Source organism: Pogoniulus pusillus, chromosome 15, assembly GCF_015220805.1.
Source record: "Pogoniulus pusillus isolate bPogPus1 chromosome 15, bPogPus1.pri, whole genome shotgun sequence".
Classification (NCBI taxonomy): domain Eukaryota; kingdom Metazoa; phylum Chordata; class Aves; order Piciformes; family Lybiidae; genus Pogoniulus; species Pogoniulus pusillus.
In genome coordinates, this window is record NC_087278.1 from 12752352 (window position 1) to 12996144 (window position 243793).

General features: G+C 40.9%; 6 protein-coding genes and 1 long non-coding RNA gene across 11 annotated transcripts; 3 read left to right on the forward strand and 4 right to left on the reverse strand.

Moving 5' to 3' along the window:
• Window positions 1-5996: 5996 nt before the first annotated feature.
• Window positions 5997-15729, reverse strand: LOC135181568 (uncharacterized). Of its 2 annotated transcripts, none has more exons than XR_010304925.1 (3): window positions 15375-15729; window positions 10325-10455; window positions 5997-6879 (listed from the first exon to the last, which is right to left on the reverse strand). It is a non-coding gene; the product is annotated as an uncharacterized LOC135181568 (long non-coding RNA). The 2 variants fall into 2 exon arrangements; XR_010304924.1 differs by having other exon boundaries at window positions 5997-7211.
• Window positions 15730-33287: 17558 nt separating this feature from the next.
• On the reverse strand, window positions 33288-50318 carry C15H12orf75 (chromosome 15 C12orf75 homolog). Its single transcript, XM_064155421.1, has 6 exons — window positions 50081-50318; window positions 43630-43654; window positions 37481-37516; window positions 36245-36334; window positions 35432-35472; window positions 33288-34033 (listed from the first exon to the last, which is right to left on the reverse strand). The coding sequence occupies exons 1-6, from the start codon at window positions 50121-50123 to the stop codon at window positions 34023-34025; spliced, it is 246 nt and encodes an 81-aa protein (XP_064011491.1). The 5' UTR covers window positions 50124-50318; the 3' UTR covers window positions 33288-34022.
• A 16209-nt stretch (window positions 50319-66527) lies between these two features.
• APPL2 (adaptor protein, phosphotyrosine interacting with PH domain and leucine zipper 2) lies at window positions 66528-102959 on the forward strand. 2 transcript variants are annotated; one of them, XM_064155418.1, is made up of 21 exons: window positions 66528-66860; window positions 71658-71756; window positions 80927-80986; window positions 81474-81545; window positions 83583-83670; window positions 85363-85404; window positions 85522-85580; window positions 86515-86661; window positions 88859-88941; window positions 90598-90756; window positions 91883-92071; window positions 92359-92401; window positions 92479-92535; window positions 92653-92741; window positions 94250-94402; window positions 94525-94577; window positions 96300-96474; window positions 97087-97123; window positions 97235-97375; window positions 98043-98090; window positions 98952-102959. In XM_064155418.1, exons 1-21 carry the CDS (start codon window positions 66807-66809, stop codon window positions 99078-99080), a joined length of 1977 nt encoding a protein of 658 aa, XP_064011488.1. In that variant the 5' UTR covers window positions 66528-66806; the 3' UTR covers window positions 99081-102959. The 2 variants fall into 2 exon arrangements, with proteins under 2 accessions (XP_064011488.1, XP_064011489.1); XM_064155419.1 differs by lacking the exon at window positions 66528-66860 and adding an exon at window positions 69763-69815.
• Window positions 100519-142088, reverse strand: WASHC4 (WASH complex subunit 4). 2 transcript variants are annotated; one of them, XM_064155414.1, is made up of 34 exons: window positions 141866-142088; window positions 137935-138074; window positions 136737-136790; window positions 136547-136612; window positions 136332-136377; window positions 133920-133987; window positions 131078-131160; window positions 130032-130074; window positions 129393-129496; window positions 128666-128786; window positions 127085-127208; window positions 126860-126987; window positions 126024-126184; window positions 125056-125182; window positions 123740-123865; window positions 122384-122491; window positions 121145-121291; window positions 120970-121049; window positions 119997-120102; window positions 119049-119165; window positions 117960-118128; window positions 117685-117839; window positions 115822-115896; window positions 114915-115019; window positions 112896-113030; window positions 111935-112043; window positions 111221-111287; window positions 110444-110530; window positions 109774-109921; window positions 108416-108512; window positions 106716-106912; window positions 105603-105702; window positions 103510-103581; window positions 100519-102790 (listed from the first exon to the last, which is right to left on the reverse strand). In XM_064155414.1, exons 1-33 carry the CDS (start codon window positions 141924-141926, stop codon window positions 103514-103516), a joined length of 3522 nt encoding a protein of 1173 aa, XP_064011484.1. In that variant the 5' UTR covers window positions 141927-142088; the 3' UTR covers window positions 100519-102790; window positions 103510-103513. The 2 variants fall into 2 exon arrangements, with proteins under 2 accessions (XP_064011484.1, XP_064011483.1); XM_064155413.1 differs by having other exon boundaries at window positions 103506-103581.
• On the forward strand, window positions 141874-180507 carry ALDH1L2 (aldehyde dehydrogenase 1 family member L2). 2 transcript variants are annotated; one of them, XM_064155416.1, is made up of 23 exons: window positions 141874-142762; window positions 154865-155006; window positions 157178-157412; window positions 159300-159465; window positions 160296-160397; window positions 162052-162141; window positions 163647-163781; window positions 164169-164294; window positions 165578-165669; window positions 166528-166675; window positions 167393-167512; window positions 168644-168771; window positions 169934-170084; window positions 170482-170552; window positions 170661-170766; window positions 171100-171187; window positions 171887-171980; window positions 172653-172749; window positions 174161-174259; window positions 174972-175137; window positions 176643-176748; window positions 178113-178312; window positions 179340-180507. In XM_064155416.1, exons 1-23 carry the CDS (start codon window positions 142715-142717, stop codon window positions 179393-179395), a joined length of 2766 nt encoding a protein of 921 aa, XP_064011486.1. In that variant the 5' UTR covers window positions 141874-142714; the 3' UTR covers window positions 179396-180507. The 2 variants fall into 2 exon arrangements, with proteins under 2 accessions (XP_064011486.1, XP_064011485.1); XM_064155415.1 differs by lacking the exon at window positions 141874-142762 and adding an exon at window positions 149591-149827.
• A 1525-nt stretch (window positions 180508-182032) lies between these two features.
• Window positions 182033-187373, reverse strand: NOPCHAP1 (NOP protein chaperone 1). The gene is made up of 4 exons (XM_064155420.1): window positions 187269-187373; window positions 185865-185951; window positions 184010-184146; window positions 182033-182678 (listed from the first exon to the last, which is right to left on the reverse strand). Exons 1-4 carry the CDS (start codon window positions 187336-187338, stop codon window positions 182496-182498), a joined length of 477 nt encoding a protein of 158 aa, XP_064011490.1. The 5' UTR covers window positions 187339-187373; the 3' UTR covers window positions 182033-182495.
• A 13083-nt stretch (window positions 187374-200456) lies between these two features.
• On the forward strand, window positions 200457-243250 carry SLC41A2 (solute carrier family 41 member 2). The gene is made up of 10 exons (XM_064155422.1): window positions 200457-201189; window positions 203494-203601; window positions 207313-207384; window positions 208243-208387; window positions 210277-210423; window positions 217426-217573; window positions 218083-218162; window positions 231031-231162; window positions 232920-233068; window positions 241058-243250. The coding sequence occupies exons 1-10, from the start codon at window positions 200635-200637 to the stop codon at window positions 241241-241243; spliced, it is 1722 nt and encodes a 573-aa protein (XP_064011492.1). The 5' UTR covers window positions 200457-200634; the 3' UTR covers window positions 241244-243250.
• Window positions 243251-243793: the final 543 nt, after the last annotated feature.

Consider the following 243793-nt stretch of genomic DNA (forward strand, 5'->3'; position numbering starts at 1 on the left):
GCATGGCTAAATATGTTTCTCTACTATTTCATTCCAATCAAATCTCATAGGATTGCTACTTCTACCACCCAAGCTATCCATGAGCATTACTGGCTGATGTTCCTTTTTCCAGATTCGCTAAAATTCTCATTCTGATTAAGGTTTTTTTTCCATTTTTGTCCTGAAGAGGATTCTATTAATACCTCCTCTCCTTTTTTTTTTTTTTTTTTTTTTTTTTTTGGCAGTCTATTCTGAAATGCTAAATCCTTATTTCCTCAGCAGGGGTATAATATCTCCTCTTATTAAAAATACTGAAACACAAGCTTACCCAGAGGTGTGTTTTATTTGACATGAAGAGATTCAGTAAAAATGCTTCCCTGGGACAGCTAAGGTTTCAGCCATCCTGCAAGGATTTGGCAAATGTTTCACATGTTCTGCTGGACTCTCTGTTTCAGATTTTATTAACCCCTTTCAAAAATGGAAGTTTCCACTCTTTTCAAATGTAGATAGCTGGAAATTTCCAAGTCTTATGTCTGGGTCTATGGCACTAGCAAAGATAAAGACTAAGTCTCTTTTGATTAACTGATGGGAAATGGAGCAAACAAGGATGATTTAAAGCTCTGTTTCTAAAACTGGCTACAGCAGCATTTTACAAACAGACAGTAAGTTTGGTTTCCTAAGAGAAGTGACCACCTAAGTGTTCACATCATCAGCCAGTAGTGCTGTGGAGTTTTGCTGTGAAAGGATGGGAGAGAACTGGAACCCCACCTGTAAAAGGTCAATAGAATAAGAAAGAAGCAGCCAAGGGACAAATGTGGTATGACAACAAAGACCCTAACTCTTGAGTGCTCATCAAGAACAAGGTCATGTGCATGGAGGGAAAGAGGAGTAAGCAGATCTCCCACTTGTGTGTGCAAACGGTGTGAACTCTGCACTGTGGCATGGCTATCCAAAAGAAAAGAAGTCCATCACAAAATCAAAGTTCTCCACTGAGAGTCCTTGGCCATCCTTTGATCTCTTGTCACCTCTCAGTGAAGCCCATGTGAGTCTTTCCATTGACTTAGATGGAAACTGGGATGATACTCTAGGTCTAATCTCTTCATCTCACTTTTTGTTTACATCCTTTTAGATTGCTTTGACAGATGTCACATGAAGTTCAACAAGGGCAAGTGTAGTGAGGAGGAATAAACCCATGTGCCAGTAGAGGTTAGGAGTTGACCTGGTGGAAAGCAGCTCTGCAGAGAAGGACTTGGGAGTGCTGGTGGACAGCAAGTTCACCATGAGCCAGCACTGTGCTCTCATGGCCAAGAAGGCCAAAGCTATTCCAAGGTGCATTAGGAAGAGTGTGGCCAGCAGGTCGAGGGAGGTTCTCCTCCCCCACTACTAAACCCTGTTGAGGCCACAGCTGGAATATTGTGTCCATTTCTGGGCTCCCCAGTTCAAGAGGGATAGGGATCTACTCGAGAAAGTCACAAGGATGATTAGGAGACTGGAGTGTATCTCTTACAAAGAAAGGCTGAGAGACCTGGAGCTCTTTAATCTAGAAAAGAGAAGACTGAGAGGGGATCTTACAAAAGCACATAAATACCTAAGGGGTGGTCACAAGGAAGGGGCTGGGCTCTTCTCAGTGGTGGCCAGTGACAAGAAGTAACAGGTACAAACCAGAACACAGGAGGTTACAGTTGAATTTAAGAAGAAACTTCTTGGCTTTGAGGGTGACAGAGCAGTGGAACAGGCTGCCCAGAAAGGTTGTGGAGTTTCTTTCTCTGGAGACTTTCAGATCCTGCCTGGATGCAGTCTTGTGCAACCTGATCTAGGTGGGCATTAGCAGGGGGTTGGACTAGCTGATCTCTAGAGGTCCCTTCCAATTCCTATCATTCTATAATTCCATGTCTGCAGTCTCTCAGATGTAGTTCACCAGGTATTTAACTTTGTACAGAGCAACTTCCCAAGCCATGTTTATTTTTAAACCTTTCTTTGGTATTCCAGGGGAAAAAAAACCTTCTCAATCTCCATGTCTGGTTGATTTTCATTCATCCATCTCTTCCTGGCAGGCACCTGGATGATAGGCTGTGTTTGGATTACTTTGTAAAACTCATAGTTAATGAAGTGAGTATCTGATCATCAGATAGATTTTTCCAACTCGGCCTGAAAGCCTACAACTACTACTCCAAATTCTTATCTGTATGAAAACACTCGAGTCTAATCTAGTAACACAACAGTTTTGGTTGAAGTACAACATGACTGGCTAGGCTAAGCTACTTTTTGTACAAAACAATCACTGTTCTGGCAGGCAGAAAAGACATCAGAATGCGTGTTTCAGTGCTTGCCTAAAGGCAAAAACACCCTGACTCCTGATCAGTGACTTGGAACTCTGACAATTGACCCCAACTTGTGATCCGTGACCATGGTATGTGAAATTTGGCCCAACAGCTGACCCCAAATTTCCAGCAATGACCTTTGATGCCAACCCGCGACACCTGACCACAGGCCATGAACCTGACTCCTGAGGCCCAAACCCTGCTTTGACACCTGGCAAGTGACCTTAGCCTATGACCTTTGACCTCAACCTGTGGCTTTTAATGTCTTATCAATTACCTGTAATTTGACCCAAACTGTGACCTTGGAGGTTTGACTTATGGCATTTGACCCTAACCCCAACCCCAACCATAAATGCTATGGGTACCAAGAAACATCACCAACTAATTATCTGCAAAGAGACTGAGAAGCAAAGGAGCTGTCCGAAATCAAAGAGCAAATTGGTTGAAACCATTTTCCTCTCTCAAATCCATACTCTGCCCCAGGGACCACACACATCAAAGCTTGGATTTTCAGTGTGAGAGCACATTAGTTTTCTATTTAACACCCAAATGGGAAAGTAAGAAAGTCAGATTAAAACATACACCATCTTTCTAAAGAGTCTTTTTGAGTTCCTAGTTGAGTTATTAGTACTTGTGCAGGGTTACAAACACATAATGCAAAAGTGTCTTCAGAAGACAGAGTATTTCCACATGTATGTGGATAAGAGAACAAGTTGTGGTTGACTCTAGCTGACAAAGTTGCACTAATAATGACTAAAACTTTTCCTTTTAGCAGCAATTCACCCTCCCCACTGTGAAGATAGAAGGTGCTCCAAGCCTCGGTTCCCTCATTTGCACTCTTGCCAGGCATAACATACTGCAGAGAAGACAGCAGTTGTGTTATACCAAAGAAAGCAAACTCCCACTAGGCTAAAAGAACAAGACAAAAAAATCCCACTGCAGCTTATGCTTGTTTAGCCATAAGAGGAATGGTGGATTTTTGGCGTCAGCTTCACAAGACCACAGGACCCAGCACGTAACTGCCTGCTGCTGGGAAAGTTTTGCATAGTTTTTAGTTTACTAGTAAAAGACCTGCCACAGCAGACCCAAGTCCTAGTCTTACCTTATCTGCCTGTGGATGAGTGGTGTGGCACTGCATGGGGAAAGCAGAGACAGATGAGGAGTATGGCCCAAAGCTGTGCCTTGCTGTAGCACCTGGTTGCAGATAGGTGGGCAGTTCCCTGCGCCCAGTTGCTCACTGCAGCCTTCGAGATCCAGCTGTGTAGGAGTACACCATCCCAGAGCCCACAAAGTGGACTACCACTAGAACAAAGATGTGCTTGCTGAACTGCTGACAGAGTGCTACACCCACCAAAGCAATTTTCTTTTCATTGGATAGATATCTCTTTCCCAATAGACTCCATCCACCAAACCCTACCCCAATGAAGTCAACAAGAGCTTTGTCAAGAAACTACAAGATACAAGGTTCAGTCTTACAAGGACTCTTCCCAAATCAGTTTGGGAAGTTTCCACATCAGGCCTTGAAGAAGAAGATGACAGGGAGGGAGGTTAGTGCCAATGCACAACATTTATTTCCAGGCAGTGGTTACAATAATATCAGTTAAAACATCTCTGCCCATTCCACCATTAGAAAGTTGGTTCTGCTGCAAGGTGCTATGCAAGCAGGCCACACGCCAACAGGACACTTAAAGATATGCTCAGCTTTAAGGATACAGATAAATCCTCTTGTTGAATGTTATGCTTTCCTGAACTAGAGCCAAAGTGCTCCATCCTTTGCCAGCTCTAAAAGTTAACTTCAAAAAACTCTCTCCTGGTAATGCTAAATAAAGCCCTTCATACACATATGCAAATAGCTCCAGCAGCTATATATATATTATCTCGTCTTTCTACATAGACACGGATGAGTCAATTCAGGATATTCTGTTTCAAGGTCCTTCTATTTAATGCCTACAGTTTACAACTTTGATCCAAGCACTTTGGTGCTCAAAAATAGGAATTCAAACTGAACAGCATCGAGGATTCATTATCCCTAGTAATAGTATTAACCCTATAGCTACAGTACATTGACTTTAACATTTAGCCCCATTTTGTTCTCTGGCTGGCATTTTATGTTTAGGGGTTTAGCCTTCCACCAATTCTCTCATCCAACTGGAAGAGATGCCAAAATGACTTAGAAAGCACTGTCCAAGTTCCATATAGTAAAGCAAACCACAGGAATGGTCTATTAGCATTAAAATTACAGAACCACTCAAACGCATTAGGGATAAACATGCCAGCAGCATGAGTCGAGTGAGCACACCACTGCAACATCACTTTTTAATGGCCAGAGTTCACACATTATATATAAGCCTTTGATTATGTACACCACACAGCATGCCACACTACGTTATTTTTTCAGTGCTGTTCCCTTTCCTCTGTTCACTTCTATTTTATCCCTAAGGATGCACAGCACATTCCAACAAGACAAAGCTATTCAAACTTCTATCCCCAGGCTAAAAGAAGAACCAAGAGCTCTCTGTCTACTTCAATCTACCAAAACAGGAGAGTATTTCATTAATCCTCCAAGTTGGGCACCACTCTGATTTCAACAATTAACCAGACATTTCTCTTATTTTATAGTATTCCAGTCTCTAACTAAATCAACTTTTCTAAACACATTTAATTCTTTCAGATCCAAGCCAAAATTCCATCTTTTTATAGATTTGAAAGAGGGTCCAAAAGCCATTGACAGCATTCCAGTTGCAGATACTCCCCAGTGCCTTTTAAAAATTGTATTGCCAGGTTCATGTATTCTTGACTGCCATTCAAGGGTCGCAGCCAATACCACTACCACTCAGAAGTTTGAGTCCCCAACAGCTGATGAATACACTTGATACCTCTGTGTCCTCAAACTCCTCAACCTGTTGATGTGCACAGAGGTTTAAAAGAGGCATGAGGAACGTCTCTCAAGGGTGTTTCTGTCCACAGAATCAAGATCTTTCTGCCCTAATAAACAGCTTTTTTTCTGTATCTCAGGTGTCTAATCCCACCAGGGGAGCTGGGTGAAGAAACTGTGGAAAATTTGATGCACCAGCATGAATCATATGAGGCCCCAGATTCCATGATGAAAGTGATCTTACAGTTTCATAAAACCCTGGGTTTGGGGCAATTACAGAGCAATTATCTGGAAAGCTGCTTGTATATGTCAGAGAGGTACAGAGTGAGATCTACTGACATCAGCAACAACCCTTCCATCTGTTACAGCGCACTTTGTACTCACACCTGTGATGAAGGGGAAAGCCGTGGGGAGGGATGTTTTGGAGAAGGACCTTTTTTGCCTGTCAGAAGAGGTATTCCTAGATTTTAGTACATTTCCTTCTGTTGCTCAGAGTAGGCCGTTTCTATGCTTCTAGCAGTCTGAAAAGAACGTCCCCTTGTTACATCAGATTCAGCATGGCTTAACAGTATATATCACATTTCCACATAAGGAGCAGCTGCAGCTTCAGAAGGGAAGTTATCAATGCACGATATCTGGCGACACAATTTGCAATGTTTTGCCTATTTGATCCATTTGAAGATTTGAGGAGGGGAAGCATCACCACACAAAGGTCAGACTCATCCAGAAGAGGGAGTGACACTGATAACTGAAGCCTCTATCAGGCTTCTATGGATAAATATGCAAAACAGCTAGCCTGACATTGAAGTCCTTTCCATTCACACTGCATTAGTGTAAGAGTCACCAAGTCCACAGGATTTTCTCTGCACTTTATTTGTCATGAGGAGACTGATGTGAGTCAGACAACCCAGACTTTCTCCTTCCTCTACTGGAAAACATTTATGAACAGACAGCTCTGACTTCTGAGAGACCTCTCTGACTTCTGAGAGAGACAGCTATTCAGTACACATCATATAGGCTATGGATATAAGGAACATTTCTGTCAACATAAAGATGTCTTGCGACTCATTGGGATGAGCAAATGCTGTCCTCCATAACCCTGCAGTTCCAGTGCACATAGCTCACCACATAGTTTCTCAGAGAAACCAAATACCCTCTGCTATTTTCAGTGACACCATAAGCACATGGTGCTGTTTGCCATCTAATTCACTTTCCAGAAAGACTTCCACAGAAGTGTTAGAGCGAAAGGAAAACCTCTCTACAGTTCTTTATTCTACATCCTCGTGGAACACATTTACCTGTATTAAACCCAGACCAAATCTTACTGATGAGTATTTCCAATGATGGTGACTTCACCACCTTACTCAGCAGACTGTCTCTGTGTCCAGTGTTGGGTCTCATTCTTTTTTTTAGTTATGCAGTCAGGAAAACCATATGTGCACAATGACACATGTACAAGTCACTTTTTTTCCTGCTCCAGCCAAAGTACTGCTTTCACCACATTTTACTGAAATATAATAATAAACCCAAGTTCCTGCAGGACAGCATTTCCAAAAAGCTGCCAGCTAGTTAGCTTTACTTCTAAATGTTGAAGATGTATCTCAAAAGACTGCAAATAACAAACATCTCTCCTTTGTTAATGATGTCTTGGAATAGGCAGCAAGAAGTTCAGACGGGTCCAAAAGACTTCCAGATTGCCTAGTCCTAGAAGATGAATCCAATAGAGAAGAAAAACACTGCTTTAGAAGCACAAGTAAGGTCTTAGTGTCCACAGCAGAAAAATAGCAGGAAGCTAGGTGTGTAGAAGCATCAGTAAGAATTGAGACACATCTTTTAGGACATCTATGATTCAAGAAGTGAATCTACAGTAACGTTTTTGAAGTGAAGTCCTTCAAAAGACTTCAAAAGCCCCATGGAGACCAGCCTTCAATGCTGGATGGCCAAGCTGCTCCATCTCTATCATTTTCCTAAGACAGTGAAGCTCTGATTTTATGCAGGGAAGCATGCAGGAGCTGAATGTGTAGGTACCAAGCTACCTGAAAAGAGAGGAAAGCAGTGTGTGCATCACCCAACTCTCAATGTTCATCTCTGTGCTTGTCAAACTGGTTACCACTTGCCCTTTCAGTAAGATACATTGCTCTATGAGACTGGTCCAGCACATAAAACATTCAGAAGCTTCAGCTCTCCCTCTCTAGGGATCACTTGGCTTCTAACATTTTAAGACCTCAAAGGCATTAGCCTGCTCACTTCATGCTTAAAGAGAGGCAATGTGGGTTTTTTTTTCCTCTTAACACCACATGGTCAGCTGAAGGCTTGTAAAGTTAGCATTAAATTGAGCCAATCTATTTTGTATAACTTTCCTTTATATGTGTTTATCTTAAAAAAAAAAAATCTATGCTTTGTTTCTGCCTTCTTATCAATAGAGAAAAACTCCCAACTCTCTCTGCTTCAAGTCTACTGGTTTTAATTATGAAAGCTTTTATTATTCTTACTGTTCTTCTCTGCATTCTCTCTCAGTTTGTCAGCATTGCTTTCATAACATTTGTGGTTGCAGTGGACCAGCATCACAATAACTCCTGCTTACAGTTTCTTTCTGAAAATACTAGTCCAGATACCTGAACAAGTTGAATATACTGACACATATCTGCTTGCCCAATGCCCAGCTTCAGGAAAGTCAAAGTCATTATGGACACGTTGCCCCAGCTATGTGAACCAACAGAAGGTCAGTTCCATGTATGTCAGCCTTTTGGGCAGCCTTCCAGACTGACAGCTTGAGAGAATCCATTGCAAAACAAGCAACAAAGGGAAGACATAGATGTCAGTTAAAGGCTGTGAAATAAAACCCATGCAGCAACTAATGGGTCAGTCAGAGAATTTGTGAACTACTTTATCTCTCAACCACTGCCAGCAAGGGAACCTACACAGATTTCATAAGAACACTTTATGTCCTGGGAGCCTGAAGAGACAGTAGGAAACACACAGCCAAATGAAAACAACAACTTTGGAAAGGATGTCATGAATTAAAACATGGGATAAATAAAATAGTCTTGCAGTTGTATGTCAGGCACAGCTAAGAAGCTTCTGCTTGAAAACCCTTACACTCTTGCCTAGAAAATGTGAAGATAATTTAAAAGAAAAGGTATCACTCTATTGCAGCTATAGTGTTTCAAATACTCAGACAAGGAAAGGTTCAAAAGGTGGCTGAGTAGCTGAGTCACATATTGAGGATGTATAAAAATGTAAGTCTACTTTATTTGGGTCCCAACCTAGGTAGCAACCATATTCCCAAAACTGTGATCACTGAGCAACACAGAAGAAAAACAGAGCCTCGTCAGTACTCTTCTCCTTCCTCATGGTTCTCACAGCAGCTACTCTTTCATACATACCAAGGTCATCAGCATCTAAACAACAGTCCAGGTAAAGGGAAGAGGTACCTTTTAACAAAGACAATTTCCCCTAAAGCCACACTGGTGTCAGTATTTCATCCTTCTATCACCCAGATCTCTCTTTCTTCTGCTTCTTTTATAACTGCTTCCCTGTGTTCAATTTCCTGCAGATGCCTGCAGGAGCGAGGGCAGGAACTGTAACTCTGACTTTCCCTTATTACATTTCATAACGTTCTAACCTGCAAAGGTTAAATGTGGAGAGCTCTGCCTACTAGGAGAGTACGGTGGCAATTGCACCCTTCTGTACGAGGAGAAGAAGGAATGTTTCCTATATGCTGCTCTGGCTCAGTAGCACAGCAGCCCCCAAAACAATTGGTCCACAGACAGAGAAGCAATGTCAGGCTTAGCATAGCTTTGTTGTCTCCTGCAAAGTAGCAGCTCATTTCACTAGGACTGACTCTGGTTCTGCAGACTCTAAAATGCCACAGTAGCTTAGTTTACAGAAGTTGTGGTGAAGACTAGAGCAACTTGGAAATAGCCACTACATGCAATAAGCGTGATTCCACCTCTGCAAACACAGGAGAATTATTTTCCCCACTTCTGAAAACCAAATCTGATAAACCTCCCAAATAAGAGCACAATGATTCAGAAAAAGGCTGGGCCGGTTAATGATACCTTAATTTATTACCAGCAAAATTCCATCACTCACTGGCATGCTAATGAATCCATTTCCCAAATGGTAATACTACATGCTCTTTCATGACCATGAGTTTCTCCCACTCAGCATACTGCAGATTTTAAAAGACCTCTTCATAAGAATGCAACACATACTTGATGGCTGGAGGACATTGGGAACACTTTCTTTACTGAAAGAATAGCATACTAGACAGCAGCCAAGCAGCTTCAGAAAGCCAAGGTTTTATTTAAAGTTGTCATTGCAATTCAGGGTGGTCCCCCATTGCCAAATTTTTGGCATTTTCTCTCAGATTCAGTGTGCTCACAATGTTCTACAGCTCACCAGCAACACAGGAATGGCTATGCAAAGTCACGCTGCTGCTTTGGCATCCTGTTTCTGAAGGAGACAAGGACCAGCTGCTTTCAGGAAATGGCACATAGCTTCTAATGACTTTGCTTTATTTTCAGTACATTTAGCCCAAGTTTCAAACTAATTTAGAAGCAGACTTGTGACCCCTGAGAAGAGCATGCCAAAGCAGAGTCACTGAAGTCACTACAGCTGAGTCAGAAGGCTGCCTGTTTCCATCTGCAGCAGCTCCAGACCCCTCAGAACCATAGGCAATGTCCAACTCCATCACCTCAAAGATGGGGCTGGGCAGCTTGTTCCATGGCATCAAGGGACACTGTAAGGGGCAAGGGAATAGTGGGATGGAAAGTCAGAGGAACTGGAAGGAGTGGGGGCAAGATCTGCAGCTGTGAAGGGTTACTTGTCTCTTTGCCAAGCAGCTCTACTGTCACTTCCCGCTCTTCCTTAGCATCACACTTGGCTCTCCAGGAGACCATAGGGTGACTTGTGCTCTTGGCAGCTACCTTGTCTATGCATCAAGCTGAGTTGGGTTCTGCCACAAGCCAAAAGCCTCTCTCAGTGCCGAAATTTGGCACTCACTCCTGAATTTTATTGCAAAGTCCACATACACATGTAAAACTAGACATCTGCTTCACCAAAGTCAAGCTGAGCCTGCAGTAGCTTGGATAATTTTAGATAAAGGTTTTTAAAAGAATGTTTGCTCTATTTTTTTTTTACTCACCATCTCACATTTTATTTTGTCCTTCAAGCAGTTATGATTAGCCTGTAGAATATTGGCACGGCTTGTTTACCCAGGGTGGCTTCCAGTTTCACACTGACCAAGAGCAATGTTGCTGAGAGCTTGAGCCAAGCCTAATGAAATTACAAAAATAAGAAGAAAGAAAAGATGCATCAGTTCTAATGGGCTTTGCAAAAGGTCTCAGCTCTTTCAAGAGTGAAAGTTCTCCATCCTTACAGTCATAACAGTGGCAGGAGGGCAGCACATCAGTCAAATGGCAAGAAAATGTAGAGACATAGCCTGGGGTATGACCGGAGGATCTCAGCAGGAATTCCCAATACCAGCAGTTAAAACTGAGCTACAGCTCTAGTGTACTGCCTGTCAGTAGAGAAGTTATCACTGTCATGACACTGAAACTATTATCTGAATGAGATTTTAAAGACTGGAGTAGCTTACACAGTACAGGTCCAGTCACTGGGCACAAAGCCTTTTTATTTCCCTCAAGACTGTTTTAGAAAAAACACATTTAATTCCTGTATTTCTTTGCTGGAAAAAAACCCAAACCTTTAAGTCTAAGAGTCTTTGGTGATCACATCACAGATTAGCAGAGGGAAAAGACTTTCTTAATCCTTCTTCCTCATTGTCCCTCTAAAGCTGTAGTAGAAGTCCCTCCTTCATCGACTATCTCCATGGAAGGCAGTCAATGGGATATCCCAGACACAAGAACTCTAAGCAGGTTTTGCATCTTATTAGAAAGGTAAAAAAAAACTCAGAAGAGTCTGAGCATTCCCTGCACTGGTCTGCTGCCCATAGAAACCAATCAACTTGTGTGCACACCTAATGCAGGTCCCGTTCGCTTCTCCCTGTACCTCAGTATCTCGGGAATCATCCCAGCTGTCACAATGGGACTGCACATGTGTGAGACAAGGCTTACACTGCCCACATTTTAACAAAGGGGAAATCTCCATTTTTCTGCCAGTTTTGGCCTTTAACATGAGTTACCACATTTCACTCACTTTTCTGCTGGGGAACATTGTCTAATGCTATCTGTCCTGCACAGGTGCATGTAATCAAAGCTAAGCATACTACAGTGTACCACTGGGCAGCACAGCTAATGTCTGTCTCAGCCCAGCAGGAAAACCAAATCCATAGCATCTTCCTCTAGCAGAGCTGGCTGTGTTGAACTTCTGGGTTTCTTTGATGCACTGCAAATGCACTCTAAGTCAAGCCCTGTACAGCTGACGACTGATGGTGTGATGTGATTAAGTAATGGCAAATCTTTAAAGTGCTCTGGGATGCACAGCACTCAGTATGCATAAATCACCCTGAAAAGCACCTGGAGCAAAGCCTGTGACTGGCAGCACATGATTCTGAAATGTACCTGAAGTGCTCAGGAAGGATTCAGAGTGGCACAACTCTCCCTACACCGAAACAAGCACATCAAAGCTCTGTATGCTTGCCCACCCACTCCCCTCAATAGCTTTAGAATACACCTAGACAAATTATACACTTTGCACTTAGTCTGTGCTGATGCAGAGAGAACAGTTTTCTGGAATTCTTTTTTTCATTACTATGAAAGTATCATCTCAAATAATGCATTCATTTTTTTTTCTGGTTTGGAGTGTGGAATTCTCCTGCTGCCATATATTTTTTTTTCTTTTTCACTACCACAAAATATATCCAGCAAACCAGACTGAATTAATCAGATGCTGGAGGTGACAAGAAGTGTCAAAAGGAGGAACACTCCAGGGGCTACCAAGAAGAGCTGAGTGGGTCAAAGAGCCAGGACTGTCATGTTTTCTTGCTTCAGGATGCCATTTCAAACCTAACCCAAATTAAGAACGAGCCTTAAAGAACTGTCTGTGAGAAATGAACTGGCAATGTGTGGTACTTAATAGTGGGGAGGTGACTACAGCACCCAGTACATGACAGTTCACTTTGATGTGTAATGCCTCTATCCTCCAGCAGATAAAAATGGGTCTGCCCCTGAAACACCACACTCATGAGCACATCTGGTTTTTTCCCCAATTCTCTGCTACCATGCTGCTGACCTGATTAATGAACCCACTGGTCCTGATGTACCAGGGCATTTCCTAAGGAAGTGCCACTACAAGGTAAGACAGAACAACCACAGTACTACCTCTCTTCTAAAACACAACAGCCTGACCAATCACTGGGTTGTACTAAGGACCACAGAACCCAAAAATGAATGTGTCACTTTGGAATAGGGACAATTCCTAAATAGCACTCAGGTCCACACACAAGAAGAGGACAACAACATTATTTTTGTCCCTTCCCTACCCCTCTGGCAGAAAGGTCACATTTCAGAAGCAGGTATAATTAGTGCAGAGATTTCAAAGGTGAAAAAACAAGCAAACAAACAAACACAACACACAAAACAACAGAGAAATGAAAGCAGAGAAGCCCAAACAAGCCAGCAGAGAGACATAGCATGCAGACGTTAGTGGAGGACAGGCTAGCCAGAAACAGCACTCTGCCAGGTTGCCATGCAGGGCTGCCACAGAAGTGGGGATGGGGCATCAAGAGTGGGTCTGTACAGTCTGGTCCTTCACTGAGGCATGCAGCCCCAAAGAGCTAATCATGGGATGTAGGGCTGTTAAGAGGGTCCAATCATGACACTGCAAGGGGCAAGCTAGTACCAGATGGGGCCAGAACCAGGGCTGCAATATGGCACCAAGGTGGTCTAGCCAAGAGACAAGGCCATCAAGAAGCCAGTGCAGAAGCAATCTTAGAGCCCTGGGCTAGCTTGAAACTGGCTGCCAAGTCCATGGTGTGGGTGGAAGGGACCAGGTAAAGCCAGTCCAGATTGTTAAGTGCCCACTAGTGCCCTCCGGGTCCCTCTTGGGTCTTTTTTTGTTGTTGCTTCTGACTGTAGTAACTAGACTCCAGTGCATGTTTCACCAGCAGGCCATGCCTCAGACAAGCAGATATACATCCTTTCAGGCTGACCACCCTCTGATTGTAGTGAGGCTGCTTCAAAGGAACTGATCTTGCCCTAGGAGACAGATCTTTCTTTGTTCTCCACAGCAAAAAATCAATTCTGCCTGACATTTCAGCCCCCGGAGGAGAGGGAAACATGGGTTGTAAAGGAAATATTGACTGTGCACTGAACATACTTCACTGGCTTCTTGGGAAATGTAACTTTGCTGGTTCACAGCATGTGGGATCAGCAGCCAGATTAAATAAGGTCCAGTTCAGACTCCACTTTGACTATATACTACATGACCTGAGATATTTTGGGGACATGGTTTAGTAGGCATGGTGGACTTGATAACCTTGATCCCATATTTACTTCTGGCCAGCCTTTCAAGTGGAGCTTCCTGTTCTTGCATTCCTTCATCAGGAACCTTAACTGGAGACAGCATATGATGCCAGCATCAGAGGCTCAGGCCTCAGCTGGGCTCAATTACATTTGCATCTCTGATGGTCAGGCTCATTGGACACTGAAATTAGTACAGCCCACTGCTTGCCAGCCTAAAAATTTGAAGTCTTCTTATAGAAAGCATGTAATATAGTGAACTCTAATTTTCTCATGCTGTGGGTGATCAGATAAGTAAAGAAGCTCTAATCTTCATGAGTAACTTTGCTTTTACACTTGAATCTTCCTGAGAGCTTTTCGTTCTAGCTATGTTGTTTCTTCTTCCACTGAGTAATCTTAATAGAATATTCTTTGTAATGTTGTCATGCCCAGACTGTATTGAGAAAGTCGACGGTGCACATGGTCATTTCTCCCCCCCCTTCCCCCGCAGCAGCCCCATTGTCTCTTGGTCATGGAGTCAGTCATCAGCAAGTTTGCAGATGACACCAAGCTGGGGGCAGATGTGACTGGGTTGGAGGGCAGAAGGGCTCTGCAGCGGGACCTTGACCACCTGGACAGATGGGCAGAGTCCAATGGGATGGCATTCAATAGCTCCAAGTGCAGGGTGCTGCACTTTGGCCACAGCAACCCCATGCAGAGATACAGGCTGGGGTCAGAGTGGCTGGAGAGCAGCCAGACAGAGAGGGATCTGGGGGTGCTGATTGATACCCACCTGAACATGAGCCAGCAGTGTGCCCAGGTGGCCAAGAGAGCCAGTGGCATCCTGGCCTGCATCAGGAATGGTGTGGTCAGCAGGAGCAGGGAGGTCATTCTGCCCCTGTACTCCGCACTGCTTAGACCACACCTTGAGTACTGTGTTCAGTTCTGGGCCCCCCAGTTTAGGAGGGACATTGAGATGCTTGAGCGTGTCCAGAGAAGGGCGATGAGGCTGGGGAGAGGCCTTGAGCACAGCCCTACGAGGAGAGGCTGAGGGAGCTGGGATTGGTTAGCCTGGAGAAGAGGAGGCTCAGGGGTGACCTTATTGCTGTCTACAACTACCTGAGGGGTGGTTGTGGCCAGGAGGAGGTTGCTCTCTTCTCTCAGGTGGCCAGCACCAGAACGAGAGGACACAGCCTCAGGCTGCGCCAGGGGAGATTTAGGCTGGAGGTGAGGAGAAAGTTCTTCACTGAGAGAGTCATTGGACACTGGAATGGGCTGCCCGGGGAGGTGGTGGAGTCGCCGTCCCTGGAGCTGTTCAAGGCAGGGTTGGACGTGGCACTTGGTGCCATGGTCTGGCCTTGAGCTCTGTGGTAAAGGGTTGGACTTGATGATCTGTGAGGTCTCTTCCAACCCTGGTGATGATACCGTGAAATCAGCACGGCGGAGCCGCAGGAGCCACAGGCAGCAGCCAGGCAGGCAGAGGCAGCACTCATCGCTGGGGCAATGCTGCCCTCTGGTGGGCAAGCGGCGCATGAGCAGGCTGCCGCCTTCTGCTTGGGTCACAACAGCATACCCAGGCTGGGATAATTAGTCGCTTTTTCATGTTCACCAAATAAAGTAAAGTTTGTGTTGAAGCGGCAATGGGATAAATATCACTCATACAAGCATACATACATGTACAATCAACAACTGCATGCTCAACAGGAGAGATCAAAAGCAGTTTTTGCCACATTAGAAATATTCACCCTTATACTTCCAGCGTGTTGCTGGTTTGCTTCCCTTACATATACTCACAGAGAGGGAACATTATTCACATTTTCTTTCTTGTCTGGAGGGCTTGCTTTACTTGTTCTAGGAGTCTTCATCTCCTCTTGGCTCCCATCAGTAGGATCAGATCTCTAACTTCCTCCCACCTGGAATCCTGCTCCATCTGGACAGCCTTTGGTTCATGTCCTCCAACAGCTCCCACCACCTATTTGGCTTTCAATATTTTAGCACCGTGTCCTGAGGCAAGGCATCTGGACCTGTCTCACTCTGCTAGTCATTAGCCCTGAGCACCTACAGTGGATTCCAAGGGGGTCAACCTCACAGGTGCCTACCATTACTTGTTCCTGATTATGCAGTTACAGCTGAGTCTGATCACTGAATAAGGCACTTCCCTTTCAAGCACTTCAGCTCTTTCAAGATTTCTATACACCCCCGAAAAAGTCTTCACTTTCCCCCTACTTGTGAGTATCAGGAGATATCCCTGGACATCTGAGAATTTTGCATTTCCTAGCCATTCTCTAGATGAGATACTGCACAGGCAGCGTCCAGGAGAAGCAAAGTTTTCCTTGTCTCCACATAAAAAATCTCATGTCTTTTGTTCCTACCATCACCTCTGCTTTCACTATGCAGGACATATACTTGCAGCCAGTCCTTGTGCAGTGAGGGGGTTTGCAGCATAAGGCTATATCTGATTCCCTTTCCCTGACTAGAAAGCCACTCTGCCACTGTTGTCTCAGTCAAGCTGTCAGCTCTCAAATCCTCTGCTCCATACACTTGAAATATATCCCCTGTAGAAAATGAGTCTTATTAATTTCAATATTCTGAACTCTCACCACCCCCAACCACTGAATTTTAATATTAATATTTGTTCTTACACTGTTGTGGAAGACATTCTAGGAATAACACCAGACAGTAACTTGTTAATAACCAACAAACATTGAAAAAACAAACAGAGAGAGGAATTTCCCCGAGGCCAAATGCCGCTTGGGGTCAATATGCTGCTTGCCCAGTGAAGGACTGAAGCTCCTTCTGCAATAGCAGGAGGCAATAGAAATTACAGAGGCATTAAAGCATTTGCTCACAAATTCTTATTAATTATCAATCACCCTCTGGGGTTACATCACAGCCTATATAAGTGTCCAATCTTCAGGGAACTCTGCCCCTGGACTTTGAGGCTATGGGATCCTCCCGGCTTCAGGGGGAAAGGACAGTCTCTGACCTTGTTCTCCTGGCTTCTTCTGGAAGATCTGTATATATGTCCAGGGACTCTTAGGCAGGACCTCAGGTGCAGAAGGCAGGATGCCGTGCAGGCTCAGCATGGTGTCACACTGGCCACGCAGGCCGATCGCGTGCAGGCAACCCAGGGTCTGCTCCTGGCAACTCACAGCAGTGGAGCTCACCAGGCAACAAGAAGGCAGCAGGCGTGCAATAGGGTGCACGGCTGCACGGGAGACTGAGCTCCACAGAGGCAGGCAATACAGGATCTAGTCCTGGTAGCTCACCACAGTGGCGTGCAGGTGTGCACAGCTGGCTGGGAGCCATGGGAGACTCTGTCTCCATAGAGAAAAGTAGATAGCACAGGCAAATAGCAGCAAAGCAAGCAGGCATGCAGGCAGGTAGGCAAGCACAAGCAAAAGAAGAGCAAAAAGCAAGTTGTTCACCTGTGTGCCTCTATTTATCAAATGTGGGCCGAGATTAATGGCCCCTTGGCCACCACAATGACCAATCAGCTTGGCAGTTAGCCAAAACATACCATAATAGGCAAAATCCACAAGCCTGGACCTTCCAAATATGGGAATCACATGGGCCTTGCACCCAGTGGGCCATAAACTGGGCACATGGGCTTATACAAACACGATACACAGTCAGGGGCCCTGGGCAGGCCAGACTTTATGGCACCAGGCCTATTGTGCCCCTTTTGTCTGTGTTTACCTCTGGTTTGGGCAGAAAAACATGTCCAGGCAAGACAAGGCATGTACAAGCCTATTTGGGGCCTATGGGCCCTCCATGACAGAATGGCATTGACAGGGCTGGTCATCATGAGTGAAAAGGCCTCAGCTGGTGTTCAGCAAGTCATGGTCCTCTGCCCATAGGTCCTGTAATAATGTGTGGGAATGTGCTGGAAACTCTTCTGTCTTTGTAATCTCTGTGAAAGGGCTTCCTCTACCCAAGGGGTCAGCTGTATGCAGGGCAGGAGTTAGGGCCCTGGAGAGAGGACTTCTGGTGCTGGGAAAGTGCAGACCAACTACCTTGTCTGTCGAGCTGGCCTCTCTTCTCGGCTGCGTGGGAGAGGGAGAGACACCGGACTTACACCAGTGTGATGCATAATGGTCAATCCATTTACTGAAGCTAAGTGTGATACCTATAGAGTGGAGTTTGGCAGAGGGGTGTGTACTTTTGATAGGCTTACACAGGCAGAAATGGGCTGGCCACATGCACAGAGGCAGGCCTGACCAACTACCCCCCTTAATCCCCTTTGCAGCAGCTTAGCCACAACATTGCCTGTTCCCAGGGCTGACCAGCCTGCCCTCCTCAAAGCTCAGCTACAGACAGCAGCTTCTCTGCCAGCCTCCTAAGGCCACCCCTCTGCAGCTGTGCCTCCTTATCATAATGACCTAAGTCTGTTCAGTTAGCCTACTCTCCTTATTTTCTCAGACTATTTAGTTCTGTCAATTCTGCTCACAGGATTCAAGATGAAGTCTCACCAGGGCAGAGTAGAGGGGGAGAAGAATCTCCCTTGATCTGCTGGACACACTCTTCCTAATACACCCCAAGATCCCACTGGCCTTCTTGGCCACAAGGGCACTTTGCTGTGCCATGGTTAACTTGCTATCCACCAGGACCTCCAGGTCCCTCTCCACAGGACTGCTTTCCAGCAGATCATGTCCCAGCCTGTGCTGGTGCAGTTTGTTATTCCTCCCCAGATGCAGGACTCTGCACTTGTCCTTGTTGAACTTCATCTGGTTCCTCTGTGCCCAGCTCTCCAGTCTGTCCAGGTTTCGCTGGATGGCCACACAGCCTTCAGCTGTATTAGCCAAGCCTCCCAGCTTGGTGTCATCAGCAAACTTGCTGAGCAGACACTCTGTGCCCTCATCAGTGTCACTGATGAAGATGTTGAACAGGACTGGCCCCAGCACTGATCCCTGAGCGACACCACTGGTCACAGCTCTCCAGCTGGACCTGGCACCATTGATCACCACCCTCTGAACTCTATCTTGCAACCAGTTCCTAACCCACCTCACTGTCCACTCTTCCATCCCACATTTCCTCAGCCTGCTCAATAAAATGTTACAGGAGATGGTGTCAAAGGCCTTGCTAAGGTCAAGGCAGACTACATCCACTGGTTTCCCTGAATCTACCCTTTCAGTTATGGCATCGTAGAATGCTATCAGGTTAGTCAAGCATGACTTCCCCTTGGTAAATCCATGCTGACTACTCCTGATAACCTTCTTCTCTTCCAAGTGCCTTGAGATGCCCTCCAACAGGAGTCACTCCATCGTTTTTCCAGGGATGGAGGTGAGGCTGACTGGTTTATAGTTCCCTGAAACCTCTTTCTTGCCCTTTTTGAAGACTGGAGTGACATTGGCTCTCCTCCAATCCTCAGGCACCTCTCCTGTCTGCCACAATTTGGTGAAGATGATGGAGAGTGGCAGAGTGATAATATCAGCCAGTTCTCTCAGCACCCTTGGGTGCATCTCATCAGGGCCCATGGAATTGTGAATGTTTAATTTGTGTAACTAATCCTAACCCAGTCTGCACTGACCAGTGGGGAGTGTTCCCTCCTCCAGGCTTCCTCTCCTTCATCCAGGGTCTGGAGTCCATAGGGGAGTTCAGACTCAGGTGTAAAGACTGAAGCAAAGAAGGCATTCAGCAACTCTGCCTTCTCTGCACCCTCAGTTATCAAGGCTGCCTCCTTGTTCAGCAGTGCCCCCACACCTTCCCTCTTCCTCCTTTTTCTACTGATGGATTTGAAGAAGCCCTGCTTGTTCTATTTCCTTTGCCAGCTTCAGTTCCAAGAGGGCTCTGGCCTTCCTTGTTGCTTTCCTACAGGCCCTGACTACTTCTCTATAGTTCTCCTAAGTGACCAATCCCTTCTTCCATGAATTGTAAGATTCCTTCTGCCCTGAGATTTCCTTCAGGAGCTCCTTATTCAACCATGCAGGTCTCCTAGCACGTCTACCTGATTTTTTACTCAGGGGAACACACCTAGCTTGGCCTTGGAGGAAGTGGTCTTTAGAAATGAGCCAACTTTCTTGGGCTCCTTTCCCCTCCAGAGCCTTAGCCCATGGGATTTCTGCAAGCATGTCCCTGAAGAGCATAAAGTTAGCTCTGCAGAAGTCCAGGGTTGCAATTCTCTCTGATTCTACCCTTTAGAATACTAAACTCCACCATGTCATGATCACTGTCTCCAAGGCTGTTCCCAACCTTAATGTCCTCTTTATTAGTTAATAGAAGGTCCAGCAGTGCACCTCTCCTTGTTGGTTCCTCCACTGCCTGCATTAAGAAGTTATCATTGATACACTGCAGGAGCCTTTTGGACTGTCTGTGCTTGGCTGTGTGATCTTCCCAGCAAATATCAGGGTGATTGAAGTCTCCCATGAGTACCAAGGAGTTAGCTCTAGAGGCTACCTCCAGCTGTCTGTAGAAGGCCACATCAACATCTTCCTCTTGGTCTGATGGTCTATAGTAGATGCCTACAACAATTTCATATCCTTTTCCACATCCCCTAATTCTTACCCACAAGCTTTCAACCTTGCTGGTCTGTCCTTCCTGAACAGTACATGGCCATCCATGACAAGATTCCAGTCATGGGAGCTGTCCCATGGCAATTATATCATAGTATACCATCAGTGATATAATTATATCATAGTCATTCAGCCTAACACAGATCTCCAGCTCCTCCTGCTTATTCCCCATGCTCCATGCATTGGTGTATAAGCATTTCAGGGAAGGAGTTAGTCCATTAGCTTCCATTCTTGCTGTCTCACCATTCCCAGCCCCTAGCAGTAAGCTCTGCATGTGCTGATTCCTCATTGCTTAATCTCTGTGGTCCATCTCTGCAAGATTTAAAGAGTTCTTGTGTGTCCCCAGTGTGCTGCAGGGTAACAGGCTGAAGGTTCCTGTTAGCCTCCCTCCCTGATATGCCATATCTTGCCTCCTCTCCAGCACACAACTCATTGTTACCTACCTCCCCAGGCCACCAGTGGAGCTGACACATGACAAACAATCAGAGATTATGTTTCTCATGCTTACAAAACCCCCCAAATCTCACTCCCAAGCTATTACTAGATAATAGTAACAGGTTCTGAGGCATTTAGAGAGAAAGACAGAACAAAAAGCTGGCTTGCTAACATGAGTAATGTTTTCCAGCATTTGTAATGAAGTTAAGCTACTGGTAGTTTCTCCATCCAGAAAAGAGTAATTTCCACTGAAGAAGTGCAAGGAGCAGTGTTTCTGCAAACAGTCATCTATCAACATCACTAACATGATCTTGCTTTTCTGCTTCCCTCCAAACCCTGCTCCTCCACTGTCACACACATTGGAAATACAAAATCCTTCCTCTTCAGTGTGTAGAACATGTTAGGGTGGGGGTTCTCAAGCAGAAAAACTTCAGTGCACAGCAGGAAGGAGAGAGAGGGCAGAGAGGAAGGTCCAATCACTTGCTAGACTGTCTGCTGGAGATGTGTGAGCCCTTCACCACAATCACCCAGACTCAGCAGTGGTCTCAAGAGTCTCAGACACATACTCACCACTACAAACTCCTCTCATCTTTCTCTGGAGGAGCACTGAGCCATCATTTGACCAAAAGCCCTTTGCCTGAGCATTCAAGTCTAAAAACTGTTTTTGAAGCGATTCAGCCAAGACTAACAAGGCTGTGGCATAAGGAAGGCTGGAGTTTCTGATTCCCAGCTCTTTGTGTCTAATTTTAACTCTAAAATAAAAACCAAACCCAAGCAGGCAAACAGAGAACCTGCTGAGAAATAATAACTGTGTCCTTTGGCTTACTTTGACAGGTAGCTAGCGTTGAGTAACAGTTAACAACCACAACAAAAACAAAATTAAAAGACAGAGAGAATAAACGAGTGCTTAACTGCTTTTGCAGGCTTGTCATCTGGGTGGTGAGGAAAACTCCCCAGGAATGACTGCCCAACCAAAGCCAGGTGCTGGGCTTTCTTTTCAGGTGTCTCTTAGCCCTTGACATACTTACACTGCTACTTGTGAAGCAGCAAAGGTAACAGACTGCCTTTTTGAGTTTATTTTAACCTGTTCAGAGGCATGATGAAAACTTCTGAGTTGCCAGTAAACTGCAGTAAAAGCAAACTGAAATCATTTGAAATTCATCAAGGTGGCAGCTTGCCATTCCCCCCCCCCTGCATTTTAGACAGAAAGCAGCAATCCGTCGATAATGTTACCCTCTGCAAAACATGACTGCCTTTGGGTAAAGAAGCAGAAGCTTTCAGTAGTTCAAAAGTAAGAGAAAGAGAGAAAAATTACATTTTAAGTGTTGACCTTGCACAGGCAGTAAAGGAAAGCATAATCCTGGGCAAGTAACTGGCCAAAAGCTATGATAAAATGAATAATAAATAGCTGCAACATTTCCAAGGAACACATACTTATTTTTTTCATACATTCCCAATCAGCCACTTTAGCATGTGTCCTGGGAGGGGGGGAAATGTAATATTGATCACACTGTCAGCAGTGTGCCCAGGTGGCCAAGAGAGCCAGTGGCATCCTGGCCTGCATCAGGAATGGTGTGGTCAGCAGGAGCAGGGAGGTCATTCTGCCCCTGTACTCTGCACTGCTTAGACCACACCTTGAGTACTGTGTTCAGTTCTGGGCCCCCCAGTTTAGGAGGGACATTGAGATGCTTGAGCGTGTCCAGAGAAGGGCGATGAGGCTGGGGAGAGGCCTTGAGCACAGCCCTATGAGGAGAGGCTGAGGGAGCTGGGATTGGTTAGCCTGGAGAAGAGGAGGCTCAGGGGAGAAATTATTGCTGTCTACAACTACCTGAAGGGTGGTTGTGGCCAGGAGGAGGTTGCTCTCTTCTCTCAGGTGGCCAGCACCAGAACGAGAGGACACAGCCTCAGGCTGTGCCAGGGGAAATTTAGGCTGGAGGTGAGGAGAAAGTTCTTCACTGAGAGAGTCATTGGACACTGGAATGGGCTGCCCGGGGAGGTGGTGGAGTCGCCGTCCCTGGAGCTGTTCAAGGCAAGGTTGGATGTGGCACTTGGTGCCATGGTCTAGCCTTGAGCTCTGTGGTAAAGGGTTGGACTTGATGATCTGTGAGGTCTCTTCCAACCCTGATGATACTGTGATACTGCAAAAAACGTGTCACAGCAAAAATCTACCAAGAAGCTTAATTCTGGCACTCTTTAATTGTTGAATGTTTGACCAGTTTAGGTTTGTGAGCACGAAAGAGTGACTCTCTTGGTCTTATTTATAGTTTAGTAGTGCTCAAAGTGCATTGGAGGTCATAAAAACATTACAAGATGCAAACATTTATTTTAAGCTATCTTTCTTTTAAGATGGCTTAAGCTTGAGCACACAGAAATGGCTGGTTGCCTTTTTTTCATTGCAGAATAACTGCAGCTTCTGTGGAGAGGCTAGAACAGAGCTATGGTGATTCTCCTTGAAACTGGACAACAGCATGAATTTCATTACAGAAAAACCTTAGGGACGTATTTTTATGGCCTAGAGGAAAATATGAAGTAGCCCAGAGACAATGTTTTTGTAGACTTCATTATCTTTTAGACTTGACCTAAAAGCCCCAAAAGAAGCAAAGTCATTCAAAATAATTTGTCCATAAACAATAACTTGTCACAGGCAGTGGCAAAGTGACAGGTAGTAATGTGTGCACTGTCAGTGCTAAATACTCTGTTAAAAAATAAGCACAAGCTTTGAAGTGATGGATTAATTAATCTGGGCAATTCCCTGGAAAACAGGATAACTGTCACTTCTTTTCAGAATTTGAAGTAAGTGTTTTGAGAAGTAGAAAATTGTTGAATGATGAAGTTATGGATATTATGAAATTAAAATGTAAGATGTTTGTGGCTTCTAAGGAGCAATTGATTGAATGCTAGAGAAAGGAGAGCAGCAAAGGTATGGCATAGAATCATAGAATCAACCAGGTTGGAAGAGACCTCCGAGATCATCCAGTCCAACCTAGCACCCAGCCCTAGCCAGTCAACTACACCATGGCACTAAGTGCCTCATCCAGGCTTTTCTTCAACACCCCCAGGGATGACGACTCCACCACCTCCCTGGGCAGCCCATTTCAATGCCAATCACTCTCTCTGACAACAACTTCCTCCTAACATCCAGCCTGTACTTCCCCCGGCACAACTTGAGACTGTGTCCCCTTGTTCTGTTGCTGGTTGTCTGGGAGAAGAGACCAACTCCCACCTGGCTACAGTCTCCCTTCAGGTAGTTGTAGACAGCAGTGAGGTCTGCCCTGAGCCTCCTCTTCTCCAGGCTAAACAACCCCAGCTCCCTCAGCCTCTCCTCATAGGGTTTGTGTTCCAGGCCCCTCACCAGCTTTGTTGCCCTTCTCTGGACACGTTCCAGCACCTCAACATCTCTCTTGAATTGAGGAGCCCAGAACTGAACACAGTACTCAAGGTGTGGCCTGACCAGTGTTGAGTACAGGAGAAGAATAACCTCTCTCATCCTACTGGCCACACTGTTCCTGATACAGGCCAGGATGCCATTGGCTCTCCTGGCCACCTGGGCACACTGCTGGCTCATCTTCAGCTACTATCTACCAGTACACCCAGGTCCCTTTCTTCCTGGCTGCTCTCCAGCCACTCTGTCCCCTGCCTGTCGTGCTGCTTGGGGTTGTTGTGGCCAAAGTGCAGAGCCCTGCACTTGGCCTTGTTATATCTCCTCCCCTTGGCCTCTGCCCACCCATCAAGCCTGGAAAGGTCCCTCTGCAGGGCTCTCCTACCTTCCACCATATCCACACCTGCTCCTAGCTTGGTGTTATCTGCAAACTTACTGATGATCAACTCAATCCCCTTGTCCAGGTCATCAATAAAGATATTGAACAGGACTGGGCCCAGCACTGATCCTTAGGGCACACCAACAGTGACTGGCTGCCAGCTGGATCTGGCACCATTCACCACCACTCTCTGAGCTCTGCCATCCAGCCAGTTCTTGACCCATATCAGAGTGAATCTGTCCAAGCCATGAGCTGCCAGCTTTGCCAGGAGCTTGTTGTGGCAGATGGTGTCAAAGGCTTTGCTGAAGTCAAGGCTCTTTACAAAGGATGCCTTATGCATTTGTAGTTGTTGGGGGTTTGGGGGGGGTGTTTGTTTTTTTAAAAGCCTTTAGGATTCTCTCTCTTCAGAACATCTTTTAAGTTCTGCCAGAGGGTTCAGGCCTCCAGGAAGCATCACTGCCATCTAGGTCTGCAGGACTCTATCCCTTGAAGGACATTTGAAGAAAATGACTGCTGGCAGTAATGGGAAATTTGCTGTCCCTGATCAAAGCTGCTTCTGGAGGCTGGGCACAGTTTGTGACCTACTTTGGACAAGGATTTATTTCGACATCCCAGGCTGCAGCCTGCCCCTCTGAGGCTGCTGAGAGGGCTTAAGACAGCTGCCAACAGGATAACAATTCCTTTGATTGTCACCAGCACAACCCTGACCACCAGACCTCTTCAGGAGGCACATAAAAGGAAACTCAGTGCAGTCACTTGGGTTTTGCTGCTAAGAGAATGAGGGAAGCAGAAAAACAAATCCAGCACTATGTAAGACTTCAGGCAGCCTCTCCAGCACAGCACTGCTCTGTGCATCGCTCTGCTGTCACTGAGTGGGTATGGCATGGCACTACTGGCCTGGGGAGGACTACTCATAATACATGCTTGGCCACTCAGCAGGTATGAAGCCACCATACCTCAGAGCACCAAAAATACAGTGGGATCAGCAGAGGAAGTATGTGATGACTGTGTCCTTCTGCACCACCATTCAACAAGGTGGTTCTTCAAATCATTGGTAGACACCGTGAAGGTGAACTGCAGAGCCATCTGGCACAGTCGGCTGACAGCAAAGTAGAGGTTTTCACGTTATGATGAGCTACACTCTGTGCCCATCAGTCAGATGCCATGACCTAGAAAACTCATGGAGAAACTGGCTGCTCATAGGCTGGATGGGTGGATGCTTTGCTGGGTGAAAAAGGGGCTAGATGCCCAGACCAGTAGAGATGTGGTGAATGGAGATAAGTTCAGCTGGCAACTGGTCACAAGCAGCGCTCCCCAGGGCTCAGTTTTGGGGGCAGGTCTCTTTAGTATCTTTAGCAGTGATCTGCAAAGGGAGATTGAGAGCACCTTCTTTTATTTTGTAAATGACACTGACCTGGGAAGGAGTATTGAGCTGCTTGATGGTAGGAAGGCTCTACAGAGGGATCTGAACAGGCTGGGTGGATGGGGCAAGGCCAATTGTATGAGATTCAACAAGGCTAAGTGCTAGATCCTGCACTTGGGTCCCAACAACCCCATGCAACACTACAGGCACAGTGGCTGGAAAGTTGCCCAGGAGAGAAAGACCTGGGAGTGTTGATAGACAGCCAGCTGAGTAAGAGCCAGCAGTGTGTTCAGGTGACCAAGAAGGCTGACAGCATTCTGGTCTGTATCAGGAATGGTGTGACAAGTAAGATCAGGGAAGTGATTGTCCCGCTGTACTCGGCACTGGTGAAGTCACACCTTGAGTATCATGTTCAGTTTTGGGGCCCATACTACAAGAAAGATATTTTGGTCCTGGATAAAGTCCAGAAACTGGTGAAGGGCCTGGAGAACAGGTGTTACAAGGAGTGGCTGAGGCAGTTGGGATTGTTTATGCTGAAGAAAAGAGGCTGAGGGGAGACCTTTTCATTCTTTGCAACTACCTGAAAGGAGGTTGTAGAGAGGTGTGAGTCTTTTCTCCCAGATATCAAGTGATAGGACAAGAAGAAATGGCCTCGAATCAATCGGGACAGGTTTAGATTGGATATTAGAAGGACAATATTCACTGAAAGGATTCTCAAACAGTGGAATAGGCTCCCCAGGGAGGTGGCTGAATCATCATCACTGGAGGTGTTTAAAAAATGCACTGGTGTGGTGCTAAGGGACATGGTTTAGTACCAGACCTGGCAGAGTTAAGTAACAGTTGTAGTCAATGGTCTTAAAGGTCTTTTCCAGCAGAAACTCCTCTGTGATTCTAAGAAAGGCATGCATGTACAATTATTCAAGACTGCAACTAGTCTGTGGTGATCCCACTGACAGCAGAAGGCCTAATGCTGCAATTTGTAATGCTGTCTAATACAGATATCTATGACAATCACAGCTCTGATTCCTTATTATCTGGCTTCTTCTGTCACCATTTCAAGCTGCTCCAAAGAGGCTGTACAACATTGCAGTCACCTCTCCAAATAATTTCCATATAATGTTTAATCTTGGTTGCCTATCACTGCTCCAACTGGGATGTGATGGAGACACTTGTACATCATAGTCCATTGATCATAGAATCAACCAGGTTGGAAGAGACCTCCAAGATCATCCAGTCCAACCTAGCACCCAGCCCTAACCAATCAACTAGACCATGGCACTAAGTGCCTCATCCAGGCTTTTCTTGAAGACCCCCAGGGACGGTGCCTCCACCACCTCCCTGGGCAGCCCATTCCAAAGAGCAGTAAATGCTCCTCCTAGAGAACAGTCAGGTAATGTTATTACTGTGTCAACTGAAGTGGAAAAAAAAACAGCTGAGTAGAAAGCATTCAGGATAAAATCTTCAGTGGAACTTACCTGGAATGCTCACCTAAACAAAGAAGCGAGCCTAGCCCTGTGGGTAAAACCCAGTCTATGCAGAATTTCATGCCAGAGAGTGTATTTGAGATAAAAATGGGAAATAGTGTAAGAAGTTTTGAAAATTGTAACAGACTACACATTGTCATAACTAATGTTTTTGCCAGGAATTACTTCAGCCAACAAGAAAAAAAGGAAGGAATAATACAATATTTTTTTAATATCAACAAACAAACAAACTGGAAGGGGGAAACATAAAATATAGTCTAATCTTGGCCAAATTGTTAAAGATTTGGACTAATTTCAAGTGTACATACATGTAAGTGTCTATGACAGAGATAGTCAATAGAATGTATCTTTTTTCCTGTACCTCTGAATGAAAGTTGTCTTTGACCGTGTGCAGGCAAGGAGAGGTTGACTGCTTACCTTGCTGGTCCAGGTGAGAATCTGGATTCCTCTTGAAGTTTGAAGAGGGAAACAGAATGCTGCTTTTTATAGTGCTGCTTTTGGCAAATCATTACCAGAAATAAATGATTTTTTAAAAATTCAAATGCTGATTTCCAGGCTTCTTTACACAGGAAATCTTGGGGCTCCCAAGAAACAACTGCTACACAAGAAAGGATATCTTGAACAAAGATCTTCTAACATTGCTGCACTAAGTTCTCCAACCATTATTCATTCTATTAAAGAGAATTTGGAATTTATAGAAACTCCATCTCCTCTGGCTGGCACAGTTTCCTTATTACAAATTAATTCCCTGCCAAAAATGGTTTGTTTTTAACTGATGATCTAAAGCAGTTCATTTGATAGAGCAGTAAAATAATTTAATCATTTATTTATCAAAGTAACCCACAATTTGGAAGAGGAAAAATAAGTTGGCAACTGGTTTCTTGCAAGCCTTCAAAGATGAAGTACATTGTCCTAATAACCAGGTAGTTGGGGTTCACTCAAGCTGATACTGTTTATATATTAAGATCTAATTAAAGCTTTTAAAGAAAATCCATTGGCTGATTTCCCAAAAGCATACAAAGCTTCAATGGACAAGCCAGGTAGTGGGAAGCCTTCCAAGTCCTTTCCTTACAGTGATATCACTTAAGGAATGCAAACCTAGCTGTGGGAAAATACTCACAACTCAAAGTTATGGTCAGTGTCCAGCAATCTAGAATGCTAAATGTGGCATTAAATATAAGCTGAAAGGTATGAGTTACCTCCTTGATTGTATTTACTTACGCCTGTGGTGTTATGTTTGCATTCTGTCAAATAAGAGTTCAGAAGTGATGCAATGTGGACTTTCTCCAAAGTCTGAATACCTCCTTAACTGCAACAAATAGTCTTAATTTTCCTGCAGTCTGCTGTCCCCCACAAAACAGCTATTGAAAATGGCCTGCCTCCAATTAACATGTCACTCCGAGTCAGAGCCTCACAGGAAGGATCCAGTGAGCTCAGCTTTTGTGAAGCTGAAGCCATCCTGCAGACAACACCAAAATTTGGCCAACATAAAAAGTGGGCAATGAAGGCTAAGAGTGGAATTTAGTACTTCACATTACTGCCATGTTCTGTAATAGGAGAATCAAAGCCCATAAACAAAACCCTGTAAGTAGACTGGTAATTTCCAGAGTATGGGTAAGTGTGAGGTTATCCAAATTAACCACTTGTACAGCCACCCATTAGTTATGAGAAATGTAAAATAGATCACATAAGCCAAAGCTTTGATTCTAACTGTGCTTCTCTGCCCTCTTGCTCCCTTCTCACATGTTCTATAATCTTTCCTTGTACTTTGCCTGTTCATGATTTTTTACATCTTGTGTCTTTTCTCAAAATGCAAACTTTCAAAGTAATGAGAAGTTTCAGTCTGCATAGAAAGACATAAACGGAGGGAATACCAACACGATTTTTTAAGGAGAAGACAGGATATCAGGGCATTAAGCAAGTAAAAGCAAGTTGTTTCCCCAAAAGCTTGCAGTTTCAGATATCTGAGGGTTGCACTGAACTGATAAGCCAAAAGCTCCAGTTCTTTTCAGTCTTAAAACAATCTGGCAGTAGTCTACTTATCACTCTGTTTTCGAGAGATTAGAATGATGGAGAAATAGAGCAGATAATTAATTAAACTATTTCCTTTTTTATGTCATTTTCAGTTGCTAACCCCCTCCTGCCTCTGTCTTTACTGCATAAAATAACCCTCATTTTACTATGTATTTTCTCCCTTTTGGCACACAAAGTCCTTTTCACCCAGGACCAATTCCATGTTCTCTTTCTAAACCTTTTCTCAGAACAGTTGAGCTAATGAGACTTTCACTGCATCTCACAGAATGATCTGTTTCACAAGCATAGTCCTGTCTTAAGCTACAGGTATTATAATGACAACCAGGTAGGTGTCCACTACACAGACATTTCCACAACATGGGTGACAGACATTCTAAGCATTTACAAGAAGATTTCTGCTGTCTCCCATGTTTGAAAGCCATGATAGAAATTGCTTGTGTTATGACAAATCTAAGTTCTGTGGATGGTTGTTGTTAAAACAAGGACTGAATCATTTATCCCAGCCTCAAAAGACTCCCTGCAATACTGGTACACCACTGCTCTATGAAAAGTTTACAGAGCTGTTATTTTCCTGGTCTTTTTCTAAATATATTGCAAACCTAAGTATCTCTAAAACCTACCCTCCTCTAGCATGTTCTTCACAAAGCTAATTCACCTGAAATGTTCAAATTGCTGTCAACAGGAAGCAATGACAATGTACTGCAAATCTCCAAGGAGCTATAACCAGGTAAGAGCTTCTTTTAGTGCGTACACACAAGTGAGGAACTGTAGTAGTCTGCAGTAATTGCCACTTCTGATCACCATGGGAACGAAACAGGGGTTTACTTTGCAGAAAACAGATCAGCAGTGACTCATGGACTGCTCAGGAAGCATGATTATTGAGAGCCACTAGACTTGTGTGGGTGACAGGGAACAACACACTAGTGATGCCATTTCAACCATAGCCCAACAGAGCAGAGACTTCTCTGCTAGACACACAGGACAAAATCAAGTAAAAGTAGCACTGTGCCTTGGTCTTCACTGAAGATACTTTTGTCCTGCTGACTTTCTGCATCTTTAGTCTTGTATGGACCTTTTGCTATGAGAGGGTTTCACTTCTAGTGAAATAAGTGCTAATTGGGCTTACAGTGGGCTCTACCAGGTCCTCTGCAAACCTCTTAGTGACAGATTTACCCCTTGAGTAACACAGGTTTCTATAACACATTCTCTGAACTACACTGTGAAGTGGAAAGCACACACAAGGTGGGCAATAGTTCTCTCTGGACTGCCCAGACACCAAGAAGTCAGGTAAGCTCTACAGTCTGCATTAAGAAGAAAGCAAAATAAATGCATGGTCTCATCAGTGTAATTCAAAGGAGCAGCTGTCTTCAAGGTGAAATATTTTGTACAATGAGGCCAAAATTTGCAATCCAACGAGTTATTTGGATTCTTTTTCAGCTAATCACAAACTGTTGTTTCAAATCCATGCTTTGATACTCCAATGATTTTCAAAATTCAATTGTGTTAATTCAAGCTTAGTATTTCTGGGCTGTCAAAGAACCTTGTATTAGAGGGTCTGAGATTATAAAGCCTGAATCCACTGTCTTTGCTAAACAATTTTCACTGGCTCCTCTGCTCTGGATGGAAAAAGAGTGACAATTTCAAAGGAAATGGTATTACACCCCCAACATCTAAATGTTTCTGCTTTACAAATAGTAATTCAAGATGTTTTGACATCTTTGACATATATTCCTTAATAACAAATCTGCCATTCAATGTGTTCTGTTCTAAATTCTCACATTGAACTATCATTTGAGTGCCTAAATATCCTTCAAGGATGCCATCAAATGCACAGCTGGCAGCTGACATAAAGGTTTCTTTTGTGTTCCTCTTCCTAACAGAAATATCCACAGATTCTAAGTTTTGAAAGAGCAGAAATACTAATTTCTCCATGAAATGTAATATGTTTTTGTTAGCAAAGGCTTAAGAAATGCTGCTTACCACAGAGGAATTTTGATGAGCAGAAAATCAGTGTCCTAAATGGAATTTGACCAAGGCAGAATACAATGTCCTGTCACAATTTCTAGATCTGTGGATCCTTGGGAAAAGAAAAGACAAGAGTCTGCAAATCTAAGACAAGGGCATGGTCCTAGCTCTTCAGTTGGATATGTACAAGCCTACATGGCATAAATTAATATATTGCAGAGGCTCCAGTCAATGACATCTGTCAGTTGATCAGTAAGCTTTAGGTACAGAAAGATGCACAAGAACAAAAATATTAAGAAACCACCATGCTCTCCCACACATTCAGAGGATGAATCATTAAGAGACTGGTTCTGCAAAGTGCTCCACACTTCTCTGCAGCTCTGCACAAGAAAAATTAAGCAATGACACAAACCAAGAAAAATCAACCTTTGCAACTGTACTAACACCAACTGCTAGGAGCTATTTGTTAAAGATCACCTCTTTCCTTCCTCAACCCACACATTGGGGTTCAGATGTCAGCAGCAGAACAAGTGACATTCAGATTTAGCCTTGGCCACCTCTCTGATGATTCCTCCCAGCAACTGAGGGGTGGAAGTGGGCTAATAACTGGAGAAATTACTGGCATCTGTTGTTGCCTTTTTGAGCATTAGCTGACCTATGATCTATCCAAGGATGACTAGTGTTTCTTCTGCTTTGGGAAAGGCAGTCAGGTCAGGCATGGGCCCAATTGCTTTGTACTAAATGAATTAGTGCTATGCAAATCATTGTGGAAACTCTGCTGTGGTAAGCAGGTGGGAAGCAAACCTGCATGCTTATTACTCAGTGGTAACTGAGTTCTCATCAGCTTAGCTTGCAAGAACAGGACTGCAGATGAAGTCTGCAGGCATTCATTCATATTGAGATATTTTAGCACCACCTTGTTCTCTCCAATCTTATTTCATCTCATTTTGAGGTTGCAGGGGTCAAGAATAAGATGCATAATTGTCTTCAGGAGCTAGAAGCCTGAAACCATTGAAAACCCAAGCAGCAGATTCCTAGAGAACAGCAGTAAATAATGTCACAAATATTTCAAAGAGGAAAATAAAGGAATATTTTAAAATACTTGTTTTCACAGGCTTCACAGCAAACAAATTAACAACTATTGTAAAGCCAGAGCTGTAAGTGGTTGTTCACCAGTCTTCATAGATATCAGTGAAATGGATAGCAGTTTCATGGTTCACAGCTTCACTTCTTCACGTTTGAATTTTCTGGTTCACTTTCCTCTTTTAATTTTAAAAGAAGTCACTAATCTATTATGATACATGAACATGGTGTGGGGCTTTTTTGTTGGTTGGTTTCTGATGTGTATGGTATATTTTGTCTATATATGCCTATTAAAAAATTTTTGACTAAAGAGTTATGCAAAAGGCTTGAATAATTTGTGTTCAGCCATATGGAATCTGGTTTAAGTTCTGTAGGAAACCTAGAGTTGTTATAAACTTTATGAATTTGAAAACCTCTCATTCATTATTTAATACAACAATAATATCTCTCAGTCAGTGTATTACAATTTTGCTGGGGTTTGGACATAATTAAGAAGGCTGAGGTGAAGTGAAGAAGAAAAGGGTAATGCTGAGGTCATTCTGATAAGGAGCACAGTTGCAGGGAAGCGGCCTTCGGAAGGCTAGCAGAGAAGCTGTGAAAGTTAGCTGTAGCTGAGCTGCGCGAGGGCGCCTTGAAGGGGGGCAGGCTGATCAGCCCTGGGAACAGCTGAATGTTTCTGTTACAGAACCTATCAAAAGTACACACATCTGTATCGAATCCACTACATAAGTACCACTCTTAGCTTCAATAAACAAATTGACCTTCTATGCATCATATTGGTATAAGCTTGTGTCTTTCTGGTCCCCTGCACAGACTTTGAGGAACCCGGCACAATTTGCCATGCTGGAGATGCCTGGAGAGAGATAGAAAACTCTAATAGTGATCAAAAATTCACTGTAGTTGAGGAAGATGAAGCTCTGTTATCTGTGAAAATAATATCACTTCACATTTGCACTGGAGATTGGACTAGACGGCCTTTGGAGGTCCCTTCCACTCAAGCCATCCTATGATTCTATGATTCCGTGTGATGAAATGTCATTATAATATGACACCAAATGGAAGACATAACATAGTTTGGTTCATCAGTATTTTTCTCCATGTAATGCTTTATAAAAGAGACAAAGTTGAAGAAATTAAAACCAGACATGTAAATATTACGATGAAGTACACTGTTCTTAAATAAATTTCCTTGACAATATCTTCTTAAAAGGTGAAAATTAAACATGAATATTTGTCTCACTGTAGAAAAGTGACAGTAGTAATTACAAAGAACCTAATAGCCTTATGCTTATTTTAACCTAGTCTTAAGTTTTCACAGCAAAAATATTAAAATTTGCAGTATTACCAAAAAGATGTAGACTTGTCAAATATATTACTCTGAAGTAAATTAACAATTAACTTACAGGAACCTACCATAGGTACTGTTAAGTGGACAGTAGTAATGGTTTTCTATAGAAAATCTATCAAAAAATTGTTGGAGAAAATATATGAAGCGTAGTTGATAGCTGATGAAATCTGCAATATGGCCACAGGGAAATAATTTGCAGACCATCAAAGTTAGCTCTTGTGCAGAAACATCCACCGTGAGTTCATTAATTTCCTTTCCACTGGAGAACAGCAGGAGGTTTCCGTAACACAACCATCATAGGAAACATATTCAACGCTGTATTTCGAGCTTTACCCGTAGTTGGAACTTGGAACAGTTTAGGTATTTTGGTGCTCTAATCTCTCTTGCTCTCCGGAAGGCTATGTAAATATAAAACTCTTCAGCACAAAGACAACTCTCTCTAAAGCACTGGCAACTGGTCTTAGTAGACAACTGTTCAAAAAAAAAAAAAAGAAAGGTACAGATTTATGCAGACTGGTAAAGCAATACTGGTAAAGCAGTACAGTAACTCCACAAAAACTAGAGAACTAGGTCATCACTAGAAGCTGAGAGATCTGCAGTTCACAGCCTGCAGAAACACATGCACAGAAAGTCATGGAACTCAGATGACCCTTTGCAGATTTAAAGAGGCTTATGTGTGCAGGTGTTTTTTTCAGCCTGAGGCAGCGGCTAAATCCTGATCTTGCACCTAGGAAGGCAAACTTTACTTTCAACTATTGTGAATAGCAAAAAATGTCAAGTGATTGATTCCACCCAACATTGGGCATTTAAATAAAGCACTTAGACAAGGATCCAATTAATGCAGCCTCTGTTCCTCAACCATGGGTGGAAAGCTGCAACATAACAAAGCAGCTTCAGTCTTGTAGACATCAAGGGTGATAGTGTTGCTAGCTTAGACACCTCAGCCAGGCTACTGAAACTAGGTGTGTTGGCCAGCTGAAGGTCTTCCTGCACATGAACACTCCTAGCAAGTCCATGGAGCTTTAACTATTCACAGGTTTTCAGCCTATGTGTGTCCTGCTTTACTAGGCCCACGTTCAGTACCAGGACCAGACAGAACTGTTTCTGCTGCTCCAGTTATTTTAGGAAAGGGCTTTGCTTCCTATGGAAATTGTTAGCAGCTTTATAATTTCCCCCATTTCACAGGCTAGACATCAAAACAGTTCTGTTTTGAAACTTGTCAATGTTTATTTAGTTCAAATTCTGGATGAAAACTTAGCTTGGTTTATTTTTCTTCACACATGAACTTGTAAATTACTTTTTTTGAGTTTTAAGTTAGAAATAAAGCCTATAAAATTTCACTGTCCTGTTCTGGCCAGCAGAGAATTAAGTCCTCATGGATTCTTCCCTAGCAAGAGGAAAGCTCCAGGATGTTACTCAATGAGAGCCTCACTTTGGTTTTCAAGGCTCTCCTCAAAATTAAGAAGATGTTTTCAAATTGCTAACTACTTATTCCTGGGAATTGCTTTGTCTTTACAGATGCTGATCTACACACTGCTGATAGTACATAGTACTCACAGAGAGAGTACATAGTACTGCTGCAGTATTAGATGTGGTGTGATTGAAGGTGAAAACAAGTACATTTGTTTTTTTTTCATTTCCAAAGGGAGTTTCCTTGCCTCTCAATTCTCACGAAGAAGATGACTTTCTAGTTTATGCCTGCACCACTGAGAACTGGCCCATGGGCCAGCCTTCAGGAGAGTCACATTGCAGATGAAGAAGAGACTAGGTCATTCCCAGCCCACCCAAGAGCAGCACAAGGGGCAGTGCCACCTTCTTTCTGTTCAACAAATAACATGCCAAGCACATGTTAATGAAAACATACTGTACCTCCACCTGTTTGCATCTCAATATGTTTACTTCCTTCTAATCTAATTAGAAAACAAAAGATAAAAGACAGTTAAAACATTGCAACACATTTAGAACATGGTTTTATGAATCATGCAGTAACAGTGCTGCTGTTTCAAAGTCAACTCCTATTTAGGTTGAGAGTGTTCTTCTTCATGACTTTTTTGTTTTGCAGCAAATTCTAGAAGCACCAGTCAGTGACTAAACTCTACTGTACATATGTGACAGCAGCATTTTGTTGTATTGTATCTAAACAGCATTACATGATTTCATAATTATATGTTTATGACAGGTCTATTAAGTACCAATAAACCTAAAGCCTTTTTTCCCACTGTTCAAAAATATCACATGAAAAAGAAACAGTTTCCACTGAGTTTCATATAAGAACAGAAATAAACCTGAAAGCAAGCACTTACTAACTGTTATTACTGGAATAATTCAAGTAAACACCTTCAAAACTAGAATTAGCACCGAGCCTCTGTAAGTGCATCTATCACAGCCTCTTAGTCCTAACAGGCTTTTGTTTTCTTTGAATTTGCAGAGCACTCAGGGTGTTGAGAAGCTGCTCAGAAGACAATGTACCACATTGTCAGTGTCTGCTCTTGGATCCTTCGGCTAAAGTGTGTTAAAAATTAAATAAATGGGAACAATCACTTTAAAGATTATAAATAGCCCCTCTGCCTTAAGAGGCTTCAAGACTATACAGTCTGTCTGAACTAATAATTGATTTTTAAAGGAAATACATCCTACTAGACAAAATTAAACTGAGAAAAAAGGAGAAATGCAATACACAACCTTCCACTACCTTTCGGTGCAGCTTTTGTCTGACTGGAAACCACAGCAGCCGCATCTGATGGCAGGCCAACATACACACCACCATAGTTCCTGATTTGAAGAAACAATTAGAGAGACATCAAAGCTTAATTGCAATGCTTCTCCATGTAGTATTGACATCATACAGCAGCATCACAAACACTATGGATGGTCAGAGCAGAGGGCACTTCTGCATGAGCATCCACAGAGGAGCCTTCCTTTCCCATGACTACAGGAAAACTGTATGTTAAGTACTGTTTGCTTCCCAATACAGCACCAGGCAAAATCCCCTTGAGCCTAGTTCTTACTCTTAAGTGGAATCCAAGCCTGTGAAAGTAGCTATTTAGCATTAAAACTTCCTAATATTCTTCATTAAATCCTCTCTTGTAAAAATAAACCCCACCTGCCCAGCTTCTTTGAGACACTAAATATGTCCAGCTGAGGGCAGAGCCAAATTGACAGTAATGTTTGACACTGGGACCACTGAAGCACCTCACTTCAAACAACACACACCTTTTAAACTGACCTTTGACCACTCCTCATAATAAATAAGACCTTCACAGACCTACTTTGGACCACACTTGGAGAAAACTTAGCAGGAAGGAGCATGAGGATGTCAGGTACTTTCACAGCCCAATACTCTCCACTTTATGCCCTTGCAGTGTACTTTCTGACTCTGAGGCTGGTATGAAAAGCAGAGACTGATGCAGGAAGGTGAAAAACTGGGTGCTTAAGAGCCTCTGGTGTCCCTGGAGCTACTTGCAAGACTCCCATTATGCTGCTCTGCCCTGTTAGGTGCCAAACCAATCACATCTTGTCCCAGGGCTCTGACTTGATTTCTCATTTGTCTGATGACAGAGTCATACTTTATTTGATTTCTAGCCCAATGGAGATCTCCCACAAGTGCTAACACCATCTTCTGTGGTGGGGGTGGTGTGAAGGCACAGCTCACTGGCCCTTGTTGGGCTCAAAACCTACTGCTGTGAGACAATGTGCTCTTCTTGCCACAAAGTTCCTCCACCTCCTCAACTGACTAACTGAGAGGGAACTCACCAATACTGGGCTCCATATGAGGTTTCCTACTCTTTAATTTTTTTTCTTTGTCTCTGCTTTGGTGGTATGGGTGGGAATTAAAAGAAGAAAAGGAAACATGTTCATCCAGCAGCAGAACTAACTGCAGCCTGCTGTAAAGAAAGCCAGCCCCAGTAAAGCACCTACCTCCTTTTGTCATCATCTGATACGGATTCTTCTGCTCTGTAACATCAAAAGATACCAAGCACATTAGCAGGTTGTTTCTTTCAGATACTACCACCTGGGTAGATTGAGGAGCAAGGGAGGAGGGGTTTATTATTGACCCTAGTTGACAATTCAATAAATTACTCATACAGGCAGAAAAAGAGTGGCAATTTTCCAATCTAATGCACAGAAGAAAGAAAACAATTGGGAATAGATGCAGCTTACTTTTCATGACCCCTGACAGGGACACCTGAAAGTAGTTCTGAGAGCTGAAACAGGTAAATTAACACTTTTCTTGAGTGAGTCCCCACACTGCTCCACACTTAACAGAAGCTTTGCACACAGCAGGAACAAGTCTGGGCTGCTATTTCACCAGAAAAGAACTGGAAGAGACTGGGCATCCATGCTTTCCTTTCCACAGCCTTTCCACAGCAGTGTTGTGATTCCTGAAGTCAGAGCTGTTTACAAAGCAAATAACTGTTTACTAATCCTTTACAAATGGGCAGTTACTTTTCTTTTACCTTTAGGGTAAAATCACAGGTTGGTCTAGATCCATAGGGAGTCACTGAGGTTTGACTCCTTGCACAGAAATACCACCCAGAGTAGCTGACCCAGAGCAGAAGGTAATCAGCACCAATGACAGAAAACATGGTATGGAGAAGATAAAAATTGTATTCTTAACTCTCTGAGGGTATGATGCCTGTGCTGCAGTCTCAGTCTGTGCCCTAGCATCAGTCTTCACACAAATCACTCACCCATCTTTGATTAAATATTTGGACTTTGAGCTCTGCTTGCATGGCTGGATATGGATTGGGACAGCAACTGCATTTAAGCTAGGGCTGCAATCTACCAACCTGGTGATAAAAATAGACACAGGATAACCTGGGTGCTGTTAAATACACAGATATCCTTCACTCATTCCTTACAGCCGAAGGCAACTGTAACAGATGCCCAAGAAGGAGTCCTGCACTGCAGCTGCTCAGGGGACCATGACAGACGGCCAGAGTGGTATCTGGGGAAGGCTGCAAAGGGGGCACCATGACCCAAGGAGGACTCTGATGCAAAAATGCTCATGCACAGGCTGTTCACTCACCTGAATGTTCTAACTGAAGGAACAATTCCCTGGAATGAGGGCAATGCAAAGATACTCTCCATCAAGAGCTGATCCATACATTTCTGATCTGCTCCCCAGCCAGTAAAACTGAGAGATGGCCTTTATCCAGCGTTAGGGCTAAATCCATATTGTGGCTTTGAAAGGCACTGCTAAACTACAATCTTGAACAATAATATATTATCTATATTATGTAATTTATTTATTCTGAAAAGTAGGTGTGTCTACTGTTTAATCACCAAGGCTGTATGCCATTACTGATCCAGGATGTCAACGGGATTCTGGCCTGAAGTGCAGAGATCTTCTGGCAAGTCTTAAACACAAGAAAATGCCCCTGCCCTTTAAGCTTCAGTCAGCACTTTCCTGGGAGGGTAGCAAATGCCTTAAAAATACTGTTTCAAGTTGGAAATTATTCTACATTTACCTTCTTTCTACCAATTACCCTTTCTGCATCACCATAGTGAATAAAGGTTTGGGGTAAATATAAGCATGTTGCAATATTGCTAAATTATGCTCACACAGAGCACAGCATTGAGCAGGGCAAACTTCCTCATCTGCTGTATTTGCTTCAATCTTACCACCCAAGAGACTGAGCATCAAGCACCTCACTCTTTTGCCCTCCTGACACTTCTCCCTAGAGGAGCGAGTGCCATTTCAAAAGGCATTCCCCATCTCCTCTAACTCCACGTAGCTTAAGCCACCTTGCAGTCTTCACGCACACAGACAGAAAAGTGCAGAGACAACTTTCCTTGAGGACTGTGAAGCTGATCTGTTCTTATGTGGGCCAGTTCCAGCTGAAGAAAGTGAAAAGCCTGTCTATGTCCGTGTGTAGAAACAAGGGCTGTATTTTTAGCCCAAAAAATGACAACATTTTAAGAACGGGACTTTGGGTGCCAAAAGATCACAAACAATCATTTCTGTTGAAGCAACTGAATGTGTCACAAGATTGATTTTTCTCATAGAGCTGGAAGCATTTTTTATAATCCAGATTAACCATTATTCAGAGACAAGAATCCTTTAAAAGCAATGGCAACTTCACACACAGCTCAAAGCCCCTAAAATGAAGTTGCAAGAGTAAGAATCAATAATGTCCAACAGGAAATTAACGTTGGTGGTTTTTAAAAAGACTGTAGGAGGCAAAAAGGTTATATTCTGCTGTTCTAGAAATGTTTCCTAATGGGGCACCAACGGACCACTGTCATCATTCTCTCACCAAAACATATTATTCAGGTCTATGATTAAGCACATTAGGTTTTTATAAAACATTTTGCTTGCTTTTTTTTTTCCTCTTAGCAGCTACAAATCAAAGTCTAATTTTGCAATACTTTTTCTCTTAAATGTGCAACACAAAATACAGTCCACAGCTCTTGGGCTGGTTGCTGACTGGGTACAATCTGTTGCAGTTCTGTTAGGAAAGAGGAGGTGAGCAGAAACAGGAGGAACATGGAAGTGTGAGAGGGAAAGGAAAGAAACATTCCAGTGATGGCACGTACAAAAGAAGCCATTTCGCATCCGTTTCTGGGAACTGCTTTCTAAGCAGCATGGAAAGGAATGCTGATCCAGTTTATGTATTATGGACATTTCTCATCTCTTGCCTTCACATGCTGTACCTTAAGGCCTTATTTGAAAGGTGCCCACTGATATTGTAAGTTCAAACATCCAGATGCCACCTGGACTTTGTGGAAGATGCTGCCTCTGTGCTCAGACTGTGTGAACATAGGCAGCCTCTGGGAGCAGAACTACAACATTCAACTTTGTGGAAATGAGAATAGAAGGAAGCTTCTTTGGCTTCAGCAGTGTTCCCCTTGCCACATCTCCCAGATATTAGAGAGAGCATGACCAAACAGAAGACCAGTACATCCTTTCTATCTCCCCTTCTACCTCCAGTGCATCTCTAGCTTCTTCTTATATCAGGGATGAATGAAGAACCCAGCACAAAAAATATCTTTAAATATTACTATTAGAGCCCTCCAGGAAGAGCAAGCTAGGATAACTTCTGCACCAGAAACAGACCACAAAGGGAGCTTGTCAGTCTAATATACTTTGTGCTGACTTGCTGCCATGCCCTTGCATCTTCCATTAGATGTTGTTGACACCTACTAGAGAGGCACCAAGAGCATGTATTTCAGCAGGTAGCGCAGGTGAAGCCCTGTGCCAGATCTAGCAGCAGATCCACATAACCACATTCTATTTTCTAGCAAGAACAACTGCTTCTTTTGGTAAGGATTGTTCTGTCCCATGAGATTTCTGTCATCCTTCTAAATCTCAAAAATACTTGTGTTTTAACTGTCAGTTTTTACATCCATCAGCCCTATGTCCATTTGACAGTACAAGAAGCTGCCTTTCTCACGTAGTATTTTAAATATCAAATGGCAGACATTCACATTCATTCATTCCATCCACATTTTTCTTACTGCAGCCTTTATGATTCTGTTCATGCCAAGCACTGCATACACTTTCTAGCTGTTCTTAGTAGTCCCACCAGAAATTAATCACTAAACTTTGCACAAGTGACAGACTACTTCTCCTCAGTTTCATGGCATTTCTTGGGAGCTAGGGCCTGGCATTTCTATTTAATGGATTTCTTCCCAATATTTTGAAACAAGCTTGAACTACTGTGTCCTTCTCTTCCCACTGTTACTAATCTTCTTCTGAATTTAGCCACATTCTGAATATCACAGGCTTTGCATTATTATCTTCTAGCATAGACTTTACCCCTCATGTATATAAGCTTTTCCAGTTAGCAGTGATGTACTGCCCATTATTAGTGTGGCAAAAGCACTGGCTTAGCTTCATCTGCAAATTCACCACTGACTATAGGGCTGGTGTACACAGGGAGAGATCAAGCTGCCAGAGCATACATACTTCTTGCTGTCATTTTGCCCTTATTCTCACAGCACTCTGTGTAGGAAGATCATATCATCATCCCTATCTCACTGATGGAGAAAATCGAGGTCCAGAGGGGATAGCAGATTCCTCAAAGTCACCTGAGGAGGTTCAGAGTAGGATCCAGCCCTCAGTCCCTTCATCCATCTGCTTACTCCAGGAAATGATGGTGCCTTGGCAATGAGTTAGCAGTGAAGAAACAAGAAATCTCTCAAGTTAGAATAACAAGAACCTTCAAAAAGTATTCTGTAAGGACAGGCACACCTAAATGCTTTCTGAACCAGAATCAATATGACTGAAACATGACAAGATAAAAAAAAAGTGGCCTTTTTAAGGAGAATTTTTTAATATTTATCTAATAAAAGTGAAAAAGTATCAAATAAAAGCTTGTATGGATCTATAATGTTAGTTAACACAATTTTTCTTTGTTTGTTTCCATGAAAATAAAAAAAGTTTTCCTGGCATTTTAGTTTCTTTGTAAAAATCTGCCATTAAATACCAGGATGATTGATTTAGGACTTCTCAAGTCATAACTGCCATTCCTCATTAACAGATCTTAGTTTCTAATGTGTAATGAGAAGGCTCAACCATGCTATTACTCACATAGGTTGTTTGGCTGGCTCCACTATACTTATCTGAATGAGTAATAGTTCCAGGACTGACCCTTTCACTTTGTTGAAGTCTGCACTAGTAATTATGGTTTTTTTCTAAGTTACCCTGCTACTGTTTTGGAAGATGACAGATGATCTAAAACTAGTAAGTAGGATGTTCCCACTTTAACTACTAAATCCTGGCCCTAAAAACTCTTACACACAAATGCAGTTCAACATGCACACATAACCTATAAGCACAGAAGAAAAAGCCTACTAAATTAGTAACTTAACAGTGCTTGTCATTTTGCAATTTAAAACTGCCAAAACTCAAAGACAGAAATGCAGGTCTAAGTAATTCACTTAAGTTATCTAAATTGAACATCACCACCAACAAAGACCCTTATATATATTAAAAACAGTGGGTGTGTGTATACAGAAGTGCTGACAGCACGGCTGTTGCGGGCTGTACCAAGAGATTCTTTGTAAGCTTGCCTTCTCTAGTTTATTGTCTGACACTGCAAACCCAGAAAGCAGTCTATATGGGTAACACAGATCTCAAGAGTATCTGTGACAACAGCATTCATCTGCCAAGTGAGACCTGTCATTAGTCCTCAGCCATCCTCTGTAATAGCGCAAACAAGCCTATTGTTAAGCTTTTCTCTCCACTTATCTTACTTGACAACTCTCATTTCTATACCAGGATTCCTCTGTCTAATTAAAGTAGTTATTCTAAATGAAGCAAATAAAACTGAAGAATGTTCCTGCTGCATAACATGAAAATCCTTCCCAGGTCACTCAGTCTCAAACTCTAGTAGCAAACACCAATTATATGAGACAGAAGGCACCAAGACTTCAGGAGCACTTTTTAAATGTTTCCTTTGATAAGAAAATAAATTTATGGCTGAACAAAGCTGTGTCTGAACACATTTGCACCAGCAAATAAAAAATCAGCTGAGAAATGCCCATCTTTTCTGAAAACCAGAAGTTGGCAAGAGGCAACAGGACAGAGGTTAAGACCTTCCACATTTAGAGACAAACAGGATGGGTAGGGCTGCCCTCTGCTACTCAGTGTCAAAGATAAGGGAGATACAGAGAACATTTAGACAAGGTGGGTACTTTGAAAAGAGTATCTGGAGGGGTTACCAAATCTCCTGCAGAGAGGAGAAACTTGCCTCAGTGGCTCTTCAAACCTCTCTCAAGGCTCACTGAAAACGAATGTGGCTGCTTCATACAACATGGTCTTTGGTACCTTACAAGGGAAGAGTAGCCTGAAGCAACAAGACCGCCTCTGGGAGATAACCCCCACAACAGAATCAGAGAAAAGACATTTCTGTTACAGAAACAACAAGGGAAGGGATCTGTAGAAAAGTAAACAAGACATGAAGTTGTTTTATGGAGACGGAAGCTGTCACTAAAGACAATAAACATCTGGTGGTGTTAATTATATGTTAGAGCCAGATGAATCACGTATGACTAAATCTAGCATAAGTCTAGTAACACTGAAGTAAAGGGATACATATTTGAAAGAACAAAGTACTTACACATCTTTAGTAGTCCCTGTGGCACCTAGAATGGAGGGGGGGAAAAGAAGAGAAAAAAAAGAACTGCATGTTTACAAGATACAGCAAGCATTTTTCTACCATTCTGCCCTAAGCAACACAGAAGTAGCAAGAGAAATTTTCTGTTGTCAGAGAACAGGTTTCCCATGATTGTCTAGTTTACCCTGAATGGTTATCTATACTAGCCTTTGAGTACATCACACTTAAATCTGGGCCAGATTCACAGTTGTTAAGATTTATTCCACTTGTGAACTAGTGCCCAGTTGCTCTCCCTAAGGATGAGAGCAATAGAAGATAAAATTCTATGTGCTTCACTTTGGTCAGTCCTGTGGCACTTTTGTCTGGTACCAAGTTGCTTCAACTAACCAAGCAGTTACTCCTGTATGACTGTATATTTTGCCATTTGATTCAGTTGCAGGCTTGGCACTACATGTGTAAAATGCTGCCAGACAAACAAAGTTTTATAAAACAGCTAGACAGAAGTAATATAGGTACTGGGACACAATCCATCCAAAGTCCCAGACATCTGAAGAGTTGAACCATTCCTTAATTCATCTTGCTATTTAACAAAATACCAAAGCAAAACAAAAAAAGCAAAATTACAAAGGCTACTACCTGGCTGCCTCATTGCTGTGATGGATATCTGGTTTTGGGTGACTCAGATGCTTCTTGCTGGGAGAGGATCAGTCACTCAAGTACAAACTCTTTCCTGTTCCTCCCAAGCTATTAATGCCATGTTGCTACTGCTGATATATCATTGAGTAACCAGCAAATTATCTCTTCTATTAATTATACAAGCTGGAGTAGACATTAGAAAACCCTTCCCTTCTCTTTTTGTTCTTTCTCTCAGGACGTAGCTGGAAGAGATTATCTGAGCTCACTCTGAAGGAATAAATTTCCAATTCAAAAGATGTATGTATGTGGAGGTAGGTTGGTGTTTTTCTGCCATGGCACATCATTTCTCAAAAAACACTATCTTTGCTGCTGAAAAATGTCCATCAATAACAAATGCTTTTCATTTCATTCTGGTGTTTAAGAAAATGCTTTCTGCGTCTTTATTTTAAACACAGAGGAAGAAACAGTCCAGCAAGGCCTTCCAGGACTGTCTACCTGAATGGATGGCTTGGATGGCAGGAGACATCTCCTTTTTCAGCTAACTCAAACATAGTATCATTCTAATTGCTATGACTTGACTATCCTCCTTTTTCCCAGCGCCAGCATAGGCTGGACTTGTATAAGGCTGTACACATCTTTTTTGTTTGTACTGCTTCCAGAGTCAGCAGAATCTCAGTGTAGCTATATGTATCAGCAGAAATTCTTAATTAAGCTAGTGGGAGTACCTCTGTGCACAGTAAGTTCATATCCTCACTTCAAAATTTTATTCCACCAGGCAACTTTTTGAGACTTGCTGGCTTTATAAGCATGTCTACATAGTAATACAGATAAACTCTACAAATTACTTGAGCCCAAGTAGATGGCTGGCATTGCAGTGCTGCATGCAAGCTCAATCTGCTACCAAGGCTAGTTCAGAATCAGCTCAGCTAAGCATCTTCAGGGCAAAACCCTACACATCTAGACAGATTCTAGGCATCAGCAACATCTCAGACAAAGTATGTTTTGGAAAGCCTTGCTCCATTGCTGTAGTCAGCAGGACTTTTTTCCTTGAACCTTTTCCTGTTCTGTACCTGTTCTGCACCAGAACCACAACTTTCTTATTTACTCCGCCTAAGCTCACTGCAGGCAAACTCAGTTTCCCCAGAAAGCCTCATGGTCCTTTTTGAGGCCTTTGCTGAGCCTCTGCTGAGTTCAGGCTGATGCCAAAGTGCTTTGGATCCTCACATGAAAAACTAATGCCTTCCTTGCAGGAAGTTTACCAAAAGAATAAAGCATTAAATACCCAACCTGAAACCTTGGCTGAGTGAGTAAAACCTTAGCTGAGTGGTAAAACTACAATGCCATTACATTTCCCAGTGGTGGTACTCAGCTTTGCTTCAATGCCATACCCATCTTCAGTGCATTACAGCGCACACACACACTCACAAAGTTTGTTTTCTATTGTTTGTATAAGCACCCTCACTCCTGTTACTTCACTGACATGTTTCTCTAACTCTTCCATTTAGTGAGCAACATATTCTTTTATTGCTACTCAAGTTCCTCCTGCCAGAAGTTCAGTCAAAGACTCCTGTTTGCTACTAATACATGCATAGTGCACAGCAGCAAGATTTAATGCTCTTGTCACCATGATGTTTTAGATATATGACTTGAGAAAAGCTTCACATATCTGAAAGCTTGTCCATTTGTTCCCACTATATCAGCTTGGCTTATAAAACAGAGGCAGCACTTGATCCTTGTCTCAATCACCTCATGTTGGTTGGTTTTCCAAAACATGTCTGACCTCAGCAACATACAGAGGTAGCCAGATAGCTGCATCCACCAAAATACAGGCAATACTCAATTGTCCTGAATAATCTCTCTGCTCACAACATCTACAGAGCAGGACCATGGGTGCATTTTGGCATTTTAGAGCTGCAAGCGTAAAGTGCAGCCTGCAGAACAAAAGAAGCAGGTTCAGCCATAGAAGGCTCTGGGCCCAAAAGATTACAGAAGGAAAACATCCCATCTAAAGTAGGAACATGTGAATAGTGCAAACAAAGAAAGCCAAGAATGTATCCAAAAGCATCTCCTATTTGTTGAGAGGGGTTTGCACTTTCAAAACACCAGCAGCTTGCTACTGTCAGATCTGCAGGATTTCAAGTAAATGCAGGATGAAGACAAAAGATATTTGAAGGACATTGATAGTCACAGACATTTCTCTGTGCTGAGAAATCAATTATGAGCAAATGTGGAAGGCAAAACCATAAAACATTGTGAGGCAACCACTTACACCAATAAAACTGTGGCTACAAAAATGCCAGTACCTGACTTTCGAGCAGATTACAAGAATTTCCCCATTAATTTTTAATGAACAATATTCTACAATATGTTCTTGCAAATGCTTTAAAATGAGACAAAAAGCAACTGAAAACCTCAAAATCACACACACATGTGTGCAACAGTCAAGATGGTGAGTTTTCTATTGCAGGCTCCTTTCTGATTTGGTCTGAGAGACAGCAATACGTATTGAAGTCCTAACACCAATGAATTTATCCTATTTATACCCCAGTGTAACCAAGGATAAGGATATCAATTTACTTCAAACTGTTTACTTCTATCAGTTGTCAGTCCTGTACTTAGATTTGAACTGGTCAAACATTAATATTGAAAATTAGTTGGATTTTAAATAGAATGACAGAATGATTTCCTGGGCATTCTATCAAACCTGAAGGTAATAAACCTGTTTAAACTTGGTGTGAAAGTTCTCCTTCATCATAATTCAGCTATATTTGAAGCTCTTCACAGACTAAGAGCTTCTCTGTATGTTTAAATAAAGGCAAGACTGTCAGCCCCCACTGAGTGCCAGAACTTAAGGTACTGCCATTGATGCCACAATTGATACAGAAAGGAGAAGGAAGTTTTAAATTAGTAGTGAAGCAACACTAGAATGAAGGGAAATGCCTTCACTCAGAAAAAAAAATACTTAATTTTTGAGGGCATATTTTTAAAAGACCAAAAAAGAAGAGCTATTTTGGAGCTTTTAAAGCATCAGGAAATAACATGTAAAAAGGGTATGTAAAGTGAAGTAAAAAAACATCACCAAACTATTAATTTATTTAAATATTTCTATGGGTAAAGGAAATGTTAAAAGGTAAGTATAATCTATAGTTAACACATAAAATACTAAAGTGATTTAAGAAGGATATGTGTACACCAGTTCACTTGGATAACAGAAGCTGCCATTTCTCAATTGAGGAGCCTTTTCCCAGTGTCTGATGTTCTGCAAGGAAAATTTAAACTCAGTGAGTAATATTGGTGTTCTGGAGTACTGCACCAGAGACAGAAATGTTATTCTAGATCACGTCTATTAGTTTAGATCTTTCAGACCATAGGGCTAATAGCTCCTCTGATGTCATTCTAGCTGTGCAATGGAAGATAATATCATTAAGTTGAACTATCATTACACATATGTCTGCTTAGGAAAATTTGAGATAGGCTACAATAGAAATTTTAGCAGAGTAAGAAAATGGGGATGAGTGTAACACATCTAATATATTCTACAAAGTATGCTACAATATTATCCTTAGTCATATAATATGACAGAACACGTTACAGGTTAATTATGTATTATGTACCTCTAGCTTTGACATTACTGACTGCAGAATAGTCATAACTTTAGCATTAAAGACATAGTCATGCTGCACAAGCCACAAAATTAATTTGTGTTTACACAATATTAATGTCTTCTGGGAATATAGAGTTACACTTTCCTTAAGAGCTCTAGAATTCCAGTTTACAATGGCATGTCTTCTTCTTCCTCTAAAAATTAATTTTGTCTTTATTAGACACACTTTGTAAGGAATACTATATTGGAAAAGAAAATATCACACATCTGACTTCTTTCCTTTATTGCCAGTTGTTGGTTATTGCAACACCGTAGACTGAATAAAGTTATGCCTGACTGACAGTAGCGAGAATGAGAAGAGAAAATGACTTTTTGGAGCTGTATTTCCTTTGGAAAGGTCTATCAGGGCAACAGTAATAATTCCATTACATTAATTTTGTGCTTATAATAACATTGGTTTTATACCTCTGCCAAGCCATTGTGGACTACATCTAAAGATTATGCAAAGGGCTGTCACAAAATGTGTTATGTCACATGTATTATGAGCAACAGTACAGGTAAGGTAAACTACCAAAGGGACTATACCTTCCATAACAATAATTTATGAGTCTACAAGGCAAACTCCATTGAAAATAGCTACCTTTAATGCAACAGTGAACATGATTATTTAAACAAACTTCCAGTTCAACATAATTCACTAAATACTATTGCTGCCAGAGTTTGTTTGTTTGACCTTTATCCATTTGTAGCCTGGTACAAGTTCCACAGAGTGGCCGAATCAACATCAATTGAGAAGCTACCACATTTGGACTAATAACTCCAAATTTTCCTCTAGATTTCTCTGATATTTGCTCTGATTCTCTTACCCAGTAAACATATAGGGCATTCAAACAAGCATTACCCTAGCAATAGGAAACCATGCTGGTCATGCACTGAAACAACTTCCAGGCACAGCAATGAAGGATTCAGCTCTCCCATTGAAGAGAATATACATGTGCAAACAGGACAGATGTAAAAAGAGTGTTTGAAGTTCAAGCAAATTCATACACTGAAATCTCTGTGTATGAGAGAGGCCTCTGAGAGATACATGATACCTAAAACCTAATTTACAATAATTTAACAGAAATCAAGCAAGAAAAAAATGGTAGAAAAGCTTCCCCTTCTCTGTGTGCAGAGTGCAGGGTTCAGAGGGTAAACCAGCAACACTCACAACGTGCAGACATGCACACAGACATGTACAACTTGGAGAAGGCATCACCATTCACACTCAGTGATACGCCCAGTTCTTCAAATCAGAACTAGCATCACTGTAGCGCTGGATACAGTAAATTGAAACAGTAAGGGATGGAGACCCAGTAATTCTAACAAGTTCAGCCACTGTTTTGCTATACATTTTCAAAGGGTCATGAAGCTAACAAGCAAATCTGAGAGACTTAATAGATGTACTGAAACAGGTGGTAATGTTTGCTGGCTGCAGAAGGGATGAAAAATGATAGAGAAATGTTTGTATTTATAGTGATATGGTGAACGTCCAATTACTAATTTCCACACACACACACACATATATATATATATAAAAACTTTTTTTAGGGGGGAGCTGGATGAGCAGAAGAGCACAACAGCACCATTTCCCCAGATCTTATCTCTTTCTAAAATAACAATGAACAAATAAGGGAAGCAGCTGGATGCACCAGCCAGTGGTACACATTAACATGCAAGAAACCTCAATCTTGGAATATCCTCCAACTTCTGCGGCAAGCAGAAGAGAAGAAGTGGCACAATTTCATTTCAGAAGTGGCATTCGTGGCCTTATAGGGAAGCAGAGAGGATAAAGCTTACATCCCCGCCGGGATCCTTACGTGCTGTTCCCGGCCTGGGCTCGCCGTCCCTAGGACAGCTACTGTTGGACCCCTACCACAGCTCGGGAACCAGAAAGCCTTCGGTGCCTCCCATTCGGCCACATCACCTTCTCTCCCCTGGACAGGCGGATGAGCCTCGGGAAAGGACGATGCTCTCGCAAGGGCATCTTCAAACCGAAGGGAAGCATCCCCGCCGGGGGCGTGCCCACTGCCGGCCCCGACCCGCAGACCCCCGACAGGGCTGCCCGCGGGGATGCTCACACCACCGCTCACTCAGCCCAGCACAGCCCAGCCCGGCCCGACCCAGCCCGGCCCCGTGCAGCCACCACCGCCGCCGCCGTCACCCTCACCCTACCTCGCCCGCCCGCGCCGCCGGCTGTGGAGTTGCCGCAGCCCATGGGCGCTGCCCTGGCCGTCACTGCGCCCGGCCGTGCGGAGCGGAGCGGAGCAGAGTGGAGCGGCGCGGAGCGGCGACGGGCAGCAGCCGGCGGCAGGCGGAGCCGGGTGGGAGATAAAAGCCGCGGGGACCTCTCTTCCTCCTCCTCCTCCTCCTCCTCTCCCCACCCATCGCCCGGGAAACCGCCGGCCCCGAGCGCCGCCGCCCGGCCTCAGCCCCGGCCCCTCAGTGCACCTCCCGTCCAGCCCCGAGGATAGCCAGGCCCCCACCTCCCCGGGCTCAACCCGAGCCCCTCGGGCTAGTACTAATAAACCGGAGACAAGGTCCAGCACAGGCGAAAGCTGGCGGGACCGATCCTGACAGGCAGGCAGCATGCTGGGGCGCCCCTGGGCAGCGAAGATGTCCTTTGCCTGATGCATTTCACGGCAGCTCTGGGACACCCCTCATACACCGCCGGGGAATCCGAGTTAGCACAGGTCTAGGCTGCGAACACGACATCTGCTATCAGCAGCATTCAGTTCGTTATTTGGAGTTAAATTTTATTGGTTGCTTTCAGTATTTCTCTTCTTACAGAAATATTATGGTGAAACTGAAGATGCACTGTGCTGGTAACAGCTACAGATTTGCTTTTCCCAAATAATACCAACATCACAAGGTGCAAGATGAATTTGCACAATCTGCAAACAATCTCTTTACTCAGCATTTGTACCATTCTCTAAAAAGAATTTTACTTTTTTTTCCTGCTACCCCCAACTTCTATCTGAACCCAAACAACACAGAGAAGTAAAATTCTCCAAAATCTGCATGGCTTACTATTGCCTACTCCCTTCGAATGACATGGGAGCTGAAACTGAATGGATACAGCCAGATGCAAGCACAAAATGCTCTAGATAGATAGATATTACTGTTACAACCAATCTACTTAAGGACTCATAAAGATGTTTTAGGGGTGTCATATGAATGCCAGTACCAGCATCATATAAGCATATGATCAATAACTGCCTTTACTACTAACAGACCAGGTATAAAAAACTGTTGCTTGTTCTTTCAGCATATAAAAAGAAGAGGAGAGATGAAATGAGATGAGATGAGATGAGATGAGATGAGATGAGATGAGATGAGATGAGATGAGATGAGATGAGATGAGACGAGACGAGACGAGACGAGACATCATGGTTCTCCTGCAGAGTTTCCAAAACAAAACCAAAACCACATATTAAAAAACATAAGCTCCATAAGCAGCAGAGTCAATGACGTCCAAAATCCTGTGGATTTTCACCCTGAGGAGGCACATTTGCTTGGGCTTGCTGATGCCCAACCAGCAGCAAGTACACCTTGAAGCAGGATGGCCACTTGCAGGTTCCTCTTCCTCCAACTGGCCACCTATTTTCATGACATCTGTAGAACCTCAGTATTTTCAGGGTCTTTGCCTCTACCTTCCTGAAATTTTGTTTGAATGTGAGCAATCAAGACTCAAAATTAAACAAGGCAGGGTTAATGGGCACATATGAATGGCCACAAAACTCCTTCACCACCGTCCATGCACACAGGCAGTGAGATTGCATGCATTTTGCTTCAGAAAAAAACATTTTCACAGAGGTTCACATTCACCTCTTGTTGATGCCAATTTGTCTGAAAATCATCTAAGGAAACAATACATCTTCAGGCTAAGCTTTGAAGTACCAAGCACTAGCCCAAAGTGATTTTTTAATGGCAGAGTCAAGAAAGAAGAAAGGGTGACAGGAAAGCAGGTCTGAAAAACATACTGCTTAAGATCCCATACAGTTTTCTAATACAAAACAAACAAGAAGTGTCAGAAACCCACACTGGCCATAGACCCACCACACTGTGGAATAATCTATGAACATGATTTTAATATATAATTTACTGGGGAGGAAAATGTTGGAGTGAGCACAGAAACTAAGCTGTCCCTTCCTGTACTAGAAAAGGCAGCTGGAAGGCAACAGTACCCTGAAGGTGTCTTCACACCAAGCCATTGCCCCAGCCACAAGCAGAAGACAAAGATCTTGTTCAGAAAGCTTCAGTAGTATTAAGGATGGCAGAAGGATCTGTCACTTCCTTCTCTGTGCTCTCACTCTTTTTACAGATTTGGTGTATGGTACACAAACTAAGGACTGCATTGAGTTCAACAATGAAGAAACCTCGGCACACCCATCCAAAGACAGCACTTTGTTCCAGGGGACTTAGGACAAAGGGAATGTGATATATTCCACTATATAGTCTGGGATTGTAATGAGTCAGACCTACCAAACCTTTTAAAAGAATGGCCCAAAGCAAACATTCTCTTTGCCAGCTGCATTGTAAGTGCCTCCTATTTCAAATGAGAAGACACACTTTAGTTTCAACTTTGCCTTCTTCTACACAAACAGACCATTTCACTTTACTACTGAAAATAACTGGTAGCAAAAATACAGTCACATAATCAAGTTAATTAAATGAACACTTTATATTATAGGAAGATATTTAAAACACCAAGTAAAAGCTATGATGATTCCACAACTATAAAAGGTGTCCATTGTGTGGCTGTGGGAAATGCTTCAGAATTTTATATATGGAGAAGTTCTCTACATTGATAAGAAGATTTTCATAAAACCCACTGCATTCTTAACAGAAAGGGTTAAGAAATTTAATTTTGGGGAAAGAAGCCAAATGACAATTGTAACAAAACCCAGAGGACACCAAGAAGGAAGGAAGGAAGGAAGGAAGGAAGGAAGGAAGGAAGGAAGGAAGGAAGGAAGGAAGGAAGGAAGGAAGGAAGGAAGGAAGGAAGGAAGGAAGGAAGGAAGGAAGGAAGGAAGGAAGGAAGGACAAAAAAAATCCCATCCAAGACAAGCCTCCACGTTTCTACAGTATTTTTTAGTAAAGCTTATAGTGTGATAGCACTTGACCATCACAACAGTCTGACCCCAACTCTGCAACGTACCACTCAGATGAATAATGAATTCCTGAATTCCCATCTTTTCTGGTAGCCAGAAAGACAAGAAATAGATGATGAATGAGAGAACAGAGAAGCCAAAGTAGGAAGCAGCTGAATAGGATTATTATTTTTAAAAAAGATGTGCTGACAAGAACATAAAAAAGCTGTATCAGGTCAAAGCTAAGATCCACCTTGCTCAGGACCCTGCCTGGCAGCAACTGAAAGAACACAGGAAACCCATACAGTATGTGTCCTCCCACCCAGACTCTCACATCATCCAGCTTCTGCAGACAATAGCCTGCCTGAGACAAACATGGTGGCTATGTATTTATCAACCTTTCATATGATCCTTTTCTAGGAACTTGTGCTGCCCACTCTTGAACTCATGTAAGACCCTGGTACCCAAAGCATCCTGTGTCCCACTTCTCAGCCACATGTGATTTGAAGAATCTCTTTTTGTTTGCTTTGAGCTGGTTCCTACCCACTTCGGCTGCTGAAAGTTTGTCCCTTGTTTCAGGATAAACATCGAAGAATCAAGCTGCTACTTTATGCCATTCATGATTTTTGTTCTTCATAACAGAATAAACACTAAAAAAATCAAATAATCAATATGCCATATCCCCTACTCTAATCTTCAGAGAGCAGCAGTGATGCAACTTGTCATTTTCTGGCAGCTGTATCAATAGGCAGTTAAAATACTTTGAAAGAGATTTTCTGTGAAAGGACTTAAAATCCCCATAGCACACACTAAATTCTGCCAGTCATACCAGGTTTACACAAGAAGCAGTGCAGGGATCCTGCATGGAGGGAGCAGACAAACTGCTTTGCCCATCATAGATTTATTGCAATCCATGCAGTGTGTGTCCCTTTGGCACTTCTTGGTAGTGATGAGAAAATGTGCTTAAAGAGCTTTCCTTACTATTCCTCTCCCTTTTTTCTAGCTGCCTGTGAGCCCCATACTTGCTGTGAGAGCTTCACAGCACCAACCCTGCACTTCTCTGAGCCCTGAGCTGTTCTTGTTTCACCCTGAGCCTATGTCATAGTGAGCAACCCTCTACCAGCTAACCTTAAATCATCCATGTGACATTTATCATTGCAGCATAGTTCACAACACAATCTAACTGCATGATCTCAAGAGGAAAAACAATTTCTCTTTCTCCTTGCAGTGGCAGCAGAAAATTTGATTTCAGTGTTTCTTTTAAATCAAAATTATAACTCCTTTTATTAACAAACAAACCAATAAACCCCCCAACAATAAAAACCCTAACACACACCACCCCTCCAAAAGAAAAAAACCAAACAGAAAAATCCACTCCCCCCAAAAAAACCCAAAACCCTAGCAAATCATGTTGGTTAATACATAAAGTCATCCATAGATGACTTTAAACTCCATAATTTGAAACCTCTCAAGGAAAAAAAGAGTATTTTTCAAGACCAAGAATTTTTCTCTTCCAAAGCCAAGAAGATTTTTATTCACCTGTCTGTTCCTGCTCTCATGGAAGTCACAAAAAAAAAAATCTCTCATTATAGGGTCAAATGAGACATAGATTGAGACAAAATCAATGACATCCATGGAACTGCAGCACTCTCTACGTCACCTGGCAAGAAATGAACAGAGAACCGATTGTCAGCCAAGCAGAAATGCAAGCATAAGTAAAGGGCCAACAGTTATCAAAGAAATGCAAATATTCTGTCAGTAGATGTGCCAGCTTTACCAAAAAATCCCACTCAATCTCTGACAGCATAAACAGCAATTAACTTTGTGGTAACTGTTTCTGAGTGCGATTATCATGCACAGTTATGAAATACCCTTTGGTTTTAAAAGCTAACAGTCCTGGGCATAAGATTATTAGCTGATTCAAAAGGTAAAAATGGAATTCAGAAGTAAAGTTTTCAAAGATAAATTTATGGGGAAGAAATAAGTTGTAATTCAACACAAGTATGTTCACATCAGTACCACATGTGTTCCTAAAAATGTCCAGATTTTAGCACACAGACCTGCACAGAGCTTTAGAACAATTTGCTCCTGAGCTATTACACACTCCCTGCAAGATTTTTCACAATCACAAGAATGATTCAGTTCTGGGCTGTGTAACCAAGCATTCTCTGAGCTCATGGGATCTCTGTCAGTGAGGATCACTATATCAACACCAAAGCTGACTTAGAAGGTGTATTTCATCAGTCTCCTTAAACAGTTGCATTCATATCAGTGTCAGTGAAATACAGTTCCAATATCTGCAACACATCCAGACCTTAGAGCTTGAATTAAGCTTTCAAGAAATTGTTACATTTGAGACATCAGAGTTCTCCCTGGGAAAGACAGAGGAAAACAAGAAAAAATCCCTGGAGATTTTTACCTGAATGTAAATCCTGACTTTCCACATATTACTACTTCAGAACCAGTTAGGTAACTACCTTGCTTTTCCTCATTCCAGATACAAACAAGGGATCCCAGTGACTTTTTATTAGTAACATTCTAAATTTGTAGGAACATTTTCCTTATTTTTTTCCCCTTCCATTTGAAAAGGATGCTTGACCTAGCATTGGTTTGTTTGTTGCTACAATCCAAGGTAATCGCAAGTAATCCAAGAAAATCACAAATGGACAAACACACTGTGTATTCAGAAACACTTTAGAATTCCTTCTGTACCTAGAAGGTTGATAAATATACTCTATCACAGGTCTTATGAAAACATAGTAGATACATAACAGTGCTGAGAGCACCCCACCTCATTTTACTATCACTGATAACAGGCCTCTGAAGCTCTATTCCAAGGGAAAAAAAAAATCTTACTCTCTTCTTTCAATATGCTATGCAGACAGAGTAATTCCTTTCCCCTCTCTCTCACTTTAATACACTAATTTACAAGACGCAGCTAAGTCAGCTTTCACAAACAAAGAAGGGCTCACAAAAACGAAAAGTTAATAAAAAAAGAAATCAGTAAAATGCTAGAGAATGGACCTTTACACTGAGATGTCATGGAGAAGCCAGTGCAGCAGTGCATCCTTCTGAGACAAAGCATGTGCTTCTCTTCAGACATATGATTAATCCCACTTCTGTGTACTTAGCACACACTCACACTCACACTATGTGATAAGCCTAAACTAGTACTGGGGTACTAAGTAAAGCAATCTGATCTACATCTCTAAGAGAAGACTCTTCTTGCCTCTGAACTGTATACAAGAAACGCAGGCAATTGTCCTCTGCACAATACATCTGTCTTAATGGAGCATCTTACTTGTATTTCAAGAGAGGCCCTTCTCACACAAGGCTGTTATTTGCCCAGTATTATGGGAAGATGCATCTCTGCCCTATTTCCTTTCATTCTCATGTAATTTTTCAGATGTAAAATCTTCTCTTTTTGTTGACATTGATTTCCATTACAGTTTCCAACACATAGTAATTGGTTTTGCCTTCTATAACAATGAAGCCAAAGAGCACAGTTGCTACCTCATTTTTATATGCAGTGTGCCTGCAGATTGTAGAAACTGAAGATATATTCAGATGATGAAACATGCCTCTATCAAATCTGCATATTTATCCACCTCTGCCTAATTAACACCTTCTGTTTTGAAAACTTATGCAGGCTAAAATTTGCCAGTATTTTTACAGTGGCTGTATGTTATTCACATTCATAAATTGTATGTTCTATTTTATTGAAGGAGAAAAAAAAAAGGAATTCTGCTTCAGCAAATGTCAGCCAGATTAAAAAATTAAATAATATTAAAAAACAAACCAGCACCTCTTTATTTAAATATATGCTTAATACAAGAGGATGCTAATAATTTTGATTAAATGAAATTTCTGTCACATTAGCCATATGGTAAACAAAAGCTGTACATACAATTAGCAACACAGGCACAGTGTGTGTTAGCTTATTCAAAAGACACCCACATAGGCCAATTATATTATTTTGCATTGACTGACAAAGAGCAAAATTATGTTTTTAACATTGACTTTTAATCAGACTGTGATTTTTGACAGATAAAATACTAGTAATTTAAGTGCTCAGAGAAGGCTTTTGTATACATAATTTAAAATATTTGTAGGAGCAGAGTATTTGTAAGCCATCAGTATATTTAGTTACATGGTGTTCTCATAGGAGACATCCTTTTAGTGCCTACATGAAAGTGACAATCTCCTCTCACTAATATTAAGAAACACAAAGCAGTTAATTCACCTTTCTTTTGGCATGGAGTCAGATTCTGGATCAACAACTAGAGGCAAAGGAGAGAGAGAAATAGAGGGAGCTTGGGAAATCTCCAAATTAAGCACCTTTATCTAGTTTCACTAATTCCAAGTTTCACAACATAATGGAGGCAATGCATCAAAACTCAAACCTCAACATGTCCCTCAAATTACTGCCAAAACACTGTTACTTTGTTTACTAGTACTTGCATCTGTAAATGCATTCAAAATCCATGACTTGAGGCTCTTGAAATGCATGAGATTGTGTAAACATTATGAACTTAGCTTAAAAGAACTGCTGTGGAGATTTACTTATTTGATTTGGAGGCAGTCTTCTTTCAGTGGTGCTAAGATACAGGACAAGAGGTAATAGACACAAACACGAGCATACAAAGTTCCATCTAACCATGAAGAGGAACTTCTTTACGTTGAGGATGGTGGTGCACTGGAACAGGTTGCCCAGAGAGGTGGTGAAGTCTCTGTCCCTGGAGTCATTCAAAGCCTGCCTGGGCACTGTCCTGTGCAATCTGATCTTGGTGAACCTGAGCTGGTGGAGGGATTTGGACTAGATGATTTCCAGAGGTCCCTTCTCTATCATTCTCTGATTCGATAATTTATGATTAGTGAGGATTTAGGATTTGAAGATGTGCATTTGCTCTTCCCTTGGCAATGATGAGGACTAATCCTTTCTCTGCAAAAACCAAAATCTCTCCTCTCGTAACCAGAAGCACCTGCTGCTCTGGGAAGCATTGGTAGACAGCTGGCAGCCCTGGTAACTCCTCACAGCAAACCTGCCCTAAAAGACTGCAACACAGTGAAACCACGTGGGCCAGCAGCACTGATTCAAATGTGCCACTGTGTAAAAGTGATCTGGACTCAAACCTAACAATGATCAGAGTGCTTCTGTGAAATGAAGTTGCTCTTTCTCGATTTGAGTTCTCAAAGTATCGAACACTGCTCCACTTGGCAATGCTCCGATGCAGCAGTGCAACAAAACCTCTGAAGTACTGCGTGCACAGGCAGCTCTGCTCAGGCAAGGGCTGAAAAACTCTGGAGACTTCTCTGTCAGAGATTTTTTTCAAAGCAATTACATTAGTTTAAATGGCAACAAGAACATTTGCCACTGCACTATCACTTGTTCTTCAAGGCACAGATAGGCATTGCTGTTCTGTTTGGAGCTTTTTACTTTTTGCAATTTCATACAGATTTGATTTGAGAGGGTGAAAAATTAATTAGGAACTATTGGTCCTCTCTACAAAAAACTCGTGGATATTATTACGTCCTATTGACTCTGTCTGCTGTACATGTCCACATGCTTTGTGGTTTTCACAAAGACAGATGCTTGCTGACCTAGGATCTTGTCAGCACTTCTGTTCACAGGGTATTTAAATATAATGACTGTATGTGACCCCTGAACTACATGTTCTGGTTTTAAAAAGTGGGAGAAAAACAAGGATAAGCAATATGTTACCATAAATGAATTTGAAGGAAACAGAAAACTATTTACAGATCCAGCCAACATTTATATGCCTGATTAATCTCCAGGACTTTGACAGGATAAACTCAAGTTTCTGTGTTTTCAGGACCGGAGCCAGGTAGTCAAGTAGTCAAGTGCACAGGTAACATACAGCATCATTATAGGAGTTACACAACACTCGCCCACATGACAAATTACACAGTGGAAAGCAAAAGGGAGGGGCAGCTTCCCATCTGCAAGGCAAACTCTGCAGTTGATGTGAGGTGTTCAAATAGTCACATAAGTCTGGGACAGACTTAGTTTTCTTCCTAGTATCTGGTATACTGCTGTGTTTTGGATTTAGTATGAAAAGAATGTTGATAGCATGCTGATGTTTTAGTTGTTGCTAAGTAATGCTTATCCTAAGTCAACGGTTTTTCAGTTTCCCATGCCCTGTCAGTGTGCAGGTGCAAAAGAAACTGTAAGGGAGCATGTTCAGGACAGCTGATCTAAACCAGCCAAGGGAATATTCTATACCATAGGATGTCATGCTCAGTGTATAAAGTGGGAGGAGTTGGCCAGGAGGCACCAACTGCAGCTCAGGAACTTGCCTGGTCATCAGTCAGTGGGTGGTATTGCCTATCACTTGTTTTGTGTATTTAAAAATGTATTAGTAGCAATTTCCCTTTCTTTCCCCACCCCCTGTCCTATTAAACTATCTTTATTTCAAGAGTTTTACTTCTCTTTTTTTCAATTCTCTGCCCCACCCCACTGAGCTAGAATGAATGAGCATCTGTGTGTGGTGTTTTATTGCTGGCCAGGCTTAAACCATTGGAATAGCTTATAGTTAGCAATCTGTCTCTGGCCTGGTGGGATAATTCATCCTGCTTGTACCTTACTCATGGTGGCCTTGATCCTGGAAAAACTGCATGAGTGGACTGAGTGAGGTTTGCCAACTGAAAGAATTATTTTGCTAAGGGTGGAAGTCTGCCCTTACTGCCAGCCTTCCTAGGGGCTGTGCTCTTACCCCTATTGTTAAGATCGGTGCATCCCTGACAAGTCACTCTAAGAGCAACAATGCTATGAAAGGTATTCACAGTATGTGGCTCGCAACCTCTACTATATCATCATCTGAACCTCTGCTCCTCCTGTACTCCTGACGCCCTCCTCTAGCAATCCACCAACATGCCAAGGTGACAATCCTGCCACCAGCAGCAATGCTGGATGGAGCATCTCAGTACACAAGCCATGTAATTCTGACTCTTTGCCAAAGGAACATTAATGTGACATGAAAGGATTTCTAGTACTTGGCTTTCTTCAGACAGCAGAAAAATCTCCAAGTGGCTGTCACAGAAAGAAAAATTGGAAGCATCTGATCTCATCAAGCTAAATGCATCTGAGCTTGGCAGAGAAATACAAAGCTTGGTGAGATGGCCACTGTTGAGCTAGATCTGGGGTGTCCAAACCTTCTGCTTGGACAGCAATGCAGCAGCATATTTTCCTGGTATGCCAGCACTTGCTTGCATACGTGTGTTGATGATGTGGCCTTGGCAGCCTGCCCAGCAGAGTCACTCCCCTTTAGGAAACAGATTGTGGTATCAGTGCTCATTTGGGCACTGCCTACAGTTTCCTTACTGCTTTCTGTACCATACTCTGTGTTTTCTGCTGTTTCACTGAGAAGACAAAAAATCACTGTGTTGCTGCACTACATCCAGCTCCATCTTTGCCTTGGCAGCACAGGCAAGCTTTGCTCTAGGGAAAAGCAACCAGAACTGTTTGGGGCCTTTGTAGTCTGCAGTTGCCTTATGCACTACGAGCACCCTGTGCTACACTAAGTACACAGGACAAAATGAGCCCACAGAGCAGGAAGGCCAAAAGGAATATAACAATGCTAGTAAAATTTGTGGACTTCTACTATGCCTTAGGATACATTCTGCTGTATGTGTTATGACTTTATAATTTACTTTTTTAGCCAAAGCAGCCACAGAAAGATGCCAAGTAAAGATGAACCCAAGGGAGTGATAAGAGTTAAGACATGAACTGTCCAATTCTGCTGTTCAGAAGGAAACACAAGAGTGCAAGGCCTGGTTGGTTCAGGTGACCTCATGATAAAAAAATCAGGATAAAAGGCAGCTTTAGACTCAGTGACAACATTAAGCACATTTGCTTCTAATATCTGTATTAATGTTGCATTTTACACACTACAAAATAAAGGCTCTGAATCAGTGTTCCCTCTGACACTAAACAGACAGTCCTAGCAGAAGACCCATCTGAATTTGTAACACGGTATTCTAACCTCTGGTAACCTTCACACCTAACAGGTTCCATAAAACAATTAAATGGCAAGCACTAGATGGTTCTTATTTTAATCTGCAGAACTATGCCACATGTAAATTCCTTTGACAAAGCACTTGTATTCTTTCAGTCCCTTGTACTTCACAGTAAGATTTTTCACTATACATCAGATACCCTTAAGCTCCTTTGGACCATCAACTGATGCAGAAGTGCCTGCTAGGATAGGGAGCAACATACATTACAAAAAGAAAACACAGCTGAAAAAAAGAAAGCAGCCTTTATCTTAGCATTTGTCCAAGCACTGCAAAAACTATGGTCAAAAGCCAAGATTAGCTTAAGATATTTCGATACTTCTCCCTACCAATGAACCACCCATTCTCTGCTTGCTCCTGCTCCTTGCAAAACAAATGCACACTGTTAAAGCAGATCCCCTTCATCAGGCACGCTTCTAAACAGAGCCGTGCCAACACCACTGGAAGCCATATACCGCAGGGCAGAGGCAGGCATGGGGGAAGTGGTGGCAACACCTCCAGTCAGCACTGTCATCAGAGACTCTGGCTTTTGAAATCATATTCTTTTTCTAAATCTGGATGCAGGCTGCTGCTGCACTTGCTTACATGAGGGCACATAATTGTCCTTAAATTACATGAAATTAAAGATGGCAGTTACACCCTTCACCTTCAAAGAGATTTTAATTAGATTCAGCCCACTAGCCAGTACATCTGTACATATCCATTTTGGCATATCACTAATGTATTTAATGGAAATAAACAAAGCCATGTGTTTTACATTAAAACAAAGAGTATGAGATCTTGGTTACATAGCAATTAATAATTTCAATGGAATTTTATTTCAGCCTGGTATTGTCTTGTGGGTCATACACAAAAACACAAGATAATCCTTCTCTATGTGCCCAAGAGTTATCCTGTACATCTGATGCCTTTCTATAAATTGAACCAGCAATCTATTCAGATACTATTAAGAAATTGTTTGGGGTGCTTCTGGTAGTGAAAGTAGTGAGGTTTTTTTTTTCAGAACTTCCACTTGTGAAGAATAAATCTGAAGCAATATATTGCTACGATCACTTAATATAGCCTCAGTATTTATGCTGGACAGTTGAAAGACACGAGGTAAAATATTAAATCTCTAAAAGTCATTCAAGGATTTGTCACTGAGCACAAAGAAGAATATTAGACAGTGGGTTAAATGCATAAACAAACTCTGCTGACTTAGCAAACATGTGACTAGCACATTGCTGCTCAGAAATTTCCTGTGAAGTATAAGGTATGGAGCCAAAAGAGAAGTGTAATGCAATATGTGCTTTAAAGTTATAATGGAACAGATGAGAAAGAAAACACAATGCAACATGACTTAGTCTGTAACTAGTATAACCAGAAAAAATAATTATAGTCAGCTCTCCATTAATACTGGGTGGATTATCAAATTTGGAAATAAATTATGCTAAGGATGCACAACAGCTGCCTTGTTTCCAAACAGGCCAATTAAAGCTGGCAGAACTTATTAATTCACACACAGCACCAACCAGGTTTGGCACTGCTGCTTCCAGCCCTGAGTTGGCACAGGGCAGTGAGGTGGAAAAGCACTTGAGCAAACCCGGAAGCATGGCACTGAGACCCATCAGTCCCACAGAAGGCACAGTCCCCAGCTGCCGTGTCATGCTGTGGTCCCTTCTGTCACATGAGCAAAGGCAGTCTGGTGAGGACTATACATAACTGCCTGGTTACCAAGAGATATTCCTGGCCAGCCTCAAACAAGAACAAGACTGTTACACATTAAACACCAAATTTAAGTTTGAAACTGGACTAATTTACATGAAACTACAATAGTACTGGAAGATTTTACAACACTTTGCCATGAAGAATCATACAGCAGACAAATCTCAAGCATACAGATCAATTGAGATTTCTTCTTTCTGTCTTTAAAATTGTTCATTCTCCCATGATTTTTGGGCTACATTCAGACTTCTGCTGGAAGGAAGCACCATCTTTTCTTAGCACAATTAGTTCACATAATGAGTTACTTTATTCTCAATGCTGTCATTTACTGATTTTATTTGATACCATTATTTCTTATTAGTTTTATGAGCATTGATTTAATTTTGGCCATTCTAGTTTTTACCCTAAGGTCTCACATTCTAAGAGGCATTCACGTCAACATAATCAAGTCATCCATAGGCTACAGAACAGGCACGTAAAAACTGATTTGACTGCTTACTGGAAATGTATTGTGTCTGCTATTTCCCTATTCTGTGTCCCTGTTTCCCTATTATCTTTCTAATGTACAATGTTCCCATTATATTTGACTGTGAATAACAGCTGTGAAAGTGGTTCTCACTAGCAAGAATTAATTTTGGTTGTAATTGAGTATTGCATTCGATAGATACCCAGATTTAGAAGACAGGAGTTGAAGTGTTATTAATTCTCTGCTAGTTCTGCTCAGTGCAGTGAGCAGCTCCTGGACCACAGAAGATAAATGCCATGCCACTGCTCTGCCAGAGAGGGATAAAATACTGTGCAATGCAAAACTACCAAGACAGCTCTGAAGAAGCTAGGCTGGGTTCCAGATGAGCATAGGTGACTGCAGAGTGCCCCAGATCGGTGCTATCTGGACCTGGAATGGCCAGGCTGTTTCCAGTGCATTACTTCGGCCTAATAGTCCCACCCTGCAACACTGGCCATGCATGAAAACCTGTGAAACCCAGAGATGTCTTCCTGTTTGAAGAGCTTAGACACCTGCTACCTAAAGGTCTGGTTACACACAAAGATACCTAATCTTTTTTAATAATATCACTAACATGTTGTATAAAACTGTTGAAAGGTTTGGAAGTAGTACTATGTGTGACTTTATTTTAGAAACTTATTTTGAGTTATCGAGACTGAGAAGTAAGTCTTTGGACCTAATACAATCAGATGACGGGAAAATTAATTGCAACTACCAGTAATACAAGGACAAGGCAACTTCAATTATTAGTAAGCAAAGTTGCATATATTTTTATTAATTCAAAAATTAACATGTATTGTTTTGAGAAGGTTTGATAAAAATGCTTTGATCGATATAAATAAGCAATGTATGAAGTATATAGCATGTCAGGAAAGGTGAAGAAAGAATGACACAGTAAAAGCAGTCACCTTCAGGTAGTTACTTAAGTGCTTTTTGTTTTATTTAAATAAAACCGGACAGACCTGTTCTGGAAATAGCTACCCTCAAATTTACAATGGCAACAGGCTTCCACACTTGAACCTTAGACTAAACAAAGGCGTCAAGGAGACAACATAAGACCTTAAGGGTTATAGCTCTTGGGAGGGAAGATAATGTGAAAGAAAAACATGAACCAGCCAAAGTTTTTTGGGTGGAGGAACTAGTTCAACCCAGTGGGGAGAAGCTGCTGATAGAAACTATTTCTAGACTACAGAAAGAAAGAAAAAGGCAGAATTGTAACAGAAGTATTTGGGAAATACTCAAAAATGCCTTTAAGCTGCTTTGACAGGAAATCTGATAAAGCATGGTCTTCTCTTTCTCAACGAATTTCAAATACTGTTTTCCAAATCTCTGAAGAAAGAAAAATAGTGCTTAAACTCAAAATGATAAAACTGGCTCAGAAGCAGTCACGGATTAAGTCTAATGTCTAACTAGTACCTTACATCATATTCTGTAGGCAAAAAATTATTGCTCTGACCTCTACCATTCTAAAATTCTCTGAGACAACATTATTGTGATAAAGCTGTATCTACTGTTGGGTTTTTTTCTTATGTAAAGATACATTTTCATACTTGCTGTTTTCAGCATTAGCTAGAGATTTTTGTTATCGCTTAGTATCTTTATTCAGGCAGGAAAAGTGGATGGAATGTGAGGACTTTTTTTTTAATTCAAGGGCTTGGGAGTCCAGCTTCAGGACCAGTGGAGCAGTCATAACAAGGCAGGGCTGGCACATTGGGTTAAAGGTCCTATCACAAGTTTCAGAAGCAATACCAATCAATGTCAGATCCACAGAAATAGCTAACATTACACGGTTCAATGATCGTTTCTCACACATAACTAAACAATCCCGGCTGATCTGCAAAACTCTTTTGAGACCACCTGCTTGTGCAGAGTTTTTTAATCAGCAAAGAAAATCTGTATTTCTAGATAAAATGTTCACTATTGTTTATGAATGACAGAAGTGCAAGAACCTACTCAAATTTAGATGCAAAGAGAAGGCACTTACCACAACAGCAAAGCAGGCCAATGTTAATGTTTGGAGTTCTTTTACAAGCTATGTTTGAAAAAAAAATATTTTTCTTCTTTTAAAGGAGGGCAGCAACATGGGTGATCTGGAGACTGTGAAATCTCAAATTAGAAGTTTACAGCCAGTATTTTTGTTTGCATATTTTTGTTAACTGGCAGGATTCTTCCCAAACTCTCCAGAGATTTTTTGTTTCTTTCTTTCCTTGTTTGGAGGTTTTTGTTGTTGTTTTTCCCTTTTTTTCCTCAAGTGTGATTCTAGTTTTGAGAATCTTCATTTTCATCTTGAACCACATTGGAACTGTTGCCCTACAGCTGGCAAGCACTCAGCAAGTGATCAGTAAGCCTGGACTTTTAGAGAAACTCAGGCATCCTACACCAGTGGCCACCCTTTGAAACATAAATAGTTGCAGATGTAGGAAGACTGCTTATTTTAAAAGTATTTGTTCACAGAATCCCAAAAATCAGAGTGCTAGGGGTTGGAAGTGACCTTGGAAGATCATCTAGTCTGATCCCCATGAGAGAGCAGCATCACCTACAATAGGTCCGACAGGAACTCATCCAGGTGGGTTTTGAATGTCTCCAGAGGCGGAGACTCCACAACGTCTCTGGGCAGCCTGTTCCAGTGTTTTGTCACTCTCACAGTGAAGTTTCTCCTTACATTCACGTGGAGCCTCCTATGCTCCAGCTTGCCACCGGTTGCCCTGAGAACCTGGCTCGTTTCCCCCTTCACACCTTCATAAACATTAATGACACCATCCCTCAGTCTCCTCCAAGCTGAAACGACCCAGCCCCCTCAGCCCTTCCTCCTAACAGAGACTCTCCACTCCCTGAATTATCTTTGTGGCCCTGCGACGGACTCTTTCAAGCAGTTCCCTGAAGTCCTTCTTGAACTGGATGTAACATTATAGATGCAGCCTCAGCAAGGCAGAGCAGATGGTATGGAGAATCTCTTTATATACTAGCCACATCCCTTCTAATACACCCCGGGATGTTATTTGCCTTCTTGGTCACAACTGGCGGTCCTCAAGCCTCACAAGGCTAGGCTAGAAGATGGGATCATCCCCTCGTTTCTATTATATCCTTGCACCCGCACAAGCTGGGAGATTTCCTTCAGCTGATGGGGTATCCTAGAGTCCTTCCTACCACCCTAGTCTCCAGGGCACGGAGCCGAGAGAATGGCTGTCTTTACAGCCCCTGCTGCCCGCAGCTGGGGAGGTGAAGTGAAGCCTTCCTCTGGCGCCTGCCGTGCCGACCAGGCCCGAGGAGCCAATGGCGGCAGGAAGCCAGCCCCCGCCTGCCGCGCTCCCGCCTGCCGCCAGCCCTCCCCGTGACTCGCTTCCTCCGGCCGACGGGAACTGGGAGGAGTGAGCGGCCCCGGGCTACCGCCCTCACCTCACCAGCGGAGGCAACCAGCTAGCTCGTTAGCTGCCGTCGTGCTCCGCTGCCCGCGGAGAGCCACGGCCGCCCCCGCGGGGAGGGACGCCGCCGAGCCCCGCCGCCGGGGCGTGCCAGCGGGCGTCCGCCGCCGCGCACCCGGTTCCCAGCTCCCGGCCGCGTCAAGATGCCCGCCGTCGATAAACTCCTCCTGGAAGAGGCTTTGCAGGACAGCCCGCAGGTAGCGGCCCCCGGCCAGGGACGCAGCTGGGGCAAGGGGCGTATAGCGCGGCCGACCGAGCGGCTGTGAGGCAGCACTTAAGGTGGTGGTGCTAGCGGGTAGAGCGGGTAGTCCGCTGAGTCTTGCCGGGACTCTGAAAGGTTGACACCTCGGTAGGGCCGGGCAGCAGCCGTCCTGCGGCGGTGAAAGGGGTGTCGGGGCAGGCGGAGCTTGGCGAGCTCCCGGCGCGGGGAGAAGTGAGCGAGGGGGACTTCACCTGTTAGAGCCGTCGGAGAGTGGGGATGCTGAGAAGCGGGTAGACGCTATCTCGTGTGGCATCCGAGGAAGGCTTTGCTTTCCTATGGGGCATCTGTCAGGGACAAACAGTCTTTGTCTGCTCCCGGGGCCCTCAAGGGAAGAGTGCTGCACCCCAGCGTGAAGGGGCAGAGTGTGAGGAGGCCGTGGCATGGCACCCTTTTCTCTCATCTCCTTCTGAGGAAAGCCTCCTTTGGCTTTTTCCTCACTCTACCTGGTCTTGGCTTGAACTTACTGACAGTAAGGGTTGCCACGGTGAGGTGTATTGGAGGAGATAGGTAGGTAGGGCGCCATACCCTGGTTTCCTTTGAAATCCCTGAGGGAGAGGAAGACTTCTGTGCGGTGAGTCACCTGGCCCCAGTGACAAAAGTGGGCTGCAGGAATGTCACCGCCAGCGTACCTGCTCCTCCCTGCTCATGCTGAGGCATCCCAAAGGTCCAGATACAAAGGCTTCCCATGAGGATAGGTGAGGTAGAGCCCACTGAAGGTGACCTCCTTCTGAAGGAGCCCAAGAAATAAGGCCAGGTGGTTGCCACTCATTCCTTCCCAACTGTGGAAACCTCATAGCAAAGAACACAGCATGTTGTTATGGTGTCAGAGAGGAGAGAGGTGTGAAGCGTGCGGAGCTGGAAAAGGAGAATGGAAAGAGGGAAGTTTCGGTGGAAGAGAGAAAGAAGGGGCAATAGTGGCAATTTGGCAGAAAGGTGTCAGGCATACAATAGTAATTGGTAAAGCTGGGAAAGAAGACAGGGCAGAGTGTATCAGTGTGAATCCTGCTCCAGAGTAGCACTGTGTTGTAATCCTGCCTCATCTGCTGATGGGTCAGGAAGAGGAATGAGTATTAAGCCATGAAGCAGATTGCTTAAAGGTGTTAGAGAGCCTGTCATGAGACATTTTGAGGGGAAGATTGGGCATGCACCTGTCAGGACTTAATGAATCTTAGGGCTCATGTTGATCACCTCTTCTTATCCTGTGTTCTGGTGATTCCATGAAATTCCATTCTACTAAGAACTATTTTCACCATTTGTTTGAAGGTTTTCAGAACTTGCCTGGAAAAAGTGTTGAGTAAGCTGATGTTATGTCAGAATTAACACTGCTTTGCGCAGGGGTTTGGACAAGGTGACCTGCACTATTCCTTGTCACCCTGAACTGCTCAGTGGTCATCAGTTTACCAAAGTATGCTGCACTTATTATAAGCAGTTATTAATGTTTTTAGTATTAACAACCTCACTGCATTCTGTTGAAGACTCGGGATAAGTGAACTCATTTACCTCTTCAGTCAACTCTTCTTTCAATGATCAAAAAAAAAACCCACTAAGTGAAAGCTGCTGAACAATGCACTGAGTTGAATTTAGAGGTCTTTGTCTTCTAACCTGAAATGGAGACATGTTAGCATCTCTGTAATTACTGGAAATGCCAGGCTGTGCATAAAGCCCAAGTATTTGCAGGATGTTTTGGCTTGGTTTGGTCATTACTTTTTGTTCAAGTCCTACACCTTTGAGAGGGAAAGGTATTGTTTAATTTTTGTTATGGACCAGTGTTGCTAAAACCTGGGAATTTTCAGGTGAGGAAATGAGTGGGTTTTTTCAGTCTTTTATATTTTTCTTTCTCTTTTATTCTTGGAGGAGTTCAGATTCACAAGAGAGTCCCTCTGTGAGCTGAGCACTACAAAGCAAAAAGGCACTCTCTCTCCCACAGAATTTACAGTGTAGCAGCTTTTGGGCTTATTTACTTCTGCATAAAGTGACCTGATTTCCTCTGCTCCCCGCAGTTACAGGAATTCAAAAAGGTTGCTAAAATGAGGATGTAACCTAACTTTGTGTAAACTGTGTGACATGCAAATTACATGCCAAACGGAAGAGAATTAGGCCAAAATTATTTCTTCATCAGTTTTTCAAAACTTGGTTCTCTCTCCCCTAGAATATAGAACTTTTGTCTTGATATGTCTCCAAGTACTGGCTGAAGAGGCCATAAGCAATATCTTAACTGAGAGCAGTGTACTTAAGTAGTCGTCCTAAAACCAAGGAAAAAATTATGTCAAAGCAGATTTTTTTTCCAGAAGTCAAGATAGTGATGCTATCCATGAGGTCACCTAAATGTTAGCTTAATCTGTGTGTTACTGTTTTATTAGCATTAGCTGGGATCCCAAAGTTTATCAAAACAGCAATGACAATAGCATACACAAGCTGGCATTTTGTTGCAATGATTTAAAATGGTGCTCTTAAATATAAAATTTTCCAAGAATAACTTCCAAGCTGCTTGAGTCATTTATTGTTTTTATTATTTTTGAACAGTGTGCTGATAACTGAGGCCAAGACTTTCAGAAATTATTTCCCTGAGCTGTTCTACTTCAACCCATATTTAGACAAGTGAAAAACTGAACCTGCAAAAATTCAGTAAGATTTAGGAATATAGCAGACTCCTGCATTTGGAAACCTATTCCAGCATGCAAAAACATGTGATAGCATACTCCAGATGATTGCTTTATAACTGTATTTAGTCTTGGCTTGAAATTTGTTGTGATAAACAGCATGTCAATTTTAGCTTTCTTGCATTACTAAGATTCATTTTTTAAACTCTCTTCATATCCTGTGCAGTTCATGTGCTCTTGTAACACAAACCAAGGAAGATGAGCACTGCATAGATAGGAGAGAGTTTGATGTAAGTTTTGCTTGGTTTACTGTATTGTTGAAGATAAAACATTCAAAACCAGATAGTTCTGAAAAGCAGTATGTTTTCAATTATTGAAGTAATAGCCTAGTGTAGAAAACTCAAAATCGTGCCACTGTCCCTGTAGGGAAGTTCTGCAGAAAGGTCCTTTACAAGTTTGGGTTCTTGGTATCAATTTAATTGACTTGGACTTCTCTCCTCTCGTTGTTGCTTTTTTGTGTTTTGTTCTTGAGCTTTTGTTGGCTTCTGTTTGGCTTTTTGTTTGTTTGTTTTTAGAGACATCTTTGTTTGAAAACAGTTTTGTATCTTGAAACTTTGTATTACGTGTCTCCTTACATGATAGGTTGGACTGGGTGATCTTGGAGGTCTCTTCCAACCAGGTTGATTCTATGATTCTATATTAAGATCTCAAACTAATTTCCCATTGACTGTCTCTAAGGTAGAAGTATTGTAGCAGCTTGGCACTTCAGTGGACTGAAATATCAAAAGCTTTAGAGTTGCTTGAAGTATGAAAGTAGTCCCATGCAAGGTCTTGAACAGAACCCTGGGACTGGCTATCAAATTATTGCTTTAACTGCTAGGCAACACTAATTTGCTCTCTCATTTGAGATGAGAGTATAGTTAATCCAGAGTTCTTGAAGGATGCAGATCTTGAGCTTTTCAGGAGAAACTTGAAGTCTGGGCAGGGCGTTTTGCAGAGAAGAATAAATGCCTGGGGGAAGTACTTTTGCTTTCTGTCAAAATACTGTAGTAACTTAAACTGTCTTAAATCTTTGAAATTTCCAAGATTTGAATGTGTATTCTCCAGGTACATTAGAGATTCCTGTAGCAGGAGGCTAGATAAAGCACTTGTTCTGTTACACGAGTGATATGCTTGTGAATGTATTGGAGTTTGTATGCTCCTCACATAAGCAGATGAAACTAATATCATATAAGTTGGCTGTGCAGATGGAAAGACATTGCCAGTTAACATCAAACAGATTGGATTTACCAAAGATCAGACTAAGAATAGATCACAAATTTGCTAAGGGGACAGCCTTCCCTCTTTCATTATTGTCTTGATCCAGAAAATTCTGGAGCTCAGCATTATTTTCTTTGTTTCCTATCTCAGGAGCTGTGTCAGCAACATAAATCTTTGTTCCTGATGATTCCACCAAAACAAACTAAGGGAATTTGTGTTTTTAAGATAACACAAGCTGTTGTGATCTTTTTTTGCCCTGTTTGCTGACAAGGATGAGCTAGCAGAATGGAGAAAGTACAGGGTATCGCTGAGTGGGTGTATACTATGTGCCTGTTGTTGTGCATGAACACTCAGTTGTTTGCTCCAATTACGTCAACTAGCTTTGGCTGTGGCCCTTTAAACGTTGCTCAAGACAGTTGAGAGTGAATAATACTCTGTAAATTATCTCATGGAAAGAGGTGCTTTGAATGCAGTCTGACATTAGAGAAGTAAAGTGAGCAAGCAGTGGTGTTTGACCCAGAGTCCTTACGTGGTTTGGATTACTGTAGTCAGCAGGCAGATATTCAGGATTTCTTACATTCCTGGTTATGTTGGAAGGAATGGTTGTTCATAAGAGCAAGAGACTAGGAGTCAGGATTTAGCCAGAGCATTTTATCAGTTCCCTTCTTTGTGCCTCAGTTTACCTATACATAACAGAAAGACTAATTTCTATGTGTTTTGAGATTCTAAATAAACAGAACCATGCAAAATTAAGGGCTTACTATTTCTAATGAATTTGTATCTTTTACTGCTACCCATTTGCAGTCATTTATGATTCTTTGCAATATTTTCCCTTGGGACTAAAACCATTTGCTTTTTTTGTTTTGTTGAAGACTCGGTCTCTGCTCAGTGTGTTTGAAGAAGATGCAGGAACCCTTACAGATTACACAAACCAGTTGCTTCAGGCAATGCAGCGAGTCTATGGTGCTCAGGTAATTTTTCATAAGTTTTTTTTTTGTTCAATGTGGAGTAGAAGATATATTGCTATTATGATGATGTTATTTACATGAAAGTTGCCAGATACCTGCATCTCTTGTGGTTTGGAGGAGTTGTGGATGTTTTCCATCTGGTACCTCAATTCTCTTGTGCCTTGATGTTCAGAAGTTATGTGCATGGAAAAAAATCTCACCTACTTTGTTTTCATACAATTAATGAAAGAAAACCAATATGCCCTTACCTTGCTTGCATAAACAGATAGGCCTTCACACTGAGTTTAGGCATCTAACCTTAAATGCTGTCAGCCATAATTTGGAAGGAACTGTTTATGTCTATTGATTACAGAGAAAACATACAGTTCGAGTCATACAAAGGTTGAGTGCCTAAAGCAGTCAGTGTCAAAAATAAGGGAGAAGGAGAAACCCAAACACTTTCTAAAGTGCTTTTATGACCTAGTTGCCTAGATCCCTTTGAAAGTAAAACTTCTAAGGTAAATCATATCCAGGAAAAAAACGTAAATCGTAGTGATTTTCAGGATTTCCATCTGCATAAAACTAGATACTTCAAAATACCATGTTTAAGTTTTTAAATACATAGACATTATTTAACAGAACCTTTGCAAAATATGTGAATTTAACACTGTAATTCCATAGAAACAGCTTTTCTGTTCTTAAACCAGTAAATCAGGGGAGACAGAGATAAGTAGAACAGGGATGCTTTGAATGATCAAACAGTGGTTTCTACACATACAAATGGAGAAGAAGAGGCTCTGAGGTCACCTTATTGTGGCCTTCCAGTATCTGAAGGGGATCTACAAAAAACTGGGGAGGGACTTTTTAGGCAATCAGGCAGTGACAGGACTAGGGAGAATGGAGCAAAGCTGGAGGTGGGTAGGTTCGGACTGGACGTGAGGAGGAAGTTCTTCAGCATGAGTGGTGAGAGCCTGGAATGGGTTGCTTAGGGAGGTGGTTGAGGCCCCATCCCTGGAGGTGTTTATTGCCAGGCTGGATGAGGCTCTGGCCAGCCTGATATAGGGTGGGGTGTCCCTGCCCATGGCAGAGAGGTTGGAACTGGATGATCCTTGTGGTCCCTTCCAACCCTGACTGATTCTATGAATCTAAATGCTGCTGATTCAGTCTTGAGCTAGTGGGTCACATAGGTGATACAGATGTTGAAAGTGCCAACTGAATTTAGTGAAAGACTGAGTCCCTGGTTCTTATATTATCATGAATCAGTTCAGCTGTAAAACTACTCTGTGTGTCCATGTGATGGAGTTTCTCTTTTGCACAATTGACTTGAAGAACCATCTACCCAGGATCTAGCCACCTACACCTGGAAGATCCTGCTTTGAAGAACTTCACAGTCTTTATGTCCTGGATCCTGTGCAAATGCAGATCAATCAGAGGCTTACAGCACACCTTTAGGTACTTAGAAAACAATATAGCTCATAACCAGGGGCTGGAGAGGCAACATGAAATCAGCACTGGAAGTCAGTGATGGCCATTTTGGCAGAGTTGCCAAGCTTCAAGAGTACCAAGAGTGTGGGCATGCTGGATGGTAGAAAACTGAGACCAAAAGGCAGGTAGGATTGAAATGGGTGAAAGAAGGAAATAGAGGTTAAATGTGGTTTGATTATGAAGTGTCTAGCATGTGGAATACCTGTCCATTACTCCTGCTGATGGCTTTTTAGAATCACATTTTAGGAACCAGTTACTCTGACTTATTCAGGAAAAAATGCTTTGTTTGCTTTTATTTGCCTCTTCCTTTCCATCTCAGTTTTTAGCCTTCTCTATTTCTGTTGCCCTACAGTTAGGACATTTCCTCTTTCTTCTTACTGTCTCAGTGCATTTACCCATCTGTATTTTGCAGTCATACTGGTTTACTTCACTTTTCCAGCACTTCTTGGCCACTTTCTTCTTGCGTGCTTCCTGCTTTAATTTGATCTAAATATTCATTCACTTGTGAATATTGGATGCGTACCTTGAAATGCCTCATCTGATTTTGATGCCGTTTTGAGATGGGAGGTACATAGCAGTAAGGCTTTGTAAGAATGTGGAGGATGGTACCCTGTTTCTGAGTTATTTCAAAGGAAGACACACCTTCTGACTGAATACATCCTCAGTTTGAGAGGCATACGCGTTATTACAAAATTCTATGATTGCAGTTGCTGTAGAAAGAGAAGTGCAATGCAGAATTGCCCACTAAACTTAGATGGACAGTTAAGAAAAATCTGTGTGATGTTTAATTGCTGCCCAACCACAACTTAAGAGAAAATCAACTTTTGCTGTTGTGTTTTCAGGAGACACATTGTCTGGGCCTCAGTAGTGGCATATTAGGAAGTGTTGCCAACCCTTTTCATTTTGAAAGGAAATGAGATTTAGGAGAGAAAATAAAGTTGAGAATGCGGGTTCTGAATTTTCCTTTTTATCTTCTTGACTTAAATTTCTGTCTTTGCAAAGTCATTGTCATTCCCTGCTCTGATTTCCTTATCTGTAAATAGAATTGCAGTTACTGACCTACTTTGAAGCAATGACTATAAAAATAGCTGGAATCACAATCACTGCAGTCAGACAAAACAGCAGTGGATTGTGCTGGTCAACTATTACAGTTTAAAATAAAGTCATATTATTTTCTTGATAGCTACATTCTTAATTTTAAAATTTCTCATCTGTTTCAACCTTATTTTCAGTATTTTCTGGAGTATTTTACTAAAATTTGGTGTTCCTTGCTGTGAAAACTCAAATTTCCCTGTAATTCAAACCACTGTAGTTTGTGATCAAATAGCAGTAGTTGATGTTTCTGAATGGATGCAGTGCAAGGTCTCAGGGGAGTAGCAATGAGTACCAACTGCATGCTGTTAATTATCCATGTGAATATATGCATAAATTGTCTCTAAACACTGCTTTGTGTGCAGAGCAGCAGACTTCCGTAAATTGACAGCTCGGGCTGTTCTAAACACTTTGATTGGTGCATCCCTACTTAGGAAAGTAGGGATCTTTTTGGAAACATTGGGTTTTTTTCCTCACATTTCTTAAGTCACAATTTCTTCTAGGTGCTGAGGACCTAATTTTTCAGGCTTGCATGTGTTCAGGCAGGACTTCATGTTGCAGGCATTAACTTTTTTAATGACAGTAGGGCAGTTTTTGGGATGAGTGCCTTCACTGGGGTAGGCTTCAGTGACTAATGTAGATGGACCTTGAAAATTACTTGAAACTGCTTTTGTCCCAAGAGTGGAAGGACCATCCTGTTGCAGGATGGAGACATTGCTTGTGTCACAGTGGATACTCTGCCCAGGCACCTGGAGCCAGTCTGATATGGAAGTGCAGACAACACTAGGCTGCAACTGAGTGACATGTTGGTAGCAGACTGTATTTAGGTGCAAGGCCCTCAATGTGTGATAAGTCTTTGGGTGTTGTGCAGGATCAGGGCAGTGCTCTTGTCTCTTAGGACACTCACACCAGATTTGGTGGGGTAGTAGTTTTATTTCACATACAGAGTTGTTTAATGAAAAAGTGACTGTGACAGTACAAAACAGATGCAGTGTATGATGCTGTGATTGAGGAGAAATCACAGGAGTTAAGTGATGAGCCACAAGGTGTGAGGTTTGGTTGATCCAGCAAGCCCATATGTGTAAATATAATGAAGTATTTTTATATTTATTCATCAAATAAACCACATCCATGTGAGTACGTACTGCACTTCCTACTTAGTTCTTCCATTTGTGCTGTGGTACTCTGAAATAGTTACCACATTAGTGGTCTTACAGAGAAAATCCTCCTTGTAGTGCTTCCTCCTTGCAAGCAAGCCTTGATGATGCCATCTGATATTACTGCTGTCTTCAGTGAATATTTTATTCATCATTCTGGATATTGTATTATCTGAGCAATAAGTAATGAAGCAGTCAGGGACTACTAGAAAACTCTATTGACTTATGTTGCATGCTGAGTGAGGCTCTTGCAATATGCAGTGTATAAGCAGAATTTGTCCAGTTTACATTTCTGACTTTACTATCATATCCAGTGACACCTTTTCTAAATAATAAAGTTTAAGTTACTATTTCATAAACTTTGAGTTCCACATAAAGAAGCTTCAATAGAGTGCCAGATAGGACAAACCCTTGCAATAAATGAAGCATTCAGCACTGACTGCTTTGAAATACAATGAATATCAAACAATAATATATATACAGTAAGGTTGCCTCATGCACCTCTGCAGTTCCTGAGGCATATTCACCATATGTTGCTAACAGAGGTAAGAAGAGCATTTCCACATGAGAATTAATGTATTTTCAAAGCCATGGGAGATTACTTGCTATGGAGTTGGGGTTGTCACTGTGCCTGGAAGCAAGCTAATATTGCACTAAGCAAGCTCTGGAGGTTGGAGTACTAGCAGGAGGCATGCATGTATGGATGCTGTGCTGATAGTAATTGTTTTTGAAACTGGAGGTACTTTCCCTACTGAACTAGCTGTCCTGCTCTAACTGCTTTTGCAGTTTTACAGCAGAGTTTTGACTAACATCTTCTACTTCTTGAAGCTATTAAATGATCCTTTGCTGTGCTGTTCGTGTTTGTGAGGACCAAATGCCATGCTGTGAATCAGCACCAGGGCAAGCCAGCCGTATGTTAGCTCGATCTTCTAAAGTGCTAGACAGCCTGAGCACTCTGGTGGAGCTTAGTTTCTCTCACCCTTGGATTCATGTTTCCAAGCTATTTAATATGCAAACCTAAGCCTGTAGGACTGTAACATCTACTAGATTGCTGGGAGCTTTATTTGTAGGAAGAGGGCATTACATGAGTAAGGCTGTTGTGTTGAAACACATTCTTCTTGTGCTGTGCCTGCTTGTGAAGGTAAATGTGTTCTCTAGCACTGAGAAGATAAGAAGGCTGCAATTTCCTCATGGAGCTCCTCCTTCAACCACTACCAGTTTGGTTTTTTTACCCATTTATGAGGCATTAAGCTTGCCAGGATGGAAGCCAAATTTTATTACGTGTTGTTCTGCGTGTACAGAGTGCACAAATAATTATCTTTACCAGTATCCTGGTTGTTTACATGAGGAAGCCTTTGGCAGTTTTGTGTGCTGGTTACTTGCAGAGTTTTTAAAATGCCAGCTTTAGCTGGAGTAGGAAAGTAGCTTTGCAGAAAGCTTCATTATATTGGGATTGGAACTGGACGTGCTAGAATAGCTCTCTGTCTTTAGAAGTTAATTTATAGCTAAACTTAATCCTTTACATGCCCTCAAATCTGGAGTCTGTTAGATGACTGTTTGTAGAAACTATTTCTGACTTCAGTGTATTAGTCCTCAGAGTTTATTTTGGAAAAATACAAAAGGAGACCCTGAAAAGGGATGGACTGCATCACTGATGAGTGATTAACAACTTGGGGATTTTATTATGAGTGGGTTATTGAAAAATACTCTCTTCTGATGATAAGAACAACTTGGTGAATAAAGATGGTGATGAAGAAGATGACATCAACCCAGAAAAATAAATACCTTTGCTCTGGCACTGGATTAGAAAATAACAGTTGGACATTTTCTTGATGATTTATATGAAGACAGGAAAAGGTACTGAAGTAACTGGAGAATTAAACAGTGTTTTTTAATCTGTTCTCATTTCTGGTAGATTAGTGCTAGATTCAAGACATCACTTCCATTACCTTATCTACATGTACTGGTGTTAGCAGACATTATAAAAATGGCTAGTGAGGCAGCCATGGTTACAAAAGAAAAAATCACATCTGTAGTCATAACTGAATTGCTTGATACCTGACTGCATACATTCAAAGTATACCTTTTTACATTAATGTTGCAATTATGGTTTTGCTGCAAAGTAAAACCGTCTAATGAAAAGGAATGTATTTGCAAGGCACAGTATTGGTCAGTTTTACCCTCACTTAGAATACTTGGATTTCCATCCAGGATTTTACTTGATTTTTTTTTTGCCTGATATATCATTTTGTCAATAGCTCTCCCACTCCAGAAATGTTTGATGAATTCTGAAATGTTAAAGTACTATGGAAGAGATGTGAGCAGGCAGTCAGGATTGTATAGCAGCTTTTCTTTTGCTGTTGTATACTAAATTTCAGTTGCTTCAGGATAAAAGAAGTGAATGTTGTTGTAGTCCATGGGAAAATATCTTTGAAATAGATTAAAACATGTTAAAGTAATTTGCCTGGATTTAGTGGATCTGTCAACTGAAGCAATGCAAATAACTTTTAAGTCTTGAGACTTATTAGTATTGGGGAAGGGGGTGGAGAAGGCTGATTAGAAGTGGGAGAGAGGATTAAACCAAACTTTCCCAGATTAGTGTGCTTCGCAATGCAGTATTACCACTAGGTCACCAGAGCAGCTTGCTTCCTGTTCCTTATGCAATGTGGCTGTGTTTCAATTTGCTAACTTAATTTGATTTGCTTACATCTGTTGGGAAGTGTATGTATTTGGTGGTGGCTTGGCTTTTTTCTTTACCAGTGATACAATGAATGAGTTTGTACCTCTAACAGAAACAAGGTCTGGCAGAGGATGTGAGCGAGGATGCAGGACCCAGGATTAATTCTGCATGGACTGGAATTGAGTAACAAGTTTGTTTGTGGTGTTTGGGTGCAAAGAACTGAGCCTGTAAATGAAAAATGTGACCTGCTAGCTTCAGTGGGTTATCAGTGATGTGTGGAACCATTCTCCTGAAATCATGATGTAAATTTTATGTCAGGCATATCCATCAGTTTGTTCTGAATCTAGAGTAGCATGTCATTATTTATTGCTTAGGGTCTATATGTGACTCTAGTCATCTGATCATTTACTTGATATAAAGTTAACATCTCTTTGAGACACTCAGAGTTTTTGTATTTTTCTGCTAGCCTGTCTCATGCTGGAGACTGCTGCTGAGGAGTGGTGATCACTGGAAGATCACTCTTTGTATTGCCCATCCTCAAACTGTCCCATGCAGATGAGTAATGGTTCTCCTTGTTATGCTTTGCACATTGGATGAGGAAATTGAGGATCCTTTAGTCTTTAAAAACCAAACTGGTATAAGCTTTGAGTGGCTAACACAAAGCAGTAGGATATCTTTGGTGTCAGCCCATTATTCTGACCTTCTTTTGGTATTAGCAAGTTCAAGCCAGAAGCATTTATATTCCAAATTCAAAACAGACCACACAGTTGCAGACTGTGCAAGAATAAGTGAACCGAAACAAAAAGGGTAAAAAAGAGGCTTGGTTCTCACACTCTGTTTATTTCAAAAGATTTCCCTTGCCCTGACCCAACTGTACAACTGACAGATGGCATCACAGTTACTATGAGAGTACTCGACCTTCTTGCAGTTCATATGCAGCTCTTCAAAGTTGTGTTTATGAAAAAATCCTAGATCTTAGAATATCTTCTTCTTTTTATAACCTTAAATTAATCTTTGGACTCCACTGACATGCACACACACAAAGAAACAAATAAGCCCCCTTAATATCATCAGTCCACAATAAAGAGTCTTGTCCTTGCTGTTATCAAATTGTTGCTCGCTACCTCCCACTTTGAAGGTGGCAAAATCTCTCAGGTTCTTGCAGCTTAGTATCCTTAACAAGGCTTGTTAATTTATTATAAGGCACAACATCCTTTTCCATCCACTGGCTTGGGAAATACTTAAATGTCAAGTTTTCATGCAGAGTTTTTTCTTATTAAAACACACAGAGCCTGCATAGCCAACCTGCAAACCTTGCATGAATCCTCAGCATGATTATTGTATGAAGGTGTAATACTACTAACTGGTCTGAGATGAGAAACAAAACTAACACATCACTGTGAGGTCAGAACAGTCGTGGGTGTGCACAATCTAAGTTTGGAGCCACATTAACTTAGTTCTGAGTGGTTTGTACCTTGGAAGGCCTCTGCTCTCCCATCTCCAGCCACTTGTAAATATTATCACCATAGTGGTTTACACTGGTCAGAATTAGCTTTCCCATCTCTTTGTCATGTGTTCATGATGATGTTACCTAGGCTATGGCTTTGTCTTTTTGCTCTTTATGAGCACTTGTGCATACTTAAGACTCTGGCTAAGGATTTGGGCCATACTGTCTGTATTAACACTTCTTCCTGGCACGCCAAGGTGGTGCAGAAGCCCCGGGCTGTAATGCAGTATGTCAGAGATGGCATCAGGCCAAAGTAAGTGGTGGTTTAGAATCTCTGGCCTAGATAACTGTGTCATGCTCTGCAGGCTCAGGATGACAAGGGAGAACAAGAGCGCTCACAAACTCTGTCCTAGTTTTAATGGTTTTCTATACTGGCTGCAGCATAATGGGTGCCATTAAAGCAGTTCAGAGATTGCTCTGAGTTTGACAAACTCTTCCTGGCCTTATGTATACAGTGAGAGGAAAAGATTATATGAAGGTTTAAAATGAAATTAAATGAAAAGTGATTCACTTTCTGCATTACTGAAGAAGAGAAGGATCTGACAAGGGTTGAGACAGATCCCAGTTCCCCCTTTCCTCTTATATTCCAGTTTTAAGTCACTGTTAACAGGTTGAGAACAGAGGAGTTGCTATACTATCATTGGGAATACATTGAGTAAAGACTGACATATCCAAATGCTTGTCTCTGTTTTTTCCAGCTGTCAAGCAAAATGATATGACCTCTCTATGAGATCTGCTTTTTGTAAGCATGTCTCAAGGATGTATGTATTTCACTGGCCACTTTAGCCATGAGGATACAGAACTATGTGCTCTTTTGTACTCTTCTATAAGGTTAAGGCGCTGTAATTAAATCAGTATGTTCCTTGAGTGTGAGTACATTCCATAAATGCATTTCTTTTAAAGGTTCTCTTTATTGCTGTAGATTTGGGGAAAGATGAATAACCAGTATGAAACATCCCTATACTGGTATGACAGCTTACGTATTTGATGTTATGGTTGTAGATTGTTTTGTTTGTTTGTTTTTTGTGGTGGGGAACTCAAATCCAAGATTGACCCCTGGATCCTACCTCTATTCAAAGTCATTTAAACAAACTCTGTTGATTAAATTTGAAGTGTACTTCTTCGTGCAGGTATTTTGGGCCCGATTTTTTACATAACTGCCTGCTTGTGAGAGTAATTGCTGTTTCTGTCAAGAAGTAGATAAGAAAGTAGTAGTAACAGAGGAGTTAAAGACCTTTCATTATTTTTATTAACACATCACTTTTGTTCACAGAACGAAATGTGTCTTGCCACACAGCAGCTTTCAAAGCAGCTCCTTGCCTATGAAAAACAGGTATGCTGAATATATGCCTTTGATTTCTGTTCAGCCTCCACACTTGGGAAGGTGTCCGTGTAAATAGCATGTTTTTCAGAAGTGCTTAGGGCACTGACTCTGCTTGGTTTCATGTGAAGGTTGTTGTAAAATTCCCCAGCATGTTCACGGGAGTTAGGTCACTTCTCTGAATCCTCTGAGAAATGAAAAAACAACCAAACAACAAAAAATGTGCAGGATGTGATTTAATAGACTTGTGAAAATGGAAACCAGTTTGTTGCTGTTGTATGACTTTGACTTTATAAGTCTCAATTACATGTTGTCCAAAATCCATTAATTGAAAACAAGGAGCAGAGTAAAAGGGTTGTAATGAGTTAATGAGTTGCTGTTTTTCTGTTCAGTTTTATAATTTATTGTATTTTGTAGCAGTAATTGTTACCTATGTAATGAAACAGATGTTGTATTTGATACTCACCTTTATTGTCCAAATGTGTGTTTCTATTTTCAGCATTTTGCCTTAGGTAAAGGAGATGAAGAAGTGATATCAACCCTCCATTACTTTTCAAAAGTCGTGGATGAGGTATTTTGCCAATACTCAATTTTTACGATATAGAACATTGGTGATTTTTCTATTGGTCTTTGTCCTTTTGATTCTGAGCCTTTCCACTGAGGGATGGATTGTGCCTGGGTTTTACAGAATCATTTAATCAGGGAGAAAAGAAGCATAATATCACCCCTGTGCAATGACTAGAGTTGTTCGTGTAGCTTTGTCCTGCATACTGTGCCCAAAGCAAAGGGGCTGAATTAGAAAGGAAACTGAAATAAGATGTTTCATTTAAGAAGGGGCCGTTTAACTCCAGCTTAAAAAAGCACATTTGCATTTTTAAGCTTGAAACACAGCAGTTGAAGCCAAAGCAGTCAGGGATGGATGTAGGACAGTTGTGAATAGAATGGTGAAATGCTGGAATAGGTTGCCCACAGATGTGGATGAGGCCCCATCCCTGGAGACATTCAAGGTCAAACTTGATGTAGCCCTGAGCAACCTGGTCTAGCTGGAGATGTCCCTGCTCACTGCAGGGGTTTGGTCAAGATGACCTTTGAGAGTCCCTTCCATCCAATGCATTCCATGACTCCATGTAGTTGCTTTGAGTTTGTGCAGAATCCAGATGTGTGTGGGGAATGATGCAGAAAAGACCACTGAATGCAGGTTAGGTACTACAGCTGTGTGCAATGAACACTTCTACTCTTTGTAGATTGTGCTGAGTACTTAGAGTATTTCTAAATGCTTTTACTAGACCTGCCCAAATAACATTTCTATATAATTGTAGTATCTTGATATTTAATGTTTAAGTATCATTTGTCACATCACTCTTTTTGTTGTGAGCAAGGCCATGCCCTCAGAGAGTGTTGATCTTACTAGTTTACTTCTAGCTTTTGTTAAGAAGGCAAAAGGCTGTATTGAAGTCTGTTTTGGGGAGAGGAGAGTTGTGGGGCAAAAAACAAGTTAAAAAATTTAGGCCATGGATAAGTCTAACAATATAGTGAGAGGAATCTAAAGCTTAACCTTTCCCTTGGGCTTCTCCCATGTCTGCTGTCAGGGGTACTTGGGTTCTTTAAAGGGCATTTATTGTCACAAGTCTTGTACTTGTCTCTCTAAACTACGGATAAATCAAAACAAGAATTTTTCTCCTTCTCAGGTGCAAGAGAACTATTCCATTTGGGTGCAGGAAACTGAGAGCCTCTGTGTTCACTTCTGTTGGTCATATTTTCCCTCCAAAGAACATGATCCATTCCGTGATTGCCTTTTCTGCATATTAACTACCTCTTGTACCCATTTCTCAGTTGCCTGTTCCACAGGCATTGAATTATCTTTGTTTAGTTTGATATTGTATAGTAGGAAATGCTGACTTCATCCTTAAGGTGTAACCCCACTAAGAGGACTCCAGGACACTGAGCAAGTGGGCAGAGTGTCATGTGAGCATGTGGCATGCTACTAGGTTGTAGTCAGGCACTTGAGCTGTGTGATTCGTAGTTGCCTTGCCTGAACCTGTCTAATACTCTTAGCATACCACTGCTGACATGAGAGCTTTGTCTTCACCCTGAAACAGTGTCATATGAGTGCTTTAAAATGTTTCTAGATGTGATCAATTGTAGAGAACCACAGAAAGACAGGAACAGGGAAATGCTCTGAAGATAAAACACTGGAATGGGACTTTTCATTTTGTTGGCCCCTGTTGTGATCATGTCCTGGGTAACTCTCAGGAATGGAAAGATTCTAGTTGTGGTAGTGGGACTGTACCCCTGTGGTGTAGACACTAATACAAACTTTTAGTAAAGGTTAATTACAGATTAAATGTTATTGGGTTAAGCATTAATGGCCAAGTGAGCTACCCTAATACAGATACATAGGAAGTGAAAAATACTTAGATCCTTGGAAAACAGTGGGCAGGAATTACACATTTAGGGGAAAATCCCTATCTGTCTCAGATATCTTGAGAATTGTATTTTAAGCACTGCAGTACATTGAAGTGCATCATATATTTTTTTTAAATATACAGTGCAGAAATGGCAGGTGTGCTTCTTCAACAGCAGCTTCTCTTTTTTCCCTCTGTTTCAGCTCAATATTCTTCATTCTGAACTGGCGAAACAGCTCGCGGACACAATGGTACTACCAATAATACAGTTTCGGGAAAAAGATCTCACAGGTACATTCTAAGTTTTCATTTTCCTTATGTGCTCTTTCTTGCTTATTTCAGAAGAAATTGCAACATAATTGTCATGTAATGATTTGTTCTTTGATTCACAGACAAATGTTTTGACTTATTTTCCTTCTGCTACAGGATTTCATTGACAGGTCCATGCTTTTACTGAGACTTAGATTGGGTGCATTTACCACGTGATGCTTTATGCACCATATGGTGCAAGTTTGAAAATGCACAGCTCTGTTCTTTGTTGGGTCACTGTGCTTTTACCCTAGTGTGATTTTGTTGAAGTGATGTTAGACAGGCCTAAAGAAGGAAAATGTGGCTTTCAAACAGTATTTATCCCACTTCAAAAGTTTGGGTTTGTTTGAAAAGCACAAGCAAGAATGCTTTTTTAGCTTCAGAGTAAATTGCGTTCCCTCCCTTTAACAAATCAGTCCACTTTAGATCCTTACCATCCAAGAGTAGTTCCAAGGAACATGATTGCACAAACTTGGAAATTCATTACTTGGAGAGCTGAGCAATATTACAAACATTTGTTGTAATTTCAAGGGAAAGAAGTTTGTACTCAAGGTCAAAGACACTGTAACCTCCCTATGCAGCAGAAACACAAGTTTTTATTACAGTGCTGTTTTATTCTTCTTTTTATTCTTCTATTTTTCTTCTTTTTCCTTCTTTTTTTTTTTCTCTTCTTTATCTTGCTCCTCTTCTTCCTTTGTCTTGCTCCTTTTATTTTTCTTTCCATGTTCTCTGATTCTGTCTGTAGAACAGCATTTTTAGTAGAGACCTAGCCATACTGAAGTTTTATTGTAGGATTAAGCAAAGAAGATTAACTGTATTCTTGGTTTTAGTTTTAATCTTGTTATGTGTATCTATTGAATACTGTCCTGGGAAGAAATTTTGTCTTTCTGCATTAGTCACAAGGAAGACTTTATGATGAGAAAAACATGGCATGAAGCTGATTAATGTATAGATGGTTACAAATAATCAGAGGCTATGGTGACCTCATGCTATTTCCTCTACTCTTCTCACAGTTTCATAATATCTGTTCTTGGGAGTGTGATTTCTCTTAACTTTTTGAGAAGGGTTTTGCCATCTGCAGCTTATATTGATGCTTACAGAAGTTTGTGCCCAGCACTTGTGCAAAAGTTCGGTCGCCTGTTTACTTTTCACTTCCTTCTACCTGCATCTGAAACTCATGGTCGTTGTTATGTAAATATCGTAGGCAGCAATCTCAGATGTGTTACGTAAGGGTTTCCTTTCACAGAGAAACTGAGCGAAAAATGTTCCACATTTAAGATTCATGTACAGGAAAGGGTATTGATGTGAATATATCTCTGGGACTCGGGTTTCTTGGTGTCGCATAAGCATTGTCAGGAAGCTGTTCAGAACTGCTGATCTTTATGCTCGTAGTGGGCCTCTTGTGACAACAAGCATACTGAAATGATACTTCTTTGGTCAATTATGGTGGCAGTTCAGGAATCTTTTTCAGAGTGATAACTCAGTCACATAAATTCACTTAACTTTTAGCCTGCTGTTCATTTCTCTAAAAGCTGTCTGGTATGGGTGCAACTTGCACATCTCTGCTCTGAAAGGATGGCAGTGACTTAGGTGTTAAATGTGTCTTAAATGGTCTCAGTTAAACCAAAATGTTTACAGTTTTTTTACTTTGAATATTTGATTTCTCTTTTCCAGAAGTAAGCACACTGAAGGATCTTTTTGGCCTTGCTAGCAATGGTATGTTTGTCTGTTTTGCTTGCTTCTAATGGTGTGCACCTGTTATACCACAGAAGACATTCTTAATCTACACATACACATCACATTTCTAAACAAAATAATATTCCTTGTCTGCAGAACATGACGTGTCCATGGCAAAGTATAGCAGGTTACCGAAAAGGAAAGAAAATGAAAAGGTAACAAACATGAAAGGGAAATGGAAAGTTTTTGTCAGCTGTTTTGTCTGCATCATTGTTCACTTAGGACCTTTGGAGAGAGTTCATCAGTTAAATTCACAAGAGCTCAAGTGTATTTGTAGTTCCGTTTCCATGCAGACACAAAGCTTTGCAATTAATTCAGCAAAGTTATACTTGTTTTCTCAAAGTTAAGCAAGTGATCAAGTGTTGTGCTGAACTGGAGCTATTGAGATCCAGGGGACTCCTTCAGACAGAGGCAAGCCAAATGTCTGTAAATAGACTTGTGTAGGCCTACTGTTGTACCACTGGTGCGGATGATGCTATACCACTGGGCACAATTCACTGGGAACTGGCATGAAGCCTTGTGTCTGCTGTTTATAAAACATCACATTTTTTCACATCTACCTTCCTGCTCCCTGTCTGCGTGGATTGTCATTTCACTTACAGTACACATAATTCTGGTGGAATTCTTTTACATTTCTTTTTCCTTGCCCACTTGTTCCAAAATACATCCCTGTATGCCAAGAGCTGTGTGATTTGCCCTATCCTAAGAGCACCTTAATTCTACAGAATTGTCTTTTAAAGGAGATGCATTACAGAACAGAATGTGATTAGAGCATATAGTGAATTATTCATCCCTGAATTCTGCATTTTCAGGCTTCTATTGTAATCTTAGCTGTAAGTAAATTTCTTGCACAGTGCTCAAACCCAGAAATCTAGTTGCAGTAATTAGATTTATAGTGACAGAGGCTCCCCAGATACTTAAACATCATTGACAGAGAAGGGCTTGAAGCACTTGTTTTGGATTTTGGATTTGCTTTCTTAGTTTGTTACCCGGCATTTTAATGTGGAGTTCTATAATGAGAGTTGTTGAAAGATAGCTTGAATATGCACAGTAACACTTTGTCAACTTCTTTATCAATTTTTTGTTCAGCTTAAGGCAGAAGTGGCAAAAGAAGTGGCAAATGCAAGAAGAAAGCAGCACCTTTCATCTCTGCAATATTATTGTGCCCTGAATGCTCTGCAGTACAGGAAGAGAGTGGCAATGATGGAACCTATGCTCGGATATACACGAGGACAGGTATGGACACTTAAACACGTCCTTTGGAAATGTAAAACATTATTATTTTGAGGACTGATAAATGGTAGTGAGGGAAGCATAATCTTTCATTTAGCTTGCTTAGATTATCATGACTGGTTTTGCTTGTGGCAGATAGTGGAATGTTTAGGTGTTCAGGAAGGACACCAATTAAAAAAAAAATTCCAAGACTCTTGCATGCAAAATCAGCCTGAGGTTAACTTTTTATGGCTAAGCTATCGGTGCAGCAGTATTTACTTGCACTGTTTATTCTGTCTGCACAAACTCTCCTATGTAGCAGTTCTCTTCTTAGCACATCATGTTCAGCATACTGATGAGGAGTGTACACGATAGGGAACAGAGCATGCACTAGAGAACTGGAGGACAGAATAGTAGAGTGGATTGAGCATAAGGTTGGCAAATCCTCTTTCTAATCTTTTTTCTCCTAGCAATTTTACAGAGCATCTCTCAAGTCTGTAAAATGGAGTGGTAATGCTGATAATCTGACTCTTCAGGATGTCAGGAGGATCAAGAAACTTGTATTTTTACAGTACTTGATTCTTATTGCCATCTATTTTAAGGGTTTGTTGTACTTTGATGTTGGTGAAAGAAAGGATTGGAAAAAATAAGATATAGGCTGTTAAACCAGAAAAAGTCGTTGCAGTATTCTCTTTGAGATTGTAGTGTGGATCACCATCTCCGTTGTCCTGTGTATTTTGCAGATCACATGTCCCATATAAAATAGGTAAGAAGTGAGAATTCAGTCACTTTTCCCACCATGAGGAGTTCACACTGCTTCTCTGCCTTAAGCCTGAGAGAACTGCATCGGTTTCATTTACTGGAAGCCAAACAGAACTCTCTTTCCCTCTGTTTTATCTGGAAAAACTGCCATGCCTCAGTGCTTTATACAGGAAAGTCTTAGGTTGTCTTGAAAATTACTTGAGAAGCCAGAAGTCAGTTGATATGGATGCTTAAATATTGTGAGCCATCCCCCAGTCCAAGTATGTACTTTCTTTATTAATCACTCAAAAAGCACTTTTCATGTTTCACATTTCCAACAAATGAACAGGCCATAAGGATTTTTTGGAAACAGCAGTGGCTGATGCAGAGTTCATTTGACTGAAAACTGACAGCAGCATCTAAGATGGGCATTTTAGTCTATCATCAGTGGAACTTAGACCTCTCCTGAAGTAGGCTTCTGAAATAGAATAGGTGAATTGTACCTTAAGAGAGCATGTTCTCCCTCCTTTGTCTATCAAGGAAGTCTGTGGTCAATAAAATGTTTGCAGAAATCTGAGTTAGAGGTAAGAGGAGTCCCACGTCCCGAGGTCAGGGAAAACGAGTGGAATCACATGTTAAGTTAGATGGAAAGGCTAATAAGTTGCTTAACAGCCACAGGTTTGCTTTTGGATCTCTTTGCAGAGTAGTTCACTGATTTGATTGGTGTTTTTTAAAAAGCTAATTGATTGCACACACAAATGCAAGCCATGTCCACACTTCACACATTCTCAGCAGGTCCAGATGATGGTTCTCTGTCCCACAGCAGATAATCTGAGGCCAAGTCTATGCTGAGTGCTTTGCTGTTGTTACATGTCTGCTGAGCCATACTAGCTAAGTGAATTCATCTTATGTCACAAAACATGAACTTTGGTCTTAGCAGCTCTTTTTAGCTCCTTCAGTAAAACAAAATCCAAGGAAAATCTGTAATGGATACAACCGATTGCCCTGGAAGCTTCTGCTAGCTCAGCTACATTTCCTTGCTTTCCTGACTGATCATTCTGTAGCAGTTTAAACATTTCCGGGTTGTAGTTGGTAGTCCAGGTTGGACTGCTAAATTTAATGGACAGCTTGTGTTCCTTTTGATACAATGACATTGCATGCAGTGACTTGTAACACTGCTAGACGAAATTCTGCACAGCCCTAGTATGGGAGATGCTACCTGTTCCCTTATTTCAGTCATTTAGTAAGTTCCTTAGAAGCATACCTGTCAGCAGCAAATAGTTTGTGTATGTGTAAAAAAGTGCATGAAATTGTGGAAAGCTGCAGAAATGAGGAATGCAGAGAAAGTCAACACAGCTGTTTGTGTATTTGATTATCAGCCTGAAGCATCATGGGATTGCTGTTAGCACAATCTATTCTTTGTCTGCCAGAGCCAAGATAACTTCCATTGTCTGATTGTTTTTTTTTTTTTATTTTTCAGATCAATTTTTTTAAGAAAGGAGCAGAGATGTTTTCCAAAAGAATGGACAACTTTTTATCGTCAGTTTCAGGCATGGTTCAAAGGTAATACAATAGTTTCTAATTTTTTTTTCTGTGGTTACATTGAATTCTCAGCAGTCAAACCTTCAGCACATAATACAGTCCCTTGTTTCTTTCTTAAGAGATTTCTTCCGTCCTTACATTGCATTGTTGGGCTTACATTGTGAAAGCAGCAGGTGAACAGGAGGTTTGTTTGCACATCTAAAGGCTGCCAGTGCACTGCAGAGTATTTTACAGTATAGTCAGGAGCTGTGTACTGTAGTGTTCACATGCTTTCTTACTTCCTATGTCTTCATGGAAACAAAAGCTTGAAATTTGGCCATAAAATGGATTAAATGCATTCTGAGTTAGAGGTTTTTATATTTAGTGGGTCTTCTGTGACAATACTCATCAGCCTCTCAAATAAGGATTTAGGGCCTATTCTGTCTGCTAATGTAGCTACCCAAGGCAAACAAACACCTACCACTGGAGTTACATTGCATCCAGTCCAGGCTGTATCAGTAGAGTTCAACCTGATTTCAGCTATGTCTGTATTTCAATGAACTGCCTCACTTCTGTACTTCTGATTTTGTTGCACGTTTTTCTTAAGCCCTCCCCCTCCCATCCTCTACTTGCAGTGATGATTGACATTTTATGTCCATGCAAATGTAAACTTTACAATTGGTTTAAAATCATATTAGAGAAAAAAAGAATAATTTATTTTAAATCACCTGAAACACCAGGCTGAGTCCTTCACTCTATTGCTACATACCATTCAAAATGGACTGCAGCCAAATCATTATTTATTCTGACTCTGGTGGCATTTTAAATAATGCATACATGTTAATTTGAGAAGAGCATCATAAGTGATTGCCTTGTGTAGTAGCTGCTTTCACTTTATACTGATACATCTTTTCAGACTTGGTTCTTGGTTTTCAACTTCCTGTTGAAAATCTGTGACAAGTTAATAGGTGGTCTCATGGCAGGAATTCCTGCATGTTACACAGCTGCCAGAGTTAGACAAAGGTCTGTGAAAGCCAAGAGATGCTATAGTAAAACCTACTGTGAACTGTGCTGCTGCTACATTAGAGTGATACCTAGAATAACAGGCATTGCTTTTTGAAGCTGTCTCTCTCAAGAAAATAAACTACACTCTCAACACTTAAAACATTTTTATGTGCTCATTTCAGTCTTAGAAAATAGTCTCATAATTCTGATCATTATCTTTTTATACTGTTTGGGGAATGAGGTTTGTGTTTAGTACAGATTGCAAAAGAGACAGCATAGCTACTGTATGAGATGTACTGAGAGTAACATCTTCAAGTTGGGCTTTTCAAATAAAGAGTAAGGGGAAATACTGGCTGTGCTTTTGGTGCCAGCCCGCCAAAGATAGCTGTATTCTCCTTAAAGAGTTGTCAGTGCCTTCAGAGCACATGCTTCTTGTCTCTTTAGGCTTAGGTGACTTCTGGGAGTAGGTCCCTGTTGTATGCCTCTATCTTCCCTTTTTTCTAACTGAACTGATTTATCTAGCCCTTAGAGAAAGCTTGGGGCATGTAGTCTTACATTATATTTCCTATAATTGCAGTACTCTCCAACGTAACTTCAACTTTGTTTGGTTTGGCTTACAGGTGTTAGCCATAGCCCACTATAAACTGAGTAATGATGTCTCTGAGTTTCTTGTTCTGTTGGGCTTTTTTCCAGCATTCAGGGAGAGCTGGACGCTGAAGCTGAAAAAATGAGGATATCCCAACAGGACTTAACTGCAGTTAATGAATCTGTTTACACTCCAGATTCTGATGTAACTTCACCTACTATCAATAGAAATCTCATCCAGAAGGCTGGCTACCTTAATCTTAGAAAGTAAGAAGTCTTGCTACCAATGGGTTTGTTTAGTTGCTGACTATTTGATACATTATTTGTTACTTTTTTATTTTAAGCCATAAAGATTCATCAGGTAATAATGTTTGAGGCTCCTAAATCACGGTGGTAGATGTACTCATCAGATCCTATGAATTTCTGTCATCTTTGGAAAAGTGTCTTAGAAGCTTAAACTGAGTTAGAGGCATTTGAGGCTGTTTTTGTGAAAAGAGGTTTGCTTCTGCTTAAATTCCCCTACAGGGATGATTCCCTGCACTCAAGCGGCTAAAAAGAAAGTGCTGAGGCTGAGTTCAGATCACTCCCAGTTCTTAGGGCTAACGGGGACACGGTGTTCACAAAAATAAACAGCTGTATTTGATAGTTAATGCATGTTTTCCTAAATGACCTAGGTCCTTTACATTAATAAAAGCTTTATGGACAATGCAAGTGCATAACTTTGTATGCCACAGTACACAACTTCCTCTGCAGATTCTCCAAATAGAGTTTTCCATCAACTTCTGCAGGAGCTATGTGTATTGGTAGCTTCCAGTATGTGAGTGGTGGAATACCAAGTTATTTCCATTTGTCTAGCACATTTGGGTTTTGAGTTTTGGTGGGGTTTGTTTGTGTTTTTTTGTCTGGTGAGTGGACACTTACTAATTTCTTGTAGCATTCTAAGAGCTATAATAGGACTCCATAGCTTGGGGGAAGGTAGACTCTCAGCTACTACCTGCAGAAGTCGTTTTTTTTTTTAGTGGTGACTCTGTGCTGAAATTGTGTATGCTTCTTTTCAGCTTGAAAATGGATAGTTGTTTTTTAATCCATTTCAACAGTATTTCATGTCAGTTCATACAAATAATTCTTATATTTCCTTAACTGGGAGATGCAGCATGGAATGTTTTTTAACTTGAGATGGGTGGATTTAGTTTAATTCTTCATCTTTCCTTAAGGATTAGTCTCTGTTAGGAATAGGTGCTGCTTTTACTTTTTAACAGAGACTTGTAAAAAAATATCCAGAGCTGAATGTAAAGTTCAGCTTAACATCAGGACACATTTGCTGTTTCATATGACATGTTTTGACGCATTTCTAAATAGTAATGAGTCTTTTATCACTGCATCTTCTCTTTAGTAAAACTGGTCTGGTGACTACAACTTGGGAAAGACTGTATTTCTTCACTCAAGGTGGCAACTTGATGTGTCAACCAAGGGGAGCGGTAGCTGGAGGATTGATTCAGGACCTGGACAACTGCTCTGTTATGGCTGTAGACTGTGAAGACAGAAGATACTGCTTTCAGATCACTACTCCTACAGGCAAAACGTATGAGACAGGTTTTATTTGAGAACAGCCAGTCACACCTACTCTTTCAGATACTGTTTCATGAAAAACATGCTTGCTATAACAGTTAAGCCTTTATGGGTTTCCAGAAGGGTGTTTCTAAATTAAAAGCCTGATCCTTCCCATCCTCCCCACAACTGCCTGAACAGCACATGCAGCATCCTTCAGCTGCAACTTATTAATAGATGGTTAATAGATAGAAAGCTGACCCGGAGTCAAGCAGTCCTGGTGTCCACTGTTTGCACTGATACACTTTGTTTGTATTTTAGGGGTATAACCCTTCAAGCAGAAAGCAAGAAAGAATATGAGGAGGTAAAAATATTTTCTTTATGTTGTTATTCTTGTTTACAAGCGAGCTTGAAGACTTCAATTTAATTTTTCCCTTCCAGTGGATATGTGCCATCAACAACATCTCCAGACAGATTTATCTCACTGACAATCCAGAGGTGAGAGCTTGTTTCCACTTTTCAGTCTGTTCCTTCCAGCTTAACTTTCTCATTGTTCTTTACATGGCAACGTCAAGTACCTGTGTAGAAGAGCTTCCCTCTCTCTTATTTTCTTAGGCAGCTGCAATCAAGTTAAATCAGACAGCCCTACAAGCAGTAACTCCAATTACCAGCCTTGGGAAAAAACAAGAAGTTCACCAACCCAGGTAACATTCTGACTTGCACAGACTGGAGACACTGTGCTCAGTCACACTGTTTTTAAAAGGCGACAGTCACTGAGGAGAAAGCCCTGTCCAGGCATTGGCTTTACAAGCTGATATGCTCCAGCTCTACTTCGGATCTACTTCTGATCTTTTATACTAAAAGCTGTAAGAAATGCCAGTTGTTGAGGGTAGTGCTTATTGCTCCACATCACACCTTTGAAGGTCCTTGTGGTTGCCATTAGGATTTTGCTGTTTCTTCAGAAACACACACAGTAATTTATTGTAGGGAGTGATCTGTAATGTCAGTAATCCTGTAGAGTCCTCAGCACAAGCTGAAGGAACTGTATTCTTGTATGTTACCTCAAGTATTTCCTGTCAGTCTGCCACAGGAATATTCTTACTGTCCTCTTGGGCTCATTCAGGTCAATCAGTAAAGCTCCTCTCCTTCAAAAATTGTTAGCAAGGCCCTAGGATGTACTTACATGCAAAATATGTATTTATGTGTCATTTCTTTGTGTCCATGTGATCCTGGCACCTTACTCAGTGGGAATTCTTCAGACTTCAGCATCGGAATTGGCTTTCAAGCCCAGTGCTGGACTGAAATCCTCCTTCCAGAAGCAGTGCCATAAATAAAATAGGGCAAGTTTGTGTCACACTGACTTCTGTGTAGACTTCTCTGCAAATTTTGCCAGAAAATTGTAAATTCTTACTCAGATACCTACTTCTAGAAATTCATACCTTCCCCAGATCTTCTGTCTCTCAGGCTAGTGCATTTACTATGATTTGTGATTCTCTCTAATTATGATTGCTTACAGGTTACAAAGATTCCCTGTAGCCAATGGGAGTGCCAGTCAATTTCCTTCTGGTTTTATTCACAGTACAACTACTTCACTTTGCTTAACAGATTTATAGATAAAGTATTGCCATCTATTCAGCTAGGCAAAGGAAGTAGCTACGAATTGGCAGTTAACTTCCCAAGTGACTTTTACATCTGTATGCGACCAGAAAACTTTCTAGAACTTGAAGAATGCAGTGCGTTCCTGTCCCATGGTAAGCTGGGCACTTAGCCCACAACCAGAGGCAGTGACAGAAACCTGGCATTTCCTGCTCTCTGAGAAAAGGTGCAGGAAGAGATCTGACCCAGTGTGTAACACTCCTCGACTGTCGCACTGTAACAAATCAAGGCCAAGTAAGGTCTTAAAAAGATCTCCGGATTGCCGTTGATTCCTGTAGGGCACCAGTGCCAGTTGGAACTGGCAGTGCAGTGGTAGATATGGTCACTAGAGGGCAGGGAGGCAGTGACCTAGTGTTAGAAGTCAGCCGTCAGTCAGAGGTGCTCTGCAGTCAGGTCTCATATAGCAACATTTACTTTTCTGCATCTAAAATTATTTAGGGAAAAATAAATGAGATTTTATTAGTGTCCTCGGTAACAGGTAAATGGGGAAATATTTTCCTGTGTGCACACCAAACAATGTCATTACTTTTTCTTTTCCCCTCCATTTTCACTTCAGCCAGAATGTAAAGAATATGGAAAATAATAAAATAAATCCCAGGGAATCAGCCAGCGTTCAAGACTCCGCACAGCTCATTGCTCCCGGAACACCGATTCAATTTGACATCGTACTGCCTGCCACAGAATTCCTGGACCAGAACAGAGGTGGCAGGTATGGCCAGAGACACAGTCATCAGTCCCTTTAACAGAGCGATTTCAGGAAGCTGTGCATTGCAGCATGTGTGTGTGTGGTGACCAGAATCTGTAGGTAGCAATTTTATTCTTATTTTGTAGGCGTGCAAACCCATTTGGGGAAACCGAAGACAGCAGCAAGGATGAGGAGGAAGGTCAGTGCTTCGTTTTCCAGATAAAATCAGTCATGATGTTAGGCCTAATTCAGCTGTCATCTGTCCAGCATCTCTCAGTTAAAGCACCTGACAGCATGGAGCAGCAGATCCATAGTACAGTTAAAGGCAGTTACCTTTCAGAAGCCAGTCTTTTAAGCAGCACTCTATGTGAAAACAAACTTTTTCCTTGACAGTCCAAGCTGTATTACACATTAGGTTTATTTCCAATGTTCAAAGGCAAAAAGATTTGGTTTGCTTCTTAGTTACCTTTTTTTTTTTGTAATTGAAGTAGCTGTTGACTTCTTTAGAAATGTTTTGAGGGGACTGTATGATAATTCTGCTCAAGTTTGAGGCTGTTTCAGTAGTGCTATGTACACTGAAATCCACAATTTAAATCTCTCAAGGGGCCCAGAAGGGAAAGTTTTATTGCTGCCCCTTTTACCTTGTCCCAGCAATTGCAAGTGGTTCTGACCTTCCTCTGCAAGCATGCACAGGGCTCAGGTCCTAGCTGTTCTCCTCTTCCTCTGTGCCACTTACAGTTGCTGTCTGAAACCCATAGCTCCTGTCAGAAAACTACCTGGAGAACCAAAGCAGAATCTACTGATAGCAAGGCCTTTATGTGCTTAAGAGGCCTACAGGAAAGGTGGGGACAAGACTTGTGAGAGGACAAGGGGTAAGGATTTTGAACTAGAAGAGGGGGAAGCTAGACTAGCTACAAGGAAGAAAGTGTTTAGGGTGAGGGTAGTGAAACACTGGAACAGATTGCACAGAGAGGTAGTAGAAGTCCTGTCCCTGGAAACATTCAAGGCCACAGTGGAGAGGACTCTGAGCAACCTCATCTAGTTAGAGGTGTTCCTGCTTACTGCAGGAGTGTTGGACTAGATTGCTTTTAAAGGTCCCCTCCCAACTAAAGCACTCTGTGATTCTGTGATTGGAACACTCAGTTGTGTATGCTGTCCTGTTATGGGGTAGGATGGTTGCAAGCTGAGTTGGCAGCAGAGTAGATGTGACAAGCAGGCACCTCTGCACTGTCAGGGCCAGCATCGTGCTCCACTGCAGCATACAGAAGAGAGTAGCGCTGAAGTGACCACCCTGTATCTCACTGCACAGGTGGACCTGTGGAGCTCAGCTCAAGATGATGCTTTGGTATTTGTGGTGCTTTGTGCAATGTAGGCGCAGCTGTCATGGCCTTTGAACAGTCACACGGAACAGGAGTCACCCTGTCTTACCTTGCTCACCACCAGTAAAGGGAGCCTGATCAAACGATGGCTTTGTCACCTAATGGCTACTTAGCTGTAAATAGGAGTCTTATGGTGACAGCGAGCAAGGAAGGATTTCATTAAAACCTCATAGCTGCATGGAAGGTCAGGAGGACATAAAAGAAAGCATTTAAAGGTAAGAGCTAATTTGATAGGAGCCAAGGCTTGTGCATAAGCAGAAATTTATCACAGTTTGTGTACTTGATAACACAGTAGGCAAAGGAATTTTACTAGCTAATCAAATAAAGCAGGAAAGACCAGGTACACTTTTAAAGCCTTCAAGTCACCATGGTACTTCAGGGGTCTTTTACTACTGTTTTTTTTTCCTATTCACTACCAGTTCAAACTCTTGTTAAAGCCAGGTCAGAGCACTGCCAGGCTCATAAAATCATTTAATTGATAAATTCAGTTGCTGGCAAACTGAATTAGCAGAGTGAAGGAAGTCCCAACTTTTCTCTTCCAGATTCCCTCTTGCAGCAGATGTTCATCGTTCGGTTTTTAGGGTCTATGGCTGTTCAGACTGATCACACAAGTGAGGTGATTTATGAAGCTATGAGACAGGTGTTAGCTGCTCGTGCCATTCACAACATATTTCGTATGACAGAATCTCATCTCATGGTCACCAGCAAGAACTTGAGGTACTGTAAAACCTATTACTTGTCAGCATTTAGTTCTCATCATACAATTTAGGATTAGTAAAGTACTTCTGGTTTGGTCTTTGCGAGAAGTGTGCCCTTTGGCGGAGCAAGATCCTGAGGTTCACTTTACTTTGTAAAAATGTCTCTTTTCCTAATCTATAATCATCTTCCTAAGTTGTACAAACATCCTACCAGAATTTAGGTGATGCAGTCGTGAATATAAGGCCTCAAAAGGATACAAGAAAAGATGGAAAAGAAGCTTTGCAAGATTTTCTTTCCTTACATGTGGTAGCAGTGAGAGAGCCATCACCGTCCAGCTGTCAGCACTGTCACTCCAGTCTGTCGTTAGCAGACCTCCCATTTAGCACGTTAGCCCATACACTCAGGATGCTCAGCAGATCTGTAAGTCAGAACAATACTATGACCTGTATGTGTCAAGCCTCTGAGAGTCAAGGTCTAGAGTTTAACTTTGCCATTGATCAACTTAAAATTGCAGATTCTGTCCATGTTTCCTTGTCTGTAAAATTGTTGTGATCACTTTTCCCTCACAAAACACCTTGAGATTCCTGAGAGTCACTTCAAAATAATTTCCTTTTTGTTCTTCCTACATAGGTTAATAGATCCTCAAACCCAAGTCACAAGAACAAGTGTAAGTAACTTCTGGTTTGAATTTGGTTTTCTACTGCAGTCATGTGAACTTGAGCTCTTGACCAACTAACCAAATTTTGGTTAAAAAAAATTCTTTACTATGCTTTTTCAGTTTGAACTTGCCACTGTGACACAGTTTGCTGCTCATCAGGATAACAGGCGACTCATTGGCTTTGTGGTCCATCTCAGTGAAGCCCCAGGAGAAGATTCCATGAGTGCCTATGTATTTGAGAGCAACACAGAAGGGGAAAAGGTTTGCACAATATTTAATAACAGACTTTATAAAACACTGTAGGCATCTCAGCTCACACATCTGAGAAGCACTGCAGCAGAAGCAAGAGCAGCTCAATTTCTTGCCAAGAAAACATGCTTTACCTTGTAAGCCTTTGCTGACTTTTGTGTTTAGAAAGGACCATTCATAGATAATGCAGCAGCAGGTGCAGCACGGAGGAAAGGCTGTGACTGCTAACACCAGCGTTAAGAAATGCATGGGCTGGGCACCAGCACTAACAGCAGTGAGCATCATGTGCTTGAGGCAGACACAGCTGTGAAGCTTTCAAAGACAAGACAGCCACACAGCACCACTGCCTGTTTGCTGCATCTAGTAATAGACTATTAGGAATGCACTTGAGAATTTTTGTAGGAAAGCACCAGTAACACTCTTTGCACACACTGGAAAAGTAAATTTTAGTGAATAAAACTGAGTTGAGTACAAAGCTTTACCAGCCAAAGTAAGCTTTGAACCAGACCTTGAGATAGTTTTATATAGTTAGCATAGTGCATTTTTATATTCTATTTCTGCTTTTAGACTTGTATTTAAGACCAAGTTTGCAATGATTCTGCTGTGTCTTAGTCTCAGTTGAGGAACAACAGAATAAAAACAGAACCAAGTTTAATTGAACTTCTCTTTCTTTTTCTAGATTTGCTATGCCATTAGCCTGGGAAAAGAAATCCTTGAGGCAAGGAAGGTAAGTTTGTTCCTTTCCCCATGTTTATTCTGCTTTGGATGGCACTGCCCAAGTACCTCTGGTGTGCAGAAAAAAGTAAAAACATCCCACTTCATGACAAAGTTCTTGCAGATATCCCCTGGGTAGTTCATGCAAAAACAAACTCAGTTTGACTTTGCAGAAGCCTGATTTGAGATAAAATTTGCTACCCTAAACCAAAGTCAGAACTAGACAAATCCAGTTGCTCACTTGTAAAATGGAGCTGTGAGCAAAGTTTTCAAAACTCCCCAGACAGACTGTGGGATGAAGCCCAGGTCACACACGTTGCTCCTTCTGTTTTAGAAACTTGTTCTTTCCTCTCTCAGGGATCACAGGATGTTAGGGGTTGGAAGGAATCCAAGATCATAGACTCCAAACCCCCTGCCAGAGCAGGACAATACTATCTAACACAGATCACTATCTAAGCAAAGAGTGGTCTCCCACTTCCACTGAATGGCAAAGTTACCTAGCTTCTCAGAGGTATAGTTTGTATAGGTAAAAATCTGACACTAATACTTTATCAGCTGCTATATATTTTTGCTACTAAGATTTTGGAGCAAGCTTTTAGTCACAGGCATCATTTAGAGTTGTTTTCCTCCTTGTCTTCCAGCAATTCTATCAATGCCAGATCAGCACAGTACAAATAAAGACTCAAAATGAATGACACTTTTTTGTCTTATATACTTAAGGGGCAGTTTTGCTGACCCAAAAGGGATTGCTCCAAAGCGTTAGACTTAAGGGTGCCTTTAAAAACTAAAATAATTGCAAAACCTTAACCAGAAGCATTGGGAAGGCTGTTGTGCTTCTTGCTGCAGTCTGCTGAACTCTTGTGCTTGCCTTCAGGACCCAGAAGCATTGGCCCAGCTAATGAAGTCTGTGCCATTCACAAGCGATGGAAAGTTCGTGCTGCTGAATGATCAGTCGGAAGAGGATGGAACTGTACGTGAAGAGGGGGAGGAGTCAGAAGCATAAAACCTGAGGCTGTGCAGGAGCAAGAGGGCATCGTTTTGCAGCGAATCTCTGGTTTTCTGTCACCTGCACACACAGGAGGCCAGATCCTCAGCCTGCCAGAGCACACGGGCTCACCTTGCAGTGGCGTTTCCTCCATTTACAATGGAACAACAGTGGGACATGGCCTCCAAGGCTTTCTGCATTTGTGAATGTTAGGATATTGGAGTGTCTGGGACAATGACAATCTTTGGGAATGTTTCAGGGTTAGTCCCTTGCTAAGAGGTAGCTTGGACAGCACAGCTGTCAGCCACAAAGGGTTAATGTCATTTCTTCAGATTTACATGGTGAGCAGCCTACAGTTCCACTGAAATTAGTGCAAGCTGTAAGCTCCTTTGACAAAGATCAGGCCTCGGATTTCCTACCGTAGTCAGTTTTCATACTTTGCATGATTATGTGCATCTGAATGAAGGTTAAAAAATGCACTATTTACTTTATTTTCAGATGAAGTTATTTTTTAGTCTAGATTAAGTATAACAAGATTTCTCTCTTTGTGCTAGCCTATTTACAGAACAATTTCTTAAACACTACCTTTTTCCTATTAATATAATCTATTTTTATATTTCATCTAGAGTAAGATTAGAAAACAAAGCCAAGTGCCTACTCTTAACCTTTCTGGGGACCACACTCACAGGTTCTGTAATTAAATAATGGACATAATGTACCTCCTTGATTTATTCTACATACCACTGATGTGCAAACGTCAGAAGTGGTCACATGTGGCATGTCTTGTGTGCAGTTTTCTGGGGGTAGATTTCTTACAGGTTAAGGTGCAAGAGTGATAGATGTAGAACAGAGAAGCACTTCTATAATAAGGACTCTTTGTATTTTTAACTTCACAGTGACATACAACAGCTGAGTCTACCAGTAATCATTGGTTTTAAGAAGCTGAGCAATAAAATGCTAGATTTTAAGTCTACAATTATTGACAAGTCTCATAGTACCTTCCTGAAACTGGACACTGCATAGATTTGGCTAATCAGTGTAGATTTTTTTTTTCCTTGTCCAATTTAACCTGAAAACATGAAAAGTGTACTCTGCAAGAACAAAAATAAATGGCAGTTAGGTAGGGGGCAGGGGGTAAAGTGGTATAATTGTGGCATTAGTTTGTATTTATCAAGATAAGGTGACTGGAACAAAAGGTTTAAATAATTTCACTTTTCTCAATCACTTACTAGGAATCTTGATTTTCCATAAGCAGAATCTGCTACAGCAGCTGAAAGATCCCAGTTTGCAAGGGTTTGAAGTGGCATAAGTTCAGGTTAGCTCGCTGGTGAATGTTTAAGAGCCATGGAAGAAAAGTGTTAGTAACTGACTCAAGAACTTCACACAAATAAAAGCTGAAGTTGTCTCATTAAAAAATTGATATCTGCTGAACTGATGTTATTGAATACACTAAGAATGAGGTTCTCAAAATTGCATTTATTAACACAGTTTTATGTACACAATGTTCTCTACTCACAAACCAGAGACTGAGGTAACAAAATACCCTTTTGTACAGTGAGTTAAGGAAACATAAGCATTACATTTGGTCCTTTGTACCTGAGAAGCTGAAGACAGCTGTTGTTGATGGACACCAGATGAAAACTCAAATTTAATTCTGATTACAAACCACAGTAGGACCTTCAGCACCAGCAGTTTACTTCCCAGTGAAACAGAGACCATTCTGGTGGTGTCACTAGTCAAGGCAAATGCCTCTGAGTTGGGCATCAGCTGTGTTCTGCTCCCTCTAACAGGGGGTTGCAAGGAGGTAGGGCAGGGGAAGAAACTGGCCTGGAGCCTGTTCTGCCCCTGTTTTGAAGGAAAAAACCCTAGAGGGCTCATGTCCCTGCCCCAAAGTCATCATCCTTGCTTTCGTTTTTACTAGCTCTACGATTTTGAGTCAGCACATTTGGTTTAGTTTGGGATTTTGTTTTAGTTCCATTGTCTCCAAACAACTAATTAGGGTCCATTTTGTTCCTATAATCAGAAGAGGAAGGCAAAGGCAATGAAAACAGTAGTAGCACCACAGCAAGCGTTCTGCACCCCTTCCAGATCCTTCAGGGGCTGGAGGGGAGGGGTGGAAAAGGGATTTGATGCAACTTGCACTGACAAGGGATATGTGACACCACATCCAGGACCCACTCTGCACCTCTGATGAGAAAAGCTTCCTGTGGGTATAGACTGCTACACGGCAAAAAGAAGAAGGAAATACACACTACAATCCTGTATTAGCAAGAGTAGCTCTATTATCACGGTATAGACTTGGGTCTTGTATATATTTCTATATAGCATACATTCAGAGCTCCCACATTAAATAGGGCTCTACAAAAATAGTTTTAATGTCTTTCCTGTGGAATTTCCATTACCAGAACCCTATGAATTTGTTGCCCACCACATAATCAAGAAAATACATAGTTCAGTTTATGTTCAGCTGCAAAGCATTGCCCGTCTCAGACAGTGTCCTTCCAAAAAAACCCAGAAACACCAAAGCAGGAAGATATAAGTGCAGATTTTCTTAGGGCACAGGTAACGTCCTTACTGCACACAGCTATTCTAAGCACCTCTATCCCAGGGGAAGCAAACACCATCTGTACATGCTGGGGAAGAAAGAAAGAAAGTTCTTGGCTTGGGGTGGCCAAGCGCTGAAGTTAATTCAGATGAGATAAGAGTATGGAAATAGGTGCACTGCAATTACACCAGCACAGAAATGAGCAGCATAACAAGAAGGCTGATCCCAGCAGCACTACCGAAAGGGTTCAGTGTGGGCACAAGTTGGTCCAAAAAAAAAAGTGTACACAAATTACAAAAAGAAAAAGAAAAGGCAAAAATATAAATCAAGTAATGCAGCATTCTTTAGGGCACTCTCTGCAATTATAATGAATTAAAAGCTTTAGTGAGCCCAGCTGATCTAAACAGTCCATGAAGTTTCTGTGCCATGTTTTCAGAACCAACAAAAGGACTTTCATATCAGGCTGGTCTTTCCAGTTGCAATAAAAGATGTTCCAGCTTTATGAATGCTGAAGTGACTGGCAGGAAAGGGCAAATCCAGAGTACATCAGGAACTGTCTTAAGCAGCAACCCAAGGGTGGGCAGAACACTCTGAACCATTACAATGTTGCCCTTTTGCAATTAGAAGAGATGAAAGAGGCCAGCAAGTATGGTCTAAAAATACAGTTAAGAGTGCCAGGAAGCCCCCCCACAAAGTAATTCTCAGCTGGACTGGAGTAGTTTATTCTCATTAGTAAGACTTAGAAGTGTTTTATGTTCTAGAAGGTTAAAACACGACTATATCTTTTAATGATAATGGTGTTAACTTTTAAGTCTAGATACTTAGGTTAGGGATCTGAGTAACTCTTGCACAATCTAGAACCTCTACTTGCAGGCATTAACAGATGTTACATTTTTACAGAGTTCTCACAGTGTTCAGCAGCTTCTGAAGCCTGCAGTGCAATTATTGTTAATAACCAGGCATATAAGACTATGAACAACACATATGGTACAACAGACTTACAAAGGCTAGGAAACACAGAACTGAGGCTGAAACTTGCCATTAGGCACAACATATCTGTGAACTGTAAGATCACTTGATAGTTACAGACACCCATCACACAGTGTCTGGTCATAAAAGGAAGAGCTGATTGTGGTTCTGTCTTGGCTCTGGATTTCCTTACTTCTGTGGAGGCAAATCAGACCTTCGGTATGAAATGAGAAGTAATTTATTATGTTAACTTCCCTTGGTTTCCCACTATCTGATATGGGGAGAGGGGAGACACAGCATGGGGAAATAAATGCCTGATAGTATTTGCTCTGTGGGAACTTAGGATCCTATCTCTAGTGATAATAAAGATTTATGAAATAAAACATTAATCAGGATTTCCATTGCATGTAATAGCTTTAGCATGCACTCCCAACACACACTCTTAGACTCACAGTGTAACCTGTGACTGCATTAAATACAAAAGGGACTGCATTAGTTTTTGGACCACAGGATACACAAGATATCTTGATTCAGTTGGGGTTTTTTTCTGGTTGAAGAGATGCACTAGTTCAAATCTTGGACCAATGGCCTATGAGGCTTTTATTTAATGCTATGTTAGAGATGCAAGAATGCATCTAAAAATTAGTAATTTTTTTATCCACGCATCAGTAATTTAACTACCTCCAAGGTCAGCATTTTATATAATTATTTTCAGGCCAAAGAAAATGCTGCAAATAATGTGAACTCCTGAAAAATAGGAGTTTCTGCAAAAATTACAGACACACAGACCTAGCCTCACTGGATGCTAGTACATTACATTTTCTCTTGAGTTTAACAGAGCAATTCAGTCAAATCTAGAGCTTTTACCCCTACAGAGCATTACTGGTAACAAGAAGAACGTGAGTTGAGTAAGTAATCATCATTCATACCAACCACATCATTTCACAACAGGATCAGCAGGTGCAGAGTTGGAAAGGTCTCCATTGCTTGCTTTAACAGATTCTTCTACAACAAAAGTAAACCATGGATAATGTTTATAATTTTATCCAAGACCATATAAGCAAAGTCTGAGCACATACATTAAGCTGATATTATACTACACTTAATATAACATACTCTGGTCAGGATATGCAAACTGACCTTGCAGCACCAAGGGTCCTGGCCCTGTGAAGAAATGAGTACTTGGGGTGAAAGGTTTCTTCTCTCAGTAGAACTTGTCTAAAGATTACATACACACGGTCACACGTTTTGCACTGTCTGAGTCCAAATATAATGGTGTAAGGCATAGACATCACCACCTTCAAAACTTTTCACCCATGTCAAACTCCTCTAAACACAAAGCACACTTTTCAGGGAACCAAACACCTCTCATAACGGAACATCTAAGCTACAATACAATTAACTGACATTCCACAGAATGCTGTGCTAATGATGCTAGCTTGTAGCTGCTACTTTTTGTCTTTTGAGGTAAGCCATTGTTTGAGCAACTTCACTGAACATCATCAAATGTAAAATTTATCTTAAAAACAGTTGTGAAGTATCGTGCAGAATTAATCTGTATTAATTTTGATACCCAGGAGATGATTGTTAATAACTATGAAAACTGTTTATTAACATTAAAACTTGCCAGAAACTTATTCACAGGTTGGAAATGTATACAGGCAGGGCACAGGCAAAACTAGAGCACTTAGTTCTTAAAGTGGCAAATGCAAATATTATACTGGAAGAGGCTTTTAAGTATTTACTCACAAAATTACTATTACCCAACTCGCAGGCAGGATGTCTTGAGGTGTGCACGGTCTCAGCACAGTGTCACGCTGGGGGCTATGCAAGGTGATCGCGTGCATGTACTTAGAGCCTGTTCTTGGTAAGCTCTCCAGGCAAATTCAGGATACAAAAATGAGGTGGCAGCAGCCTCGTGCTACCTGCTTATCCCTTTGATCAATATCCAGCCTGAGACTAGTGGGGCACTGGACATCAATTAGCCAATTGAAATGGCACTTTGCCAGGCCTCACCATATTAGGCTAAGCCAGGGCTTGCGCCCTCCCCTCCCAAGGTTGCTTCCCCAGCACAGGAGGAGTGGGGGCAGGGGAATACGATGTTTGCCCCATCAAGCCCATCACCTCAACAATTCACAAAGAAAGAAGTATTTAACTTGTGCAGAAGAAAATTCATCCTTGACTGCAGTGACTCTAATCTCAGTTTGACAGCACTACTACTGGAAAATCATTTACCTATTCCATTTTTAATACACTGCTCTCTGACTTTTTAAGCAATTGATTGGCACTGCTGCATCTTACTCCTTGGGACCATTCTCATTGCTTTGAAAAGACCTTTCCCATATCTAGAAGAATCTTCCAAAATTCTTGACAGTCAATACATAAGAAAGAATACAAACCACAGAATATCCATGGCACCTAGTCAGGAGACCACACCACACATTAAGATCTTACCCTTTGAACACAACACAATAGAAGACCAAAGCATACCAGAAATATCTGCTTGTCACTTACTTTACATCATCTGTCTACCTACACTGAAAAACAGCTGGTAAACAACAAATGAAGAAAAAAAACAACCACCAAATCAACAATTTATTTCATACCAGTTGGATTTGTGATAAAGGGCTGTCACTGTCAAAACTGGTAATTGAGAAGGTAAGTATGACACTGAAGTTACTGGATTTATTATTATTGCAAAGATGCAATTCTCCCTGATCCAGATGTGGTTTGAGTTTTTTGGGTTGTTTTTTTTTCTTTTTGTGGTGTTGGCTTTGTTTGTTTGTTTTGGGTTGGGGGATTTTGTTTGTTTGGTCAATTGGGTTTTGTTTGTTTCCCTCTGGAAGCCCATCCTGAAATTCACACATTCTAGAGAAGGCCTCTGCTGGGAGTGGTTCTTGACTCCTAACCTATGACCCCATGAAATCTCTGGAATAGTGAATCAACCTGTTAGCAAGAAAGCAGCTATGGGAAGGAAGAAGCAGGACACACTCTCATGACCCAAAATATTACATGTATTCACTCACCTTCTTTTTCTTTCTTTTCCTGGCTTTCTTCTGCTGCAGTTTTATCTGCTCTGAAAAAAATTCTCGCACTACTTAGTGAGAAATACAGGAGTTCAAATTCCTAAGGGAAAAGATATAGAAGAAGAGTATTAGTGTCTCACAAGAATGAATTTGTAGCTAGATACAAAGTGAATTTTTCAGAAGCAACTACAGTTAAGTATCTAAATCACTCAAATGTTTTTGCATATCATCCTTCATTCATACCTTGTCTGCATGCATTCTGCTCAGCAAACGCTGGCCAAAATTGTTAAAGGCTGATTTAAGCAAAGCAGCACCAGTGCAACAAATCTGTCACTAATCCACTCGGGCTGCAAAAGAGGTTTGAAGCAGCAGTGAGAATTTGGAACAGCCTGCCCATGGAAAAAATCATTCTAGCCAGTAATTTAAAAGGCTACAAGCTTGAGCAGTTTCTGAACAAGGTTCAAGTGATGTGGCTTTTTTAAACAGCAGAGGACCAAACATTGCACACTCATGGGAGCCGTGAGGACATACAGGGCTTTATCCATTTCAAAAACAGACCTACTTCCAGAATACAGTTATGGATTGTCTGTAAACAGGCAGCTTCAGATCTGTCCCAAAGCCTCCTCATATCAAAAGGCAGGCACTCAACAAGAGAGTGCACATTTGCACCACTGATGAACGCTGAACTGCTGTGCTTCAAGATTCAAATGTATCTTTTCCCTCTATTTGACAGCTGGTGCACCATTCAACTTAGCAACTCAGAATTAACACCCAAGCAACCTTGAGGGCTCAAAGTGTTGGGCAAAGATCTTTGTTATGAAAAATTCAACTAAAAAGCTACTATCTCAAATTACAGTTTTAGTTGCACTGGATTTCAAACCCCATGGGACAAAAGCTTCCAATCAACCAGGTCAAGTTCCTGCCTCACTCAGATATTACAAGCACAACATCTTCTTTGGATCACACACCTCAAGTCTTTACACTCTTTTTACATTGATGTCATCAGACAATGCTCTTTTTTGCTCTTCATAAGATCCCTCAGAAACAAATACCTGGACTGTGATAAGTGTAGAATTCAGTAAAGAACAGGTAAATATAGACCCATGCTATTACCTGTAAACAAACTTCCAGTCGCTTGTGGGTAAGGTTCATAGTTTGTAGTAGTTTTTCATCTTGATTACTGGACTGAACATTCTGTTGCTTAGCTACTGCTCTTATTTCCTTCACATACTTCTCTCTAACAGACTGGAACCAGTGAAGAGAATCAAACTCCTGGTATTGATCCAAAAGCTTCAGAATGTAAGCCACACCTATAAGCATGAGCAAATCATGTACCAATGTCAACATGCAAGTCACAAAACATTTTGTGAATGTCTTTCATGGATCAACCTAAGTTGGTAACTCTTACACAAGTGAAATTTAAATTGCAATTAATTTACAATTAAGTCTAACAGAAAAAAATAAAGAATCACAGAATCAGCCAGGTTGGAAGAGACCTCCAAGATCATCCAGTCCAACCTAGCACCCAGCCATAGCCAGTCAACTAGACCATGTGTCTCGGTTCTAATTTCAATTCCCAGAGACTCAAATATATTTGATAGAACTAGTAACAATTTACAGAGTGCCCTTCCCTCCTTCTTACCCAAAAGAAAGGTATTAGATGTAGAGAGAGGAAAGGTAAGCACACCTAAACAATCTCACTCCGATTTGGAAGTTAAAAGAAGAAAAGTTTAACAATAAATTAAAAAGGTATCTGAGGTAGGGAAGTTACAAAGGCATAGGGAAGGGAAAACAGGACACAAAATGTGTAAGACAATCCCAATGACATGAAAATCTGGTTGTATTGTCTCATGGGTGATGGCCACATGGTAAAACAAAGAGAACCAGGAACAGTATGGTGATGCTGGTAAGCAGGGAGTGAACAGAGAGAGAGAACAGGAAGTCCCCCTGCTTTTATGGATCTTTAGACAGGATGGGGGAGAGGGCTAACCATCACCTGTTAGTGTTCACACCCAGCCCTGGGGAGGGGTCAAGACCACCTAGGGTCAGGTTCAAGGTCACTCCCCCCTGAGGGGTTAACTCTGTACATCATGGCACTAAGTGCCTCATCCAGTCTTTTCTTGAACATCTCCAGGGATGGCGACTCCACCACCTCCCTGGACAGCCCATTCCAATGGGAAATCACTCTCTCTGTGAAAAACTTCCTCCTAACATCCAGCCTATACCTCCCCTGGCACAACTGAAGACTGTGTCCTCTTTTTCTGTTGCTGACTGCCTGGGAGATGAGATCAACCCCCATCTGGCTACAGCCTCCCTTCAGGTAGTTGGAGGCAGTAACGACATCCCCCCTGAGCTTCCTCTTCTCCAGGCTAAACAACCCCAGCTCCCTCAGCCTCTCCTCATAGGGCTTGTGTTCCAGGCCTCTCACCAGCTTCATCACCCTTCTCTGGACTTTAGCTTTAAAAAATCTCACAACTTACGCAAAGACTTGCGTATTTTCTCATTTGACAAGATTTGTGAGCTGTGGAATAAATTGGAGAGCACCAACATACAATAAAACTGTCTGCACCCACCATCAGCTATGCTATGGCTTAGGAAATTCTGAACATAAGAGTAGTCCTCAAATCCACTGTGCTAAAGCCAAGACAAATTACTGAAGTTTAAATCATACATATCACTGTGTGTGTGTGCTATAAACAAAACTTTCTCGCTATCTTTAATTATATCTGTAATTATATACATAAAGAAAACCTTTCTTGTAAATATCCACTAAGTTGGCTTACCCAAAGGTTAGTCGGTGTGCTGACACTTACCCATGGCAAACCCATCATCAGTGAAAGCTGCTCCGCTTTTGTTCTTCTTGTTCAATTTCTCCTTGCAACTGATTGAATGCTCTACAAAATTGAGGGTCTGAAAGATGGAGAAGCTGTCTTAGAATCAGCAGGAGAGACTCAGAATTTTTTTAAATATCCACATACATTCTGTTAACTATGAATATAATTCCATGCCCAAAACTGCTGTGTTCCCACCATTTGGCACTTTGGTCTGAAAACTTGTGCTCCTTAAAGATCTGTTTTTGGAAGCAAGTAAGTTAAACTTTCAAAACATTTGCACATGCATAAGTGAAAAAACAAAGCTACATCTTCCTCCTCTTATTACTTTGCATTCCCTTAGTGATCATTAGAGGTACACGAGTAAAGAAGTACAGGACAATTAAAGGTAGCTCAGGTTCCTAGCACAAGTGTTTTAAAGCTACAGTATGTTGTCACATTCCATTTAGAAAATAGTAAAAATATTTCAGTTTTACATCTAAGGTGATACTCAACAAAAGATCCAGTTAGTAACATCAAGGAATGGGTATGTGTCTGCATGCACTAACTACTGCTGAGATACGGAAATGTGTATACAAAACTACAGCTTCTCAAGACCTACAACAGTTTCAAATTTAACTTCAATCAAATGCATTTAACTACACTAGACAGTTTAAGCCTGAAACTCCACAAATGTGAAGGTAAAGGCAAAAAAGTATTTGTCAGGAGCCTTTACTGTGCCTCAATTCTATGACCACACTGTAATTCAGAGTCATGTTAGTGGCTCATCAACATTCCAAAAGTAAGTTTCTGAAATGGGATGTTACATGGAAATCTCTTTACATTATGGTGACCTTCAAACTGAACTGCTTCCAAATGCTCAGAATGCTGCACAAGTGTGAATCACCTCAATTCAGCTGCACTCTTTCTAAACAAAGCTTATTGGCAAAAACAAATCCACTTCCAACAGAGAGGGCCTCAGTTTTACTACATTAGAACACAATGTTAAAAGACCCTAAAGACAACTACTATGATGAAGAAAGAGTACACACAAGAGAGCGAAAGAACATGGTTTTAAATTCCCTTCACCCTTGCTCTTCTAATTCTTCCTTTTTTATCTTGGCTTTTCCAAATCTGATTCAACTATGAGCTACCTTTTGGGTGCCAGTAGATGACTCAACGTAAATAAACATGACTTTAGACAACTGCCAACAAAGCTAAACTTAAAACAATCCCACTCATAGTCAGAGGAGACAGGAGAATATGCTAGGCAACAGCCTAAACCAAGGTATTTAAATACATAACTGATCTGATAAATTTTTTCAAACCCAAGCTCTGGTACATAGAGTGCAAACACCAACCAGCGGGGGAACGATGATGTAGAAGTTCCGCAAGTGCATATTCTTTGGACTGCGGAATTCAGGAGCAAACACATCCACCAACATTTTGAAGTACTCCGTTCCTTCTGCAAAGTTACGTGTGAGGTCACTAAGAACAGAGTCCAACTGCCTGTAAAGGATAAGCAACATGTTACCTGGTTTCTGCTAGAAGTTTCTTTGCTTACTAACCCCTTGGACTAACAACCCTCTCTTCACTCTTTGGCTACACACACAACCCAGTATTCTTATCAGCATGTCTGAGATAATGCTCTGCCTCTACAGCCACCTTAAATTATGCTTCTTGATTTCATTTAAAATAAAAACAAACAACCAAACAAACATAAAAATGGTCTATGAATACCTAAGGCCCTAAACATTCTAAAAGTAGATGTCAGACACATGGTGAGGAAAGCTTGTTAATATTTAAGCCACAAAGATTTTAGCAAGAAAGCAAGTTCTAACAGTACAAACAGCTCTTTGCAGTATCAAAACAACTGCTTTTGCTGTCTCTGAAGAGCAAATATTTTTGCATAAAGTCAGCTGAACTTTTAACACAGACATACACACACACTCCTAACAGCTAGTTTTATAACTTTAAAATGTCAGTTCTCCCACCCCTGCCCTAGACCTCAGTAGAATGGTGTTAGAGTACCTTGCTGCTTTTTGTGTTTCTTCTGAGAGTCCTTCCTCTTTAACCAGCTCTTCGAAGTTAACAATGTCTTCCAGATCAGGCACAAACCTGAAAACTTACTGTTTGTTAGGATAATGCTCAACTACCTGCGGTCACCAAAACATCTCCTAGAACTTATCTGCTTAATCAACTAAGTCTTCTGGGCTCAAACTACTCCCTTCAAGTTATATATCTGCCAGATCATTCTCATTCAGGCACTATTACATTTTCTTCTAAAAACAAACAAAATTATTGGTACTTCTGGCTACCCTCTCCTCTCTGTAGCACTTGCTGCCCTTGATAACTGTAAGTTTACTACTATTTGTAAGAAACCCAACCATTTCTTTGCATACAAAACTCACTATTCTCTCATGACCTTATAGGAACATAGACAACACTCCATACAGAAAGAAGTCTCAATAAAATGTTTTTACAAGTTGCTTAAGGCTTGCACTACGTTTTAATGCCCCCTCAGAGTGATTAACATCAGGAATTATTTGCTTTGGGACTACTAACTTACATGTATATTGTATTAACTCTCTTGCAGCATTTTTCCACAGAATGTTTCATTTTAATGATTGGTGACAATGATTGTACAGTTTGGGATTCCAACACTGGTTTTGAAATTACCTCTTAAATAAGGGCATAAAAATGAATCTTTTTGAGATGTATGGAGGACAGGTAAGAACCCAGGGAATATCAGCATGAATAGGAAGCAAAAGAATGAAAAGGAGCAAATACAAACATTGGTGGAAGTACCTAATTGCACTACTACAGCAGTGAAGTCCACCAGATCTTATCATTCGTACATAACCCATTGCGTTGCCTTTAAAAACAAGAGGGGGAAAAAAAGAAAGTTATAATTACTTAATATACACACACACAAACTTCATATCTCCTGTAAGCTCTGACATCTAAATCAAAGTTGCCATATATTCCTGGCAAATAAATTGTTCTGAAAGTCAAGTTAAAAAAAAATTACACTGAATCCCGGCACTAAAAGTCTCTGTAGAGAAAACACAAACGCATCACCTGGCAAGGTGGTGATAGTGCTGAGAGCCAAACAGCACAAACTCTTTCCACTGGGCACACTAAAACACGTTCAAATCAGTCCTGCAGACCTACAGTATCAGTGGCTGAAAATACCACGCATCACTCAAAGATACTTCAGATGGATGTATGGCCATTGTCTGAAACACAGGCTATTTTTTTACTGGGTAATACATTCAATCTGGTTAAAAGCCAGTTCCATAGCATAAATAAATTTCAACAGTACAGGCATCTATGCAGGCTGCAGCTTTACTTCAAATTAAGACAGGCAAGGGTCATTTCTGTATAATGGGATACAGCTACTTTCCATCTGGCTAAACTTAAACTTAGTCTTTTAGCCTCAGCTAAACATTCCGTTACTTGACAATGAGGATTTCTTCCTTATCATAACACTTAGAACATTGTTATGGAAGCATGTCATACCAATCTGACTTATGAGTTGTCTGAACTGGTCAAGATAGCTCTGGCCATCCGGGGTAATTCCAAGTTTTCTGATGCCACGGTTGAATTTATCTGCTCTTTCAAAGGGATACTAGAAAAACATTTCAGAATAATTTGTAAGAATAATTACCCATCCATAATTATTTCTTTCCTCATGATAATACCACGTGCAGTGTACTCCTACCTCACATCTACAGCTTGTTTTTTTATGTATTATACACCTGCCTAGCTACATTAATTCACAACAGTGATTTGGCCAAGTCATTTCTGCAAGCTAAGAAGTGAAACATGTTACTGTGAATAAGATGGTATTGCTAAAAGAAACACAGTTGACATCCAAAGTGTGTGTCACAAAGAAGCTGGAAGTCTATTGCAGTGAATACATTGTCTCTCATCCACACACACTCTAGTCCCCAAACCTTGACATACATACTGGAATAAGAGCTACACATTCACATCACTTTGGATGCAATTTGAACAAGCTTATGATTAAAAAATTACAATGCTTAGGCATGATTTGGACCAAAAGTTTAGACTCTCCAAGAGATTATGACTCCATCACATCATTGTTTTCAGGTCACTGAGAAAATTATTTTATCCAACCTTGTATTTAGAGAGCAGTCAAAATAAATTCATAGATTCACAGAATGGTTTAGGTTGGAAGGGACCTTAAAGATCATCTACTTCCAACACCCTCCACCATGGGCTGGGTCACTTCCCACTAGACCAGGTTGCTCAGGTCTCATCCGACCCAACCTTGAATGAAACAAAGAATCCTTAAAACAAACATTTTTAACAATGCATTTTGCTAGGACAGCAGCTGCAACTTTGTCTGGAGATGCACATTTAAGTAACAGGAATGTTATAGGTTGGTGCACTTTCAGTCACAGGAAAGTAGCACTTTTTTGCCAAGTTACTCTCAGTCCTTCAAAAATTACTATACCTTGTGATCATTCTGATCCTTGACTTCCCTGAAGAATCTGATGTCTTTGATAAGCCTAGATTTAATATGTTCATCATACATGAACTGGCTGAAAATATAAAATTTTTTCCTCAAAAATTGGTAAGTGAAGTTCACCTAGAAGAAACAAAAACCAAAGACAGTTTGCAAAGTAACAAGCATGTCTAGCAAGCTGTTTCCAGTATGCATGAAGCTGTACTTAAAAGACACCTCCTACTCTGTTTCCTTCCATTTGCCATTCTCAGCTTATCTTTTTTACTTTGCTGGTTTAACAGAGTAGACAAAACCTTTCTCCTGGAAGATCTGCTCTCTTTCAGGAAGGGCAGAGGGACTAATGGACAAGTAAACTATTTCAGTTTGATGACCTGCCCATTAGCGTATGTCTGGATATCCCATAGCTGACTTTCTGAAGTAATACAAATATTTCAAGTCAAAAAAAGAGAAAATGAGCACAACTTCTTCAGTCAAGCCGTTGAATTTGCAGAACCTCCTCACATCTTTTCACTTCCTCAAAGCTTTCTGAAACACTTCTCTGCCAGGCAGAAACACACGTCCACCACTTTTGATGTCTGCATAACTAACTCCATTCACAATTTGAAGTGAATAAATGTACATGATCAGGAAATAATAGAAGAGCTTTTTTTTGTTTGAGTAACTGCAGAACCCCATCACAGAAGAACAGTGCAAGTTATTTCCAAGAGGGCATGAAATTATGAACACCTCATTTTTCTAATAATTTCCATTTTTAAAGTAATCACTCAAGAGTAGGGTTCAAGTGTCAGGAATTGTTTGGGGTGTGTGTGTTTTGTTTTTCTTTTTAATAAAGGCAAAAGAATGAGAAAAAGAAAACAGCAAAGAGGTAGAAAGAAGTTAAGTAGCATATTGGAAAGCATCAACCTGGAAATACTTTTGGGACTGTGACCAAACTTGAGGACCACAATGGCAAATTCCTGCTGAAGCAGGCATGCCATTGGAAGTGCCCTTATCTTCCTTGCAAAGATGGAAATGCCTTCAGCTGATTAAAATGACCACCTACACTACACCATTAAAAGCACTGCAGTAAGAAGATGAAGTCTTCCAATAAATGATCAGAAGTCTGTCACTTTTATTTTGCAAAGCTTAGGAATTACAAGAGGAACTTCAAAAATTAACACTGAATTTCTTCAAGATCTGTTTCAACTGCAGCAGATTCTGAGCATCAGTAAGAAGAATCTTGGAGCATGCTAATTTATGCAGGCAGTTTAGAAATAAGAGTATTTTACTATGCTGGTCTGGTAAGCACTATTTATCATCACTACAACTCAGAGTACCACCAGAACTTCTCTAACTTCTGCAGTGTGTTTTCGGATGTTATGCTAGTTTGAAGCTAGCTAGAATGTTTTGGGGAGAAGAACTAGATCACAGGCAATGGTGATGCCTAACTCACTCATAGGCTTGCTGAGAGGTGTAAGAACAAGAATACAAACATAGATAAGAGAGTCGTTCCCACTTCTTCTTGGGCCATTGCCTGAGCTGCATTTCTCTCTCTAGCCTCTCTGCCATTTCTCTGATCAATCCACTTTGCTTCCTAACCCCCCTGGCCAAACCTCTATTCTTCCTTGGGAGTGGGGTAAGGTTGAGAGGGGTGGGAGCCCCTCCTGGGGACTCAGGTTTCTTGGAGTGGAGTTGTGTTTCTGTATTACCTTTCACCTTGTATATAACTGTATATACTGAATTTCCAGAGCTGGCTGAGTCTAGTCTGGGCAATTTCCAAAGTTGGGGGGGGGAGACAGGTAACGCCCAAATCATCACAGATATCTTCCTGAATTTTTATGTAACACTTGGAAGTGGCATAACTCTCAGAAACTGTGACATTGATTTGTGTTTAATTTATTAATACACATTATTAATGCATTACTAAAACTACACAACCAAGCAAACCATTAGGAGATGCAAGAGTTTGGAGTTTTTTGTGCACTGCCAAAAAGACATAAATCCAACAGCAGTGCAAAAGGTACTCACTGTTGTGTTCATGATTCCTGTTCCATGAGTCCGAATAGAATTAGCAATATGTCGGATATTGATGGTGTTCAAGTGCTTGTTATTACTTGTTCTTTCGATGAAGATCTTGGAGGCAGGAGGGCAAAAAATGAAGTTTTTAGCCAAAACTGATTCTCTGATAAACTATTAGTTTAGGTAGCTCATACCTTATTTCTGAGAGAAGCTAATAACGTGATTAGGAAAAGAACCAAGAAAATATAGCACATGGACAGTAAACTTGATCTGTTAGGTTCTCCTACTGCAAAGTGGTGACTCAACAATTTCAAGGCAGATGCTGCACCCAAGCTTCCATATATTGAGACTACATTCTACATTAATTGGCCAAACTCTTTTGGCACCAGTTTGTACTTTTGGCCCCACTATATACTATGGAAGTCGGTTCCACTGCTGAATTACATGCTGTGAGAACAAGCAACTACTTTTAAGGAAGCCACTCATTTCATCAGTCCCTCATTCTCACACTGTAAGAAACCACAAAAAGGTGTTCCCTGTACACATTCTTCATGTTATTCATTATTTCACCTTGCTGTTAATCCACTTTCAGATAGTCTTTTACCCATACTCTTTTTCTCAAGTTGAAAAATCACATGCTTAGTACACTCTTACATTACAGCTAATTATCCTTGCTGCCTTCTCCTAGCTTCAGTGGAGTACTTAACATCAAGTGATCCTGGTGGCACACCATACTCAAAGTAGGCTTAGATAACATTCTCTGAGACCTATTTACAACATCCTCTAAGCAATAGCTACTTTGCAGCTTGTTAATAGGTATGTACAGTTTGGGAGTTTCATGCTTGTATATCATTCTGTACTTCTCAACCCCTTCAAACCAGAGCCACATACAGGAAAAGTACAGAATATACCTTACCTGATTATTCAGATTGTAGAGGTAGCGTGACACAAAAACATGAATATTTCTCATGATTTCTAAAACATCCAGACCCTGAAACAATATTGAGAATTATTATGATTAAAATTCTCAAGAGCTAGTGGCATGCTTAAGTAGTAAGGGTGTAGAAATACTATTTCTGTAGGTACTTCAAAGCATTTTAGAAAGCAATGGTTTTTCCTCACAAAATGAAGATTCTCTCAAGACTTTTTGTTCAGTGTCTGGAAGACAATACTTAAAGGAGGGAAAAAAGTTCACTTCACATTTTAACATATAGACTTCTGCCTATTTTTTTCCCAGCTTCCCCTGAAAGAAAGGAGTCCTCCAGTCCTCCAATCCTCCACAAGCTCAAATTAAAAAATAATGAAAAAAAAAGAGATTTGTCTGTTCTTATACTCTAAGGCTATTCTAAGTCTTGTCTTGGAGACTTCTACAGACATACAGATTTCTAAAAGGTACAAAAACTTCTACAGAGACATAAGCAATTAGGTACATTTCATGTTGCTTGGCTCAACCTGTCTAGAAGACAGTTTTGTATATGCAAAAGGCTTTACAACTGTTTTGCTTAAAGGAGTCCACTCACTATCACTGTGATAATTATTAGATTATTTCCAGCTGTGCCAACAATTTTACCAAGATTTTTCTAAAGCTGGAGGTATGGAGTGTGGGGTGCCTTTGTTTTGAAGCAAAGCTCATGCCTGAACAAATATTATTAAACAAGTATTGTGAAATCATTTAATCCTTTATAACAATGTGATGGCCAAATGGAATCATTAAGTCATTAAGAGTGGAAGAGACATCTAAAATCTTCAAGATCAACTTTCTACCTAACACTTCATGGGATAGTGACTCTGTCGCCATCCTGGGCAGCCTTTTCCAATGCCTCACCACTCCCTCTGGAAAGAAATTCTTCCTAACAGCCAATCTAAACTTGCCCTGGCACAGCTAGCAGCCATTATCCCTTGACTTGGGAGAAGAAGCCAACATTAGCCTCCCTACAACCTCTTTCAGGCAGCTGTAGAGAGCAATAAAGTCATTTCTTATTCCTCTGCCAAAAGAAAGGCAAAGCCAGAAATAGAAACTAATCTGCATGACTTTTAAACCAGGAAAGAGCTACAGCTCTCAGTTCTATGCCCACTTTCAATGTAGGAAGACATAGCCATAATGGACATTAGAAAAAAAAGGCAGTGTTTCTAAAAGCTTTCACCAACGTGCTAACCTCAGTGAGGGGATGAAGCTAACTTCCAGTAACAGCCAAGATACTGAAACTCTCAAGTTTTCAGGAATCTCTAAGTTGTATTTTTTTTTGCATCAATCCTGCAACATTGAATACCTTCACAATTAACCTGACAAGCTACAACTTTATTGTGTATGTAACCATGTTAAGCAGTTCCTAGGAGGCTCTGATGCACTCTCCTACTATGCTAAGCCCTCTGTCTCCAGCCTGTGAAACAGTTTCTCTTGATAATCACCAAATAGAAGCCACTGAGAAGCAAGCAGTCACCCAGGGAAAAAAGCCACCACTCAAAGGTCATTCCAGATTTGTGACAGATGTATTCCAGCTGTAATGCTCGCCAAATTGCCAATGCAGGAATTTGCATACCCAATTTTATCTCACAAAATGAATGATACAAGTCCAACACGAAATTAACCGATAGTGGTGTTATCTGCAAAGGCAGACTAAGCTCCTATCTTAAAAGTCAACCATAAATTAAAGGTCACTTTTTCCAAAGAGTTCCCTAGCCTTGAGTACTGTCTTTTCAAGGACTCAATCCTTTGAACAGCTAGCTAGTATGACTGTGTAATGCAAGAAACAATATCCATATCCTATGAGCAGTGTACCTGTTCCAGAGTCTGGCTGGGAAGATGTGCTTCGGTCATACTCAAACCATAACGCTGAGTTGCTAGGTTTCTCATTTCACTGTAGGTGGCCCAGTCATGAAGAGCTACAGTTGTTAAGTTGTAAAAAGTCTTGTCCAAGTAGTGAGTTACATAAGCTGAAAACACAAAACAATGAATACTACCTATTTGGCTAGGGAAGTGCACAAGTGAAAAGATACTAAGCCAAGGTGTATGAGGTGAAAGTAATGGAATCAAGCAAACGTAGAACTCCTCACCTTTTATGTCAATGAATCGATTGAAAAAACGGATTGGGTTCAGGAAGAAGAAGTGAGCTAGGTCCTTAAGACCAACTCTGAAGGGGTTCCTGTCATCCAGCTTTAAGTGTGTATGAACTGATAAGCGTAGGTCCTTTTCTATCTCTTTACATAATTTGTCCAGCAAGTGCTATTCAGAGAATGCAGAAAAAAAGAGTCACATTCAGTGTCCGCTTACAATGCTCCATTAGCAGAACTCATCACTCTCTCAAGATACATAAGAGACTGATTAAATGAGTGAAGACAGCTTAGCTCTGGCCAGGCCATGCAAGCTGACATGAAGTGATATTTGAGAATCAGAAGGATATTTCTTGTGTTTGTGTTCTAGTACACAATAGCAAGAAAAAGCTACAGGGCTCAGAGTAGGTAAAGGTTTAGCCACCCAGTGCTATACTAAAACTTTCACATAAGTTTAAATTGTCTTTAAGTTTAAAGTATTCTCATTTCTCTTAAGAGAAACTAGGCTTAGGGCTATCTATCTAGATAACAGTAAGACCCAACTCAGTGACGAAGAGTTGCAATAAGCGAGTTGGCCTGGTTTTCCGCATAGTAGATGAAACTAGTCAAAACAAAATGAGTCGTTCAAAGGTTTAAAAAACAGGACTTGGGAAATCTAAATTCACCTCTTCTCTCAGTCAAACATCCTTTGTGATTCTAGGTAATAATTCACTAAAGAGGCCACCCACATTTACAGAGCTTTCACTACTAAAAGCCACGCTACACACTAGGAACAGTAGTACTTATTTTAGGCATTCATATGAACAGAAGCTAATCTGACAAAAAGCACTCCTCTGCCTGCTCAGTCAAATCTGTACCCGAAGTTTTGCCAACTTACATAGAGCAGTAATTTCAGGTTCCCAGTCAACACAGACACCATTAACAACATTAATATAACCAAGATCACTAGTATACATTTTCTATTAACATGCACCAATTTCAAATGTCTCTGTGCTGTTTTTACAGATCATATCCAGTTTGGTACAACAGATGTTGGCCTATAAAATATTCCAAGCATAGTGTTGGCTTAAATTTCCATTCACAACAGATTACCTCATTAAGCACTTCCATGATTTCTTTGTCATAGCATTCCAGAAGCACCTCATAAGATTCCAAGTGTCTTGCATGCATCATAGCAGGTACACAGTCCCGTAGTGCACTAAACATATACTGAAAAAAAACACTCTGCTATGTTTAACTGACAGATTGACAAGTCAAGAGCATCCCAAACAGTGTTAAAAGCTAGCAAAAAATTTGTCTTCCTACTTTAAAAAAAAACAACAAAACAAAACCAGACTTCACAAACTCTACTGAAACTTCTTATCCTTAATATGTTCCTCTGGAATATTCAATTGAAACTGATCCATTTACCAGAAGGTCATAATTACTATCTATTTCATCTAAATTATTTGAACAGTATTCATTTCCATCCCATAACTGACTACAGCATGCACAACACTGAAAGAGATGATTGATTTTTATTAGAATTAGCATGCCAAAGCATGATTCACTTCTGCAGCAAATACCAGATACTTCAAAGAGGGGAGCAGAGATGGAGGAGGTAGAAAAAGCTACAGGAGAACTATCCCACACAGCATCACTGAACATAGTGATACCCACTTTAGAAATACGTAACCATAATGCAGAACACTAAGACTTTGTTCAAGTCTAGCAAAAGGTGCTCATTTCAAGTTTGAATGCATAAAGAGAGGAACAAAGACAGACAAATGAACAGAAAGCCAGAGTTAACAGCAACACAAGATCTTTAGAACAATCTAAAGGACAATTTAATCAGATTTGGAACAAAGATTGCTTTTACAGCCTCCAGAAGGAAAAGAAATTTCTGACTCAGTAGTAATTCTTGCCTGGGTTTTACTTACCCCCTCCACCACCATCCCAGCTTTTTCCTTAACAGTTTTAGTCTGAGCTTTATTCTCTTCTCCTCTGAATCCCTCCCACTACAGTGGCTCATTAAACCAAGCTGCTAACATTTTTACTTACATGCAGTCTAGCAGAATCAACTGCATTTTCATACACATCATCTAAATAGATTGGAAAGATTGCTCGATGCCAGTATAAGAAACAACAGTCACACTGTGCTCGAACTCTAGAATACAAGAATTATTAGGCAAACAATGTCATTCTTCTAACACAGTGACATTTATTTTACTGCATTTAAACTAAAGACAAGGCTTTTCAAGCCTAAGTTCACCTCAATATTCAACCTGCACTGGCATTCAAAATAAAATTATTTATGAAAGATCTTTTTATTTCTTGTTTTCCACAGGCTGTTTATTTCTAAATAAAAGGTGCCAGCTTTAGAAAAACAGTTCACTCCATTGCTGAAAGAATTAAACCATTACAGCAACATCTTAAATAGCTGGTTTTTTATTGCAAGCAATTAGTAGCCTAGAGGTCAAACATATACGTTAAGTTTCTCCTGTAAGTCAAAAAGGAGAAACAGGGCTCTTCTGATACAACCTGTGTATACTTATCCCAGGAATTTATCCCATGAAAGTGCTTGGGTCTCTCCATAAAATATACATGGAATCCAGATATTCACTTGGCCTTCAGATGGCCATTATTATGTAAAGCTTAAGTGTCCACTGAAACTACAGCAGAAGTAAAACATGGAAACCCATGTTTTACCAACAGCCTCATCTTCCAGTCAGACTGGTATTTACCTGTAACTTTCGTGTCTGCACTAAAAGGAAGACTTTACCTTAACATAAAGCCAAGTCACCCAAGAACTTCTGAACAATCAGAGAAAGGAATTAGCTAACTGGCAACAGTTAGGTAAAACTGGACTTGCTAAAAGACCAGTCAGCTTCAGACTTAGCTCTGGAATTCTTTCTGTACATCCCTGATCTACAATACATGCAAAAATCTCCACCAGCATGCAGCTACCAGATTTTAGAATTCACAAAGCAAAGATCCAGCTCCCCAGTCATACTAATTACATGCCACTGCTTACCTCTCTGTAAGTTCACTGATCAGGTCTAGCTTCTTCAAAACTAACTGAAGGGGAATGAGTTCCTCATCTTTAAAAGTTTTCTGGGAAAAATAAATTTAAAAAAAAAGACAAAATTATACTTCTGTGTAAGTTACTACATAAACAAGGAAAAGCCTGGAACAACCACAGCACTCACCATTTGTGTTCCCACACTTAGTGCAAGGGAAACGATTAGTCGCCGCTGTTTTGTACTCGGCCCATTGAGGGTGTTCTCAGCCAGCACCAAAGCAGAGAGGACATCCAGGCGTTGTTCACTGTACTTTTTATCAGAAATTACTCTTTTCTTGTTGACAGAAGGACAAAAAAACTAAATCAGAGAAAAGTTACCTAGGCTCCAAAGTAACAGCTTGCCTTTTCCTTTCAAAGCTAACAGACTTGTCATACACTGAGCATTTCTACAAACAGTTTTGTCAACAGAGCTAAACGAATCCAAATTCACTCACTGTCAATCCTGTGCTATTGCCTGTTCTTACAGCTGGAATACCTGCAGTTCAGCATGAACATGGGTCAAGGCAAGCAGAATACACAAATACTATGCACCTGGCACGCGACTGTATGCCAATTTTAGTCCCAAGACACATGCAATTTGAAATTTAAATTACTTTTTAAAATCAGTGACTCCCTGCTGTTGGTAACAAAATTCAGTTTACAGCTAAGAGTGAGACACAAACTTGGTAACAACAAAACCTGCAATTTTCTACAAATTCTAATTTAATCAGAAAGGGGTGTACACATCCCTCCAGTTTTTAGAAGTATAACTTTTGTTTAAGTTTTGGCTTATGCTAGATGATATGACAATGTCAGACACAGAAATTGAGATTACAGCCAAATAAAAGGAAAATTTAATAGCTGAGATCAACAGTACACATCCTTTGTAATTCTGCTACTGAACGTGATTATGGTGTTTGGCCTTGGCTGGGGGCTAAATGTCTGCCAAAGATGCTCTATCACTCCCTTTTTCAGAAAGACAGAGGAGAGAGAAAAAAATATACCAAGAGGTCCACAAGTCAAGATAAGAGCAGTTTAATAAAGCAAAAGCAGAAGTCCAGTGTGGAAGGTAAGAGGAAAGAAAAGATTGGTTTGTGAAAATCAGTAGAAGAGTGAAAAGAACAGAAGAGGACCATCATAAGGGATGCAGCAGTTTATAGGAAGAGAGGAATCACTCTTGGTCAATAACAGATAACTGTCTATGCTTTACAGTTTCCAATGTAAAGCTCTGAACTACTGGAAAGCTTATATGCCTGCTGAACATGATAGAGCACTATGCTACAGATTTTGCAAAAGGAAGAAAAATAATTTAAAATCAAGATTTAAAAAGCAACCCAAAACCAAACCAAATCTAGTCAGATTAATTATTACAACTTGGATTACATACCTTGGCTACAGAGATAGAATGAAGAGCCTGATACTGCAGATGCTGAGAGATGTGTGTCACAGAATCTGCCACAACCATACTTCTTCGATAAAACATGTGTTCTATTGCCTGGAGTCAAATCCCAAAACACAGCAGATCATAGTTATTGAAACTGTTGCCTTTAACATTTGGCTTTATGCTGCTGACTCATCCACACTGCAAATACAGACTCTTTCCACTTTGTGATGTACTGTTAGAAGCAGTTGCAATTAACGCTTACAAATCTGAGAAAAATCATTCAGGACCATAAGAAGAGTTTCAGGACTGATGTTTTGTTGTGGTCTGCTTGTGGCGAGTTTTCATCTGTCTGTTTTGCTTCTGTTTCATTGTTATTGGTTAGTTTTTCTTGTTGTTTTTAAAATAATTCCCTTCTGTTCATCACTGCTTTCTGAAGCTCTATCAAAAGAGACTATTTTCCTTTTGAAAAAAGTACCAGAAGTGTGAAGTCCTGCACCTGGGGAGGAACAACCTCATACACCAATATACTAGGAGTTATTCAGCCTAGCAGATAAAAAGCAGAGGAGGTCCTGGGGGACACCAAGTTGAACATGAGCCAGCAGTGTGCCCTTGCTGCAAAGAAAGCTAAAGGTATATCCTGGGCTGCATTAGAGGAAGCAGGTGCCAGCAGGTTGAGGCAGATGATCCTTCATATCCCCTCTGCTAGCGCTGGTAAGGCCACACTTGCAGAGTATTGTGTTCGGTTTTGGGCTCCTCAGTACAAAACAGACATGAACATACTGAAGACAACTCAGCCAAGGGCCATGGAGATAAATTAGAGGACTGAAGCATTTCACAATATGGAGAAGGCTAAGAGAGCTGGGACTGTTCAGTTTGGAGATGAGAAAGCTTGGTGAAGACAATCTTACCAACACAAATAGCTGAAGGGAAGATGCAAAGAAGACAGAGACGCCCAGTGACAAGACAAGAGGCAACAGGCACAAACTGAGGTTCCCTATGAACATGTGAAAGTGACCAAACACTGGCACAGGTTGGTTGCCCAGAGAGGCCCATGCTTTCTCCATCCTTGGAGATACTCAGAACTAATCTGGACACAGTCCTGGGCAAGTAGCTTTAGGTGGACCTGCTTGAGAACAGGAACCCTCAATGGTGTTCCATGGCATCAACTAAGGAATATAGTTAGAAGTTGCATACAAATCTTTTCTAGCCTCCCAAATCTCCTCTAATTAAACCCAGTCTTGAATAAGAAGCCATCCACACTATCTGAGGGATTTGTGTGTGGTTTTTAATATATGACATTTGATCGATGCTCTCTCTAAAGGCCTGTATGAAATAAACAGTTTTCATCCAGTGACCTACCTTCAGAAGTTCCACAAGCCTGCACAGAGCTTTCACTGAGGTTTTGGTCATAGGTTTTTGCATTGACATGTAGAGATTCATTGTAGTTTTAATGATGGTGCTAAGACTGTACGCATAAAGAAAGCCCTAAAAATAGAAGAATAAAGAACATTTTCACAACATGTTTTCTTTCAAAAGTGACAGACAGCTAACTTTTACCTCTTCACACTGGAGAATGTACGCCTCAACCTAATAAGCAAGCCTGGGATCCCAAAGCTGAATGAGACCCTTTCATTGGGCAGACATTACGTAACTGCCTATGAGTCCTTAAATCATCTGATCATTAACCTCTTCTAGAGCCATTAAAATTAAACATAGGTCAGTGAATTATTTACACAGTCTCAGAGGTCTAATAATTTCAGACCTACTGTAAATTGACCCACTACAGACCTCCCATCCCTAAAAGGACAACCTATCACAAAAGCAATCTAAAATTTCAATACTCTGTGGAATAAATACACTGAGCATATCCACACATTGTCTCACAATAAAGTAACTGATTCTAAAACACTGTAAGCTAAGCTTTTAAATACAGTACCACTTACATACAGCATGAAAAAAATACTAATCAATTTATTTCAAAGGAATAGTAGTAACAATAAAAGAAGAATGTAGGGAAATCCAGTGAGTGTTATAGCAAACCACAGATGCTAGTACATGTATGTCTTTAGGCATGGAAGATTCAGGATCATGCTTTCATCACACACCTGTTCTCATCAGATTTCTGTCAGACAGATAAACAGATCTAAAAAACTAGCAAAAAATAACTTCAGAAATAAATGCATCTTACATTAAGACTACATGCTGTTAGTAGGCCAAAAGAAAACCAGCTGTCTCGGAACGCAGTAAGATTCTAACAAAGTATCATCACTAGGCAAAGCACAATGAAACAACAAATAAACCTTTACTGGAGGTATGTACTGTGCTAAATCAAACTAAATTAGACACTGGCTCAATCCACCTTAATGTACCTCCCGACTAATTCAAATGGAAAACAAAAACTTTTTCTAGAGAGGAAAGGAGAAACAGTCAAAATTTTAGCCAGTGAATATTTAGTCAGATTCTCTTTCCCCACATGCCTCAGAGAAAGACCTTTCACAGGTTTACTTACAAGAGCAGCTACTGGACATTTAAAGTTTTAGAAGAATTCCCACATTGCAAAATAACACACCGATGATCACAGAACTTCTGTGATTTCTTTTTAGGTTCAAGAACTTGCATCAAAACACCAGTTTTCTGCATGATTTGCTGCATCACCACATTAAAAGATGGCACACCTGGATGAAGACATTGCAGCGGTTAGAAAGATCTTCAGCAAACTTATCCATGCGTTGCTCCTTTGACAAGATAGATTCCATTTTTGTCATCCATGAGCTCACAAAAACATAATATGACTGCATATCTCTGGAGAAAGAAACAAAGAATGTTGCTCACTTCAAATAACAAGAGTATGGAGGATTTTCTTTTCTCTTTCCACAGCTAAAGTTCTTGCATCTTCAGGCCCCCCAAATTACAAGCCTCTCTTCCCAAAAGTATCATAACCACGTATTCATTTACATTTTAATTCTCTATAGGTAAGGATTAATTACTCTGACAATTACATCTGTTTAGAGAGTCAAAATCAGGTTTCATGAAAACAAACAGTCCTTTGAGTGGTACATACATTACGCTTCAAATTAAAGCAGTAAATAAAACTGCTAGAAAATGCTTTTAAACACTAGAAAAGGAGTCATATGCTGAGGTTACTTTTTTTTCTTCCACATTCGCCTTTTATTATGTATCAGAACCACAGAAACTTTCAGGTTGGAAAAGAGCCTTAGGATCACCAAGCCCAACTGAAAACACTACTCTACAAGGTTCACCCTAAACCGTTACCTCAAGCACCACATCCAAAATACTTTCAAACATATCCAGGGCTGGTGATTCAATCATCTCCCTGGGCAGCCCATTCCAATGGCTGAGACACATACAAATACAACTTGTCATCACAACAATGTCAGACTTAACTGCACTTAACATAATTCTCCAGAAATTATTCTGCTTGGGTTGCACCAGTTGTTATTAAATGTTTAAATACAATCATCACTCAGCAACACTAGCACATATATTGCTGCAGTGAAGTGGAAAAGTTGACCAGCAGCAGTGAGCAACGCTACACAACACACAAGTATACTGCACGAAGAAATCCATGCATTTATAAACTACTTGCCAAACAGCATTATGAAGCATTATTTAGGAAGCATACTTGGTAAGTGACTGTGCCTTCTGCTGTAGAAAATTCTCCCTTTGTGTTTTAACTGTATGAATACTTTTTTTGTCCAGAAGTTTGGCAGCAGCTGGTATCTTCTGAATCAGAAAGTTGTCAGCAAACCAGACAATGTTTGCGGTTAATGTGATGGCTGGTACCTGGGGGAAAAATAATAAAGAAAAAGGAGGAAAACACTACAAAAGAGCAACTAACACAAGTAACTGCAAGTACTGTGCAACCATGCATGTCTCTTCTGAAACATTACACAATTCAGTTTTTCTGCATAACTAGTTTCTACAAAGTATTATGTTTGTGTTAGAAAAGGTTTCTCCCCTATAAGTCTACTAAGGACACCACAGGCAGTTATTACCACTCTTAGTGATTCTCAACAGTATTAGGGAATATAGTAATTTTTTAACACCACCTGGTATGAAAAAGCCCCAGTCACCTTTGGACTTAAGATGTCTTTCACAATGCATGTTTACAACCAAGGTCAAAATCCACAGCAGTTAGTCATACCCAGATTTCAAATAATTTTTTCCCTCACTGCCACATTAATCTTGAGAAGAAATCTTTTAATGGTAATTTCAAGTTATTTTACCATGCTGCTATGTGATTGTACAGGGTTTAGACCTTCTTTAAAGGAAAAAAGGGCTTAGGCAGAAATGATACAAAGTAGAAAAATCTTAATTCTGTCTTTGGATTGGTTTTAGTAAATTACGTGAGGTTTTTTCCAAGTCTGTGCTATGCTATGTAACCAAGCATATTATCTAATTCACTACCAAAGGCTCTTTTTCTCCTCTTAACTATTGACAGAAGAATGAAGTGCTCACCTTTTTACAGACATCCAGCAACGACTTGTAAAATTTCTTGTCTATGGTCCGAAAAATCTGAAAATGCAGTACAAAGAGGCCACAGATGCCCACATACTTATCTCTCTGGTCAATTTCTGAAGGTTCACCTGCAGAAATACACTTTTTTTGAAGTCTGCTACCACACATACAATACAAATATTTTGAAGCAGTGAAGCTGGCAGGAGAAGCTTGAGAATGTATTACCGAGCTTGGCTTCAACACTTGCGAAGGCTGTGCGAAGAGTATGAGCAAACTCCTCGGCAAATGTGCTGTTCTTCGACACTGAAACTCCACCATTTACAGAATCAAACTGTTGCTCTATACAGGCCTGAGCAAAAAAAAAAAGAAAGGAAAAAATCATAATGAAAATGCCATAAATTTTGGACCTTGAAATAATGATTCCCCAAGGGTAGAACACTTCAAGTGCATGCTGATTTAACACGAAGTTAAACTTCACAACATGCAGAGTTTTAACTAGGCTTAAATTATTATAACAGAGAACATTAAAAACCTCTTTTATAGCTAATATTTAACATCATTATTTACTTCATACTTCTGTTAATGGGAATTTTTAAAGAAACCAACTTTGTGTGTGAGTGATAATAAATTGGTTATGTATTTGCACTATTAGATAACATTAATAAGTATTAACTAAACAAAATTATTGTGCATGTCCCTTGCAGGATGAGTTTCATGAACTTGTAGTGCAAAACCTCAGACCGCTAATGGTGGTCTAAGAAATTTCCACAAAACTCACACAATAGTAACAAAAAATAAAGTAGAGCCACTTCATATTTTCTAATGATACCACTAAAGTTTAATAGAATTGTACTTAAGAATATTTTCCATGCATTTTTATCAGGAAGGGGAGCTTCCAGGATGAACATCAGACAAATCCTACTGACAAATCCTGCACATAAAAGTTTTTGTACTAATGCAACCATCATGAGAGAAATGCAAGATTAAATAGATAGCTGGTATCAATGCACTTTGTAAGAATAAGCTAAATTTTGCTTAATTATAGATCTACAATTCTGCCTTTGGAGGCTTTTACAGACCAAATCTTCTTCTCTGTGCCATTTAAAATGTAACAGTAAGAACTGTGCAAGTCCTGTTAACTGACTCTGCTGTAATCAGATTCAGCAATGCTATCCTCTGCACAGTATCACAAAATCTGATTTCACTGTCTCAAGTATGCACTTCTCTAAAAACAGGTGGCTTCTTGTATGAACACACTTAACTGTATTCAAAAAGTAATAATCCTTCTCACCTGCCTGTACACTTGCATCTTTCTGGGATATATACATGACTGAAGTGGTACCTAAAAACAGCTATCCATTTCACATGCTGTATATTTTTTTCTCATTGCTAGCAACAGGTCACAATGTATTTTGAATATTTTACCGAGGCAACAAACTTCCAGCTAAAATAAAAGTGGACATATGATATATAGGTCTGCCCACTACTGAAATATTTGGTGAAAAACAGACTCCCTGATAATACAGTCTTAATGCCAAGCTGTCTGTAAAATAGTAAGCATTAACTGCCACCATTCAAAGCCTGGCACAGTTCTAGTGCATGAGAAGAGCAAAGGAAGGATCTTACAATAGAGCCTTTTTCTCTCCCCGCCTGCCCCCCAGGCCTCATGCACAGATACAAGAGCCAAATTCACACATCAATAAATAAATACAAACCAATACAATCAATAAATAAAAACAAACCAACCATTCTAAAAAGTGTCACTTTAGTTTCTTTTGTCATACTGGGGAAAATAGATTTCATTACCTGAAATATCATTCCATCAAGGAGCTGGCATTCCAGTTTTAAAAGCAGCTTTTCAAATGGCTTCAGTTTATCTTCTTGAATCCCAAACTTAGAAGGGTTGTGATGGACTGATTTGAGCAGCCTGTAAGGAGTTATGTACATGGAACACACATATACAATACAAAACATGCAAACAGTTCCACCATGCCCTGTACTATTTTGATAATAGGCTTTAATTGCCTGCGTCTGTGCACATTTAAAAATAAAAAGGCACACAAAAAAACTCCACCAAACCCACAACAAAACCCACTAGATCTTTTTAAGCCATTTGCATTTCATTAACTCTCACTTATTTATGTTTTCAATGAAACAATTATTCCAATTTAACTACCTTCATAATTGTCGACCCTGCTTAAACCTGTATGCTCATTCCCATAATCAAAATGGACAGAGAGTCTTAGGTGAGTTCCATACAAACCAGATTTGTTACTAAGCACATTTTAAACCTCACTATTTACTGCTGTTTGTCAAGATGCTTACCATGTACTGTAAATGTAACATTCAGCACCTTAAAAACTTACTGGTGCTATTAGAAGGACACAGTGGGAGCTCAGCCCTGCTCTTCATTGAGATGAATGGAAAACTCTTGGAGCTACTACAATCCATGTTCCCACACTGACGGTCTTGGAATAAAGATACATGCACCTTTTATGTTGTGGAAGTGTTTTTCACACCTTCAGAGACACACCTCTTATACATGGTCCAGTGATCTCTCAGAGTGGCATGATTGTCAATTATTTCATCCAGAGTTATTAAGACCATGAGCAACTCTCCCAAATGCTCATACATAGCCTGTTTAAAAGAAAAAAAAAAGTATTTTTAATAGATTATTGCAGTCATAAGTGGCATATACAATGTTAATTAAAGTTCCTTTCAGTATATTATCAGCCAGCAGGGCATCAGCTACAGAATAAATTGGAGATTTCTTGGTTTGGTAACTTAAAGATGTAGTAATTCTTGTAGTGACACAAGAAACATTAGTTTGCTTGCAGGCCCTGCCTTAAGATCACTCATTTATTTCAACGCCAAAAGTAGGATTTTTAAAACTGTCTACGTGCAAAAAAACATATACTGCACACAAAAGCACATATTGCACACAGTGAGGGAGCATGCAAACACTTTTCAGCTCAAAAAGCTAGACTATGACAGAAATGGATATACTACTTCTTTCCACACAAAGTACAGAAAAAGGCAAATAACAAAACCAACCCAAGCATATTCCAGCTTGAAAGTTGTACTTGAAACTCACTTTCTTGCTGATTTCTCTGGATTAATTATCAACACATACATGTATGAACATAAGTAAAGGGTTCCAAACCATTCCTACCTGAAAGTGAACTCCAGATGTCTCTATAATTTTAGGTGCAGTCCTGTAAATAAAATAAATACTTTAGTACCTTTTAATCCTTAGTACAGAAGATACTTATCAATTCTGTATCATGCTGAGCTCTGTTTCTTGGGATATATTTTTCTTCATTAACATAGTAACTTCAGAAAACAGAACACAAACATTTGATTAGAAATATATGCTTTGTGAAATCTGTGTGCTGTTACTAAATCTAAGATTGCATTTTAAAATGTACAGCATCTAACTGGTTCAAACCACTGACTGCATTTCATGCATGTATTGACAGTTCCAACTCAGCTACACTAAGAGCAAACAGTCTCGATATGGAACATCCTTGTGGCCCAGAAGTACAAAGTCACTTCACATATTTAAATCAAGTCATGTCCAAGCTGTACATCCAGCATCACACAGAAGGTCTACCTTGTGCTGTAGCATAAATTAAAACAAATGGAACTAAGAAAAATTATGCTATCCTACTTGGGGTGGGGAATGAGCAAAAGTCATGCAGGTCTATTCAGAGCTAAACTCTCCTCAAACTTTTCCAAGTAGCTAAACACAACAGCCCTAAATAAGCTCAACTTCAGGTTAAAACCATGGCTGTTCTCTGAGGAATATATACTTCTATTTATGTATTTAAAACAGACTGTGGAAGTGACCTTATTTTATAACCTTCTGAAACTACTGGTATGCACTGAATCAATCAACAGAAGAAATCTTTCAAACAGAACAAGGACAAAAGTGTAATTTATCTCTTGGGTCATAAACACCCTGAAACATCAATTCTATCAAAAAATAATGAAAATATTAAATTCTTCCATGTCACTACATAAAGCACTGTCTTTTCAAAAAAGAAAACAAACCCACTTCCATACTAGCTTATGAAGACCAAACTTGCAGAGCAGAGCACTCTCCTTATCTCTGGAGAGCAATACCACAAAAATTACCATGCCTTAGGCAGAACATCCATATTTTAGACATTTGGTTAACTACATAAAAAACAATATAGCACTTCCAGAAATAATTACTTGTTGCTGGTGTAGAGAACAGCCAACTGATGCACTACATTTACCACCACTTCATAACACCGGGTAACAAAACAGGACAGCTCCTGAAATGCAAGAAAATAAAATGCATATGCGTTTGTAGAGCCTCCTCATACACAAGATGTCATTACATTCAAAACACTGAACAGGAACCAATGAACTTTCAGCCCAAGCTCCACCTGCATTGTTAATGCAAGGCAGTGGACAGCAGGATGGAAAACAACATACCAATGCTCAGAATAAAGAACTAGGACTAAGCTAAGAAGCCACTGAACGTGAGCTTCTGGTACAGCTTGGGCTATTTATTACAGAATCACAGAATTAACCAGGTTGGAAAAGACCTCTAAGATCATCTATTAGTTCAATTTATCAAAGGCAGTACAAAGTGACTTTACAATAGCCTCCAAGTACTTTCAGAGACAAAATCCGTGATAGCAAAGGCTGCACTTCCCTCTCAGTTTCAAGAGTCATACTCTGGGAGCTGGTGACAGCCAAACTTGAATTTGAAATCAACACAGAAGCCTGTACCTACTGTAAGAGTGCTAAAACACAAAATACTGCTTTCAAAGAAATGAGACTATCTTGGAGAGGTTGGCTTCACTAAAGCAGAACTTGAGCTCAGTTAAATAAAACTGAGCAAGAAGATCAACTCTAACCACGCAAAGGACTATCATAGCTTCTATTTTAACAAGGCATTCCTTCAGCAACAAGATAAATGATTGAGTTTCCCTTAACTGCAGTAATGTTTACCCATTAATGCACCAGGGAAAAGTCAGCATGCAATGAGTCCAGGCAGTCAGCACACAGACAGCTCACACTGGCTAACCAGCCAGCCTGCTGCTCCTGCCAGAAGACTGTCTTGGCTAACAACTGAATTCCGGCTTCCTCCCCATCAAAAATAGATTTTATTTAGACATCTGTCTTCTATTAGTTACCAGTTTTGCCAAAACATAGAGCAATACCACTGTAAGATGTAATTGCACTTAACAAATGCAGCTGAGATAAGCCAACAAGTTCCAGAGAAATGGATTAATAAGTGACTGAAATCATGTTTCCTGGGGAAAGGGCATCAGCTGCCATTTTAAAGCTTCCAGGAAACAGTCCAATTAACAGCAGATGCACATTGGCACCTACATAACACAGAGTTCAACTACACTGTCTTCTGCAGGATCACGAGTACCTAAATAAAGCCATGAAATGCTAGTTTAATTATTATTTTTTCATGTTTTGACATAGCAAATTTGAGGTGATTACATCTAGTTAACTGAGAAGTCCTGAGCTCAGAAGAGCCAAAAAGCTGGTAGGTGGATATTAGCTGTATGAAAGCAACATTTCACCTCGTTTGGCATCTTCATTCATATTTTCACACTGCCCTTGAGGATATGCTTATAGCATTGACTACAGATGCATTTCCCATTCTATGGAAATAGACTTCTGCTGAGTGGATTTATGGGAATACAATAATTGAAAAAGAGCAAAACCAGTAAGGAGTATGTTTCCTTTACAGCCTTACCCAAAGCAATACACACATTAGCACAGTAACCTTCCCTTTGGGGCAACATCCTGCATCACCCTTCTTTCCAAAGTTGCTCAGCAATCAGAAAGTCATCATAGCACACATACAAAGTGGGCTCACAGACAGTACTACTGTATTTTTGTGTAGTATTTACCCTAAGAATAGACATATCAACATACACTCCACAAATAAACTTGTTTACAGAGTAGATTTGCAATGCACATAGATATCCAGCCAGACAATCACCCTGCTCTCAACTTCTACCTGGACAGGGCATCCTGGCAGGGAGAAAAAAAGTGTGGAAAAAACATGAGTGTACAGTAGCCCCATTTCAGAATTGCTAAAAGGTCTCAAAAATCTGTTGGGAAGGATACAGAAGAGAGAAGATGGAAATGACAAAGCTGATAAGACAAACGTTGAAAAATAGGGAAAACAACCCAACCAAGATACTCTATCAACTACTCCTGAGCATAGTAAAAGAGGCTAACAAGTTCCTATAGTATTCAACCTGTTACAATTCAGTAAAACTCTACTGTCATGCAGCAACAACAGGAATATTAACCTTTAAGCTTCCAAAATATATAAGCAAATTTGAGTTTTCTGCTTCAACAGATACTTAACTGCAACTAATACTGTAAAAAATAGAAACACTTTTGGGAAGAGGACAGTAAATTAAGCTATATTAAAGACAAAAAAATCCACAGTACACTGAAACCCAAGAGTACAGGAAACATTCAGAAGAAACACAGATCCTGTTTTCATGCATATGAACCTGATAACAGACAAACTGTACAGGAAATTAACGTTGTTCCCTAAAAATTTGAGTGAGGCACAAGCAAATTTTTTTGCAGATACATATTTTAATTTTGCTTCTTTCTATCAGCTAAAGCTATATTTTTAAATAAACAAGCCATTCCCAGTGTTCAACAAAAGCTAAAACTTGCTAATCAAAACCATCAACATAGGTACCTTTAACTTTACCACCAAATGAAACAATTTAAATTTATCTTCCCTTATTGAAATTCTCAAGTAAATTCTAAATTCTTTGAGCAACAATTACACAAGCTGCAATTTCTTCCTTCATTAGACTTCCAGAGTTTACAAGTACAAAAAAAACCAAATAAATCTAAAGCACTATGTGGTATATGTTAGCTGGTTGTGATGGGTCTGCAGACAAAACACAATAATGTACCAAATGACTGTGATGCCTTTCAGCAGGATGGAGGCAGATACTGCAGACTGTTAAATCTGCTTTGCAAGTAAAATTAAGATTGTAATTGCTGTCGTAACAATCAAAACATACTTCACCTGCAAGAAAGAAACAAATCTTCCCATCTGTATTTGGCAATCTCCCTCTACCATGCTGGAATCTGTGGCTAAAAAGACAAATATTTGTGAGTACTTCCAAAAGCCTGTGCTATATCTGTTCATTTAACATCAAAGCTTGCCTTCCAAGCTATCTGTTTGTCATACAAGTGGAGCACACTATTATAAGCATAATGACAGAGCCTTGAAAGCTTTTGCTTTCCTAATCTGAAGTTTCTTTCTCATTAAAAAAAACAACATTGTTTACAAGCTAGATGCAAAACAGGAAGAACATTTCCATAATCTGAAAGCATATAAAGAATACCAAACACACTTCTTAGAAGACATATGTTATATAACTTCATGTAAGTTTCCATGTTTAAAAGTCTGCAAAACACTAGGTATTTCTATTGGAAGGAACACTGACTGGTAATTACTTACTGAAAGAAAAGACTACATCATTAATCAGAAGAAAAAGCTGTGTAGCATGCAATCTCCTCAAGAAATTAATTTTTTTTCCTACATATCATCCTGCATAAAAGAACTGACCCATCACCATAGCTTCAAAGCATAACCTGTATGACAAAATACACTAACAGGATACTATGAAAAATGGTAATTACATCACCAATGCCAAATTGTAGCAGTTGCAATACCACTTGACAAAATACAGTCTTCTTAATGTGATGACAGACTAATGCTCTACTGGAGATTTTTCTACAGGGCCACTCCAAGCAAAAATGGCTTACCCTTGCATAAGAAATGCAGGTCTATTGCTTCATAAAGTAGGTTCTGTTGGAACTGTCACCAGAGACTAAAGGAGTCTCCATTCTTCTGCAAGATGGATCTCTGGGACAAGATTCTACAGATTGCATGCTTCTCCTTTACATATTTGGTGCATGTTCCAAGTAATACTATACAACTAATTTCCTTAAAGTTCCTAGACTAGACCTAGGCACTCAAAGGACTGGAAAAAAATTGGATGTTTCTTTATATAGAAGGAAAAGGCCAGCACAGTATTTGCAGGTATTTCAACCATCCTTGGGCCAGTAACTCTGACAGCTGTTCTACACAAGCAAGCTTGCTGTTACCAAAGTGGATGCTACAAGGAAGGACACGGAAATGGAGAACAATTTCTGCATCCCTACCTGGCCCACAGAAGCCTGACTTCTCATTCATTCTCAAGTGTCCCCTGCATAACATTCCACTAGGAACAAACAGATGCTGTAGTACATTAATCTGCAGTAATTTGACTCTTGTGCTAGAGGCACTGAGAAGTTTTCATGGATCTCCTAGCATCACTTAGGCAGCATATCACTTTCTTTTAAGATATTTAAAATTATGCCTGATAAGAAGTGAGAATTTGCAAAGAAAAAACCCAACCTCACACTTCTACACATTCCTTAACTGAACCACAACGGTCATCCTATACAGCACTCAAAAGACTGATGAGCAGTCCCTTGCTCAAGGATTTCACATTCCCCAGGACTTCTGCCATGGTTAATACTCTTGAAAAGCTTTTAAAAAGCCCTTTTAGAAGACTGCTATAAAAAAGCCTTCCCTTTCTCTCAAATTTCTAAAACAGAAAAAGTTAGGTGATGTGTCTTTAAATCAATTAATTAATATATTCAGTCCTCAGGAGCAAGCTCTGTGCTTATTCCCAGACTAGCATCTTTTTAAGGTGGAAGCTTAAGACCAGTCCTTCATAGGAGTTACCAGTTTAACTCAAAGACACAAAAGCGGCTTTCACCTAAAGCAAGGTCTCATAATTTGTTAGATGAATTGACTTACAATCACTTATGCTCCTGTATCCTGTTACAGTCTAAAGAGTAGTACAAGTTTTATTACCTGCATTTGAAAGCTACACATTACAACTTCTCTTGAACACTGCACAACAGAAGTAGGCTGGACTTGGTCCAAATTACTTATTAACGGTTTCACTGTTTTATTAAAATCAAGTAACAGATTTATCACTTTACTACAATCACTGTAAAACCTAGTCCCATCAGGAAATAAGTCCATTTAGGATGCTTTTACACATGAAAAATGGCTTTTCGGTGCTGTACTTTGAAAAACAACTGCCACAGTATATAAGCTGTACGTTATACCTTTAATACAACCTCAACAGCCCAAACTCACTACTTCTCATGTAAATAAGGCTGCAACAAAACTTCTTGTTATGTAACAATGCTTATTGCAGGTAACAGGGCTCTAAATCAATTTCATTGTTATCTTAAGGTAACTCATGACATTAACATATATCCCTATAACCTCCAAGTCTGTAATCCAGTGTTCATCAGTCAGAGAGAGAGAGAAAGCATGTTTCTATATTATTAAATTAGTTATTGTGACATTTAATATAACCTGAAGCAACACTACAAAACTGTAGCTTTTAAAATAAAGGGAGCTACTTACCTCCTTCTCCATAAAACAAGAGGCCATTATAAAATTTTGTTTCTGCCTAACAAAAAAACCAAGAAATATCTTTTTAATAAATAAGATATATGTAATCATGCTACAAAATTTAGATATCACATTTGGTTTCTTTACTGCTTAAGAATATCTCCATACATAAGCTAGCCAATTTGCAAACATCTTCACACGTAGTAATAAAAGACAGATTAACTTACTTCATATTTTAACTTCTTTATTTCACAGCAAAGAGCAGCATACACAGTTATCACTTTGTTTAGAACCTAGACTCAAAGAAGGGGAAAAAACCCACATAGATTACAAATTAATTCACATTTAAAGGGCTTGGTTTTAGCTAGAATAATTCTGTGGGTTTATTTTTTTTTCTTTAAAGTATAAAGCACTTACTTTGTTTTCTGTCTTTATGAGCTCCAGTAGAGATGACTGTTCATATGGCAAAAGCTAAAATTTAAAACAATAAATAATACTTAAAACCCAAACAAAACAAAAAAACAAACCCACACCAACCCACCACCACTACCATAACAAAACCACCACCACCTCAAACCAACAAATGAACAACTTCAGAAAATATTGGTTAAAAATGCATTTATCCAACCAGGTAAGCATTTTTCCCCCTCCTCAATTTAGTTTCAAATAGGGTCAGTAATAAGACAGCAATAACTGCACATTACTAACAACCTATACTGCAGGAAACCTTTGCTCTTCACATTTAAATGGAAACACCTTTCCTTTCACTCTAGGCAGAAAGGCAACCAACTATTGATATACCATATACTGCTTAAAATAATCTACTTAGAAAAACACTTGGAAAGCAAAAGCCTGGTTATTATGGAGCATGCAGAAAAAACACAGCTTGGGAAACCTAAGACATTAACTAAGAATCTCAAATGTAGGAAACAGGATGCATCATGCATATCTCTATGCAGGGACTGACATTTTTTACTGAAGTCAGCTATGATACTGACTAGTTCATACACGTTTAGCACTGTAGTGACCCTACAAATAATTTATTCAAATTTTATTCAGACAGATGATTGATTGAGAGTGCATCTTCAGCATAAATTCCATATTGTAACAAAAGCGCTTTTAAATGGTATATGCAAATTCATTGAAGAGAAAAAATTACGTTCTACAGAAGAAAGAGAGGTTATGCCCAAAGAAACGGCCACCTCTTGGAGGACAGAAAATACTGTACCAGGGCCATTAAATCAAAAGACAATTATAAATACATGCATAGTTTGCTCTGCAGTTAATACAACTGAGCTCTTCCGGAACCCAAACACCCAGATAAAAATGCCAGCAGCCACAGGGAAGAATTTTGCTGGAATTAACATTTCCAACACATGAATAACTACACATTAATTTAACTTTCACTAAAATCCAAAAGACTGGAAAAGAATAATATGGAAACATATTTTTATATGCATCAATTATTTGATAATTAAAAAATTAACTAGGTTTCTCAAAAATAAAAGTCAAAATTCTAAGAGCACAAAAGCATCAAGCTTTTACTTCTCAGGTTTTGAAGGGAAAGACAAAGTAGGAAAACAACTGCTGCAAGGCATATTAAATATATGAAGACCTTTAAGGCAATAGGATCAAGACTGAAGTCCCAAACATCTCCAACAGAGTCATCCAAGGCATCTTCAATTCTCTTCAGCTGAGATGCATACTCTTCAAGAAATTTTCCATAATTCTTCAACTGCACTTCAGCATGAATTTCTGAAAAATTATAATATTTGTACAGTTTTACAGACTGCTCAGTAAACTGCAGTATCACAAACTTTATTCAGAAAAGGACGCTGGGCAAAGAAACAACTGTAGAAATTGTAACACAGCAGGTGATTCTACCAGGCAGCTTGAACCACTACATATGCAACTGTACTCCAGCTTTCAGGCAACATGCCTCACCATTTTGGCCTGAGTAGCAGCTGTAGTAGTAGCAGCAATCCTTCTTCCACTCTCTCCCTGTTACCTCTCTGCAAATTATTTGGGCATTACACAGGAAGTTTGTCTTTTAATCATTTCTCCCACTTACAAATTCACCATTTCCCAGTAGAACTTCTGCGCCTTTTAGCATGTGGATGCTGAAATGCAGAGCTATCCCATTACTGTTTCCAGCAAGTAGGTTCAAAAAGTAACATTCATCTGCCAATCACCAACAACAGTGGAATTCACAAAGAAACTCTATGAGCAATTGGTCCACGAAAAGTTACTTTCACTCTATCCTGACTTTTTTTATTTCTCATATTAAGACATTCCCTCTTTCTCCCCTCCAAATTATATACAACTACTTAGTTGCATAATCTGAAGTATGGACTGAATTATTACATCTGAAGGCTTCTACTCTCAGAAAGAAAGTACAATCCTTTTTCATGCAAACACGAAAGCAACTTCCCCGTAATTGGATAAGAAATCTAATAGCATGTGATTTTCTGCTGTTTGTTGAAAATAGAGTTATGTAAAAGTTAGATAATGTCAGTCAAAAAATGAGCTTTTCCTAAACAAGAATTCAACTCTCATGTAGCTCTATATGTGCTGTTCTCACACACTTCAGCAAGCTGAGTGCTCTAGCAAGTTAAAAAACTGCTGTTCTGCTTGCTTAACTTCTTACTTATCCATGCTGCCAATAACCGAGTCAAATGATAGCAGAGGCCAGCACTGCTGAATCAATTAGTACTAATCATTTTTTTTCAGAAACAAAACATTTGCCTGAGACACTGAATTGGGTATAAGGGGAGAAATGAGCAGGGACAAATCAGTAACAAAAATGCGGGAGGACTGTGCACACAAAAGTTGAGACAAGAAACAACTGCAGTGAAGTCCTGAAGCAGTTCTAAGCTAATACTTTGAAGCCAGCACCAGTACCAGCCATATGGACTGAAAAGCCTATCCAACAAGCAAGCTATATTCTCCCACACTAAATTCTGCAACAGTGCCATTTGGTTCAGCCTGTATCTGCAGCCTAGACAGTGCACAGACATTGTCAAAGTAAGGAGACTGAATTTCATGTAAACAGATCCAAAGCAAGGGAACAAAAACTCCCTCTCAGCAGTATGCACTCCAAACACTGATGTGCAGCGCTTGATGCGCAGTATTGTATTATTCTCTCCCATCAATTCATCTCATCTTTCAGGCTCCTTCCACTACATCTTCTGGGAACTTGGCTGCAGAAAACCAGTAAGACACTGATGGATGAAGAGTCCTGCAGAACGGAGTTTAACTACCCACCACATCACCTTCAGTACCTTACTGCTACAAAATCTGGAGTATGGAGATTTAGAATTAGACGCATGTTGCGGTATTCCCCCAACTCCATTTTCTCTTTCCTTTGTACAAAAAAAACAGAGCAGAGAAACTGACAGAGACACTGAGGCTTTACAGGAAGGACAGAAAAAGATTCCAGATAATATAAGAGCAGGAAACTGGCAATACTGTTGAAATCAAATCCCTATGAAATAGGCAGCATTTCTCAGATGAAATCTTGTACCAGTGCTCTGACAGAGGACCCATAAACTGTCACCTTTCCAGCAGCCAAGTGATGGCTTTTAACAATGGTATAATTCTTATATATAACTGTTACTATTTCCAAATACTTAAATTAACTGTTAATAGGCATTAATGTGCCATCTTGCAGGGATCATACATAAAATATGAGACAGGTGTGAGTGACTTCTCACTATCTAACAGAGATAAGAGAGTAAACACTGTTAGCCAGCAAGAGATAGGCAGGGTTGAACTGACAGAAAATTACTTGGAGCTCAGGGAAGCTTTTTAAGATGCAAGAAAAAAAATGTTTTTGTGAGAAGAACTAGATCATAGGCTGTGAAAGGAAAAACAATGGTGATGTCTACTCCCCTCAGAGTCTTGCAACAAGAAACGAAAACATTAGATAACACTCTCGCCATTCTGTCTGGCACTCTGTCTTGGGCTTCTGACTGAACTGCATCTCCCTAACCTCACCTTCCATTTGGACTAACCCACCTTTGCTTCATAACCTCTTGGATGAACCTCTATTTTTCCTTGGGACTGGGGTAAGGTTGAGAGGGGCAGGGGGAAGGTACAAGGGTGGTTGAGAGCCCCTCCTGGGGACTCAGGTTTCTGAGGGAGTTGTGTTTCTGCATTACTTTTTACCTTGTATATTTCTGTCTATAACTGTATATGCTGTAAATATCTGCTTGTATATTGTGCTAGCTGTAAATAAATAGCTTCATTTATATTCCCAGAGCCGGCTGAGTCTAGTCTGGGTATTTCTAAAGTGTGGGGGGACAGGGAACACCCAAATCATCACAGGTATAAAAAGAAAATATACAACAGCAACAAGTGTTCTTCAAGTCACAGGAATTTTCGTCAACCTTTCTCTAGGGGAAATCTGTATTTTCAACAGATCAGCCTGTTTGATCAACAATATGGTGGTAATGGAGCCACACAAAAGTTCTCCTAGGTGCACCCTGATTTAATGTCAAAGTCAAACTACTGGGTATCTGGCATTTTGAGCGAAATACCACGTTTTGTATCCTGCAGCTAGAGAACCCTCAGCATGAGAGTTTCTATTTCCACTAAAATGCAGGTTAAATTAATATGGGATAAACAGTACCATCCCTTCAGATGGTCTATGAGTGACATATTTTCACAGCAACACCTGATGTAATTAATTTGGCACAGTCCAATTTACAACGTATATTAGTGTGACAACCATATACGTTCCCTATTTAGAAAGTAGGTCACCTCCACAGGCTGAGAAAAACGTGAATTTGGATGAGCACGCACATCCACTGCCAAAGGCTTAAGCATCGCAAGGTTTTATGCAGTTATTTTTGAAGGGTGAAACCGCAAGTGACTGATTGTCCAACTCCATGCATCAAAGTCTTTAGCAACGGAAGCTGCATACAACTAACTTATCTCGATGTGACTTTTATGGCCAACCGAAGAAGCAGCTGTAAAGATTTGTGAGCGGCGAGAAATGATCGGGAAGGAAAGAAACCTCATCCCCACAACAAGCATGTGTTCCTCTTGTCCGGGTCGTGCAAGAAAACAGTCAGGCAAACCTGCCTGCCCCTTCCATGCCTGACACACTGGAGGAAACTCCCCAGAGAAAAGACGAAAGGTTGGAAAAGCCTCTCTCTCTCTCTCTCTCTCTAACAGCCCCCAACAACTATGGAGAGGATGGTGAAAGAAAAAAATGTCACCGCGACAGCCCACCCCCACAGGCCTGACCGGAGGGAGGAGCACCACCAGGGCTGGCGGCCGGGGGAAGGGGCGCGGCAAGTGGCCGGCTTCCCGCATAGGGCAGGGTCCATGAGGGAAGCTGGGGAGATGACCTCGCTCAGCTCCCGACCGCTTCCTCCTCCCTCCCTCCCGTTCCCACCGGTGACTGCAGCAACGTCGTGGGGCCAGGGGGGCTCCGGGAGAGAACCAGGGTCTCTTCAGCCCTCGCCTCCCCGACTCTGCAGCGGTTCCCGCCGCAGGGCTGCTGGCCCAGTGCTAGCCCCTTCCGCCCCGCCCTCGCTCACTCTGCGAGCCGTCGTCGAGGCGGTCGAACTCCCAGTCCGGAGAGAGGGTCTCCAGCGCCATCTCCAGCGCCCGGCGGCAGCTCCCCCTCCTCTCCTGACTCAGGCGCACGAGACTTCCTGCCCCGCGCCCGCGCCGCACTCTGGGAAATGGAGGCGAGGCTGGGCGGGGAGCGCGCGGACTCCGCGGGGAGGGGGCCGGCAGCGGCGCACCGTCGCCCCGCCCCCGCCTCTGAGGCGCCTCAGGCTCTGGGGTGCGGTCTGAACGTTTCCCGGCCTTGGCTCCCTCACGGCCTTCGTGCCCCCGCGGCTCGGAGAGCCTGTTCGCAGGTGCCAGGGCGCCAAGTGGCTACCCCTCAGCGAACGTCAGGGAGAGCGTAAAGAAGGCAGGCGCTGCGCTTCGGCGCCGTGGAGGGGAGAAAGAGCGCAGCAGTAACTGCCGCAGGCAGTGCCCCTTGCCCAGCTTCTTGGGGAGCGGCGCCTCAGAGGTGCGGTGGGGCAGAGGACTCCTCTTTCCCTTTTTGACTCCCAGCGTCTGTGAACTGATAGTTTTGGCCCTGCCTCCGAGTTGCATGGGCATTGGGAGCTTTTCTGCTTTTCCCCTGGTGTACAGGGCCCCAGCCCGAGTCACTCTCGCACTGACTCCGTGCCTCTGTGACGATGGTGAGAGGCAAAACTCTGCCGGGTACAGTCGACAAGAATGTGACGCCTTACAGCACGTCCCCTCTCTGATGCCGGAGGAAAAGAAGCGCGGGAGGAACTCTCCAAGCTCTAGGGGAGTGTCTGGAGCTCAGTGACAGCTGCAATAGTGTCATCTAATTGTCTCACTGTCATTTGTTCTCACACGGAGCCATGAGGTACTTAGCTGCATGCAGACAGTCGAAGTTTTTCAAAGCCTTGGTAAGTGTAATATCGGAGAATAAAAATATAACTTATTTGGATAGCAGGAGAAGTAACCCTTCAGGGCCATTAAAAATGACCACAACAATTACATTACTACAGCAGAAATCTGTAGCATCCGCAGAAGGGAAAATGCCTTCAAAACCAGTGTAACCAGAAGCATCAGCAATTTCAGTCTGGAAAGAGCAATAAAAATCGCAACACCAATGAGAGATGTATCAGTTAATGCAGGATCCTCCATAAAAGCTAACTCTGTGATGCATCCGATCTGAAAATAGCACCTACAGTAATTGTTTTGTGAGTAAAAGGAACTCACCCTTTGAGATATATTGAATTTAAAAGTTTCTGGGGAGGAAAGCTCTAGTTGGCAGATCTCTCATTGATGAGTTTTTAACTATTTAAAGTGCATCATAAGGGGCTAACCTGGACTTGGGAAAGAAGAGATGGAATTTAGTTTTGCATAAGGTAATACAAACAATGTTTGGAATGACTTTTTTGTTTTTAAAAGAGAGAATACTACTTTGGTAAATGTTGCCAAATAAATGTGTCTCCTTCACTCGAGCTTCTGTGCAGTTTTTAAATCTAGAAGTTCAGTTGTGCAGAACATTGACAGCTGGCAGCGAGCACAAAGGTGTTTGAAGAGAATGAATCACAGAGAAGGAAAACACAATTTATGCTAGAGTTTAAGGATTGCATTTTGTGTGCAGATGCAACTTTTATTGAAATCAGCAAAGCTACTATACATTTGCTCAAAGCCAAGGTATGTCTTCCAGTTTTTAAAAAGAAAGTAATAGAACATGTTTTCTATAAAGCATGTATGATTCCTTTGAAACAAGTAGTGTTTCTTCCAGTTATGGAAGACTGCACATGGATAGAGACTTTCACACTGCTTAACAAATGGTCGCCAGGTTTTTTTGTTGTCTGTCTCAGAAAAACCTGTCATTGAATTCTGCAGAATGGTACAAGAGTAAAACTTGCAGAATGGCACTTGGTAAGGCCCTTCCTTTCCCAAGTCTGAACTGAATTTGTAAAGAAAGAAACACCATAGAATTGATTATTGCAAGGTTGTGAAATCGTCAAAGCTGCATGCAACGTAACCCAACTGGTTGGCCTGTGCAATGGCCACACTAAGGAGTGCAATGTGATCCTCACAGCATAAGTTGATGTAATCCTTACTTTGAATATGTATAAAGAAAATTATTTTAAAAGATAATATACTGGAATAGAGCATGGAGGGAGGAAAAAAAGGGCAAGACGTTCCATAATTGGGGGGGGGAAAGCCCACACAACTAGACTCTAGTCTCAAGTACACCAGTTAAATTTTATGCTGCCATTCATGATAGAGTTATTTAAATTACTTATTACTGGGTTTTCCTTCATCTCTCCAGGTGGCAGCATTTTGTTGCTTGCACTGGACTTAGGTCAGTTATAGCTACTGCTAGAATTTCTGTTATCTCTCCAAATCTGATTTCTTTTGACTAGGCTAAAATAGTCATGGAAGTAAAATTTCATAATTGGCTTATAGAAAACTTTAACATAGCATTCAAATAGAAACTTTAATGCTGAAAATCAATCAGAGCAAAATTTGGTTTTTGGTTTATACAGGCAAAACTCCACTAAGATTGATAGAAATGTAGTTATTTATAGGAGAAAGAATTTGGCTTGCTGGATCTGCAGCAAACCAGCTGTGCTATGCATTCCTCATCTGTGGAACACTCAATGCTCAGCTCTCTGAATCTTTCAAGTAAAATGAAGTTCTTGCTCAAAGATTTTGTGGCAGGGTTCCCAGAAATTATTTATAATCTGAGATTTGCCCTTTGCAACCTTGTTCCACAAAGATAATGACAACTTTTGCAGAAATTTCTATTCTATTGAATATAATTTGAGAGAGTAAGACATGTGATAGTTCTTTCTGATGGTTAAATTGATAAAATAATTACCTTTCATCGTTAAATACATGCCTCCTTTTGATTACTTTGCAAAAATAAAATGTCAAACATAGATTTTAAATGTGTCAGTGTCTGGCTCAAAATTAAATTAGGAACCAAGGGGGGAAAAATTACCAAGCAACTTTTCAATATAAATATTGTAGAGACAAAACAAGAAAACTTTCCCATGAAATCTTGCTTCAGTAAGTGAAAAAACATGAAAAGTTTCTGTTGTATAAAATTTGAGTTGAAACTTGTCATGCAATTAACTTAGTTAGGGAATAACCAGTACAAAGCCTTATTTTGTTTTAATTACTCAGTCTTTAAAACTGGGTGAACTCTAAAGTACTCCTGAGGAATTTGAATCTGAACTATGACCAAATCTCTATTCATCATGAAAAGCTTCATCATGGCTGATTTCCAACTACAAAAAGCTTATGCAGAGCTATTTAGTTGATTACTGAATCCCAGGGCTTGATTTTTCAAAAGAAAGCAAATCCTGAAACATTCCAAGCAGCTTCCCAAGCACTTCAATATGTGCACATGGTGTCCTGTGGAACGCAGCCTTTCTTAATGATCTTGCCAAGTCGTGATGATATCTTCAAAGACACTGAGTAGCTTCTGCTTCATAGAAATCAACATGGATTTGCAGTGCTTGGCTGGACTGGGTCTTTGGTTTGTTCTGTACCTGTTGGGACACATTGTTTTGTGAGTATGCTACTGAACAGGCATCATTAGCTCCAGAAAAATTTTTGTATACATATCCTTCTATCTGTTTTTTTGCAACATTCTGACCTATGTCTTTGGAAAATGAGGGAAGAAAGGGGAGGAAACCCATGCTGGAAAGCTTACTATGGATAATTGCAGGATTTTTTCAAACTAAACTTTGGCTTTAGGAAACAAAGACAGGAGTAGAAGGAAAAACAAAACAAAATTTAAAAAAAAATATATAAAAGTATATATAAAATGTGCTCCAAACCAATTGCTTCGATTTACAGTGCTATAATTGGAGGTAGAATTTCTCCTCAGATTAACAAGAAATTGATAATTTGCTAGATACCTTCCTGACCAGGATACAGAAATCAGTGAAGGATACTTTGAGTCACTCTTTTCCCAACCAACAGAAAGCCCAGAGAAGTGCATTGTACCTATTACAATATTTAACACCGATGTTGGAGTTTACAGTGTCACATAAGACCTATTGTGCATTGTCAGACAGGTCAACCTAATTGTCTTCTGGGTAACAAAAAATGTACAATTTGATTTGACTGTAAATCTTTACACTGAAAGAAATTCTAAATAGCCGATTTTTTTTAGTGATTGTTAAAACCCTTGCATGAGTTCATCACCAAAAATAAGGAAGCTGATGGTATGCACATAACCATCCTTGCATATGATTTAGCACACCTTTTTATTCCTGTTTGTGTTATCCCTGCCCCTCTCATTGCTATGAAATCTAAAATAAATCCCACTTCTTACTCTTCAGCTCTTCTTTATACTGTGCTTCCACTGACCACAGACACCTTCTGTGATTTTTCCTTTTTTTCACATAACATTTCAGTCGTCTATGAATTAAATGGAGATACAGTTTCGCCTCAATAGGTTTGGAGTTGTGTTTTGGAGATGAAGCTATGCCAGCTAATTAAAACCTTGCTTTACAAGGCTTTGCCAAGGCTTTACACATGCATCGCTGTATTGTCTATGATGTGTGTGTATAATGAATAGAGCCATAAGTCATTGCAAATTGCTTACCTAGGAAAACCAGGTATTTTGCCCTAAGCCTGTGTGTCAGTGGTTTAATGTCAAATATGCAGTGTTTGAGTTGGAGAGGATTTTGGATCATGGACCAGGACTCAGAGTTTCATGAACTGCAGCAATGCTTGAATCCAATTCCAAACTTTGTAGTATAGGACCATCTAGATGGCAGCTTTTATAGAAGAAGTTGCTTGCGCTCTATTGTGTGGAATTTGTGCAACTTCCAGTTACAGGAAAACTACACAGATACTGATTCCTCCTACTGTCTGAGGCAGTGAAATAGTTCCTTTAGTGAAGACTAGTTGACTGTACTTCTTATTTAAATATGTGGTGGATTTGGTCAGTTGCATGACTATTTTCTATGTGGTGTGTGTGTAGTGCCTGTACTTCTACAACATGACCTATCAAGCTGTTTAATTATTACTCTTTCTTAATGAAACACTTATTTAGTAAAATTAACAACACACTTTTCAGACCAACAGTGCCTGTAAGAGTTAATGATGCATTTTAGTTCAACAAAATTATGAGTTTAATGTGAGTGGGTGGTATAATTTAAAGAGTACTGTAAAGAAACACTTTTCACAATGAAATTTGGTGGATTTTATTTGTGTTAACTAGAAAATATGAGTTCATATACTCACAGAAGTAGCCAATAACAACAGAGTATATATGATTTTACAAATAAGCCACAAAGCAAAGTCTTTTAGCTTTCTTAATGAAAGCCTGGAATCACTGTACAGCATAGTTTTTAAACTCATAGTACCACAGATACTAAAGAAGGAACCACTTGTATAAATATGCTGCACATCCTTGTTAATGCACTATTTGATTAACTCTACTAGTTTAGTTTTTAATATCTCAGAGCAAAGAAACTCACCGACTCACTTGGCTGACTATTCTATAATATAATAAATTACCATATACTCCAAATGATAGCATCATGAGAAAAATCTTCATTGAAGTGGGCAAAATACTCTCCTTGGATTTTCACCACATAGAGAAATTAGGGGGGCTGACTAGCTATTATTATTTGCTGAATTTTCATTGCAAAAGCAAATCCACTGGTTTGTTTTAATTTTATATATGTGTATATATATATATATATGTAAAATCTATGTGAATTCCACTTGCTGCCACTTACATTTATGGGACTGCCAAGAGCCTGAAGTAGAGGTCAGGATATGGGTTTGCTACACAAGACCAAGTCAGTGTATGAATTATGAGAGTCATAATGTAAGCTTTTGCATAACTTTATTCTGTGGGGAAATAGGGTTGTGCCAAGCTGACTTAATTTGGGACTGGCACAAATTGCATCTTGGACTGTCCATCGTTCCTGTGTCCCCAAAACACAGAGAAAGCAGTAGTTCTGCAGCAGTGCTCTTTCGGGGGCGGCTGAGCATCTGAAGTACCCTGAGGAACAATGGGGGCCTTGCAGTTAAACCCTGGAGGCTACTATTGCACTTCTTTTGAAGGAAAGCATCAAAAAATCAGTGGAATCTGGATGTCTGAAGTGCTAGGCAAGACTTGGCTGTGTTTTCTACTGTAGTAAGATCTCTGCAAGTGGAAAATTTAACTTGAGCATTGCTTCTGACCTCTTTGATGTGGTTCACAACTTGGCCATATGATGACCAACTTCTCCACTTTTTCCTTACTTGTTTTCTTGTCAGGAATAGAGTGTATTTCAGGGTTTTAACCACCCTTCTTTAAGATAAAGTGTGACTGTGGTTTAAACCTGACACAATTTGGGATGATACTTATATATGCTGTGTTCTGGTTTTGCTGGGACAAAATTTTAGAATCAATATTCCATTAAGGAAAAATGCATTTTTAAGAAGACCCAATGCAGTGAGAACAAAGGTGACAAGGCACTTTGTTTTCCAGCCGTGTGAGATTCTGTAGTGATCAATTTTGAGTTGGCCAGATGCTGAAACTAAGAGGAGGGAAAGCTGGAGCAGCTAACCCAAGCCGGCCAACAGAAGTATTCTATAACAGAAATCTCACACTCACTCTAAATTACAAGGCTTACTAAGGACAGTCTCTTTTCCTGGTGGCCACTATCACTGGAGGGTCTCACCTGTCATTCTGCTCCCAAGGCCTACTCTCCTTTTTGCTGTGACCTTCACATTTTCAGTGGAGGTGTGGTGCTCACAGTGCTTGACATCTGGGATTTACTGCTTGGACCATGGAGCTTGCAACCGCTATATGGGCTGAGTGTAACTTTGTGTACTTTCTGTTAATGTAGGGGCATTCATTATTGTCTTATTAAATGTTTCCGTTTCAACCTGCAATTCACCTTTCCTCTTCCTGAGGAGAGTGGTCATTGGGTCATTGAAAAAATAAAGTAAATGGAGTTATACTGCTGTGCTACCTACTTTTGGGTGTGCTACTCATACCGCTTGGGGGTGTCATGTTCATTTGCCTTCCGATTTTCTTTGAGCACTTAGAATTTTCGAGACCTTTTCTGTACCTCCGACAAGAGTATTTTCTTGTGACTTTAGAAAAGTATTGAAGATGAAACATTTAACACTTGACCTCAAGTCCTATTTTTCTTTAATTATATAGTAAATTGGTCAGCTTTAAAAATACTTTGTGATGTTGGTGATAGATTTCCAGAAAGTCATTAATGTTTTTTCAGCCTCATTACTGGCTTTTTGGCAGTAAGCTAAAAGATAATGTCGATCATATAGTCATCTTTCGACTGTCACGGCAGATTCACGTGAACAACGTCTCGCCAACAGCCTCAGCAGAGGGCACAGAGCTGGACATGACGGGCTCAGCCATCACTGAGCCTGAGAATGAACGGACAGAGACTCTTGTGGCCTCTGTAGGGGGCTGCTGGGGACACCGCACGGGATTCGGACCACAGAATGCTGCACTGGTGGCCGTGACTCGTGCCCTCATGGGCCGGTAGCCCCTCATCGCCTCGTCTGTCCCTGCCCTCGGACCCTGTGGGCAGCAGTCGGGAAGACGCTGTTCGCGTCCGTGAAAAGCGAGGGGCTGAGGCTCCTGCCCGACTCCCCGCCCCTTCACCGGCACTGCGCGGCCGCAGCGACCTCTACCATTCCTCCGCCACCGGGGCCGTCCCGATCCCGCCAAGGGGACAGCAGGCGAGGCGGCAAAAAGCGGCAGGTGCGGGGCTTTTCCTCTCCGCTCGCCGCGCCTATCCCCGCGGGCCCGGGCGGGGGCGCGCCGCCGCGACCGCCGAAGCTGGCGGGGCGCCAGAGGCATAGACGCGCGTTGCATCAGACGAGGCGGTCCGCCGTAGCCGCGGCGGCAGTTCCGTATTTACCGGGCGGCCGAGAGAGCCAGGGGCTCGGCGGCGCCCCGCAAGATGCTGCGGACAGCCCCCCGGCTGCTGCGGACCATCTGCACGTCGGCCGCCGTGAGTAGCGGGGGGCGGGCAGCGGAGGATGTGGTACCCCCCCTGCCGTGCCCGGGAGCGAACGGCTGGGGCTGCTCCTTTGCGTGCCGCCCTGGTCGGAGAACAGCAAGGGGCCGTGCAAGGAGTGGGGATGGGAGAGGCGGCATTTTTTTCAGGATGTGATGCGTATTGTCTCTGCCGGGGTGTTAACAAAGCTCGCATAGGCACTGGAAGGTCAGGAGGACTCAGAAGAGAGCTTGGTTTGGCTGCGGAAGCAGCATCTTGCCCAGCTGGGCTGCGGGCGGGATCGCAGCCATCATCTGGGCGCTGCATTTTGCAGAGATGTGCCTGGAAGCTGCAGGGAACTAGCGAGGCTGTGATAATCACCGGTTACCGTGTGGAGAACAATGTGAGTGTGGCCGCTTGCTGCCTCGCTCACGCCGGATTTGCCCTGCTGAAGTAGCTGAAGGTTGCCTTCTCAGTTAGGAAGGACCATGCCCGTTCCCGGTACCAAAGTGAAGCCCCCACACTTTGGCCTAGGAAGAGTGTTTCGTTCGTGACCTCATCGCTAGTTCCTAGCTGTGGGATGGTGCGTTGCTTGGGGTTGAAGTTGATGGCCTGAATTCCTCTGCACGCGTACTTTTTTTTACCCCGTGTGCATTCATTCCAAGCCGTTGTTTATGTCCTGTTAAAATATGTGGACTGCAGAACTCGTGCAACTAACTGATCCCTGAAAGCTGTAACCAGTTTAGATTGTCCAGATGTGTAGATCTGGCTCACTGAATAAGGCTAGAGAGGTTTTCTTTCCCTAAAGGCTGTACTTTGTTTCGTGTTTGACTTGCCCAGTTTAGCGTGAGGACAGCATTCCTCCAAAGGTGTCTACACGGAGGGCATTAGAATAAAGAGATTCAGCACAAGCTGTGTGGAAATGCAATCAGCAGGGACAAAAAACGGGAATGAGTGACTAGTGAGAATGCATTGCCTGTAGATGTATAGATGGGATGAGAAGCTCTACAATAGGTTTCTATTTGAAGGCACTGGAATTTAGCATGCATAAGGAGATCTTCAGCTGAAATAAAGTTGCAGTATTGCTTTTCAAAGGAAGCGTAATTGTACATTAATGTTAAAAAAGATGGAACATATTAAAATACTTATTTAACTAAATTCTCATACAGATTAAAATATTGCTGTCTTTTTGATAGTAGGGTTCATAACCACAGTAGAAATTGCCATATGTTAGTCTTCAAGAAAATTGACTAGGAACTGACAACCAATTGAATGCTAGACACACATACAAAAGAGTCAGTAATGGAAAATTATTTTTATCTGTGAAATAAATATTCCCCTATGGAAAGTTTTTGTAACATTAGACTCTTCTTTGACAAGAAACTAGAACTTGATAATCACTACCATTTGTCAGGATTCTTTTCTATGCAGTTCTGTTAGAACTTCTCAACATAAAATGTTTGATCTTTGTGTATGTTAGTGATAATGATCCAGTATCCATCTAACACATTATTCAAGAACAGGACTGTTTTGATGTTCTTCAATGAGCTACCTTTCTACAGCTTCTTGATGAATGCTAGTGATGGTATGCTGACCAAAATATGCCATTTCTGTAAGAGAACAGCAAACTATTTTTCAGTTCTATGTAACCTTATAGAACTTTCCACTTTAATTTGGTCTTGTGTCCACACTAATGCTTTTACAAAAAGATTCCCACTTCTGCAGGTCTAACTAATCTTAGGAAAATGCTTGAGGAAAATTTCGAAAAGAATATTGAGGGTGGCCATAAGATATCCTGCAGATTCCTATCTGTAGTTTTTAAAATAATAGAGAAAATGAAGAGCTGAATTTGTGGTCTGATCATCCAAGCCCTTCCACATATGGGATTTTCCTTTTTTAGCACAGTAGGAATCCTGTGCTTGACTGACTTGTGGGCTTGCCTTCTGCTTTCTGCTGATGGTAGTGTATGTATTAATGTGCTACAGGCAAATTGCCATGTCTAAACCAGATGTTAAAAGAAATCATACAATACACATGTACCATTCATTGGAGAAGTAACTCAAGAATCACTGGTCATAGCATAATTTCCACATCCACCCTGCAATTGAAACCACTCTCCATTTGAGTAACTTTCTGGAAGTGTGAACTGATTTGCTGCCAAACTAATCTTTTTGTTCCCTTCAGTGCATGAATGGAACTTAGCCAGTTTGCAGACTTCTCAGTTTTGCCATTTATATTTTTCTTTTCTTGGAGACTGTTCTTTGTTTGCTTCTCATGGTATATTGAATCAGATCCCCAAATAGTGTAAAATAATAATGTGTATCTTTACTGAAAGTGCATTGATTTACAGCAGCTGATGATTTGGAACTTGAATGCAGTTCCACGTAATGTGAGAATGAGATTTCACAGCTGGAATATTATGGATGGATTTTGCTGTTTTTAAGTTACATTTTAATTGTACATGAACTAAAAATGAAGCTTAGATGAAAAGGATGCATATGTTATGCTTTGTCAAAAAGTGGAGAAAAATTCTCTCTTAAAGTGGTGACAAATTTGATCTTAAAATTACAAAAAGATTATCCAAGTATCAGAAAAGTGACAGAGTACAGCAATGAGTAGTTTAAAACTACATTCAAAAAGAGGTCAAGTAAATTTATAAAAGCAATGATATGAGGAAATTACATACGATGGCAGAGAACTAAGAAAATCTCTGTGAGTCTTGTCTTCTTACTGAGAAATGCTGACCAAAAGACAGAGGCAGAACTCTCGTTTGTCTGTCATAAATGATCCTTCAATGTACTAGCTGAGCTAGCACTGTAAATGAGCATAGTACAGAAATCACAGGATTTCATACCATGGCAGCAATGCTCAGTGATCTAGCAGGTGTATCTTTCTCCAGCTTGCCCGCTATAGTTAAAATAATAATAAAAATATCATTATTATGAAAATCGGATTTGATTATTACTTTTTTAAATACAGCAACATTTCTGATATAAAAGCAAATCATGACACATTGGTAATGAGATCTTCCTGTATCCATGGGGCCTGACTGGATAACAACTAAAATGATAAGTGGTGCTAATTGTGATTCAGAATAAGGTCTTTATTAAAAACAAAATAGTAGACATATTTTAAGAATTGCTGCCAGCAGTGCAGCACTGGTTTGTAATATTATCATCACTGGTCTCACAGTTGTTTTTTACCAGTTAACTGTAGCAAATTGATTTTGCAGGAGCCCAGGTTATGTCCACCTTTACATCTTATTAACTAGTACTAGTTCTGACTAGTGCTGTAATACAGGGAGGGTTTTACTCTGCGGTTTCATCCTGGGGGGGAAATACTGTCTCCAGAGTTACTTCCTATTGCTTTGTATAAAAAATAAAAAAAACACACTTCAGTATTCCTCTAGTAGAAATGACCAGTTCTAAGGCCAGCTGTGCAATTAAAATGTAACTTAAAAACAGCAAAATCCATCCATAATATTCCAGCTGTGAAATCAATTGCAATGAAATGGATTGTGGTTTTGAGTAACCTGTTATTCAGGGTATTCCTCTTTGTCATAAAGTCTGCCACATGATCTGATGGGCAGTCCAGACCATTTGATATCCAGTCAATGACCCACTTAGTCAAGGTGTCCTCATGTCCTGGCACCTTAAGAAGATGAAAAGAGGAGAGAAAAGAAGAAAAACATAGAAGTGACAACATACAGAACAAATGCCAGTGATTAACATATTGGAATGGTGCTTTGATTCCTCTTTATCTTTCTAAGCTCAAGGCATCTAATGGGTCATTCAGTAAAAAAAGAAGTCAAAGTCTGTCTCAGTTAAGGATAAAGATGAAGTGTATGTGCTGCCTTACCTTCAGGCCTCCTAAGAGGAGAGATCTTTATTGTTTGAGTCTAGGAATAGTTTCCACCAGATTTTGAGGAAGGTAATATTTCTATTTATTCTATGTGGACCTTTCCTTAATAACCAGGTCTGCTAGTCCATTTGTTTTTCAAAGGTTTCCCATTTTTCAGTTTCCAGAAGCTGATACAAAATGCAAAAACAGTGCTTATAGAGACAGTTCCACCCTTCTGCCAGTGCTTGCATACTTATTCCTGCTGGACCTGTGTTAGGACTCAGGACAGAGCAATGAAGTAAATCAGTGATTATATCCAGTTAAGAATAAGACACATTTTGTCAGGTCAGTGCCTCTCTACCTCAGTACTTTAATCAAGTTCATGTAGCTACAGGAATAACCAGTTCTGGAGTAAAGGAGGTGTTAGAGATGATAGACTGGAGATAGGGTGGCAGAGGAGCACAACCGTCCCCTAAATGTGAAGGGGGACTCTTAAAAGAATCAGGAGTTTTCTCCGGGTGAAATCACTTGAATAACGCAGCAGTACATGGTATCATAGTAGTGCTGTGATTCTAAGTATCTTAAAAATAAGAAGTTGAGACAGTTACTTGCACCTAATCAGTCTGAAGAAGCTTAAAAATGTATGTCCATTGTACTGGGGTGCAAATGCAGGAGGCAGTGGAAGTCCAGCAAGGGAACCTCACACTTAGCAGTATGTCCTTGTAATAGCATCATGTGGATCATTGCTACCCCTAACTTGGCAGGAACAATCCAAGTTTGTCTTCTTTAGTCTATACATATAACAAATGTTATGCCACCATTCAGTTACAGAGATTTAAGTGTTTTATGTGCCTGTTTCAAAAAAATGTATTCTAATTTCTTATGATATTAGTTCTGACAATGAATAAAATCATGGAGCCTTTTACTCCTCTTGTAACAAGCAGTGGGTCTGTCTAGTGAAAACCCTGAGAAAGCCACATAAATGCTAGTGGCAGTATCAGATGAGTCTATTACCTTAAGTCTGGTCTCTGAATTTTACATCACTGGTCATTAATATAAAAGAAATATTTGTTCAGAGGTGACTGGGTAGAAAGACTGTTCAATTTTAAAAGGAAATGAACACTGTTCAAGAGAAAGCAAGGAAAAAAACATAGGCAACAATGAATTTTCAACGCATCCTAGAACATGGCTTGTTTTAATTCTTTTTGCCAGGTTTATCAACATAAGCTAAAACTAGCCCTTATAGGTCAAAGTATTTTTGGACAAGAAGTTTATAACAAGCTGAGAAAAGAGGGACATAAAGTTGTGGGAGTATTCACGGTGCCTGACAAGAATGGACAAGCTGATCCTTTGGGTAAGTGTAACCGTAATCCGAATGTTAAAATTACAGGCATGCATAACAAAGTTGCCTTTTTGTGAGAAGCTGGTATCCATGTGGGAATGGCTTGCATGCATTGCTTTGTTACACTGGATTCAGCACAAAAATTACGCTTCAGCATAGGCAAGTCCCAGAACTGGCTTAACCTTGTCAATCTTTAAATGTTCTTCCCAACCATACAGTGACATGCCTTAAGATACTTGGAAAATAAATGAATCTGGGTACCTTATTTGAGTGTACATCATCCTGAACTAGATCTGTATCTTAAAGCACATAGCTGCTGAGTCTGTACTCAAGCACAAATGCCTGTCACCTGTTTTCCTGTGCTGTCTGGGGCACTTAAGGCATGGAGCCAAGACTTTATCTCTGGCTTCCTGCCTTTTTCTGACATGATTGCATGTAGCAGTTTTTCTGCAGAGCCTATTTCTTTTCCACCTGGACTATGGAAAACACGTTGAAAAGATTAGAGGAAGCTTTGCACTTTCTTTTTCCATTGTTAATTCTCATAAGGATTTTCTGAAGTTCCTAAAAGAATTGTTGACTGAATGGTATTCAGACTTGTACTGATGGAACAGCAGCCACAGTGACAAAAAGTTACTTTGAAATCATCTGACATATAACTGTATATTTTTTTTTTCCCAGTGACAAAAACCCCCATGTGATTAGCAAATAGAAGGGCCAAAATGGAATGTGTCTTTATGGATAACCTGAAATTAAAAACTACATTCCATGAGCTGTCTCAAGTTGGGGCTTGTTTTTTTGTTGAGTCCTGACATGTTTTTACAGAACTCCTATGAGGGAAGAATTAAACATAAATTTTGCATACCTGGGCTGTGGCACTCCCAAATTAGCCTACAGTTCTCAAGTTTATTACGTCCTTTCACTCTACTTAACTAGAAGATTTAATCATATTTTGGAGGAATTAGAGAAGACAACTATTAGTTTAGAAAAAGACAATTCAACCTTCCAGCTCTGGAAGCATACTGTAGTACTCAGTTACATTACATAAACGATTATTGTGCAGTTAGTATACTAACATATGTAGCTAAGTAAAACTTCCTCTGTTTAAAATAATATATTAATTTTAACTAAACAACAGGATTAGTTTATTGGTCTTCTGATGAAAATAAAAAAGGAAAATAACTAGATGCTTCATTGCTTTTTACTTCCAGATGGCTCATGCTGCTTAAGTCTCATGTGAAGTTTGCTATTCTTTCTGTATCCTCAGACAGCTACAACTTTTGTTTCTAAAAGCAATTGCAAAATATACTAACTTCCATGGAATCATATTTAAGTATGCATTTTCTTAAGACTTAGATTACAGGCAAAAGATGCTTTAGGTCAAATTGAAGGTCCAATTTCTGAGTGAAAAAGAGAAAGAAAAATCCAACATGTGTCTAGAAATATAAATTGGGTGAATTTTCTATACTTCTTGTTTTCCCTTTTCTTCCTATTACACACAGAACTCCACAAATGTATAATGGGACTCTACTATCCAACTCTCTGTGATGAGTTAAGTGGCTGTGCAGTGGAATTTATCAGTCACCTGAAAATCCTCTTTGCAGTTGGTGCAAGTTTTTTCTCCTCATCTTTGAACCTAATTTTGGGGTAGCTGCATGTCTCACAGATAAATGACAGCATATCCAGAAGGCATCAGTAAACAGAATTTTGAAGAAATTACTGAAAGCTACTAGCATCTGTAATTACTTGCACCACATAGCATGATGCTGCAGATGCAAGTGAATCTTAGTTATATGTAGTCATATTCACATAATAATTGCTGAAGTGGAAAACTAAGTTCTGCTAAACCAAACTATTTTTAGGCAAGTGTAATGATCAGACAAGAAATGAAATGTCAGTGTTAAGTAGTCAATAACATTCTTTGTTCTTTTCTGCTTTTATCAGTACTTATTAGCCAATTCGTAAGAGTGAACTTAAAGTTGAAAATTATGTAAGTTGTAGGAATGAGAATCAAAGACAGAACTAAGGGAAAGTGCACAGGATTTTGAACAGTACAAAGGGGAGGCTGTAATCATTGCCTTGGTGATCAGCTTGAGCTGTTATTCAATATCTCTCTGATTTCAGATTAAGTTTTTAACACAAAATAAGATTTTTTAAAAAATTAAAATGTTGTTCTTGCCCCTCAGCACTGGCAGCAGAGAAGGATGGCACTCCTGTTTTTAAGTTCCCCAAATGGAGAGCTAAAGGCAAACCTATCCAGGAAGTCGTTGCAGCCTACAAATCAGTTGGAGCAGAGCTGAATGTCCTTCCGTTCTGTACACAGTTCATCCCCATGGATGTTATTGACTGTCCAAAACATGGCTCGATTATTTACCATCCATCCATCCTACCACGCCACCGAGGAGCTTCTGCAATCAACTGGTGAGTTCTCTACATTTAAATAATGTTCTTGTCACGTTAGGATGTTGGTCTATGTCCATCAGTCATGTAAACACTGGCACAGTTCTGTGGACTTGAAAACTGCTCTGAAGGAACTTCAGCAGCTGAGTATTTAGTTCATGAAATGCACTTCATACCTAAGATTCAATATGATTTCCAGTGCAAGTGCAGCTGTCTCTCTGGGAAGATCAATGATGTGATCTGTACATTCACATATTTTACTTACACAAACAAATCAAATGTCTGGAGTTTTCACAGGCAGGACACTGCCCTTGTAGCTCATCCCCCACAAAAACTAGATATCTGTCACGACAAGACTTGATGCAGAGCTTAAGATTCCACAGAAGGGAAGGAGAGGGAAAAGGGATAAAGAGAATCATAGAATCATAGGGTGGTTTAGGTTGGAAGGGACCTCAAAGATCATCCAGTTCCGGTCTGCCTGCCTTAGGCAGGGACACCTCTCACTAGAACAGGTCTCTCAAGGCCTCATTCAAACTGGCCTTGAAGACCTCCAAGGAGGGAGCATCCACAGCCTTCCTGGGCTGCCTGTGCCAGTGTCTCGCCACCCTCATGGTAAAGAACTTCTTCCTAACATCTAGTTTGAATTTCCCCTCTCCCAGTTTAAACCCATTACCTCTCATTCTGTCATTACAAGACCGTGTAAATAGTCCCCAGCCTTCCTGTAGGCCCCCTTCAGATACTGGAAAGCTACTATAAGGTCTCCTCAAAGCCTTCTCTTCTCCAGGCTGAAGAGCCCCAACTCTTGTAGCCTGTGCTCATAGCAGAGGTGCTCCAGCCCTCTGATCGTCTTTGTGGCCCTCCTCCAGAATCAGTTTAACAGTTTGATATCCTTCTTGTGTTGGGGGCTCCAGAACTGTACACAGTACTCCAAGTGGGGTCTGACAAGAGCAAAGGAATCGCCTCCCTTGCTCTGCTGGCCATGCTTCTCTTCTCTCAGGTGGCCAGCACCAGAACGAGGGGACACAGCCTCAAGCTACGTCAGGGGAAATTTAGGCTTGAGGTGAGGAGAAAGTTCTTCACTGAGAGAGTCATTGGACACTGGAATGGGCTGCCCAGGGAGGTGGTGGAGTCGCCGTCCCTGGAGCTGTTCAAGGCAGGATTGGACATGGCACTTGGTGCCATGGTCTAGCCTTGAGCTCTGTGGTAAAGGGTTGGCCTTGATGATCTATGAGGTCTCTTCCAACTTTGATGTTACTGTGATACTGTGAAGTTCTCTACGTATCCAAAGGCAGATCCTGAGCTGATGTAAATCAGCGTAGGCCTTTTGTAAGCAGTGCTATGTTCGTGCACAGCAGCTGAGAATCTGTCTGGATACAAATTTCCTTAATAACTTTTCCTCTCACAGTTGCATATCCATCATTTTCCATTCTGAGTTTAGTTCTTTTTCAGCTGTTCAACAACTGTGCTTCCCTCACTGACCTACAGATAAGACACAAGGCTTAGCTAATTACAGTAAACCATAAGTTATTAAGATAACACACAAGAAACTTCCTTCTTTAAAACTGTCACAACTTTTGCACACGTTTTGCTCTGTGTCTCTTATCACTAATAATACATTAAAATTAATCATCACAACTGTGTGATAGACACTCTGGATTCAGTTTCACCATTTCTTATGTCACTTTGTGGAAACCAGACATCAATAGTATTGAAACTGTGGGTTCCTTGACTATAAAATGACCAATAAAACTTGTGCTAAGGATGGCTAGGAGTTTCTCTTCTGTCTACCTGAAGTAAGTGAATGTATAACAGATCAGTTGATATCCCTTACTGCATTCATACTGTCTGTATTTACTGTAAGGCTTTTGTTTTGTTTGTTTTGTTTGTTTGTGTCTTTGTTATGTCCAGGACTTTAATTCAAGGAGATAAGAAAGCAGGATTTACTATTTTTTGGGCTGATGATGGTTTGGACACTGGACCAATACTTCTGCAGCGAGAATGTGATGTTGGCCAAAATGATACTGTGGATGACCTGTATAACCGGTTTCTCTTCCCAGAAGGAGTAAAGGCTATGGTATGGTTAACTGTACCTAAATATCTACGCTTTAAGAAGAAAAGAAAAACATCTGCTAGAGTTTGAAATTAAAGAAAATGCAGGCAAGATGCATGCATTTCAAAAGACAGAGGTCGTGGCACTCAGCCAAATCCTAGGCTTCAGTGAAGCTTCGTTGCTTCACGACCACTGAGTATTCATTGCTGGAAGCAGGCAGAGGATTTCCTGTTTCTACAGAAGGAAAAGAAGTTGACTTTGTTTGGAACGTGGCTCTTTCCAAAGATTTCTTGAATATTTTTACAAGGTGAAATTTAAGGTTCACAGAGAACAGGAAATTAGGGGTGAGGTTGAATTAAAAAAAAAAAAAAAGAGAAGGATGGTCATTCAAGTTCAGTGTCCTGCTGGATTGGCCTTGGAGTTTGTATGTTTGCTATTTGTGTCTTTGTAAAATGAAAAGAAAATGTGTAGAAGTACTCAGTGGGGATCATTAGATTTTTTTTTCCCCTCTCTATTTAAATGTGGAGAAATAATTTTTTTGCTGAAGGGAAAAGGAAAAAAGTTAAATCCAATCATACAGAGCCACATTCTGGTCCTGCAGAATTTAGGCAGATGCTATATATTTGGTGTATCCCACCAAGTTTCTGAGACTATTTCTTTTCTCAAATAAGTTTAAGTATGTATGCATGTTAATCAGGGCAGCATTGGTCCTCTACATTTTGGAAAGACTAGGTTTTAAAAATAAACCTATTACACTTGTGCCAGAAAGTTTTTTGCTGTTGTTTACAAACACAACTGAGGAGAAAAGGTGAACCAAACCAAGCTAACATTAAATCTGTTACTTTTTCACTTAGGTGGAAGCTGTGCATCTAATCGCTGATGGTAAAGCCCCTCGTATACCTCAGCCTAAAGAAGGGGCAACATATGAAGGGATCCAGAAAAAGGAAAATGCAGAGGTAGTTTTAAATAACACTGTATTTTGTGTGATATCAGGAGTGATATGAATTTAGCAAGAATTTTAACTCAGTTGCTTCCTCACACCTTAATCCTGGGATAACTCCAAGGATGCATTTAATGGGGCCCCAGGTTAAGTTCCTGTTTCCTTTCAGGAGTTACTTATATTTATAAACTTGACATCTTATCTGGGAGGTTGTAGCCAGGTGGGGGTTGGTCTCTTCTCCCAGGCAACCAGCAATAGAACAAGGGGACACAGTCTCAAGTTGTGCCGAGGGAAGTATAGGCTGGATGTTAGGAGGAAGTTCTTGACAGAGAGAGTGATTGGCATTGGAATGGGCTGCCCAGGGAGGTGGTGGAGTCACTGTCCCTGAAGGTGTTTAAGAAAAGACTGGATGAGGCGCTTAGTGCCATGGTCTAGTTGACTGGCTAGGGCTGGGTGCTAGGTTGGCCTGGATGATCTTAGAGGTCTCTTCCAACCTGGTTTATTCTATGATTGTCTACACAGAGTGAATTCTTACTGTGTTACCATACTTTGAGATACAGCATTGCATGAGGATAGTTCTCTTTATTAACCAAAGTCCATACTAAATTCTCTACAGCAGTAGATTCACTGTTCGGAAAGCAAGTGTTGGCACCTTTCCTGCCAGCAACACAAAAATAAATAAATATAAAATTCACATAAGCAAACAATGGAGAAAAAAAATACTTAAACCCCCTACGTAAGAATTACATTATATAAGCACCCCTGCTACATTAGCTGGATCTTCTTTGTATCTGTGAAGGCTGCCATAAAATAGTAGTAAATGCTGCCTGTAACACTTTCTTTTCCTTTGCTAGACCAACAGTTTCAGCATCTTACCCATGGTGAATGTAGTCGTTTCCACTTGAGGTGTTGAAGGTGGCTTACCTTAGAAACAAGGAGCTTCCTTGGACTGAACTAACTTAATTTTCCTGCTGTAAAAATCTCATTGTCTTATAACTTGCTTCTACATATTCTTTATGCTTAAACTAAGAAGGTACCAGATAGCTGAGTTTTGTTATATAATAGTTATTCTGATACTTTAATTAATTCTGTACATATACTGCAAAGATAAATTAATACACTTGCCCTGGTGTTAAATATACATTACATTCTTCAAACATTACTTCCTTTTCCCTCAAAGACTTGCAGGAACTGCAAGTTGTAGTAGGGATTCCATTAATAAAACAATTTACAAAGGATTGATAAATGGTTAGAAAATAATTTTAGGAGCCAAGCAGTTAATAGATCCTTTTCAGCAGAAGGTGACACCCCAGATATACACTTACTTACATTTACATTATGCTTATTACATTTGTTGATCATCTTAATTATTTGCAAATGGATACCTAGTAGCAAGAGTTCTATTTTCGTATTAATGTGAGAAGGAGAATCTATGAAAAAATATAAACTGCACAGAACTCAGAAGTGCTAAGAGAATCCCATCTGATAGGTCTCTTGTGATTACTCATCTGGCGGTCATGGATCTTCATTTTTTTAGACAACACCCTTTTTGTGTTGTTAAATAAATGAATACAAAGAGATAGATCTCTGTTTTCTTGTATAGGAAAATGTAGCTAATGGGATTTATACTTAAACTCAAAAGAATTATCTGGGATGTTGTGATTTCCTAGATCTCCTGGAACCAACCTGCAGCAGCTTTGCACAACTGGATTCGAGGGCATGATAAAGTCCCTGGAGCTTGGGCAACAATAGATGGCCAGGTAAGCTCTGAAAACCAGAGGAATATTCTTCTTTTTTATACCCTCTTTTTGACCTTTTTTTTTTACTATAAAACTAAAGGTGTCTGCACAGGTGAACACAAGCGACAGTTAGATTGAAGTGACTCTCCTTTGGTGTCTTTGTATTTTGTATACATCTAGCACAGGCTAATTGGAATATTTTAGTGAGAAAAATTAGATTGTAGGCTGTGAAAAGAAAACAGTGGTGATGCCTGTTTCACTCATAGGCTTGCTGAGATGTATAAAAACAAGAACACAAAACAGAAAGACAGTCGGTGTGTGTCTCTGGGAGCCTGTGCTTTCTGGGCTGCTTTCTGTGTAACTAATCCTTATGCTTTCTAACCTTCCTTGCTGACCCTCCAAGCTCACCTTGCACATAAGGCAAATTCTGGGATGAGGTAGAGGAGTGGAAAGAAGGTGGAAGGGTGGTTGGGAGCCCCTCCTGGGGACTCTGATTTCTGGGAGGAGTGTTGTGCTTCTGTATTACTTTTAACTTGTATATTTCTGTATATAGCTGTATATACTGTAAATATCTGCTTGTATATTGTGCTAAGCTGTAAACACAAAACTTCATTCCTTGATTTCCAGCTCGGCTGAGCCTAGTCTGGGTGATTTCATAAGAGGAGGGGGGCAGGTAACACCCAAACCATCACAGCACCTAAACAGAATTTAGTTAAGATTTTTCTTTATTGATGTAAAGAAATATCTGAAAAAAAAATTAATGGGGTATGATACAAAGCAATAAGGAGGGTAGGTATGATACAAAGCAATAAGGAAGGTAGAATCAGACTGTGACAGTTATTTTGAGAAGCAGTCATGTACTACCATTCAATGCATGCTGTACATCACAGTATTAACAGAAAAATAAACCACTATGAGCTACTGAAAAGACAGAAGAGGTTTTATTTGGGCCTCAGTTAATTTGCAGAAAGAAATATTTCTCATTTTATCCAAGCCAAACTATTTCCTTTCACTGTATTAAAAGTTTAATACATTTGATCCACGTTGTATAAGATATTTTAAAGTTACATTATCTTTCCTGGCTGCACTGTCCAGATTTTGTTACTTAAATATTAGCCATCTATTGTTAGGCTGCTCCATAAAGCCTCATTCTACCCTAATGTCCAGGAGAGGCTAGAAAGAACAGAAGAGCTCAAGAGGGCAGCTTTCAGCATTGTCAGCCTGGGAGCAGAGCAGGACTCCCATCAGTCACTGTCAGGCTTCTGCTGATGTCTCCTGGGCTTGCACTGGCAAAACCTGCTCCCCTTTCTGCACTGGTTCCAGCATGCACACTGTTAGAGCATGCAGCTTTAGGCAGCTTGCAAAGTTTTACATGTCCTGGGTTGTAAAGATACAGAAATAATGTGGTAAGTTTGCAATGTGTAGATACTTGTATTTATATTAAAGCTTCAAAACAGTATAATTTCATTATTAGAATTTTAGAGTGTGTTTAGTATCAGTGCACTTTTAATTCTGTTTATTTTTAGATGGTTACTTTTTATGGGTCATCATTACTTGATGCTTCAGTGCCTGCTGGACAAGAGCTGTCAATTAAAGGTGCTTCAAGACCTGGACTTGTAACCAAGAATGGTCTAGTCATTTTTGGTAATGATGGGAAGATGGTAAGTGCTCGCTCTGGCACACATAAGCATGGCTGAACTAACTTTAGCAAGAAGGGCAGGTAGTGTGGATTTGTCAGGCTATACAAATCCAATCCACATTGTAATGACAGCTAACTAGTTTGGAGTTTATCAGTCCTCTACCATCCTTTGGAAGAGACCTTCATGTTTTGCTTCTCACTTTATCTATATTAATTTCTAATAGAGATTCAAATTTATTAATAGATACTAGGAGATAATCTGAAAGGTGGTTAAGAGTGGCCTGTGCTAAATTCCCTGCACCGTGGCAGCTTTCTGCAAGCTATTTATTTTGCTGTTTCAGTTACCATATTAATGCCTCAAAACTTTTCACACAAGGAATTGAAAAAAAAAATCCTCTAATTTTTTCAGGTACTAGTGAGGAATCTGCAGTTTGAGGATGGAAAAATGATCCCTGCATCTAAATACTTCTCTGCTGATGAAAAAACTACCTTGGAACTTACAGAAGAGGAGAAAAAGATGGCAGAAGATATTAGGGTAATTGAATAAACTGCTTTAATAGGATATTACTTTAGGCCAAAGCATTACATACTTCTCATTATAGGCAAGGTGTATTTTTCTTTAGTCATGCTAATTGTTGTTTGATAAAATGTGCTCAAAGAGTGGGGCATTCGATCTTTAGTTATTGACATTCAGGTGAAATTGGGAATTGACTGGAGTGTTTACACTTTCCTTTACAAAGTTTTCTTTCAGATACAAGTGGTACAAAGAAAGGGATTGCAGAGTCAGCTATGGTAAATATTTATGAATTGTGGTAGAAGCAAGGGAAAACAAATGGATCCTCACCTTGCAACCACAAGGTTCTCAACGCTGGCAGACTTGGACAGTTCTGAAATTCTTTCTTCGCTGCGGTGTTACTCACTAGCACATGCTCAGCATGTTCCTGTTAGGCAGGCTCTAGGGAGTCTTAGAACAGCAATTTGAAAGAGAAAAGCAGCAGTGTTCACTCGCACACAAGTAGCAGAGGCACGCAATGGGGCAGCTGGAGCTGACAGCTCTATAGCCAGAGAGGCACTTTGCTACCCTTTCACATAGCCTCTCTCTCTGTAGTATGCCAAAGTCTTAGCTGAAAGCCACGTTTGTCATTATAATTTTGTACCAGAGCAAGTGAATCACAGATGTCTTACCTTCTGCTAACTCTGCTACAGGGTCAGTAACTTTTGGCACAGCTCAGGCAGCTTGATGTACTAATAATATTTTAAACTACAAGATTACCTTCAGTCTGCTTGCCAGCAACCTAAAAGCTGCCTGGAGCTATTGACTGAGACAGTGTCAAAAAGAGCTATAACTCCTCAGTTCATGACACTACCTGCTAACTCTGAAACCACTTAATTCACTGTTCATGTTAGCAGAAATCTCCATTTCATGCATGCAGCTTAAACTGCTTCTTAGCTTTGCCCAAAAATTCCACCAATCCAGTCACTAAGTGCTCCAGGCTGTCTTTGCCTCTGCTGACAGTGTATACCACAAGGCAATGAAAAGTTATTATTTGAAGGATGAAGAACTTTTAAAAATAAGCCTAAAAATTACTAGCATTGTACTATTCAGGTTTCTTGCCTGAGTAGGTGAAATTATCATGGGCAAAATAATATAAGCTAATTTTGATGAAGAGTTTTATTGGCTAACATCAGGTCTCTAGACAGTTCAAAACCCTCTTAAAATAATTGTATGTTTTAGAATACAAAAAAATGGTTAGATAAACACTGCTTGCAGTTAGATCCTTATTCATTATTGCCTCCATTGTTTTTATGTATTATTAGGCTATTTGGAAAGGAATTTTGAGCAATGTTGCTGCAATTGAGGATTCCACAGACTTCTTCAAATCTGGAGCATCCTCTATGCATGTTGTCAGGTAAAAAAATACTGAGAATCACAAAAATTTGGAGCCAAAGCTAGTGGAAACACAGTACCTTTAAACCAGGGTTAATTAGGTAGTGTTAAAAAAAATCCTCTTATATTTTCCAATACTCTAACTATTCCCCTTCCTATCTTTGAAAATGTGGCCAAGTTCTGCTCCCAAGATTAGGAGATACTGTCCTAATTCTGCTCTTTCTGGTAAATTCTCATTAACTTCAGGAATACCAGCCACACTGGGGAGCGTGGTGATGCTCAAACTATTCTGCATGTAATGACAGGTATCTCAAGACCAGGTGGCTGGTTTGGAAATTGAATAAAGAACTACCTAGTGGGAAAGAGCTGTCTTGCACAGAAATAATCGAGCCTGTGCTTAGAAATGTACTGAGTTCATGCTATGTTGGGTCACCTTAGGTGTTTTCTTCATTTTGTTTTTTTACAACTCAGATATCTTAGGCCATAATAGAAGACCAGCATTTCAGGTGTTGTTTTAAAACAAACTGATTATTGTCCTTATTACTTTTCAGACTCATAGAACTATGAATGTCCTCCATTGTATTGGTTACAGTGGTCCCATATACTGTTTTATCACTCAGGCAATATATGCTATTTGTCATTTGTCTCCAAAAGTTTATCTCAAAGTATTCCAGAGCTGACTTATTTTCAGTAATGCCTTTGATTAAATCAACAGATTTCAGTAAAATGCACAACTTCTGAGCCACTGTTGCCACACACACCTGTTCACATGCATACAAACTGGTATCCAATCTTGACTCCTTTCAACCTTCTAATGAGTCCATTCTTTGAATAATTATTTCATTTGTAATTAAACTTACTCCTTCTTCAAAATCTTCAGAATGCTAGAAGAGATCAAACAGAAATACAGTGGACTTCAGCTACAGAATGAAGATGTGTATATGGCCACTAAGTTTGCAGACTTTATTCAAATGACTGTCAGAAAATTTAGAGGAGAAGACAAAGAAGAAGAGTTAGTTGTTGATTATGTAAGACCTTTTATTTTCCTTTCACTGATTATTATTTTTCTGGGGGAAGTGTAGGCAATGCATTGTATTAGATTGCTTGACACAGTAGGAAAAGCAAGCAAATATTTGGTCTTACAAACTCTTCTTCATGACTTTTTTTCCAGCCCTGCTTTATATATATTTGCATTTTGTAATGGAAGTATACATGTAATGTCACTTTAGTGTACTGGAAACCAAGAGATCAAGAATACAGAGTAGATCACACATGGTCAGATATTCCTGTCTCCTTTGTAATCTCTTGTCAGTATGCTTTGGTCAAAACAATTCTAGACCTGCTTTCCTGAGGCAAACAATTCTCCTATGAGCCTCTTTTAAAACTTTGTATGAAAGGAAGATTGAGTGTGTTTGAAGTCATTAAGCAAGTCAGGATTTCTTGCATTGGAGAATTAAACATTTGATTCAAATCCACGGGGACTAACCTTAAGCAGCATTTAGTACTGGTTTGGGCATAGAGTTCCAATGATAATATAGAAACCAGATGAACTATCTCACGGTAAAAGTTGCTGGTGTTCAGGGAGAATATGATTTCAATTTCATTTTACTCCTTTGTCCACTTGCCTTTAGATAGATTGTAAAATGTGGCTGGATGTTGGCTGTAGATACCAAAAACTTGTTAAGCTACACTAAAATATTAGCTATGAAAAGTTTAAATTCATTTGTTGTTTATTTCACTCTTAGGTTTCAAAAAATGTGAACAACATGACTGTGAATATGCCATACCAGTGTTTCATCAATGGGCAGTTTATAAATGCTGATGATGGGAAAACATATGACACTATAAATCCAGCAGATGGATCAGTGAGTAATCTCTAAATATGATCACTACCAGTTTGTTTCAGTTTCTTTGCCCATTAAAAACCTACACCACCAACTGAATATTGCCAATTTCAAACCCATGTGATAGACATTAAATAAAACCTACAAATACTTTGACATTTCAATTTACTTCTCAGTCTGTATATTTTACAGGTTTGCATTTCACTTCCACTTCAATTATTGTGTCAATTTCTGTATCCAGCTATATCTTTTACCTTTATTTCATTTTTGTTTATATATGCAAACAAAAAATGCTATAGTTTATATTACAAACTATATTGAACTATTATATAGTTTATATAGTTGCTTAAGAAGTTATTTATATTGTGTGTATTTCTTATCAGTCATCAACCTCAGTTTTTATTTTGCTTTTTTTATGAGTCTGATGTGCAAATTTCCTTTAAATTCCCAATGAGAAAAATGTCTCTTTCAAGGAGAAAATATATGCAGTTGCACTTCTGTCCTAAACTACTCAATCCTGATTGATCAACTCATAATTAGGAATTATAAATAGAGCAGTAATTCTAGTGTCCATGTAATTGCTGTTTAATTCTGGACTGTATAAATTTCATTGACAGCAATAGCACAGATTTCACTATTATCACAAGTCAAATCATAGTTCTTTACCTGAAACTTATAGGATTCAATACAAGTCAGAACCATTCTGTCCATATAATGTGTGTATTTGTGAAACACAATCATCATAAAATACTATGTGTATATGGTGCTTTATGGTAACAGAAGTCCCATTGCTAATAAATTGAGGATGCGGGAGTCATTTTAGCATGTTTGGATATTAAATCATAATACCTTATATAAAAGACTTCCATCTTTTGTAATATCACAAAGATTTTATGTCTGGAAAGACAGGTGAAATCAAGCAGGATGATGCACCTTGACGTGCAGAAGAATATAGGTCTCTAGAGTCTCTGCAATGTCCTCCAAATTCTGCTACCTCAATTGTGTCTGAAAGTTTTATAGCCTGCCTCACCCTTGCCAACTGCTGGGATTGAGGATATTAAGTGCTTGGTTAAGTCAAGGAGTTTAGGAGGAAGAAGTGACACTGCATTGCAGCATTTTGGTTTGAGCTAACTCAATACTACCTTTGGACAGGTAATAGCCAGTGTATCGTCTGCTTCGTTGGCTGATGTTGACAAGGCAGTGGCAGCAGCAAAGGAGGCATTTGAAAGTGGTGAATGGGGAAGAATGAATGCAAGGGAAAGGGGACGACTCATGTACAGGTAAGGGAGAGACAGCTTGTGTTGGTTTTGTTCTCACATCTCACTGGTTTGTGCCTCTGAAGAATCATTACATATATATTCTGAATGTGATGGCTACTCTTAATCCTACTGTCAGAGGAACCAGACTAGCCATCTTTCCATTCCTTAGTTTACTTCAGTTTACTAGACTTGGGTCTTAGCTGGCTAGACTTTCATGTAGCAGAGAAAAACCTTGTGGTCCCTCACCGTTCTTCTTAATTATTTATGAACGGAAACAAATAATTTGAGGAAAGGATCTTTTAAATACTTGATGGCTTAACTTAGTGTAGATGCTATTAGTTACAAGGATTGAAAATTCCCTTGCAAAGTCCTAATCTTTCTGTATAATTAAGGCTCCTTTATAGGTAAAATCTACCTAGGTTAGGTAGGCAGAGACTTTTAATCTTGCTAAGCCTGCCTACATCTGCACTGCATACAGTACATGTATGGCCACATTGCCACTAATTTTGAAATACACTGTAACTGATGATAGACTTTCTAGGATTGTATCCCAGCATATTTCTCATTTGGCTGAAGACCTCTGAGGCCTGAAGAGGCCATTCACCAGATTTTCAGAGGTACCAAGGCATATAAAATTCAATTGCATTACAGGTTAGGAGCTCTGCCTTTGAAAATTTGGGTACATTTGAGGCATCTACTTCCAAGCTCAGATAATGCAAAACTACATTATGACTCTAGGTTTCCCAAATCTTAATCTAGGGCTCTGAGTTCTTTCTTGGTATTTTGTTCACTTGAGGTTTCTTATGTTATTGTGTGTTTGCTTTTGACTTACTGCTCCAGTTTTCTATAATACAGCACAAAAAGAGTAAAAGAATTCTAGTCATTATAGCATAACTGAACCATTCTAACTTGTTATACCATACTTATCATTATTTATGCCTTCATCCAGCTGTCTTCTTCATCCTTCTTCTGCTACAGCCAATATGAAGACATTTGCAAAATTTAACTTGAAATTGTCCAAGTTCTTAACTGATATTAATAAGCAGTGCCTGCAGTGCTCCAACTCCAAATTCAGTGGGAGTGAAGTTTTAATAACATTTATTTGCCATACTAAATGTCGTTTTAGGCTGTCAATGATTAGATGCATTCTCTTTGATGTGAATTAGTAATGTTTTTATTAAAGACTTGCAGACTTGATGGAAGAACATCAAGAAGAGTTAGCAACCATAGAGTCTATTGACTCAGGAGCTGTCTACACTCTAGCTTTGAAGACCCATGTTGGAATGTCTGTGCAAACATTCAGATACTTCGCTGGATGGTGTGACAAGATTCAGGCAAGTAAATAAGTAAAGGCAATAATTAACAGCAGTCGTCTCTACACTTTTGTTTTGCTGACACGGGGAAAAAAAACAATGCTAGCAAAAGCAATAAGGAATCAAAAAATAGGTCTCCTTGACAATGCAAAAGGACAGTTTCTCTCCAATTGGAGTACATGGATTTAGAGTATGACTCTAAAATATCTAAGAAATCAGATAAGATGTCACAATATGTGTGCTTAGTCAGCTCTTGGTCATTCACAGAGAAAAATGTTTGTTGTGGTCATCATGGGGGTAAGTCCCTTCTTCCTAATGCAAAAATGCTTCTGGTCTTGAAGCCTTCTCTGTGGCATACTTACATGGCAAATACATCTGTAATTAAGATGACAAAACAGTAGTAATGTCTGTCTTGTAGGGTTCTACAATTCCGATTAACCAGGCACGGCCAAACCATAATCTAACATTCACCAGGAAAGAACCAATAGGGTAAGCATCATGTCTTGTTTGTTTTTAGTGGCAAACTTGATACACATAATAGCCACTCAAAGGCTGACATCAAAAATGTAATCTTTTCTTATTTTCCTCTATCTTAAGTGTCTGTGCAATAGTTATCCCCTGGAATTACCCACTGATGATGCTTGCATGGAAGAGTGCAGCATGCTTGGCTGCAGGAAACACACTTGTGCTCAAGCCAGCTCAGGTAAAAACAAAACAGAATGTACAGATGACTTAGGTCCTCCACTATTTGTTCAGGAAAAATAATTCAGGTTATCTAGTGGATCTCACTGGTAAATTGATGGTGTCACATGTTTTAAAGTGTGTGTTTAATAATATAAATTGCCACGATGGTACAAGGTACTGGTTGTCTTCAGTCCTACTCTGATGCTACTGTCATTTTCAAGAATGAATTCTTTTCCACAAGAAGCACTATAAGAAGATGAATATTGTATCGGACTTGAAATCCACTGAATGTAAAAGATAGCCTCATGCATTTAATTTAGATAGGTGACCTAATCTAAATGTTTCTACTTAGGTCACACCTCTGACTTCCTTGAAGTTTGCAGAACTCTCAGCTAGAGCTGGATTTCCTAAGGGTGTCATAAATATTCTGCCTGGTTCAGGTAAAACTTCAGCTAATCATTTTTCTGGGATGAGTGGGTCATGCTAAAACTGGCAAACTCATCTTTTTAGGCATATTATATAAGTATCTTTGTAGGTAGTAGGTATGCATCTATGTCATGCCATGATTGCACATATGTGCAGAATGGAATTGGAAAACTCTGTAACAGTCACTTACAAACAGCATGAACACTCTGAAAAGAATGGATTACAGAGAAACATGTTTCCCTTGATTACAAAACTTCATTACTTCTCTTAATACTCTCAACACTTGTAAGTATTCAGGTGCAGCTGTGAGACCTAGAGAGACAGGGTAAGATACATACTGGTGACTTCAGGTAAGTCATGGTCTACACTGTGTTACCTAGTGTCAGCATTTTCCTCTTTTCCCACAAAAAGAAAAATGATGAAGTAACTGAATGGGGCAGGCTTTGTTACAAATTAGATTATTCCACCTTCAGTGGGATATTAGGAAGTTCTTTACTCCAGACAGATGGGGTGATTTGGAGACTCAGATTTGTGATCCAAGTTAACTAACACTTGGCTTTCAGTCATTTGAATAAAGCTGTAAATATAAATAACGATGTGATGCTGTACTTGACTGACATATTTCTAGCTCTTTCTATGTCACAGTGCTGCTGTCAGCATAGTAGAAATTGTCTGTGCCCTGTCCAGTTAAACTCCTCTCCTCACCCCAATAGGTGGTTTAGTGGGACAGCACCTGTCCGAGCATCCAGATGTTCGCAAAGTTGGATTCACTGGGTCAACACCAACTGGTAAACAGATCATGAAGAGGTAATCTCAGCAAATTTACAACACTTAATTCAGTTATGAAATACCCTACTAGCTGTTGTGCATGTGTAGTAATACAAATGAGAGACTACATATGGTTGTTTACATTTATGTACAATTGTACTAAGTCAGTAATGGAAAATCATAGAATTGTTGAATCGTAGAATTGTTTTGGATGGAAAAGACCTCTAAGATCTTCAAGTTCAGTCCAACAGCCAACCTACGACCACCATGGCCATTGATCTATGTCTTGAATATCTCCAGGGAAAATGACTCCACTACCTCCCTGGGCAACCTATGCCAATGCCTGACCGCTCTTTCCATAAAGACATTTTTTCTAATACCAAATATAAACCTGCCCTGGCACAATTTCAGGCCATTTCCTCTCATTCTGTCACCTGATACTAGGAAGCAGAGACCAATCCCTATGTCACTACAGCCTCCCATCAGGTAGTTGTACAGAGCAATGAGGTCTCCCCTCAGCCTCCTTTTCTCTAGACTAAACAATCCCTGTCCCTTACTTGTTCTCTAGACCCTTTACCAGCTTTGTTGCTCTTCTGTGGACATACTCCAGCAAACAGAGTTTCATACATTTTCACTAGATATTATTAAAAGGAAATAATTAAATAAGATGTTTTAAATTTGTTTTTATGTGATTCCTTACATTTTTTACAGTGCAGCCACTAATCTGAAGAAAGTTTCTCTTGAACTTGGTGGAAAGTCACCATTGATCATATTCAGTGACTGTGAACTTGACAGAGCTGTAAAAATGGTAATGTTACTTCCAAGTAAAATACATTTAAAGCCTTTATGATACATCTTCATAGTGTTGCAATATTCTTATTAACTTGCCAAAAAATGTAGTAGGCAGCCCTTGCTTGAAAAATCATGCAATCTGTTAGAAAGCAGACTCTTTTTCTGAAGGATGGCTTTTTTGACAGCACAATTGAAGAGTTCATGCTGCACCAAGATGGCAGGGATCAGTACTACAAGAAGCATACCTTAGAAGATACAATAAAACAAGTAAATATAGCTGGAAGGTATTTTCACTAGGCAAGTGAACACATGAAAACATATTTGTCAAACTCTGACACTCAAAAAAAACCCCAAACACTTAAAAAAAAAGTGCCTGGAAGTGAATAAAAATACACAGTGGACTCCCTAATGCCATATAGTTCTTCTTAATTCACCATCAATCATCATAATCCACCTTCCCAACCAGTCATAATGTGTCTGAAGTTAATAAGTAAGATGTGCAAATAAGAAATTCAGTGGATTTAGGGAGCTTATTTCCTGCTCAGGTAATCTGATTCATCAAAATGACAGCAGGTGCAGTTTGCTCACTAAGAAGCAAACAAAGCTCTTCCACACTGCTTACCCAACATGCTAACTCTGTGAATCTTCTACAAGGGCTTAAGCAGGTACTTCTACCAGGAAGAAACTATTATACACTTTCCCCAGTTTTGGAGTGTCTGTTGGCAGAGAAAGAGTCTGAGTGACTGCACAGTGAAGTGTATATGGGTTATAATAAAAGATGGGTGGTTCCACCCCACTACTTTTCTTAGCTGTGGAAGTAAGAGGGTGATGCAAGGGTTGGCCTGAACTATATCTGGTATTGATAGTTTAAAATAATTGTAAAACAATGCTTTTTTGACACACACTTGTCAATTTTATTTTATTTGTCCTGTTCTTCCTTTCTCCACTTCCCTACCTCTGCAGAAAAACAATGTCAGGTATCAGATCTTGGTAGATAAAAAGGAACAAACTAGATAGAGTCTGAGCCCACAGTCAGGACAGGAGGTTCTCTGTGGCTCACATGTTCACCTAGTTACCCACAACTTTTGACATGAGCAGAATTGCTCAGAGGATTAGCACAGTTTGTTATTCTCTAGTTGTCCTGCCAGCCCTCTTCTCTTGATCCTGCTGCAGATGTTTCTGTGGAATGTTGATAGAAACAGAAAAATCAGCGCTAATGAGTTCATCCTGAGCCATTTGTCTTCATGAGGGTGCTTGGCAACATATTTATAAGATTAGTCTGCTTGCTGCATTGATGATGTCTTTTTACATAAAGCATTATGCTTTAAAAGTCACAAACACAGAGTGCAACCCAAAGGAATAGAATGAAGGGAAAAGTAAACAAAAGGTTGCATGTAAATACTAATGTGTTTTTTTCTCCTGGTCAGGGTATGGGAGCAGTATATTTCAACAAAGGAGAGAACTGCATTGCAGCTGGCAGGCTGTTTGTGGAGGAATCAATCCATGATGAATTTGTTAAAAAAGTGGTAAGATATTTAAGAGCTAAAATCTGAGCAGATGCTTTTCTATGGCACAAAGATCCACTAGTTTCATAGACACTTGCATTTCTTCTTATTTTCAGTTGTTTAATTTCTCATTGTTCCTTATGACTGGCAGTGCTGCTTCTTAGGAACCTCTCATAGGGTTAAAAGGAAGGCACTGAAGGGAGATATTTTGATCAGTAATGCACAGATAAGAGACACTGAAATAGATACTGTAACTTAAGTGATGATTTATATTTGACTAGGAAGGTAAGATTAAAACCCACTGAATTTAGGTCAGTGTGATTGAAGGCTGCTCTGAAGTTTTAAGAAAAAGGCATATTGGAAGCTTAGCTGCAATAATACAAAGATCATTATTAAACATCCAGTAGTCACCACGGTCTACCACTGGAGAATTCATTTATATAGATCAAGAAGAGAAAATCAGTACCAGAACTCATTCGCTACAGGTAGGAGCTAACATTTCACATCTGTCTTAATAGCAGAAGAGAATGAGTGCATGAAAACAGCATCAAAACTTCTCAGAAGAAACCAGAGGTTATCAAGCATCATTTTAGAAAAGGAGGAACATTCCACTTTATGAGAACCCAGCCTTCAAAGCTTAACTCATAGCACAAAACCCAAGGCACTCCACATCACTGGTAATTTTAACACTTTGCTGTGTTACATAACTTAATTTTAATTGGGTAACTCACAGGTGGAAGAAATAAAAAAGATGAAAATTGGTGACCCGCTTGATAGATCTACAGATCATGGTCCACAAAATCACAAAGCACATTTGGAAAAGCTGCTGCAATATTGTGAAACTGGAGTAAAAGAAGGAGCCACTCTAGTGTATGGCGGAAGACAAGTACGTCGACCAGGTAAAACTCTTTTCATAGGCCTTTGGAACCTCTACACTTCAAACAAAAGTTTGATTTGATCTAATTCCTGATTAATATGCTTGTTAAAGCCGTTAGACTTAATTCATAGAATCGTAGAATCAACCAGGTTGGAAGAGACCTCCAAGCTCATCCAGTCCCACCTAGCACCCAGCCCTATCCAGTCAACTAGACCAATGCACTAAGTGCCTCATCCAGGCTTTTCTTGAAGACCTCAAGGGACGGTACCTCCACCACCTCCCTGGGCAGCCCATTCCAATGCCAATCACTCTGTCTGTGAAGAACTTCCTCCTAACATCCAGCCTATACCTACCCTGGCACAACTTGAGACTGTGTCCCCTTGTTCTATTGCTGGTTGCCTGGGAGAAGAGGCCAACCCCCACCTGGCTACAATGCCCCTTCAGGTAGTTGTAGCCAGCAATGAGGTCCCCCCTGAGCCTCCTCTTCTCCAGGCTAAACAACCCCAGCTCCCTCAGCCTCTCCTTATAGGATTTGTGTTCCAGGCCATCATGATTGTCTCCTTTGTACTATGTGAAGTAGCACATAGCTGTAGTACTGCAATATAGCAATAGCAGTATCATGGAAAAAGTACTAGTTAAATGCAAGATTCCACTTGACAACAAGACTTCCAAGTTTCACGTTAAAAAGAAGCTATGCAATTGAAGCCTAATACATGAAAATGATTCAGAATCCAATCTGTATGGGAATATTTTTGCTTATTTATTCCTGTTGTTTGTAAGGCTTTGAGGCTTTTTTTCCCAACACCCTTGAATTGTCAGGAGCTGTAAGAATAATTATATCCATTTGGATCACACTAACACTAAAGCTGAAACTACTAGCAGAGTTTGCATAAGATATTATCAAAACACTTTTATTGCTCCACAGACAAAATGCATGCTAAATTTAGTGAGCAGGCACAAAAGCAACATTTTCTTGTGGACATCTGCCTTTTATCAATAATGAAGGAGAAACATTTGCATCAGTTTCAAAACATCATGACTGCATCCCTAAATAAAATATAAGTGATGATTCATTACTCTAAGAAATTAGTGTAACAAAAGCACACAGGAAATCCTGTGGAAGGAGTAGAATTTATATGAAATCCCTGAAGCTGATTTTGCCTACTCAAACTGGAATGCACTCACTCGCCAAGTTGGGTAACAAGAAAAACAGTGGCCTCTAATCTCCTCTTTCAGGGTCTTCCCCTGAGGAGTCAGTCACCTGAGCAGTGCCATGCAGACCTTCTGGCCTGGCAGGGAACAGTGCACAGTTGTTTCTATGAGCAATACAGGGCATTCTTTTAACCTTGTTTTTGCTGTTTCTCTGGTGCTTACACACACATCTCCATCCATACTTCACATCAGTCTTGATGCTTCCTGTTTCAAGTCTCAACCTATGACCTGGAAGTATGGAAAAGAGACAGCCTGGACAATACAAATAGTGAAATGCTTTTGCTGTGCTCAAGTGACAGTCTGTCCTCTGTTTAGGTTTCTTCATGGAACCCACTGTATTCACGGATGTTGAAGACCATATGTATATTGCCCAGGAGGAGTCCTTTGGTCCTGTGATGGTGATTTCTAAATTTAAAAATGGGTATGTTCTCCTCTAGTTACTGCTGGAATTTTTATTTTCTGTGTGGAAAAGTGTGGAAATGGTAGCAAGCTTTTGTTAAATCCTGTAACACCATTCTGAATCCCTATATCTTCTTCCAGCTAAATTTGGAGAAATTACCTTTTTTATTAAGAGCTATCTTGCTCTGTGTCAGTGTAAAACTGACACTATTAGCAGCATGTGACAGGATAGAATACCACCAGTGCCACTGCTGTGGCAGTTCTGAAGTAAGATTTAATATTCAATGAACCATTTTTACTGAAGTTGATGTGGTTAATTGCAACAACTTGATCAAATTACAAAATGTGGGGTTTTTTTTTCCAGTGGAATTGCTTATTTTTCTGTCACAAAAGACCAGTGTTGTTTGCTGCACTTTACTGCAAATGAAAATCCTTCTGTATATTTTGTAGACCTGTGGTTTTTAATAACTTCCATTCCAAATGATAAGAACTATTTTACACACAGACGAGATTAAAACTCTGTATAAACTTCATGTAAATAATGCCACCAGGTTTCATTTTCTGCAGATGGATAGTGCAGTTCAGAACCAGCCACATAAATAATGCTTCACATCTATAAATCATAGAATCATAGAATCAAGCAGGTTGGAAGAGACCTCCAAGGTCATCCAGTTCAACCTAGCACCCAGCCCTAGCCAATCAACTAGACCATGGCACTAAGTGCCTCATCCAGTCTTTTCCTGAACACCTCCAGGGATGGTGACTCCACCACCTCCCTGGGCAGCCCATTCCAATGCCAATCACTCTCTCTGTCAAGAACTTCCTCCTAACATCCAGCCTATACTTCCCCCGGCACAACTTGAGACTGTGTCATGTATGGTGCTAAGTGACTGTCTTGAGTTTTTTAAATGTTAGATATTAGAGATTTTTTAATCAATATGGAGGTGAGATGCAAGTAGAAAATAGCACTCTGGACATACCCTGACAAGTTATGTCTTCAGAAGTCCGAATCTCAGTATTTATTCTCCATTAACTCATAAAGCAGGTCAAAATTTTAGCCAAGTGGTTCATTATCTGCTGTCAAGCTCTGCTTCACAATTATTTTTCTATTGCTCTACTCCCCAAGTCATACTGTAGCTGAGCAAATTTGGTACACATACTGAAACCTTTCCTTTGACATTTCTTAGTGTAGATCTTAACTGCTGAAATAGAAGGTTACAAGTACGAATCTGTCAGATTGACACACAGATTAGTCCTGAATTTTCTTTAAGAAAAAAGCTACCTGGAGAAGAAAAAGCATGAGTAAAGGTGCCTGAATAGCACTGATGGTGGAAGGCTGCCAGCACTTGTTTCATTTACCTAGTTCAATAATTTATTTCCCCACAGTGACATCGATGGGGTGCTGCAACGGGCAAATACTACAGAATATGGCTTAGCTTCTGGAGTTTTCACAAAAGACATAAGCAAAGCTCTCTACATCAGTGAAAAACTAGAAGCTGGAACAGTTTTTATTAACACATATAACAAAACTGATGTGGCAGCACCATTTGGTGGATTTAAGCAGTCTGGCTTTGGGAAAGATTTAGGTAAGTCGTTCTCTCCCTCCCTTATTTCTCATCTGACATTCTAAATCAACTGGAAAAACAACCTTACCTTTGTACAGTATATCTAGTAAACCATGACCCATGGATGCATTTCCTGCAGCTCCTACATTCTTCCAGTTGCAGTAATCTAGTTGCAACCCCATCCGTACAATATCCTCACCTCAGTACCTCCAGTTCAACCCTTCCTGTACATGTGCTAAATAATGCTGTGGCACACGAAATATTCCTCTTCCAAGTCCTCTTAGGGCAGTCAAATTACATCTTGTCCAGAGCTCCGTTCAGGCTACAAAATGCTGCCAAGTAGCAAAGATATTGGCCAAAGTCAGAAAAATCTTTCCTTCAGAAAGAATGCTAGTTTGGGTTTACTCTATAAACTTGTAAGAGCATGTAAAACTCTTTCATGTCTTAAAATGCTGACAGAATTTGTCCATAGCCACAGAGGAAGATGCATTAAAAAGTCTTTTCAAAACCAGTTTTTAAAAAGGTGAAGTCTAGTCTGTGGAAGACACCATACAAGCCTGGACAGATCAAGCCTCAAGGCAATGAAAACTGAAAGTAAAAAAAAGTTCAGTGACACAACAGATTTTTTGCCTTTGGAATCTCTAGCAAGTATCAGGTATTTCCTGAAACCAAAATAAGTAGTACTATCAGGAAAAAAAAAATCATATTTTTTAACAGCTTCTTTACCTGGGAACTTAACATTGGCAAACCAAAGTTTGTAAATGCAACTGAGTCCCCAGTGGTCATCCAGAGACTGCTGCTGCCTCAGTTCCACCCAGGAGTCTGCTTGTTAAATTCCAGCTCTTTTTTCTTTCCATGTCTGTTGGACTTGGCCTCTTCTTGCCAAACCAGTTTTGTAAATCTCAGTGGGAGAGCAAGTTGTTTCTACTCTTCCTTAAGAACTCAATGGCTACATTTCAGGGTTTCTTATTAGTAATGTAGTTAACATCTCTGACAGCATTCTCTCATTAAGCTGCCATTCTAACTGGTGAATATTGTGCTTGAACAGGTGAAGAAGCTCTTCATGAATATCTCAGAACCAAAGCTATCACTGTGGAATACTAAAGTAACAACCTCACTCGTAAAGTGAACTTTGAACTGAGTTTGAATCTTTATGGCTCCATGAAGCACTCAATACCAGGCCCAGGATATGCTGTCTGCAGTGCTACAACCAAAAAACAAACAAAACAAAAAAAATTCCAAACAAAACATGGATAAGTTCCTGTAAATCAGGCCCAGATTTTAATCTTGCTGACAGATAAAATAATTTTGAAATTAACCTGAAGTTATTTAGATCATGCTACAGTAATTGTTAGCACAATCCTCCCTCAAAAAGCAAGAACATGATTTGGTTTATTTTTTCAGATGAAGAATGAGTTCTCACATCTCTGCTTCTTGTGGGAAAACAATTACACGATCATGTTAACCTTTAGTCATTAGACTTCTCTTAAAATTGAAACAGTATGCTCTGATTATTCAATTTTTGCTATAAATCAGTTCTAGATTTACAGTAGCAATTAAATATTCTGCTCTGGTGATTCTTCAGCAGTACAGAAAACCTTTGTGCCATAACAAGTAAATTAACGCAAGAAAGTGCACTTACTATGATCTTTGTATAGTACATACAGAGTTCAACATTGGTGTTAAACTATGCACATCAAGCTAAAGTTGCTGAAAATATTTTCTATCTTTTTGTTGATATGGGATGTGTTTTCTGCTGCAGTTTGAAAGGTGGTTACATTAACAGATTAAAATCACTTGTGTCTGTGCACATGGACTGTTATCACTGCTTTATACAGCATGACTGTTACATTGTATTTTATACTTTACTTTGGCTTTACCCTATGGAAAAATCCCTCGTAGAACCTCAGACTGAGTTAAGTTGTTGGCTTTCAAACCTTCTTCAGTTTGAAGAGGTTTTCCATAGATTAAGACCTTAACTAACAAACAGCCTACTTCAGACCACTGAACTCCATCCATAGATTAATCTCCTATGTTGGCTGCTATTAGAAAGAAGAGTCCCATTCTTTGATCCCCATTCATCTCACTCTCTAAAACATTCTGTTGTTCAATCCCAGAAAATAATCTCCTCATTGTATTTTTAAGATACATGTTGAAGGAAAGGAACTTCTTCTGAAAAATACTACAGAAAGAGACATTAAAACTATAGCTCTAAATTCACTGTCTTTATTGATGATCTGGACAAGGGGATTGAGTCCAGCATCCGTAAATTTGCAGATGACACCAAGCTAGGAGCAGGTGTGGATCTGTTGGAGGGCAGGAGCCCTGCAGAGGGATCTGGACAGGCTGGATGGGTGGGCAGAGGCCAGTGGGATGAGATTTAACAAGGCCAAGGGCAGGGTTCTACACTTTGGCCACAACAACCTTAAGCAGCACTACAAGCTGGGGACAGAGTGGCTGGAAAGCAGCCAGGCAGAAAGGGACCTGGGGGTACTGGTAGAGAGTAGGCTGAAGATGAGCCAGCAGTGTGCACAGGTGGCCAAGAGAGCCAATGGCATCCTGGTCTGTATCAGGAACAGTGTGGCCAGTAGGACAAGGGAGGTTATTCTGCCTCTGTACTCAGCACTGGTCAGGACACCCCTTGAGTGCTGTGTCCAGTTCTGGGCCACTCAATTCAAGAGAGATGTTGAGGTACTGGAACGTGTCCAGAGAAGGGCGACAAAGCTGGTGAAAGGCCTGGAACAGAAACCTTACGAGGAGAGGCAGAAGGAGCTGAGTTTGTTTAGCCTGGAGAAGAGGAGGCTCAGGGGTAACCTCATTGCTGTCTACAACTACCTGAAGGGAGGTTGTAGCCAGGTGGAGTTGGTCTCTTCTGCCAGGCAACCAGCAATAGAAAAAGGGACACAGTCTCAAGTTGTGCCAGGGGAGGTCTAGGCTGGATGTTAGGAGGAGCTTGTTGCCAAAGAGAGTGATTGGCATTGGAATGGGCTGCCCAGGGAGGTGGTGGAGTCACCATCCCTGGGGGTGTTCAAAAGGAGACTGGATGAGGCGCTTAGTGCTATGGTCTAGTTGACTGGCTAGGGCTGGGTGCTAGGTTGGACTGGATGATCTTGGAGGTCTCTTCCAACCTGGTTGATTCTGATTCCATGAAGTATGGGATTAAAAGTAAATTCTGTTAACTGCAGGTTCCAAGTCATGGCATTAAGTTCAATATTTTAGCAAACACAACACAAAGATTTTACTTTCATGTTGTAGAAAATACAAAGTTTCTTTAAGAAACAAGTGGCGACATCCAGGAGCATGTTAGATAGCTCTGCAGTGCAAATTGTTTTATGAAGTGAATACAACAGCCCAAACAATTGTATTGGATCGATTTGAGGTAATTAAGAATGATTTGTGTTTCACAATTGTTTCAAGCTAACCTAAGAAAGGTTGCCAAGTGGAAGAAAAGTTGCAAATTGGAAGATGAAGTGTAATTTAAAGCAATCTGAACACCAGAGGCAGACCTGACCATGTAAGCACTGAGGGGACCTGCACTACAGCCATACATTTTCCCCGCTATGAGCTAGTAAACTGCCTGTATTGACACACAGCTCAGTGCAGAAAGGGTAAGGAACCCTTTGCCAAACTTTCAAGTCATGGCACTCCTTGCCCGTGCCAACTTGTCCTGAAATTACCTCAACCACTGCTTTAATGTTCAACTATTGATGTCATGAATGTAATGTAGACAAACCTCCAGTGTACTTTAAGAGAATGTTTAATATTGAAGGCGTTGTACATAACACTTGGCAAGTCACGGAATATAAAAACCAAAGCTTTTTTCCTGCCCTTGAAGCAAAAATGTACAGCATGATACGAAAATCCTTGACAAGGACTGACAGAGTCACGGAACAAGAACTCTAACTTACTTCAAGTGTCCCTAATTCTAGCTGCTTTCTTAATCTAACCTAATACCGAGTTAATTTCCATGTTGTTAGATGAATAAAACTGTAACAAATTCTTCAGAAGTCCAGCCTGCTTCAGTCATGGGTGGATCCTGAATTCTTCACTATATAGTGTTTCACAGGATCCTGAGGGATGCTACACTAGGAATCAACGTAGTTTAAGGGCCAAGTCTTCAAAGCATGAAGACACAATCTGGGCTTTGGGGTGAGAATTTTTTGTTTGGTTTTGGGGTTTATTTTTAAAGTAAAATAAAACGGCTCTACTTATTCACTTTGCTGTCCAAAATCTCTATTTTGCCCTTTTCTCCCTTTTGGTTAGGGAATTTAATGTTGTCTGTTGTCACTTCATTAAATATAGAGTCATCTTCAGATTCCCAATCATCTTCTGAAGTCAGAATCTCTTCATCTGTGTCAGAATCACTCATTTCAACTACAGCCACATTCTGGAAAAAAGTCGAACACCTTAGTTAACACAGTGTACATTTCTGTATCACTTCTGTCATTTGAGAAGAACAAAAACAAACAAATGAAACAGCCTTCAACCCAACTACAATTAGAAAGACTTTGGAGTTCTCCTAACATTATGACAAATATCATGAACAGATTCCTAGAGAATCTATTGCTGGTTTTGTATTATCAAAGAGATAATTGATAGCTGAACTCAGCCTAAATCAAATATTTAAACTAATGGACAGAAGGCATCAAAACTGTAATTTTCAGTAAAGAATTCAATGAAAGCATTTTGTGCACACAGGGCCATGATACACAAGTGTGTGTTTATAGATCTTATAACCTAGTAATGTTCATGGCACTACTACTACTGCCAAATACCAATGGCTTTAAACCACCAGGATATTTTTGAAGCAAAAGTGGTCATACATATTTCCATATGCAGAGCCATGGTTTTTGAGGTCTGAAAACTTGTGTCTTAAACTGATAACCACTCACCTCAAAAACTTCCTATATGCTGCAAAGCAAAATACAGGAATTTGAGATGCAAATAAATTCTTCTGTGATTTGCAAATAGCATTATGATCATGAGGCCTCCTGGCTTGTTACAAAGCCAAGACACTGATCAGACAATGCCACATGAAAAATATTAAACATCCTGTCCACCCACTCCAACAAACAATCATGATCCACTTTGTTTTCTCATTATTCATTTGGCATTTTCAACATACTACCAGCACATGACAAACTATTAGATGTAGGCTGAATACAATCTACAAGAACTCTAAATCCAACCAGTGGCAAATAAATGGTTCTGACAGTTACACAAAACAAAAGGCAGAAATAAGGCAGGCTGCTACCTTCTGAGTCTGCAGACCAGAAGGCACTCTTCTGGGACAGGCACATAACACCTTCATATTAAAACACCTACTCTGCACAGCTGAAAGCCAGTCATTACTTGTATGCTAAAGCCTTCTGCTATGCCTTTCTACACCTTGCACTGTCCGGTTTCAAATTGGATTACTCAAGACATTTAAAATACAACTTGTGACTTGACTGAGAGTTGCTGATTTTAAAGTATTTCTTACTCTGGCCTTAAACTACCTCATTCCCACTCTTTAAATTTTGGAAGTACAAATATCAAGTTTTAACCAAAGGAGCAATTCTATTAAATTTAGATTTTGCACTTGCAGATCATAAATGAAAATGGTAAAGACTTAGCCCTATCTATCAAATTAGCTCATCTGGAGATCAAAGAATTACTTTATCGGGTCTAAATTGACTTCATAAACTAAAAAAAAAAAAAAGGTAATTAAGCATTTACCATTTCTATAACTTTTTCTGTTGTGCTGTCTATATTTTCAATATCAAACTGATGAGCTGGTACTGTTTCCATTTTTCTTCTTAATTCATCATTTGCATGTGCCATCTGTGGTAAAAAGCTCTGAACTTGATCCAGAACTGGAAAAGAAATAATTACCATAATTTGTCTATATACAAAAAGATGCACATTAATTTATACATTTATACCTCATAAATCTAAGAATTTAAATGGATTCAATTTCAACTCTAATTTCCACCTGTCTATGATATGTAAGATGATTTAATAGGAGAACTTATTATAGTATGCCATTTTCCAAGGCAGCAAAAAAGATACCAAATCTACTGGTTGGCAGGTTACACAGAAAGAAATCACTTCAGCAATTCCATTCAGATTCTTAAACCAAAATGTGACCACTTCACAGAAAATTTGCTTTAAATACATATGGAGTACCACAATTCTAGGATTGTTTTGGTTGGAAAAGACTCTAAGATCATCGAACTGACTGTCAACCTAACACCACCATGGACATGAAACCATGTCCTGAAGTGCCACGTTTACATGTTTTCTTAACACCTCCAGCGATGATGACTTCACCACCTCCCTGGGCAGCCTATTCCAATGCCTGACCCCCCTTTTAAATCTTTCTTAATATTCAACCTCGATCTCCCCTGGCACAATTTGAGGCAATTTCCATCTTGCAAAACTTTCACATGAGCATTATCTCCAGTGGAAATATAATTATGTTGTCTTTTACTCCTGATTAAAGTGTAGGCTGAAAGACTCAAGCAAAAAAAAATTAGCTGTAGCACAGATGCCACAGATGTCAAACTACAATAAATGAAATTTTATGTAATTATCAAAAAAGGCTATGAAATTAAGGTGGTGGGTGAAACAAACATGCTCGAGGTTGAAGTATTAAAGTACTAATCCTCTACAGAAGTATCCCTCTAAGATCAGTGGGACTTGGCAACAATTTTAAGATAATCAGTGCCATTAAGATAATCACACTCATTTCCTCTTCACAGAGGAAGGGAATATCTTCACCTGCCTCAGAGTTTCTTTCACTAATATTTGCTCCACATGTTTGCCATCACTGGCAGATTAGGTAGCTTTCATTCTCCCTGAAGTAAGAGGTACTATTCCAAATGATCTCCAAAGTCTAACAGGTATAACCTACCTTTGAAACACTGTCACCCTTGTAGAAACTGTTTTCTAAGAAAGAATTTGACACAACAAATTGTTTTTTTCTGTTAACTTTCAATCTCAGCTCAATCACAAAATAAAAATACAATAATTTGACAGGAGCCTATTTTGAAATAAATGTTTTTATACACCAAATATTACTTCTGAAAAGAGCTAAGAAACCCAGATGAACAAAGAAGCAAAAACTATAGTGGAAAAGAACAATTTGAGACTAAAGTTTTCTTAATACATTCAAATTATGTGTTATGAATTAATAGCTACATGATCTGGCTTAATAATTTTGCCAGCACATTTATTAAAGGTCTGACAGTGATCTACATAACTTGAATCATTTGAAAGCAGCAAAGTAAATAGAGAGCAGAGGTACAGCCTGGTGAATTCACTTTATGCAGACAGCAAGAATATTTCTGCAAGAATCAAGTCCCTAAAATTTACAGCTGTAATGCCTAGCATCATAAAATCTAGCTTTGCAGAAGCAGCAGTTACATGATTAACCTGTGGGATATGCAACTGCAACACAGGACCTCAAAGCAGCAAACAAAGAACACAAGAGCTTCTCCCTTTACTAATGCAAGGAAAGCACTGAAGCTACATTCATGTCGAAGACGCTACCTACTATTTGACAATATTTCAATAACATAGTCATACTTACGATTACTCCTTGGCATCCTTACTGTCTGTAAAGTTGTGGCTTTCTTGCTGCTACATTTTGAACTAATCAACAAAGTTTCTTCCAGCCCTGGAAACAAAACAAGTAATTTGAATGTTCACCTGCTTCAAACACAAATGCTACATTTTACCTGTAGGGCTCTCTTTTAAACTCTGCCTTTCTACCTATCTGCAAGACTGAACATGAGGATTCAGCTGTCTCCACCTCCAGGAATCCCACTCTGCTACAAACACTGTTTCTTGATGTCTGTTTGAGGTTATCACCTCAGTACTTCTTTATGTAGGAGGTAGTGAATACCTAGTACTTGCTACCACAAGGCTGTGAAAGCAGACCGCTGAGGAGGTTCAACACAGAATGATGTAGCAAAGTGTACACACATGATGTAGCAAAGTCATGATTAGATACTAAAACGACAGAACACAGACATACCCCTCACATTCACTAAAACACAGAATATATTTAACTGGAAGAGACCTTCAAGATCATCCATGCAGTCCAACCTACAACTGCAGATGCTGGGCAAGCATACGAAGGAGAAGCACCAAATGCTTAACAAGTTCTCTGTAATTATAATGTACTATTGCAGTTAGAGGAAAGGATACTAGGCTATACAGGCCACTGGTCACTTCTTACAAGTTTCTACTCTTTTTAAAGTCTTTTGTCAAAGATCGAGTGATTTATTTATCAACGCACAGAGAAACGACCCGCAACAACCCGCAGCAAAAGTGTGGCAGCAGCTAACACGTGCCACTCACACCGGTTTAAATCCCTTCCCTCATGTGCCCGACTGCGAGGTGGCAACTAAGGAACACGCAGGCCACACCCGGTAATGCTGACGCCACTGCAAAATCCAAATGATGCAAGCAAATTCTGCACTAATTAAACAGGTTAGTCCTTCTGACCACCGACACAGCCAACAATCTTTTACCGTTAAATGAAATGAACTTTTGCTTTTCTTTCTGTGATTTTTTACCTTCAAACAACGATGGACACGAAACGCTTGTCCGCTGTCTCCCCCGCCCTACACTCACTCCGTACCGCGCTAGCGGTGCTCGCCAAAACGGCAATTCTTAAACACGCCAGATGCAATCACACTTGCAGCCGCAGCGGCTCGAAAAGTCCCCGCCTCCGAGCTGCCCGACGGCTGCCCGACTCCTGCAGCTCACTATGAGCCAGACTGACCCTCCGGCCCCCTGGCTTGCCCTGCCCTTCCCCAGCCTCCCGGTCCCGGGGAGCGGCCGTGCTGAGCCCTGCAGCGTCCACCTCGCCGCCTAGCCGCGAAGCGGGTGGGAGACGCAGCTCTGCTTGAAAAGAAGCGCCACACCTCTCGGCTACCAGGCTCTCACCGCCCCGACCAGCTTCGTTTCTCTTCAGAAAGCCGCTCACCTCCTCGAAGGCCCACGGCCAGCAGCTCCCGAGAAGCCGCCGGCCGCGCCGCTCCGCCAGCCCCCGCCATGCGCCGACTCAGCCGGAAGTCACGCCCGGCTCGGGGCTCACCCGCCGCAGCACAGCGCCCCCGGGTGGGCGGGAGGGGCAGGGCCACCGCGACGCCGCAGCAGGAGTGAGGGGACCTGGTGCTTCACAGCGCTCCCACTGCCACTCCCGGCAGGTAACTGGCACAAACGCCCACACTCATCTGAACCTGGGGTCAGTAAAGCAGAAAGGAAAATACTTCACGTTACAAAGACAAAAGTTATTTGGCACGAAAAGTCCAACCCATCGCCTGAAGAAAAAATGAGGATGTGAAGCTAAGCTGCAAGCAGGCATTATTTGAACATCTGCCAGATGCTGTTTTGCTTTGAAAACGTTCCCGTTTTCGCTGTCAGATTTTGACAAATGCACCTAAAATTAAATTGCTGACCCTGAGAGAATTTTAATTATCTTTTGGAAAACAAATTGGTATGTAATCATCAAAAAAACCCCTCCCAAACTTGTACGACCATCAAGTTCAGCTGACACGGTCCAGCCTGTTATTCAAGACTTACTCTGTGGTTTCTGCTCCTGTCTGTTTACAATCTAGACAATGTGGAAGCTGTAAAAAGAGAAGTGCATGGTTCATAAGAGACAAGATGGGACATCCAAGCCAAAAATGAGAAAAAGTGGCAATCAGGTAAGTGGTGTTCACATGCCCTCATTGCAAAGAATACAAGAAAAAACCCAAAACAACCCCCCCTACACACACACAAATCCATGTCCCAGTATCTTAGACTCAGCAAATACAAAGGAATAAGAACCAAGCCTTCTGCAAGACCTCAGGCAAGAGGCTGCACTGCTGTCTTCCTGGCAAACTGGCCCAAGCCTGTGTCCTCTGCCACTCTTTCAGGCCACCTGCAATACAGGATGCATTCCACTGACTTTTCTACCTGGTTTGCATTTTTCCAACTAACTGCCCCAGAATTTTGGCTTCCCAGAAAAAGCCTATTGCTAGCTTTGATGATTGAAAAATCTTGAGGACTGAGGGGTTTTTGCCTTTGCGCCATAAAAACTGAGTCTTTCTGCAACTTGCATACAGTCCAAAATAACAGTGCAAGAACCTCAAATAATTTATTTCATCCATGGGTATTACATGATTTCAGTGGAGGGAGGTACCTAACACTGTCAGTAAATCTGTAACAGGGAACAATGTAATGATTGCCCAAGATCACCACACAAGCAATTAGAAAAGCCAAAATCAACACCCTCTGGTGCTGTTCCCAAACCTCAGGTTTATAGTCTAATCTGTCAGCACCAAGGCCAAGTGCAATCATCTGATTTGCCAGGTGGCCCAGTTATGTATCTATGCTGTGTAACGTGTGAGCACACATGAGGCACAGATATATATGGTTACTACTAGTGCAGGGAGACAGCAGTATCTGTAGCCCAAATTCCTGATAAATTCAGCCTTGAGACAGCAATCCCCACTGAATTAATAGCTCCAAGGTTTGGACTGTTTCATTCATTTAATGCAGTATCAACTCAAGAGTTCCTGCTGATGATGTATATTTCAGCATTGTAATGCACATTTTTTTGGCTGCATTCCCACAAATATTTTCCTGTGCTGAAGTTTCTACTTTTCCACACACAACCTCAGCTCCAGTTGATGTCAGACATTTGGTGGTTTGCCCGTACTGTCTTTTGTTCTGTCTGCAAAAAAGAAGACTGTGGACTTGGCTGCTTGCACCATCATGAAACCCTGGTACTCTTTTCTTCATCTTTCTTCCTTTCCACCTTCCACTTCAGGCATCCTCTCTACTTTGAAGTGCTGAGCAACAATTGAGGAAAAGCACTGGTAGGGAAAAGAACTGCACAAATTTATCTGCCTTGGCTATTTTCATGTATTAATACAAAGTGTGTCTCAAAACAAAAGTTCTGAGGATTGATGAACGGGGCTCAGCAAGGCCTTGACTGATACAATTTCATGCAAGTAGATACTGGCAGACTTACATTTATTTTAGCACTCAGTGTTTTACGCAGGGTACACCGACAAGAACAAGAATATTCCAAACACTTTAAAAATTGGATTCTTGAAGTGATTACTTTTAGCCAAGCGGCAGTAAAGAACTAAAGTGCCTCATCAGTTCACTCTCTGGAGCAAGCACAAAGTGATGACTCTCATGCTACGCCGCCAAGAAACCTTCTGCAAATGGAAAAGAAAGGCACGGACACCGTCACCACCTGCCCAGGGAGAGCCTGTGCGGCTTGCCCCGCGCCTCAGCCTTCTGTTATCCCCAGACTGTGAAGCATCGGCCGGGCACCTCGTGGAGGAAGGGTGCCCAGCGTCGCACCGAGACAGGGCGGCCCGAGGAAGCGTAGAAGGCACAGCGGTGGGGGAAAGCTCACGGGTGTCCCTTGGAGCAGACGGTGGCAGAGGAGTGACAGGCCCGCGGACGTGCCGGACCAGGTTGTGACCGACGAGAGCTCGGCACCATCACACCTGCCGCGCCCCTCCGCATCCCGTCCCATCCTCTTCTCTCAGTGGTGCGGGGCGATCGTTGGCGGCGACTCAAGCTCCTGGCGCTTGTCTCCTCCCCCGCCCGCCGCCGGGTCAAACCAGCCGGTGGCAGCGGCGGCGGCTGCTGCGCATCACGGGCCACATCATCGCCGGGGCTGCCCGCCTTCCAGCCGCTTCCGCGCCTGCTCAGTGGCTGCGGCGCTCACCTAGCTCCGGAGCTGTCACCGCCGCTGGGCTGGTCCCTCCGAGCCTGTCGCCTCTCCGCCGCTGGGATGGAGCCGGACCCTGGGCCACTGCCGACACCACCGTCGCCCAGGTAAGAGGAAAGCGCAGCCCAAGGGGCTGGAGGGGGCGCAGTGCGGGGGCGCCAGCGAGGGGAGGTGGCCAGGATGGGCCGCCGACCTGCCGCCGCGGGGCGAGAGAGGCTGCGGGTACCGCGGGAGGCGGCAGGCGGGCGGCAAACTTTCCGGACGAGTGGCGGAGCTGCCAGGCGCCGCCCTGCCAGCGCGGCGACCCCCGGGAGCAGGGCGCCTGCCCCACCCCAAATGCCGCGGGGTGCTTGAGAGCTGTGGGGCAAGTACCCCGCTTGCCGTAGGTCTCCCTCCTCTCCCGTTCCCCATCCCCGAAGGAAGCCGCCCGGCCCCGCAGCTCCCCTCTGCGCCCTCTCTTCACCCGCATCCCGCCCCTGCAGCCGACTCCGGCGCCGGGGAAGGCACCGCTCGTCACCGGCCTGCCCCAGTGTCCTGCGCTCGGCCCACGGATGCTGAAGGGCGTTAGTGCTGCCCGTGACCCGGTACCCTGCGCTCCTCAAAACTCCGCAGCGATTTTCATCATGTGCCCGTAATTATGCACTGCTCCAGGTGGCATGGACAATGAGCCTTTTCTTTGGTTGGTCTGTGCGTGCACAAGATCTGCGCAGCGTTTCCAGTGGCCCTTATTCCCTGGCACTCTATAGATCCATATGTGCTTGCATTTCTGTTCCCACCTTTGCACCTATGAAAATATGCCAGAATCTGCCACCACACATGCAGCTGCTAGATAAGCGTGGAACTTGTACCCGAGCACCACACATATAGACTTCAGAGATCGTCTTTTTTTTGTCTACAAGCATTGTCATTAAAGTGATGGTACATTTGTACTCTTTCCATACTTTTCTGCAAAATATGGGAGCTTTTTGTGATTTACCTTCTACTCTCTCATCAGTTCTCAATTAAGTCTGATTTGTAGCCATGTCCCTTTCTTGAAATTCAGTGAACATTACCATTTCCTTATCTTCCCACTATGCTGTCCAAGACATTTCATGCCAGGTTACAGACCACGCTACATGAGTCAGGTTCTGAGAAATGGAACATGCAGAATTAAATAGTTTGTAGCCTTAGTGTAAGGAACAAAACAGTCTGTGAAAGGTCTTTGCTCATATATCTTTTCTAGGTAGAGCCCTAGCAGGCTTTAGTAGGCTTCCTAAATTATCCTCTTCACCAGTTCGGTAATGCTGATAAAAAGATGAGAGCAGGTGGGAAGAACCTGTTTTGGCAGGATTCCCTACATGTACTGCCTTAAAGCAACTGTGAAATTGGAACCATAAATGCTGCAGTATGACTGGCAGACACTTTAGAAGGAAAAATAACAGTGTATCATGTTCTTTTCAAATACTTTAAGATATTATCCACCAAAAAAAAAAAAGCAAACCAACAACAATGTGAAGTCTGTGTTCTAGTGCCTAAGTTAATAAGCAGTTCATCTTTCCTTGGTGATGACAGTAGAAACTTCTTGTCAGGATCCCAAATAGTTGCAGTTAGGATTCATTCTGGTAAGTACGTATTGGTTACTGAATCTAGAGGACTGCATCATCTCTTATTTTTCAAACTTTCTCACCTGATTTTGATAGGCTATATACAATTTGCCAGGTATTTTTCATGTTGGCAGGCCATTTGAGTGATTTTTATGACCTGGGCGCATTTCACAGCCTTCTACCTAAATTCTGTCTCTGTGTTGGTCTCTTCTTATTGAGTTGCCTTGAAAGCACAGAGGCAAACTAAATTTTTTTCCCCACAGTTGTGTTTCTCTTTCTTGGGACTGAAATTGAAAGCTGCCATGTTCAGGAAGTAGAATGCAGCAGTCTCAAGCTTGTCTGGAAACTGAACCTGGCAGCTCTTTCAGTGTCTTACATTTTAGAAGGTACATAGAGGTTCTTTAATCTGTTTATTTCCCTCAGTCTTTTTTTTCCTTTTTCTTTTTTTTATTTAACCTGCAATTGCCATACACTAAAGGTCATGTTAAGCAGTTTACAGCATAATATTTAATAAATGGTATGTAATGTCCATATATCAGCATTGCATGCAGCATTTGTAAATTTTCAGCATGCTTTACAGTTTAATACTCAACATTAAAAATGTGGTATAAACAATCTAAGCCCAGCTCTTGGGTTCCAGATTCTACAAAATGGTTAATGATAATGCATTCTGTTTGTTTACTCTGTATAATGATGAGGTGAAAGGCTTTCACTTTTGACTGGTATGTCCATGATAGCAACGTAAATAATTAGCCATAGCAATGATAAGGATGCCAGTGTGATATTTCATATGTATACAGGGCATAAGTAGTGCAGATGGAGCTGTGCAGATCACTGTATCACTTGTGTAAATCTTTTTCTAATCTTAAGAAAGGCCTCCAAAACCTCACATATCAAACTTTACAGGACTTTAGAATTGTTGAGGTTGGAAGGGATCTCAGATAATTTTCTATTCAGCCACCTCTCTCCTCAGTGCAGGGTCAAAGTAGAGCCACATCACCACATCTAGTTGCCAACGATGGAGTGTTCATAACCTCTTTGGAGCAGTGTTCAACCACCACCATGGTTAAAAAAAAGAAAAGGTCATCCCCCCCCCCCATTTTTCTTACTTTTAGACAGAATTTCCTGTGTTTCAGCTTTGGCTCACTACCTCCCATCCTTTAATTGAAAAGAGTCTGGCTTCATGTTTGAAGACAGAAAAAAGAGCCTTTGAAGTAAGAAAATAATCCAGCTTCATATTTGCTTATTATGGCAAAATACTAAAGCTCAGTATTTCATTCATGTTTCATATTACTTTCCTGAATCCCTTTCCAAGACTTGTTCTTGTACTGAGAAGTGTTTCTCAGATAGGCGTGCTTAAGCTACTGTATTTTATCATGGCCTACCTAGAAGTGCAATGTAGAGATTGTTGACTGAAATTAATACTGTGAAATTATGTTTGCAGCCTTTAGGAAAAACAGGGTTTGGCTGGAGTGTGGTTAGCTTTGGATCCTGTGAAAGCCCTCTGTTCTATTTAGATAGGTGTTATCTTTTGGTTTTGCTAGTCAAACTGTGAAAGAAACCAGAAAATTATTTTCCAAGACCTAGACTTTGATACATATTTGTTCTGGTCTGCCATAATGTTGACTTTACAGAAGTTCTGTATTTGATTATTCACAATTATTCCCCTACCCCTTTTTTTGAATGCTCTTTTAAAAGCATAGTGTTTCAATTGGGAATTGTTTTCGTATTTTAAATAGATTGTCAACAGTCTAATCACTGTATGATCAAATTTAGTTGCAGAATCCAGTACCTTAATCCTGCTAGTACTAGGTGTTGTTTGAACTCTGGGAAAGTGTAGAAGCAGCATCTCTTGCCCATGCTCTTAAGGAGGAGTGTGTCTTAAGCAATGTTAACAGTTTGTTTGGATGATAATGAAGGGTCTTCTTACTGCCTCTTCCTGAACAGTTACATATTCTCTGTCATCTTCATCTTTCTCAGATGAATCCAGACTAATCAAGCCAATCAAAAGTGAAGGATGGAAAAATGATCAGGTGTTCAGCTTCCTAGCTGAAGTATCTTGAGGTTTTTCTGAAGCAACCATCCATTTCAAATGGCAGCATCTTCTTTAGCTCATGGTCCTATTTTCCACAGCATCTACTTCTGCTGGTTCATTTTCTACATCACATAACCATCTCTGTGTACTTTTTAAATCGTTGTGTGCGTTGATCTTATTAATTCTCATGGACAAGAATTCTGGTTTACTGTCTCACTTTTCAGGACCGTGTCAGCAAACAGCAGAGTATGGCTGTATTTCATATTTGTTTACATTTGCCAAACTATTTCTTTCTGTTTGCATATGTTTAAATATGTTTTCAGGACTGAGAGAGGTGACAAATACACAGTAATTAGTATGTGATGTAAGATGTATGAAGAAAAAGAAGAAACTATTAAAAGTAGGTACTTAGGAAACAATAAGGAAGTGGAAATGATTATAGTCACAGTCTAGGTATAGCTTGTTATTTTGCTTGTAGGGACAAAGGCAAGGTGCCCTTTCATTTCATATATATTGTGCCAGGTATGATACATTTTAAGCTGCACCCTGGCTTCTCAAAGGGTCTTTGTCTCCTGATGATATGGCAAGAAACCAGATTCACTTAGCTCTTCTTCCTACAGAAACAGATGGGGAGTTTGAGATTTTTACTTCACTTTCTTCATTCAGAAGGCTTTGTAGTTATCTCTACTCTCCAGCTTCTTAAATTCTTCTTTTTCGTGTTTATTTTGAGTTTACTCCCAAGTCTTTTTGGTAGGAAAACCATAAATTACTGGCACCCAAACTGCTTCAACTGTTAGCTCTCAATACCAGCCTCTTCCTCTCTTTTAAGTTCCTAGTTGACCGAACAATTTCTGAAAGCAAAATCTTCCCAGAATATTTGCTTCTTGAAAAAAGAATTAAAATCTTGGAGAAAAGTCTGTGTTAGGAAGATATAGATAATTAATCAAAATAGTTCTGGCTAGAGTTCTTGACCAGTGAATAATGTCTGAGTCACTAGTCTAGCACTAGAGAACATCTAGGTGAAACCATGACAGCTAAACAATGCCTTGCCAAAGCTGTTTGGAAATTTGATCCATATTTCTCCTTGTGAGTGAAATAAAATCCTTTGTTACTCTTACCCTCTCTTCAAAAAAATGACACTACACAAAAAAAACCCAAACAAACAATGGTGTTACTGGGTTTCAGTAGGTGTCTTTGATCATGGACACTTTCACATCTTAATTCTGCCTCTCATTCTTAATTTCTATCACAACTTTTCTCTGGGTATTTCAAAGCTTTCCTCCCTGCCAGGTTCCTAAGTAGCATGCCACTTTCTATCGTCATATATCAGTTGGCAACCTCCAGCACCTTAGAATCATAGAATCAGCCAGGTTGGAAGAGACCTCCAAGATCATCCAGTCCAACCTAGCACCCAGCCCTAGCCAGTCATGTAGACCATGGCACTAAGTGCCTCATCCAGTCTTTTCTTCAGCACTTCCAGGTGTTCAGGAACACTCCACCACCTCCCTGGGCAGCCCATTCCAATGCCAATCACTCTCTCTGGGAAGAACTTCCTCCTAACATCCAGCCTATGCCTCCCCCGAAACAACTTGAGACTGTAACCCCTTATTCTGTTGTCAGTTGCCTGGCAGAAGAGACCAACTCCACCTGGCTACAACCTCCCTTCAGGTAGTTGTAGACAGCAATATGGTCACCCCTGAGCCTCCTCTTCTCCAGGCTAAACACCCCCAGCTCCCTCAGCCTCTCATCATAGGGTTTGTGTTCCAGGCCCCTCACCAGCTTTGTCACCCTTCTCTGGACACCTTCCAGCACCTCAACATCTCTCTTGAATTGTGGGGCTCAGAACTGGACACAGTACTCAAGGTGTGGCCTGACCAGTGCTGAATACAAGGGAAGAATAACCTCCCTTGTCCTACTGGCCACACTGTTCCTGACCCAGGCCAGGATGCCATTGGCTCTCTTGGCCACCTGGGCACACTGCTGGCTCATGTTCAGCCTACTATCTACCAGTACCCCCAGGTCCCTGGATGTGGCACCATTCACCACCACTCTCTGAGCCCAGCCCTCCAGCCAGTTCTTGACCCATATCAGAGTGAATCTGTCCAAGCTACAAGCTGCCAGCTTTGCCATGAGCTTGTTGTGGCAGATGGTGTCAAAAGCTTTGCTGAAGTCCAGGTAGACTGCATCCACAGCCTTCCCCACATCCACCAGGCAGGTAACCTGATCATAAGAGGAGATCAGATTGCTCAGGCAGGACCTGCCCTTCCTAAACCCACACTGGCTGGGCCTGATCCCTTGGCCATACTGTAGGTGCTTTGCTTAGACTACTCTTCCTGGAATTTTGTGGTGGCTTTTTTTTTTCAGTTTCCACAAACCTCTGTTCCACTTTAGTCTTTCTGTGAAGCTCTTTGTGTTGTTGTAGAAGTTTATAATAGCTAGGTTGGTAATTTAATGATGCATCTGCTTCTGATTGTCTATTTTTATACACCAATTCTTTTATTTTCCAGAGATAATGTCACCTTTGGGCCAGGAAGAAACAAAATTGCCTCTTTTTGTTCTGTCTTTCTGTAGATTTTAACAGCACCATTTTGGACTGTGGTTAGAGCTCCTCTGGAACAGCAGCAGAAGTTGTTTAGTTATTCCTAATTGAAGTGTGTGGAAACCAGAATTGAGGCTTTGGAGTTCTTTTGCACCTACAGTGTAGCATAGTCTCCTACAGGGCGGCAAAAGATATTTCAGGAATCTTGGTTACTTAAATTCCTGGTTTGGTCTTTGGGACAAAAAACTTGCTTTTTCTAGCAAAACTTCTTTCTAAGTCAGCTGATAAATTCTCTTGCCAATTTTCAAATACTCATTTTGTGGTGTGGTGGTTTAGATGTACCCTGCCCCCCCACACTTTAGAAGGTACCCAAACTAGACTCAGCCGGACTCTGGGAATGTAAATGAAGCTATTTATTTACAGCTAGCACAGTATACAAGCAGCTATTTACAATATATACAGAAATATACAAGGTAAAAACAATACAGAAAACACAACTCCCCTCCCAGAAACCTGAGTCCCCAGGAGGGGCTCTCAACCACCCCTGCACCTTCCCCCTGCCCCTCTCAACCTTACCCCAGTCCCAAGGAAGAATAGAGGTTCAGCCAAGAGGTTAAGGAGCAAGGTTAGTGGCAGATGAGGTTAAGGAGATGCAGCTCAGTCAAAGCCCAGCCCGAAAGTGAAGGCAAAAATGGTGAGAGTGTTATCTGATGTTTTCCCTTCTTGTTCCCATACCTCTCAGCGAGACTGTGAGGGGAGTAGACATAACCATTGTTTTCCTTTTCACAGCCAATTATCTACTTTTTCTCACCAAAACATTCTAGCTTGCTTCAAACTAGCACATGTGGTCAGAGTTCCCTCGGATAAAGCTATTGGTAGAGGGAAGATCTTCATGTTACATCTGAGTTATCTTTTCACTCATAAAATAACCCAAGTAAGTGGTTCTGTGAACAGCAGGACTTCTGAAGTTGACTTGCTGTGCTCATAAATGAGTTATGCAAAGTAGTGTTTAAAGCTTTATACAGCAAGGGTGCACATTTGGATCATTTAAGAGGCTGTTAGTTGCTGAAAACTTTGCCATCTCTACTCTCCATCTAATGTCTGAAATTGCTCCAGAAATACTGGATGACTTATACCAATGTAACGGAGGGAGGGAAAGTGCTGCAACGAAGGGACGGGGGGACAGCTTGATGCAAGCAAAGTTGCAATTTATTTTAGCAACATACAGGGATATATATACTATCTAGGCTTAAAGCTTTTACCTGTTGATTGGCCATTTTATCATGTGAAAAATCGTCTTTTCTTCTAATCTGTAATCTGTCTGCCACGTCTGGTTCCCGCGGAGCAACAGTCTCAGCATACTCGTCAGATAGCAAGGTCCTGTTTCCTTGCTTCTTCTAATCTGCAAGTTCTCATTCTTCTCTCTTGCACAATGTTCAGGATCACGGTGACTTAGTTTGTGCCCAAGGCTTGTGTTGCAACTGGTCCATGATCGACCATTGTTCTACACTAACGACCTGTGATCCTACATTTCCCCCTTTCTGTTGCACAGAAAAGATTCTGGCTGTGGCACGTTCAATCATTCTCTGAATACATTGCAAAAAACATTGCAACAATATAAGCAATAAGAGTATTACAACTATAACATAACAAAAAGTTTTTACAATACTACGAATCCATCCTGACAATCCCCATCCCCGCACAAAGTTTGTCAAACCAATCTCCACTGTCATCCAAACACAGTTTATTGACTCCCTCTTTCAGTCGTTGAATGCTTGCATGTATTGATTCAGAACGAGCAGATAGATTCATGCAGCATAATCCTTCAAAATCTTCACAACCATGTCCCTGAGCTAAAAGCAAAAAATCAACTGCAGCCTGATTTTGGAAGGTAGCATGGCTAACACTATCTACATCTAGTAGGAGACCTGAAAGTGCCAGGCTCGTAGCATTTGTTTGTTTTGCTAACCAGCATCCTAATTTATTTAATGTCGCTAAAGCTTGGGCTGATGCTACTTGTGGTGCAAAGAAGGAAGCAGCAATCCTTTCTCCTTCATTCCAGAGGAAAGCATGGGAATCTTAATGTAAATGATACCATCTTAGAAGCTTAGTTTTCTTAGGAAATGCAGATTAAAAATCCTCCAACCCTAAGCTATTTTTATTTCCTGCAGTCTGTAAAAATGTGTTTCACAGTGTCTTGAGCTTCTGGAATTGTGTTATCCCACCACGCAGATGTAGCCTGCCTGACCTTTGTTTCTTTCTTCGTGCCAATCATTTACTCGTGTTCATGGAGTGTAGTAATGAATACCAAAATCAGCAAAGCTTCAAGTCAAATTAAGACTGTTCTTCTAATAGATTACCATAACTGTTATCAGAACATGAAAATCAAAGACAAGGAAGGTAAAGTGGCTCCTGATGGAGGAAATGTCAGATTGAGTCTGCCAATACATTGGCCCTGCTGGTCTTAGTTTGATAGTTGGGCTCAACGATCTTAGAGGTCTTTTCCAACCAGGGAGGTGGTTGAGTCACCATCCCTGGAGGTGTTCAAGAAAAGCCTGGATGAGGCACTTAGTGCCATGATTTAGTTGACTGGATAGGGCTGGGGGATGGGTTGGACTGAATGATCTTGGAGGTCTCTTCCAACCTGGTTGATTCTATGATTCTAGGGTTCTACCATGATGCAAATTTCAGAGTAGAAACAAATGCACATCAAATCCTGTTAAACATAGAAGTTAAATGTATTTGTGTGATTTGCAGAAACTGCACAACAGCTTGACCACACCTAGTGTTAATATTGATCAAATGATGATATTTCAGTGGTTGCTAGACATCAGAACAACCTAGCTTTCAGGAAATACCTGCACCTGTGCTTCATGCAACAGTATATAAAATAAGATGGTGGAATCATAGAGTGGTTTGAGTTGGAAGGGACCTTAAAGATCATCTAGTTCCAACCCATCTGCCATGGGCAGAGATGTCTTCCACTAGACCAGGAATTTTCCTAACATTTAACCTTTTTTTATTAGTTTTAATTATTTTTATATTTACCATTGCAGTTTTGTAATACTGCAGGCTTGGTTTTTTTTTTTAATTAGTCTAATTTATTATTTTAGACTAATTGCTTTGAGTTTTATTACTGTCTTCTTTCCTTGATATTATAGTATTTTATGAAAAAAAATGACAGAGAAGGGCAACAAAGCTGGTGAGGGGCCTGGAGCACAAATCCTATGAGGAGAGGTTGAGGGAGCTGGGCCTGTTTAGCCTGGAGGAGAGGAGGCTCAGGGGTAATCTTATTACTGTCTACAACTACCTGAAGGGGCATTGTAGCCAGGTGGGGGGTGGTCTTTTCTCCCGGGTAACCAGCAATAGAACAAGGGGACACAGTCTCAAGTTGTGCCAGGGGAGGTATAGGCTGGATGTTAGGAAGAAGTTCTTCACAGAGAGAGTAATTGGCATTGGAATGGGCTGCCCAGGGAGGTGGTGGAGTCTCTGTCCCTTGAGATCTTCAAGAAAAGACTGGATGAGGCACTTAGTGCCATGGTCTAGTTGATTGGATAGGCTGGGTGCTAGGTTGGCCTGGATGATCTTGGAGGTCTCTTCCAACCTGGTTGATTCTATGATTCTATGATGTATATAGTAACTCTTCAAGATAATTTGTGTGTTTGCTTCAGAGGAAGATTGGTTATTATCATTTTAAATTAGCATGTTTTTGAATTGCACCTATCTGTTTTGGCTTGTCATTCTGTTATGCGGATGGAGGGCAGGGGCTGTCAACACTTAAGACCTATTCTACCCAGAATACTGCCTTGGGCTTACCACCTCTAGCATCTTGAAAGCTGGGGATTGTTGTCTCTTTTTTTTTCTGGACTCTAAGCCAGTGGTGTAGAGTAGGAGGAACAACAGTGGCCTCCTAGTGCATCATAGGGATTCCATTTGTCCATACCCTTGCACCTTGTAGAAAAATCTTCAAGGCCACTGGAAGCCTCAAACTACACACAGTGTCTGCCTGAAAACTGACTTCTTGGACTGAAGAAGGGAAAAGCTCGCCCCTCACCAATTTGCTTACCTTCCACATTGCTGTCTCTTTCTGGTTTGTGCAACTTCCTCACTCACCAACCTTCCCTTTTTTCCTGTTAATATCTTTCAATTTAGGCAGTTAAATGTTGGAAATGATTGGCATTTATACATATATTTGCTTTTAAACCTGTGTCTTGTATATCCTGTGGAATTAAATTATTTTGAAGCTTGAAGATATACTTTTTACTTTTTTGCAGATCCAGTCTTGCTTATGGAATTGTGGAAGATCTGAGATCAATGAAAAAACATTTTTGCCTGCAAAAAAGGATCATTTTGGTTTATCTATTTTAAAATAATCAAGTTGATGACTTGTCTACAAGATTTCTTCCCTGCCATCTGAAGAACAAAGTGCTTTTCAACCTGTACTTCTGTAGCACTATGACTAACTGTAAAGGCAGATCAACCATCTCCAAAACAAATAGCAAAGTTCACGACAGAGAAGGTTTTGTAAACTGGACCATAAATCTTAATACTATTCAGTCAGATAAATTTTTGAGACTGCTTTTGAGTATGGTTCCTGTTGTTTACCAAATAAACCAGGAGGAAAGACATAAAAAAGTGAATGGTGTCTGGCAAGATGGATTACAACCAGCAGGGCACAATTTCAATGTTCGATCTGAACTACACACAGAGTACCATCACTTCTCAGAACCAACTTTTCTCAGCAGCAATGGACACAGCCCATCTAGCTCTAGCCCTAAATATGATGATTTCACCAATTATAACTACTGTGATGGAATGGACACTTCAGAAACAGAGGCCATGTTGCAAGAGGACAATCTATCTAGTGACGGTAACGAAGATACCATTGTGGAAGGCAGTAGAAAACAACCCAAAGAATCCAGTAGTATTATGGCATTGCAGATACTTGTACCTTTTTTGCTAGCAGGATTTGGAACTGTTTCTGCTGGTATGGTTTTGGATATTGTACAGGTTGGTATTTGCTTTGGAAGATGTTTTTGTAACAGGTAGTCTGTGAGGTGTGATATTGTATATTCTAAAGTGTGATATTGTGTGTTTTTACAATATCGAGGAGTAGTTAGGTCTGTTTATGGTTCTGCTACTATGAACTCTTTCCCAAACCTCATCTTAAATCTTTCCCATATTTAATTTGGAGTTACTCAAGTCGTTAACTAAGGATAGAAATACAGCAATTGTCCAAAATTCTGTTGACACTGATAAATGCATACATAGTCAAGTAGGGAGGGTAATCAATTGTGATGCTGCAATACATAGGAGTTTAAAAAGATGTTGCATTATCTCATCTCCTTGTGTGATTTGATCTGTGATAATGCATATGGTGTATAAAAATATGCATTACATTTATATGTTATATGGAATGAATATGAATTTATTTACAACTTTTTTGAATATTCAAGTGTATGTAAGTGACTTTTTTATCACAGTATCATCAGGGTTGGAAGAGACCTCACAGATCACCAAGTCCAACCCTTTACCACAGAGCTCAAGGCTAGACCATGGCACCAAGTGCCACGTCCAACCTTGCCTTGAACAGCTCCAGGGACAGCAACTCCACCACCTCCCCGGGCAGCCCATTCCAGTGTCCAATGACTCTCTCAGTGAAGAACTTTCTCCTCACCTCCAGCCTGAATTTCCCCTGGTGCAGCCTGAGGCTGTGTCCTCTCGTTCTGGTGCTGGCCACCTGAGAGAAGAGAGCAACCTCCTCCTGGCCACAACCACCCCTCAGGTAGTTGTAGACAGCAATAAGGTCCCCCCTGAGCCTCCTCTTCTCCAGGCTAAACAATCCCAGCTCCCTCAGCCTCTCCTCGTAGGGCTGTGCTCAAGGCCTCTCCCCAGCCTCGTCACCCTTCTCTGGACACGCTCAAGCATCTCAGTGTCCCTTCTAAACTGGGGGGCCCAGAACTGAACACAGTACTCAAGGTGTGGTCTAACCAGTGCAGAGTACAGGGGCAGAATGACCTCCCTGCTCCTGCTGACCACACCATTCCTGATGCAGGCCAGGATGCCACTGGCTCTCTTGGCCACCTGGCCACACTGCTGGCTCATGTTCAGGTGGGTATCAATCAGTACCCCCAGATCCCTCTCTGTCTGGCTGCTCTCCAGCCACTCCGACCCCAGCCTGTATCTCTGCATGGGGTTGTTGTGGCCAAAGTGCAGCACCCTGCACTTGGAGCTATTGAACCCCATCCCATTGGCCTCTGCCCATCTGTCCAGGCGGTCAAGGTCCCGCTGCAGAGCCCTTCTGCCCTGCAACCCAGCCACATCTGCCCCCAGCTTGGTGTCATCTGCAAACTTGCTGATGACTGACTCTATGCCCTCATCCAGATCATCTATGAAGATGTTAAAGAGGATGGGGCCCAGCACTGATCCCTGAGGGACACCACTAGTGACTGGTCTCCAGCTGGATGTGGCACCATTCACCACCACTCTCTGGGCTTGTCCCTCCAGCCAGTTCCTAACCCAGCACAGAGTGTTACCATCCAAGCCATGGGCTGACAGCTTAGCCAGCAGTTTGCTGTGGGGGACAGTATCAAAGGCCTTGCTGAAGTCCAGATAGACCACATCAACAGGCCTCCCCACATCCACCAAGCAGGTCACCTGATCATAGAAGGAGATCAGGTTGGAGAGGCAGGATCTGCCCTTCCTAAATCCATGTTGGCTGGACCTGAGCCCTTTGCCATCCCTCAAGTGCGCAGTTATTGCCCCCATGATAACCTGCTCCATCAGTTTCCCTGGCACTGAGGTCAGGCTGACAGGTCTGTAGTTCCCAGGTTCCTCCATCCAACCCTTCTTTATGTATCATTAGGTGTACTGAACACTTGAAATTGCAAATGTCAGTAGTGTGAGCAGGTGTGCAAAGTCACATGGAATCAGTCAGGTTGGAAAAGATCTTCAAGATCATCAAGTCCAACCTATCACTCAACATTATCTAATCAACTAAATCTTTTTAAACACTCCCAGGGACTACCTAATTGCACTAGATCCAGAGAAGCCAGGTGACTGGGGTTTGTTTTAGGGCCAAGTGTTGTATCTCTTTTGGTGTTTTGGTGTTCTCATCTTTGACGTAGAAATACATAGTTGTAAATCTGTTCTGTCTAGGTAGGTAACAGTTTGGACTCAAAACTTTTAGCTGTAATATGAAAACATTGATATATTTAACATTTTTGTGAGAGTTAACTTACAATTTACAGAGCTTTTTCGATGGTCTAAAGAGAATTTTTCAGTAGAATGTTTCCCACTGTACCCTTTTTATAGCACTGGGATGTATTCAAGAATGTTACTGAAGTTTTTATCTTGGTTCCTGCACTTCTTGGTCTCAAAGGAAATTTGGAAATGACCTTGGCATCCAGGCTGTCTACTGCTGTAAGTAACTTTCACCTCCTATTTGCTCTTCAGATGTGTGTTGTAAATATTTCAAAAGGAAGGCAAATATTTGGAACAGAAATATTTTATGTTTATGGCTTAATCTTGTGTATTTAGTCACACAGCACCAGTTGCAGCGTACGCAGTCCTGTGAGCTAGTGGATAGCCAGCCACGTCCTCCAGTGGTACTGCAAAAGCAAACAAATAGAGGCGAAGTCTGTAACAGTTCTGGCTGTTAGTTAGAGGAACAAACAAACAAACAAACAAAAACCCAAAAAACCCCAAACTAACAAAACCCCAAACCAAAAATAAACAAAAACCCCCACCCCAACTAAACAACAACCACAAAGTAAAAGACAGTGGAAACTTGTTACGTGTAACTACTTCCAGGTCAAATCTTTAGCTTAGCTGCAAGATCTGAATTTGAACTCCAGGACAATTACTTTGATTGCTCCTCTTCCTCCAGGTTTTATAAACAGGTGTTGTGCCATATTGTATCATTCTTTACTGGAGAGTTTAATCAGAAAGCTTACTACTAGACCTGCAATTTACATGCCAGTCAGTCCTCTTAGACCTCTGTGAAAAAGGTGATTCTGACCTTTGCATTTTTCACTTTGATTTCATTCACTCCCTCTCTCTTTAGTCATCCAATCTTTGGGCTTGACAGCCTCATCCTAAGTGAAAACAGAGGGACTGTATTGATCAGAGCATATCTAAAGTTATTTGGAGGCAGTTGTACAATTCATCTCTCCTTCTGTGACTAAATATGTACTAGCTGGCTCTCCACCAGATGCTCTCTTTACAGTAAATGCAAAAGCCTGCCTCTGAGTAGCTTTACCTTTTGAAGAGGAAATTTCTACCTTGACTTCAGCTAATTTGTACTCTTTTTACTCAGCTTACAATTGCATCTGAATTTGTAGACATGTCTGTGCTCTTGGAGCTGTGAAGTAATTATCTTTCCTTCATTGTGATCATGTAGTCAGCCAAAAAGTAATGTCTAGTTAGCGAATTTCTATTATCTGTAATATATCTGATCTCAAATGTAATCTGGACGCCTTCATTCATCTTGTTGCCCAAATTCCTACTGTAGCTGCTCCTTGTTGGCCACTCACAGTTTCCTATCCTGTCATTTGGCTAACTCCCTCAAGACTATGTTTTTAATCTGTCTCAGAGCATAGCTTGCACTTGTCTTTGGTGTTAATGTTTGCCCTACACCCTCTACCCGCTGCTCTGCTCTGAATGGGCAATTTACCCAAGTACACCACACACAAATGACTGTGTAAGGTGTACTTGGGTAAATTGCCCATTCAGACATAATATTTATGTTGTGCATTTTGTGTCCTTCAGCTTTGTTCCATAGTTTTGCTCACTCATATTGTCTCAGTTCACTCCCTTGTCTTTTCTCTGTTCCTTTTTGGTTTTCACCAAGAAGTAAAAAAAAAAAAAACCCAAACAAACACCAGGCAACACCAAAACACTGATCCCTGCAAACTTACACAGACTCCTATTTTGACTGTGTGTTAATAGGGTTAGGCATTAGCAGTATGGCTTTACAAACAAGGATAAACTTGATCTTTATGGAAATTTGGAAATATGGAAAGGAGTAGCCTTTCTCTTTCTCTCCCTGCCAGACTCTGAGAGCATTTATGCGTGGTTACATGGGTGCATGTAATGGATCAGGTAATTTGGTAGTAGAGAACCTTTACTTGCTCCCTTAAAAAAAACAAACAAAAACCTCAAACCAAAACAAAACAAAAAAATCCAAACGTTTTTCATCAAACAAGCAACCCAATTTATGTTGCTATGAACCCGCTCATGGAGTTGGTAGATCTGGGTCAAGAAAGAAACTGTGAATATGTAGCTGATACTAGGAGAAGGAGGAACTATGTCATTTGGCATCAGCTGGTGGTTAGGTTGGATGAGGCATTTTACAAGGTTACTGTTTTAACAGGGGCTTTGGGGACTTTTTTTCCCACAACTTCTCAAAGAGAGAAGAGTGAAGCTGTTTATAACCTACCATTTCATTAATTTAGCATTCATAGTTAAGGAGAATGAAAAGGAGATTCCTATCTGGACTTCCTTAAATATTTCTGTAACAATTAAATTTAACACATGTATTTGAAGAGCTTTTGACTGTGCTTTGAAGACCATAAAACATTTATAGTATAGATTAAGATAAAATGTCTTATTACACTTGTAAGCTTTTAAGTTAGATTATTTTTTTACTACTTCATCCTCTCAAGTCACTACTATCACAAAATGAAAAACAAATGGAAGTAAAACCAACTGGAAAAAAAAATTATCAAAAGACTAAAAAATATAAGCATTAATTCTTTCTGTATTTTGAGAAGTGTATTATCTTATATATCAGTATTCTGTGGGAAAGGAACAGTAACATTGATGCTTAACATGTAATTTTTGTCCCACATATCTCAAAAAGGAAGTTATTTTAAACATAGTCATACTGCAGTTCTGTGAACTGTTCTTCAGATCTTGTTTGTGAGACAAGTAGAAGAAGGAAATACATTTAAAAAGAGTCTTCATGTACTTTGTTTGTTTCTTCATGTGCTTTTTTTTGCTGTCTGTCCAGCCTTAGGATTTATATCACAGTGTCATAAATCTCTGTCTGCACTGTATAAGTGAAAAGTTAGAGTGCTAAGCAGTATTAGATGTGCTTTCTGCTCTCCCATAAGCACCATCAGTTTTTCTTTGCAGCTAGTTCCATTGTAATCAATTAACATGTTTGCATGAGAGTGTGTGTGTCCTTACATAGAAATCTACACATGTGATGGTTTGGGCTCTCACCCGCCCCCCCACACTTTGTATTTGCCCCAGCTAACTCAGACGGACCCTGGGAATATAGATGAAGCAATTTATTTACAGCTAGCAGAATTTACAAGCAGCTATTTACAATATATACAGTTATGTACAATTATATACAGAAATATACAAAGGATAAACAATATAAAAGCACAACTCCTCTCCCAGAAACCTGAGTCCCCAGGAGGGGCTCTCAAACCACCCCAACACCTCCCCCCGGCCCTCTCAACCTTACCCCAGTTCTCAGGAAGAAGAGAGGTGCAGCCAAGAGGTTAGGGAGCAGGGTTAGAAAGCAGTGATGTTAGAAAGATGTGTCTCGGTCTAAGGCAAAAGCAAGAGAAGAGACAAAATGGAGAAAGTTTACTTCTTCTTCCCAGAGCTCTCAGTGAGACTATGAGAGAAGTTGACATCAATTGTTTTCATTTCACTGCCCGTTATCTAGTTCTTTTACCAAAACATTCCAGCTTGCTTCAAACTAGCACAACACATTTTACTACTGCCTTATAGGATTTAAGGACTATGGAAAAAAGTTTAGTCTAAAGTGACTGAACAGTTTCCCTTCCAGGTACTGATCTAATCTGGGGATGCTTCAGCATTCCTGGAATATAAGGTAGGTAGAATATCTTTAAGCCAATATTAAACAAATTACTATGTAAAATTACATGAAGTTCAGATACTTTTGGATAGATACTGTAAGTACAATGTAAAATAAAGAGCAATGCTTGACTTGAGAAAACACAGTGTGGTTTTACCTTGCTTTAGAAAGGTCTTTTTCTTTTGTGTGAATTGCATTATTTGTGGGTTTCTAACACATTTTCTAGTGATTTTCAAACCAATGTTCAAGTACAGTTTTAAAACCAAATGTCTGGAATTACTTTCTAATTTTGACAGGTAAATATTGGGAAAATGGATTCTCCAATTGAGAAATGGAATCTAATAATTGGCAATTTGGCCTTAAAACAGGTAAGTATAATGGATTTATTTGATGAACTCTTGTGAGCTAAGTTATTGCAAAAGTCCATCACAAAAGTTGGTAAGTATGGAGACAGACAGTGTTAGTTGGACAGACAGTGTTAACTAGCTCTGCTGGCTCACAGTAAATGTACAAGGATTTTTTTTTAGTAGTGTAGTTCTCTTGATGAACTCCTGTTGATCAGAAGAAAAGGTAAAATATTTTTTGTCACTGTACTGCAGGTATTTATTTTTCAAATTGTTCTGAGAGAGGATTTGAGGACAATTAGAGAAAAAGTTCAGATTTGGCAAAACCTTTTAAATTTGACCACTGAAATGTTTTCAATACTGTATTTGTGTTGGATTAAACCATTAAAGAAAGTATGTGATAGAGCTTTTGGATAATAGTATTTTAAATAGCTGGGTCATCTGAGGAAAGGAATGTTTGCTCTCCAAAGCAACTATTTCTTGAGCTAAAGAACTCTTTCATGTTCATATGTTATAATACAGCATAAAATACATGAAACATTTACACTGTGACTTCACTTTTTGAAATGGCTTAGGAGCCTCTTTTAGGTATTGGCTTCTGGGAAACCTGATGCTCTTTTCACTGATTTTACTTTTGTTATACTTGAGTCTCTGGAATGCTGATGAAGCTTTTTCTACTGGTATAAGATTTTTCCTCTTGATCATGCAAGGTTACCATCCTGGATGGATGAGGATGCTTATTTTACACTTTGCAAATAATGTAGATAGGAAGAAAGAGCAGCAGAAAATGATTCCGTAGTCCTTCTAAGACTATCAGTTATTTTAAGAATTATTTACCTCTTTGTCTTTTTTTTTTTTTTTTTTTTCTTTCCCTGCCTCCAGGTTCAGGCAACAGTAGTTGGTTTTCTGGCAGCAGTGGCTGCTGTAATATTGGGGTGGATTCCGGAGGGCAAATACCGCTTCGATCATTCGGTCCTTCTGTGTTCTAGCAGCGTAGCAACTGCATTCATAGCTTCTCTTTTACAAGGTAAGAGGAGTATGTATATGTTATTTAGCTTCCTGTGGCTGGTGAATGTATATTATGTTGCTATGCCTTGTTGCCATTCCGATGTTGCTATAGCAGTAAGGTAGAGCATAGGTGAAACCCAGCTGAGGATAGGATGCACTTTTGCAGTTTGGATATGGACATGCACATTGCATTCCTCCCATCACACTCTTTGAAAAGATTTGACTTGCATGACCTTCTGAGCATCTCTAAAACAAAAACTATGGGGTTTAGGAGTTACCCAAGAAGATGGAGAACTTTTCTCCTTTGTTTTCTGCACTGATTAATGTACAAAATATTTCCTAATATATATACCTATATATTAAGGGATCTGTTAATTTGGAATTAGACCTGGATGTTAGGTCAGCTGAATCCAATTTTTTTTGTTAATGCTCCTTTTATGTTAGTTTGTGCTCTGCTTTGTAGCTGAGGTGAACAAGTTGGCTTGTTATATGAAGGATTTGGACCAAGGTCAAGTCTCCCTCTACCAACCATGCCAGTGTCTGTTTGGAGCCATATGGCATGACGAATTTCATCTTCTCTTCCCAAAGGTCGAGAAACATTTAACAACAAAAGACAGTAATTAATGGACAAAGGGAGATGGGGAAAGTACCTCCCTCTATTTGTGACATATCCTAGTCAGTGGGTCTTAATAGTAGTAAGTCAATTAAAATGTTTAACTTCTCTCTCTCCCTTTTTTTTTTTTTTTTTGTACTAACTTGATATGCTTTGTTCAGTGGAAATTACAGAATTGTTAAAGTTTTGCATGGAATTGAGAGCACACCTTTTTTATTTTTTAGTGAGTACAAAGCTTTTGAGTTTGATCATATGCAGACTTAATAGCAGAGAGAGGACTGGGGAACATGAGTACGTTTTTTCCTCCTCTCATATGTAATTTGGACATGAAGAGAAATTTTGGTGTTGTCTGGTGATGGGCCAGCACAGGAAATTACTTTTTAAGCTTCATTCTCCTACACATGAATCAGGTGCTTTAGAAATATTGTGATCCTACAGGATAATTTCAGTTCTTTCTTTTGAAAATTTAATGCAATGTTACCCTTTTGGCAGTATCTCTGAAAGTGAACTTCCTAGCATACAATGTGTACTATTATTGGTATAATACATGAAAATTGTTATACTAATTCTTCAAAGATTCTTCAAAATCACACAAAGGATGGCACACACAGCTGAAGCTCTTGTGTGTATTATATCAGAGGAAAGCTACTCAAGTTAGGCCAAAGAAGGATGTCACTAAAAATGTGAATTTATTTTTTAGTAGCTGTTTGCATTGTGCAGAGAACTTCCTCTTTAAAAGCTGGTATTGCTATTTATAGGAAAAAAAAACAAGACAAAACAAAACCAGAAACCAACATCCTCAATTTAAAATGTTTTAAATGTATTGCAAGTAACATTTTTATGTGTTATTTTAGCTTTTAGTTTATCATGTAGCTTCTTGACTTTTGGTGCTAAGTCCATGACTGGAAATCCTGCATGATATCAGGTTTCAAAGTTTTTAATCCTATGTTATTTTCAGCCTAGTGTAATTTAAATTTCAGCCAGCTGAAGTTAGTAGGATGTAGAAAAAATGCACTGCATACATTTTAGCTCAGGAAATGGCAATAATGCTAATTCTAGTCATAAGCAAAGTAGTTCACTGTACCAGTGATGCTTGATTTTGTGTGTGGTTACTGTACTTTTTTAATATATATATTTTTTTTTAATGGCTGAAGTTTTCAAAATGCAGACATCAGTCAGGTGGGATGAAAATCATCCTAGGACACAAACTGTTTGAAACTGCTGTTGTCTTGCAATTTTCTGTGGAGTTGCAACAGTAGATGTGGTTACCATACTGTTGTCTTTGTTGAATCTAGGAATAATAATGGTGGGAGTTATTGTTGGCTCGAAGAAGACTGGTATTAATCCTGACAATGTTGCCACTCCTATAGCAGCAAGTTTTGGAGATCTTATCACTCTTGCTATACTAGCATGGATAAGTCAGGGTCTTTATACTTGCCTTGGTAAGTATGTTTTTAAGTTCTCCTTAGGAACTTATTTTGGGTTGGGAGGTTGGAGAGAATGCAGGCAGGGAGAGGTTTAGAAAACTTTTAGTATGGCTGACTTTTTTCATCAACATTAATACTATTAAATGATAAATCTTAGAACCACAGAATCATTTCAGTTGCAAAAGACCTCCAAGATCATTGAGTTCAACCATTTGCTATCTCTACCAAGTCTTTTACTAAACCATGTCCCATAGCATCACATCTGTGCAAAACCCCTCCAGGAACGGTGGCCAGTGCCAGAACGAGAGGACACAGCCTCAGGCTGCGCCAGGGGAAATTTAGGCTTGAGGTGAGGAGAAAGTTCTTCACTGAGAGAGTCATTGGACACTGGAATGGGCTGCCCGAGGAGGTGGTGGAGTCGCCGTCCCTGGGGCACTTCAAGGCAAGGTTGGACGTGGCACTTGGTGCCATGGTCTAGCCTTGAGCTCTGTGCTAAAGGGTTGGACTTGATGATCTGTGAGGTCTCTTCCAACCCTGATGATACTGTGATACTGTGATACTGTGATTCAAACTTCTCCCTGGGGAGCCTACTCCAGTGTTTGAGAAACTTTTCAGTGAAGAAGTTTCTTTTAATAGCAAACCTAAATCTCCCTTGTACATCTTGAGGCCATTTCCTAGTCTCTGATTTTGGGTAGCAACATTATGCCATGATCTTTTTTAAATTACAGAAATCACTAACCACAATCTTGGCACATCTGCTTACTATCTGAAAGTCTCACAGTGTCACAGTTGATCTACATGTGAATTAGAAACTGTAGGTACTGAATTTACTTTCTTGAGGGGAGGGAGGTTGTCTTCAAGTTTTGTTGAATGCCTAACCCTAGATCAAATATTTGCTTCCCAGAGTCTTTCTGAAGTGTTGTCCCCTTGCAAGCACTAAGGGGAAGGAATTGAGCTGGCAGTCGTGGTCAGCTGCTGGGACTTCTGCTTTGAAAATGTTTCATTGTTAGGGTGCGGTTTTAGACAACATTCACATAATATCTTGAGCTGTAACTATGCCCAGATTAAAAATAACAATGATTGAAGTACTTTTACTAAAAAACAAGTCTCTAACAGGTAGGTATTTCAAGAAGTGAAACCTACGTTTAGATTGGTTTGTGCTTTGTGATTGCTACGACTTTTAAACGACTTGCACAAAAACTGTTGTCAATTTCCTTCTGATTCTAAGTGCTGTCCCTCTGCAATACCTCCTTGCTCCCTCATTTTCCCTTCCAGTACCATTTTCCAGCTTCCAATACCCCTCTGTGGGATAATAATAAAGGAGTTTTGATTCACCTCTGAATTTTGTTCTAAATTGATTATTTTCTTTTAGGATTTATTAACCTAAATATTCAAATCTACTGAAAAAAAAACTATGTTTCTGGCTCCTTTCTGCAGGGTGAACCTTGTTTTCAGATAACAAGTTGGAAGGGGGAAGTTTTTTATATACAGACTTTCTGGTTGCCTGTAATAGAGCTGTAAACTTGTGCTTAACCTTTGGTTTAAGAGGATGCTTGATAATACACACCCAGGAGGCATGGGAAATGACTGTAGAATTCTTACCTCAGCTGGGGCCAAATCAAACATCTTGTTTGGGCATCAACATATATATATATATATATATATAATATTATATATATGTGTGTAATTTAGTTTATCCGACTGCTTTAAAAAAGAATGGCAAAGCTATAAAACGTGTGGGCTTAAATACTAGAAGTGTAAGACATCTTTCTGTCGTTCCCAACTGTCTGAGAGCCCTGCCTGTGAGTCGTTGTTCAGTAGCTGGGGAAAGCACTAGAGGGCTCCCCAGGACCAGCGCTGGGGCCCGCAGAACACGGAGAGTGCTCTGCAACAGGCAGAGCGAATGTAGTAGATGAGGACGGCTGTCATTTGTCAGTAATGATCTGAAGAATTCTTTTAAGCCTTCCTTTTCTTCCCCCCCCACCCCCCCCAACTTAAATATATACATTTATCTCTCGTGGGTCCAGGCTGAGAAGACAAATTTTTTGTGATTCACATTATTATTTTCAGGCCCCTACCAGCTGCTTTGAAGAAGTGTATTTCCAGTTTACCTCTAATTCATACTAGAGTTTGCATCATTTTCAGCAGCACTACGTTGAATTGTATGTCCCTGCACAAGGAGTAAACCACAGAGCATCTCCAAGCTGAAAGATTAACTCATATCACTTTACTAAAGGAATGAAGGGTTACAGTAAATGAAGATCAGTAAGGACTGGCTGACATCCTTACTTCTTCCTTCTTTTCTCCTTCCTTTTTTAATTTAAGGTCACAGAAGTTCAGTGAAAAGTTAAGTGCTTTTAGGAACTGCTCTTCCGCTGTGGAGTGGTACAGATTCTATAGAAGAGCCAAGCTGGATGAGATTCATTTTACCACATAAACTACCTGCTATAAATCTTATCAAAAAGGGAGTGGAACTAGCCCTAAAAAAAGAGTCTTTTGTTCCCTCTTCCCATTCTCCAGCAATTGCAGAACACATTTCTTCTTCTGTGAATTAACTCCGAAGGGACACTGTAGCCAGGTGGGGGTTGGCCTCTTCTCCCAGGCAACCAGCAATAGAACAAGGGGACACAGTCTCAAGTTGTTCTGGGGGAAGTATAGGCTGGATGTTAGGAGGAAGTTCTTCCCAGAGAGAGTGATTGGCTTTGGAATGGGCTGCCCAGAGAGATGGTGGAGGCACCGTCCCTGGAGGTCTTCAAGAAAAGCCTGGATGAGGCACTTAGTGCCATGGTCTAGTTGACTGGATAGGGCTGGGTGATAAGTTGGACTGGATGATCTTGGAGGTCTCTTCCAACCTGGTTGATTCTATGATTCTATGATTCTATCTTAGTGTGTAAAAGAATTCAAACCCAAACAAAACATTGGTTGCATTTTGTTTCATGTCACTGTCTCTTCTTGCACTATGCGCTTGGGGTTTTATAAATCACATATTCATCTTCTTGAAAGTCACCTGAGTTTTGCTTTACTTACTGTAAAAACAGTAGCTTGTGTCATTTTATGGATGTGTATTTCTTTTTTCCCTCTAGCTGCTGTTAACTAGCGTTAAATATGTTGGATTCAGCTAGTCACATTCTTGAAAATCAGCCATGGGTTATCATGTTTCCCAAGATTTGTGCAAGTGCCCTTGGCTCTGGTAACTTGCTGAGTTCTGAAGTGATCCTGTTGCACTACAGATAGAAATTATATTTATTTGGCTTGGGTATTCCTTCTCCCTCCTCTCTCTCTTCTCCCTCTGCTCCCAAGACATTTCTGTGGCAGGATGATCTGTGTATGTATAGTTTATAATTAGCATTTTACATAGTTAAGAATATTTAGAAGTTAGCTACTAAATAATTACTGGTTAGTATTCACTGTTCATTTTCTGGACTGATTTCAGTTTTATCTATATGCACATTTATTAATTTCCTTTTCCAGAAGAAAAGAATCACATGATGTAATTTATTGACTCTTAGAGTTCTTTGCAGTTCTTGGAATAAATTCTTAGACTGTCTTTCCAAGCTTGGAGATTGGTGCAGATAGTGAAAACACTCTTCATAGAATCATAGAATCAACCAGGTTGGAAGAGACCTCCAAGATCATCCAGTCCAACCTAGCACCCAGCCCTGTCCAGTCAACTAGACCATGGCACTAAGTGCTTCATCCAGTCTTTGCTTGAACACCTCCAGGGATGATGACTCCACCACCTCCCTGGGCAGCCCATTCCAATGCCAATCACTCTCTCTGGGAAGAACTTCCTCCTAACATCCATCCTATACTTCCTCCGGCACAACTTGAGACTGTGTCCCCTTGTTCTGTTGCTGGTTGCCTGGGAGAAGAGGCCAACCCCCACCTGGCTACAGCCTCCCTTCAGGTAGTTGTAGACAGCAATGAGGTTACCCCTGAGCCTCCTCTTCTCCAGGCTAAACACCCCCAGCTCCCTCAGCCTCTCCTCATAGGGTTTGTGTTCCAGGTCCCTCACCAGCTTTGTCGCCCTTCTCTGGGCACGTTCCAGCACCTCAACATCTCTCTTGAATTGAGGAGCCCAGAACTGGACACAGTACTCAAGGTGTGGCCTGACCAGTGCTGAGCACAGGGGAAGAATAACCTCCCTCGTCCTGCTGGCCACACTGTTCCTCTTGTATTTTCACACATGCTAAGAAATTCTTTAGTTGTCAGTTGGAGTGAAAAAGATATTATTGTAAAAGGAATTGTTTTTGAACTTTAGTTTCCTTTCCTGTGTTGGAAGAAGTTCTGTAATACAGATTACAGTGGGCTAATTGTAAAAGAATTTAAAAAATGACTGGGTAATTAAGGTAATCCTCACCATTGCTTGTGTATTTTGCTGCTCAGTGTTTGGTTGCAACAGAAGATCTTTGCTGATCAGCAGGATTTGCCTCTTAATTAAATTGGCAGTCTCTCAAAAAATGTGACAAAGTCTTGGAACTTGTTTTGTGCCCTTTTATATTTTACTAAGTACAGTACATTAGTGATAATCTTTCATTCTGACCTTTAAATATGAGGCTATTTGGCACCTGGTACATGCAAATTCATCTCACCTTGGCTTCATGTGAAAGGAACAGAAAGGGGGGAAGAAAGAGTAGCAGGGATACAGTATGATTTATGTTTGGGGGGGAGAGGAAGGAAAAAAAGTGGGGGGAGAAGGAGAGCAGTTTGCAAAATTGAAATGAACAGTGTCTTTCCAGTGTTAGGGCACCCAGGGATCTTTCTTCATTGCAAGTGGAGGGAAGGCTGTGTTTATCTGGGCAATGAGTAGTTCAAGAACTGTGCATCAGTACATTTTTGTTCTATTTGTTTGTTTTTATTTTGATGAAACTCTAATAGTCAAATAAAGAAATGATGTATTGTGATACTTTTTGGAGATAGAGCTCTTTAGTTTAGGCTTCTATATTAGATCACAGAAAGAAGAGAAAGGAGGCAAAAATAAAGAGGCACCACTAAGGAAGAAGACAGAACAGTTAGATAAGGAAGGGGAAAAGTTACTTCTTTTGGGCTTTGTCTCATGCTCATTCTAATGGCTTTCTAACTTCAGCTTATCCAGTGAAAGGTATCTTATTGTCCTTTTTGCTGGCTCTGCTGCAGTCAATGCAGAAGGATAGTAAGTTGTAAAAACTCTACAGCAATTCTTCCAAGACTAATTTTAACTCCACTAAGATAGCATCAAAGTAGTAACTGCTTGGATTTGCAGCCTCTCTAATGAATGAGAACACATTTTTGCATATTAAATAGTCTCCTTTGGTAAAATGTTAGTGTGTTCTATGTCAACTATTTCAACTTATGAATTTAAACTATATTTTGCATCAAGACTTGGTCAGATTCCCCAAGTTTAGATAGAATGTATTTGACATTTAATAGAGGACAGATTTCTTATAGAAGTCAGTATGTGTAAAAGTGGAATGCTTGTATAGTTTATATATATAGAATCATAGAATCAACCAGGTTGGAAGAGACCTCCAAAATCATCCAGTCCAACCTATCACCCAGCCCTGTCCCATCAGCTAGACCATGGCACTAAGTGCCTCGTCCAGGCTTTTCTTGAAGACCTCCAGAGATGGCGACTCCACCACCTCCCTGGGCAGCCCATTCCAAAGCCAATCACTTTCTCTGTGAAGAACTTCTTCCTAATATCCAGCCTAGACCTCCCCTGGCACAACTTGACACTGTGACTCCTTATTCTGTTGCTGGTTGCCTGGGAGAAGAGACCAACCCCCACCTGGCTACAGCCTCCCTTCAGGTAGTTGTAGACAGCAATGAGGTTACCCCTGAGCCTCCTCTTCTCCAGGCTAAACACCCCCAGCTCCCTCAGCCTCTCCTCATAGGGTTTGTGTTCCAGGTCCCTCACCAGCTTTGTCGCCCTTCTCTGGACACGTTCCAGCACCTCAACATCTCTCTTGAATTGAGGAGCCCAGAACTGTACACAGTACTCAAGGTGTGGCCTGACCAGTGCTGAGTACAGGGGCAGAATAACCTCCCTTGTCCTACTGGCCACACTGTTCCTGATGCAGTCCAGGATGCCATTGGCTCTCTTGGCCACCTGGGCACACTGCTGGCTCATCTTCAGTCATCTGTCAGCCAGTACCCCCAGGTCCTTTTTGCTGCTCTCCAGCCACTCTGTCCCCAGCCTGTAGCGCTGCTTGAGGTTGTTGTGGCCAAAGTGCAGAGCCCTGCCCTTGGCCTTGTTAAATCTTGTCCCATTGGCCTCTGCCCACCCATCCAGCCTGTCAGTGTCCCTCTGCAGGGCTCTCCTACCTTCCAACATCTCCACACCTGCTCCTAGTTTGGTGTCATCTGCAAACTTGCTGATGCTGGACTCAATGCACTGGTTCAGATCATCAATAAAGATATTGAACAGGACTGGGGGTGGATGTTCGGAGGAAGTTGTTGACAGAGAGAGTGATTGGCATTGGAATGGGCTGCCCAGGGAGGTGGTGGGGTCTCTGTCCCTGGAGGTGTTCAAAAACCGCCTGACTGAGACATTTAGTGCCATGGTCTTGTTGATTGGATAGGGCTGGGTAATAGGCTGGAGTGGATGATCTTGGAGGTCTCTTCCAATCTGGTTGATTCTATGATTCTGTGCTATGCTATGGATTTGTATAAGCAAAATGCATTTTCAGTATATTCAGCTTCTCTTCTTTTTTTTTTAATAGATATGTTACAATGTAATATTTTATATTCCACATCCTTAGTGCATTTTTTTACATCAAGCACCACACAAAGATCCTCTTCAAAATTCCTTCCCGTATGTCCTTGAGAAGATGAGAGGCAGTGATCACAGATGACAGATGCTAAGCATATTGTTTAGTGCTGTAGTTGAAACTTTAGGTACAGTAGTGGTAAAGACTACAAAAACTCCTCAGTTGCATGCTATAAAACATAATCTATTTTACAGTTCTTAATTAGGAGAAAGCTATAGGAATATCTGAAATTAAAACTGCCTGTTTGTTTTCTATATTATTATTTTAGAGACATATTCCTATGTATCTCCTTTGGTTGGTGCCTTTTTTTTGGCTCTGACTCCGATGGGGATTGTCATAGCTGCCAAACACCCAGCTACCAGAACTGTTCTCCATTCAGGATGGGAGCCTGTTATAACTGCCATGGTTATAAGCAGGTAGGTCTGTTTGTCTTGCTTCATCTTGATAGTCATCCTGTGCCTCTCTGTATGTTATTTAACACCTGATTGTACTTAAAAGAAACATTTAAGCAGTAAACAAAATTTAATCTTTCCAAAAAAAAGGAAATCACAAAGCTAAGTCACAGATGGGAATGAATGAGTGAGCCAGCAGTAGCCTATGGCAGCAACTGAGCAGAAGCATGCCATATCAAAAGAAGGAAATAGTGAGCTGCTGATCTCCTGCATTTTCCAATCAAGATTATCCACTGATCTAGGAGATTATTTAATGCAGGGAAAGTGATGAAGCTTTGTTGTACAAGAAGTAAAAATTAATATTTCAGTAACTATAATGACATTAGTCTGTAGCTGAGAGCGAGGTAATAGGGTGGAGGTAGAAATGAATTGAGAAGAAAATGGTGTCTTGAAGATGTTCTAAGACAGACTGCTAAAAATGCCTTTAACTTAACCTGCTTGCCTTATTGTAAATATTGCACTTTGTTTTTCAGTATTGGTGGCCTTATACTGGACACAACTGTATCTGATCCTAACTTAGTTGGAATTGTTGTTTATACCCCGGTAATTAATGGTAAGGCTCTGATTTGATTATGTGCTACTATGTGTCAATTGCTGAACTTTAGTTTGAGGAGAGTATATTACAGTACATTTCTGTTATGCCAAGTTTTGCTTTAGATGCCAACAGTTACTTTTAACAGGTAAGGAATGCTTTCTGATCTTACTACAACATTTAAAACGTAATAGAGAATGTGAGAAGTAGAAGCTAAAGTATGCATTAAGAAACTGAAAGTGTAAATATTAAGACAGCATATTTGAATATTAAATGGTCCAGTAATATATTGAAACCGTTTTGACTGAGGAAAATGTAGATAAAATGTTACTTTAATGGATTTTCTTATAAATATCTAAGGACAGATTCTTAAAACAGTGTTTTACTCCTTACATGTAATACATATAGGTATAAGAACTAACATAAATGCTGCAGGAATGTAAAGAGACTTCTCAAGTGAAGTCTGGGTTGTTTCCCATGCCTGGTGTGTGCTTCCAGGTGTGTAACAATGTATTTGTGAAAATTTGGACCTTATATTAAGTGCTCTCTCTTCTAATGGTAACAACAGAGTGATTTTTATACAACCAGTTAATATTTGTTGGACTGATGCAGTTTAACAGTGTTATATTTTAAAATACAATATCATAGGCTTGATACACATTGAGTTTGCAGTAATTATAATCACCAGATATATTTCCACTGTGTTGCTTCCTTGCTGATCTTTTCCCCTTTTGTTTTTCTCCCTTTGACTTGAAAGCATCAATAGCAGAAGCTGGTCAAACTGGTGGTGATCTTGCTACCTGCATCCCTCTCCTGGGCTTCAGCAAGAGCAGTGTGGCCAGCAGGGCCTTCAGGAAGACTGCAGAGGGTCTTTTCCTCAGAGTATCTGGAGACAGGACATGTTTGGGTGTGTTTTGGAGGCATGGCAGGGATGAAGGAAGGTTGATCAATAGGAAGGAAAGATTTCCTTTATAACAGGATAAACCTGTGGCTTCTTACCTGAGCTGGATCTGTGGTTTGACAGGGACATGGACAGGATGGAGTGGTGAGCCTAAGCCAACCTCATGGAGTTCAATAAGGCCAAGTGCAAGGTTCTGCACCTGAACTGCAGCAATTCCAAACACAGGTCCAGGCTAGGCAAGTAGTGGCTCCAGAGCAGCTTGGAGGAGCAGGACTTGGGGGTGTCAGTTGGTGACAAACACTCCATAAGCCAGCAATGGTTGCTGGCAGTCCAGAAGGCAGCCATGTGCTGGGCTGCATCCAAGACAGACCAGCAGGGCAGGGAGGGAATTCTGCCCCTCTGCCTTGTTCTGCTGAACCCCCACCTGCAGCACTGCCTCCAGTTCTGGTGCCCCCAGCATAAGAGAGATGTGGAGTTCCTAGAGGAGGGGAGATTTAGATTAGACATTAGGAAAAGACACTGAAACAGGTTGCCCAGGGAGGTGGTGGAAGCCCCATCCCTGGATCATAGAATCATAGAATCAACCAGGTTGGAAGAAACCTCCAAGATCATCCAGTCCAACCTAGCACTCAGCCCTAGCCAGTCAACTTGACCATGGCACTAAGTGCCTTATCCAGTCTTTTCTTCAACATTGCCCGGTGTTCAAGAACACTCCACCACCTCCCTGGGCAGCCCATTCCAATGCCAATCACTCTCTCTGGCAACAACTTCCTCCTAACATCCAGCCTAGACCTCTCCCTGCACAACTTGGGACTGTGTTCCCGTGTTCTGTTGCTGGGTGCCTGGGAGAAGAGACCAACTCCCACCTGGCTACAGCCTCCTTTCATGTAGTCATAGACAGCAATGAGGTCACCCCTGAGCCTCCTCTTCTCCAGGCTAAACACCCCCAGCTCCCTCAGCCTCTCCTCATAGGGTTTGTGTTCCAGGCCCCTCATCAGTGTCATTGCCCTTCTCTGGACACCTTCCAGCACCTCAACATCTCTCTTGAATTGAGGGGCCCAGAACTGGACACAGTACTCAAGGTGTGGCCTGATCAGTGCTGAATACAGGAGAAGAATAACCTCCCTTGTCCTGCTGGCCACACTATTCCTGATCCAGGCCAGGATGCCATTGGCTCTCCTGACACCTGGGCACACTGCTGCCTTATGTTCAGCTACTATCCAACAGTACCCCCAGGTCCCTTTCTTCCTGACTGCTCTCCAGCCACTCTGTCTCCAGTCTGTAGAACTGCTTGGGGTGTTATGGTTCCTCCCTCCAGCCCTTCTTGTAGATGGGCATCACATTCGCCAGCTTCCAGTCTCTGGAGACCTCTCCAGTGAGCCAGGTCTGTTGATAAATGATGGAGAATGGCTTGGCCAGCTCATCTGCCAGCTCTCTCAGCACCCTAGGATGGATCCCATCTGGTCTCATGGACTTGTGAGGATCCAAGTGGCTTAGCAGGTCCCTCCTGGATTACAGGGAGACTATACTGGTCCTTGGCTCCATCTGCCAGTTCAGGATGTTTTAAAGGCCAGCCTGGATGTGGCTCTCAGCAGCCTGTTCTAGTGTAAGGTGTCCCTGCCCATGGCAGGGGGGATTGGAGGTAGATGACCCTTGAGGCACCTTCCAACCCTGGCAATTTGGTGATTTCTTACATTATTTTGCACTTTTCTGTACTGCTGATTTTTTAAACCATTTCTCCAATTACTATGATGAGTCTGAATTCCAATTTCTGGCTTATAAGGTGCTTTAACTTAACTTGGCCTTTGCAAATTCCATATGGGTATGTTCTATTCTGTTAGCTGTTAATTAAATTAGTTATGACCACTTATTTTCCACATTGATAATAATATTTTATTATGGGCACTAAGTTTAAATTTTGAACCACATTGGCCTGATATAATTAATTTTTCAGAGGTTACTGCTGGAAGTGTAGCATGGGTTAGCACCAAAACATTTTGCTAAGTGCCTCTACAGTTGAGAGTCAGTCTTGCTGTTGCTGTGACCATAAGGCAAGCTGTTCAGCAAGAGGAAGAAATCATATTGCTTTGCCAGAAGAATCTTCTTGGCAAATTCATGTTAGTTCCCCTTTTACAGCTTTCATATTTTCTAGATACTCCTTAATTGTATTTTAAAATCATTTCTTCTACTATAAGAATATAAATCCCACTCATATGCAGATTCCTTGCATCATCCTTCATAGCCTTTTCAAAAGGTTTTTCCTATTCCAGCCCTCTGATATTCTCTAACCTCCAAGATAATCAGTTTGCAGAAATAATCACAGATAATTCATGTATTATTCATCCAGCTCTCTTAAGGATGCACTAAATTTAACTCGTCCTCAGGCTTTACATCCCTAACTTTTCTTAACAGTAGTCCTTGGATCTGCTCCTCCCTGGATCTGCTTCCTAAGAGCAGTATTGCTTCTTAGGTAAGCAGGTAAGCTTTCACTTCAGCTTAACACGGGAGACCGAGAAGGGCCAGGGAAGGGCGCAGAGGAGCACAGCTCGGGGGACGTTGCGGGGTCACCGCGGGACTGCTACAAGCGGCAGGCAGCTGCCCGCGGCTGCCGCTCGGGGAGGCAGCGCCGGCAGCTCTGCGGAGCTCTGGCTCCGGTGCGCTTGTTTTGGATCTAATTTTAGGTAAGCTTAAGCTTAAACTTTAGCTGTAGGCGACGCGAGGGACCGAGGAGAGACAGGAAAGGGGCAGAGTCTGCTGCTCTGGTGTGATCCTCACCAGAGTAACACAGCTGAGGAGGGGCTTGCCAGAATCCCGCCGGACTTTGAAAGGCGGCAGGGAGCTGCCCGCGGCTGCCGTCTGAAGAGCCAGCACCGGCAGCCTGCTCTCGGTGCAAAAAGAAGGGACGTGTCTAGCTATAGTGGTCTCCACACGGGAGAAGACCATGCGCCTGATCCCAGCCACAGTGCAGGTGGGGATCCAGACGGAGCCTCCGCAGGCTGAAGCCACCATTCAGGTTCCAGACTGTAGGGACGCAGCTGTCCAGACCACTGACTGCAGGGACTGTGTGAGGTTAGTGGCAGTACCAGAGGGTAGCGCAAAAAACAGCTGCGTGCACTGTGAGCAGGTGAATGACCTGCTCTGTATGCTGGCAGAGCTCAAGGAACAGGTAGACTAAGGAACGTTTGGGAAAGCGAAGGAGAAATAGGTTGGTGGAGTTATACTCTTAAGTCTCTGAGAGTCACTCACCGGGAGTCAGGGGAGCCCGATGCTACCTATCATCAGGCAGATGGAGAAGGAGGTCACTAGGCAGGAGGAAGTAGCCTAAGCAAAGGAGGGGAATGGATACAGGTCCCTGCTCAGGGAGGTAGGCAAACCCTTCCCTGGCTTCCCTCACCTCCCTGGTTACCCCTCCACAACAGATACGAAGCTCTGGAATTTGAGAGGCAGGATCGTGAAGCCACCTGTCAGGTGGAAGACAAAAGCTTGAATGGAGGGGGTAAGAGATGGCTACCTACAATGGATACAGTTCTCATGGCCTTTCTCAAAGCCTAATGCTCCTAGCAGATGTTCTAGTGATGATGAGCAGTTGCAGGCTGCTCTTGTAAGTGGAAGCATGTGTCCTGTTCTTTCACAGCAATTGGTTGTGAAACCTGGTTTGCCTGCATGTTTACATTTTACCTTTGTAGCATTTTTACCTAATGATTTGACTTAAGTAGATAATTGCTAAGAATGGCAGCTTATTATAAACATGCCTCTAGAGAAAAGGGTAAATGTACTGCTTTGGGGTTTGTTTTCTTTCACAATTTTATCAACAGAATTAAAGCAACATGTGTACATTCTCTAGAGAAAAAGAACTATCCAAATCTATCATAGCCCAGGGTGATTAGCTGATAGTCAGGTCAAAAGTTCCTTCAAGAATGTGGTAGGTGGAAGAGAGGGAACAGTGGGGCTATTGAAGCAGGCAGAGAGAGAATGAGTCCTTCAAGAAGGCAGGGATAGCAAGATTCATGTTTGTAGTTGTGGAGTCTCACAGTGATCCTGTGGAGATGATTCTGGTGATGATTGCACTACCTATACATTCAGCCTGTTGCATTTTCATGTGTTTTATATTTCTAGACTGTTCTTAGCCTTTGTCACCTGCTCCTTGCAATAGTGTGTAATCATAGAATCAGCCAGGTTGGAAGAGACTTCCAAGATCATCCAGTCCAACCTAGCACCCAGCCCTAGCCAGTCAACTAGACCATGGTACTAAGTGCCTCATCCAGGCTTTTCTTCAACACCTCCATGGATGGTGACTCCACCACCTCCCTGGGCAGCCCATTCCAATGCATGACAATGTTGTTTTCCAAGCTGCAGCAGCTTCATCTGGGTTCATCTGGGGTTTTAATGCATACCTCCTTGTTATGCATAAAGCAGTCTTTCCACACTTCTCAAAATTTGAACTTCTTCAGTGACTAGTAGTGGCCCATCAGTGAGTTGTTTGTAGTCCTGTGTCTGTATTTTCAGGACCTTAGCTATTATCCCAGACTTAAACTCTACATTATGAGAAGAGAAACCTCCTACCATGCTCCATCTTGGAGTGCTTAACAGGCAAAGACTAGAGTCCTGCCTTGTTAGTATAAGGTAATGGTTAGCCTAAGGGTCATGATCAGTTACTGCTAATAGCCATAATGCGACTGGGCTACAAGAGAAGCAGAGATGTTGAGGTGCTGGAATGTGTCCAGAGAAGGGCAACAAAGCTGGTGAAAGGCCTGGAACACAAACCCTATGAGGAGAGGCTGAGGGAGCTGGGGTTGTTTAGCCTGGAGAAGAGGAGGCTCAAGGGGGACCTCATTGCTGTCTACAACTACCTGAAGGGACATTGTAGCCAGGTGGGGGGTGGCCTCTTCTCCCAGGCAACCAGCAACAGAACAAGGGGACACAGTCTCAAGTTGTGCTGGGGTAGGTGTAGGCTGGATGTTAGGAGGAAGTTCTTCACAGAGAGAGTGATTTCCCATTGGAATGGGCTGCCCAGGGAGGTGATGGAGTCGCCATCCCTGGAGGTGTTCAAGAGGAGACTGGATGAGGCACTTAGTGCCATGGTCTAGTTGACTGGATAGGGCTGAGGGCTAGGTTGGAGTGGATGATCCTGGAGGTCTCTTCCAACCTGGTTGATTCTATGATTCTATGAAGAGTTTTCCAGCATCACTAAGGAATTCTGGTCTTCCCTCATCCACAGAAGAGGGGAGGAGAGTAACGTTTATGTGTTGTATGTGTGTGTGCTAACCTCCTCAAGCTTCAGAACTATAAGGATAAAGGTATTTCTGTTGGAAAATAAGTGAAAACCTATTTTGTGTAGAGGATGCAGGATGGCCCTGGTTTATGGTACACCTCCTGGAAAAGGAAATTGTGGGTACATGATTTTTTTGGTTGCTATTAGATTAGCCTCTCTTGGGTTTCATAATTCTACTGGCACCTTTTGATATTGCTTGTTGGTATAGTTTAGTGGACTGGGGTTTAGGAAATTTTTTGGTTAAGAAAGCACACATCTGTTGACCCTTATTTTCTGACATAAAAGGTGTGCTAGGCCACTTAACAGATGGCTTTTTAAAATATTACTGTTGCAGAAAGCTTCCTCTACCAGTGCTTTCCTGGCTTTGGAATTCTTTTAAGTAGAAGTTGTGAAAGGAGCTGAGGACTTTCCCATCAAAATGCATTTTTACTTGCTCTTAAAGTTTGCTGTTCCTTTGACATAGAGGATCTGAAAGAAACCAGCAAAGCTAGAATGAAATATTAATTTTGTCCAGGATTTTAAGCTTATGGAATTTTTTCAGTGGCAGTTGTCCTATCTTGAAGTCCTGAACAGCATGCACTGCAGAGTTTTTGATTGTTAAGCTTCCTGTGTGTGTCATTAAGTAGCTTTCAGCCTGGTCCTATCTAGATGGTTTACGTGTTCTTAGCTGTGAGACAAGCCACTTTCATTACGTGTATTACAGTGTGGAGCCATAAATCTTTTGGTTTAAGGAATATTAGTCTTGAATTTGAGCAACCTCAAAGGTTCCTACTCCTATTAACAATAGCTGCAAATATTTCCCAAGAATATTAAAATAGTTGTTAAGGAGACAAGCATTTATAGACAGCTTTGCTGCTGGTGGCGAGAAATATTTCACAACCACTTTTCCATTTCCCCCCTGTTAAACATGTTTTTGAAGATGAATAATTACAATTTAACCCAACCAACCATATCATTAAAAGTAACTCTGCTTTAAAAAAAAAAAAAAAAAAGAATTGTGTGGGTTTGGCCATAAAAGACTTGAGATTTAGATGTCTGTGTTTGATGTACTGAAGTTCTGAATAAAAAAGCTAAGCCCAAGTGTGGCTGTGCTTCAGCCTAGATGTTCAAGTTGATCTTTGTGTTTTCTAATAGATGAGATGGTTAAAATTTGCAAATCCTCTTACAACATCACAGTGTGTAGAATTTGGCTCAGGAATGCAATTTGCAAGTAACTGAATTCCTTTTGTGCTGAAAAAAGATAATGCCTGAAACAATTACATGCTTCGGAATATGCAGCAAGAATGAACTAAGGTGCAGTTGCCAGATACAGCCACTTTCCTATTTTCATTGCATACTTGGACAAAACATTGTGAGATACCTTAAGCATTTGCCTTTCAGGAGTTACTGCATAATAACCAACATGTTGGTAGACTTTACCCCATTTTTATGCATCTTGTAGAATGGAGGTTCTGCAAATTAAATCTGAAAACACCTGAAAATCAGAAATGCTTTGCAGGCTTTTTGTAGGAAAAAAAACCCTTGCCATTGCAAATAGTCTGAAGCAATACTCAAAGCTGTTGTAATATCTCTTGTTCTTTGGCTGTACATACTGTAGGAATATTTGATATCTGGAGGGAATAAATGTAGATCAAGGAGTATGAGAAACACATATGAGAAAATTTAACACAAAACTTATTGAATGCTTGTTGTCTGAGATGAAAGTTAAGCTTGTGTAATACCCAAATGATCCTTTTTTTGTCTGTTAGTAGGATGAATTGAATGACAGGCTTTCAGATTTTCCAGATAGCTTTTGCTGCAAATTGTTTTGGAGAATATGCAAAGAAAATATCCAGAAACTACTTCTCCTAAAAAAAAACCCCACCACAAAAAAAAACCAACAAAAAATAACCCAAGCCAAACAGAACCCCAAAACAAAGACGTTTTAAAACTCATTATTTATGTTCATCTCTTATACATAGTTTTGACGTCAGCTTTCGTGCAACAGGGCAGTGCTTTGGTTACCCATTGTCTCAGAGAGAAAACAGCTGAAATGTGTAAATTGCAAGGGAAAACGTTAGGGTACCTGTGTAGTAATAAAGCTCAATAGGCATGGGACAGGTCCCAACACACTGCAATAATTTCTGTCTCTTGGGAGCTTCTGGACTGGCACCAGACCTTTCCAAACATGCCACCAGCTTGTCAGGGTTTTGCACATGTTAGGGGGTGAAATTCCAAACCACTGGAGCTGACCACCAGCCGAGGCACTTGTCTGTACTCTGCCACACACCTTGCTGCTCATAATTATGCAGCCTTGAGGCAGATCTGATTATTCAACCTAGGGGCAGATACAGGACTCTGGCACATTGATCCTAGCCACTCCCTGAAGGTAAATGTACCAACATAATGAATGTACCACAGGAAAAAAAACTCATATAAAACTTTCTTACAAGCTTCAATCCTTACCTGAATCCTCATGTAATCTCACTTCTTGCTATCTCAGCCCTTTTGTCTTCTGCCAAAATCAACTGTCTTTAAGACAGCTCTGCTTTTTGAGACATGTGCTTGGATGACTTGGGTTAGCACAGCCTGCTCTTGCAAGCCCCTCTTTCTCCTCTCACAGATGGGAGGGAAAGTAACAGCAAAAACACCCTCTAGGTTGAGATAAAGAGTTTTATGATATACTACACAATTACTTTAGCCTGTTTGCAGAAAATGAGCTGCAAAATGCAGAAGCAGCAGCAGCAGAAGCCAGCAATTAAATGATTCCCCTCAACTCAAGCATGCAGCAGCCAACCTAGCAGAAAAGACCAGCATCTCAAAACAGGACCAGGCAACCTGCACAGGGAGCCTCTCCTGTTGCAGTCTGTACTTCAAGCATCATGATGAAAGTGCTCCAGCCAGCACTTTCATGTTGAAGCTGACATGGCAGCAGCATGGTAGTGAATATCAATGGCAGATTCAACTCAACTCTTGATGAACTCCCAGCCTGTACGGGGTCATAGGATTATGTCTATCCAGATGCAAGACTTTGCATTTCCTTTTGTTAAACTTCATGAGATTCCTCTTAACTCAGTTCTCTGGCCTGTCCAGTTCCCTCTGAATGGCAGGACATCCCTCTGGTTTATCAGCCACTCCCATTTTTCCCTGGAGGATGTTTCCCTGTTTATCAAAACATGTAGTGTGAGATCCGAGGTAAAAAAGAGCCTGGAACGTCACCCAGTACAGTGGATGATTTCAGACCTATGCAGCTTCCCATAACTTCTGGGTTTTTTAACCTGTAATGGGGGCTACGAGACAGAGACTTACTTCAAAATATTCCCTAAGATGCACTGAGGTAAAGTACTTTTAACATGGTGTTCTAAATAACATAGTTGCTTCTATTATTAGAAAAAAAGAACCATTATCCAGATAATGATTAATAGACTCATGCCCATAGGCTATTCACAAATGCATGATGTGGTTTTGGCTCTGCTTTGAATATGGTTTTCTGTGCTCATTAGACAAAAAAGAACTGTGATAACAATTTTCAGAAGAACTGTTCTTGCTTAGTTAGCCTTTAACTGGCTTAATAAAATGATGAGGTTTTAAATTTGCTTCTAATGCTGGAAGTCAGTGTGGCATCCTTCACGCTTGAGCACTGTCTCAGCTGCTTCTTGACAAAACAGCACTCTCATCATTCAACACATTTGCTGTTCTGAGAGGAATGCAGTTGCAGGATTTTACTTCTGAGAAGAAAAGTTGTATTCCTCTGTGGTATTGTTCTCATGAGATTGAGAAGCAGCTAACAAAACTCGTCTTTATGATAAAATATTTGCTAGGATGGCTGCAATGCTGTTCTCCAGGGAAAAAAAATCGACTTAATTTTAGTTCATGGAAGCAGTCTTCATATAAGTCTACAGAGATTTTCATAGTATGAGCAGCTACTGAGCACACAACCATTTTAAGCATTCAGAAGATGCTGAGAGCTATCAGTTTTGTGTAGTGACATTTTGTCTACCTACGCAGTTTTCTGTTTTCTGCTTCTTACAGGAATCTGATTAATCTGATGCTGCCAAGATAGCTTCTCATGCACAGTAACTGCTGTTACAAAACAAACTCAGTACCTCTGTGCACACTGAAGTGATTCATTCAATGCAAGCACAGCTTTATGAAAATCATCCTATGACCAACAAAATAATGAAGCTTGATTCTGTGCTGATTTGCACCTTGAATTTTTAAAGCACCAGATAGCCCTTTTGATCCCCAGTGTTTCCTGTGGCCTCATGCCCCAGCAGTACTTGCTGCTCACAACATTATCTCCATTCTCACTCTGCTTTCCATAACATCATTGTTCCTCTTCTGTGTTGCTGAGATACTGGCTGAGCAAGAGGCATCATGCCTAGCTTCAAGCTAGATGCTGACTGGCCAGCCAGCAACATACATTATTAACTACACAGCTCATATACTGCTTTTGTCTTAATGATGGCATGTGTTTGAATCTCTCTATTTACCTAGATAACCACTATTTCCTTCTTCTTAGCTTGTTTAACCATAGTTAGGACTGGTTAGTATCTCTGTCTTTGTGTCAGAGGTGGTTGAAATTGGGCCAAAGGATCAGAAATAATTAGAAGGAGGAATTGGTAGGTGAATTGACAGAATAAAAAGACACTGTCACTGTCACAGTCTCAAGCTGTGCAGGGGGAGGTATAGGCTGGATATTAGTAGGAAGTTCTTCACAGAGAGAGTGATTGGCATTGGAATGGGCTGCCCAGGGAGGTGGTGGAGTTGCCATCCCTGGAGGTGTTCAAGCAAAGACTGGATGAGGCACTTAGTGCCACGGTCTAGTTGATTGGATAGGACTAGACTGGTTGATCTTGGCTGGATAGGTTGGACTGGATGGATAGGTTGGACTGGATGATCTTGGAGGTCTCTTCGAACCTAGTTGATTCTGCGATTCACTGTACATTGGCATGTGGTGGAGGCTGTGCAGGATTCTAGGAGGTTTTTTACACTGTCAGTACTTTTCAGGGTTTTTTTTGTTATCTACCTGCACATGAGAGTTTGGAGAAGACTTTCTCTAAACCATATTTATACCAAAAAAAAATTTTTATGTTCAATAGCTATCCCTCAAAAGGCTGACAACCATTCTCACACATTCTTTCATGTCTGTGTTGTCCACACAATTGTTTTTAATTGCTATTTCAAATGGGCAAATTTCCATTTCCCTTCATTCTTTTCTTTCACTCACTTTCCCTGTTATTAATTAGGGTTCAGATAATCACTCACATTTTGATTCCCTGAGTTTGTTGAAGCAGGTAATTATCAGTCACAATAGGAAATACTTGAAATGTAAGGGGGTTGTACCAGTGTGGCTTATGGTTGCATTGCTACAAACCTCAAAAACATGCCTTGAAAAACAGCCCTGCTTACATCCATCTTTTATTTCTTCTTACAGTGCTGTCAGGCATACAGATAGTGAGGAGTTTGCAAAGTTTTTTGCTTAATATTGTTTTGAATGTGTCAGTTATTGCAGTTGTTAGCCTGCTTGTAATTACCCAGATTGCTTTTATCTCCTCTTTTTAAGCAGCAACTGTTTCATATTTTCTAGTCATATAGCACCATCCTCAGCTTTGTAGCTCTATTAAGAAACAGTTTTACATAACAGGTTTTTGGTAATTTAGTCACAGAAATTATCTGATCTCCATCCAAATGCAGCACATTGATCTCTAATTTTATTTCTGCCTTCTGCCTCCCTTTCCATACCTTATTCTCATTGTCAGAAATCTCAAACTTACTGTTCTTAGTTTTAAAAAAATGTTTTGGACACAACTTAGATTTGATTTTTTTTTAATGTTTAAGCCTCTTTTGCAGCTTAGATAAACACCTTATCTCACTTCTTCTGAAGTTCATTTGAAAAAAAAAGCCACTCTTGTTTTAATTTTCCTTGCAAATGCTGACTTAGCCTTTTGGTAGTTCATCTTTTGTTTCTGTATCTCATGACTGGCATGCAGGATGCAGGTAGTTATGCTGAAGAGTCCTTTTTGCCAATGCCATTTTTTTTTTCTAATATCTCTCTATTTATATTTTAAGCTTTTTGCTTTAAAGTTCTAGTACCTGATTAGGTTTAGCCTTTAACTGTGTCTTTAAGCATTGGTGAGGTAGGGAATTTTTGAGTTCTCAGTATTAGATCTTTGTCATCCTGATCACTCCATGGTCACCAAAGCAATTTGGTAAATCATGTCTTCTGGTGACTGCTAAGCATCAAATAGTCAAACTACTATTAACAAAGGCATTCACTTCCCAAAGTGGGCACAAGATCTGTGTTACTTGCTCCTAACCATATCTTCTCAGAGCAACCTGTGGCTGTGTAAAGTAGCTGAGGAAGAAAAAAAAATAGTGCCACTGCATTCTGTAATTTAGATAAAACAAGTTGGTTTGGTTGTCTGCTCACTGCAGTGAAAATCCATAGAATGTAGCCTAGCTTGGAAGAAACCTCAAAAGTTCATCCAATATTCTGTGGGAAAGGGAGCCCAGATGAGGTTATCAAGCGTCCTGCCCATTCTTGTCTGTAACAGCCAATGATGCACCAAACTGGAGCCCAGATTTTTCCATGCTTAGTGTTGACCTGCCTTTAACTGATACACATTTGAAGGATATTTCTCTTTTTGACTTTTTTTTTTGTGTAGGAGACTGTGGCAAGCTTAGAGGAAGTTGGTAAACTGAAAATGTACCACTTATTGCCTTTTGTATTTCAGGTATTGGTGGTAATCTAGTAGCTATTCAAGCCAGCAGAATTTCTACCTACCTCCATTTACACAGCATCCCTGGAGAGCTGCCAGAAGAAGCCAAGGGTTGCTATTATCCATGCAGAACCTATTACGGTACAGGTATGTGTTGGTCAGTTAATTGTTGAAACTGCTGTTTCCTGTTTCCTCTTTTTTCACCCTGCAGGCCAGACTGTACCACCAGTGAGAAATGGCAGCAAACAGAACCTGTGTGCAATCCAAAGGCAGCAGAGGAGCAAGAGTTTCCTTTGCCTGCAGCTGTTTGTCTGTGAGAATTACAAGGAGCTCTCTGCAGGTGGCCATGTGTGCAGAGGAAGGAAGAGAAAGGTGTAGCATAGCAGGACACTGATACCCCCTCACAAGGATTTCAGCCCTCATCTCTCCTTGCCTTGTTTACTTGCTTCCTAACCTTAATAATTTAACTTTGGAAATTCAATCCCCATCTAGGACTGAACTTAATGGATAATACTATTACTAAACCATGTCCCTGCTTTCTATTTCCCATTTTTCTTTCTAGGTTCTTGCTTTCAGAATTACTCCTCTGCTGTGTTTGCCCCCTTTCCTAATAATGTAGCAGCTGTAATGAAATGTAATGTGCAATAGGTTGGACTTGATGATCTTGAAGGTCTTTTCCAACCTGATTGCAGGGTCCTGCACTTTGGCCACAACAACCCCAAGCAGTGCTATAGGCTGGGGACTGAGTGGCTGGAGAGCAGTCAGGAGGAAAGGGACCTGGGGGTACTGATAGATAGTAGCTGAAGATGAGCCAGCAGTGTGCCCAGGTGGCCAAGAGAGCCAATGGCATCCTGGCCTGCATCAGGAACAGTGTGGCCAGTAGGACAAGGGAGGTTATTCTTGCCCTGTACTCAGCACTGGTCAGACCACACCTTGAGTCCTGTGTCCAGTTCTGGGCCCCTCAATTCAAGAAGGATGTTGAGGTGCTGGAATGTGTCCAGAGAAGGGCAACAAAGCTGGTGAAGGGCCTGGAGCACAAATCCTATGAGGAGGGGTTGAGGGAGCTGGGGGTGTTTAGCCTGGAGAAGAGGAGGCTCAGGGGTGATCTTATTACTGTCTACAACTACCTGAAAGGGCAGGGGGTTGGCCTCTTCTCCCAGGCAACCAGCAATAGAACAAGGGGACACAGTGTCAAGTTGTGTCAGGGGAGGTATAGGCTGGATGTTAGGAAGAAGTTCTTCACAGAGAGAGTGATTGGCATTGGAATGGGCTGCCCAGGGAGGTGGTGGAGGCACTGTCCCTGGGGGTCTTCAAGAAAAGCCTGGATGAGGCACTTAGTGCCATGGTCTAGTTGATTGGATAGGGCTGAGTGATAGGTTGGACTGGATGATCTTGGAGGTCTCTTCCAACCTGGTTGATTCTATGATTCTATGATACTGATTCTATGATTCTGTGATTCTGTAACAGTATGTATTGCACTTTCATATTTATGAAATTAACTGGAACAAATGAGAAAAATGGTACCTCTGAGGTCAGTTTTTAGAAATATAAGGTACTTTGGAGCATATCTGGAATATGGTGTCCAAAACATTCTCTTTCCTAGGAAGGCTTTAGGACATCACTGCAGCTCCAAAGAAGTAGATTGTATTACATGAGTACGGAATGAGAGGAAATAGTTTGTAGCCTCTTTTGGAAGAGCCCTGCTTAACTTTTCTGTCAGACATTAGAGATAGCTTTTTCCCCTCATGTGAAAATCCTCAAGGAGTCTTCTGGCAGAAAAATGTCAACTGACAATAGTCAATACTGTGGAATTCCAGAATTGCTTTTTATATATAATTTAATAAAAATCTGTTAAAGTAATTGAAGAGCTTAACTAAATGTTGGATTTTTTTTTTTTATTGTAGGTGTAAATAACAAATCAGCCCAAGTTCTGCTTCTTTTGGTGATTCCTGGACACCTGATTTTCTTGTACACTATCCACTTAATGAAAAGCGGCCACACTTCCTTAACTCCCATCTTTATAGCAGTATATTTGTTTGCAGCTCTGCTACAGGTAAGAACAAGTATAACTGGAAAGTGCTTGTATAAAATCAAGTTCTTGAAGGAAAAAATGTTTTATCTACTTCCTGACATCTCATGAGTAGTACAAGAAGGTAAGGGTTATCACAGGCTTTCAGTGGAGTTTGGAAGTCACTGAGGGTATCTCCACATGTATACAGCTCACATAGGTGTGAGTAGTACAAGAAGGTAAGGGTTAACACAGGCTTTCAGTGAAGTTTGGAAGTCACTGGGAGTATCTCCACGTGTATACAGCTCACACAGGTGTGAGTAGTACAAGAAGGTAATGGTTAACACAGGCTTTTCAGCAGAGTTTGGAAGTCACTGGGAGTATCTCCACATGTATACAACTCACATAGGTGCATCTGTATTTTGAGTAGCTTTCAGAAAATGCTGTTTGACTTCCCAGTCATGCATCTTCTTCTTTCTCTTTCCTTTGCTTCTTGGAACCATCACATCTGAAATGCCCATCTCCAGAGGGCAGATGAAGAGAAGGAAATGTAGCATTTATGAATGGTGAATACATCATGGAAAGCTCTCAAAGAAATCTAAAATGATTCACATTACTGTTTTTTAAGCAATAGACAAGAATGTTGTGGCTTGCTTGGTGAATTCTTAGTTCTTAATCTATATTAAAGTTGCAATTAGTATGAGAGGCATCACTGTACAAGAAACTGTAATTACATTAATTGTCAAATGTTGTTACATTATTTTGGCTGGTCTTACTTAGGAGCCTGATCACACCCAGGAAGGGCAGTTCTTGAAAGGCTCCTTATGAAATAACAATGTCTTAAGTTGAAATAATTTCAGTTAGAGAAATCAATAATGCAAAATGAAATGTTTGTAGTAAATTCACAGCCAGTTTTTAGCTAAAACCTGCCTGAATTAACTATGTGACCAATTTAGTTTTAAAATGGAAATGACAGTACCATCAGTCACTGTCCCACATGACATCCTTGTTTCTAAGATGGAGAGACATGGGCTTGATGGATGAGTGACTTGGCGGATAAGGAACTGGCTATACAGTTGCACTCAATGAGTTGTGATCAGTAACTTGATGTCCAGGTGGAGACCAGTAAGTGAAGTTCTTCAAGGGTCTGTTCTGGGTCCAGACCTCTTTTGTCAGCAACATGAACAGCAGCATTGAGTGCACCCTCAGCAAGTTTTCAGTTGACACCAAGCTGTGTGGTGCAGTGGACTCATGAGGGAAGGGATGCCATCCAGAAGAATCTTGACAGGCTTGAAAAGTGGACTGGTGCAAACTGTACAAGGTTCAACAAGTCAAGGTTCAATGAGTGTTGATTGATGAGAATCATAGAATCAACCAGGTTGGAAGAGACCTCCAAGATCATCCAGTCCAACCTAGCACCCAGACCTATCCAATCAACTAGACCATGGCACTAAGTGCCTCATCCAGTCTTTTCTTGAAGACCCCCAGGGACAGTGCCTCCACCACCTCCCTGGGCAGCCCATTCCAATGCCAATCACTCTCTCTGTGAAGAACTTCTTCCTAATATCCAGCCTATACCTACCCTGGCACAATTTGAGACTGTATCCCCTTGTTCTATTGCTGGTTGCCTGGGAGAAGAGGCCACCCCCCCACCTGGCTACAATGCCCCTTCAGGTAGTTGTAGACAGTAACAAGATCACCCCTAAGCCTCCTCTTCTCCAGGCTAAGAGTAAGGAGTGCACTCATGCGGCCCAGAAGGCAGATTGTAACCTGTTCTGCATCAAGTGGAGAGTGGCCAGCAGGTGATTTTTCCCCTTTAATCTCCACTTGTGAGACCCCATCTCAAATACTGCGTCCCTGCATAAGGACACAGAACTGTTTGAGTGAGTCCAGAGGAAGGCCACAAGGATGACCAAAGGGCTAGAGCACCTGTGCTATGAGGATAGGCTGAAGAAGGTAGGGTTATTCAGCCCAGAGAAGAAAAGACTCCAGGGAAATCTTAGAGCTGTCTCCCAATACCTGAGGGGATCCTACAGGAAAACTGGAGAGGGACTTTTCATAAAGAGGGTGTCTAGTTACAGGACTAAGGGGGATGGTTTTAAGCTGAGGGAGAGTAGGTTTAGTCTATAATTTAGGAAGGAGTTCTTCAGTATAAGGGTGGTGAGAGTCTGAAATAGTTTGCCCAGAATGGCTGTGGATGCTCCCTCCCTGAAGGTGTTTAAGGCTATATTGGATGAGGGCTTGGACAACCTAGTGTAGTTGAGAGGCATCCCTGCTCATGGCAGGTGGGTTGGAGTAGATGGTCTCTAACTGTTCTGAATTGCTTTTCTATGTTTCTCACACTACTATTCCGATACAGAGAGGTTTTGAAAGCTATTACTATTTTCATCTCATAGGAGACTTCTATACCTGGTAACTGGTAATCTTCCAACCTTTGCAAGTGAGAATGTGATACTAGAAATACCAAATTGCTTTTCATTTTTCTCTTGCAGAACAGTCCTACTTTCTAGTCCTACCACTTGCTTTGTTATGTTATACCTTAACTCTCTTCCATCTGTCCTTTCTAACAGCTTCAATCCTTTGGCCCATTTTGGTAGAGCTTTTCTAAGTCTTGCTCTCTCAGTGATACTAAATTCCCATAAGCTTAACATAAACAGAGTGGGGCAAGAGTCCCTGTTAATGCTTCTGCTGAAGGTAAGACTGCAGTGTGATTTCAGCCATTATTAGACTTCAGAGATTTCACATGGGAATCAGCTGGAATTTGTAAATGGATCTGAAATTCATGCAGTCTACCTTCTCCACTGCAATCATAGTGGATTTAAGGATACAAACCCTTTCTTTTAGTTTTCCCACCTTTAATAGTACAGTTGTTTCTGTTCTTTAAATAAGTGCATATTCTAAAAGGATTGTTCAATTAAATGTATAAATTATTCCTATTGAAATCCAAGGCTATATTTCCTTTAACTTTAGTGGAGCAAGGATTTCACAAGTATATTTTCATAATGGTGGGGAAAACTGCACAAATATTTATATTAATCTGCATCCAACTAGAACTTCTAGGCTTGAGTTCAAGAGGTCTGAGTTAGCTCTGTAGTGAACAGTCTGTTATGTGTTTATGAATGGCAGAACCAGAAGAAAATGAAATGTAAAAAAAGCTATGCTGAGGAAGGTATACCCTGTGAATGTGTAGGGTAGTTCACATAATGCAGCATGCAGTATCTGGGCGAGCCAGTGTGCACTAATGAGAACCAGCAAATTGGTTTTCAATGTGTTTTGGATTTGATGAGTGGCCTCTGTTCAAAAGGAACCCTCTTTTCTTGCAAATGTTACAAAATCAGGTTCCACACAAGCACATACCAGTATGCTGCCACATGCAGGTGCAATTTGGTGTTTGATCAACAAAGAATACATTAACTGAAAGCCAGACCTCCACCTTTGCCTCAAAAAGGCTCAAGTATTTTGTAACTTTATGAGGCTATGCACTGTGCAAGGTTTCATCCTCTGTCTTGTCAACCTCCAGCAGAATGAGAGCAGTGCTGGAACTGCCAAACCATCAGACCTGGCACAGGGCTTTGAGCATTCAAAGGCAGCCTCTGTTCTGCATGTTCTCACTGAGCCAGTAAAGTGCCCTCTAAGGAATTTTCACACCTCCTAACCAAATCTGAGCACACAGTTATGTTACAGAGTCGAGGAATAAACAAACAATAGGAGATTCCTAGAGCTATTACCAAGCAAAGAAGTAATTCCAAAATGCAGTCCTTATCCAATGAAGGACAGATATCTAAGGCAGTGAAGTGACTTCTGCAGTGCTTCAGGGCAGTTTGCACCAAAAGACAACTGGGAATTCAGCAGTGCTTGTAAGAGCTTTCAGCTCACATCAGAAACATGTTGGATTTCTCAGTAGTGTGAGGATTTCAGTGATGGTGTGGGCCTCACTGATGTGGAAAAGTAACTCCTGGGGTATACTGTACATTAGAGAGAAATAAGGAAGGTTATGTTTATGGAGAAAATATTGATGCATTTTAACTACTGCTTATTTTAAATAGGAAAGTTACTTGTGAAATGTAGAACATGTAACTGTTAAGGAGACTTGCACGATTGAAGGAAATAGGAAAACTAAGGTCCAAACCTGGGCAGTTCTGCATTGTCAAGGTTTTCTCAATGCAGCACAAGAAGGAGGCTTGCCTGATTCACTGGGATCTGAATGGGGAGTATCACCTGCTCTTTCACTTCCAGGCATGCTGCTGTTTGTGGCAGAAGTCTGGCTCCTACCAGGTCCTTAGCAAGGGTACATCTTTTTTTGCCTCCAGTAGGCTGAGCTCAAAGTTCTTCTGTATGTAGCAAGACACACTGAGCTGTGCTACAACTAGTGCAGACTGAGCATGTGATGGTCTCATTCTGCTAGCTATAAAGAGGAAATATCAAGGATTGTCAAGATACTTATTTAATATTTTGTTAGTCTAAAAGTGATGCTGCCTTTAGTTTCATTTTCCTCAAAGTTGACTGTATTTTTTCAGAAGAGTAATAACTTCGTATATCTTCCTTTATCAAAAACCTGGCAGGTTGCCTGTATTTTTGCAGTCTTTGCTCTCACCTTTATTTTCTTGCCCAGTGGCTATAGAATGTCTCCCTTTGCTTACATAGGTCTTTTTATGTAAATAGATGTTTAGGTATTTTTAACCTTTTTTTTAAACCTAAAGATTATTTAATACTTCAGTCTGAAAGAATTCCAAAGGCTCTATTTCATAATTCTACCACTATTAATCTACTTTTATTTCCCCAAAAAACCCACTTCATTGTTCTCTTCCTCAGTATATGAAGCAATTAAAAATTACTAGCTCACATCTCAAACAGTTCTGCAACAATTTTCAGGTTCTTATCACTTTCCTGCAGCGCTTTATGTTAAACAGATGATGTCTGTACTATCTTTCTAGGCTTTTCTGTAATGTGGATCCCTCAAAATCAGCTGGTTTTCAGTTTGAAGTATGAAGGCTTTCTTCTTCATAGCATGAGCACAGGCTAGAAGTACACAGTACTTGCACTGCTGTGCCACTTGTGTCATTGTGCTGAAATGAGAGTAGGTCAGTGATAAATCCCAGAGAATGTGAAGTGTGGTGTCACTTAAAGTCACAAGTGTCATATAGTGTCTTTTGTATGATTTTGTGTTGCCTTTTTACCTCTGGCAGATCTTTCCAAGTGACTGTTACCACTTGAAATTCATGCACTTCTTCACAGAGAGTGTGATTTGCTGTTGGAATGGGCTGCCCAGGGAGGTGGTGGAGTCACATCCCTGGGGGTGTTGAAGAAAAGAGTGCATAAGGCACTTAGTGCCATGGTCTAGTTGACTGGATAGGGCTGGGTGCTAGGTTGGAGTGGATGATCTTGGAGGTCTCTTCCAACCTGGTTGATTCTATGATTCTATTCTATGACTTTCTTAGTTTCAAAATTCATCAAACTCATAGTAGGGCTTTCTCCTCCCCCTCCCCTCTCCCACCCCCCAAATGACAGTCAATTAATAACTTTAATCACTGTCTTTTCCCATTACTTAGAAGTGAAATACCATTAAAGGTTTCAGTCACTTTGATATTGCAACACCAACTGTAGCCAAACAAGCAACCCTTTCCAAAGCCTGGTCTGTATAATTCTTAAATCTGTTTCTAGCCATGCAAATGCATGACAATGCCGTTATTCCTTCACCAAAATACAGGCTGGTGAGGTGCAGACTCATTCTACAAGCAGAATGTCCCAACTGCCTTCATAGACTTTCATAAGCATCAGTTAATCTATTATGTTACAACTTTTCTTCCTATTCCTTGGCCAGGCTTGGGATAGTTTGTGTTAGGTGTTATGCACCTGTAAGTTGATATGAGAAGGTTTCCAAAACTCCATTTCCAGACTACCCATTTCTCCTAATAGTCCAAGTCATTTATTTTAGGGTGAAAAATATATAGACAAATTACAGGTTTTCATGTCACAGTTTTTAAAAGCCAAAAGTGCATTTAAAACTTAAACTGCCATTTCAATTGAGCCATGTCTGCTGTGTCTGATTGGTTGTATCATATAAATGCATTGTAAGTGATTCTTGGAAGGAAGGCTTTCATCTTCTAATAGAACCATTGTTGATGTGGGGCGCTAGAGTCTTCTGTGCACATCCTGCAAGGGATGTTAATGTGCAGTATCTTCTATAAACAGGCTTCTTTTTGTCTCTGTTAGAAGAAGGAGCTGACTCAAAGAATCTGATAGTTTTCCAAAGAAAACATCTGGTTTAAATATATTTGTTTGGATTCCAGTCAGCGTACCTAGGACTTGCATAATTAGCTTAGACTACAGAGTTCCCTTTTCAGAAGATCTGTTTGTATAAATAAACCATGCATTTTTCATTAAGCAAATACTCTTTTTTTTTTTTTAATTAGAAATTCAAGCTTGTATTTTAACATGCACTCTTGCAAAGCAAAGATGAACTGAGAAACTTTTCCATTGCTTTTTTTGACAATTTTTTATCTGATGTTCGTTTTACTGTGTTTCATATTGTGGGAAAGTGTCTTGCAACTCTTTGTTGTCAGTATTTCAGTATGCTTTTGATGCCAGTTATTTATTATTTGCTAAAGAAAATATTAATTTTGTGCTATTACTACTTTTGATACTATTAATGTATGCAGTAGGCTTTAGAAAAATGGATTATGACAGTAACCATCTTTTATTTACCCTTCCTAAAGATCTGATGAACAGATGTGTTTATTTCAGGCTAAGCAGCTCCTTAGAAGAGACAAGAAGAAATGGATGCTCAGTTAGTGGTCCTTTTTCCATTCACCTCATGTCATGCCACACCACACCTAGAATCATAGAATTAACCAGGTTGGAAGAGACCTCCAAGATCATCCAGTCCAACCTATCACCTAGCCCTAGCCAGTCAACTAGACCATGGCACTAAGTGCCTCATCCAGGCTTTTCTTGAACACCTCCAGGGATTATGACTCCACCACCTCCCTGGGCAGCCCATTCCAATGCCAATCACTCTCTCTGGGAAGAACTTCCTCCTAACATCCAGCCTATACCTCCTCCAGCACAACTTGAGACTGTGTCCTCTTGTTCTGTTGCTGGTTGCCTGGGAGAAGAGACCAACCCCCACCTGGCTACAACCTCCCTTCAGGTAGTTGTAGAACATAATGAGGTCAGCTCTGAGCCTCCTCTTCTCCAGGCTAAAGAACCCCAGCTCCCTCAGCCTCTCCTCACAGGGTTTGTGTCCCAGGCCTTTCACCTGCCATGATTGCTCTGAACCAGTCTCTTATCAGACAGCTGTGCAGCATTAAAAGAATACTTCTCTAAAGATGGATTAATGGTTATGCATACCTTTGATACTAAGATCAAACCTCTTCAATGTTCAGATGCTCAGCTGGGAATGAAATCTTTTACTCTGAGGCAAACTCAGCCTGGAGTGGCAATTTCATAATATGTGTTGCAGGTGTTCTTTACTGAGGGCTGAAGCTGGTGTTCCAGGCATGAAAGTAGCTTCTAGGGCATTTTTTCCCCCAGTTTGTACAGATGAAGCTATTCTTTATATCTCATTGGATTTCAGCTCTGATCTAGACCTGTGGATAGAAGAGTTGCACGTGTGTTGAGCATTTTCTTCTGGGGCAGCATTGGTTGCTTCTGAATGTCCTCAAAGCCCTCCTGATGCTCTTGCTGTACGGAATGACATCTTGAGTGAGAAGTGCAGTTGTGTGCTTCATTGGAATTTTTGCTTTTTCTTGCCATCTTCAGAAGTCCTCAAGCACACAATGGGTGAAGAATGCTATAAATTATGCAGTGCTTTTTCTACCTGTGCATGTGATTGACTGAAAGAAGTTGGCTGAGTGTCCGTGTCTGTAGCTGTGTGGAGTGTTTCAGAAAGCTATTTTTGGAGACTAGAATGATTTTTCAGAAGCTGTTCTATATAATAGTGCTGTGTACTAAAGAGACAGTAATGTTGGCTGTTGGCTTGCTTTAGATGCAATTTCTGTGATAATAATCCAGACTTTGTTTGATGTTCCCTAGGTGTTTACTCTGTTATGGATTGCTGACTGGATGGTGCACCACTTCTGGAAAAAAGGAAAAGATCCTGACAGTTTTTCTATTCCTTATCTGACTGCACTGGGAGATCTGCTTGGAACTGCCTTATTAGCTATAGGTTTTCACTTTCTGTGGCTCATAGGTGACAGAGATGGTGATGTCGGAGACTAGCTGCTCCAATGGATGCAGTGACCTTTCCTGGAATATTGTCAAGGCCACTTGGATGTCCTCAAAGTGATTGTTCCATCTGGTATAAGTAAATTGAGATGACACAGATAAAAACCAGCCTTAATGATTTTAATGTGGTTTGTTTCTTAAAAAATAGGATGGAACTAGGAGGATACTTGAGACTTTGAAGCCAAAGTGGATTGCTGCTAATCAAAACCATCTGAGTAGACAGAGTGAAGGGCAGATCAATCCTTTATCAAGTTTTAATTTTTTAAAAGATCTGTTGTTTTAAAAGAACAGTTCCTTACCTGTATGGCAAACCAGAACAATCTCTAATTGCTCATTCACTGGTGATGGAGAAGAGGGTAAGACCCAACCAGTGGCTTACCTTGTCTTTCCCTCCTGGGAACAAAGTGGGTATGGATTTTCATCTTACCACAGAAGTGGTTAGTGGACCTCAGATGAATACAGTTTCATAGACATTACTTAATTAGCTGATGATATGTTCTTATCTTGCAGTTTCAGGGCTGTAGCTCTCTGACCGTTGCAGACTTGATATCAATAGTAACTGTTATGGTGAGTTGAACCCTGACAGTCTAAACACTTTGTGGCTTTATTTCATGTATATTAATGTGACCATCAACATTTTTGGAATTAGACACTTGAAAAGCACTTTGTGCTGAAAAAAAGCAACCTACTTATTTTTCTGTTGTGACTTATTAGAAAAAGACCATAGTAAAGACAAATAAAGTGACCCTGACCTGATCAATAATAATGAATTAACTCCTTGCATTGGAAAGTGTATTTTCATTTAGCAACTGAAAGGATGTTTCCCTAACTGATATTAATGGTGGTGTGATGGCCAGTGTCCTGATTTTAATGACATGTTTAGAGGTGTTGATTCAAATGTAAATACCGATGATCCCTGATGAAAATTTGGGGGATAAAAGATCATGTTTCCTTTTTTAGACATTTATGTGAACTTCTAAAATTGCAGAGCTATCTACATGATCCATTTCTAAGCAATAGTCTCTGCTAACAGGCTTGCTGCTTTCAAACATGGCAGTAATGTAGTCGATACAGGATATGTCTGTTTCTGAACGATCTCTCTTACTTGTATACCTCAGTGTTTCAAAGAAGACATTGATCACGAGGACTCTGGCTGCCACTTTGAAAAGATGTACTAATTGCTCTGTGTTAAGATCTAGTGAGAGCTCCTCACAGCATATGCTTTCAAAGGCTGCAGCAGAACAAAATGAACAACCCGTGCTTGAAATGTGATTTATCGGTTTAAAATTTGAGACTTAAGTTAGACAACTAAGTCTGTATATCAGCCTATGTTGTAATCCTGTAAATGTTAGCCAAGTGATTTATCACATATGAATCCTCCTTTTTCACTTGGTGGACTTGCTCAGATTAATTTGTGTGGATAGTGTTAATGGGACTTCTGTAGGTGTCAGTCACCTTAAACTCTGTGGAAATTGAAGGTGTTTGCAATTCTGAAAATGAAACCAGCTATTCAGTGCCTACGCAGGGATTTAGATGCCTGACTTTTAGCTTCCTCATGTAAACCCTTTTAGTTAAGCTTTTTCTTATGGCTATGATAATATAGTTGTTTGAACGAGTCATCTGTATTATGTCTTTTACTGAAACAGTTTCTTGTATGTAGCACTGCAGGATATACCATTAAATAGTTTCAAATGGTCTAGATGTAATTTTTTTTTCCACCAATGGTTGCTTGTTTGGTAGAAATTTTTCTGTTCTGATATGCCTTCTGATTCAATTAGGCTGCCATTTCAAGCACTTTTCTTTACTTGAGTTACTGTCTTTTAATTGATTTTCTAATTAGTTTGAAAATTAATAGCAAGATTTTTTTAAAACACAGATTTCTTGAGCTGCTTGTAATCAGTGCTTCATCCAACATGCCAGGGCATTGTAGTGTTCAGTCAGAGAGAGTATTCTCAGTGTATTAAATGTTTTCCCAGTAAATAAAAACCAGTTGGCATAGTCTGCTGACAAATGGGTGAGTGTTTGGATTTCAGAATTGGGAAAGAAATGTTCAGTGGGGTAAATGAAGGAAATTTTGGAGAATAAAATCATATAATGAAATGGGGTAAATTAAGGAAAACTTGGGGAAAAAAGAAAGAAAACTACATTGTCAGACTGGGATAATCTGGGCATGGGAACAGCAAGTGATGGAAAACTGTGATGGTAGCTTCAAGATGGGGGAAGCTTGTTGCATGGTTGAAAGAGCAGAATCCATATTGTGGGAAGAGGTGCAAACTTTGACACAGCATTCACTGTGGGAGGCAAGAGCAAACAGAAGGAAGTTATTTGGAGAACAGAATAAAAAGGCACAGCCAAGCTTGTTTTTCAAGAAGGGAAGAAAAATATAACTCATGTTGAAAGGAGTTGGGGAAGAGGTGGAAAAAGAGGCTTTGGGGAATGGTGGAAGTGAGAAAGAAGACAACTGCCCTCAGTAAGATATGGTTAAAGAGCAGTTTGAGTGGAGAAAGAAGTGTAACATTGATAAAGCAGAGGGAACCTTGATCT

Coding starts and splice junctions, on each gene's coding strand:
- C15H12orf75 (XM_064155421.1), bottom strand. CDS start 50,123: ATGGGCTGCGGCAACTCCACAGCCGGCGGCGCGGGCGGGCGAG. Junction 37,517..43,629: donor ACAGGGACTACTAAAGATGT/GTAAGTACTTTG, acceptor TTGATGTTACAG/AGCAGAAGAATCCGTATCAG. Junction 35,473..36,244: donor GCACCGAAAGGTAGTGGAAG/GTTGTGTATTGC, acceptor TTTTCTAATTAG/ATTAGAAGGAAGTAAACATA.
- APPL2 (XM_064155418.1), top strand. CDS start 66,807: ATGCCCGCCGTCGATAAACTCCTCCTGGAAGAGGCTTTGCAGGACAGC. Junction 71,757..80,926: donor AGCGAGTCTATGGTGCTCAG/GTAATTTTTCAT, acceptor TTTTGTTCACAG/AACGAAATGTGTCTTGCCAC. Junction 98,091..98,951: donor AAATCCTTGAGGCAAGGAAG/GTAAGTTTGTTC, acceptor GCTTGCCTTCAG/GACCCAGAAGCATTGGCCCA.
- WASHC4 (XM_064155414.1), bottom strand. CDS start 141,926: ATGGCGCTGGAGACCCTCTCTCCGGACTGGGAGTTCGACCGCCTCGAC. Junction 125,183..126,023: donor AAGGCACAGTCACTTACCAA/GTATGCTTCCTA, acceptor TTCTTTCTCCAG/AGATATGCAGTCATATTATG. Junction 115,897..117,684: donor CCAGCCAGACTCTGGAACAG/GTACACTGCTCA, acceptor ATATTGTTTCAG/GGTCTGGATGTTTTAGAAAT.
- ALDH1L2 (XM_064155415.1), top strand. CDS start 149,777: ATGCTGCGGACAGCCCCCCGGCTGCTGCGGACCATCTGCACGTCGGCC. Junction 170,553..170,660: donor ACCAGGAAAGAACCAATAGG/GTAAGCATCATG, acceptor CTCTATCTTAAG/TGTCTGTGCAATAGTTATCC. Junction 175,138..176,642: donor AAGACAAGTACGTCGACCAG/GTAAAACTCTTT, acceptor TCCTCTGTTTAG/GTTTCTTCATGGAACCCACT.
- NOPCHAP1 (XM_064155420.1), bottom strand. CDS start 187,338: ATGGCGGGGGCTGGCGGAGCGGCGCGGCCGGCGGCTTCTCGGGAGCTG. Junction 184,147..185,864: donor AAGGATGCCAAGGAGTAATC/GTAAGTATGACT, acceptor TTTCTTTTCCAG/TTCTGGATCAAGTTCAGAGC. Junction 182,679..184,009: donor CAGAAAAAGTTATAGAAATG/GTAAATGCTTAA, acceptor ACTTTTTTCCAG/AATGTGGCTGTAGTTGAAAT.
- SLC41A2 (XM_064155422.1), top strand. CDS start 200,635: ATGACTAACTGTAAAGGCAGATCAACCATCTCCAAAACAAATAGCAAA. Junction 208,388..210,276: donor CATAGCTTCTCTTTTACAAG/GTAAGAGGAGTA, acceptor TGTTGAATCTAG/GAATAATAATGGTGGGAGTT. Junction 218,163..231,030: donor TTATACCCCGGTAATTAATG/GTAAGGCTCTGA, acceptor TTTGTATTTCAG/GTATTGGTGGTAATCTAGTA.